The sequence below is a fragment of the Pararge aegeria genome, chromosome 12 (assembly GCF_905163445.1).
Source record: "Pararge aegeria chromosome 12, ilParAegt1.1, whole genome shotgun sequence".
Taxonomy (NCBI): Eukaryota; Metazoa; Arthropoda; class Insecta; order Lepidoptera; family Nymphalidae; genus Pararge; species Pararge aegeria.
This window is the reverse complement of record NC_053191.1, coordinates 12,856,421-13,144,778: the sequence shown is the minus strand read 5'-3', so window position 1 is coordinate 13,144,778 and position 288,358 is coordinate 12,856,421. Positions and strand designations below refer to the sequence as shown.

Below are 288,358 nucleotides of genomic sequence, written 5' to 3'. Positions count from 1 at the left end.
CTTTCATGGAGTCTTGTATACTTTCAAAATTTTTAGTATTATAGATTATATTTTTTACGTCTATGTTATAAATAGGTACGGCTATTCTCTTAAAACTTGCACCATGCACAAGCTGGCTTTCACCGAACGTAATTTTTGCAAGCATCACTTTCTGACCGTCCACTGCATTGTGCGGTATGGTGAGAACGATTACGCTTTCTGAATTAAAATTTTCTTTTGTTCTCTAAATTGTTTCTAGTAATTTTTGTTTGAAACTATTGGATGATTTCAAAAGAACTGAATTAGAAGATAAATGTACCTATTGCGTAATACGTCTAATGTCATGAATTGCATTTATCAAATGGAATGAAATATTTTATTATATTATGTAGAACCTCAAAGTCTGAATATGTAGAACTTTATATAGTTTACGACTGACAGAGAAAAACTATAAACATACAATTCTAATCAAGTTCTAATGACAGCGGTCAGGCGAATTTAAATAGGCGGAAGCGAATCTACTTAAAAAAATATTTTATGCCTTAAGAATTACTTCTGGGTAAAATGCTTCCAAACAAATGAGTCATAAAATGAATAATGTAAATAAGCGTTTAGATAATGACTAAATATTTGCATACGAGTTTGATAGCTAAATTCATTGTCACATCAACAATGAGTACTTTTTCTGAAAAATGTCTAAGTTTTTCTTGTTAATCTTTTACCTCTACTCAATAAATAATCAGTCACTGATACATAACTCTGTATAAAAGATAAAACACAAATATATCATCATAATTATCATCATTATGATATTAGAATGAGAAAGGTTTAAGCCGAAATCCACCACGCCAAATACAGTTAGACTTCTACTTCTTTCTTCTTCTTCTCTCTTCGTGCTATTGAGAACATTATGAAGATCTCTCAGGTATGTAGGTTTCCTCACGATATTTTCCTTCGTCGAAGCCAGTGATACCTATTTAATATGCTTAAGACACCTAAAACTCCGAAAACTTGCGGTGCAGTGACGTGCGGAAGTCCTGACAAATTGGCTATCAATGCTCATACCACCGCAAACACATAAGTACATGTCTTATTTCCATTTCTATCTAAACAACAATCAGCACACGTTTCATCTCGAGAGAGTCGGTACTCGGTTACACGCAGTTTAGTAATTATGTCGCTGTCCGGCGTTCACGTAGGTACTTAATCTTTTACTGCCTAGTGCCAAAGTCCATGACATTTCTCTCATAAAATGTAAACAACTACCTTCGCCAGTTTAATTGGATTTGCCATAAGTACGACATGAAAAACTTCATTTGAATGTATATATTGGTTTTCCCCAAAATTGGATCCATTAAAATTTGATACGGACTTTGAAGGTTGACGAACAGAAAAAATGGAATGGAATGATACCTTACAATGATGAAGATGTTTTGTTCTTGTAAGAAAAAAAAGTAGCGTCTTAGAAAATAATAAAACTAAGCTTCCATATGTTTGTGTTTGACAAATGTTAAATGGACTAAGTTCGGGTTTTTTTAACTTAATTTTTATCCCTAAGTTTCCCGATAAAGGGAATTCAAATCAGATAGGCCGAGCTAAGCGTGGTCGGGTTTAGGTAGTATCACAAAAAATAGTCCCAAACAACCTAAAAATTAAAGGTATAGGCTTCATATATCTCATCATCTTTCGGTAGTGAGTTTAGCACGCGGTTAAAACGATAGTCTAACGCAAAATTATGATTGCGAAAGCGTATTCGTCCTTCTTTCAAGCAGCAAGGTAGACCACATACACTTGGTGATCGGCATAGAGGTTGTTAAAGAATAGTGAAATGACAACTGGCAGCCCAGTTTTGGTTTCTACTGGGAAGGGAAACAATATACGCATACAAAGTCGCAAGCAAAGCCAGTCTAGCTTAAGACAAACATGGCAAATAAGATAAAATACTTGGAAAAAATAAAGTAAACATTAAAAGTAAACTTGGTAAAGTACCTTCATTCTAGCATATCCTATTGTTATTTGACCTTGAAAATGGCTTCAAGTATTCATCCTTATTTAAACTAAACCAAGCTCGCTAATTATACTAATGAAGTTTCAACAACACATGTGCACAATTGTAAAAACTAAGATTCTACAAATATGATTTGTTTTTGGGTAATTTTATCATTTGAATCCAGAAAAAACCAACTAGGATAGCATAGGACTAAATCACCGTGCTACGCCCTTGTTTTTGAAGTAGTAAATTTAATGCACGTAGAAGATTTAGAATTGGATTCTTCGTACAAATCCCATCAGAAACTAGGCACTTTTTAAGCCAAACATTTTAGACGTCACACCTGTGCCTGGTCGAGGAAAAAAATACCCCATATAATAAATAAATATTCTCAAATGCAGGTATGAATCACTAAGTTTTAGCGAGAAATCGTCGCCCTTCATCCTTGCATTATTTCTAACTTAGTTTAATAACAATATTATAATTTACAACTACCTATTATAAAAACGAATGCGGCTTAAGTATTAAGTAAGTAAGTAGTAAGTATTAAGTAATTTTTCTGCCTCTCCAGGATGATCCATTTTTTCATATAATGGCGAATTCAATAGATAAAACAGAATGTGCAGTATCTTGCAAAACAAAGCAAGATTATGCAGCGATTACAGCAGCGATTGTCTCTCAATATGACAGTTGTCTGATAGTGTCACAACCGAGTAGCAAATGGAATGTCAACCAGCCACGTAGAAATTACAGCATAAGCCTTCGGTTTATCATTATAAGTTTTCCATATTAAGCGTCATACAAACTGTTCAACATTTAAACTGTGCAACTTAGTTTCGTTGTTCGTTTGAGTAAATTAAGATAAACATATACAGAATATGTTATTTCGGGTTTATTGCGAATTCGGCTACAAAAATCAATCTAGATAACATTAGCAAAGCGATGGCGACATTAGCCCATCCATCGTTGCTTGACCTTTACTTCCATATAAGTTGTAATTACACAATTATTGGGTTAAGGCTGTGGCACAATAGGACATAGAGGCCGTACTGTCACGACATGACGCGTACATTAAAATAATATGAAATAATTATTATAATGACTTCCGTTGGCTTATCTTTAAATCGCTTTGATTGCCTAACGACGAACAACCACTACGATGGCTCAATGACCCAGTCTCAGACTCCGTAACACGCCAGTCGTCTCTCGGTTACGGAGGCGAAGGCAGAGGAGAAAAAGGAACCCTTAGTGTCCCGACATATTTGTCATATTACCGGAAACTCCATTAAGTGTCCAGAATGACTATAAAAGAACTAACGACACTTAGCCATGTAATAATCAACAACCGACCGTATTTAGTGCATCTAACTGGCTATCCCCAAATAATTGCAGTCGTGTCACAGTCGAGAATATGGTAAGTGCAGAGCTTTGTAGGCCTAGGGCTCGCAGACGTCGTAGGTAATGACAAACAACGCCCTCTAGCAGGGCTAGCACGGGCAGGACACAACAATTATATCCCCTGATTATATCACCTGACAGGGGAAATAATTAACGTGTCCACCTACTAAAGCACAGGAGCATGGAATAGAAGAAGTTTACCCCCGTTTATTATTACACATATATTATTTGGATATTATTTTCACGTCAGTTTGTGCGCCAGTGCTCTGAGATTTGATAAAGCTGTGTTAGAAAATCAATTTTTATTCTTTCGCCAGGGAGATAATTGTCACCTGCCCATGCAAGCCGTGCAGAGAGCGCCTATGATTCCCAATGTCAGTCTAGCGCAGGCGTTTTAGGGTGTGGGTTAATGGGACGCTTTTTGTATAATATTTACCATCTATCATAGCTATGCGTGTCGCACAAAAACACGAAAAAGGCTCGAGAGATTTGTTTTTTTTTACTTATGTCGCCTCATCGAAAAAAAATACGGAAAACCCGGAGCAGCCCCAAAATCATAAATAACGAAATAGGTAACTTTGTATATATATTACCTATTAAGATTACTTTCAATAGATAGACGTTAGAGTCAACCAATGGACGTATATATGTACCAAATATCACGGTCTTGTGTCGCTTGGGTTCAGGAGCTCCCCGCGTGGTTTAATGTGAAGTCGCCCTACCAGCACCCTGGGACCCCGTCCATCGGTTCTGCGAGCTATATGCCCCGTCCATTTGCCACTTTAGCTTCACGACGCGATTTCGGTAACTCTGGTTCGTGACTCCGCAGAGTGATACTGAGTCTTCTTGTGAGACCCATAGTCTTATGGGTCCGGAACGTGGTCGCTCACAAGACTTTAACTTTAGATATAAAAAAAACCTTTCGTTCAACAAGGCATTACCGCGTACCTACCTCCCTACATTATTTCGTAAATAGACATTAACACCTTAAGCATAGGCTAACATTTGCGGTATTGCTACACACCACTTGCAATGTTCAAATGAGTTTGGTGTTGCTTAATCGCTCCTTAGTAATAAAGAAGATCAAGGCTAACCGTTTTTAGCTTAGTTTTAGCATATTATGGGTCACAGGTCACTATTTAAACATGATGTAATGGTGACAACTATAATCGTTTTGGTAAAGACTTTGCATGTGAGTTGGTTTGTCAGTTTTAATAAAACAATTTTAATACCATTTTCCAAAAAAAACACTGAACAGAATTTGATGAACTTTTCTCAGACATTTCAGAGCCTTTTGTTATTTGCATTACACTATTAAGAGCTGGTGTTCACTGAATTTTAATTTTAAGATTAGATATCGCTACAATGCTGCAGATACGCTGCAAATTTTCCTAGAAAATATATCCTATGTAAAAGCTGATTGCGTAAAACGTTTAGCCGTTACAAGTGTAATGTTACCATTATTTAGAGTGTATGTAATAAATAAAATTGAATCTGTCACGCGGAGTTTCTCAACCGAGACCTTAAAGAGTCACGTAAGTTCCGTTGAGACAAACCAAAAGAAAATTGTCCGCCTAAAGTACTTACACACTACGCACGTGAGAGATATTGCTAAGCGATAGCTATGACATTAACTTCTAACCTAAGGTATATTGCCAACATTATCATTGAGTAGCCTGGTAATTTAAAGTTAACGCAATTTTGAAAACCAGTAATTTAAAATTGACCGTAACATGGTTTTGGTTTTGTTTCCCAAGCATTTTCTTTATTAACAAGAAAAAAAAGAGATTTAAATATTTGAATGAATTTGCATATATCAAATTTAGATTTACCATATAGGCTGCTTCTAAGCGTAGGCTATAATAGAAAAGGTATTTAATCGTCAATATAACTTGAATTAGGATAATGATAATTCCGATCCAAATTGGATTAACTTTGTTTAATAAGGGCAAGCAACTAATTTGCTATTCAACTGAAACTAAACTACCCTCGTAAAAAAGTAACAGGCCATTACATATACCCCTAGAGTCGTGTAACTTTCGGGGCAAATATAGCTTGAAATAGCTCAGCATTGATAGCGTAGGTATAGGCTTACGGCACATCCGCACTTATTGTGTCACACGCCTAACCTAATGTCGCAATTCGACCTTACGTGATTTGCATGCATCGTGCTCGGTGAAAACTGAAGCCGACTTGTTGTACAATAAACAATGAATTGGATGTAAACAGTCCCATACAAAATCTAGGAAAAAAAGCGTACGTTTTTATTGAGTGTTTCAAAATATACTCAAAAGATAGGAGATTATTTCCACTCTTCCAATTTTGTTTTATAGGTACCCAGATTGTAATTTATTTTGGCAAGTGCGTTCGAAACCGCTATGCGTATCTCTTATTAGCACTTCTTGCTAAAGTGCCTGACCGGATTTTGATGAATTTGGGTTTTATGATAACTTTATTATTTGACTAATTTATGCAATTAATCCCAACAAGCACCTAATAACATTATAAGTGCTAAAGATATGTGTGATTGACACGTGTATGTGTGTGCGTGAAAATATTGTTTCTATATAAAAAGGGACTATTGAGCTGTATACCTAGATGCTGCTGCTATAGTTTTCTGTTACCCCATTAGACCTGTTTGACTTTCTTATAACTGTGTTTCGTTTTTATGACAACTATTGTCCGGGAGCTATGGTACTCACCATAGGTCTAACGAGCACTCGCTCGACCGTAACAATAGGAAGATCTTCCTTCTAGCGGTTGATCGTGCTCGTGGACCGAAGTCCAACCATTCATCTTTGGAATTTGTATAATTATATTAAATGGTCATTGGTTGTTGTGTCGCTAGCGCGATGCAGGATCTTGTGACGCCATCTAGTTTTGTAATGTGGAGACCGCCACACTGTAAAACCCCACCAGCTTAATGGGGTACTAACTAACCTTTCAACTAGCGTCATATAATATGTATTATATAATATTATGTAAACGTAGTCAATAATCGCATGTATATGGCCCACTGGATAATGCGCAAGACCGCTTGTACTTACTTTTATAAATAAGTTAATAGAAATAACCAATCGTATGCACATTATAGATAAATTTCTCATGTAGGTCCACTTAGAGAGATCCAAATGTTTGTTATAGAGAATCAGTCAATAGCCGTACAATTTGTATCTACAATTCGTTACCTATTGCGATTTATAATGTAGTTAATCGTTGTGTTAAATCAAACCACCTAGAGACACGTATTAATAAAAAAAAATATATTTGATACAAACTAAGTGATAACAGACGATAGTAACATATTAAATCAATGGCCACAGACCTATAACTGCAGACTGTTAACAACTGAAAAGTAACAAACACAAAACGCCCTCTTTTTATTTTCTACACGTTGGCAAGGGGCATAGCAGTTATATTAAACCCGTACCCCTAATTTTCGACGCGACATCGCACCGGAGCACTATATCACTTGGCACGACGTCTTTCTTCGTGAAGCTTTCAGTAATCCCCCTTTTGCCGACAAAGAAATGTGACCTCATGTCGGTCCTTTTTTTAAAATAGACTTTATCATCATCATAATCATATCAACCGATAGACTTTCACTACTGGACTTAGGTCTTTTGTAGTGAGTTCCAAATTCCACGGTTGTGTGCCGCTTGGATCCAGCGGCTACCTGCGACGCGCTTGATGTTGTCTGTCTACCTCGTTGGGGATCGACCAACGCTGCGCTTACCAGTGCGGGGCCGCCATTCCAGCTCCAAGGATGGACGTTGGGGTAGGACCCCAATCCTTTCACCAAACTATGTGCCCGGCCCATTGCCACTTCAGCTTCGCGACTCGTTGAGCTATGTCGGTAACTCTGGTTCTTCTACGAATCTCCACATTTCTGATTTGACCACTTAGTTACTCCGAGCATAGCTCTCTCCATCGCCCACTGACTCTGAGCCTTCTTATGAGGCCCATAGTAAGCGACCATGTTTCTGAACCATGGGTCATCAAAATAGACTTACCAACTTGAAATACAAACTTGCACTTTGTCAAAGTTAACCTTTCCTCATTCAAATATCGAGGGCTCTCAAAGTTTTTGCGCGCAAGGTCGCGTTTTTATGGAAAATACGTATAATTGCTCGTCTTAAAATATTATTTAGATACCTCATAAGTGTACATATAATTGACCACGAGAAATACGCAATATTAGGTAAATAACAGGAAATTGACTCTTCGCAGGAAAATCCACATTATGACCTGTTTTATTGTTCTCAGTAATTGTTATTACAAAAACTTTGGACGACAAAAACTACTTTTTGTAATAATATATTGTGTGTATATTTAATATAAAGAACTCTATTATGTATAGTTAGTAAAACGAAATTTTAAAGGAGTCTACAAATCCATCCATAAAAAGCATATAGATTTTAATATATTGAACGTATCTTTATAACGTAAACGGCTGCTTTTGAGGATTTATAAATTGGGACAATCTGTTTTGATCAATATTTATTAGGGTACGTTTAATGTATAGTAATAAATAAAATAGAAAATTCTATCAAGAATACTGCATGCCTGAGGGCTCCCCATAATGATTTCAAAGACGTGTGAAGTCTACCAACGCGAACCTGGCCAGCGTGGTGGAGTACAGCTACAAACAGACACAAATAAATAAAGACACATGTCTTACAAATCGCAGCGCTCCAAAAGAATGCTTTTTAGCTTAAATTTAACATAGTGGTGGTACAGGTTCATAACTACTAGTCAGTCAGTCTAGAGGAAAATGCAATTCCCAAAAGCAACGAAACTTTTTCAAAATGAAGAATAAAAAGGATTGAGTTTGAAACACTTTTATTAGGTAAAATATCACAATTTATAAACCTAAGTTATTTTTGCTTTATTGGCACCGTAATAGAAGTGGAACTCAATGTTATTAACAAAAATATTTGCAGAAGTTTATTTTCTGTAATTTTTTTTAATTCTAATTGAATTACTCATTAGCAGTACTTAATGCTACCCTTGACTGTAACAGAAGCTAATAAATATTATTTCACACACGTGTTTTTGTGATTGCAAGGTGTAAGGTAACCGTGTAACAATAGATTTCATATTGGATAACGCAAAACCAAAACCGCAGATTGTGTGGGAGCGTAACTAGTTTTGGAATAAGTATTATTGTTACAAATGCACACATCTATCTACAGTATTATAGGTAAATAAATTGCTAGCAATTAATTATAAAATATTACCAGCATACATTGTCGTCTGATAACAGTGTGATTATTTTGTTGCAAACCGAGATTCAGGGATTAGGGCTTGAATATGGCGCCTTTATTTTAAACACTCAAATTCCAGCAACTTTTTGTAAATAAAACCTTAAAGGTGTAATTTTATGTCTCTAGTACATTAGATACAACGTCCAGTACAACGACGCGCTCCTAATTTATTCTTATTTTAATTCTGGATTTTAATTAATTACTGTTTTTTTCTTGTCTTATTTATTTTTAAAATCCGTATTTTATATTTATTTTGTGTTAACCTCTCGATTTTGTATATGGGTCCACGACCTAAATAAAATGACTTTATTTTGTTGTACGAGTACGTTTTGTACAAAAAGAACCAACCAGTTCCAATTTATTCATGTCCTATTGGCGAACTGTTATGTGCTGATTTAGCACATCTAAAATTCAAACAGCAAAACAATAAAAATAACATACCTAATCTTCTGTGATTATGTCATATCACCTATCGGGTCTTGAACAAGGTTTGATTTGCTATAATTTTACAACTGTATTCTTTTCATCATATCAATGCCATCTAGTATCGGGTAGCAACATCTCTTGTTTACAGTGTGCTTATTTCTCAAAGTAAAATTATCATTTTGCATGAACACTAGTCAGGTTGAATTTATCTCCAAACTCTTGAGGTGTATTACGAATCAAATAAATTTGTGATAGAAGCAGCAGACGTTACTTTACGGAATTCCGTGATATGGGTACAATGAATATTGACGTTAATTTGCTTTAATCCGCGATAACCATCGTATTGGAGAGTACATTTTGGAAAATCTTTTTGGTGTGGGTGTAGAAAAATAGAAGAAATTTGCTTTTTTGCCGGTTTATAGCAAGTTAAGACAAATTTTCAGTGCACAAATCACCACCAGTTAGAAAAATATTCGAGCTTATAACATTGCTGTTTTCCGTAAGATTTGAATAAGAATAAATCAAGCCGGATGGAAGGCTTGAAAAAGCGTTCAAGTGTATGTCGGGCCACGCGCATTGCAGGGTTCCGTGGTTGGCCCACCCAAATAGGCGGTTTAAGAAAGGGAAATTTCATTTAACAAACAAATTTTATGTGATATACGTAGTTGACGCAGCAGTGAGTATATTTTGTACTATGTATACCATTGCGTTATGGGATACTGCGTTGTTGTTTATGAACCCAAATAAATAAAAAAAAATTGATTTTGACATTTGAAATATTTCTAAAAACGTATTAAACGACACCCTAACCCATGAGAGAAAGACAAAAAATTTCGTTTTAATTCATTATTTTATCGCATTGACGAACGGCGCTTGAATAATATTTTATCACCATATCGACCCATTATCGGCCCACTAGAAGGCACGGGTGTCCTCCCAAAATGAGGAGGGGTAATAATATTTATACCTACGTTATAATACAGCTTTCGAGTACTAGGAATCTATGAGCTAAGCCGAGTATCGACAGGCAGACCCTTATAACTTTACTAATGTAATCTTTTTAGGATTCCGTAGTCAACATGGACTACGGAATCCTAAAAAGATCACATTTTTTAGGCCAAGATCCACCTCGGTTCGTTGGGCCTTCGGTCGATCAGTCCGGCATCAATAATATAATTTGAAATTATAAATTAGAAATCACCATGAACAATCGGTATTTCTAACACGAACGCAAGATTTGTTTCATTTAAGAATATGATTTATAATCTAAGAATTAGAGCGTTTCCACGTCACACGATCCGGTATAGCTATTGGATGAGCATTGACGAATAGGTTTCCGCATGACTGAGATCTTGGCATACAATTTTCCAATGTCAGTTATCCGTGGGGGTGCCAATACTTGACAGGAAATTACAATTTCAATTTTTTATCTACACTTTATGTATACTTTACTGTACTACTGTACTGTACCTATCTTCTGTTCTAGGGCCCCACCTGTGTCTCCAAGTGAGAGATTATTTTAGGTCACATCGTTTGCGGTTGTTTTATATAATACTGAAGCAATTTTTCTCATTTCTGTCCGTCTGTCTGTCTGTCTGTCTTGGCTGCCATACATTTTTTAATACATTATCTGCCAGATTTCGAGAGGGGGAGGGGGCGGTGCTCTATACTGATCTGATCGTATGTTAAAAATAATCGGAAAGTATTTAACCCAAATGGCAATTTTCTAGTTAACTTACTTAGCAGACGCCTACGCCCTTGTCCTAGAAGTAACCTACCTTATATTTCTTAGAATGCTTAGAATTTAGCGCAGGCGTAATCACGGAACCTATCTTGCACCTAAATGCCTACTATTACATCACAAAATTCCCCCTCCCCTCTATCTTGTTCTATTATATTCATGCATTCATTCATTCAAACTTACAAATTAGAACGCAATTATTATAGTAGTGTCGTATGCTAGTTTGGAAAGGTTATAGGTAAACTGCTTGGCTACCTCCTAAGAGGTATATAAAAAACTTAAGTTGAAGGAAGTGATGACGAAGTAAGTAAACCACAGCTCAAAGTGGCAAGCAAATAGGTATTATTCATGGGTAGCGAAGATTCTAATGCGAAACACGCGATGGTTTTCACTTTGGAATTATCTTACATTTGATGTTTCAATTAACTATGTAGGTACAAGGTAGAATAGAATAGAATAGAAAAACTGTATTGCAACACAACACAATAGGAAAAATACAAGGAAAACAGTAATAGTACTTAGTGCTAGGGTGCAAAGGCGGCCTTATCACTAAAAGTGATCTTTTAAAGGCAACCTGAGCGTAAGAAGCCGATAAAAAAGTGGAAAGTGGGTGGTGCATAAAGGATGTTACAAAAAATAAAATAAACTTACATAAACATACATACTACAATTTATATATTAACTACAAAAATACCGATATAAATTTATATATACTATAATATAATTTATATATGATATATATTTATGCTATTATAAACTTACATAATACTCAATTACTTCGATAAGTAATAATTTTTTAAGCGATGTTTAAACAGGTGAATAGTTTCGGAATGACGTATTTCCCAGGGGAGTGAGTTCCACAGTGTTACAGCTTTAACAGTGAATGACCCGTTATAGCGCTGAGAGCGAGATAAGGGAATCTCAAGCTTGTTATCATTCGCCGACCGCAGTGACTGACAAGATTCTGAGAGAAGTAAAAACGCTCTTTAAAGTAAAGCGGAGAGATAGGAATATAGAGAAGAGAATAAAGTAGAGTAAGAATATGCATATTTCGCCTATCACTAACAGTTAGCCATTTGAGTTGCTGACGGTAATGGGTAGGTACTAATGCAACCTATGATGTCTATCTTTATATATAAAAAGATTTTTTTTCCACAACAAGTTTAGCCCTAGACTGCAATCTCACCTGCTGGTAAGTAGTGATAAAGTCAAAAATAGTGACGGGCTAACCTAGTAGTTATATTTACCAATAATTAGTGTCTACGCGACATCGTATGTCAAGTTCAGTAGATTTAATGATTTTGTAAAATATATGATATCGACTAAGACACCTGGAATTATCCTTGCATCGTTTGAGTCTTATAGAAGACTGAAGTGTGTCGAAAATACACCCGGATTTATATCAATAACCCACCGGGACAGTGTCATAAACTTCAGCTGTGAATAAAATTATGTCGCTTTCTATTGTCTTTAATGCACCGATCTCCGACCAAAACATATTACGCACTAAATATCTTCCTCTCATTATCATCTTCAACCGATTGAAGACCACTTCTGGGCATAGGTCTTTTGCAGGGAGTTCCAAAATCCACGGTGCTGGGCCGCTTGTTTCCAGCGACTCCCAGCGACTCGTTTGATATCGTCTGCCCACCTCGTTGGGGGCCGACCAACGCTACGTTTTTACGTGCGGGGTCGCCATTCCAGCACCTTGGAACCCCGACCATCGGTTCTCCGAGCTAAGCGACTCCACGATGCCACTTCAGCTTTGCGACTTGCTGAGCTATGTTGGTAACTAGTTCTTCTACGGATCTCCACATTTCTGATTTATCTTCCTCTATATTCCACAAAATTATATTAGCTATTTCTAACATCTGTGTAACATTCCTTTTGCTAGGGTCCCCATCTAACCTCGCTACCCGTTATTGCCCCAACCTCCCCTATCACTCTGGTGGGAGACTTTGGCTATGGATAGTTAGTTAGTTACCACTCTACCGACAAAAACATGCCGATAAGCGATTAAGCGTTCCGGTACAATGTCGCTTAGAAGCCGATTAGGGGTATGGTCGATTAGGGGTATAACTTCTATATCCCTAACAGGCTAGCCCGTTACGTTATTAGACTGCATCAAATCAAAAGAATTACAGCGAAGACGGTTAGCGAGTAACAGGGGTTCACTGTTTAGAAGTAGAAAGGACCTGAAGGATGAATTTAAGCAGCAGGTCCCGGTTTCGATTCGCGTCAGGGGGATTTGGGAATTCATAATTTCTTAATTTTCTCTGGTCTGGTCTGGTGGGAGGCTTTGGCCGTAGCTAGTTACCGCCCTACCGACAAAGACGTGCCGCTAAGCAATTTAGTGTTCCGGTGCGATGTCGCATAGAAACCGTTTGACTATGATATGACTACCATACTTCCTAACAGGTTAGCCCGCTACCATCTTAGACTGCATCGTAACTTACCACCAGGTGAGATTGCAATCAAGGGCAACTTATAGTGGAATGAAAAATAAAATGTATTGTGGAAACCTCTTAGATACACCTATGTCCAGCAGTGGACGTTCATCGTTTGAGACGTAGGGTAATACACGGACCCACACATAGCACATTATAAATTACTATCACAATTACATACCTACATATTGTGACATACGTACGTAAAGTATACGTAACGGCCACGTAACGAACTGGTTCTTTCATTACACCGACATGTTATTTAAAGTTAAACGGTTAAGTTGGCGTGACTTGCTTTTACCTACTTCGCCTTCTTGCTTTTCCTTTAGACGATTTTTAAGAACAAGGTAAACCATGCAAGGCTATAGTTGGCAAACGTTTAGCAGACGATGATTTACACTTGCAGTATTAATAAAAAGATCAATCTCTGATCGGCAGCTTTTTCCTAAGATCAATAATTTTAGAGAAATAAAATTACATTTAGGATCAAATGGGGTCTTAAAGATTAAAACAATACAATGGACCCCCGGTAGTCCGGCCCATGTCTAATCCGGCGCCCCCTGTAATCCGACATGGTCTATTATTTATTATTGAATACGTATTCGCTAAGCATGATTGAACAAGTTACAACTTGTACGCACCATCACTATTGTGGTCGGATTACAAGGTACTCTTTTGTAAAAAAATATGGACTATAGGGGGTCTTAGGCAGTACTCTACAATCCGACGAATTCGATAGTTCGACACTGCCCTGCAAAATGTTTGTCGGACTACCGGGGGTCCACTATAATTCACACACACGTTCGTACGCTAACACATAAACGGCTGAATGCATTGATACGTGTATGCAGATATCCAGTCTTTAATTTTAGTTATGCATGACATTTTTTTATACGAAAATAGAATATTTTACGTTATATTACAAAATTATTATCATTTCTTTGAATCAAGTATTAGTGATACTTTTTACGGGTGGTGTCCTAGACTAGTAAACACAAACAAACTAAAACTATGTTACATCCCTACTATTCTATTATAAATACAATGTCGTGTTCGTTGGTTTGTCATTCTTTCACGCAGCAACTCATTAATAATCGTCAATCATCGGCGTATTTACCCTAGGGACAAAAGTGCCGTGGCAAGCAGAAGTTAGAAGTGAATGTACTTTGTATACCGGAAAAATGCATAGTTCCAATGGGACAAAGCTAATGCGTGATTCTGTTATAAACTCTCCACGCATAAACGTTAATAATATTTTACAACATTGGATATTATTGAATAAACACCATATTTCCTTATATGCCTTATAAATTGGAGACAAAAAACGAATTGAGCAACCGGTCCAATTTTAATAACAGAGGTCATTGAATATAATAGTCCTAGAATAGACATCAACGCGCGTGAAGCTATGGGAAATCGCCAAAATTAACTGTGATGTGTTGCTCTGTTTATATGCCACGGGTTTCCCACTTTATACCATCAGGTGGGTTCCCTGCTTATTCCTTCAATTAATACGGACATAAATAGCCTTTTTGTCCAACGGTCTGAAGGGCTTGGTTGCCGGCGTAATTAGGCACACGATGCTTAACGCGTACGCCTCAGGTTGATCGACCCAGGGCCGCACTTTTTAGGGTTTCTAACCTGCCATACTCGGGAAGTGTTGCTCTGTTCATAGGCGATGGTTCTGCTGTTACAGGTCTCATGAGGTGGGCCATCTACTTGGTCAATAAATTATAACTAAGAAAAAAAATGGTTGTCTGTAAAGTCGGCTTACTGACGATAGTTGAACGTGACAACGTCGTAAGAAAATACTGATGGAATGGTTGCATTTTTCAAAAGAAAATTTTAATTTTATTTGTTTGATAGATATTATCGTTGCTATAAACAATTGCCACTCATTCACTTTTCACTGCACTTCATCCTTGCCGAAAACATGTAAATGTATTATTGTATAGAAGCTGTCCACGCGGGCGCATCGCTCACTCAAGTAGGAGAGAGACAGATGCCGAACGCGGAGGCCGACTGTGCCTCTTTGTCGTTCGTTCCGCGCTCTCGCTTGCACTTCAAGCCTTGAATGGAACGCCTCAGAGCGAGGTAACGCCGCATACGTCATTTGTTTGTTTTGCGTGCAGCCGGCTCCATCGAATTATAAGACGTTGTCACGTCAAAAAAGCCTTTAACAACAACCGCTGGACTAAATGCCTCACCTAAGGTTTGCCCATAACAGATTATTGATCGCCGTAGATAGTAGTAGCGCAGAGTACGCTGGTGTCCGTTATCTATTCTATTCCTTTAATCACCTCGTATGACACCCGCGGGTAGTGGAGGGTTGGTGACAGCTGTATTCTGATCTTCCGTCACTAAACGGTTAATATTACTATTTCAAAAAAATATAAAATTAAAATAAAACTAAAAAACACGCTCGGTATAAAAACCAAACTAATTTCTACCTCTTAGTTCAGCGTGATTTATAGTTCTTCTTAAATTACAATTTTTATTATAGCAAAATTAATCGATTAACTATTCACCATCAAATTTGTTAATATTAAAGAAATCGGCTAAAGATAATGGTTAGAAATTAAAACAAACATCATTCCTGTCTAATCGACTATAGATGAAATATAATTTTTTAGTTTAAAATTCAAACAAAAATCTTATTTTGCTAAATGAAATAATGGAATAATCTTATCAAATTAATTGTATTGTCATCGGTTCTCGAGATATATACATAGTTTTAACGAAATCAGAACGTTTCAAGAGGGTCAATATCAAGTCAAAAGGAGTCGGTTACAAACATACATACAAAGTGTGTAAAACTAATATAAAAAGTGTGTAAAACAACAATATCTGGCCAATAATTGCCCAAGGCGCTTTTGAGTTCCATACAAATACCTTCGGTTTCATAATATATATTATAATATATTTTATTGCGCTAAATAAATATTAATGTAATCGCACTGATTCACATGTAATCATTTCGTAAGCCTCTACGGTCTACGATTTTTAACAAAAAATACAGAAAACAGATTAGGCGATACATAAAGGCCTATAATTTAACCTGTTTTCTGTAATTTTTCTTTAGGATTTCTCACATGTTAAACCTATTTCAAATCAGTCTCTCAGCACCTTTGAATTTGTTTATTTTCATAAATGTGTTTTGCTAGACAGGACCAGTATACCATTATAATTTCTGGGCAGAACAGAATATGCCGCGGGTGGACCGCTTTTCGGTATATCTTTATATATATAATTCTACTGTACGTGTCTATGTAATTGAACTCCTCCTTAACGGCTGGACCGATTTGAATGAATCTTTTTGTGTGCGTGTGCGTAGCAGCCTGGATGGTTTAGATTCACAAATAAACGTTTAAAGTTTCAATAAAACCACGAATCAAAAATTTAAAAGTTCTAAGAAAAGCCAGCATATGTCTATCTTTTAAGGTTGACTTTTATACGAACGAGCGCGAGGGACCTCTAGTAAATATATATATTTGGTATATTATACAATGTCCGAAATATTACTTCTGCGAAAGATAAAAAAGTATTGTATGATTGTCTACTCATAACATTAAATGTGATGAAACTGTTTATAATTTTGAGTAACACCACCGAATGAATGCTTAACCTTCGACAGGCGAAATTATATGCTTTTTGACTAGGTATATTAATATTCATATATAATTATTGTATATCCAATAAAAGAGAACGGGAATTAATATCAGAGCCTCGAATGTAATTGTTTGACCGACTTTGAAATATTTCGCGATGTTCACGTGCATGCCTTCCTAATAACTCGTTATTGTGTTAAACAAATAGAATATTGGATATTTTAGCTTACCTACTAGTCCCCCATTTGTTTCTTATATTATTAGCGGTCACGCAAACAACATGTAGGAATCATTAGCATATTAAATCAATGATAGCTGGCATCAATAGGCAAACTTTTTTCATCACAAAACAGTTACTAACTACTCTATTTTTTTTTAAATATAGTACGACAATACGGCGTATCGGCGTATCGGCGTATTTGAACGCCACACAGTAGTCTCCAAATTTTATCAGTCAAAAAGTTTGAATACTTCTGTCATATGTTTATGAATATGTAATCCCTAACCGTATCCAGATAGATTGGAACCCCAACCCGTATTGTAGCAGTGCGGTGGATATATGCTCTAAAATTCCGTACAAGTTTACGTGTACGTCATCCCTAACGTATCCAGAATTAGGACGGCAAAACGTATTACGCAATGCGGTGAGTACCTTTATGCTTTCAAACCAACTCTACTTAGTAAGAGGCTGCGAATGCCCAGATGTGGGTTATTCGGCTAAAGATGATCTAAATATGACAGATCATAAAGGCCTCTGATGACATGTCTCAATACTCATAACGTATAATAAACCGTCCAATCAGTTACATAATCTTATAACTACCTATGTTGTTAACGTGTAGGTATACAATGTAAAAACCAGTCACAGAGAGCCGCTAGAAAAAAGTGGCACAAGATCGTAGAATTTGAATATTTCTAAAATATATCTATGTCCTTACCTCAGAGAGTAAGTTAAGCCGTTGGACGCGGTTAGTATCACTAACTTATGAAATTAGTTTCTCCTAAAGCCAGGTCTGTAGCCAGCGATGGGAATTGAATTAAGAACATACAGAATCCTCATTCAGCCCTTATTGTATGCAGTGCATTGTGTCCAAAAACAGTGACAAGGCCCCGCGTACGTCTCACTTTACACCCGCGGAATGTTGCTAGCTCACAAACTTTTTCCCATTTTCACTATTTATGGTGGACGCTTAGAACATAAGAGGTAAAATAATTACTGTCATCTGCTAAATGGTATAAAGCGACTAACCGGTTTTTCGATATACCATTCTAAATTGGATTGGTTTTTGATGCTTCAATATAAGTTGCTTACACGATTTCTGTGGTAATTCTGGAAGTGGTGATAGCGCATTGGGTAGGAGCTCGACTTAACTTTCGGGGGGCCGAGTTCGAATCCCAGCACGCACTAACTTTTCTAAGTTATGTGCATTTTAAGTAATAAAAATATCACTTGCTTCAACGGTGAAGGAAAACATCGTGAGGGAACCTGTATGCCTGAGAGTTCAACATAATGTTCTCAAAGGTGTGTGGAGTCCACCAATCCGCTTTGGGCCAGCGTGGTGGACTACGGCCTCAACCCCTCCTCATTGTGGGAGGAGACCTATGCTCTGTAGTGGGCCGGTAATGGGTTGATATGATGACACGTTTTCTGTATATTATTCAATTTGTGCTGCAGATGATCTATGTGCAAATCCATTAGACGGACCTAGCATCGGCTGATACCTAATATGATGATGAATTAATATATAATATAATTAACCTAGGTACCTGAATGTTTCGATGTCATTTTGACCTTATTTCCTACATACCAATATTGTTTTAATAGTCTGCTGTGGGGTCATATATCACCCAAATATTATGAATGAATTATATAATCATTAGGCTTCTCGAAGTTCGTAACGACCACAATTTGTGATACTGATGTGTTTTTAAGGCCTTAATAATAATATTACCTGCATAGCTAATTAATATCTGCGTTGCCGTATAATATTATTGCCCAAGCCGACTGGAAAATTATTAAAAAAAAGGTGGGATAACGTGTTCTACAGTGAGCTTAAAGCAACATTAAATCAGTAGTTTCAACGAGAGAAGACACGCTAAAACAAAATGAGATGGCGTCTCACTTACCTTAGTAAATGACCGCAATTATTTCGAAAATATTTATGTAACAGTGTCACGTATTTTATAACTTTAAAACACAGCACAATTTTTACCACAACAATCAAAAGAACGCGAAGAATTTTGACTGCTGTCAAACGTTCCCGCCACACGGTTCAAACTTTTTAAATCGGCCAAATCGTTTTTGCTACTTGGGTCTTTTTTGTGACGCGATCGACGCGCGACGCGTTTTACGTCGCTCCACTAACTAACTGCTTGACCACTTTCGAATCTTGCGCCGTATTAAAACATCGTACAATTACTTCAGAAAGCGTGTCAATAATTTAATACGTTAAAGATAGGGCCTAAATTTGCTTGTATTTTCAAATAGCAACGGTAAATACTAGAAATCAACAAAAATATTATACTCAATACATCATGCAGGTAAATATGTTATAAAACAATAAGGACTTAGGTACGAATAAGCCAAGACCCCATCTACATCGGTTATAGTTTATAAGCTAAAACTTTGCCTATTTATAAGACACTAAAGATCCTTAAATGGACACACAAAAGTAAGTAGGTAATGCTTGAATCTTGAGCGTTTTGGTAGATACGCTAGGTGATGAAAGATTGCATATAAAAAAACGGCCTAAATTTGAGACCGACTTGCACATCAAGGCTCTACTGCCCGATTCGCTTACTTTTCCAGCAGTTGGTAAGCGGTAGAAACCGGTTATCCCCATACAAAATAGCCGATGAGTTAACAATCTCCATCAAATTATGCGTTTTGTATGAAAAGGTTGATATACCTATCTTGATGGAAATGTTAGTGAATCGGCAGGTCTTCGTTTGTAGATATTTGATCTGTGGCTCTGTTCTTTGAAGGAAACATATAAATTGTTATACAATTAAATAAATAATTAATGATTCGTTCGCCTTAAAACTATAAAAAAAGTTTAAGAAAAAGTTGTTACAGTTTTATTTTATGAATTATTATATTGATACACTTATAAGGAACATACTGCATCCAATCCCACTTAAAGCTAAGAATAATAGCCACCTGTTATCAAATTAATAGTAAATTTTTGCACATACTAAACAAAATTGTAGAACGCGTCTATAAATTTCTACAGTTAACCGCTTATATTATCAACTAACAGCGGGTTCTGCGAGAAAGAATAAAGAAAAAAAAGATTACAGCGGCTCGTAGTTCTATCCAGCGGATGTTCGCAACTTAGTAACCGGCGCGGTAGAATTTTTCGCTAAGTTATGACATGTGTGGTCGATTTGTCAATTTGGGCCGTCTTCTACGGCGTCCGATATGAGCTGGGTAAAAAGCTAACATGTCGGTCGTCTTTTTAAGACTTTGTCTTTTGTTATCTTCTATCAGCGCTAATTAGAAGGTGCCAAGAATCTGCATATTTTGCATACTATTTAAATCTGGGTTGGTGCATCCGCATCTTCATGTAAATTTTATACAGCCGAGAAACTTGTATTTGTTTTTTTGGCGGTAAATACTTTAGACCGTAGATTAACTGCAGTACCATTTTTATCTACAGTGTGTTCTTGTTTAGTCTTGACTTAAAAGAACTGGAACCAAGCGTAAGTTAAAAAAATGTGTTGACTCAGCGGTTTTCACATAGTACGAGTATGATTCGAAGGATCTTAATCTTCAGATGCCGAAAGTGAATTTTCGGTGCTTGCAGAAGCTGCGGAGGGCGGAGGAGGCGTCAAATATAAATAGTAACAGGGGCAATCGGGATTGGATGTGTGAAATTTTGTGTTTGGAATAGAAAATTAATGGGATTTGGAGAATGCATCTATTTGCTTCGAAGGTTCCCGTCTCTTTTCCATTCATTGACAAATTACCAGAGATTTATATACCACCAGAAACTATCCCGTGCACTATTCACACTATTCACTGCTTTTATAGAACATGGAAGTTTACAAAATTATATGAATAATTCATCAACAATCAACCCAACACCCGAATCAGGAAAAATTATACTACTGAAGGCTGTACAGTGATATACCTTTGCCTATTCCCTAAAGGAGAATAAAAATAAAAAAAAAAATGACGTGACATCACTATATTATAGTGGATCGATACACAATTTATTGCTTTACCTTGTGTTTGTGGTGTGTTTACTGTAATCCCGAGAACTTACTGTATCTGCGTAACTGTTATTACATAAAAATGATAATAAAAAAAATTAATCGACTGTCAAAATTTGGTGTGGGTAGGTATGTTAAAATTTGTAAGTACTGTTGATGTTTTTGGAACTGATGTTAATACTGACTGTAATAGCGATTTGTTGGTGGAATGTACATTGGCTACTTTTTATTATGTATTTTAAAAATTGTTCAAGCTACTGAGAAGCAGCCAAGTCTAGAGCTGATACATACCAATATTATAAATGCGAAAGTGTGTTTGATGGTTTGTCCTTACTTAACGACCTAACTATGCCACCAATCGAATTGATTTTTGGCATTAAGTTAGTTGAAAAGACTGAAAGTAACATAGACCTATCTTAGGAAAAGAAACTGTTACTATGGTGTTTGGACTGAGATTTGTAGAAAAACGCAATAAAAGTGGACAAAGATTGCGGGCAACAGCTACAAATAATACTATAAACAGAATATACTTAATTATTTTGGGTCGGCCAAAAGATTGTCAGACATCATGCCAGTTTACCACATAATACTATCCAAATCATAGTAAAGGCTGAGCAAGATTTTAAGAAACAAAGCTAACATTTGCTATAACATAAACACACAAACACAAATGAAGTGAGACAAACTCCTAATTACTTTTTTCAGGTTGCCTGGATTCCACAAGAAGTTAATACATTGGCTTAGCTAACTTTGTTGGAAATATACTATATTATTTATCGGAAACTTATTAATTATGTCTGAAATATTCAATTTGAGTACCCTGTGTAGATGTTGCCACACCGATGGTAGTTTTAGAAGCCTGGATTTATTGTATAGTTTTAAGGGTAAAACAGAAGTGTATGCAGATATGTTGAACAAAACTTTTGGATTAATGGTGTGTATTTCGTATATTACTTAGATCTACCTATCTTACATTTAAATTCAAAATTCATTCAATTTGCAATTTAAATTTATTTATAAGTAAGCCAACTTTATAAGCGAAACATCAAGTCAGTCTGATTTTAGTGACTCTACTATCTGTTCAGAATTCTAATTTTACTGAGGAAAAGCAGGCAAGAAACTCAGTACTTTTCTCAATCATACTTCTATCTTGTGAGAGCTGAAAACGGTCTGCTTCGAAGCAGCCTTGTTGTATAATGCCTTTTTAGTATCAAAATAAGTATACTTTATGACCTTTTTAGTAATATTATATCAACTTTATTATTATTTATTATATGCTTGAAACTTGTTATGAAAATACGCAATAATAAGGCAAATCTGCTGAGGGCAATTCATAATTTCTTCAATTTTATGCACCACACTAACCAGATCTTCTGAAATGCTCAAATGGGAATTTTGCTTCAACACCGGAGCATCCTCAATCTATCACATAACTTGAAAATAACTTATACTTATTGTTTGCATTAAGTGCTAGGAAAGGATCAGGATAATGCCATAAAGAACCTGACAATTCTTAATTGTTTATAAACTAAAATTTGAGTTTTTAAGCTTATACGCAATTACATTATAGACTTACATTACATACATAAAAACAGACAATACAATTTTTAAATTAATCAAACTGAACTTTGAGAAAACAGCTTAGGCACTTAGACATACAGACACACAATAATATGATCCTTTATATTGATGGCCGTAAACCTAACCACGCTAAGGTTTGCAAACAATTTTGTGCTTAACAAAACAGAATCCAGCATACATGTAGATAACAAGCAAGTAGAATATGTGAAGTCCTACATGTACCTGGGACAGCTAGGAGATAGGAGAGTAAATAATGTGTGGAAGTGACATTAGTCCTTTAAAGACATAACATACACTAATAAAAGCAAAACTCTTCAACTCTTGTTTTCTGCCAATCCTAACTTATGGCTGCCAAATGGGGTCTATGACAGACAAACTCTACCACATACTAGAACTTCCCACAGGGGCATGGAGAGGAGTATGTCGGTCTATAAAAGAGGAGACAAAAAGCAAGCAAACTACAGAAGGAAGATAATAAAAGTTGAAGATGCACAGGAAATTTCAAAAAAAATAAAATGGTGTTGGACCGTTCACTCGCTAAGATGGCCAGAAGCTACTTCTTTTCAGCCCTGAATTCCCAATACTCCCATATCCTTCAACTCCGTCACTCCACCTACCCCTAGGTCGTCATCGGCCTCTACGCCCCTCCAATTTGCCCTCCATCAACCTCTTTGGGGCTCGTGCCTTCCATGCGTTGCACCGTCCATTGTATTCTTAACGGTTTAATGGTTTTGAAGACAGGTTCTTTAAAAGCCCATAGGTTCTCAGCCAATACACTCAAGCTTATGACGGAGTGGCAAGAGATGAGACTACAGTACAGCGGACGCGTCCGCTTACCCGGACTTTTGATTTGCGGCACTACAGTACAGAGCGTATTAAAAATGCCATTGAGCAAAACAGAGGCTCTGAACTGTTCGCTAGAGATCTGTCTATTGGACAGAGCCAGATGATGCTACTCTTCCAAAGCAGGGATCTTGGGTTAGATTGAGAGCTTTTATGGACAGTTATACACCACAGTACAGACGTCTGTTGAGGATTTGGCCAAGGATCATAAGCCGAACTAACCTGACACTATATCGAAGATATCCCGGACGTCAGCCTATACGAGGTTTGTGTGGCTCTCAAACAGCTTAAGAATAGCAAGGCGCCGGGTGACGACGGAATAACAGCAGAACTCTTGAAGTCCGGTGGAAAACCGATACTCAAAGCCCTTCAGTGATTGTTTGATTCCGTTATTCACCAAGGAACAACGCCAGAGGCATGGCACAATAATGTGGTGGTTCTGTTGTTCAAAAAAGGTGATAATACCTTGCTGAAGAATTTACAGACCCATCTCGCTGCTGAGTCGTGTTTACAAGCTGTTTTAGAGAGTTATAACGAATCGTCTCGCTCGTAGGTTGGACGACTTCCAACTTTCCGAACACCTAGGACACACAATCAAGTTGGGTAGGTCAAATTTCGAGAAGGAGTTGAACCGCCGAATGCAACTCTGATAGGCAGCGTTCGGGAAACTTCGTGACACCTTCTTGTCTTCTTCTGTTGTCGTCTTTCTTGCGCCATATGCAAGTAATGGCCGGAGCAAGGTAAACGAGTATTTTCAGCCTTAACCATTACATAAATGTATTTATTTATGTTATGCAATTATTTCAGTTAAGCCATCCATCAATAGAAGCAAGCCACTCAATTTGTGAGGTCTGTATAGAAAAATTACGAAATGCATTGCAATTCAAGAAACAAGTAGAGCAATGTGAGATGATGTTTGAAGATTACTGCAAAAGTAAATGTCCTTCTTATAGATGTTTAAGTCAGGTTTTGAATAACACATCAGCGTCAACCATTTTTAATTTAGTCGTTTTCAATATACAGCACTATAAAACAGCACATTTGTTATATTGTTTGTTAATAATACTTTGGTACCTGTTATAACTCCAAAGAAGTAATTACTATTTGTATTGAGTATTGAAGATTATATATTTATCAAAGTTATTAACATTTTACCGTAGTTTTTAATGTAATTCTTGGCACTCAACACCAGGTAAAAAAATTCAACTCAGACTATAATTGGTGTTCGCGTTTGTGTTCCTACCTGCTTATACTTATTCGTACGCGTGAGTTTTAACTAATGCCCGTTTTCACTAACAATGGACAAGGCAATACTTAAGTAAGTAACACCTAATCAAAGAAGATTTCTAGGCATACATTACCTTTCACCAATCGACTTGTTTATGGTTTTTGCCACTAGGTGTGGTATTTTGTGTTTGTATTATCGTATGTTTCATTTTTCGTATGGATTTAAGATTATAAAAAAAACGCATTTATATTTTTTCATCTGTCAAGTGTAAGTTTACGACGTAACTTTAGATGGCACCTAACATCGTTAGAAGTCACATAAGAGTTCGTGAAACGTTTAATTATTTAAGAATCACCTAAATCACTAGGCATTCCTAGGTACTAAATCTAGAAATCGCCTTAATCGGATAGGCATAAGATGTATATGGTGCCGAAGGAGAGCCATCTAATTACAATACTGGGACACCGTACTGTCTCTAGATAGCGCTTTTGGCACTCTGTACGCGATCTCCGGAGAGTCTTCGGGCCCAAAGGTCAAATTTCGACAACCATGGGCCACCCATTGTCATTTCAAATTTCTGACACTTCTGCTATGTACGTTACCTAGATTCTCTTGCGAGTCTCATTCATTTCGAACTTCATCCTTTTAGTAGTAGCTAAGCTTTTTGTGACAGAGCTTGTCTGGGGAAGTACTACCACCATGCTTTCTACTATAAATATATATAATAAATATACTACGACAATACACACATCGCCACCTAGAACCCAAAAGTAAGCGTAGCTTGTGTTATGGGTACTGAGATAGCTGATTAATATTTTTTTATGAATATAATTACACATAAATACTTATAATATACAGATAAACACCCAGATACTGAAAAACATTCATTCACACAAACATTTTCCAGTTGTGGGAATCGAATCCACGACCTTGGACTCAGAAAGCAGGGTCGCTGCCCACTGCGCCACTCGACCGTCGACTATAAGCAATGCATTGTCGCTATGCTGTGTTCCGGTCTGAATGGCGTTTGCCGGTGTAATTACAGGAACATGAGGCTTCCCATCTACGCCTCAAATTGATGGACACGGGGCAAAATTTTGCAGGATATGTTCCTTGCATGCCCTGCGAAGTGTTGCTCTGTTTAATAGGCGATGGTTTTCCACTAACGATAAGGTGGGCTCTAGCCCACCATTCCATTAACTATATTCCATTTCCATTAACTATTAGCTATAAAAAAAAAACCTCAAATGAAACTCCTAACAGAGCCCACGGCGCGTTGTCTGCGTTTGTATAGAAAAACCTGACTACCAGCATCCACATTTTATTTGAAAGCATCCCTCTTCAGGTATTGGGTTTTATTATACAAGTTAAAGTGGTGATAAATAATCTGTGTATTCAGTATACACAGATTATTATTTTTTCTTACCAATATATTAACGTACTTAATCCCTCTTTTCAATACTTTTAAGTGTAAAATACCTATATTTCAAAAATATAATATAAACAAGGGAACTAAAATTACAAAAAAATCAAAAGAGGTTTTAAAAGAATCATTTTAAAAAAGTTTAAGAAAGTTTTTATTATTTTTTATATATTTTTTAAACATATTCAACTCTTAGTAACTCCTGACGTTAAAATAAATAAAACTCCTAACCTAATTCAGTAATAAAAATATTTTTTACATGCAAAGATTTAAGTCAAGTAAGAAAAAATAGATATATACTTGTACTAGGTATATCTACTGTTTGATTTATAAAAAAAACCTATTTTTCTCTTACAGATGAGTTGGCACTTAAAACAGAAATCAAAATTGAAAAACAAGAGACAGGTAAATATTATAAGAATAGGGAAGCGGGGGGCAGAGTTCGAATGCTAGCACCTCTAACTTTTCTAAGTTATATGCCTTTTAACAATTAGAATGTCACTTGCTTCAACGGTGAAGGAAAACATCGTGAGGTAACCTGCATGCCTGAGAGTTCTCCATAATGTACTCAAAGGTGTGTGGAGTCCACCAATCAACACTGGGCCAGCGTGGTGTTCTACAGTCTAAACCCTTCTCCCTTAAGTAACAGTCGAAACCTTAGCTCTGTAGTGGACCAGTCAGGGGTTGATATGGTGATAAGAATGGTATTTTAAAAGCAAGTTTTTTAAGCTTTATTTTCATATGTTTACAGGTGATGAAATAGTAATAAAACCGGAAATGAAAATAAAAGTTGAGTGTAAGTTGTATCATCAAATATTTCTCTCCTATGCAAATCAATATTAACTTGACGGCTGATTGGCGCAGTGGGCAGCGACCCTGCTTTCTGAGTCAGGGCTGTGGGTTCGATTCCCACAACTGGAAAATGTTTGTGTGATGAACATCAATGTTTTTCAGTGTCTGGTTGTTTATTTTTATATTATAAGTGTATCAGTTATCTTAGTACCCATAACACAAGCTACGCTTACTTTGGGGCTAAATGGCGATGTGTGTATTGTCGTAGTATATTATTTATTTAACTTTTTGCTTGATGAACTCTTTAATATTCTAGATGTTAACGAGAATAGCTACGATCAGGATTGCAAGGAATTAGTACCTCATATTGATGATGAAGACAACACGGTGAAATTATTAAAAACTGAGGATCAGAAAAAAAAATGCCAAGAAACACTAACATCACATATACCCATGACTAAAAGCAGGAATTCTATAAAAAAACAAGAACTAAATACGCTTAATGCTGATATTCATCAAAAGCAACGTTTAGAAAAACAAAAGTCACACGTAGCTAAAACAAAAATACAAAGCAAGAGCAAACTGGCTAAATCTGGTAACTGTTATTTTAACTATATAGAAAATAAAGTAATTATGAGATAATATAACTGCTAAATATTTTAATAGACTTTCCATATAATTAAGTTAACTAAACGATAATATTCAATAGGGTGCATCAAAAATTTATATCATTGATAGAATTTAAACGGAACAGTATTTTCACCGACTTAAAAAAAGAGGGGGTTCTCAATTAGAATATGTATTCTGTATATTTGTTACGCGATTATTCGGGCAATTATATACCGACATTGATGATTCTTTTTTTGTTTGATATGTCATATCTCCGATGTGGTCCCACTCGATTGTGGTGAAGATCTATTGTAGGTATCCTGAGCGAAATCGAGGGAACAGTTCAAATATACGCACATGTAACTTGAGCATTTTCTTTTGAAAGTACCATTTAGTCACGTCAAACTGGTGATGAAGGCCAAGAATGGCTACCCAAACTATACAATAATAAGTATTACACTAGTTACAATTCGAGTACGGTATATAGTAAGCAATTTATGCTCGTCACAATATAGGAGCTAATAGTGAAGTGCCGGGAGATCTCCACAGCTATTAAAGTTTTCGGAGAAAGCAATATTTCGAAGAAGGTTCTGAGCATTTGACTTTTTGTTATAACTTAGATATAATTTTAAACCTACCCACATAAAAGCGTGTACATTTTTTTTTATGACAAAAAATAACTAACTTCGTAAAAATTTTCTGCAATATTTTTAAGTCGGTCCCAAGTAAAAATATTACTAAATACGGAAAGTATTTAGTAATATTTTTACTTGGGATTGATACGTTTTACTTACGTTGGCACCAAGTAAAAAATGTTGCAGAAAATTTTTTTTTTTTGCGTTTTTGTTTTTTATGAAGTCGGTTCTTTTTTGTCAAAAAATTGTTTTAACTGATTATTGTTATACAGGTCTCGGAAGATACACACAGATAACACACACACAAAGAAAACAATATAAGTGCCCCATAAAAAAAATCAGTGAAATCTTTGATGAAGAACAAATTTTCAAAAGTCACATACTAATGCATAAGAGATTTGTGTGTAACATCTGCGGTAATAGATTCAAGTGCATAAATACTTTGATAACTCATAGAATCAACCACGCAAGCAAAAAAGTTTTTACATGCGATATGTGTAATAAAGATTTCCTTTACAAATCCACATTGATAAAACACATAGCGTTGCATTTGGGTAACAAAAAGAAGTTAATTTGCGACATATGCGGGAAATCGTTCAACGATAGAACAAATTTGAACATCCACATCCGGAACGTCCACGAGAAACTGAGGCTATTCAAGTGCGACCAGTGCCCGAAAGTATACGCATCGAATAAAACGTTAAGAGTGCATTTGAGAGTCCATTCGGGAGAACGACCGTATAAATGTAAATTTTGCGACAAAGCATTAATATGTTCCAATACCTTACGTTGGCATACAGAGAACCATCATCCCACTGCCTTAAGTTTGGATAAGGACAAACAGTCGTTGAAACCATCGCATTATAAGTGCAAAGTTTGCGACAAGATCATCTATAGTAGGGGAGGTTTCGCTGCTCATACTAGAGCACATAAAGGTAACAACCCATACAAATGCCATCTCTGCGAGAAGGATTTCACGTGCAAATATGGTCAAAGACGCCATATCGAATCCCATCGGAGCGACAACACTGTCCCATGCAAGATATGCCACAAGATTTTTTCCGGGAAAATTACATTGGACCGTCACGTCAAAATCATCCACGATCCAAATAGACAGCAGTGTACGCAAAAATTTAAGTGTCACATGTGCAAAAGGTCCGTAAAAGATCTGGAGAGACATTTGAAGGGTCACACCAAATCCCACCTGTGCAGCTATTGTCCAAAAGCATATGCAGACGGAAAAGGTTTGAATATGCACATTAAAGAAAGTCACATGGGTATTTCTCATGATTGCGACCTCTGTGAGAAGAAATATATAAAACTGAGAAGTCTAAAAAAGCACAAATCGAAAATACATAATATACAGTTTAAAGTAGAGGAAAAGGATGACGGAATGATAAAGGAAGAAAAATGAGAATGAATTTGAGTATTTCTATTCAAAGATTTCTAACAAATGATCCCGACGTGTTATAGGCTCCGAAACGGCTGAACCGATTTCAATGAAACTTTCAGGGAATCTCCGGATTGACCTGGCGAGTAATCCTGTAAAGTTTGGTGACGATCGGAGCACTCCTATTTTTGAACTGTCAAACTGTCAAATACAGCTTTTAATTACTAGGATGATATTCTATTGTTGGGTGTACATGGGTGTAGATAATGATCTTCACCCGCTCGAGAATAAAATAGAAGAGAATGAATACGGAGAGAAATAAATGATTTAATATATTATGAGACTTAAATTAAAAGTTTATTGTTTAAATAAAATAAAGCAAAATCTAGCCCGGCGAAGCGGGCTGGGTACGCTACTTTATTATAAAACCGCCGTGGCTGGTACCACCTTACCGGCCAAGCCGTGCCGCCAAGCTATTTAGCGTTCCGGTAATTGCTGATTTAATGTGTTACTATCTGAGTATAGGTTTAATATAACTGCCAAACCACTAACAGGTTAGCCCGTTACCTACCATCTTCGAACGTATTATCACTTACCAAGAGGTGAGATTACAGTCTGGGGCTAATTTGTAGTGGAACTGCGTAGGAACCGATGACAGCCAGAGAACGTCTCAAAGGCATTGACGCGTAGACGGGGATGCCTAATTGAACATCGTGTTACCTCTATTTACGTTGGGTAAAGAATCAAAAGTGTTATGCTGCATAATGATTTGTTGGATTTTATGCATTTTCCTTTAAATTAGCTTTTTTATCGTATAAAATTCTTAAAGCAAGTAGATTTTAGTTAGTTTAGGCGTCAGCATTCGCTGAGAAAGGTTTTTAAAAGTTTTTTACAATTTTTATACCTGCTTTCTACAAGCATTCTTCTTTTTTGTAACATGCTACACTAAAATGATGTCCTGCCAATCAGTTCATGCGTCAAGTTAAAATAAACGGACTTGGGACAATAGGAGCAGAAATGGGCTTTATAACACATGAAATATTATTAAATATTTATATAACAGAATGACACAAAGAACCACCATTTAACTGTTTTAATATAAGTTATTTTCTCTTGTTTTATTTTGTTAATTCGATGAAACAACTCATCGTTAAATATAATTTTGTTAGAATCTCATATATCATATTTAGTATTTACTTCATAATATTATAAAAGTTTCAAGTTTATAGTGTTCTAAATCGCTGTATGTAGCAGTTAGCACTAGATTAAGGTTTTTTGAAAATTGCAGATATTCAATTACTTTAATAAATAGTGCAAATAATGAAATGTGCATATAATTTAAATGCGCATTAACGTCTTGAGAGAAGGTGAGTTTCTGACTTATAGTTTTTATATAAGTAAAAATTATTCCATAAATATGCATTATTAATTATATCCATAAAAAGCATTTTCACCAATATGCCAATATCAACTCCGTAGGAAAAGGTATGTTGTGAGTCAAAGCTGCAACCGTAACAACAACAACAAACAAAAAGCAAAGTCATTTTGATCAAAATTTACTTCTAAACTTAATAAATATATTATTCAAAACAACAGTTGGAAAATTATAACAGTATACTTCATTGTAAAATTATAATTATAACAGTTTCGCCTTTCTCTAATAATTAGCAGTCACAGCTGACTGCTGAGTTAAGAGTTTACATACCTGTCTTTGTTTATTATTACCTGTATTTTTCAGTATTGTTACCAATATGGAGGGTAGAGGTAAGGAGAGTCATCTGTGTATATGAAAAAGTGTCGTCAAAATGTATTAAATTAGGATGGCGCCACATTTGCATCAGGGTAACTCTTAAAAGAAGCGCCAAATATAAATATTATTGTTAGAGTAGGCTTGAAAAATAAACAAGGAAGTATGGAGATACAAGGAAGTAAGGTTATATTTACCACAATATTTTGTACAACGTAAGTTGTTGAAATTCTCAATAATTAACTACTTTAGTCGATAATGACATTAAATTTTTTAACTCGGCATACTTAAATTCATCTACGATTGCTACGTTCATACCATATCCTGTGCATCCACCAGCGCCATTGTGGAGGATTTTTGAACTGTTATTTAGCGCATATACTGGACACTTTTCAATTTTTCTCCCATATAAGATGACTCTCCTTACCTCTACCCTCCATAGTTACCAATGTGACCAATTAATTACAAAGTAAAGTAAAAATCATGTAAATTTAGAACAATTAATGGTGAATCGATAAATGAAATAATAAATGAAACCTATATAATTTATTTGTAAAACTAAGTGTATTGCAGTACATTTTTGACAATTTAATTTTATTGAGGGGGTGAATTGAAGTATTTTTTTAAAAAGCTTGGACAGATGTTGATATACAATTCAAAACAGTAAGTGCAATAAACTAAGCTATCTGTACAGAAAGATCGAGTTATCTGTCAGGATAAGGCAATTTGTGCAAAATCATAACAACATGCAAAAATAATTCCAGTAGTGCAAGGTTTTCCAATAATCGATGGACCAGGCAGATGGCCGCCTTATGGTAAGTGGAAAACCTTCTCCTATAAACAGAGCAACACTACGCAATCATCCAAGAAACACAACTTTCAACCACCACCCTATGTCCATCAACCAGAGATGTAGGTGTTCAGCCTCATGCACCTGTAATTATACTAGCACCCATGGGTTACAACAATGATGTTTAGCGGCAGAAATAATCATGGTGGTAGTACTTCCTCGGACAAGCTGTCACCAAAAAAAAACATAATTCATTTATTTCAAGTAGGCCTAATATAAGCACTTTTGAAACGTCAAGTCTGTCTATTTGTAGTAACTCTACCACTGGTTCGGAGGGCAGATTCTACCGAGAAGAAGCCCGCAAGAAGCTCAGCAGTTGCTCTTTCCAACATCAACATTTTACATTTTAATATTCATTTTTCTCTCTTGTGAGAGATGAAAGCGAGCCGGATGCTTTCAAGCAACCTTGTCATTACAGACACAGAAAGCTATACTGCTACTAAATGGTGGTTTCTTTGTCTTTAGTTTATTCCTTAACAACCAATAAACTTAATTATTGGTATGGAGTTAGTTGAAAGTGTGGAGAATAACAAAGGCTACTTTATATCCCAGGAAAAGAAACAGTTCCCACAGGATTTGTAAAAAATATTCCTCCTCCCCGCAGGATTAGTAATAAATCCATTCAAAGGAGGCGGGCAAGAACTAGTAATTAAACTGAAAATATTATTTTCTAATTTATGTGATTTTTATATGATCATATCTTTCAGGATGCTTCAAAACAACAAAATGTTTATTTGTATAGTCAATTGTACCTAGTCAAGACATAAAAAAAAGGAAGACACTTGATTGAAAACTAAAATGTCTGAAATATTAAATCTAAGCGCACTGTGTAGGTGTTGCCACACCAACGGTACATTTAGAAATCTGAATTTATCCTATAGTTTAATGGGAGAAACTGAAGTGTATGTGGACATGTTGCATGAAACTTTTGGATTATTTGTGAGTATTTTTTATATTTTCTTAGTGCACAAGCATAGGCAGGATACAAAAATTATTTGACAAGGGATAAAGTTTGTGGCCACCTGCCAAAGGAATAGAAATTTATCCCTGTTTATTTTTACACATTTTCACACATATATATATTATTTGGATATTATTTCATTTTGTGTGCCATGCATACAGAGTTGATGAAGCTGAGGAAGAACATAAATTTTTTACCTTCCCTTAGGGAGATAAATCCTACCCGTGAGAGTTATACTGGTACCATAAACGTTAACATTTGCATATTCGGATTTAACAAGAAATTTTACACACAGCAACAGGTTGAGCCTTGGTGTGCAAATCGTACAAAAAGTTCTAGGCTGACAAAGTGTTGCAGAATCTAGTTTAAGTTTAAATTAAAAACTAATATCTATTGTTTACTCATTTCAGTTAAGCCAACCATCAATATTGGAAGCAAGCCACTCAATTTGTGATATCTGTATAGAAAAATTAAGAAATGCATTGCAATTCAAGAAACAGGTAGAGCACTGTGAAATGATGTTCACAGATTACTGCAAAAGTAAGTGTCATTCTAAAATCGAAGGGCTTATTTAAATGTTAATTACATTGATTAAAGTAACATAGAAGAAGAAGAAGAAGAAACACTTTATTTCACGTATAACATACAGGAAAAGAAACAGTAAGGAGTATACAGTACACAATGTAGACATGCAAAGGCGGCCTTATTGCTGCAAGCAATCTCTTACAGGCAACCTTTGTACATAGGACTTACAGCAAGAGAACGGGATAATGCCAAGAGTGTTGATACATAAATACCAAAATGTAAAGATACAAATACATATATAATTTAATTAAATATACGTAATTTATAAATATAAAATATACATAGTATATGTAAATATATAACAAACATAATATATATAAGTAGATTTTAACAAACAATTTAAAAGAAAAATATAAAGAATCTACTTCAAATTCCATCACTCAAAGAAAGGTAGTAAGTAGTCCTTCAGACAACTCTTAAATATCGAAAGGGAACTACTTCCACGGATTTCAGCAGGCAGATTGTTTTAGAGCAATGCCTTAAAGGTGAAATTATTATTGAAGAATTTTGTTTTATAAAATGGGAGTAACAGACGGTTTACATAACAACTTATTTCTAATCTGTATTTCATTACCTTATTTGATTAATCTTAGTAAGCTGTTAGAAAGTAGATCATAGCGTAAATCTTCTTTATAGTATTGAATTTTTAGACTATTTTAATTTTGTAGTGATACATACCTTTTTTTTCTTTCCCAGATGAGCTAGCACACCAAATAGAAATAAAAAAAGAAAATACAAACACAGGTATTTATTACTTAATAGCTGTCGCCTGACACTTCCTCTGCATACATTTTCTAATAGCTTTAAAAAAAACTCTTTCATCCCCCACAGAGTCGTCTTCAAAAACCTCAAATAGGTATATTTAAAATCATGTTTATATCAGTAGATTTTACACATTCATCCTGGTCGCACTAGAATTAATTTTAATATATTAAACGTGGCATAACGTCGGAATACATAAACAATGTTTATCACACACTGCCAACCACCGCATTTCGTATTTATACAAAATAACGCAATTATTACATTAGCAGCTAATATTTACTGTAAACATTTTAACATATACAGAGACGTGACGACACGACTTACGCCATGACACCCGGCGAGCGTTTTCGTGGTAAATATAAAACTTATAATCAAAAATGCAATCTATGCAAACCTTAACATTCTGAAGAAATATTTTTTACACACTTTCGAACGCCAGGAAAAGTTTTTTTTTTTAAATCATATAAGCCCTTACTGGTACTCCCCCTATTTTGTGTGCTTAGTATATAAACGTTTCCTCGATTTGTTATCGTCGCGCTATCCTTTACGTGTGTATAAAAATTTGGGCATTATGAATGATCTTAACAAACTTTATAATAAAGAAAATAATAATATTCGTTTATATTCATTGAACACACAAAACAATTGGTGGTAGAATTATTTTTTAGTTATTTTTCTTACAAACAAGTTTATTCAAAAATATATGTTTTAGGTGATAGCATGGTTATAAAACCAGAAATCACTATAAAAGTTGAGGGTAAGTATAAAACAATTTGTTATTGTAGGTATGTGATTGTTTAACTTAATGGTTGATAGTTTTTATTTTTTTTTAATTCTAGATATCAACGACAATTTTCATGATCAGGAATACATGAAATTTGGTGCTGCTAATATAGAAGTACCTGGTAGTGATCAAAACGATGACTATGAGAAAAAAATATTACAAAACGAGTGTCGGAAAAATAACATAGATATAGATGAGCGACTATCCATAAACAAATCACGAGGTAAGAATTATTTAGATATTGGATAAATAAATGAGGTTTTTTATAGTTTGATTATCATCATTAAACAACTCGCTACAGAGCTCATGTCTCAAGTGAGAACTCTCAGGCATTTATTTATTTACACGTAAGACACGCCAGCAATTAATTGTAAATACATTCATAAAACAATTAAATGATGTGTTAGGCATGCAGGTTTCTGAGTATGTTTTCTTTAACTATTGAATTAAGATATATTTAATTCTTAAGACACACATAACTTTGAAAAGTTAGAGGTGTGTGACTGGGGTCAAAATCTGTCCCATAAATATTTAATTAATTTTTTATCTAAAGCGAAAAGGGAAACTCATAAGGGATAAAATATATATGTCCATCAGCCAAGCACAGCATCACGGATATTATTTCCACCCGTACACTCAAGATCAGAGAGTATAGAAACTAGGGTTGATATAAAACATGATTTTAGTTAAAAAAAACAAAAAAATCGTATAAATTAGAGTTAAATTGGATTTTTTTTTTACATTCTCATTCTGATCTTTTTTATTTGGAAGTCAGTTTTAGTATTATTATTTTTTAAGAGTAGCATATTTATTTTTCAATACAAATTAATTGAAAACATTCTAAGTGTTTACTTATGGCAACCCTAATGAAGATAAAAGAAATACACGTGCATAGTACCTACGCTACGCGACGCGCATCTTATAAAGTGAAGGCAGTCACTTGATTTTAATTCTGCATGTGTTGTTAGGGTTGAATCTGATTTCTTTGAGTAAAAACTGTGGCAGTGGCAGTGTCTCTGAGACTTAACATAATGTACCTTTTAAGCCCGTTTCGTAATATTTCGGTTTTCATTTACACTTCGTATTAATCCTTGACAGGTCCCGAAAGAAGGCAGACAAAACAATATAAGTACCCCATCAAAAGACTCAAAACGGATAACAGCGTAGTTTACATTTGCAGAATTTGTAAAGGAAATTTCGAAGCTCTGCGAATTTTGAGATTACATCTACAGAAACAGCATTCAATATTCTCTTGTGACGTTTGCAAAAAGACCTTCGATAGAGTACACGCGTTGAAAAGACACAGATTATTACACAAAAGGCACGAGTGCAACATATGCGGCAAAAGTTTTAAACAACTAAAGACTCTGATGGTTCACAAAAACACCCATACCAAAGAAAAAGTCTACACATGCGATATGTGTAATAAAAATTTCCCATACAAATCTACTTTGAAAAAACACATAGCTTTCCATTTGGGTAGAAATAAAAAGTTCATTTGCGACATATGCGGGAACGCGTTCAACGATAGAACTAATTTGAACATCCACGTACGGAACGTCCACGAGAAACTGAGACTGTTCAAATGCGACCAGTGCCCGAAAATTTACGCTACGAATAAATCGCTAAGAGTGCATCTAAGGATGCACACTGGAGAACGTCCTTATACGTGTGAACTTTGTGACAAAGCGTTTGTCTGCTCGAGTGCTTTAGCTAGGCATACAAAAAGACACCATACAAAAAACAATTCCAAACCGACAATTTACTCTTGCAAAATCTGTGGGGAAGTCTACCATAGCCGGGGTAGTTTCGCCTCACACACTAGGTCGCACATCGGCGCCAAACCTTTCATATGCCATATCTGCGAGAAAGATTTCTCGTGTAAGTATTCTTTGAAGCGGCATGTCGCAGCCCACCGGGGTATTGAAAAAATCACATGCGAAATATGCAATGCGAAGTTTACTGGCAAAGCGCAGATGCAGCGACACGTGAGGAATCTCCACGACCCGAACAAACAGTTCAAGCCGAAAGTGAAGTGCGATTTGTGCAAACTGTCTGTAAGTGATATGGAGAAACATATGAAGAGTCATACGGCCAGGACACACCGGTGCGGATATTGCCCGAAAACATATTCCGAAACAAGCGCCTTGAATCGGCACATCAAGGAGAAGCACAGTGGTGTTGAATATGATTGCGATCTGTGCGATAAAAAATATGTTAAAGCGCGAAGCCTTAAAGTCCACAAATTAAAAGTTCACAAAATACCATTGAAAGTAGAGCTGGAAGATGACGGGCAAGCGGTGAATTAAAATAATGTACCTAGTGCAGAAAAGTTACATTCCTTTGGCGTTAATCAAAATTAATTTAAAATACACTACATAAAATACAACGAATGAAAGTCAATAATAACTAACATTTTCATTTCAAAATTAAACTTTATTGTAATAAAAAAAAAATTGTGAATTAGATAAGTAATTCTCATTGGAGAAGACTAATTTCAACGTGTGTTTAATCTGTGCGCGTTTAATTCGAAAAAAAAACACTATCTGGTATTGAAAATGCGCCAAACGAAGTATAACTTAAAAAAATGTTTAGATATATAATAATTATGTACCTTATATGAATATCTTTGTGCAATTTTAATTGATAAGTCTGAAAGTTTTATTTAAAGAATTTATGAAGGAAGAGGTTCTTAATTAGTTTTATTATACTATTAAATCGTCATGTCATGTAATACTTTGTATTATTTTACTGTTGGATAGAATCAGGCGTTACTTTGCAAAATTCCATGATATAGTATGATAATGAAGCTTAATTTGCTATACTCCGCGAAAAGCAGGAGAATCTAAATAGTGTAATTTATAATTCATTCAATCTTTATACTCCACACCAAACATCTTCGGCAATGTGCTCTGTACGCACGTTTCGCTACGACACCGGAGCATCCTCAGGCGATGTTGACTTACGAGAATAATTAATATAAAAGGCGAACTTAACGCATTCCAGTCAACCTTAGTTCATTCCAAAACATTAGTTCTAGGATTGTCAGTGTTTTAAATCGTCAACTGTAAATTGCAGAGGTGAGTCACTACGCCTCTAGACACAAATGGTTCGACAAGGCTGGAAAGTGGCTGAAGTCATCACAGTCTTCAGAGTTTACACTCCCTGCGCACTCTAGTATGAGTTATAAAAACTTAATGGTAGGCTTTTAAAACACGTACAATGTTGCCTAGTTCTATTGTACTTTCAGTACGATCGTCACCGGCTTCCATATTACCAAATTACTGCTTCTGTCCAAATTTTTTTGGTAAATCAGACTCCAGTAAGTGTTTGAAAGGTTAACAACTTTGTACGTGCAAAGACGTGATGAATCATCAACATGTCTCCTCACACAGTGAGAAAGGATTAAGGCCATAATCCACCACGCTGGCCCAGTACGGATTGGTGGACATCACAATGGCGCCTTTAAATTCGCACGTGTTTGTAATGTGTATCTCTAAATGTTTGTTTTTATAATAACGGCCGATTTGTGCAGTGGGCAGCGGCTCTGCTTTCTCAGTCCAAGGGTTCGGTTACCACGAATGGAAAATGTTTTTCAGTGTCTGGGTGTTTCATCATCATCTCAACCAATTGACGTCCACAGCTGTACATAGGTCTTTTGTAGGGAGTTCTACAATACACGGTCCTGGGCCGCTTGCCTCCAGCGGCTTCCAGCTACTCGCCTGATGTCATCTGTCCACCTCGTTGTATATATGTATATTATTAATAAAAATATTCATCAGTCATCTTAGTACCCATAACACAAGCTACGCTTACTTTGGGGCTAGATGGCGATGCGTGTATTGTCGTAGCATATTTATTATTATATATTAATAATTGACGGACCTAGCATATGATGAGATGGTAAACTATCACCTATAGATAAACATAGCAAGACATGCAAGGAACATATTCCGCAACAAGTCGCACTGTGTCCAACAACCTTAGGCGTAGGTTTACGCCTCGCCGAACATGTAATGACACTGGAAACGCCCTTCAGACCGGAACACAAAATTGTAACTATACTGCTTGTCGGCAGAAATGAGCATGGCTGTAAACTCTACTACTACTAGAGACGTACTTCGTGTGTCAAAATAACAAGTATAAATCGTCAAAATAAAACAAGACTGTGATATATATTAATTTTAATATGAATATATCACTCTAGGCCATTAATTCAATTCGCAAAGTTATTTAAATCGTACGCCTTCTCAATTACTATGAGAACCAGAAGGTGTATTATTGTCTAATAAATAAGTAAGTTAGTGTCTTAATATAAATTCTACAAAATTAAAAAAAAAACTGTTATACAAACGTAAAGTTAATTAAGTACGTTAATAATACTTGTGACGTGGTAAGACTTAGTAATACTATAGTCGTAAAAATATAATAGGCCCGTTTTGACATTTGTCATCGCGACGTTACTAGTTATGGAACCATAAGACTCTGTACTCGATACTCACGATAAATCAATTCAAGTTTGTATCAGTACTGGATTGATATTATTATGTATTGTAAAGTGTTCGTTCGTTCAAAGTATTCCTTTAACTTCACAACCAATACGCGTAACTGGCTGTTGATTATACGTCCACTTTTCAACATGTTGAAACAGAGTTAGTACTATATAAAAACAAACACAAAAATCGAGCCAAATCACTATGTTTAAATTAATGTCCAAAATAGAAGAGCCATAGTTAATGTAAAAGTAAACAATATATATCAATATTGTTTACTTAAACGAGCGCACAGTCAACTTTACAAGATGAGGAACGAAAAACTGCGCAGTGCGCGCGGGGACGCTTCAGTCATGTGCCGCTTGGTCAGATACATCAACTCAGACTCATTATTTAGAACCCATTTTGAGAACCAAGCTCATTCGTTGCAGTAAAAATAACTACACAATATATAATTTCGATATTCAGTAAAAAAATGGTTACAGCTCTAGTATAAAAAAAAAAAAGACTGAGAACGTAACTGTTTTCGGAACGTTTCGCAACAATTATAAATTGCATGCTACTATGAAGTAAGCGCAAAAAGAATACTCGCGATATATTCTTTCGTATTATTTAACTTCCCAAAAAAATTTACGTATTTTTTAAAACACTGTATGTACTTGATTTTTATTTTTTTGTTTCTTTCAGTTTCGTTCCAAGTTACATTCTATGGTCTTGCACAAATGTCAAAACGGGCCTATTACATTTTTACGACTATAATAATTAAATTTAACAAAAAACATTTACACTTCACAGTTTACTCTACGTAAACGGGTAGAGTAAGAACTTTGCACGCTCCGCCATCGTGGAGGGATTGTAGAGTACCGAAACACAAGCGTCTATGTATAATGGATCTTATGTTTTAGAGTATGTTTCAAAGTAAAATTTTGCACGGCAGACCACTGGCTGCAGAACTGGGAACGAACCTATGCTTTAAAACGATGGAATAAGGTCTATTTTAAACTGACTCTACAGTGTTTGAAATAAATTTATGACTGCAAGCGTACAACAAATCTCGTGGCTTACAGACTGGCTCTATGTGTGTTTTGGCATTTAATTTTTTTTTTGCACGACATTTTGCAAATGCAGAGTTCAAGAATTGAATTCCCTAGGAATTCAGTAAAGCAGGCGTCGTAAAAAATATGCCATAACCAAAACATCAAATCTATCTTCAATTTTGAAGAACACGTTGTTCTGAAACCACATTTAGTCGTATAAGGCCAAGAAGAACCGAATAAAGAGCCCATAAATATAAAAGTGTATAAACTTTGGAAGCTTGCTGCGATTTATTTGAAGAAAAAAAAAGGCCTCTGGGCCATCTCTCGAACCGTTCTTACGCAACTATTTGCATTACTCTGGGTCGTCGCGTCGCTTAGAGTTACTTTTTCATACTTTTGTTATTATTTATTGCAGATTGCAAAAAATGCGCTCATAAATACATCATTCCGTTTTCCCAATATGAGCACACCTGTGCCTTTTCAACCCGCTGCTCTGTGTAAAATGACTATTGCAAACATCGCAACTGAACGGTCTTTCACCTGTGTGTATTCGCATATGCAATTTCAAGTTGCCATTAATCGAAAACTGTTTGTTGCATATATTGCAGTTGAACGGCCTCTCGTCCGAATGAACGCGCATATGCTTAGATAAATTACCGATTTGCTTATTGCAAACTTTACACGTATACGGTTTTATACCGGTGTGCACGCGCATATGGCGTTTCAACTGTCCAGTTTCTCTGAACGACCGTTTGCACACCTCGCAGTTGAACGGTTTTTCTCCAGTGTGTACGCGCATGTGTATTTTCAAGTAACCGTTATCGGAGAACGCTTTCTTGCACACTTTGCAAGAGAACGGTCTTTCGCCGGTATGTGTCCTTTCGTGGAGTTTGAAACTGGCCATCTGCGCAAACTGTCTATCGCAGAAGGAACATATATACGGTTTTATACCTGTATGAACTCGCATATGCACTTTGAGTGTTGTGTACGCGGTGAAATCTTTTTTACAAACTTCACAAGCGTACGGTCTCTCACCTGTATGTTGCCTTTCGTGTATTGAAAGGTAGCTTTTACTTGAAAACCGTTTGTTACACACTTTACAACTGTGCGGTTTGACTCCAGTGTGAATTATGAATATGTGCCGCTTCAAATGCGTGCGTTGAGGGAATCTCCGACCGCACACATCACACACGTACGGCCTTTCACCCGTATGCGTGAGTATATGGGATTTTAATGTTTGATTATGGCTGAATGACTTGTTACATATTGTGCATGTAAAATTTTTCTCCCCCGTATGTATCTTCATGTGCTCCTTAAGACCTTTTTTTCTCTGAAACTCTTTGTTGCAATGGCTACACTTAAACTTTTCCTGTCCGAAGTGTGTTGACAGATGGTTTTTCAGAAGACGTGCCTTTTCGAAACCTTTAGAACAATACGTACAGCGAAATTCACCGTTAATCGAATGCGATGCGTTTATATGCTTTATTAGCTCCTTGTTTAATGTGTATCTACTGTTGCATATATGACATAGGTAGGTTTTGTCTGCGCTGTGCGTTCGCATATGTACTTCTAGAGAGCCGCTGTAGGAGAATTTCTTCTGGCATACTTCGCAACTGAATTTCTTGCTGTTTTTTCTCCGCGTTGGCTTGGCTTTGGTATCATTATCTGTGGAAAGAACATGTCAATGTGTACTGAGATCGAGCAACTAGTAACTTGTAAACATTTTAAAGATATCATCGTCATCATATCAAACTATTACCGACCCACTATAGGGCACGGTTCTTCTCCTACAATAAGAAAGGGTTAAGGCCGTAGTCCACCAAGCTGGCCCAGCGGATTGGTGGCCTCCTAACATTATGGAGAACTCTCAAGCATGCAGGCTTTCCCACATTGTTTTCCTTCAACGTTGAAGCAAGTGATATTTTGATTGCTTAAAACGCAGATAACTGAGAAAAGTTAGAGGTACGCGCGTGATTGATTTCTCAACTCTGCTTCCCAAAACTGGGCTATCACCGCTTCTGAAACTGAGAAATACTTACAATTAAATGGTTCCCATACTTCATTCGGTTTGTATTCATTTTGGAGGCTAGATAACGGTTGATCATCGTCCTCGAACGCATCAGAATGGGATAAACCTGAAAGAGTGGGTATAAAGTATTTAGATATTATTATATGTTATTTATTATATACGAGTCGCGGGGAGCCGCTGGAAGCAAGCGGCCCAGAATCGTGGAGTTTGGAACGCCCTACAAAAGACCTATGTCCATCAGTGGATGTCAAATGAGTTGAAGTGATGAAGAGAGTTCTCGAGCGACCTGCTCTATATCTTTTTATTAACACCAGTGCAATAGGCTATAACAGCTGTAAAACTTAATAGCGCAATTTTTTTTTTTGTGTTTTTTCTCTTCCACTACAAGTTAGCCCTGACTGCAGTCTCACCTGCTAGTAAGTGATGATGCAGTCTAGGATGGTAACAGGCAAACTTTCTAGGGGTAATGCAGTTATAACAAGCCCATAAACATACCCTTCATTTAACGTTAAATCGCTTAAATCGAGAGCTCGCTTAGCACCTCTCACTGACGAAACTTCCTGAATTTTATTTTTGGATCCATTATGGAGAAAAACATCTTTCACTTTAAAGACCAGTTTGTAATTAACAGTAGCTTAAGATCAATCATAGGATTACAATTGGGTAGTTGGTATACATTATTTGTAAGAAAGTAGCTTAACCTGCGAGATCAAAACATAAAGTAGTTACCACTACAGTTACGCACAACTATTCGCGCCAGTTTGAAAAATTCCACTCAATTTGGCACTAGAGATGTACCGAGTACATGTTTCGCCGAGGTTTACTGGGTTAATTGTCTTCAAACCGTGTACCGGTTCAGGTTTTCACATCTAGAGAAGCAAAAACAGGTTTAAAAGCAAGGCAAGGCTGCGAGCGAACGGTCACTTTGCTCCCGTTTCAAGTACCGTTTATGCAAGTTAAGGACGTCGCGTATTCAGGTTGCAAGTGTTGTAAGTTTAGTACTTAGTACTTTAAAAAAAAAAAAAAAAAAGTTTAGTACGTATCGTGTACAGGTCCCAAGTGTCTTTTCAACAAAATACACTTGTTCCTGTTGAATTACTACCTCAATATAAAGGGGACACTGGTAGCTGATTATATCAGCTTCGAGTTTCGCTTTGTCTATTATCCAGTACCAGTCTATCTGACTTGTGCTTCGCCGAATAACTCGGCATTTAAATAACGTTATTCCGAGCATAGCTAGTACCGAATAACAAGCGAGTACTTGGTCCATCACTAGTGGAAAAAGAGGCACCACTTTGAAGATTTTGATAAGGCAAAAAAATGACGAAAAGAAAACAAACCCTCATCAAATTTTGGGTCGCTGCGTTCTTGGTCAAGGCTTAAATTTAGCCCTTTCTTCTGTTCTGAAACAAATGACATTTATTATCATTAGCTTATTATAACCTCTTTTTGTAAAAATCACTTATCCAAGTCTTTATTTGGTTATGTCTATTTTATCTAAAAAAAAAAAATCCTTTAAATAGACACAATTTGAAACTAAACTCATTTTAATAATTCATTCGCCATTATAAAGCTACTTTATCCAGAAGTAGCATGGGCTATGTTTTATTATTAAAATTAAAATTAAATGAAAAATTAAAATTACGGGATGGAGGCACTGTTGTCCATCAGTAAGGTTTGCGCGTGAAAGAAAAAGTGGATAGGTATGTGTTATCTATATAATATTTATAATATTTATAGAAAATAACTTTTAAGTTATATAATTGGCTACAAGAACTATAGAGTTGAAATGCTATAAAATCAGAAACATTGTTTATTTTCTACTTAACACCATTTAATTAAACATATTTAACATACCATCTGGATCCTCAATTTCTTGTTTTACTTCTCTATCAGGGGGTTCAAATCCTAAAAAAAAAAATATCTTGAATTTTTTTCCTCCTAAATATTGCCACATAAACTTTAAAACATAGTACACATTTGTTACTGTCAATCAACTGAAGATACTCCTGACATAGTTTTCTTGATGCTAGCTTATCACAACCATGATTCAGAATAATTTTTGATGCAAAATATCTAACGGGAGACAAAAAGGTTGTTGGCGTGGCAATGCTAGGTATAACTATTATGTACACCAATAAATAGTTAAAAGGACTAAGCCAAACTGTGCCAACTGACTTTTAATCAAACAAATTTATAATTGTTAGGTTTGTATAATAATATTTTATATAATTAATATTTATTTACTTAGAAAGGTATAAATCTATTGTATTTTTTTATGCCATATTCCCTCAATAAACTATACTTTTAAGCATATTTTCTTTACATAATATTTAAATGTTGAAATACAATTTTCTCCTCTTCCACAATTATTACAGTTTATTTTAGAAATCCTATGGGCACTTTTTCTCCTTGGATAAAAAGGAGTCTTTATTACTTTCCGTGTTTCTCACGTTTGTTGTGTGTTTATATTTTTTTGTTAGGATGTAGAGTATGGACAAACAAACAACCAAACTTTAGCATTTATGATATTAGTATGGAGTTTGAATGATAATATTACCTCTATGCAAATGTATATTATAATACTGATGGAACAGCTGCTCACATGAAACAACTTGGTGTCTAAATTGTTCAGCATCACGCAGCCTCGGGATACATGAATCACATATAGAATACCCATCCAGTGTTGCTGGTGCAGGTTTTATCTGAAACAATGATTAAATAAACTATTACCATTAGTAAAACTATTGTGGTTCAAATACCACAATCATAAAGCTATATTTGGATCAATAATCTTTTTATTATGAGTGAGAGTAGGTTTATTCGTGAAAGTAGGAAATTATTATTATTTAAAAATGAGCTTTGTTAGTCACCAATGAGAATTTGCATGGGCAGAGCAACAACATTAAGTTTGTCTCCAATGGAAAAACACCAAATATCCAGAGAGGATACCACTGCTAATGTTTACACAGTAGTGAACTAGCAGCATACTTTTAGCAAAGAGCAGAAAAGCACTGTTCTTCTTGTTCTCTTTTTATTATTACAGTTTATTTTACAAATCCTATGGGAAAGGATCGATGACAGTTAAATCGATTGAAGACTGTTTAAGGAGAAGATAAACAGACCTACTAACGCATTTATATATTTATACAAATTATTAAGTCGTCACCGGATCTAGTAACTCTCGGAAAAAAGTTTTTGCAGTTATTTCAGTAGGCACTCATGGACTTCAAAAGACTGCAATTCGTTTGATGTGACAAGAATTGGAGATAATCAGAATACCTACCTTTTATATTTTAAAATATTATTGCTTTACAATTTGTAAATAATTACTTACTTCTATGTTATATGTTTGCTGTAACATATTTGCGTAAACTTCTTGGCGCCCCTCGTAGATATACAGCTGATTTAAACTTTTGAAAGTGCCTCGTGCGTGGCAACAGCGACAAATGCCGCTGTTACTGAACAATTCAGACATTTTTTCATGCTTTTTCAACTATAAAATTAAAATCTAAACAAATCGAAGTCAACACAATACGTTTTTGACATTTGCCAATTTAATGATGCTGACAGTCGACAAGTGTCATCAATACTGTTTATATCGGCTATTGGGTTCTAGTTATGGAGGGTAGAGGTAAGGAGAGTCATCTTATATGGGAGAAAAGTTGAAAAAGTGTCCAGTGTATGCGCTAAATAACAGTTCAAAAATCTTCCACAATGGCGCTGGTGGATGCACAGGGTATGGTATGAATGTAGCAATCGTAGATGAATTGAAGTATGCCGAGTTAAAAAATTTAATGTCATTATCGACTAAAGTAGTTAATTATTGAGAATTTCAACAACTTACGTTGTACAAAATATTGTGGTAAATATAACCTTACTTCCTTGTATCTCCATACTTGCTTGTTTATTTTTCAAGCCTACTCTAACAATATTTATATTTGGCGCTTCTTTTAAGAGTTACCCTGATGCAAATGTGGTGCCATCCTAATTTAATACATTTTGACGACACTTTTTCATATACACAGATGACTCTCCTTACCTCTACCCTCCAGTCACATAAAAAGAAAGAAAGGCGATTTATTAATTTTAAATTACTATTTAAAATAGATTTATTTGTACAGACCTTTAGCTTTTACGCTTTAAATGAAGTGAAAATGAATTTATCTAAGAATCCTAGAAATCATCATAAAACGGAAAAAATAATAATTGCAAATTACAACGTTGCATATCAAAAACCGTATAACTTCGTGTCACGCTTTTAAGATTGAGCAAAAAAATAAATTATTTATTGACTTTATTGTATAAGTGATAGTACCTAACTTTCAGACGGGCGTTGCGTTGTACAGTGTACTGGCCAGTGTTTCTACAGAGTTAAATAAAATATAACAACAAAAAAAATCATGATTTTGATTTGAACGGTTTGGTGATCCCAGTATGTGGCCGTAGATAATATTACCTACAGAGGACGTTGATACCAGTTCTCCATTACATTAGTCGTCTCGTACGACACCTAAGGAAGAGGATGGGTGGTGTTAGGGTACTGTCAAATTCTGATCTGCCATCACAAAAGGATAAAAAATCCGTACCTTCAATAAAACGAATTAACGACTTATATACAGATTTAATTGCACAAAGTAAATAGTACAAAAAGCGTACATACTAACTAGATTACGAAATACATATTTTATTACTTCGTATTCGTAAATGTTGAAAAAAACCAGCAGTTCTCAAGATAATTGACGGAGCAAGCAGATGGTGCACCCGATGGTATGTGGAGAACCATCGCCGATAAACAGAGCAACATAAATGTTGCTTGTTGTTGTTGTTGTTGCTGCTAAAGCAGAGCATGCAAGGAACACGTCGTAAAATGAGCCGCCCTTTATCCATTAACCTGAGGCGTAGGTGTTAAACCTCATGTGCTTGTAACTACAACGGCAATGCTACTCTTCAGACCGAAACACAAAAATGCTTCTTGGCGGCAGATATAAGCATGGTCCCCGGACAAGCTCTGACAAAAAATAAGGTAAAGAATCGCTAGTTTCATTTAAAAGACGTGAGACATTTTTAAGTTAATATTTCGTAAATCCTTTATAACAAATGCGTAATTACTGAATTATAAAAAAGGTTTAAAAAAAAATGCTCATACAGTTTATTTAATTGAAAAAACTTATGTAGCAAAATGTAATGGTAGACGCATATTTTTAACATGTCAGTCAACCGAATATCGAACGCGTCTGGTGTTTAGTGTTTTAGGTCATTAAAAACACTACAAGTTCATGTCGGCAGTTTATTAATATACACATTGTATTTTTTATCGTCGAACACCGACAGCCATTTTATTTATCCGACCTATATAGCTCTAAGAAACATTAATAAATGGTACTTGGCTTATTACAACAAGGATAGGAAAATTAAAACATTATCTTCTGCATTTAGAAATTAGGAAGCAGCTGAAGTCCCAAATAGGTTTTTTTTGTGCTGCATGAATCGACCGCAATTGATTGCTAGCACCGCCGCCACACCGCACAGTTAACGCTCTATTTAGGGTGCTACTTATGCACCAAACTATGTATTTAATTTCCTTAATATATTTTTTTGTCATTGGACAGATTAACTGGGTCTCAGTTGCACGACGAAAAAAAGCTCACTGTTTAAATAAGATTCTAACTCTGCTATTGTTAAAATTAGTCTTTTCACATTCATAGTCGAAGATTCGGTAAAACATAAAAACAGTTGCGCTGAATTAACAAAATATTTTCGTGAAAAGAACCATCGCGTATAAATGTAAAAAAACACCTAGGATTACATTGCCGCGCTTATGGAAAAGGCGACTTTTCGAAGTTTTGCTAAAACTGAGTTTCGGGATTGTCCGTCTTCTGCAAAAGGAGCGTACCTATGTATCTTATTAGATTTTTTCCGTATTTCTATTTCCGTTTTACGAAAAAAACCGAGTAACATACGTTGGTAGTATTAAACTTAGTTTTACCAAAATGTCAAATGGTTTACTTTTTCATCAGCACGGCAGTATTAAGGTTTATTAGATCTATGCTCTAACAAAAATGGCAGTACATATTGTATTTTAACACAAGGTTTTCCTTCAATTCAATATAAATGAACGATTTTTTTTTAACTTTTATTAGTTAAGATGCATTGAAACCTTCCTTGTCTGTGCCAGTCATACAAAACGGAACGACATGCGGAATATGCGTTATGCGAAATATGAAACTATAAAATCGTACAATTGGCAATTATACAATTTGATGTACACAACAATTTTTACGTTTACGCAGTTTATTCCAAAACAATCAAATATTTATCCTAAAATTAATAAAAAATATTCACAAAACTTTTAAATTATTTACAAACTATGCAATTATATAACTCCTATTTTTCTTTCGTATTTCATTGTATTCTTTAATAAGTAATTAAACAACAATTTTATACTGTGCACTCATTTTACTTGATATGAGAATAACCCATACAAAAAAGACATACTTTTCGCCACGAATGTGTGTGAAACGTACCACCATCATTCTCGTATCGGAATATTAAGATTTTAAAATATTTTTTGAAAATACCTTCATATAATCTAGTATTGTTTCATCTATTCTACGTTTTCCTCAAAATACCCTACATTAATAAGACATTCAATTTGGTGTCGCTAATTTTTATTATTTGTCATGAGATAATTTTTTCTCTCTAAAATCTATTCCTACTCGCGATAAAATTGATAAAAATGTTTACTTATATCTGGAGCCTCTTTATTTGCTATGACAGTCAAATCTTAACCACGCGTAAAACCCCAGTTAACGGATCATTATATAAATATTACTTATTCCACTACAAGCCTTCGATTGCAATCTCACCTGGTGGTAAGTGATGATGCAGTCTAAGATGTAATCAGTTTCTACGCGACCACGTACCGGAACGCTAAATCTCTTGGCGGCACGTCTTTGTTGGTTGATTTAACTTAGACTCAACTAAAATTAAAAAAGCATTGGATTATGAGCTTTATGTCATGTGATTTAACTTTTCAATGATGTAACTTTTCGTACCAGTCTCAAGCGAATACAAGGCCACGCGATGACCGCGCGCCAGCCACGTACCCTTCAAACAACACTTCGTCACATGATATAAAGCTCACATTTCAATGCTATGATTGAAGTCGATACGGTACATTCAATTTGATAGTTCTTCATGCAAATTTCTGAATAGATCTAAAGTTACATAATAAATGCGAAATTATATCCGTTTGTGTGTTCGGTTAAACCACTAACGCCAAAAAAGAATAATCAATCTTAAGCAAAATGTTTCTGTAACAGATTATAATATATAGTACAACTATCTTTTTCTAACCCTTCTCTGGAGGATAAGGAACGCACTAATAAATTCAATCTGTCATTTAAAGATTTTGGATCAGATTTAACTATAACTTCGGGTATGAGTCGATCTAAATAGAATTTGGCACATGATATGTTTTATCCCTTATTAACTTTATTTTACGACCATGGATAAAATTAAAACCGAAATAATACTTTACAGGGTTTAGAGGTACATTATGTACTGTCTCTGAGACTTACCTGTGAGACCGAAAACCTAATAGTTTTTAGGTAAACCACTCCCATACTTTTTACGGAAAGAAATCAGATACAGCCCTAACTGAACACGCAAGGCCTCACAAGGTACGCGTCGAAAAATAAAGATTCTTTTGAATTAATATTTTTACAGGGCGATTCCTTATGAAATATACTTATGCATCCTTCAATATTATTTCGTAATTCTGTTACACGTTGTATAAGTCCTTTACGATTATCAAGATTGCTTAAACAACATTTCACACAGAAAAGTAGATATGTTCAATCAGCTTTTTTTAAATTTTCTTGAATTGGAAAACAAACTGCTCCCGCATATTAAAAAAAATATTCAACAAACGCGAACGTTGTATTAAGAGCGTTTCACCCATGTTAAGATATCAAATGTCATAGCATAACCTCCGTTCCTAAAATTGCAAAATGCTTCATATAAATTTCATTTTTAAAATATTCTCACATCTCTCTACAACAAATTTTTCAATCTACCTTCATTACGTATAGTTTAAAATATATTCATTCGAGTAATTCATAGTCCATATCGTTGCAATAGTCCGCTAGGAAGTCTAAAAATAGTGTAAACTTCCCAGTCGATGATCGCGACCATCTTGAAGACACTGACTTCATACAGGTTGAAAGGTTTTCTAGTATGTTCTGAAAATAAAAATAATGTTTTATTGATTTTTTCATCAACTACTTTTGGTCTCCTCTCAGAATGATAAGGGTTCTGAGAGGAGACCAAACAGCAGGAGAGCAGGCTAGCCAAGTGCGGATTGGTAGACTTCGCACGCCTTTGAGAACATTACGAGGAATTCTTATGCAGGTTTTGCTCATGATGTTTCCCTTCACAGTTAAAGTAAGCGATATTTATAAGAAACACATAACTCCAAAAACTTAGTGGTGTGTGCCGAGAAACCAATAAATCGCTGCCATTTTGTTTGTTCGACGAACTTGTCTATACGCATAAATTTAATATTGTTTGTTCAACGAACCTGTCTATACGCAGAAATTTAATATTGTTTGTTCAACGAACCTGTCTATACGCAGTAATATGATAAGCCTATGCTATAATTTTTAAATCACAAATTAGAGAGTTTGAGAAATTTTGGGTGTTACAAATAAACGTGGCATAACGTCGCAATAGTTATGCAAGGTTTTTTCACGTGTCATTGGAAAGCTACTGTCAGTACAAGTGTGGCAAAACACTGCATAACTATTTACGTCAAATTATAAATTAGAAAGACAGACGAAACGATACGCCGCGCTGTTTAATATAAAGCGTAGTTAGTGCATGTGCGTAAAAATCATGACTCATTGTCACGTTCCGCTTAAGCAGAGCGTGCAAGCGAGTGTGCTAACTAAACGATAGAGAGGCACTTTCGTTGACGCATCTATCTCTCTTTTACTCGGACACAAGTAAAATTATCGTACGTAAACCGACTTTATAGACACCCAATTTTTTTTTTGAATCTAAGTCTAAAACGTACTAACCTGGGGCCAATCCTGTCTATAGACAGCCAAGCACTGCTCTGTCAAAGAGTCCTCACTCAAATAGTCGTTCATCAATAAGAACACAAGCACATCTGCCAGCGCCTCCCAAACTTCACAAGCTTTGCATTTGGTGTCGCTGAGTAGGACAATGTTACGCGGGCATAGCATACGATCGAAGAACTCCAATAGACCGTTCGACTCCGGTTCCTGCGTCGGTTTCGATGGAGTCTCTGGTGATACTGGAACAAAAAACCAAAAACAATGTTTAAAAAAATATATAAAATTAAAAAAAACATTAACATTCCGATGTACCACTAGTTAGTTTTTTTTTTTTTTTATAAATAAATAAATATACTACGACAATACACACATCGCCATCTAGCCCCGAAGTAAGCGTAGCTTGTGTTATGCGTACTAAGATGGCCGTTAATAGTTCAATGAATAATATAAATACTTGTATCTATATTTATAATAAAACTGTAACTGGAAGATTTCTGTACATTTAATATATTTTGAAAATTTTGATCGGGAGATGCTTTATAATCGATACTGAGTCCAAAACAGATTTTTATTTAATTTTTGTCTGTCAGTCTGTCTGAAATCTATTGAACGGATTTAAATAAAATTTGGTATAGTGGTAGCTGGTATTCCGGGTCAACATATAGTTAACTTTTTATCCCGATAAATAATAAGTTTCCTCCGGGAAACGGGATGAAAAGATTTATCATTTTTACTTCATAGCTCCGTTAAATTTCAACCGATTTTAATAATTCTTTTTTTATTTGAAAGTGTAGCATGTATTGTCTAATTTTAATGAAGATATGATACATATTTTCGAAGATAAAGGACATAACTCTTCGCAGATACCAGCAAGTCGCAAGGGTTTTAGTGAAAAAAATATCAACAATTTTTATTGTCTTACTCTTGATTTCCTTGATTTCAACGAACTTGATCGCCTTAACTTCAATGCCTTTGCCTTCTTCATCAGATTGAGGAGTGGGGGCACGTTCGTCCTCAAAGTTCGTGAACGTGGGGGACAGTTCCAGCCTCCTCTCCGGAGGGTCCAGATCCTCAGGGGTATAGCGTTTTCGGTCCGGACAGCATGTGTCCCAAATCATGTGAAGCTTGGGCAAGATTTCGCTTATTTTGGACGTATGTCTGCTTACTGGAATAATTTTTTTTTTTTTTTACTTTTTTTTTTAATATAACCTAGGTATGTATTGCTCTTACTTCATAGCTCTACATTAACTAGACTGTGAGATGGTGATAACAAAAAAAACCTGGCTAAGTTTGTTGTGGACTCTTCTTAGTCCAGGGCGCGTTTGGAACCCTCTTAGCTTAAGTTTTAAGTTAACGAATGCAGTTATCACCAGCACTAACATTAGTTTAACATAACAATTAAATGTATGAACGCTTCATAAGTGCCTGTAATAACTTTTGAATAAAGCATTTTTGAATTTGAATAAGGTAATAGCTTTTTAACATAATTTAGTTTTATAACTTTTTTTATTTAGAAACCTTACTAGTATTATAAATGTGAAATTGTGTTTGTTTGTTTGTCCTTCGTTTACGCCCTAGCGAAACAACCAATCAACTTTATTTTTGGAATAGAGTTAAAAGCTAGTTACCCGCCGTGAAAAAGTCTGTACACGTAATTTTTTTTATTGCTATATCGTGGCGCAGCTTATAAATCGAATTTCGTTAGTATTTTCTTGGCAAATTATAAAAATAGCTAACTCATCGTCCTGTAGTTTAGTTTTTCACAAATCGCACGGAAGCCATGGATTTTTTCCGGTTAGCCAATGACTTAATCCAGTGTTATTAATATTATCTATCACTATTCCAAATTTCAGCCAAACACGTTCAAACTCGGCCAAATCCTCACACCAGACAAAAAAACTTCGTATTCACCGCCTCGTATACATTAATACTCACAGTAAACTAAGCAGAAGTCGATAGATAGCTGCAACAGTGCCCTCTGTGCAGGCGGTCTGCTGAGCACGTTACTGGGCTGGCAGCAATTGACACAAGACTCCAACATCGCAGACGGATCCGGGGTTTCCTCATAGTCCAGTAAAAGGCAGATTTGTTCCTGGAAATAATATCTTTATAGACACTTGTGAATAAACAGTCAGTTGTAAATAAACATGATTGTAATTAAACGATATATAAAATGTAACTTAATAAGAGTACCCATCTACCCAAAAAAATGAATTTTGAATTTTATGTATAAAAGATCTCGCACTCACCTTAAGCGTTATAATGGTTTGCGCAGGACTGCGCATGTTGGCGAACTCACTGGACAGAACGGAGGCTGACTCCGCGTTGGGGCTCACAGTTGCACTGTCCCCCAGCGCTATAAGCGAGTTCATTTCTTCTTCTATGTTCTTACACAACACCGCTGCAACAATATTCATCATTGTCATCAACCCATTTTCGGCCCACTACAACAACGGGCAGGAGACAAAAATAATATCCCTCGACATCCCCCGACTATATCCCCAATATGACAAGGGATATAATGAACGTGTCCACCTGCTAAAGCATGGGGACATGGAATCGGAGAAGTTAACCCCCGTTTTTTATTTTCTTTTTAATTTTTTTTTAAATTCTTAAAAAGACAATAAAGAACACTATTAAAAATTTATAAAAAAAACATCTACCCTCCGCTTGCGGGGCTTTTGAATGCCCAAGCAACCGGAAGGCAGGGCTCCAGAGTGAGGAACCTCCTCACAATACGCGCCGTTTCAAGGACTACTGCCTTCTGCATCCGACCCTTGATCCAACAACCAAGCGAAAGCTTCTTAAGATGTTGGTCGAAGCTTTTCGCGAGAAGACCATTGATTGAAACGACAAGGTTCAAGTATTTAGATACTTTTTCCTTTTCAGCTTTTACCAGATTGTCGTCATGTGGAATAGTAATGTCGACAATTATTGCACGGCGCACTGATCGATCGACTAGCACTATATCAGGTCTATTAGCTATAAAATACCCGTCAGTGATAATCGTTCGATCCCAGTAGAACAATGCACTGCTATTTTCAAGAACTGACGCCGGGTCGTACCTATCGTACCTAAATCCCCCGTTTATTATTAAACATACATTATTTGGAAGTATCAGATTCCTTGAAAGTGATGGTTGCACTTACCCGTAGTAGACCAGTGGTCGTTGGTCCACTTGGTCAGCCGGCTGTAGCACGCCCTAGCGGCCACCGCATGTAGGGGCGGTGGGGCGTTGGGCAACAGAGCGGCCAACGCGGTGGACACTCGTTGCCTGACGCTCGACCTGCAGGACTCGAGGGCGTCAACACGAAGACGCGACAAGCATTCCGAGTACATCGCTTGCAAGGACTGTAGAAGTGTTGTCTGTAAATAAATATAATAAAATATTTTTATTTGCGAAATTTAAACAACCAAAAACACAAATCACACAATATAAATTAATATTTTCTGCAAATTTTTTAAGTCGTTTCCAAGCAAAATGACGGCCCATTGGCGTAGTGGGCAGCGACCCTGCTCTCTGAGTCCAAGGCCGTGAGTTCTATTCCCACAACTGTAAAATGTTTGTGTGATGAACATTACTGTTTTTCAGTGTCTTGGTATTTATATGTAGATTATAAGTATTTATGTATATTATTCATTAAAAAATATTCATCAGTCAACTGAGTACCCCTAACATACGCACCGCTACGCTTACTTTGGGGCTGGATGGCGATGTGTGTATTGTCGAAGTATATATTTATTTATTAAGTAAAATGTAGTAAGGAAAATACCTAGTAATTTTCAAAATGTTACTTTGCACCGACTTAAAGATGTTGCCGAAACTATTTATTTCCTGCTGTTATGTAGTTCTTTTACAGAGTATACAGTCTATACAGTCTCTTAGAATATACAATCGAATTGAGAACCTCTTTCTTTTTTTTAAGCCGTTTAAAAATTTTAAAACTACTTAGAACTAAGAAACAATTTAAATACAAATATGAATAAACAGTCGAATACAAATATTTTATGTTGACTAGATTAAGTAAAAGTTAAGTTCAAATAAAAAAGAAACCAGCTTTGTAGGCGTATCTGTGGTGTTATTTAATCGCAAACAGAGTAACGCCACAGCTTAATCCTGTAGTAGCGGTTCTATGCTACTGCGCTGTCTTTCATGGATAGTCTTACGGCTCATCTACACGTTCCGTTCGCGAACTAGCCTATTACACCAAAGGTCATACACAATATTTTTTTCATTCCTCGTATGGAGGGTAGAGGTAAGGAGAGTCATCTTATATGGGAGAAAAGTTAAAAAAGTGTCCAGTGTATGCGCTAAATAACAGTTCAAAAATCCTCCACAATGGCGCTGGTGGATGCACAGGGTATGGTATGAAAGTAGCAATCGTAGATGAATTGAAGTATGCCGAGTTAAAAAAATTCATGTCATTATCGACTAAAGTAGTTAATTATTGAGAATTTCAACAACTTACGTTGTACAAAATATTGTGGTAAATATAACCTTACTTCCTTGTATCTCCATACTTCCTTGTTTATTTTTCAAGCCTACTCTAACAATATTTATATTTGGCGCTTCTTCTAAGAGTTACCCTGATGCAAATGTGGCGCCATCCTAATTTAATACATTTTGACGACACTTTTTCATATACACAGATGACTCTCCTTACCTCTACCCTCCATAATTCCTCGTGCTCTTAAAGTCGTACTTAAGGCCATTTGTAAGCGGACCAAAACTTTTTGCACTTGTGCATAAAAGTGATTTTTTTATTTACGTATTTGAAAACACTAGTTGTTTTATCATTTTATTAAATGTTCTTTACATTAATGGATTGTTTACATGAAAAGAGTAGCTACTTACGACCTCCCTGGCGCAACGGTGAGCGCTGAGAATTCAAGTAGAAGGTCCCGGGTTTGATTCCCAGCAGGGGCAATTTGGGAATCTCTGGTTTGGTCTGGTGGGGGGCTTTGGCCGTGGCTAGTTACCACCCTACAGACAAAGACATGCCGCTAAGCGATTTATTGTTCCGGTGCGAAGTCGTGTATAAACCGATTACTGTATGACAACATAACCCTAACAGGTAAGCCCGCTACCATCTTAGACTGTTTTATCACTTAGCACCAGATGAGAGTGCAGTCAAGGGCAAACTTGTAGTGGAATATAAAATATAAAATTTTTTTAGCTACTCTTATTATGTAAACACGTTCAAAACACAATTCGGAACTATTCTTTGGAGCATTCAATTCGCAGTTTAGTTTGGGATTATGAACCACATATTTCTTATTTCTTACCACTTCCGCGGGAGAAGGATATAAATGTATCCCCTCCCACAGCTTTATAAACTCTCAGAGCACTGGCGCACAAGTTGAAATAATATCCAAATAATATATGTGTAATAACAAACGGGGGTAAACTTCTCCTATTCCATGTTACAGTGATTTAGCAGGTGGGCACGTTAATTATATCCCTTGTCTGGGGATATAATCGGGGGATATAATTTTTATCTCCCGCCCGTGCTAGCCCTGCAGGTGGACTTAAAATAAGTGGACTCTTTCTTACCCTATCCTTACAATTGTGCACGACCTCTATAGCATTCTTTCTGGCCTTCCTTCTAGCGTCGGCCAAAGCGTGCGCCGTCAACTCTTTGACAGCGCCTGATGACACGCGCTCCGTTACTAACTCCAGCACTCTGCGCGTTGAAGATGGCTGACTTTTTATCAGCTCTTCTTCTAGACGAATCTAGATGTAGATAAACATGTTGTATTAATGTATAGTACTAAAGGAAGCGGTGATAACCCAGTGGGTGAGACTTCGACTTCGCTTTCGGGAGGCCGAGTTCGAATCCCTCTAACTTTTCTAAGCTATGTGCGTTTTAAGTGCTTAAAATATTTTTTTGCTTTAACGCCGCCGGTAGATCCTTTCTGCCGGAATATCATTTGCTGAAAGATCGCCGGTAGAAACAAAAGTTGGATGTATTCATATTCGTTTTATTAATGAACTGATTCGTAGGTACATGGTTGTTACTTTTAAAGGTCTTCCGCGGGAAAAACCGCGAGGCGCAGCTAGTTTTCATCATCATCATATCAACCCATTACCGGCCAACTACAGAGCTGCAACCCAGTGCGGAAGGTGGACTCCACACACCTTTGAGAACATTATGGAGAACTCTCAGGCATGCAGGTTTCCTCAGGATAATTTCCTTCAGCGTTGAAGCAAGTGATATTTTAATTGCTTAAAACGGACATAACTTAAATAAGTTAAAGTTAAAGCTGGGAATCGAACTCGGCCTCCCGACAGTGAAGTCGAAGTCCTACCCACCGAGCTATCACCTCGGAAATAAAAATGAGATTATGCAATCTTTTTCATATGACCGCTGTGAGCTAATATCATAGAAATTTTCAAACAAATGCATTTCAAGAATCCTTTTCAGCAAATCAGATTGCATCGCAAGAGATTCATAGATTTAAAAGATGATAATAAAAAAGATTTACCTGCAACTCCTTCTCTTTACTCCGTATTCTATCCTCGGAATTCAAACTCAGACATACGGGCGTAATATGTCTAAAACTACCCGCATCTTTATCATGAATCACTCGCGATGTGGAAACCAATACATTGACATCCTTCAAATACGGACACAGTTCAAACAAATTCGATTCGTCGATTAGATCGTACGTATCGATTATTTTATTATCGACACTGTCGGTTTTAAAATTTATCACAGCACATTCTGTCTTTCCGTAGAACGTCTCTTGAGGGAAATGGGGTAGGTCGAAGAGCCATCCTAATGCAGATTTGAGGTATATCAGTGTATTTTTCTTGATATGTTCGAATTTTAATCTGTATATGAAGAGGAGTGTATTTAGTAGATTCTGGTAGTATTTTAGGCGTAACGTTGTATAGTCTAGCATGGACACATAGTGGACTATCCATGGAAGGGTTATGCTGAGATGGCCGTTTTCGTAGGCTGTGGTAAGAATTCCGTTTAAATTTATGGCCGGTTGACTCTGAAACAAATAAATTCTAATAATAATAATAACTTTATTTAGGCCAAAACGCAGTAAATTAAGTATATAAAAACGAAGTACATAAGATCTATCAACAGACAAAACTTCTTAAAAAATGAGATGTGGTTGGTATCTGGTGCTTAAATAAGGTTTCACTTGTATTCTCGTATTGTACGCTTACATCGCAACCGCTGGCTGGACCTTACGAGTTTGATTATATAATCACTCCAAACTGTAAACAGCTTCGCAAGCCAAACATCGCACGGGCGAAGCCAGGGTGCGTCGCTAATCCTTAGACATAAACACTTACTACATAGTATATATCCACTGCTCCTTAAAACATTATGTGGATAGTGTTGAGGATAACATATTAACCCACAATTTTTGTTAAGATTTAAGAGCTAGGTATTGTTATAATCCCTACTAATATTATAAATGTCATTGTAAGTTTGTTTGTTACGCTTTCACGCAAAAACTACTTAACCGATCCACATGAAACCTTGTACACATATTCTTGGAAGTGTTAGAAGTAATATAGGATACTTTTTATCCCGACATTAAGCTCGGTTCCTTTGGGAGGGGGGATGAGTGTTTGACGATTTTACACTATAACTCCGACAAAATACAACCGATTTAAATAATTATTTTTGTACTATAGAGGTATATGTGTTTAATTTTGCCCAAACTGTGGTTGGAGATAGAGGACAGAACTCCTCAGCGGACAGCAGCCATTTAATGCCAAATCAAAAAACAAACGCAGACGAAGTCGCGGGCAACAGCTAGTAATATATAATTGTTTTCTGTCCCAAATAAAAAAAAACTAAATAAATGATGTGTGTTTGTTTTATTTGTTCTTATTTTACGCCCGAAGAAACCACTTTTGGCGTGGAGTTAGTTGAAAGGACGGAGAGTTACATACGCCTCATTCCAGGAAACCAAACAGTTCCCACGGGATTTGAAAAAAAAACCGTAATAACGGTTATGTGCGTTTTAAGTAATTAAAATATCACTTGCTTCAACAAAGAAGGAAAACATCGTTAGGAAACCTGCATGCCTGTGTGTCAGTGGCGTGCACATGGTTCTCGACCAGCAGTGGCGTGCACTTCATACATGCACAAAAGCACTGCATACCCAAATTATTTTATACAACCCGTAGTGGAGGGGAAATTTTCCATTTTATGCCATGTACCTGCTTTATGCATACCCTGATCAAAAACCTTGTGCACGCCACTGTCGACCAGGGTATGCATAGATCAGGTACATGGCTTAAAATGGAAAAATTCCCCTCCAATACGAGTATATATAATATAACTTGAGTATACAGTGCTTATGTATATGTTTGTAGTGCACGCCACTGCTGAGAGTTCTACATAATGCTCTCAAAGGTGTGTGGACTCCACCAATCCGCATTGGGCCAGTATGGTGGATAACGGCCTAAACTCCTTGTTATAGTAGGCGGCCCGAGCGCTGTAGTTGACCGGTAAGGCGAACAAGCAACGCGGGCAACAGCTAGTATTGATAATTCCTTTTAAAGAATACTCACATAATTCCTTAGTGCGATATTATTTTCGAGAACTTTCTCCTTCGGCGCGGTAAATATCTCTTTCTGACTGCCCACATTCAATGTCCCGGTCTTCAGTAAAATGTCCACAGGTATTTGAGCGTACGGCAGCGAGGTTAGGTATCCCAGGAATTTGGATAGGAGACCTAGCTTTTTTGAAATCTGGAGGAACTCTTTGGATATGTCTGCTCCGTTCGCTGTAAGAAAAGTTATTATTTAATATATATAGGCACCGAGGACAATTTTTCGGTGCTTTTATACTAACCATTTTAATGTAATTGTTTTACTTGATAAATAAGAAAAAAAAAACTACAGTTTTACACCCTGCAGAGCTAGCACGGGTAGGAGACATAAATTATATCCCCTGACAGGGATATAATTTATGCTCATGAAACTTTGTACACATATTCTTGATAGTGTTAGAAGTAATATAGGATACTTTTTATCCCGACATTAAGCTCGGTTCCTTTGGGAGAGGGGATGAGTGTTTGACGATTTTACACCGTAACTCCGACAAACTATAACCGACTTAAATAATAATTTTTGTAAGTACTATAGAGGTTATAATATGTGTTTAATTTCGGCCAAACTTTGTGTAGGTCTGAATGTGGTTGGAGATAGAGGACAGAACTTCGGCAGGACAGCGAAGCGGACAGCAGCAAACCCCTCATTTAAGGCTTAGGCTAACTACAACTAAATTGAATGCCACATCAAAAACAAAATCAAACGCAGACGAAGTCGCGGGCAACAGCTAGTTATAAATAAATAAATATAAATATACTATGCCAATACACACATCGCCATCTAGACCCAAAATAAGCGAAGCTTGTATTAGGGGTACTAATATAACTGATGAATAATTTTATGAATAGTATACCTACATAAATACTTATAACATATAGATAAACACCCAGACACTGAAAAACATTCATGTTCATCACACAAAGATTGTCCAGTAGTGGGAATCGAACCCTAACTTGGACTCAGAAAGCAGGGTCGCCAATCGGCCGTCAAATGCGAGCGATGATGAAAACAATCTTTAAATTACTTTTATAGTTAGCATACATTCATAAAGAATATCTCTTTTTTTGTTAATACAGATTAACACATTTGTTTTTCTTCTATTATTAAAAAATCTTTAGACTTTAGAATAAGACAACTTAGAAAAAGATCACGCCTGGTACGTTTAAATAATAATGATAAATAAAAAGAAATCAAACCAACTTACAAGATTCATTGCCGAGTGGGGTGTTATCCAGAGCTATAATTTCGGAAGCCAGTGCATCTCGCAAATGCACCCTAAAACTTTCGTTCTCCGAAAACATTACGAATTCCCTGCAAAAGGAAATCTAACCTCTTTATGATATACATGATTTGGTAATTTTGAGTATAAACTATCTTTAATGCACGCCTCGCCTCATAAGCGAAGCGAAGGTGGGTATTACTGTCAGTTTACGCACACAGAGTGAAGCTTGGGTGTAAACAATTGCTCTAATCAGGTTGCTTCTTAAATATTTTCTAATGACAATGTGAGATGGTGATAACAAAAAGAACACCCGGCTAAGTTTGTTGTGGGCTTCTTCTTAGACCAGGGCGCGATTGGAACCCTCGTAGCTTTAGTTTTAAGTTTACGATTGTAGTTATCGCCATCACTACTCACTGCTATGTACACATTTTGTATATAATAACGCATCAAAAGTGTCATCTATGTGCCTATTTGAATAAATAAATATTTGAAAAAAAAAAGTGATTCTCCCACTTTTTTTATTCTTTATTGCTTTTATAAGCGAATATGAATAGACAAACGTTGAGAAAAAACACTATTTTTAACACTCATGATATTTTTAAATCTCTTTTATTATTTAAACTAATTAAAAAGCTTGTTTAAAAAAGTTCTGTATTTCACGTCCGTGTTACTGTATGTGCGGATCAAGTATTCACTTATCGAGTTGGTTTTTTTATAGGCTTCAGTATTTTGAGGAATAGAAGCCTATTACTGTTCACGGTACAATTAGACGTAGTTTAATTATTATTTACAAATAATCTCAATGTTATTGTAATGAATGAGATTATGAGGCGTGCACTTTTGTATTTTTTAACTATTTATGTCTCCAATTTTCTGAGTTTTATTTTGGGACATGATATCTTAAGAGCGATCGTAATTTTAATGTTTTCTTAGTCTATTGCCAAATTGTTTAATGTTTTATCTTTATTTTTTCTTCTTCTTTAGTACTTCTACTCAATGATCAACTCACAATTATTGTTACAGCAGACTTGCGGTTGGTGATAAGTTGTTTAATAAGTTAGTAAAGGAACTTTAATTCCACACTTAATTTACTTACTTATAAAACATTTCTTTATCCGTGAAATTTGGTAGTCTATTCGATTCGGATGCAGATGGGCAGGTCAGTCTTCTTTGGAGTTTACTCAGCTTCGACTCCTGTGCAAACAACATTTGTTATTGTTTTCAATGAATGAATGAATACACTTACACATAAAAACACAGGAAATATTATAAAATAACTAGTTTTCACTACCCCTTATACTTATCGCTACATAGCGATCTCTTCCTGGCAACCGATAGCGTAAAACGTCTGCGAAAGGTGCAAAGCTCCTTGGTGGGGTAGAGTATACGCTTTTACAACCTGATTCCTAAGGTAATTGTTGACCTACCAGTACATACATTTAAAAAATGTGAAAAAATCACATCTAATACAGCGAGGTTACCATACATTTGATGAATTCCTTTATGACAAGGTAGATTGGAAGCAGCCAAACTAGCTTTCATCTCCCGCAAGATAGAAAAATGATTGTAATGTTGATGTTGGAAAAGAGCAATTACTGAGTTTTTTGCCGGCTCTTCTCGGCAGAATCTGCTTTCCGAACCGGTGGTAGAGTCACTACAAATATACATACTTGACGTTTTAAAAGTGCTTATAAAGTAGACCTACTTGAAATAAATGAATATAGTTTTTTTTTTTTTAAAACACAGAGAGGTAGGTGGTGCACATAAATATATTTATAAATTCACAGACACATTTTTAACATCACAGAAGACACAGAAGGATCTCCAACTGAATTGAAAGGACGAAACCGAAATCGTGTGTCTACAAATCTTGCTATCCTTTTTAAACAAAGCAACACTTTTATTCCTGTCAATTTAATTCAAAGAATTATGAAGTTTATTATTTTATTTATTTTAAAGAATTATGAAGAAGATATAGGCGCATCAGCAAAAGCTGCTTTTGTTTTAAACAAAGTGGAAATGATGGCAACACTCTTATCCCTGTCAATTTAATTCAAAGAATTGCGAGAAAGTGATATAGGCGCAAAAGCTGCTAATGGCAGTTTTAACTAAATCTACGTTTCACCAAATCTTAGGTTATAACAATTGATGAACGGTTGATGTATGCCTAAGAACCTCCTTAGATAAGCGTTACTTATTTAGGCATTGCCGTGATCGTAGTTATTGAAAACTGGCATTAGTCTTATTATAAATAACTAGCTGTCCCGGCGAACTTCGTACCGCGGATCTTTTTTTTTGATGAATGTTATATTTTTATACTTATCATCCTATTCTGGTGTAAGTGGAATCCAAAAAAATCAAATATCATAAAAATTGGTCCAGCCGTTCTTGAGTTATAAATTGTGTAACCAACACAACTTTCTTTTATATTTATAGATAATAGCTATACATATGCTATTGCGGACTTTATTGTTATTATCTAGCTCAAAAACTTTTCTATAGAACTCAATAATATATCCCTCATCGTTAAGGCAGCATTCATAAGAAACGATTACGATCGACCGTTTTTTCTCCGACTTACTTTGTAAATCCGACTCCCAAGAAAAGTTCTTTTCAGTTTTAAGTTAATATGCCGCCTATGAAACTCCACAATAATGTAGCTTTCTATTGGTGGAATAATTTTGAAAATCGGTTCAGTCGATCCAGAGATTACCCCTTACAACGACACAAACTCACAGACGTTACCAATTTATTATATTAGTACAGTAATACCCCGCTTTACGCGACCCCGTTATGCGCGGTTTCACTATAACACGAATTTCAAATTTTGCGCTAATATGCCTCGCATTACGCGAAAGAGTACGTTGAAACATAATGTAGTCATCAACTTCTCTATGGTGTCTTGACCGTGTTTCGAACAATCAAAAACCGTGTTGGGTGTTATCAACGATTTTACGAGAAAATAATTAATAGTACGTATTGCATAGTGTTCTTAGAATTAAATGATTCGTATTTTTTTGTATTAAATTTTGACTATGTTTAATCATAAACCTCGATATACGCGAATTTCAGTTAGCGCGATGTTTTCCGGAACGTATCCCTCGCGTAAAGCGGGGTATTACTGTAAAGAAACATATGGGGCAGTCTTTGATGACTGCTGGTAGATTTGCGGGTAAGCGTGCGGTGACGATGACGGTTTTCGTTCACGAGTTTTCGCTTTAATAATAATAAGCGAACGACGATAGCCTAGTCGTATACACTCCGGCCTTCTTTTCATAGGGCATATCGGTACATCGCGGAAAAATCGAAAAACTGAAATTTCAATATCCCTATCATAAGCTTACGAAACGTCGTTTACCTAAACTCACCTGTTCGTTGGGTGGCATGGAATCCAGCAGCATCTGAGTGAACAGAGCAGCCAGGTGTGCATAGTTGGCTGCACTTGTACCCGTACATAAAAGGGACTTGATGCGAGCTCTTAAAATAGTGCGAGACAGCCCTGTAGACTGGCTGTCTTGATACCATCTGAAATGTTACCATCTGCTTTACTACCTATCATCGTCATCGAATTAATCAAAGGGCTCGATAATCCACAGCTTGTAGATTTTTGAAATACTAAGTTGTTTAAAAATTGGGTGTAATTAAGAGAATAGAGAATTATATAGAATCTTAAAAAAAGGAGGAATGTTTTATAAAAGTCTCACCTGAAAATCTCATAAAACATGTCCCTCTGTTTCTTGAAATTCTGGAAGCTAAGCATGGACGGAAAATTCTCTGCATTGTCAGTCTCAAAGTTAAAGCACACCATACCATTTGAACAACTTTTATCAGATCCTATCTTAGACCTATCAGAAATCAATTCAGCTTCACATCTCAGTCCATATGCATTAAGCAAAAACTTTGCTAATTCTGGATAGAAGCTTCGCAGTTTTTTATTCTCTCCCAAAATTTTTAGGGAATTTTTGTCTAAAATTACTTCTAAAATTCCTCTTTTGTTCCATAATGATTTTACTGCAAAATATGTACTATTGTGTATAGGTTTAAGTATATTATCACTGATATTAGCTTGCATTTGAGATTTGCAGAGTCGATAATCCTGTTCAAATTGTTTTGACAAAACAATAGTTATAAGAAAATATATTTCTGTATTGACGCTTAATATGAGGTTATTTTTCAATAAAATGTTATATATTTCAACTAAGACATCAATCTTATCTTTTAACTCAACTTGATTGACATCAGCTTCTATATAATTATAGTTTTTCTCAATGGAATCTTTTTGAGTTATTTTAATTTGCGGCGTATTCACTTTTGGTGATGCTGATGTGTTTAAAACATTAAATTTTTCCATTAATTTATGTCTCTCCTGTTTAAGAATATTTCTTTCGGCTTCAAAGGTATTGGATGATTCTTTCGGTTGTAATTTAGGTTTAAAAGTCAAATTTTCTTCCAAGCCTAAGGGTGGTTGCTGAAAAACTTCTGGTGTAAAACTGTTTAATGAATAACTTTTTTTGCTCCTATCTATATTAGTGGGTTTAATTCTTCTTCTTTCAGATTTAAGAGAACTCGATTTTCTTGCACCTATTTCGGGAAAAGTTTCTGAATTACTCAAGTCTAAATCCACTTTAGTTTCACTGTCATCATTGGAGGTATTTTTAGAACGTCTCTTTTTGGAACTTTTAGGTTGAACGTTCACTAAATAGTCAGCCAAACTGACACTTTTGTCTTGAGATCTTGAGTGCTTAACTAATCTCGGTGTATCACATCTTTCAAAGTTGAAAGAACGGGAATGGGGTGTTACTGGGCTTGTCATAGGTTGGGGGTACTCTTTAAAACCATTTTTCAGTGGAGTGCTTGACAACATGAGTCTTTCAACTCCAATGCTGACTCTTGATTCATCGGAAGATAAAGATTGATTGTGCTCTTTGTTTTTTTCATCTGTGAACAACTTTGTTTTAACACGTCGTCCCTGTTTCTTACGATCCCTGATGGGGGATTCTTGAGTTTTTCGGTCAGATTTGACTGCAAGGCTATCATTAGATTTGTCATTGTCACAGGTGGGATCACTAATGGATCGGTGGTGTTTTCGCTGGCTGAGAGATTTATCCGGAGTTCCTTGGTGCTGGTGTAAGGGTAAGGCATTGCTGTTTGTTTGTAAAATGCTAAAAAGTAATGAAAAGTTAAAACCTGAACTTTTTTAAAAATTAACAAAAAATTAAAAATTTTGCACACAACCATGAGGCAAACCATTTATGATTGTATTAAATGGACACAGACACTTTTGTATGAACACCGTACTATTCAAAATAGTGTAATAAATATGGTAAATGGGTGCCTAAAGAAAGAAGGCACTTTGACTTTTCAAATTATTATAAAGTTAATTATTAATAGGCCCTAAAAATATTGAAATTAGATTTATTGATTGTTCTTAAAACATCACAAAAATTAATAAACTGATTTGCACTATTTAACAGGGGACATTTATATCCTTAATACTTAAAGTTAAATACACTCTGGATATTTAAAAAAATCTACAGTCCATTAGACTAAACAGATTAACATTTTACAGAGTCGTAGAGATAGTGTTTGGGACACTTAAATAGGTAGTATATAAGATACAATGCATTCATATAAGCCACAGTCAAAGATAGCGGGCTTTTTAAATCCACAGTTTTTCCCATAAAACAAAAATACAAGCATAACCCAGAAACAAATGGAAGATTGTATCCAGCGATTAGCATTACAGTACAGACAAAGACAAGTACTTTCTGAGTATGTTTAATTGGATGGAAACATAAAACTTACGCTTATTGTGGGTTATTCAACTGGCTTAAATATGAGATTGCAGTATACCTTGTATACTATGTATTGGTATGTTTGACCTACCTGTCAGTTTGATTCCTCAAATAAGATAGGAAGTACACGACAAATTCATCTCTATTTGAACACAGTAAAACACAGTCTTCTGATGCAGCCTAAAAATTAAATATAAATAAAACAAAAAATCTTAAAAAGTAACAAATTCTAAGTTTTGAATAGGTTATGTATGTACCTCAATTGAATCATTTCTTAACCACCTATATAATAAATCACATTCCAATTTTCCCGAAAGGACACTATCAATTAATGTTCCGGGCATTTTATTTACATAAAAATAGTAAAACTGTCGATCGATTAAAATAGCTGCGCGCAAAATATGCTTTTACCGCCATGACAGAGTAATAACTGACAGTGACATCTACACTGACAGTGACAACTACGGTTACGGTGACAACCACTGATCTATCTATGAATAGATCACAATCTATGAATAGATCTAATCGAGAAGATAGAAGAAGAAGATCCGAGACTAAGAATCTAAAAAAATGCAAAAGAAAATCCCATCAACATCTTTTTTTGTTTTTTTCAAGCTACCTACGTGACATTGGCGAAGTAAATTGTACCGTGCAGGCATGACAAAAAACTATCTGAACTATCAAAAGATGTAGTCCAAGCCAAAGTGGATACATATTTAGGCACGGCATCAATATCAGAGACAAGTAACCCTCAAGTATGAAAACAAAAAGAAAACAAATGTCAAGTTAATTATTTGTTCTGCCGACTCTGTGGTATAAGTTGGAGCCGAATAATTTTAGCGGACGAAATGTATTGTACATTTTTTAAAAATTAAAATTAGGCACCTACAGAAATTTTTTGTTTTAAATGAAAACTGACTTGTGATTGTGAAATGTTAATTTAAATTATGAACAAAAGCTGAATTTGATAGACAAAATGGAGAAAGATCTAGTGTGCATTAAAATTAAGGTAGAGCCCGATGACAGTGGGCCAGATATTTTACCTTCCATAGCGGATCATAATATAGGAGCCTCTAATGATAATAAAAAACAAAATGATATGAATGACCAAAGCTTGCGAGACGACGACCGAAAGTGTCTGATTGAGCCGGAGTTCGTCAGCGTTAAGAAAGAACCGGGCTCGACTGTTGACACGTAAGTATTGAACCCATTAATCAGTAAAATTAAAAAAAAAACAATAACAAAAAATGTATGTTCACAAAGCTGTAGTTTCGATTGCTTTGGCACTTCCTGTGGTATTAATTTCTCGAATACTATAAGTTTCGGAGAGAAAATATTTCAGTGCTTCGTTTACTATAATAAGAATTTACTAAAAAAATGAACTGCCAAATCGCTGTCAGCAATAAGAAACCCGAGCCCTTCCGATCCTATCCTTCTAATATAATTGTGAGAGTTTGTATGAATGGATGGATGTTTGTAACTCTTTCACATAAAAACTGATTGCCTTCTTTTTCTACTGATGGTAAATGATGTTGCAGTCTATCAATCAATCAATTAATCAGTCTAAGATTGTAGTTGGTAAACCTGTGTTGTTGGGTCAGACTGACTAGACAAAACTAGACTATTTGTTAAGAAATGGATCTTAAGATTAACTGTTACCATATTGTAAACAATTTAATCATAAGTTGATCTTAAAAATATTAAATGTCTGGTGATCTGTCCAATCCCACTATGTGTATTTTACTGTACATATACCTGGGTAAGGAGGATATAGAGGTTGACATTCAATAAATATAATATTGTTTGTGGTTAATATTGTGTGTGGGTGTGCATTTATGTTTGTGTGTGTGTGTGGTTGTATTCATATAGACTGCAAAAAAAAGGGTTGAATGAAACTTTAGATGAGATTTCCGCAATCGAAAGTCATGTTAATCTAGTGTTGAGAGCTCCCTGAGATGTGCTTGATGTCAACTATCCACCAAGAATGTTAATGGTCTATTACTTTGGACAACATGTATCATTCACATGCAATTTCCTATTCAGTTCTGTGAATTCACCAATTCACCACTCGGCAAGTTATCTCATTAAGATATCTTGATGACTCAGGGTTTGAAATTATTTATAGAGATGCTCTTAAGATGGCTATCTACATAACCTGCTGAGCAAATGAGATTGCTTTTAGCAGTTAGTGACCATATTTCAGATGAGTATGTTGGCATATGTTGGCCATTGTTGGCAGCACAAACTGTGAAGACTTTGGTTTTCAGTCACTGAAAAATTTGATACAGAGTCTCCTCAATTGCTGCCCAGTCGAATTTTATTTGATGTTAGACCTCTTTCTTGAATTTGACCATATTCCCCAGGTATATACAGCAATTTAGAGTACTAGTTTTCAATTGCTACTGAGTTGAGATGTTACTATGTTATTTACTTGTTCTTCATTATTAACAGTATAACATATATATGTATGAAAGACAGAAACATTCCTGCAACATGCCACTTGTTAGACACACATTGTAGAGTCAAATGATTTTAGTATTTTATAGGATTAAATACACTATGATGCAATGTAGTGTGATTATGGACATAGAAAAAAGACACGTAGATATTTTATTAGACACAACACAAGCTGTTGCCATAGCATCTGCTCAAAAGGTAATAAGTTAAATTTATCACTTTAAATATTTCCACTTTTAGAACTAACATTTGGTAGATATCCAATATCAAAATTAAATAAAAACATTGTATAACTGGAGCTATTTGTAAATTGTATTTTCTTTTTTCAGCGTTAATTCAAAGGCAAAGACAAATACAGACACAGCAAGCTGGCATAATGTACCAGTCAAATATGAACCTGGATGCCAAAATATAAATGTAGAAATATCTATCAAGGAAGAACCAACTGATGTAGAAGTGCAAATTGTAAGAAACTTATTTTTTTTTATGTTCTTACCACCTAAATTACGATTGAATAGTTACGTCAAAATACTAATGACAAAGAGAGGCAATTCAGTGTGTCTCCTTTTAGAATGAGAAGGGTTTAGGGTTTTAGGCCGCCGGCCAATTGGTAGACTTCACACGCGGTTTAGGACATGGAGAACTCTCAGGCATGCAGGTTCCCTCGCGATGTTTTCCTCCACCGTTTAAAGCAAGTGATATTTAAATTGCTTAAATTAAAACGCACATAACTCCGAAAAGTCAAACCGAAGCCTTACCCAATAGGTTGTCACCGCTTTATTAGGCTTAGGTGCTAGTGAGAAAATGTGATGTAAGCGATAGCGATATACATAACTATGAATTCGACAATCAAATCTTAACAAGTAATGGACCCGAGCATCATCATAATAGTATTATTGTATAAGCAATAATCAACTTTTATCACCTTGTAGCGATGGAATCGCTCTTAGAAGCAATACCTAGAATCACACTGTGGTGTTTAGAGTCTTGCATTGCGTCGTCGCAGAGTCGTTTTAATATTTAATATTTTATTAGTCCTGCAACATTGAAGAGTTTCGTCATAGCAAAGTAGGTGTGGCCCTTACCCTACGATATCAGGATCTCAAGATACCCTTGTGGAAGTGACGTTTGCATGTTCATGGAATCGTTCCGGGATATTTAAACGCTTTATAATATGATTAACAGTCACGTAATAAGTATTTATTTTAACAACATTATACACTGCCTGTAGAAGAATTTGAGTTTTGAAGCAAGTATAACTTCTATATTACAAATTAATAACCCTGTTATTTCCTCTGTATTTAAATAAATCAAAGGCAAGAAATAACTCTTGCGTCTAACCTAAAATCTAAGCATCTAAATAAATCTAAATTAATATACTTAAATGCACCCATGTATCTTTATTATATATATATATATTTCTTGTGTGCGTGTGTATGTCACTGAACTCCTCCTAAACGGCTGGACCGATATGATTGATTTTTTTAGTATGCGTTTGGGTGGCACCCTGGATGGTTTAGATTCACAAATCAGCCCGACAGATGGCGTTGGGGTCCGCTAGTTTTATATATATATTTCTTGTGTGCGAGTGTATGTCACTGAACTCCTCCTAAACGGCTGCACCGATTTGAATGAATTTTTTTGGTATGCGTTTGGGTGGCACCCTGGATGGTTTAGATTAACAAATCAGCCCGACAGAGGGCGCTGGGGTCCGCTAGCATATATATAGATATATTAATCTGTAGCGCTATGGATACCTACATTCTCATTTTTTTTTTCAGGAACCATATTACCCTGATTATATTGTGCCAGACACAGCACCGCAGATACCAAAACCATGCAACCTGTTTATAAGTGATTGTGAGTTGGATAATTTTATTTTGATTAGTGATGATGGAAAACATTGATGGTGTGTGGTGGGGACAATCAACCCACGGTTTCCAACAGGGTGGACTATGGCATACACCTAATTCTGAGAGGAGTTCCGTGCCTTGGAGTAGCCGGGTAACGGATGGACCTTCATCATCATATCGACTCATTACCATGACAAGGGTTTTGGTTGTAGTCCACCTCGCTGTCCAATGCAGACTGGTGGACTTCACACACCAATGAGAACATTATGGAGAACTCTCAGGCATGCAGGTTTCCTAACGATCTTCTTCCTACACCATTGAAGCAAGTGATTTTTTAATAAAAACGCACATAACTTTCAAAGTTAGAGGTGAGGTGGGATTCGAACTCGTCACCCCGAAAGTGAAGCCGAAGTCCTACACCGGACTATCGCCGCTTCATTGAATGGATAATGCTGAATATTTCTATTTAAATAATAAATTAATTAATTAATATACTACGACAATACACACATCGCCACCTAGCCCCGAAGTAAGCATAGCTTGTGTTATGGGTACTAAGATGACTGATGAATATTTTTATGAATAACATACATAAATACTTAGAATATACATATAAACACCCAGACACTGAAAAACATTCATGCTCATCTCACAAACATTTTCCAGTTGTGGGAATCGAACCCCACGGCCTTGGACTCAGAAAGCAGGGTCGCTGCAAACGGCGCCAATCGGCCGTCAATTTAAATTAAATTATAATATTTTTTGGCTGGCTCTACTAACTAGTAATTTAAGTAAAATGTTGTTCCAGTTTCCGACAAAATTCTCGACTTGAGCTCGACTGTTGACGGGAAATACATGTGCCCAATATGCCAGAAGAGATTCGCAAATAAAGGTAACGTTAGCCGGCACGTACTCGAAGCGCACACGCGGGAAAAACTCGAATGCAATGTATGCTTCAGAAAATTCGTCAAACAGGGCCATTACGAGAAGCATTTACTCACGCATTCTACGGAAAAACGTTTCAAATGCGAGGAATGCGACAAAAGGTTTCGCACCTCCTCGAACTTGGAGCAGCATAAGCGCATACATCTACTAGTGAAACCTTTCCAATGTCAAAAATGCACGAGACAGTTCGCCGTCAAAGCGAACCTCGCGAAACACCAGGGCTCTGGCAGGTGTAAATTACCAAACGTCGATCCAATTGTTTGCAACGTCTGCAACAAGGTATTCCAAAAAGAGTTCCTATTAAAAAGCCATTTACGGAGACACACCACAGAGCGCCCGTACGAATGTGACAAATGCAAAATGTGTTTCAAATACAAATCTACACTAATACGCCACGTTCAACTACATAATAATATCAAACCGTACTCATGTACTATATGCAAGAAAAAGTTCACACATTCAGGTCTGATAAAGCCACATATGAGAAAACACACCGGGGAGAAGCCGTACGCATGTCCGATGTGCAACAAACTTTTCGCCCACAAACACAATATGCAAAGGCATTCGTTGAGGCACGCGAAAATTAAAAACTTAGTTTGCGCGGTCTGCAACAAAGTTTTCCCTAAAGAGAGTCGGTTGATTTATCATATGAGAACTCATACTAAAGCCAAGCCATTCGTTTGTGCGGTTTGCGGTAAAACTTTTTCACATAGACAAAATATAGTTAGACATTATGGTAGGAAGCATCCGAACGATAGATACGAATGCACTGATACTGACGCAAGTGTTGCCAAACACGTGTGGGAGAATGTGGTGTTGAAGAATAATATGAATGTTAGTGATGACGTCAAACATGTCGTCAGTAGCGACGACGAATTGTTGTCGAACTTTATAACTGAAGAAATTATAGGGAAATAATATAAATTATACAATAGGCTTTAGTACATTATTATTTAAACTGAATCTTTATGGCACCAAGTCTGTGAATAATGTTGAAACTACTCAAATGCTTCAACTTCATATCGCATTAAAGGTCTTAAAAAATACAAAATAATACAAATTTATTTACTTCATTATGGCTTGTTGTAACTAAGACGTTTTGATTTTTTCGAATAATTTTAAAATCAAACGCCTTTAACGCGGCGCGGTGATTCGATAAAGACGAGAGTTAAAATATAAATGATAAGGTCACGTCTCAGCAAATTTCTTTACATGCGAGAAAAGAAATATACAATGTAGAGAGAAAGAGAAAGAGAGTTTACAGTTATGTCGATTCTGTTTTACGCAAATCTTCTGAATTGACATGTCTAATATGTAGTGCCAAGAACATAATGAAAATAATGGCACTACTTCTCTGTCTAATTTGTTCAGAGATGTGTGTTCAACAAAGTATTGTATATCGCCGCTTAGCTAACAATACCGTATAAGGCAAGTTACTATAGTTTTTTTGACATACCGCTCTCTTGTAATTTATACAAAAATTTCAGTAGGAACAAGTCAACGTTCTTATTATTTTTTGATTTTTATATAATATGGTAAGAAAATAGTTTTCTGTGTCCTTATAACCTTGCTAAAGGACGATATGTGATACAAAAAGCGCTTGCACACGTTTTCGTGATTTGTATGTGATATACAGGTTTAAATAAAGAATACCATAAAGGTCTCGGCTTATACAGATGTTTACATTCGTTCTATGAATTTTTTTTCTTTAACTCGATAGTTTGTAAATACATATATATAAATATTCAATATTTTACACAATCTACTTGTTACTTCTCTGTAATGTTACCTTACAGAAATAACTTTATTTTTTTCTTTAACAAAAGTTATTAGTTTTAGCTATATGAACTACAAGACCGAGAGCATTTTGGTAGTTTTTATTTAACCATGTATAATGCGAACTTTAATGTGATTGTTTTTTTTTTTATTGATAAAGCATTTCTTTTACTTGTTATTTTTGTCTTAACTTGGAGGTAATTAACAAAGCTCCCGTACCAAATTTCAAAGTTTCGGCATTCATATTACGACTGAGTCAAATATTTTTTTGTGTAGAAGCGTCAAATTCAATAGATACAGTAAAGCAGTAGCTACCCATAAGACGCCGCGGCTAATAATTAGCAATACATTTTATAAATTAGAGCATAGGGGTAGTAATCGAAACTAGCCTCGTAGTTAAATTACTCAAATATCGTTAAAAAGATAAGTAGGTATAGTAAATTAAATAAATTATTAATCGTGTTTCTCATAAAACAATTTATATTTGCGACTCATTGAATAAGCCATTTATGTAAATAATAATTTGTAATTTACCTATCCAATACGTGTTTAGTTATTTGTTAAATAGTTTTTTTTGTTGACCACTAAAGATCTCTATTGCCAATTTCTAGGTATCCGGTATTAAATAAGTACTGCATATTATTTTAGAGTATATATTTATAAATTTAAAGTTTTTATCATTATTTCATTGTAATCATAAATAAAAATTGTTTTCAAAAAAATATTTTTGATTTAGTGACAAAGTAAGAATGAAATGTCTGTACCCATATCATGAGATCGGGTAGTCGACAACCCGCATTAAAGCGTGGTGGGTTTATGCTTTAATATCCCAAGCACCTTTGAGAGAGAGATGTCGGTGGCAACATGAGCTATAATGATAGACCATTTCGTCTTTTCTTATGTCCGACTTCCAGAATACGTAATTGAACTTTTTTTATTTAAGATTTTTTTTGAAAATAACTTTTTTGTTGGTGCATATACTTATGTATACTGTTTCGTTTGAAGCCGATACTATTATATGCACATTTAACTAATATTCAAATTTTTTTCAAGGAAGTCAAAAAAGTTCCATTTTATTTGATGGATGGATGTTTTTATGGCACGTTTTCAAAGCTGCATCTATGGATTAAAGAAGACAATAAGTACAGTAACCTCTAAGCAATCAGTAAAATGAGATTCACGCAGTAAATAATTGCTTCATCATCAATACCTGTGCTGGTTATAGGCCTCCCCCCTTATAGGAAATAGGGATATAGCTTGGACCCCCCCGTGCCTCATCTGCCAAGCATGGTAGTCTTAAGGTTTCTATACACTTAATAAAAAAGTATCTTATATAATTTTCGAGGAGCTATTTATAAATTTGTCCTGATCAATCAAGCTTTTTTGCCGTGCTAAGATAACGAAGGTAATATAATATAATATTTTTATCCTGCGGGAAAGGTTTCCAAATAGTTTCTCGGGAAATTATCGTATACTGTGCCGAATGTCATCAAGATCGGTGCAGTCTAAGCAGAAGATATGGAACAAGACAAACATACAAACTTTCCCATTTATAATACTAATAAGGAAATAAGGATTAGAATGGACTATTGAATATTGATATCTTACTGTAATCAAAATAATCGCTCTCTTTTATCTTTTTCCGACTACGGGGGGTCTCCAAATGCACAAATAAAAAAAAACCCTTTTTCTGAGCCTTCTTGGCTGAGCGGAATTTTATGAGATTGGCCCTGAGTTGGATATCTTAACAAACCTAAGTATCTGTACTTATTACTACGCAAAATATTAAGCATGTTACTCTAATCTCAGGAAATATTACTCCGATTTGATTATTGCGGCGCTCAGCTTGCGACGACCCGTATTTGCGTATTTTTGGAACATTATTATTTGAATACTTGGCTCAATGGGATCTGAGCTGATACAACATAATGCCCATTTCAAACACTCCCAATACAAATAAATGAAGCAATAATGATGACAGAATATTTTTGATTTTTTATACTAAGTAATAGATACATGTTACGCTTCTCTGTCCTCTAAACTTCATAAAAATTACATTAAGATTTTCATAAAAAATATAAACTGTTAACATTTTTTAAGAAATTTATATATTTTTTATTAATATTTTTTTTTTCAACATAAAGTGTTAAATAAAAAATACAAGAAAGCTCTCCGCCTGTAGTTGTTTACATTAGAACTAACAATTTTAGTTCAGCGAGTTATACTTTTAAATCGAATATTTTGCATAGATACTCTACTTGTTGCTACTCTGTCATGTGTCATCGGCAACAGCGCGTTAACTACTCTATTGTGCGTGCTCGCACTTCGCAGCGGTTTGGCAACAGGGACATGTAGGTAAATTGTTTCACAGTGTAATGTCACTTTACAGAAATAACATGTTTTTTTTTCTATAAAATAATTTAATACTGAATTTTGAAAAGTTGTAAAACAAAAGTTGTTAGTTTTAATGATAGAAACTACAGGGCCTAGTGCCTGAACAAGCAAGCACGGGGCCCGTACCAAATTCTTTAAAAGAGCCCTTGATCTGCTATGGGTTCTTAAGTAATAAGTGGTAAAAATACAATTCAATACTCAATACGTATCTTAAATACAATACGTATTTGCTATCTATAGGTGCTATCTATCTATAGGATAATAGTGTAGTAAATTACTATAGGCGATGTCTATTGCGTGTGCGTGTGCGTGTCTGTCAGTCAGTCAGTCATTCAGTCAGTCACTCAGTGCGGGGGCCCCTACGGGTACCGGGTGCGTGGCTCTGACAAGGACGAGAGCTTCATTATTTTTTATTTAACCTTACCTTGAATGACGTTGTTGCAGTGTCAATAATTAGAAATAGTTTTAAAAGATTGCCTTGAGACCTTACTATTATCGCATAAAATAGTAAAACTAAATATAAAACGAAGTTTATTTGACAAACCTTAAAGTGCTATAAATAAGGTTTATAATTCTGTAGCGATAATAGTAGGGCATCCGATGTCTAATGGATAATTTGCTCCATTGTATTGAAATAGAATTATTATAAAAATGAGATATTAGTATTATGTACTGAAAATGTTTTTTTTATATATTTTTAAAAATATGGATCACTGTTATGCAAGTTCTATCAATTATGATTGCAAACTTTTAAATTTCTATACTTATTATATATTTATAAGTAACATGAAGTGGCCCATGTTTTGTTGGTTTTGTTATAGGACAAAATGTATTTAAAAACGATCATTTATGTTATGTTCCTAACTTTGGCTTCCATTTTTATTGTATGAATTTTTTTATTCTTTAAGAAATAAAACAACCAAAAATCTGTACATCTATGGCCCGATTTACGAAACTAGCCTTGCGACACCAGATTGGTTACAAGCCCATAAAAAACTTAAGTAATTTTTAAGTACATTTGCTCGTAAAATAGTTAGCAAATCTTTAAGTATACACACGTTTTTTTATTTTCTAGTTAAAGAGTCCGTGATTTCAAAAAATAAAATGTAGTCGTAAAACGTATTTCTGTGTTTATTCACTGATTGATACGAAAATGAGCTCAGCGCACATCGTTGCCAAACTATCATGGAAAACACAAAAATATAAACAGTAGTGCTGTACAATTTGGCCGTTTAAACCGGCCATAAAATTTAACCAGGTTAATTAGTTCAGCAGCCAACTAATTAACTGAAACTAACCGGTTAAATTAATTAACTAGTTAACCGGTTAAATTAGTTAACTAGTTAACCGGTTAACTGATTAACCGGTTAAACGGTTAATCGGTTAAAAAAGAAGTTGCTTATCTTCGCAATCAGCAAACTTATTGATATTTCTGTATCAAAATCGCGAAATTTCTTGTAAATATAATTGAAACATTTTATAATTATATGATTTGTTAATATTTAGTAAATAAACACCAGATTTATTAAATAATAACGAATCATTTTGAATAGTAACAAATCATTTGTTTTTTATGTTTAAAAATGGTCTCTAATAAATTATTTATTTACTATTAACAAATGTTTTGCAAATTAATCATTCTGGGTAACAATTTTCAATATATTAGTGATAAAATTTGTTTTTTTTTTAACCGGTTAACTAGTTAACTGATTTAACCGGTTAACTAGTTAATTAATTTAACTGGTTAGTTTAAGTTAATTAGTTGGCTGCTGAACTAATTAACCTTGTTAAATTTTATGGCCGGTTTAAACGGCCAAATTGTACAGCACTAATAAACAGGCTAAACCTAAAAGTCCTAAACGTTATAAAAATTGCATTGCCAATAAATAAAATTAATTTAACCACGTGTGTAGTTCCCGAATTACTGATGGCTTTTACTTGCAAATGTAACAAACCTGAAACCCTACGGCTCGGGCGTTGTGTAAATATTACCTACGTTTATTGTAATTTTTCAAAGATAATTTAAAATGACTTTATGAATATTGTAAGTTTATAATGTTAATATTATAACAACAGGCTGAAAATAAAAGTTATTATCTATAGTATTTTCTGTTTTTCATTACTTTTGCACATTTCACTATATAATAAAATATTTTATTAAAGAAATAAAGGCATCAAGGTATATCGAGGTAAAAAAAGAATTGTTATGACACAAAATCTTTATTATCTTAAATAATAATACACATACATAGGCGTTTAAGTACCACAAAGCTTACGGTACAAAATGTTTATAGGGTTCCCGCAGTCATTTATTATACACAAGTAGACAGCTATAACATAGGTACTTCGAAAAGATTGTATTTTAAAATTACCAATTTAGAAGTTTTTAAAGAAAATCAAGCGGCAGTAAGCTATTGTAACGTTTTTGCAATAGCCAAACATTGCAATAAAACCATATATGATTCTATAGTACAAAATATTACCAAAGAGGAAGAACCTACAAGGAAATCCTGTACCTGGCGAAGGAAAATAAGCATAATAGTGTAATGAAGTTACAAAAGATGTCATATTAAAGAGAGCTATAACTAGAGAGACGTAAGCGAAAGAGAAAGAATACGATATATATGACAATGGTAATAGGTTAAAAAAGCGGAAGTGAATTTTCTATAATGTTTGTATTTTCGTTGAGTACACATCTTTTCGAGCTCTCGGAAGAAACCGAGGGTGGCTTAGTCTATTTTATGTGCCAGTGGAACGTAAAGTGAGCAGTGAAACCTGCCGCTCGCACTGCACCCATGTTCCTAAATAACCGATATTTATTTAGATTTTACAGGTCTCGTCTTTTAGCCTTTATTCGAGTAAATTGATATAGGTAACGCTTATATTAAACCGCTCTTTAACCGGTTTTTTGCAAGTGTACTCAGTGTCAGGAAAACTTGCTGCTGTTTGCGAGAACACGTGCGGTCATTCGACTCAGTAGACGTCCAAACTTTTCCCATATATGTATAACCCGGTTAAAGCGAACTGTTTTTTGATCAAAAGGCTTCTAAAGATTTGGACAAAATTAGGTTGACGTACTTAATTATAAATAATGTCTTTTTCATGGTGAAAAAGATGAAACTTTAAGTAAAAGCTATGTGCACAACCAAATTCAGCAATATCTATTGCATAATAAATAGTACAGTAGAGGAATATTTTTCATTAAATGTGCGTGGTTTTTAATTCTCCTTAAAATCTAGTAAGGAAAATAAATCAAAATGATAATACAATAATCAAATAATGTGTTAAATAAGAAATAAAATGGCCGATATTAATAATAGAGAATTAATATTATATATTCCATACGAATGGTAACCCGGGAGAACTAATAAAGTGTTAATATGATTAAAGATCAAATACAGCACCTTACGCAAACTACGTATATGTATATATGTACGTAAAAATCTTTAAAATGATTACATTTTACGTCTGTAAAAATCTTTAAAATGATTACATTTTATTTTTTTTCAAATAATAACCTGTACCTATTACAATTCTTAGCTTAAATATAAAATTATGGACGGATTTTAAACTAAAACATAATAACAGGTGTGACTCTTCGTTCTGAGCCGTTTGTTAATTTGTATACTAACTTAGAACTCTTAAGAGAGAACCAACACAGCATATAACTACTTCGTTTTTGACAGTGACAACAAATACCTAAATAAATAACAGTCCACTATCAAAAATAATTAGGTAAAAAAAATTAAAATCAACGGACAAGCTTCCGTTTAAAAAACAAAAAACCAACTGAAATATTCTTAATTCTTTCCAACTATCTAGATTCACCGCAAGCAAAAAATAGTTCATTGTGTTTGTACCTTAAGGATAATTACAAAACAGTGTAAATAATCCTTCGATCATTAATGCACTAGATATGCAGTCCATACAAAATTCAAGTGTATGGAATCGATTTTTTTTAATACTTAGTAGGCTCATTGTGCTCCTGGTTAAAGTGAAGAAACGAAAATGGGTGAAACCTATATAAATCGAAAAAATGAATTCAGTTATTTGATAGAATGTATTCGGAATTAGTCCATGAGACGTTCCATTTTCAATATGAATTGGTAAATTTCCTGGCGGTATAAATATTGTTTTTGGAAATATATCCTAAATTATCAAAAAAATTAATTAATTTACATAATTTAGCAGTAAGTTAAGTATAATTTAGTAGCTTTAACAGAGCGGCATAGTCGCATTCGCGACAATGCTCTTTAAATTATGAATAAAAAAAAGAAATGGAGACAATAGAAAAACTTTTTAATTATTCTTGATGACTTTTTTTTTAAGTTTTTTTTTTTTTACAATGCATTTATTATTTATCAGCCACCATTATTGTTTTCATTTTCTCGAAATTCACGAGTGAATGTTTCAAACACAATTTCATACATATATTTAAAAAAAAATAGTCTATTAATAACGGTTTAGTCTACTCCAACTCATTATCATTTGAGCACTTTATTTAGAGTGACAGTATATGGATTTACAATAATAAGATATTCTGTTACTATGATTGTATTTCGGACACACACACATAGTGTTTTTCACTAGCAACTAACAAAAACAGGGAACCAATTGATAAGTGAAAACTGATTTTCACGACAATAGGTATATCTTGTGTATTATCGATCGAAGTAATAATGGGACACATGAATATAGAGCCTCAATTGAAACCCTGTTGTTACTAATAATATAACTTAAACATAAATTACCTACTTTGTTAAAATATTCTTTTTTTTTCATAAATAATATTTTATTCGAATAATGTAGTGTTTTTTTTAAAAGTATGCATGTATATAACTTTGTAAATATTTTTTAAAATTAATTGCATACAATATCTTAACAATAATTACTATCATAAAAACTAAGGTTTGTAAATTCCGTTTATGTGAATGATTTAAAAAGCAGTCGATTCAAGCGTATCATGCAATAGTAGAATAACATAATCGACGGATTAGAGTTCTGTGCAAAAATCTTAATTCTTTATACTTACCTATACTGCCTGTAGGCAGTGTACTGATTAAATTAATGTACCTACAGAAAGACTTTTTAGACACCGTGCGACGGAAGTTTGTAATAAAAGGCCAATATCCATACTAGGACACCATAGCCAATCGAGAATCGGCAGACAACTACCGAGATCGTCAGTCAACGATGGCGATACGTTTTGAATAGATGTAAGATAATCGTAGGTTGATGCCATGGTGGTATAAATATTTGTAACAAAACCTTACACTCCTTATTTTTTCCTTGATTCGATCTGCCATTCGACAATGACATTACTAATCAAAGAACTTAAGACTTTCCGATAAAAGAAAAGATATTATAACGAAACCAATCACCTCTGGACGGGTGGCGCAGGCAACGAAACTGGTGGCCGAATTAGTGAGACGCCAAATAGCTCTATACATATTAGTGGTTGACCCACCAGCCACCCATATTGGTTGAGCAACCAAGCAGATATTAGGTGAGATACCCTCCATAGAGCTGTACACATTGTTGGTAGCGCCGCTACTGGTGTCCTAGTGAGTAAAATAGGTAAGTCGAGTTTTAAAATGAAGTAGGCGGAATTTTATTACGAAATGGTTTTATTTTTCTGTTAAATTAACCATAAAAGGAGTTTTTTAATTGCTTTTCAATATAAAAGTATTTTTTTAAGTCGAAAACAATGTACGAGAAAGGAATTGAATTCCATTTTAATATTCCAGTAACTATAGTTACTAAAAAGTCTTCCTGCATAAAATCTTAAATTTATACATAGGAATAAAGAGCAATAATATCAAAGCACACATTTATCTTAATAAGTTCTAGTAGAATAAATGAGATTACCGCATGTTATTTCATCTACAATTGTAGAAAAACTATCGACTCCCACACAGGAAACAAAAAATATTTTTTGTTAATAAAACTTTAATATTTCCTGGGTGTAGATCGACATTTACAATACAAAAATTCGTTTCGCTCACTTTTCACAAAATAAATATATTTCATATAATTTTTTCTCGGTGGTCTAATCAAATATAGTGATGATTCTCTTTCAACTTATATTTTAATAGTATTTTATCAATTTTATCAAAATCTAGGCCTGCAAATTGCAGTGTTATATGAATCTCTTAAAACCAATAATAATTATAATTGATATTTGTAATGAAATAAAATTAATATTACTGAAATATTCTCATTCATCAATTGATAAATCGGCAGATATTGTTAACAGTCCACAGGTGCGATTCTGTTGTTTATTTAACAAATGATTAAGATTACTTTCTTAATAATTATCAAATAACCAATTCGGATTGTATGGTGTTCACAGATGCTTTAAGATTTTATCGCCTTTTCTCATTTATCGACTCAACGACCCCGAATTAAACGGTGATATATGCTAGAACGTGGCGGTAACGAGCCTAGCCACGTACGAGATACGCGAATGCAAAGGTGTGTTTGTTTGTTTGTTTGTCTGTCTGTCTTTCATTCACACTCTAACTGTGAGAGGCTTAGCTGAAATGGAGGAGAGTTACATAGACTGTTTTTTATCCCAGGAACGCGGTTGACGCGGTGTTAACGGATTGGCAATGCTTTGTCGCGAGTAGTAAAGTTGTAGGTAAGAGATAAGAAGTGTGCGACGTCGACTATTTATAGTTTTTAAAACAATATACTTTATGACTCACGACATAAAGCTCACTTTGCATTCGAGAGTTGGTGTCGAGTCGATAGAGTTTAATTAATATATCCTCGTTAGAAATCATATATTGAAAACTGAACGTTAATTTTTTATCGTGAAACGATCATGTTAATTGGGTAAGTTTTTTGCACCCAACAATTTTATTAGAATATAAAAAATTTAGTTCAATTAATGAAATTTATTTTTAAACGCCCATTATTGCGTCTCTTTTGAATGGCTAGTTTAAATGAATGCACAATACGAATTTGCCTATACTTATCTATGAACGTCATACAATCGTTTCTGATGGAAAAGGTTCCTCAGTAAAGAAACGTGATCATTTATTCTTTAGTTTCTTTAATTTGCGCCGGTTGGTCAGTGTACACTATTTCAGCGTACTCTGTCGAGGGGGGTGGGGGCTTTTCTGCATTTTGATCACCAAGTGCGAGCTCAGCGTAAACTACCCCCTTCTTTTCTTCTGCCTGAGTCTGAAAGTCAAAATACTTCTTTAAAAAAATCTTTTAACACTAATGAAACATTCCGGAACGGTATAAATGGTAGATTTCGTACGACATTGGCACGTCTGTATACTACGGGGCAAAAGGGATTATTTTTAGGAAAATTAAGTTTAATTTCCATTTGTCCACAAATCCGCACTGGGCCAGCGTGGTGGCCGTAGCCTTAAACCCTTCTCATTGTAGGAGGAGACCCGTGCTCTGTAGTGGGCCGGTAATGAGATTATGTGATGAAGTTTAATTGGCGATACTCTGCGAAAAGCATGAGAATTTGTTTAATGTAATTTATAATTTCTTCAATCTTTAGACGCCACACCAAACAGATCTTCGGGAATCTACCCTCTACGCCCGATTTGCTTCGAAACCGGAGCATCCTCATGGGACAATGAAAAATTGTTAACTGAAAAATTCGCCAAATGTGGGATTATTTTTTAATAGTTTTATGCAAATGCCGGTGTCCGATACGGTTGCGGGAAAAACATATTGATTGACGAAGCCATCCGACATGTAAATTATTAAATAAGACTTTATACACTACATTTATTCGGACTTGATACATTTTTACTTCGGCAGCATTGTAATACACGCGTCACGCAGGGATAATATGATGTTGAAACGTGAGAGCATTCAACGGCTAACTTTTAGTGGTGTAAAAAAATACATAATACCTTATCCTCGAGTTCCGGTATAGGTTCTGTTGCCTGCACGCGGTCCCTCCCACGTGGTAGTACTGCCCTCACTCGAGCGCTCAGAGCGCTGAGTCGCGAGCGCTGCCCTGCCGCGCTCTCAGTGTCGCTACTGACAGGAATACATCATAAATTCATAACATTAAGATGCTCTCTGCTGCTTTCAACTAATAATCATCTATGTAGATCACCATCTATAAACTAGATTCTAGAACAGTCCACTGGAGGCCTCTCCCAACGGGAGGATCTGCCCATAATCACCACGCTGGGCAGACGGGTTGATGATTGCAGTTTGTGGCAGTAGTAGCACAGACTACGCTGCCCGTACTCAGTTATGTTTCCTTAGTCACCACGTATGACACCCGCGGGCAGAGGAAATGTGGAGGCAACTGTACTGCCGTCACCACACCGCACATATAGTTCATGTCACAGCGAAAAAGTTGTATACAAATGTTATTCTTAAAATGAATAAAGCTGTACACCATTCGTCAAAAGGCTACCTCTTAAGCACTGAATGGTTTTCATACCTGTTCTATTATTTATAAAAGTTTTGGTATATATATATATATAATAAAAAATACTACATACCTACCTATGTAGGGAAAAGTGATTATCACGGTTGAACGTTTAATTTTATTGCAGCAATGACTAGATTAGGCTAACACTTAGCTTTTGTAATATGGTATGTTGATTGAACCTCATTTTGTAACACTCAGCATATTAAACTTTCTCATCATATTTCTATGAGATAAACCAAGAATTCCCCGAATACGTCACCGTGGTGCTTTTCCGAGATAAATTTTTTCCAATGTCTAGAGCACACGCTATACAATTACAAATAAATCTATCGTTAAATCTAACAACTTTTGTTCTATTCATTTATATCATACAAAGAAAAACATTACAATATTTCTGTAAGCTGCCAGCACGCACGACAGAGTCGTGGTTCGCACGCTGTTGCCGACGTTATATAACAGAGTAGTAGTAGAGAATCTATGTAAAATATTGAATACTGAATATCTCACAAATTAAAAAAAATTGTAGAATAAAAGTTGTTAGTTTTAATATAAACAACTACAGGCCGAGAGCTGCCTAGTATTTTATTCAACCCTGTATAATAAGTATGTGCTAAACTCAATCAAACTCGGTAACTTCAATTTCCGGTAGATGACATACAGTAAAAATTTGATCATGAAGAAACCGTCCAAAATAAGCTACCTACACATGTTTCGGTCCGATTCCAGAGCAACGTGAGACGCTTTAATAAGATCATAAACGAGAATATTATTTTTTTATCATCCAAAAGCCAGTAACTACAAACCAGTCATTATTACAAGTTCAAAAATAAATTGATTGATGAATATAAATCTTACAAAGTTTGAAGCAGTATGTTTTAAAGCAAAGCAAATGAAAGTTCGCCCAAAGCAAAGTTGTATAGCAGCGTAAAAGAAACTAAAACTCTCTGAGTGTACCGACTGAATATTATATCTCCCGGCGATTTTCATTATATATCGTGGCGATTGTGCCATGTTTACCGCGTAACTTACTATTAAAAATCGTACCAAATATACTTTTTGAATAAACTACCGGAATTGTTGACTTTAAATAAATGTATAAATTAAATAAATAAAAGTAAGTTGCCAACGCAAAAAGCTTATATTATAAAATTAATAATTTAGTGCAAAATTTATCAAAATCGGTACAGTAGTTATGGCAAACATGAGGAACATTAATCAATCTGAAACCAACTTAGGTATTTATAATATTAGTAAGAATTACTCGCAGCAAGTCATACAAAATCCTTCGGATCTCATTAATAAACGCAGCTTAACGTCGGAATAGTTTGTTATATGGTGTTTTTTCACGCTCTGACATTTGAAGTGTGATAAAACACTAACTATTTCGGCGCTATGCCACGATTATTAAAAAGACCCTTGCCGTTTATTTTATTACCTGTGATATAAGCGTGTTGTTCTATACGTTATTTTTTATTTATATACAAGATACAGAAGGTTAAACATACGTTCTAGAAGGTAGCGTCCCACTCTCTAAAAGCACGTCACCAGCCGGAGTCCTTACGAAAGAAATTAGCTTTATTTTACAAGGCTTTAAAAGAAATGAAAAGTGTAAAGCGTCAAAGTATATTGTGCTTGTATCCCAAGAAAGATTATATGGGCTCTACAAATCGTACGTCCGATTTTGTCATTCGGTGTTTTGTCACCCTTCAACTGAAAGCACCTATTATATGTCAGAGCGTGACAAAACACGTTATTCCTTGTTTCGTAACTGTAAGCCTGTTTATTTATTTCTTTAACTGAACCGTACACAAACATCAAACCTATTTCAACTCAAAAACTTTTTTTTTTGCGCGATAATAATATAGGAACTTAGTTACGACAGTGTTTAGAGCATTATTTTGAATACTTTTTTATTTCATGTTATTATTATTTAAAAAAAAAAGATTCTTTAAGGTGAAACAGTTTTGATATAGGAATATTAGTAACATTTTTTCTTCATTTCTTCCCTTCCATAGTCGGGTAAAGAGGTTTTATAGTTTTCAGATAAGCGTGAATGCGTTCGGAAAGAGATGCTACTATAGTAATTTCTTAAACTAGCACTTAGTATACTTCAAAGCCCATAAACATCTATAATTTTAAACTAGAATATTTTGTAAACTTCATAGTGTTAAAGTACCGAACTATAATTACAACCACCCAAATATTATTTACACAGAAATAAATTTTTTCCTTAAAAATTATTTATTTTACACAAATAATAGAATAAAAGAGTTTTACTCACGATTCACCAGAGCTCTTTGTGTGGTCACGTCCTCTGCTTCCTATAATTGAAGAACCCAAAAAATCATTTTTAACTGTCTGCTGGTACACATTAAAACTAATGTTAAGTGTTGTTATATATTCTTTGCTTTACTCTACCGTGATGTTTTTTTTTAAATTACAGGAAGTAAATACGTTTTGTAAAAGCAATCTGTCAATTATTTTAGAGAGAAAAGTTACATAATGTGTCGATACTTTACTTTTTCAATTTGCTGTTGATACAACTGCATATTGTTATTGAGTAAAATAATATTATAAATGAAACGAATATTTCTTATTTAATAAATACTTTATATTCAATTATAATTCGTTAATAACGCAGCGGTATATAATTTTATGAACGTTACAAACTTGATTATCCTCGCTATCTACGTAATGTTAAGAATTTTATATTTAAATACGTATGACATGACGTATAGAATTTAGTGAATTTTATAATTAGGTACACATAATATGACAGTATGTATAGAATTTTACACATGGTTTTATAAAAAAACACGGAACGTTTAGTTGAACGGAAAAATTTAGAAACCTAATTTTGATGCAGTTTAATAGAAATATTATTTTATTTTTGGCTGTGTAGAATGGCAGTGTTTTTGAATTGACATTTAGATACAAGAAGAGACAAAATAAGCTCAATTTTAAACCATTAAACTAAATTGGTACAAAAATAAATTCTTATTAAATAAAATTGTATTTAAATGTAAACAAATACTAAAATCATCACAATGACGGTGACTTAACTCACTAACTTAAATAATAAATGTCATTTCATTATACCTTATGTTTATACAAAAAAAGCTAAAAATATTCACGATTTTATATGAATTACATATTTCTAATTGTAATTTGAGATTTTTCATTTAGAAAATTTGTATCTTGTTTTTACAATTATAAGGAATAAAAAAAATCGTGACAAGTTACGCGTTAAAATAAAACAACCTTATTTAATCCGTATTAAATCTATTTTAAGTAGACATTAAAAGTAATGACAGATTATATACAAAATAAAAAATGGTGGTTCGAACACATTAAGTCTTAAAATTATGAAAAAAGTATGTACTTTTGTTATAAAAGTTATACATAAACCTAATAAGTGAGAGTATAAAATGGCCAGTTTATATTACAAAAATCTATTTTATCATAATAAAAAAGTATAAAAATCAATGCAAATTTTCATAAAGACGTCTTACGTATAGACCAATATAAATAGACCTATTGATGGTATGCGATTGATATCGATACTTATTATATTTATTAACTTAACGTAAAGTGTTTTCCAAAATGTATAACAATAGTCTTAATAAAACTTTACCTTAAAACTTAAGTTATTGAACCAGCTGTGAAATACATTTATATTAAGTATTTCTATTAGTTAATATATTTTAAAAACCTGCCCTAACTACATAATATACGTTGGGATTCGTTGACAACATTTGAGATTCTTAATAACTTCTACGAATACATTTTAAAAGTTTTAGGCTAAAAGACAATCGAGAGAATTCTTGTAGATATTACATTTAAGAGATTTTTCGACTGTGTTAACAATATTTAGAGAAAGTTATATAGTATATAAAAGAGGCAGAATCCAAAGTCTCTGCCACTAAAATTTGTCTAATACATAGTGCATTAAATTTGTAAATCTTTCAAATAAGTATCAGTTTGTGTTTCGTTGGCATTAAAATTATTATAATAACTAACAATATGTTATATTCTGTAACTGTTAACACATCTGGCACTAAACGAAATTACATAAGATATTTTGAGTCAAAATTAACACGAATTAGCTGTCACTCTCACACTCAAGTAAATTGCCAGTAAAGCATTAAAATCATCCGTCAAACCTAGCTAGCAAGATTCAATACGATATAGGTACAGACTAATCAATTAAGAATTCAATATATTATTAATAAATGAAAAGTTACAAAAAAGTGTAATCCTAAATTAAGTTTACAATAGTTACAAAATTGTTACAAATTGTTACCTATCGTACAGAATACGTAGTTCAATTTATCGAGTGACAGCTTTATAACTTACAACTTAGACAGCAGTATCGGGCTTCTTCTCGGGGTGTTTTGTGTCACCGTTGCTGATATATTCCCCGTGGTCATGAGAGGGGTTTTCTGATCCTTTGACGTCATCATGTGGAGGGAGGGGGGCTTCGGAATCAGCGCCATCAGGAATGTCAGTACGATGGGACCTCCCTGCCACATACCAATATGTTAAGCGATCAAGAACTCTTATTCATTGTGTTTTTGTTAGTTAAGCAGTTTTGGTGATTTTCATTGATTTGCGTGGATTTGTGTTAAGCGTGATAGCCACTTGAAATACTAGATCTGCTATAAAAGTAACACATATTGTTCAGTCACTCAAAGCATTCTGAGGTTGCTAATGTTTCTGAGGACTTGATTTGATCGCACCTTATTGCCACAATTTTTTAGTCAGTACCTATCTCTAGGTTATAAAGAATTATCATAAAATCAATGTATAATGATCATGATGAAATTGTATTGTGTAGTTATAGCAAACTACTAATGGGCAAAAGTAAATTGAAATAAGAAATGTACCATACATCATCCAGCTAAGTTGTAATATATTTACGCAAATCATTAGTAGTTACTGTAGAATCATTGTGAATGTTTAGCATTAAAGTTAATTAAAGTCCATCACCAAGATTGAAAAATAGTTTACTACAAGTTTGAGAATGCATTTCAAGTCGATTTAATTAAAATTCATATAAATTACTTATTCATAAAGAAACCCAACACCATATAAAACCATTACGTAATATTTGCCTAAACATGTATTTCAAACGAAGTGCAAAAGTAGGGTATGTGACAAATATCACTTAACAAGTATTTTTTTGTCACTGTAAAACCCTTTTTGACAAGAAGTCCTAATTAAAGAAACATTGCGGTAAATAATTTAAAATATTTCCTGTATTCTTTTCCATACGAAAAATATACGTAACCAAGAGGCAGTCATGCAACTATAATGAATGGGAAGACAAACATGCGTTAGAAAGAAGACTACAATTTTTAGGTAAGAAAGACACAAATCATGCTTCAAGTAGTGAATTTCAAATCTTCATGCGTAAAATTTACATGTAATTTTTCAATTCTTGATCGCTCTAAATATTGTTACATGGCATTACAAAATTAAATAAAGATAATAACATAACAATTCAACTACACATAGACTAATAAAATTTGCCAAAACTTAAACAGCCAAATTACAAACTTAAGGAACACTTGCGTGATGTAATAAAAGATGTTTTTTTTATTTAAGCAATTCTATTCGGTGATATTGATAATATTGTAATTTCAGTAAATTTACCTATCGATTAGCCCGCGAGCCTGTCGAAAATTCTTGATTATTATTCAGTTATCGTAAAATTCACATGCCTATTTCTAAGAGATAGATTAAGCAAATGTTGGAAGCATGGTCTTTATAATAAAAATGCAAAGGGATCATACTCAATATTGACAAAAGTTTACAAAACAAAACATCTACAATCTTCTTAAATTCAATACACACCAGGTATTGACGACAATACTCGTATTTTAATATTTTTTTCATGCACGTAATTTTTTGGCTGAAATCATGCATATTAAAGTTTTGTCAATATTCCTTATATAAAACCGTATCGTAGCGATTTGGCAACAGTAATTATTAATTACGAGTAATTGTATTTTGTAAATATTTCATAATATGTACTTGTAACTAAGTTTAATAATTGTAAAAATCTGAGTTATCAGTTGTTGTCAAATCGCAATAAGTTAAGTTAGTTTTGAATAACGGGTATGCAAAATACGAAAATAATCGATAAACTTAAATTCATTCACGACTCATTCAATAATTTATAGGTACTACGTATTGAAATCGTTATGGATTGTAAAAAATATAAATAAAAAAAAAAAAATATGTCAATCGTAATTTTTACAATTTTATGTAAAAATACGACGTTCGATTATGAGGAAGACTGTAAACTTAATAATGCTTTGTATGCATTTATGAAGTTTACAAAATTCTCCCTTTTTTAAGGGATGTTAATATTGTAGTGTCGTGTAACTTTGACGATACAAATAATTTAACATATTTTCTACAATCCAAACGGCTCAAAATATTAAATAAATTAATAAACAATACCGAAGTCAACTAACCTGCGAAGAACCACCTGCCGGTCGCCTTGGCGAACACCACGAGAACAATAGCGATAAGCAGTATCAATATTGCGATTACGATGCCGACTATTGCGCCCGTCTCCAATTCCACACCTATTAAACAATGTTACAGATGAAAAAAAAAGAACAAAAAACTTATTTTAAATTTTGTAGAATGAATTTATAAATATGAAATGTATTAAACAATAATAATGTACAGTCAGAAAACCATCATTTAACTTAAATTAATAGTAGACAAATAATTTTTAGTTCTGGTTATTATTTTATGACAACTATAAAAAATTGGTCAATGGAAATTGGGCGATTTTATATGGAGCTTGGGGGTGTGCTTAAAATGTTTGTACATTTACCAAATGAGCAAAAGGACATTGCTTATTTTTAATACTCTTAAGAATATTTTATTTCGTTTTATTCCATATTGTCTGCGCAAAGTAAATTTACTTAGAAATTAATTTTAGTATTGTAACAATGGAACGAAATTTGTAACATTTATTTCCATAACATCTCTGCTACACTCGGCAATATTATCTGAATATTATTGGAAATTTTTACCTAAGGTTAGATTCAAAAAAATTAAGTTAAAAAAAAACAAATAATACTTATATGTATGCAACGTTCATAAAGGTTTTTATTGAAATGCCTATCGAATAAAATAATCACAAAAGCGTCCCAGAAGAAAAATGGTCCTGTTCTAGAAGATATCGCTGTTCATGCATAAACAAATGCGTTAGAATAACCACACGAAATTACATGCTTCGTAAAGACACTATGGTATACTGGCAGCGAACAAAAATTAGTCTATCATCAAATATTTATCGATAATAAATAGTAATAAATTAACAAAATTGCTTACTCATACCAATATATTTTATAAGTTCATATAGTAATCTTATTATAAGTTTCACATGCTTTATATTAACCATTCTTCTTTTAATTTCCGTGTATAAAACAATTTTAATAAACACATGCCCATATAGTTTAAAAACTAAAAAAGCATTACCTTCTTTTTAAATTTTTATACTCTTTTTTTTCTAATTGTAAACGAGTTTGTCGTTATTAACATACATTGCATTGACGTCTCATAAATGTTTATATCCTCTTAGGCATAGTTGGAAAGGGGATACACCAAAAAAGATTCAATTTACTCGAATTCATAAACCTATTGTTATGGATTTCCGTGCATATTTTTTATGATAACTTCATACAGATATTTCCATAAAGTCTTTTATCGATCTCAGGTAACTGTAGTAAAAAAGGTTTTTTATTATATGCATGCCACGTGAGCTTAGCACCTTTCCAACTAGAATTTCATAATATAAGTCAGTGTTTTTCAATATTTTTTAAAACACATTGTGTGTATACAAAATAAATTTTGTATTTGACGTAACACGTCAACAAGCAGCTTAATATAAGTCTTAAATCTAAAAACGGAAAAGCATCTTAAAACAGGGGATCCTATATTTTACCTTGCTTTTGTCATTTCGTAGATAGTTTTTTTGATTGTTCTACTAGTAGTAAGTTAGCTCATGAATGCAGTCTCATCTTGCGATTATGCAGTCTAAGATAATAGCAGGCTGACCTGTCAGGGGTATGGCAGTTATATTAAACCTTACCCCTGATCGGTTTCAAATCCGGATAGTACCAGAGGGTCGATAAGATCGCACGGTCTTGGTCTTACTTGCTCTGAAATTAGCTCTAGACTGTCGTTCGTATATCATATACATCTGTCAGAATTGTCAATTTAGTTCAGGATTTATAAACAACCGAATCAGCACGATTGTCCTTCAAAGGACTAAGTTTAATTTGACAAAAGCATTAGATACGAAGGTTCAAGATTTTTTTTCAAAAGGCAAGCAAATAAATGTAAATCCCTTTTTATAAATATGCTATCAAAATGCATTAATTGAACTATTAAATTACTACTGCACAAAATAACATCCATTTTATGTCAGTTCAGGATTTATAAACAATCGAATCAGCACGATCGTCCTTCAAAGGACTAAGTTTAATTTGACAAAATATTAGATACGAAGGTTCAATATTTTTTTCAAAAGGCAAGCAAATAAATGTAAGTCCCTTTTTATAAATATGCTATCAAAATGCATTAATTGAACTATTAAATTACTACTGCACAAAATTACATCCATTTTATGTCAGGCTTCTAACTACATATTTTATTTCTTACCATAAACGTCGATTATCAAAAAGGATGTTTTTGCTTTGCGCGCTGTTGAAAATATTTTTACTTATCAGTATTTTTATAACAAAGTAATGATCAAAATGTATAAGTACTAACATGGACTTCGTACCACCTATTCCCATACAGATTTACCAATTTAGTTTTTTTTCAGCCGTTCCTTTCGGGTTTTTTTAAAATTCAATTGAGACAAAGGTTACAAATAATTATCCGATTCGGTCAAATCGTTTCTGAACTTTATATACAACGTGTAACCGAATAACGAAATACTGTTGAACGTTGCAAAACTATATTTCATAAGGAATTACCCTGTAAAAATATTAAAACATAAGAAGAATATTTATTTTTTCATACAAAGTAATTCAGAACATTTTAAGTGTTTACTTGTGACAACCCTATTGAAGGTAAAAGACCGGCACGAGCATATTGTCTACGGCACGCGACGCATACCTAATACAGCGTCAGGAGTCACTTGATCTAAATTTGGCATGTGATGTTAGGGCTGTATCTTATTTCTTTCTGTAAAAACTATGGCAGTTGTTTACTCAAAAACTATTAGCCTTTCAGTTTCATAGTTAAGTCTCAGAGACAGTACATAATGTATCTATAAAGACTGTAAAGTATTATTTCAGTTTTCATTTACACGTTTTATATAAAAATATATATGTTAATGAACGGTAAAACTCTATATTATTTAGCAGACAAGAAATAAATAAACAATATTTATTAACGTACCAGCAGGTTCGTCCATGGTGGATAGTCGAAGGGCAAACTCCTCCCTTCCTAAGTCGTTCGTGACGCGAAGGTAGTAGGTTCTTTCCACGTCTTCCTTGGCCACGCGCGCTAGTACCAATGTCACATTGTAGAAACCTCCACCCTGTAGTTGAGATGAAAAATAAGTACTTAGTCCAAAGTCAAAGTCAAAAATGTCTTTATTCAAGTAGGCCCATAGGTGGCACTTTTGATGCGTACACAAGAATTACACGGTAGTGAGATGATGGCGATAACCACATTCTTAAACTTAAAAAAGTCCGTCAAAGCTATGCGCCACGGATGTGATCATGAGCGATATAAAGTTTCCCGCAATATAATTCATCATCATCATCATCATACCAACCCGTTACCGGCCCACTACAGGGCACGGGTCCCACAATGAGAAGGGGTAAGTCCACCACGCTGGCCCAGGGGTGAACTTCACACAACTTTGAGAACATTATGAGGAACTCCCAGGTATGCAGGTTTCCTCAAGATGCATTCCTTCACCGTTGAATCAAGTGATATTTAAATTGCGCATATAACTTAGAAAAGTTAGAGGTGGGTGCCGGTGACTTTCGAACTTGCTCCCTCGAATGTGAAGTGGAAGTCCTACCCACTGGGCTATCACCGCTTCCCAATATAAATGTCAATATTAATATTGAAAATAAAACTGAGCGATCCTTCAACCCTCGCAATACACGGCAATATTATTGTCAATAATATATAAGTATTGGTAGAGCTTTTTTAATGTTGCCGAGACCGATTTAGCTCCGAGGCTGTGAAAGTTAACATACCATATATAACATATTAACTTATGAATGATTTGTTGTGGCGAGAGGTAACACTGGCTTTAATTTCAATGGTCATCAATAGCAATGTCTAGCTATATGTATACGCGCCATAGGAGATGAACGTGGTTCATCCGTGGTTCAGACGGCCGATTGGCACAGTTCGCAGCGTCTCTGCTTTCTGAGTCCAAGGCCGTGGGTTCGATTCCCACTACTGGATAATGTTAGTGTGATGAGCATGGATGTTTTTCAGTTTCTGGATATTGCTATTTATTTATTTATGTATATATTCATCTTAGTACCCATAACACAAGCTACGCTTACAGTGGGGCTAGATGGGAATGTGTGTATTGTCGTAGTATATTTATTTATTTATTTATCCAACCTTCGGCCCCCGTAGAAAATGACGGATGAAAACTTCTTAAAAAAATATTATAAAAACCATTAAACTTTTCTGCAACTGTTATAAACAGTATGGGCCATATTTCATGCATCTTCTTCCGCCAAAATATATATATAAATAAATATATTACGACAATGCATACATCGCCAACTAACCAAGTAACTGCTTGTGTTATGGGTACTTGATGGTAAGTGATGAATAATTTATGAATAACATACATAAATAGTTATTATATACAGATAAACACCCAGACACTAAAAAACATAAATGTTCATCACACAAATATTTTTCAGGTGTGAGAATCGAACCAACGGCCTTGGACTCAGAAAGCAGGGTCACAGCCAAAATCTTTCTATCTTTCAAAATTTCTTTATTCAGGTAGGGTAAATTTCTATCACAGGCACTTATGAAGCGTGAGGGGATCGTGGTAACTTCGTTCGCCTACTTAAACCTAAAGCTACGAGAGTTCTAAGCCCGCTCTGGTATAAGAAGAGCCCACATAAAACTTAGCCCACTGCGCCAATAGGCCGTCTTAATGATACCACTTCATTATGATGTTGTTGTTGTTGTTGTTACAAAGGTAACCAATAAACCAATATACGTATTTACGCGTTGTTATAGTTTAAAGATTGTTGAAGCTCCTGAAGCTAGCTAGCTCTCTTCAGAGCCCTCTTGCTCAACTCTTGATATATGAATGGCTTATCGACACACAAGTCTACGTGATTCTTCTTCTTACCAAATGTAAGGGTTCCAATGCTGCGACAGAGCCATCCTCGGTGCTTCTAGGTGGGATCAGAACCAGGTCTCCAACGGTCCATTCGGTGGTGGGCGCTGGGTTTGCTCGAACTGTGACATTCAGACGTCCTTCTGCTCCGAGTTTGAGTCCGAAGATCGTAATCTGACCGGACTCAAGGCGTTTTGGTGGGTCTGCAAATTAAATTAAAGTAATTATTATCAACCCACTAGCGGTCCCTCCCGACATCGAACGCGTTTTAAATTTTTAAAGGGGAACCACCTTGTCATACATTTTTTTATCGAAACTTTAACCGCTTACGCAGCGCACGAAGTGAAAGTGGAAATTTCCCGATTTTGAAACATTCTTTACAGTCTATAACCTTCTTCGATAAGAGGACTATCCAAAACTGGAAGAATTTTTCAAATCGGACCAATGTTTTTATTTATTTACTAGCTGTCACGGCAAACTTCGTAACGCGGATCAATTTTTTTTTTTGATGAATGTTATATTTTAATACTTATTATCCTATTCCGGTCTAAGGGGAATCCAGAATATCAAATAAAAATTGGTCCAGCCGTTCTTGAGTAATGGTGTAACTAACACAACTTTCTTTTATATATATGAGATTAAGACATCTTTGCTTCTTTTATTTTTTTTAAAACATGCTCTATACTAAAATAAACTAAAAATGATTTTCATTTCACTACAAGTTAGCCCATGGCTGCAATCTCAACTGATGGTAAATAATGATGCAATTTAAGACGGTAGCGGACTAACCCTTTAGGGAGTATGCCAGCTATATCTAGACCATAACAAATCGACATCGTACCGAAACGCTAAGTCCCTTAGCGGCACGTCTTTGTCGGAAGCCTCCCACCAGACCAGACCAAAGAAAATTTTGAAATTATAAATTCCCAGATAGCCGCTGCCAGGAATCGAACCCGGAACCTCAAGCTTAAAACCACTGCGGTACTGAGGTCGTTCAAGAAAGATTGTTGAAATAATAAGACAAGTAAGAAAAATAGAGTATAAACTTACAGTGTACTACAAGTTGTCTAGCAGCTTCTCTCGGAGCATCTAAAGCCTCATGTTCAGCCCTGCAAACCAGTTTCTGGCCATTGTCTTCAGGTGCCAAGGTCCTAGACACGTTCTGACTGATGGTCATCAGATCACTACCGGGTTCCGAGGTTATGATGGGTTGGTGTATACCAGCAAGTAGTTGGACCTCATCTGAAAAAAAATTAATATAAATGACATATACCCGTGTCCACTAATCCTAGCAATCGCCTAAATCGATGTCTTTACAAAAAATACCTTTCACCAACTCCTAGGTGATAACTGTTTGTGAAAAGTTAATTGTTACTTAGGACTCTACTTATAAAGGTATTGCCTTGTTCGTCGTTAGTGAAAACGGGCATTAGTATATTAAGAAGTAGGGCAAGTCAATTTTGCGTATCTTCAATTGTTTTATTTTATTTACTGAGAGCACTAACATATCATATATGCATATCAGTCCATGTTTTTGTGTGTGTGCTATATTTTAAAGTGTTATATGCATGTAATTGTTAATACACCTAAGCAAAGCTAAATTGCTTACTTTGCAGTCATGCCTGCTATTCTCGAGTAAAAACCCACCCTAATGCGAGTTACACTTGCACACGAAAAGTTCTGTAACCACGGTGAATTTTAAACACTACCTTCATAATATTGAATTAAGATCGAGCAAATTATTATTATACCTAGGCGAAGCTAAATTGCTTTCTTTGCAGTCATACTTGCTATGCTCTAGTAAAAACCCATCCAAATGCGAGTTACACATGCACACGAAGGGTTCTGTACCACGGTAAACACACAACACTACCTTCATGATATTGAATTAAGATCGAGTAAAACACATATATTTTAATGTTATATTTATCATCATTGTTATCATCATATTACCAGGCCACTCCCACAAAGGTCAGAATATAAATAAATAAATATACTACGACAATACACACATCGCCATCTAGCCCCAAAGTAAGCGTTGTGTTATGGGTGCTAAGATGACTGAATGTTATTTTTTTTTGCATGAATAATATAAAAAATATAATAGATACTTATAAAATACATATAAACACACAGACCCTGAAAAACATTCCTGCTCATCACAAACACATTTTCCAGTTGTGGGAATCGAACCCACGGCCTTGGACTCAGAAAGCAGAGTCGCTGCAAACTGCGCCGATCGGCCGTCAAATGAAGCCTTAGTCCACCATGCTTACTAAGTGCGGATTGGTACACTTCACACGCCTTTAAGGACATTATGGAGAACTGTCTTGCATGCACGATGTTTTCCTTCACTGTTGGGGCAAATTATATTTAATAGCTTAAAACGCACATAACTTGGAAAGTTAAGAGGTGTGGGCCGGGACTCAAAGTCGGTCCCTCCGAAAGTGAAGTCGAAGTCCTAACCAATAGAAACAAATAAAAATACACATTCTGCTTAACTTTTAACTCTATGCCTATTGAAGTTCATAAAATACACAACACGACTGCTGGTAGACAAACGGACAGCGGAAGTCAGTGATAAGGTCCCCCGGGCACCCTTTGGGTACGGAACCCTAAAAATTAAATCTATATTTATGCACAAATCTTCCCTCGAAAAATCCCGGTTATCTTTTTGGACCTTTGGCCTGGATTATATCTAATTTTTCGCTTAATCGCACAGTTATTTTGGGCATAATATTGGAAACCGAGAAGCTAATATTGAAATGTAATCGAAAATATATAATGGTCGCTTACCTAAATACCAAGTTATCTTAGCCGCTGGTCTTCCGTTGGGCACAATACACTGTGCCATAAAACCATCCCCCTCTCTGAACGTGGCTTGGGGTGCTGAAAGCAGTTGTGGGGCTCCGGGTGCTCCTGTTGAAAAGGTTTTTTTTATATTATACAACGTGTAACCGAATTATGAAATACTGTTGAAGGGTGCATAAGGATATTTCATAAGGAATTACCCTGTAGAAATATTTAATCAAAAGAAGCAAATTTATTTTTCCACACAAACTAATTCAAAACATTTTAGGTCTTATGACAAACCTATTAAAGACAATAGACCGACACGCAACGCAACACGTAGGTACATAATAAAGTAACAGGAGTCACTTGATTTTAATGTTGCACGTGATGTTAGGGCTGTATCTGATTTCTTTCAATAATAACAATTGCAGGCTTTTGGAGCTTTTTTTGGCTTTTTTAAAATTTTGAGTTATCAAGGCAAAAATATTAATACACAAAATTGTATTCACAGGCAATCCATAGCACACCGATCACAGCGCTTTAAAACTTCCGTCCATACGTCAGATTGCTTCTGACGATGCAGTTTAAGATCGAGTTCGACTTCTTCGGTAGAGTAGTAGCTACGACTGCAGAGAATTTTTTCTGAAATTATATATTTCCAAAAAGCCCCCGCCTTCCACACAACAAATAAGACCACAGCGTTGAGTAATGAAAAAACTGACCGCGCGAGTATCTCATATGAGCTGGTTTTCCGGGATAAATATTATCCTATGGCCATCTCCAGGATGCAAGCTACATGTGTGCCAAATTTCATTAAGACCTGTTCAACAGTTGAGCTGAGTAACAAACTAACAAACAGACACGCATTTATAATAACATTATAAATGCGTGGCTGTTTGTTTGTGGATAGATCTCAAAATACTATACTTACTGGCAACGAGTAGCCTCATGGTCCCAGTGACCTCAATTTGTCCCGTCTGAGGAGGCAGCGTACACGATATGTTACCGTTCCATTCTTCTTTTATGTGCTTTATATGGGCACCGCATTCTCCGTGCTGTAGGACAAAAAATATAGGAGATACTTAATTAGTGTTTCTGGTTTAAGTAAGCGGTTTAAAGATTGACTCGACTTCGTCCGGCTGATCTAAACATTTGTCCATGAATTCTAATTTTCGTAGTTCCTATTTTGATATTTTGGTGTAAACGCTGGAACCTAAAATATCAAGAAATAATGCTCTTTTCTAGCTCTAAATCATTGTTCGTTTGGTTTAAGTGCATCTTTAAAAGTGTGCGATTAGGTTTTGCAGACATGTTTTACACGACTGTACAAAAGAAGATTTTTTTAAAACGTTTTACGATTTTTTTTAAATGCATGCAATAAAATTATACCCAATTATATCCACTGGATACAATTTACTCGTCCACGAAAGGAGAATCTTACCACCGTTTAATACCACACGTATATAATTTGGATATTATTTTAACACGTGCGCCCATTTCTCGGAGTACAAGATAAAAATCTTGTACCTTCCCCGTGGAGGAAAATGTCTTTAAAAAAACAACGTTGGACTTACTTAAGAATAGGCTTTTTATAACTCTTACAATACCCTTAGGTTGCCTACCCTCTGGTTTTTTATAACTCGCACTGGAGATTTTCTCCATTTTATATAATCTGCATACCCTGTGCATACCCTCTAGACCTACCAATGCATACATTTAAAAAATGTGTCAAACGCATCTAGTACAGCGAGGTTACTATACATTTGATGAATTCCTCAATGACAAGGTAGATTAGAAGCAGCCAGCCTCACTCTCATCTCCCGCAAGATAGCAAAATGATAGTAAATGTTGATGTTGGAAAAGAGCAACTACTGAGTTTCTTGCCGGCTTTTCTGGGTAGAATCTGCTTTCCGAACCGGTGGTAGAGTCACTACAAACATACATACTTGACGTTTCAAAAGTGCTTATAAAGTAGGCCTATTTGAAATAAATGAATTTGAATTTAAATCTATGCACGCCACTGACGTCCAGTAGCTTTAGTACAAGATTTTCTAGCTTACAAGAGTCGTTTTCGAATAAGCAAATACTTGAACATTGAAGTAAAATTGATTTTATTTGTATTGCATTAAAACTCAAAAAATCACAGGATTTGTGACTCTAAAACGAGTGTCATCAGGTCAATTTACTTTGTCAGTTACAGATACAGTTTGATATGCGAAACGACTCCTCGATTGCGAGCGAACAAATCTTTTACAAAGTTAATGGTAAGTCTACCGTTCTCACCTGTAATCCTTGACCAGCATAGACAATTTCTTCGTCTTGGTTGTTTGGGATGAGTCTGTACGATGTTGTTCCGACCGTCACACTGGAAATATAAATCGAACATTTATTGTAATGTACATTACCCTCGCTTTTAATATTACAATAAACTTATTTTACTTCTAGCTTACTAGTCTAACAACTTTCCTTCTACAAGTTTTTATTTTGTAAAGTTCCATATATACCCTAGAATGCCAGAAATAATCATCGTCAATAGCCTATAACTGTTCACTGCTGAACTGAACGCCTCTCCCAAGGGGAGGGTTTTCCCGAAATCACCGCGCTTGGTACACGATTTGGTAATTGCCGCTGCTCGTTCTGAATCCCGTTCGTTCCCTTAGAAGATCGATCGGGAAGAGAGGGTCAGTGACAACTGTATTCTGATTTTCCATCATCACACGGCAGAATGGTCGAGTACATCGAAAATATTACTTTCGACTCTCATTACAGTATGAAGTCAGGCATATAAAGAAAATATGGCAGCATTGTAGGTCAAAGATGGCGGTGGCACATGTCGGCGTTGTCACGGCCAGTTGGATCGCGTCTGACGCAATTATTACGCGTGGAGGATTCGATACAGTCGCAGCATGTATCCTTTTGCATGCCCTCACAAATCATATATCTAACAACTGGGATATTCTAGAGCACGTAGCGTTTACGTGAAAATGACTTTGATGGCTTTATTTCTAGTGCTTAGAAAAGCTCGAGTTGTTTTTTTTAGTTATGCTTATATCATTTTAAAAACAAAGGAATTGACTCCATCGTATGCACATTACTATTAAATATAAATTTTGATTGATTTGCTGTTAAGCTTAGAGGAATTTTGTCCTAATTAGATTATCCTTAGATGTTCGCCAAATTTAAACAAGACCGTTTTCAAAAAAGAAAAACGGGCATCGGTTCGAATTCTAGAAGAAACACCACGCCACCTAGTCAGGTGTCGGAAATATAGAATGTAGGCTAGTCAGCCTACATTCTATATTTCCGACATTTCTTGTTTCTTTTTTTATATTAGTACAACAAAGCTTGCTTCTAGTAATATAAGTTCTTTAATTTCAACTGTCGAATTATTAAGGTAATTTAGGATAAATTGGAGCTTGATTCCTCGTTTTAATATATGTTGTAGCCAAGTCAAATCCTCATCAACATTTAAATTTGAGAGGGATATGGAGTCGGTAACATCGCGCGAAATTGGGGTTCAAGGTAATTGGGGCTTAAATAAAAATGGGGAGTTCCGTCCTACATCTCCGAATATAGTCAATCTTTTTTAATAGAAATATAGTTAAAAAACCTTTATTTTCTAAAGAATTTGCGGAAAAATCAATATACTATATTTCTGTTTAAGCTGTTTGGACCCTTGCACCTAAAGTTTGACCCCGCCAGTGGTTGTCATAACCAATTTTACATAATATACTATGAATAAAAGACCAGTTTACTAACCGGCATGCGTCAATGGGGTACGGTACTTTGCACAGTACGGTCAAGTCATCTCCAACGCGTCGCACGGCTTCTCTAGGTGTGATGTCCAAATTTTGACCTGTAAGTAAACAAAGAACAAAGTTATTTCAAAGTAACTTCAGTAAGACTTAAATGGCTTTAGCCTAGACGCTAAGACATCTGCCTCGCTTTCGAGGTGACCGATATTTATCCCCTACACGCATATTTAACTTTTCAGAGGTATTTACGTTTTTAGCAAATAAGTATCGCTTGCTATAACGGTAAAAAAACCTCGTGAGGAAACCTGCATGCCTGAAAGTTCTTTATAGTGTACTCAAAGACTTTGAAGTCTACCAATCCCCACTGGGCCAGTAACTATGTTTAAAAATAGAATAAAAGTATTTATAATATTTTACGTACAAGTACACTAAAAAGTAATGAAAAGATTCACAACGTAAAAAAAAATAACGATACAATTCGGACGACACGACGCGACGTCACGTTGGGTGCAAGAAATTATGTTTATGGAGCTTCGATTATACGCTGCTCTTTTTTCTATTGATTTATTTTAATAAATCTTTTGTGAAATTTAAGTTTTTCCTGAGCTTTATTATTAACCGCTGTCCATGACATACATAATAATTACTAAAAGCCTAGGCCACTTTAGTTATTTAACAAAATAGAAGCACATCTCCAGTATTCAATCATATTATTCATGCACAAAATATTCCCCCAACTATCCAGTGAACGCCTTAAAGACATATTTCCGAGTCTATCGAGTGAAACTACACAGAGTGCTACTCCGAGCATTCCAATCTGCTTTGATCCGCTTTGTACTAGTTTAAACGCTTAGGACCGCTTTGAACTAGTTTGAATATTTTTTCAAATACTTTTTAATCGATTACCTACTTTCCGTATGCTCATTCAATTTAATTCCGTAACAGACCTCATAAGTAGGTTCTATCATTTAGTATTATCATCAATAGGCAATAGCCTATGAAACTTCACTGCTGGATAAGGCCTTTCCCTATTCCTCCTCTCGTCCTCTCCCGGCTAGGCCCACGCTGCTTTGTTCCCTTAGTCGTATCGCACGACACCCGCGGTAAGAGAGCTCTCCTACGAGAGGTGACCACTGTATTCGGATCTGCCATCACCACAAGGCAATCAAACACGGCAAAGTTAACAGTGGCATAGCGTGGACTAATTATCTGAACGATGGCAAATGCTCATCAGCTTGGCTTATCAGCGCGGCTCTATTCTATTCTGTTCCCAAGAATAATGCAGAAATCCTCAATTTTTTAATACAAAATCAAATCTAGGATAGTTTTAATTGCGTAACCTGTGCAATCCAATCTTTTACAGAAAGAATGCCCTTAGACTCATCTTTCAATGCCCTGTGTTCAAGTCCCGATAAAAAGGATTTTTGAAACTTCTATTTTCAGTTTCTAACTCAGATTTTATGCTTTGCGCTGCTCGAGGCATGTGGGCGAGGGTTACTTCACCCACGTCTAGCTACTACGCCCCTATAGGGATAGGCATGGCTTATGCCTACCCGTTACTCGTATCTATTCTAGGTATAGACGAGATAATGTGTAAACATTTTCTCGTGGTGCGCACGCTAGCCGTACTGGACGTACTTGTTTTGTCGACCTCCCTGGTGCAATAATGATCAATGAAGGTTACAATTTCTGATTTTGGACTGATTTGGTCTGGTCAGATTCTCCCACTACAGCTGGTGGACAATTTCTGAATAATATCGTTATGTGCAACTTTTGGCGAGCGCTGGTGCTGCAAGCCTGACCTAACCGTAAGGTCAGGTCAGGCTTGTCAGATGAAGTAGCTCAGCACTCAGTGAATTATAGTTTGCACCTAATTTCAATGCAAGACAAGGATAATTTCAGTAAAATGCCGGCATCAAAGCGCTAACGAAGTTCCCGAAGTTGCACCGTCTGTGCGCTCGGCACAACTTCGCTACCCGCGGCCGTGTTGCAAATTAAGTAGTTTGTGGTAATGCCCTTACTGCAGCTGCTTGGAGATTGAATTTTATTTTAACATATTTGATCTTTCTTTTTCTACCATCTGCTTTCAGTGCATATCCATATTTATTTTGGACATATCACATGCCACTGAAACGAGCAAGCATTGAAAAGTTGGAAGCGTACAGGCTGATCTTCAACCCGGTGTGCAGATAACTGAGAGAAACATGTGAGCGTACCTTCCACAAGGCATTACGAATGGCCAAGGACAGATCGATGACATAAAAGCCTCTCCCAACCACTGTTACATCAGTAGGCTATAAAAGTCCACTGCTGTACATGAAGGTTCTCCCAACGAAGTATATGAGAACGCCGATGTATTTTACATTATGTATTTGTGTAATAGTAGCACAAAAGCCTTTTAAGGAACTCGTGTATTATGAGTACCATTCGGTTTATAGAGATATTAATTTATTAATTTGAACTTTTGACTTAAACTGAACTTAGACTAATTTACAGTTATCTTTAATTTCTAAAACAATTTATTTTTATATAAAGTAAAATAAATATAATAATTGATTTTTACTTTTGATATTATATTGGTTATAGTATGTAATAAATGTATGTAATGGTGCAATTTCAAATCTACTGTCCCTTATATAGGTATAAACGTGTATTGCAGGCCTCAGCAGACCACTGTTAGACATTCGCAATGGGAGGGTTTACTTGTAATCACCACGCTGGTCATATATAAATAAATAATAGTAGTAGTTGCACAGAGGAAGCTGTTGCCAGTTCTTCGTTATATTCCCATAGTCGCCTCCCGACACCCGACACCGGGTTGCAGATAGCAGTATTTTGATCTGCCGTCACCACAAGTCACAAGTCACTCGCCTATTCTTTGAAATTCCCGAACTATGGTTTAATTAACATCTTCGTATTTGAATAACTACGCCTAGTAGGTTATCATTTCGTTCTATAAAGGAATAACTTCGCCAAAACGGCACCAAGCGTTAACGAAGTTCATGAAAGTTCGTCTGCTCCAATAAAGCTCAATAATCAGGGTGAGTTTGAGTGTAAAACAGTATGTGGGTGGGAATGATTGTGATTCTGGGCGAACGATGCGGCGATTTAAATGTAAGGGTATTTTATAGTTGTAGTATTGCTTTTTGTGACAGAGCTCGTCGGGGAAGTACTAATGCCAGGCTTATTTCTGCCGCAAAACATTACTGATGATCCGGTCAGGTGGGCGTGGTTGCCGGTGTAACTACGGCCACACGAGGCTGAACGCCTGCGCCCTTTTTTTTTCCTTGTGGTGAAATACTTTTGGATACCACTACACTAGGATAACGTTGCAGGACGTGTTCCTTGCATGCTATGCGAAGTATTTCTCTATTTTTGCACATGCCATCCAATAGCCAAAAGCCAACCTGCTTGGTCCGTAAATAATAAGTATAAAAAAATATTTCTCTACTTAATATGGGTACTTCTTCTTTAGGCTTTTATGTGTGAAAAATCAGCTTAGCACCAGTGGCGCGCATACAGGGATGCACAGGGTATGCACTAAGCGGGCAGATAATATAAAATGTAGAAAATCTCCACTACGAGTTAAAAAAAAAACCTAAGGTATTGTAAGAGTCATAAAAAGTTTTAATAACTTGTGCTGGAGATTTTCTTCGTATTATATCATCCGCATACCCTGTACATACCTTCGAGGTACGCCATTTTAGCACTTCACCAATATCACGCATCTACACTAAGTAAAACTTCAATGACAATCCCTACAATAGTTTCTGTGACTAGCTTCAGGGAAAACGGCAGCGTCATATGTACTACTACCATCTAGTCCGATCACCAAACCGTCGGCCTAGCGTGGTGATTATGAGTAAACGAGAAAAGTAAAGAGACCTTAGAAATCAGTAGGTACTTTTACTACTCTTTGATGCCTCGACGGCTACAGAACAAAGATGTTTAACTTAGCTATGGAACGTTAGTAATAAGTTTGCGCATTTCGCTATATTTATACTTCACTGCGGATTCCTAAAGAATTCTAATAAGTGCGACAATTGATGAAAAAACACTGGCACTGGTATTACGTCAGACAATCAGCTTGAGCCGTCTCCGAATGGAACAGGGATACGTGTGGAATAGCTATTAGACATAATTTAGAAGTGAAAACTTCGTTTGAGCGTGTAAACAACTTTTTGGGTAACCTAAAATCATGGAACTCGCCACCGAGCGCTTTCCATGTGCGATATGCAACGTGTGACCGAATTAAAAAATAAATTTAAAGGATTCATAAGTATCCCTATCCCTATATTTGTTTGTTACGCTTTCACGCAAAAACTACTTAAGCGATCCTCATGAAACTTTGAACACATATTCTTGGAAGTGTTAAAAGTAATATAGGATACTTTTTATCATTAAGCTCGGTTCCTTTGAGAGATGGGATGAAAGTGTTTGACTATTTTACACCATAACTACCACAAATTATAACCGATTTAAATAATTATTTTTTTACTATAGAGGTGATTATTTTTGTACTAGAGAGGATATGTGTTTAATTTTGGCCAAACTTTGTGTAGATCTGATTAATGTGGTTGGAGATACAGACAGAACTCCTCAGCGAACAGCAGCAAACCCCTCATTTAAGGCTTAAGAATACTGAATATTTTAAATTTTTATAGAACTACAACTAAATTTAATGCCACATCAAAAAACAAAATAAAACGCACACGAAGTCGCGGGCAACAGCTAGTATTTCATAGAGAATAACTCCGTAAAAATATTAAATCAAAAGAACACGATTCTATAATATTCAAAGTTAATTGAAATATTACCCACCGGATACCGACCAGGATGCATTGAACGGCGCGCTGTCAATAGTTTTGTGCCTGAACTCTGAACGTGGTACTGATAGGGTTACCAGACGGTCGGGAGTTTGCAGGATTCTCCCGAATTTTTGTATGTCCTCCCGACTCCCGACAAAGCAAATAATCTCCCGAAAAACAAGTTCGATAATTTTAAGTTCACATTTTCGTCAAACTAAACTTGCAAACAACACACAAAAAAAAATTACAAATACTTATGGCAAGAACAAAAACAATACACATGCTCATTCGGTTCTTATCTTATGTGTCACAATGTATGTTTTTTTCAATCGATCTGGCAACGCCCGTACTTACGCGTCCCGGTGCATCATATTGTATTCATATTAGTTCAACGAAACTATAGGTTTGGTCCGTTTGCTGTATATAAGACTAATCACTTTATCCACTACTTTCCACTACATTATCATTATCATATCAACCTATTGTCGGCCCACTACAGGGAACGGGTCTCCTCCCACAATGAGAAGGGCTTAGGTCGTAGTCCACCAAGCTGCGGGTGGACTATATTACAGTATTGCACGCCTCATAAGCGAAGCGTTGAGGTGGGTATTACTGTCAGTTTACGCACACCGAGTGATTCTCCAACTTAAAATGTCACTTTTTTATTCTTTATAGCTTTTGAAAGTGTATATAAAAAGACAAATGTTGAGAAAAAACACAATTTTTAACACATGATATTTTTAAATTTATTTGTTTAAACGAAATTAAAAATTGTTTAAAAAAGTTATGTCTTGGACGTCCGTGTGTCTGTAACTGCGGATCCCATATCTTGTGGTCACGATAAAGAGCGAAATACTTCACTTATCGCGTTTTTTTATATATTTATATGCTTCAGTATTTTGAGGAATAGAAGCCTATAACTTTCACGGTATAATTAGACGTAGTTTAATTATTATTTACAAATAATCTCAATTTTATTGTAACGAATGAGATTATGAGGCGTGCACTTTTGGATTTTCCAATTGTGTAATAGAATACACACCAGTAAATTGTCCGTGTCTATATTATTTATCTCTACGTATTTCCACGCCAGTTACTAAAAATAGGTACTAAAGATCTATGCATATGTTAAGAAAATGCTTTTTATAATTGAAATACAATTATTGTGCAGATATTATTGGTACAACGCACGTTAGGTCTTTTTTTTCTGAATATCAAATTTTTTTAAAGATTATTTTTAAATATTAAGAAGTCTCCATTCGTTTTACCGTTCTTAATTTTCTTAGATCGTCAAAATTGCTGTCTCTATTAGAATAAATGGGAACAACTATGAAATCTTATGGGGACGAGGTCATGTTGGATATGTCGTAGGTTAAATGCAAAAATCTAGTCTTTACGAAAAACCTGGGACGATATCAACCCTTTTAAGCCCTTGACTGCAATCTCGCCTGATGGTAGGTGATAATGAAGTGCAAGTTGGTAGCGAGCTAACCTTTTTGGGGTATGGCAGTTACAATAAACTTATACCTATCCCTTATGTATCGCTACATGCCGGAAACGCTAAATCGCTAAGCGGCACGTCTTTGTCGGTAGCCACAGGTAAATCCTCCACCACGCGAGAGAAAATTCAGAAATTATAAATTCGAAATCGAACCTGGAACCTTTGACTTATAAGACCAAAACGCCCACCACTGCGATGAAGGTCGACATAACGAGGAAAGAAAGAAACAACATTCAAATTATAGTATACCTATGTAGCTAGCTTCGCTTTAATTATTATGTCCTGGCGCACCAACTAGATAACGCTAAGAACAATAGTTCCTTGAATGAGGCAACTTTGAACTCAATATCAGTGTGCATCAACTATTTGCAACGAACTTCTGACTCTTACCTAATGGAACCAGGTGAGTTCGTCTGCTTCACCTGATCAAAGGAAAATTTATATTACTAGCTAAGTGCTGCTATTAGTTTAAAATAAATAAGAGTATTTATTTTAAACGGCCAACTGGCGCAGTGGGCAGCGCCCCTGCTTTCTGAGTCCAAGGCCGTGGGTTCGATTCCCACAACTGGAAAATGTTTGTGTGATGAGCATTAAGTGTTTTTCAGTGTCTGGGTGTTTATATGTATTTTCTAAGTATTTATGTATATATAATTCATAAAAATATTCATCAGTCATCTTAGTACCCATAACACAAGCTACGCTTACTTTGGGGCTAGATGGCGATGTGTGTATTGTCGTAGTATATTTATTTATTTAAACTAATCCATTATAATATATCCATTATCTATATTTAAAGCGGTGACAGCCGAGTGGGTAGGACTTCGACTGCAACTTTACTACGAAGACACTTTATTAAGGGATACTAAACTCGTATTTCGTCATGCTAATATGAAGCGATGATAGCGCATTGGGTAGGAGCTCGACTTCACTGTCGGAGGGCCGAGTTCCAATCTCAGAACGCACCTCTAACTTTCCTAAGTATGTGCGGCTTACGAAATTAAAATATCACTTGCTTCAACGGTGAAGGAAAACAACGTGAGGCCTCATACATGCCTGAGAGTTCTCCATTTTCTCGAAGGTGTGTGGATTACAGCCTTAACCCCTTGTCATTGAGGGAGGAGATCAGTGCCCTAAAGTTGATAAACTCCTCATTTCTCCTTCCTTCTTAAATTTTGGTTATCTCTGTTACTTATTAACTTAAAAGATCCCCTACTACGAGACGGTTGTGAGTTTCATATGTAGTTCCTCATTCCCTGTTGAGCCGATTTTAATAATCGTTTTTTTTTAAACGATACTTCTTAACTGAGGTCTCACAAAAAGTGAAACGAGCTAACGGTCCAATTAGAACGACTTAAAGTCATAACTTTCTTAATTAAAATAAAGGAAGACAATTCTTTCTTTATTGCAACTCTTGTACAAAACATTAAACTTATTATTAAATACAAATTATTTCAGCAGTTGTTTTGTGTTGCAGTACATTTAGTGCAATAAATGTAGACCAATCACTCAAGCTTGTATTCGGATTTAGGACTTAGATCAACAAGGTCTGTAACATTCAGTATTTTGCTTTGAAATACCTCGCTTTTATCTAGATATATCTACGCCTAGCCCTAAAACTAAGTCACCTAATAAGAAACCAGTGTAAACATTTTCCCCCTTCTCTTAGAAATATTGTCGGGTCTACCAAAAATAAATAACAGATAATGAGTAAATTATTTAAGTGGTACTATTTTACTGATTTCATTATTATTGGATGTTAGGGTTGGCACATGTTGTTAAAATAATTATTTCCTAAACAATTCATATATTTTTATATCAAATAGGTATATACTGCAATTGTTGAGATGTGGGTAATCTTTTAAAGACCCAAATGACGATGACGTTCAAATCAAAGGCCACGTTATGATATTTCGATACTATATTGAATACGCCGCATGTGTTACTTTTCGAGTATCGTAACGCATGAGCAACAAGGTATAATGGACTTAATGCTGCTGATTATAAAGCCGTAAATTCTGGACTACCGATTTAGATTTCACAAAGTATCCGCTAGTAGCGCTGGCTATAGTAGGTATATACGAACTTGAACTTTAAAACGTAAAGAATTAGGTTAATTTTAGGTTAACTAACGTAATAATATTTCTGTGCCGTCGATGCGTTGCATTGGTGTACCATCAAGTAGAAAGGATACTGGCATAATTTTAATAAATAAATAAATATACTACGACAATACACACATCGCCATCTAGTCCCAATTTAAGCGTAGCTTGTGTTATGGGTACTAAGATGACTGATTAATATATTTTATAAATAATGTACATAAATACTTAGAGTATACACACAAACACCCAGACACTGAAAAACATTCATGCTCATCACACAAACATTTTCCAGTAGTGGGAATCGAACCCACGGCCTCGGACTCAGAAAGCAAGGTCGCTGCAAACTGCGCCAATCGGCCGTCAAGTTAAGTTGAAGCCATAGGCATTACTGCATTAAAAGTTATACTGTAAGGAACGTACTAATCCCTTAAGAATTACAGCAGGTAAGAACCTATAAGGCTTACCCTAGATACGATAAGTAGGGTAACGTAACAGATTGGATTCCGTAAAACGGTATTTTCAATCACGATTGTACGTCATTCTTCACGTACCGGTGTGAGAAATTCCTGCACTGGAACGAGCTACGGATTGTGGTGTAAATTCCAATTTCCAGCCAATGTAAAACCGGCGCGGATTGCCAGATTATTTGGAAACCCCTTTTTTTTAACGTCGGCGAATCCATTTATATCAGACAGCTTTTGGAAACGCTGTGAATTAACCTATTTCAGAGTACCGGATTTGAACCAGGTACACAGAAAAATCCCCTTATATGAAGGCTACACTTGTTTCATATACAGCATTCAATTTTTTTAGTCTGTAATCTGTAAATTTTTTATCTATAGTAATCGGTAAGATAATAAATGCATTTTTAATTTTTCATTACAGTAAATTCAAAGTATCTGTATATCTGTACAAGATTGAAAAGTACAATTACTTGAAATATAGCAAAACCCAATTCCCAAAAATTTTTTTACCGAAGAAAATATTATTTCGATTTGGAATAAGTTAGTTAAGAATAGGACGAATTTTATGCACGGCGATTCGACGTCACCATGGATAAAAAGGTAACATAAGCAGTTAAATTAAGACGAGCAGAGAGAAGTGTAATGAAGGGAAAGTTGAAATGTTTCTGTGAAGAAGTGCTATAATCCTAAATGTAGTTATACAGTGTTTTGTGACACTTCAACTTAGAGCACCTTTAAATTTCAGAGCGGTACAAAACACTGACCCGACGTTATTTCATGCTATTTTTAAGGCTCTAAGAGATTGCTTTCAGCAAGTGTTTTGGAGTTTCCAAAGTTTACGACACATGTTTGTGTATGTGTATGTGTGTGTGTGTGTGTATATACATATTAACAGAGACAAAATTCATACAGCTGTGTTAATATTAAAATCCCTGAACCCTGGCTCGTAAAATAATATTTGTTTTTGACTATATGAAGATGTAAGAACACGGAGCCTGCTAGATAACTATACATATTAAAATAACACTTAGATATGTGCCAACCCTAATCCATCCCTTCAATTGACGGAGGGTTGCCACGTAATAAAAACAAATTATTGTACTATAGAACGTGAAATATTACAGTGCACTCATATCATTGAGGAAGGTCTTTAGGGAGTTGAATATATTTGATTGGATGAGTTAGTTATACTATAATAGCAAGTGTTCTGTGCTGCTCATTTATTATAATTTTAGAGGGTGGGATAGCCTAGTTACGATATGTAGTATCAAAAAGCGAAAGTTAAGTTGTTCTGTTAAATATATAACTAACTAAGTAAACTTGTTTAAATCGAAGCAAAAAGAACTCGTTTCAGTACTCTGTAATTAAAGAAATCGGTAATATGCAACAAACAACTTCTTAAAACCCCAAAAGAATATAAGTACCGCCGCTTTTTCATTATTATAAATGTTGGTACTTGAATATAAAAAGTATTTTAGAGTGGTAACTAAACATGAAAGTCCAAACATAAATAATACTGTGAAAATAATTAATATCGCAAGGTTGATACATAGTGACTTTCTGTCTCTATGCGATTCGAGAACCTCAGAGAAGTTCACATTTTCCAACTACATACATCTACAATTCCATAAAGGGCTCAATTTAGCGGGCTTGGTAATCCAGCATACTGTATCGTGCAAATTAAATCACCTCGGGAGTCGGGACACCCTTTGTAATAAAGGGTGTCCAAAATACCCTGCGGCTTCACTTTATTGGGTGCTAAGGCCTGCCGCTGGCTTTCCACGCTTCAGTTAACAAATAAAGGGACGGAGATATTGTGCTCTATTTGGTTATATGAGTGCTTATATTATACCTAACTCAACTGTGTCTATACCTTTTGTTTGAGTTCCTTACCTCACTAAGACCCTTATTCTACTGAATCTATGTGTCTATGTGGTAAAGTTTAATACCGTCACGAAGTTCAACTAATACCCACTTTTGTTTACTTATTACCCCAAAATACCTGATAGGTAAAGTCCTCTCTAGTTACTGTCATCATCATCATCATCATCATCAACCCACCACAGAGCACTTGTCCCCCCCCCCCTCTCATAATGGTAAAGGTTTAGGCAGTAGTCCACCATTCTGGAATACCAGGGCTAGTGACAACTACAACCAGGAATCAAAACGGGCTTCTAAACTAATGTCGATTCTCGCCCCGCTGAATCTCAAATGGTGATAACATTTTTGAGGTGATCTCACGGCCAATCCATTTCTAAAAATAACGCTACCATCTTAAATTACGAACTTCAATGTCGGGAACATGACACCTCGCTACTTTCGACACCTGTTTGCTCTGCAATGTTTGAAAAAATAGCAAGGGTATACAGACGTCGATAAAAAGAATAACGTAACAAGTTTACTGCCCAAGGGCGTAAAGAAAAGTAAGCATATAAAATATTTTAATAATTAACCTTCGGAAGACAACGCAAAATTGCTATAGGTTGAGAGTCACATGAAATTTAGAAGCGACTATTTGAAAAAACCCGTTTTAGGATGCCTCTGACATTATCTTTGAAAACATTTGATATGCTGGCGGCAGTTTTGTCATTCTCTTCATTATGAAGGGTGGTCTTATTAAGCCACACCCTTTTATTACAGAGAAGGGTGATTTTATTTAGTGGCGATTCAGAATTTTGCAATTACGTCTTTGTACTAAATGGGATGCATACATGCGAAGCCTGATTTTTAATCTATTTTGAACGTTTTATGCTGGCGACCAAATATGCAGTTAAATATATGAAGTTTCTTAATGGGTGCCCAAATACGTGTCTTGCATTTTGAATAGAAATTGGTATACTAACATATTTTTTTTATTAAATGCTGTTAATTTAATGATTTGCCATCTTACATGAGTGTGCTCGAAAGGCAGCTGCCAGAGAGGAGTGGCGACGAATAGTCAAGCGTGCCACAACACTTAAGTAACGACCAAGACCGCTCTGATAAGAGCGAACCGACTGAGAAGAAGAACAAGAATTTAATGAAACTGTAATTATTTTATTACCTTTCGAGACGATAGGCGACTCAACGGTTTCATTTAGGAATTAGGTCAATTTAAAAAATTTAAGGCGCTTTCAATTTAGATGTTTTGTGTCGTGTGTGTCGTACCGCGGCATGAACTGACTAACTTAAAGGGCATTACGGCAGCCACTTGCTCTAATAGAGTGAGTGCTTTTTTCACATGTAAACTAGTCAATTCTATTATTTTCTATTATTTTGCCTAGAATAATAAAACAATTTAGCCGCAGAAACTTTATTACAGAGAAGGCCTGTGCCTAGCAGTGATAGTAGGGTTGCCAGACGGTCGGGAATTGGCGGGATTCTCCCGAATTTTTGTATGTCCTCCTGACTCCCGACAAAGCAAATAATCTCCCGAAAACCAAGTTCGAGAATTTTAAGTTTCGTTTCGTCAAACGAAACTTGCAAACAACACACAAAAAAAAATGACAAATACTTATGGCAAGAACAAAAACAATAAACATGCTCATTCGGTTCTTATCTTATGTGTCACAATACCTACTATTTTTTTATTTTATTTCCCGACCGAAGCCCTAAAATCCCGGAAAATCGGTTATTGATCCTGATAACAGGAAGAATCGATCTGGCAACCCTGAGTGAGACATTATGCTTAGGGCTACGATAATAATGAGACTACTAAATAAAAAATTTGGAAAATAAAGTTTAAAAAGAAATGCTCAAATATACGCAGTGTATTATACAAATGACCAATAAAAAGTCACAGTCAATGTCGCCCCGCCCTTTGCATTACAAAGGGTGATTTAAGTGGCGATACAGTATTCGCAATTAGGTTTTCTGCGGCACGAGGGATGAATATTTGATAGGGGTGGCTTTGTGGTGTTTTCGAATATTGGCAAGATTGGTTTTTAAGGCCGATTGTAAGGGTATGATGATTGAGTCCCCATTTGGGCGCCAAAATTAACTCCTATGGCGGAAAGTCTGGATACGCTTGGATTGGATTTAAATTTTTATGTAATTCGTAACATGTAGATATTTTAAATTGACTTGATTTTTGACTTTTTTTATTCATAATATGAACAGGATCCCAAACCAATCTTATGTATGTGCGATATATTTTCCTCTGTCTAAATCAAATCAAGACAAAGCAATAAAACAAAACACAACTACCTGTCTACCTATTTCTCTGCCTACTTTAGGAGATTTATGTGCTTTTTTGTAATTTTTGCCCTCGAATATGCCCTATTTAAATAACCATTGATTCGGCTAATGTGTTTTCAACATAAATTTATTTGAAGTAGGCTTACTTTATAAGCACTAATTAAATTTTAAGTACGTTTTTTAGTAGTGACTCTATCATCGGTGACCTCAATGATTATAATTGTGCGAATTCGTGTCATTTTTATGTCATGCTTCTTACAAAAACCTAGTTCACGTTGTATTTTTAAGTAATTAACATTGTTTAGTTTACATCTCAGGTAGATTGAAAATTCCTAGGGATTAATTAAGAACAATATCTAACTAAATTGGACCGGGTTTGTTTAGTCCGGAGGGACGGTCCGATTGTGTCTAGTTATCACCCCGATATTAGTCTATTACTATGATTGTTCCTTGATTGTCAAGAGATCTCAATAGAGTACTGATGATAACCTTCACGGATCGGTAATTCGTGCTATTAGTTTCAATAATATACAACGACAATAAACACATCGCCATTTAGCCCCAAAGTAAGCGTAGCATTATGGGTACTAAGATGACTCAATATTTTTTATATTGTTTAGTATATAACTAAACAATAATACTTATATTATATAGAATTTAAGGGTCATCTCAAATACTTATATATAGAATAAAGGGTCGTCTCAGCTGGTAAAAAGCAGCTGCAAAAATTAGAAGTAAATATAAAATAGTAAAATGAGAATAATAAAATAGTAAAAACTAAAATGAGTTATATTTTAAACTGACTAAAATTATTAGATGAAGAGCCCAGTTTTCTTTCTCCGAAGAAATCGAATGGTTTTTAAAAAGACCTTTATAAGGTATTTTGAAAAACCATCCTTCTATTTTCTGATTCGATCTAAAACTAACATCACATATATTAATTTTAGAAAGAATTAGATTTCCATCCGGAATAATGATGTTTGTAAAGAAATCCAGAGGTCAAAGTGACACCGAGGTGCCTTATCTATCTGCGCTGACTAAAAGGTCCGGCACACATGAACACTACGGACCTACAAATACATAAATATTGTTTTTTTTTTATTACACTTCAAGTTAAACCTTGACTGCAATCGGGCCTGGTGAGTGATGATGCTGACTAAGATAGTAGCGGGCTAACCTGTTAGACAGTATTGTTGTCATACCCCTAATTGGTTTCCAGGCGACATCGCACCGGAACACTAAATCGCTTAAAGTGGTCCCACCCACGGCCCAAGCCTCCCACCAAACCAGACCAGAGAAAATTCAGAAATTATAAATTACCAAATTGCCACTGTCGGAAATCGAGCCAGGGACCTCGTACGGATACACGTAATTCAACTGCGCTCACCGTTGCGCCAGGGAGGTCATCAAATCTTATTAATAAGATACAATATTAGATTTTATGTCGATATTAAGCGTGGTAGGGTACAGCTAGTAAAACACTATGTTTGGTTTGAGAATTGTTTGATGAAAACTTTCCGTAGTTTCTATTTTAATTTCATATACGCCGAGATACTGAGTATGTTACCATGACTAGGTGTAAATAAGTTACGAGTTTAGCATCCCTTAATAAAGTCCCTACGTAGTAAAGTTGCGTGAGCAAATTGCCGTTGGCGTTTTATTGGTATTTATGCAAAGCCACTTTATATGTAGATACTGGCTTCAAAGGAGAGTGACCATGAAAGAACTGTTTGTACTTTTAAGGGAACGTATATGATACAAATCCCCGGTCAGCCAGCCGGTTGGCGCTGAGAAAATGCCTGACGCATAGCACTCCGTTAGGGGCCTAAAACCTATGCACGCCACTGTAGACAAACAAACCAAAATGAAAAAAAATACTGATTTGGCTTCAGTATCGATCATAGAAAGCCCTCTAAACCACGATTTCAGAGCATAGACTCTAGTCCATGGTTTAAGAGTATAGACCGAGCACTCTGCTCCAATGCGGGTTGGTAGGCTTCGACGACTATCATCACAAGAAAGTCAAAATAACCGGGACCGACAGCTTAACGTGCTCTTCGAGGCACGGGGGTTGACAGCGCCAATTTCCTAACTCTGAAAATTCTTTAACAGATAAACCAATACTTAACAATTTTTGAACTGACCCGGAATTCGAACCCAGGACCTCGAAATCCGTAGTTGAACAAGGTACATGGTGGTAAACACTAGACCAACCAGAGCAGTATTTACTTACACTTGTATGCATAGAATGAAGAACATAAAGAACCCTCATTCAGCCATTATTGCTTGCAGTGCACTGAGACCAACAATATCGAAAACGCTTCGCGCACGTCTGATTTCACACCTGCAGAATGATGCTACTTCACAAACTTTTCCACTTTTCCCCCTTTTATGGTGAACGTTTAGAACATTAGAGGTAAAATAATTACTGTCAACTGCTAAATGGAATTAAGCGACTAACCGCCTGTTCGAGAAACACTACTAAAGTGGTGTGGTTTTTGATGCTTCGATATGTCGTGTACATGGTTTCTATATGTTCTTAATTCTGTGCTTGTGTGAAAAATTAAAAGTACAAATTTATAATGCTTAAAAATTTCGGAACTTGCACGGCAGTATTTGCCCCCGAAAAATTAAGCCACGGTTCTTCTACAAGCTATGCCAAAGTTATCATATGCCATTTTAACAGTTGTACAGCGTATGTGGTGTCTTTTATTAGGGAACATTGTTGCATGTGTCGAACGTACTTTTAATTGCCGGAGAGACATGGGTTCAGAGCCCATCACTACCTTCTAGTAACCACTAAACCGAATAGGTTATAGTTTGGTGAAGACTTTACAACAATGCATTTTTTTTTATTAAAGTCAAACTCTACCAAGGTTCAATCCCCATTTCACTAATTGTTACTATACTGTTATTGAGTTGGTGGGTATTTCGATATAAATACGACTGCATTATCGATACACTGCAGTCCTACATGGACTCGAACGATGCAATGATACCTCCCGGTGTCTTAATCGTTATCATACCCACTTCCCTACTAATATTATAAATGTCAATGTAAGTTTGTTTGTTACGCTTTCACGCAAAAACTACTTAACCAATCCTCATTAAACTTTGTACACATATTTTTGGAAGTGTTCGAAGTAGGATACTTTTCATCCCGACATTAAGCTCGGTTCCTTTGGGACAGGGGATGAGTGTTTAAAGATTTTACACCATAACTCGTTTTAAAAAATAAGTTTGTACTAAAGAGGTTATAATATGCGTTTAATTTTGCCCAAACTGTGGTTGGAGAGAGAGGACAGCGGACAGCAGCAAACCCCTCATTTAAGGCTTAGCGATACTGAATACTTAATTTTTTTTAGATCTAATGCCACATCAGAAAACAAAATCAAACGCAGACGAAGTCGCGGGCAACAGCTAGTTATATAATAAATGCGTAAATGTTTTTGTTTATTTGTCTGCGGTTATCTTATTATTTATCGTAAGATTTTATTGAGTTGAAAGAACAATGCGTAACATAGGCTACTTTGTATACCAGGAAAATAAACGATTCCCACGGGATTTGTAAAAAACCTATAATAAATGCGGAAGAAGAACGCGAGCGAGTTAGTGTATAAAAGTACTCACAGTCGTTTTTACAGGTAACAACTGTTAGTGGTCAACTACACCTCAATAGCACCAAGCACGTCCAGTCTGCACAAACAGATCTGCACCGGGTAATATATTCAACGCATGACGACGGATAAATGAGTATCGGATGGCATTGCTTTACTTCGTTTGTAGGATATTTCCTAATAAATCTTATGTATTAATAAACTTATATTTTTTGTGAAGGGATATAAATGGTCTTTGTATTTAATTTATTTATCCAGTATTAAATAAAAATAGGAACGGAAAACATCGCGACCAAACTGGTGCGACTGAGAACTCTCATAATGTTCTTGAAGGCGTGTGAAGTTTACCAATCAGCACTTGGTCACCTCGATGGACAACGGCCTAAACCCTTCTTATTTTGAGGTCAGGCCATGCCCTGTAGTGAGTCGGTAATGACTGAACATGACGGAATTCAGTAAAGATCTAACTAAAACTTCCAGTTTCCGTTTTCTCCGGTACGCATAATTCACGAGTACATTCAAATCAAAAATGAGAAGGCACTTGGCACCGTCTAGGTCTATCCGCATCTTCTTAAGTTGCATAGTAAGTCATCACATAACATTATGTATATGTGAAGGTTAAAGTTATTTTAACGTACAGTTTTTTCTTTAAAAAAAAATCTGGCAAAGAGCAACTGCTGAGTTTCTTGCCGGCTTCTTCTCGGTAGAATCTGCCTTCTGAACCGGTGGTAGTGTCACTACAAACAGACAGACTTGACGTTTCAAAAGTGCTTATATTAGGCCTACTTGAAATAAATGAATTTTGAATTTTTTTGAATTTTTCTTAATAAATACCATATTTTCTACTCCTCTCCTGAAATAATGTGTTTATCATATACAAATTAAAGATGGAGAGCATAGAATAAATCATCATCATCATCATCATCACCATTACATTAACCCATAACCGACCCACTACAGGACAAGGGTTTCAGGACGGGTTTATGGCGAAATCTAAGGTATGGGCAGGTTTCCTCACGATGTTTTCCTTCACCGTTGAAGCAAGTGATAATTTATTTACTTAAAAACGCACATAACTTAGAAAAGTTATAGGTGCTGGGATTCGAACTCGGCTCTCCGAAAGTGAAGTTGAGGTCCTACTCTGCTCTGCTCTCTCCACTGGGCTACTACCGCTTCCAATAGAAGATAAAAGCCTATCCAATTGTTAAACGAATTAAAAACAAGCAAATATATACCTCATTTTAGTTAAATCAAAATTAAATTTTAAGTTGTATTTAACTTTACTAGAAGTTACGAGTATAACAGTGATACATCCAGTCTGTATAAACACAGATCTGCACTAATATATGCAATGCTGGATGAACGCGTGACGAAGGATAAATGAGCGTAAGGTAACCATGTTTAAGGGGTCATACAAGACTAGTCCCACTAGAATCGTTAAAAACGTTTGGTAATTTTTTCATTGTGTATATAAAAAAGGTCTATATAAGGTTGGAATTTTGGTTCTTTTATATACTTGGTGTCAGCGGCGTGCATAGAGGGTATGCACAGGGTATGCAGATGAGATAAAATGAAGAAAATATCCAGTACGAGTTATAAAAACTTAAGGGTATGCTTTTTATGTCTTACAAAGTCTATCCTTAAGGTTTCTATTACTCGTACTGGACATTTTGTTCATTTTATATTATCTGCTCGCTTAGTGCACGCCCTGTACATACCCTGTATGATAGACACTGCTTGGTGTTATGTAGAACATTTTATTTTGGCTTCCAGTTAAAAATAAAAAAGATACGTGTTGCACAGTTATAAAAATTCTACCAATATTTCCCTGATTAAGACCTAAATCGGTTCGTCGAAATACAGACTAATATCACTGACTTGTATACTAATATATTTAAGAAAACCTTCCTTTCCTTATTAATATCTATACTTAATATTATAAAGCTAAATAATTACTTTGTTTTTTCGTTGAACGCGCTAAGCTCAGGAACTACAAGTTCGAATTGAAAAAATATTTTTGTATTGAATGGCCCATTTATCCAAAAAGGTTTAAGGCTATATTATAACATCACGCTACGACCAATGGGAGTGGAGCATCAATGGTCAATGAATTATCCTTATTTTAATGGATTTCCTAAAAAGTTCTAAACAAAGAAAGACAAAAATAGTCAGTGTTTAATGCCGCCACAGCACATGTCTATCTTTTTTGTCTAAGGTGTACTCAATATAATCTCTTATAAAAATAACTCTTCAAAAATAATGCATTGCGAAGGTGTTTTTATAAACACGATATTAATAGGTACCAAATGAAATATATTTGAAAAAAACGAAACATTCGCGAGCAAACACGCAGCCAAAAGCTAGTGGTAAAATACAGTATTCATTTTAAATCGTAAAATACAACATTTTTGCCGAGATTCTTTTAGCAACTCCATACTTTGAAAGTCGACAGCTAACTTGATATAATATTCCTACGGCTATGAAATAAATGTACAAAAGGTTTGTCTTTTATGTCTGGAATTCTTAGAGTTGCATAAATAATGAAATTTATTTCAAAACAGAGAACTCATTTGGGTATAACACATTTGAATTATTCTATCCATTTTTAAATTATATACTCCTCCTATAACGTGTTTTTACGGTACGGTGGTAGATAACGCAAATTATCTGAAATATTTTGTCGGGTGTTTTATCTTAATATTGAATAACATTGAAGTTTTTTTTTTTTTTACAATTTGCGACAACTAGGTCACTCACCTCATCTCAAACCACACAGAGTTTATGTGACATGGTATAGATTAATGATATTCATTTTAAAAATATTTTTTTTTTTTATTATTCAAGTTGCAATCACATCCTTACCAGTAGTCAAGGGCTAACTTGTAAAAAAAACTGGGAATTTTAAAATAGAAAAACCGAATAGCAAATATTTGGGAATCGAACCGGGACTCAAATGAAGCCCAGCGCGGCGGCGTGATTATTTTTATCAAACCAACGCGTTAGTTAAAAAAAAAACTAATGCGATTCCAAAACAAATTCACCACAAGTACGTACTTGTTTTACAAGTGGTCCCCCTTCATTTGCGGACCATTGTACTCCGTGCGGTTAGTACAGATGGTGATTATCCAGTAGCTATTCAATATACATGTCACATGCTTTGATGGGATGTTTATCTTCGTTACCATGGGGTATATAGTGAGATATTCGGCTACCGGTTTAATGGCGACACGAGTATTGATTTTCGGTATGTTAGAAATGTATTGTTGATATTTATTATAGCTTTAGAGCTGTTTACAGCGCCTTGGCTTATTAACCGACTTCAAAAAGGAGGAGGTTCTCAATTCGTCGGAATCTTTTTTTTTATGTATTTTACCTATATATGTTATTTAAAAAAAACTTTTTTTTTAAAGCTTTTTAGGGGCCACCATTTAAATTTTATCGGAATCGATCGAGCTTCAAATTGATCGAAAAAATCAACAATAATGTAATCCAAATTAGCATTATTTTTTACTATTTAGTTCCTAGGCGTATGTTAAAGTGGGTTTTTTTATAAATTTAAAAATAATTTATATATTATTTGTATTTATTTCCAACTTTGTACTTACTTTACACTTACAAACAGTCTGCTAAACTTTAGTATAGTTTGCCGGCAGTAGCTCTCGTGGACTTTTACACATATATACACGTAACTTAATTTTATAAGTATTATTATAAGTATTACTATTAGTAATACAATATTACTAATAGTAATATAATAATATAAGTATATCTTAATATTATTTATTATTATTAGATCTATGATAGGCCAGAAACAGGAAAACTACGGTGACAAAGCGACATTTTTCGTAATGTAGCATAATACACAGTTTAAGTAATACATGACTGCTTATTAAAGCAGTCATGTATTACTTAAACTGTGTAAGCACAAATATGTTTTAATCAGCTATTTAGTATCTTACAGTTAGGATTCATTTTTATAGAATTACTAGAAGGTCTTGTGTCCTTCAAATAGAAGAAAGAAAAATTTTTAAGAATTAGTTTTGTTCCCGCTCGCCGGGTGTTAGGGCCGTACTTGTGATGTCATTGACAAATTAGAGCTTTAGTAAGTCTTTGTTTCCTAGCTAAAGACTTGATTTTGCTATTATTAAAAAAAATACCAAACAATTTAATAAATTTACAAAATACAATATATTTACAAAATACACGCAGATATACAAGTTCTAGCAGTACAAAATTATGTTTATATAGAAGTGACGTCATAATTTTTATTTCGGCATTTTAACTATCGTGGCGGATCGCTAGATTTTGGTTTTTTATGTATTGATAATAATACCAATCTCACGTAGAATATAAATAAAAACGCGTTTTTCATAACAAATTTATCATATATCATTAGATATATTCAATATTTTAGCGATTCTTCGTTACTGTCATATTACAGGTTACAATTTAAAATCGATTTATTAATCACTAAACACTTTATAACCGTTAAATAAATACAAAAAATAAAAGTTTTTGAATGCAAAACGTAAAAACAACCCTAAAATAACCGTGCTTTTTTATAATTTTAGTAGGAACATCAAAAGTATAACGTACATATATATATATATATATATATATATATATATGTACATTATACTTTTGATTTAACATAAATAACTTACTACTATGTACTACTGCAACTATTTAACGTGGTTAAATAACTCAAATATTCTAGCATTTATATTAAAAGCCCGCCAAACCGCATTTTATTCATATAAATACTTTGCAATGAGAGTTGAGGCCTGTACCGAACTGTAAGGTATTAATGAGGCTGATAAATACGATGATTTAAAATATAACATATCCAAACCACAACGCGACATTTCAATATTTAAAAAATAAAACAAAAACGCATTATACCCGACCGCACACAAATTGGTGGCAATCTCAAAAGGACAATAATGTATGCACCCCGACCGCTACTGTACGTACTCGTTGATGGGGTGAGTAGAATGACAAATATAATGGGATATTGTGATGAGACGAATTTTAAGCCGGTTATTAATGAGATTTCACTGGCGTCAGTTAGTAGAATTAAAATTAGTCTAATTTTGATAGATGGCTCCCATGTTTCAAGAAGGTGCGGCGGTTTGATGATATTATGAATTTTAACCCTTCAAATTGTAATTTCTCTGTATAACTCTAATGACCATTTGAAGTATATTCGCGTATTTTTCTTTACTAAACAAGTTGTGATGATAGGCTAACCTGTTAGGGGGATGGCAGTTATATAGTTTTACACGAACCCGGAACGCTATATCAGCGTTTAGCGTCACGTCCTGTCGGTGGGATACCAGAACCGAAGCCAGACCAGACCAGAGAAAATTCTGAAGTTATAAATTCCTGACGGTAATAGAACCCGGGAACTCTAACTAAAACCACATCGCTCGCCTCTGCGCCAGGGGAATCCTATTATATAAACCATTGATTCATTTTGTTACTATTAAAACAGTCAAGAAAATAACTGACTGACGGAGAAAGCACAAATTGTAACAATCCGAGCTATGTCCACAGCTTCATCGCCGCGTAACTGTATGATCCATAAAACAAAATAAATGAATATCAAAATTGTAAAAGAACAGATTTATCTACTGTCGCGTGTTTTAGCAAATTAAGCTGATATATCACGCATTTTTGCACGTCTGTCTGCAAGTTACGCCTGCTTCTAGCCGCGGCCTACTTCTGTCTGAAATCGAGGCATCTATTGTACCATGGAATTGGACACCCTACTCATAATCCCCCAAACAAGTTCCCCATATCGCAAATACGCTTATTTGCTGAGAGATTATCGCGACGCGTGTCCAATTACTTGTTCTGATGGACACCCCATTGTCAATGGAGATGTGACAGCCGACAGGACCGATCTTCTAGTGTATAACAAATACTTTTTTTTTATATTAGATAGGCTTGCGTGTGAAGACTATAATGCCGGATGAAAAGCAATGGTGGTCGGCTAGCATTGGCAGGTGGTATTGGGTCAAAATTGTACATTCTCCCAAAGATTTATAAACTCCCTGAAGAATGGCGCACAAGTGGAAAAAACATCCAAATCAAATAAAGTCCATACCATAATCCAATGCACTAAAGGTAAACAAATATGGTGGCAGAGAAGTTATGAATGAACAATTGAATGAATAAATTCCTAAATAGAGTAAATGATATGATTTAAACATTACCTTGTGATATTATAATTGTTATTATTTAGAACTTTAGATATATATCATTTTTTTCTTGCTAATTTCTTTACAAATCTGATTTAATGGACATATTAATTGGCTCCGGCCGGTTTGGTAAGAACAGTTCTTGCTTGTGTTGTAGGCAAAATGAAAAAAAAAAAGGAAAATATTTCTCGGATAACCTGTTAGTTCATAATAAAACCAATATATATATTATCTACTTACGTGAGGGGAACCATAAATCACGATGGCTAACGCTCGCTCCCTATCTACCTTTATTTTTTTACAATATGTCATTGAAATCTGTCACAATAGCCACTTGGCGCAGATGCGGTTTATATCGAGTTACAGGATTTTTTTGGGGATTATAATATACTGGATTGCCATGTATTATATACCCCAAAAAATTGCACGCGTTTTACAGATCAGAAACAATTTTATTCATCGCCTAGGTATCGTTCGATATACTTTTTCATCTTGTTATAAAATGATTGAGATATCTAGGCTTTTTTTTTTCTACTTTATGTGGCATGCACATGCATAAAATCAATGCCTATGCCAAATTTTTCATTTAATTTCAAATATGCCATCTTCCTGCCATCTTTATGCCACTGAACTAAACCGATCTTAACAACAATCTTGGATAGAGAAAGCTTGGATCGGTTCCCGCGGGATTTCTGTCAAGACTTTAAGTTGCGATGTGAAGTCAAGAGGTATGCATGCTATTTAGTAAGGAAACTAAGTTTAATGTGTAAATAAAGCCTTTAATAGTATGAAGCACTAGAACGATTAACAAAAGAAAACATAAAGAAGAGATGGATGGATTGTGTGATGGCAAGGACAACGGAAAAAACGACGCTTTAAATTTTCAACACCTTTCGCATTGTTTTATTTCAAACTTAATATAATGAATATTGGATAGAAGCAGGCGTTACTTTGCGGAAATATATGATTTTATTGTATTTGATATAATGCTAACGCTGGACATGCAATACAAATAGACAAAATTCCGTCATAAGGGTCGGTTTATAAATTTTGGCAGGGACGCTATAAATTAACAGAGCCAAACGAACCATTTCAAACTGGTTTATTATGTTCGCCAAACCGTAGCGCACCGCGACACTTTGCTTCCTGCGAACACGGTTTCCCGCAGGCGTTGGTACTGCGCACTTTATGTTCGGATAAAAAATTGACAGTGCTCTAATAAGAAGCCCTAGTTCAAGATTTGCTCGCTCGCAGTTGATTAGTTTTCGAGTATGGAATACTTCAAGATAAAGTAAAATTGATCTTATGTCACCTGTTTTGATGCTCAAATTTGCATATAACTTTTTAGCTTGGACTTTTGACAGAACGTTTGTAAAACAATACTAAGATTTACCGGATTTGCGACTCTAAAACGAGTGCCACCAGGTCAATTTTACGTTGACGATACAGAGTTTTACATGCGAAAACCACTCCTCGATAGCGAGCAACCAAATCTCGTACTAAGGCTACTGCTGTAACTCCTCGTTCTTTCTTTACAGTGCGAGAAAGTAGCAGGCGTGCTAAACGGGTTCGCGATATTCTAGTCCGTGGTGGAAACCAACAAACTAACTTCCACACTTCACCTCTGTACTCGCGAACCTAATTAGGGCATTATTAATAAACGAGGCATAATGCCGGAATATTTGATTCAGTGTTCACTCTCTTATATTAAAAAGGAGCTGTCAGTTGAAGTGAAAAAACCCTGTTCCAACAATATGCAACGTTTATTCAATAGGCGCAAAGATAATTTCATAGGAGCTTTGCATAAAAGGAGAACGATACATTCGTTATCTTGTATGGTAAGTAGGTATCACTTATCATAACGAACACGAAGCAGCCAGCAAAACTCGGCAGTTACTTAATCAACCTTTCTATCATTATCATCATAATATAAACCCATCACCAGCCCAGTACAGGCCACGGATCTTTCCCCACATTGAGAAGGTTTTAGGGCCTAGCCAACACGCTGGCCCATTGCGGATTGATGGACTCCAAACGCCTTTGAGAACATTATGGAGAACTCACAGGCACGCAGGTTTCCTCCCTATGTTTTACTTCACCCTTGAAGCAAGTGATATTTCATTTGCTTAAAACGCACATTAGTTAGAAAAGGTGCTGGCAGTGGCGTGCACAGGGTTTTTGACCAGGGTATACATAAAGAAAGAAGATGCCATAAAATCGAAAAAGACATTTATGAGTTAGACAAACATTTTAGGTAGGCAGAGCTTTTGTGCATGTATGAAGTGCACGCCACTGCTGGTGGATACTAACTCGGCTTCCAAAGGGAATCCGAAGTCCTATCCTCTAGGCTATGACCTCTTGTTTCTTCGTTGATATTGGTTAGCGAAGAAACTCTTTGAAGCTACTTCAAAGGATTAGATATTACCATGTAAATTTTTAAATATTAAATCGTTATGTATGCATAGTAGTTATTACTAACACCGCTATTTTGTATCCCGAAGTGTCCCAGCGTATCATCACGCATGAAGCGGAGGGGTGCGAGTTTCCGCCTTCCGGAGTCAGTGAGTTAGAAGCAATATACGTGTTTTATTTGCGTACTCTGTCGCTGCTGATTTAATGAGTTTTATCACTTAGGGGCGATCTTTGTTGGCTGCAAGTGCTTTCTAGTTTAATGCTCTAGATAATTATGAAGAATATACAGAGTTATAAATTAAAGTACAGAATTGCAAGTCGTAAGCTTCGATCAAAAATATCAACCCATAGTACATAATAAAGGCTATCAGGAGGTAGTCAAAGTATCTGAAAAATAGGCCCCGTCCATACAAGACTCTGAAATCTGGGACCCAAGTCTGCTATTGGAGTTTCAGTGTTCAATCAGTTAAGTCATACGTAATAAAAAAAAATGTTGATGAAAATAATATTTTTAACTATTCAAATATTATTATGTGCAAGGAGGTTGCAACTTGTGTCCAACCAGCAGTAGACGCTTTTTTTTTAATTCATTGTGAAAAACTAACGTACCGAGCGAAAATTAAACACAACTTGAACAGGCGTCCAAGCATACAGTTTTGCCCGTTCAAGTAATCTGTGGTGGGTACCAACGAAAATTTTATAATTCATTATTATAAGTATAGGTTGTCAAATTGTTTAATATTAATAAACGTTTTTAATTTTCTTTTATTAGTAATTTCTGTCATTGATCGACTACTTGTAATGACAAACTTCAGGCTCTGGTTATTTCTGCTTAATATTTTCATCTTCTGCTTTATAAAGGAGGGCTGATAATTTAAGTCTAAGACTGGTCAAACATGGTATTTTAAAGCATGGACCCTCCCCGCTGCTCCAATGCAGGCTGGTGGGCTTTAACGACCACTAGCACAAGTGATAATATTCAGGACTGATAACAAAACGAACTCTCCAAGGCATGGAGGTTGACACCGCGAATTTCCTAACTCTTTGCTTGTACTGAAACTTCTTTAGCAGAAAATACGGAATACCTTATTATTTTTGCCTCAGCCCGTGATCGGAAGCCAGGCCTCGCAATCCGTCGTTGAACATGCTAACCTAGTGGTCAAACGGGGTAGTTATATAAACTTAATAATAAAGATAATCAATTGGGATTAAAGTTTCTGCCCATTATGATGATAAAACCTACCTCACCCGCAGATAGTGTGACTATGGGGTCCCAAAGACCTTTCATTTGTGGTAACTAATAAAAAAGGGATTAAAACTGCAGTTCGTGAGGGTTGTCCGCATAACGAGATTTGCGAAGGGGTAACCGCGGTACCTATGTAAATATCTTTTGAAAGTTTGTTTGTATATTGTCCCCGAAAATGTTTTGTATTTGTGGTTATACTTATTTTATTTTTTAGTTGAAGAACTAACAGATGGCTTCGACCTCGCTTTTATTGTGTAACACTTGAAACTTTCTCTAGGTATTTATTCGGTTATAGTTTTTAAAAACTTTACAGTCTATTATCATCAAGGCACGGGTCTCCTCACTCGTGCCCAGTCTGGATTGACTTACTCCACACACCTTTAAGAACATTATGGAGGACTATCAGGCATGCAGGTTTCCTCACGATGTCTTCCTTCAACGTTGGAGGTGAGAGGCTGAGATTTGAAACCCAGAATGTCAAGTCAAAGTCCTATCCACTGGGCTACCACTACTTACTTGTAATGTTAAGGAATAGCCACAATTACACACAACACACGCACGCGCGTACTCACACACGCACACACACTCATAAAAACACACGCTTAGACACAAAATACATACACTCTAGCACACACTCGAAATTAAGATTAGCATGTTGCATGTATCCCTTTTGATCATTGTTTTTTTTATCTTTATTTATTTTGATTAATATTTTTGAATGTTTTTAGATTTCTTGATAAATATCAAGTGAACAGGTGAATTTTAAGTCTTGGAAGTGGGCGTGATCACTGTTACGCAGTTTCATACTTTTACAGTGATCATCGATTCATTTATTAGCAGTTAATTTTTGTTATTGTTCACAAATAAATAAAATAAATTAACGCTATAACATCCCAAAAAACAAAAATTTAATATTTTTTACAGGAATAGGTATAGGTAAACCACTTTAATATACTAAATACTTCGGAATATCATAACGAAATATTTTTCTTTACTCTCAAAGTTAAAACAGCCGTAATGTTTGAAAATTGATTATTCTAATTCGTATCCCTTTACTGGGAACTTCCACGTTGAGGCCCGCTCCCATAGAATAGAGTGTAGAGTCACCATGCTTCACCCACGTGGGTTGGCGAGCTTTTATTATTTTGTTTAAAAGTCAACGCAACTTTTACAGTCTTAATGTAGAATGTAATAAGAAAAATACCTAAGAATTTACATTTTCTTGAAGGAAACGAATAAATTGCGACTCAGTCAAGTGTATACCGACACATGTCACACCGTAATTTAACATTGAGTAAATTATTATATTCTACTTTCAACACTTAAAATAATAAATTATTTGCTTTAACACTTTGGAAGTTACACAATCAAGTCGTTTAATATTATGCTTTTTTTGTGAAAAACAATATAATGATAATCTTACACACTGCATCATTACATGATTTATTTTAAGCATTTAATGAGTAAAATTTAGAAATTTTACCATCTACTGCGGGCACCAACCCGTCTGCCCAGTAAGATGCTTATGGGCAAACCCTCCAGTTGGGAAGGGATTTAAGTCCAGCAGTGTACTATTATAAGCTTATGAGTAAAATAAAGGCAAAGGTGTCGGACAAAACGCCTTTATTATGTATATATTGCTGCAGATAAAAAAAGAGAATTTTTTAAATTGATTTAGCTAAACGCCGGCTGGTGGAACAGATGTTCATGAAAGATGGATGATACAACGAGCAGTGGAGAAAATCACCGAGAAAGTTGGTATACTCTGTTGAAATCAGGCGCCTCGGTGTGACAGACGGCCGGAAAATATTATGGTATATTATTCCACCATTCGACGTGAAAGACAAATTGCTGCGATTCGTCGATTTCAAAACTGAACGTCTTTTGTAATTTTTCAACATGATTGTTCCTATCGTCATCAAAATTGTCCAAAAAAAATCTTACTTCATCCATGAACAGACTTCTAAAACGATGGTACTCCGTCTGATCCAAGAATTCTGTACTGATGGCAAGACTGTAAAAAGGTTTGCAGTCTTGCCACTCACATTTTATACGAACATTTTTTTTTTTTGTATTCCACAACAATCTTTATTGACTGCAATCTAACCTGATGGTAAGTGATGATGTAGCGGTAGCGGACAAACAAGTTAGGGATAAGGCAGTTATAAGCCATAACTAGTAATGGATTTTTACCTGTCATCGCACTGGAGCCATATAAAACATCTTAAATACGAGTAATTATTGTGCGGGTACACTAACTAGGTTGACGGCACATCTTTGTCGGAAGGGTGACAACTTGCATCGGCCTAAGAGCCTCACACCAGACCCGAGAAAGTTCTGAGATCTTAAATACCCTAATTACCCCTGCCGGTTGACTTCCATACAATACATTTTTTTAACCACAGCAGTTTGTTCTTAGGTTTTTAGCTAGATTCTAATATCAAATATTAATTAATAAAAAATCAAATAAAATAAATATCGAAAATATTGTCAATGAAACTTTATTTCACGCATTAAGGCTCATTTTTTATTAGTAAAAAAAAAGACATTATTTCTAAATTTAACGGCCGAGTGGCGCAGCGGGCAGCGCCCCTACTTTCTGAGTCCAAGGCCGTGGGTTCGATTCCCACAACTGGAAAATGTTTGTGTGATTAACATGAATATTTTTCAGTGTCTGGGTGTTTATCTGTATATTATAAGTATTTATGTGTATTTTGTTAATTAAAAAAAAATCATCAACTATCTTAGTACCCGTAACACAGGCTACGCTTGCTTTAGGACTGGATGGTGATAGGTGTACCTATTGTCGTAGTATATTTCTTTATTTATTTATATTCCTAAAAGATGATAAAGAGAAAATTCATATTTGAATATGCGAATCATTGCCGCTCTAATCCATTTGAAATAGTGCTAAGGATAACGTCGTGAGGAAACCTAAATACCCGTAAGTTCTCCATAATGTGTCAGAGGCGTGTGAAATCTTATTATCCCCTTATCATTCCGGAAAGAAACCAGTGCACTATAGGCGGGTATTGGGTTAACGATGAAGCCTATTCAGCAAATTGATTATCTAAATTGATAATTCCATAAATGTTTTTTAGAAATGTGGTTAGTGGAAATCACTGGTGCTCCCCCACAACCAGGGAGCCACATCTTTTGCGCACTATGGCATAAAAGCAGTCGACTCTTGCTTCAGCGAACATATCTGAAGCACTAAAGCGGGGCAGCTTCTACAACACTGCAATGTGTTAAGCTCAAGTGAAACTGAATATCACAGCGAGTTTAGAAATCGCGCTGACAGATGGAGTTCGAAACAAATTGAAAAGAATTTTCCTAAATGTTTTAGATTATCGGACGAAGTCACGTGCATATGCCAATAAAACATGTAATGCTTTCCTAAGGAAGTCATTGAGTACCCTCCGGTTCGGTGGTTATTTACGACGTATATTGTATTCGCTTCCTGTTCGAGACATTTGTGTTTGGGGCGAGGTTATTTATGGGGGCATTTATTTTTTATATTGTGTAGTGCTTTGGTAGGCATTAAGCGGAGACTTTATCTATACTGATTTGGCAGGTGACGACGGGGTGTATAAAAAAAAGTAAACAGAATATAGACGTATCTAAAATAATAATTAAAAAAAATAATGACTGAAACAACCTACCGCAACAGTAGCAAAATCTAGATATCTAGAAATCTAATTATTATCTAATCTAATATTATATATAATATCTAATTATATTTTACTAACTCCGATAACTGCCGGTACTGACAATTTATTAACAGAAACCCCAAATATGCGAACCTATAATAAATATGAAATCATGCATATTTAAATATGAAAAGGTTATAAACTTATGAAATATTTTTACCCGATGAACTCGTTAAGTATAACAGTTTAGTAACAAATACCTAGTAACCATTTGCATAATCATAAGTACTCGTCTATAAATGTATTACGTGAAAATGTAACTTAAGGATGAAGAAATAATTACTAAACTACACGTAGTTCTTCGAAAGAAGTCAAGCAAAGTATACGAATGAATCGTACCAATCATTTGACACGGTTAATCTACCGTTACGAGACCACGCTCCATTGTTATGCGTCACGACAAGTCACATCATAAAACCGTATCAGAGAAATGTGAGGTAACACACATTTATGATGAGATGTTAAAAAATAAAAAGATTAAGAAAAGAAAATATATAGAATTTGGTAACAAATACTGTACCTACCTTAAAAACGAGTAAATGTAGCTTTAAAATTTAAATTCGTCCACACTCACTTAGGCAGCGCTGTTGGGGAAACGTGTGTAAAATAATAACCAATACCAAAGAATTTGCGATTGTAAATTTAGGGGCATTAGGCTCGTTTTAATCGACGATTGACAGCATGCTAATCTTACTACTGTACCTTTTGTACAAGATCACAGGGACTAAGGCCCGACCAAAGCTCGTATTAATAGACAGAGATTAAGCTACAAAAGCTTCTCAAGTATTTTTCAATCAATGATTAAAACCGAGAACGTGTTCTTAGCTTGATTTCTAAGGCTCGTGTTAATAAACGGATGTCCATGTCTTTACAGAATGCAATTTGAAAACTTTGACAAAGAACTAATTTAAACTTTAAGATCGTTTTAAATTTACTCGCAATATTCGTGCCTTGATTTCGTTGTTGAAATTTATTGGCGTAAAGCTCCAAAGATAATAATTAAAGTCCAAAAACTTCGTTGTAACCCAGTTAATTAAACGTCCACACAGGAGGAAACTTACTATTCGAATGAACCTAATCGGCATAATATTGTAAAATAATAATTGGTTGTCTGTAAAGTCGGCTTACTGACGATAGTTGAACGTGACAACGTCGTAAGAAAATACTGATGGAATGGTTGCATTTTTCAAAAGAAAATTATAATTTTATTTGTTTGATAGATATTATCGTTGCTATAAACAATTGACACCACATTCACTTTTCACTGCACTTCATCCTTGCCGAAAACATGTAAATGTATTATTGTATAGAAGCTGTCCACGCGGACGCATCGCTCACTCAAGTAGGAGAGAGACAGATGTCGAACGCGGAGGCCGACTGTGCCTCTTTGTCGCTCGTTCCGCGCTCTCGCTTGCACTTCAAGCTTTGAATGGAACGCCTCAAAGCGAGGTAACGCCGTATACGTCATGTTTGTTCGTGCGTGCAGCCGGCTCCATCGAATTATAAGACGTTGTCACGTCAAAAAAGTGTCGATTGTATAATGGAATTCTTTTAAGAAGAAATAAACAGTTTGCTGTGATTGAGGAAAAACACTGCGAATCAACGGTAAAATTATAACGAACCGACTAGTGTTTTACAGTTTTGTTAAAATACCGTTTAAATAATAATTTGTTTAGGTAATCGAAAATCACATAATTATTTTAAAGTTGTAATAAAGGTTTATTTCGAATCTAATCATCATTATTATTATCATAAACTCATCACAAGCTACACTACAACAACTCAACTATCTATTGAAATGGAAAAAAGTACTTGCTTGTAATTTGAATTAAAAAAAAATTAAATTAAAAAAATCGCAATACCCCTTTGCATAAATGTCAAAGACCTTGCAAGGAGTAATCTTGGCTACATCTTAGCGCTATTGAAAATACTGAATCTATTTACAAAACGTAGGAATATTACTTAACAAAAAGTGGTAAACAACGCTAATTTAAACGGAAAACAGAAAACACTTGATTAATTAAATAAATGGATAACAAAAGACAACAATGGGCCCACGCACTTATACAGAATGCGCCGTGTATGTTTGTATGATAGTGTTTGTCAAACGGTTCTGAGAAGTATGCGGACTAACTGATTCTTCCACATCATTCATTTAATAATGTTTGTATTATAAGTATACATATATTTATACTAGATGTTGCCGGCATCTTTATCCGAGTTTGTTTTCGTTTTTTAAAGCATCCCGTAGGCACAGTTTTTTCGGTTTTTAGTTTTAAATATATTTGGATCTCTCTTCCAACTAAACATCATTTTCGTCCCATTACCGGTTAAAGTGGACGGGTCTCCTCTCAGAATGGGAAGGTTTCATCCACCACGCTGGCAGAACGCGGATTAGAAGACTTCAAACACCATATTATGTTTAACTCTTGGACATGGTCCTCACTATGTTTTCTTTCACCGTAAAGCAAGTTGTACGCACATAACTCTGAAGAGTACCAGATAGCGTGCCGGGTATTGAACTAACCCTGAAATCCTAACCACCAAGTTGACTATCACCGATTCGCTATACGGTACCCCAAAAACAATTTTCTTCGCAAAACTTTAAATATATTGATAAAGATCTCATATCAATTGTGATTCCAGGCATCGAATCCCGAACATACGCTCTATATAGACGCAATTGAAGACGTCTGCCCCATTATGCATACGTATGGGTTCATTCCTTCGTTGATATTTAAAACACACGGGTTGTTTTTCGTTTAAACACGCTCATATTATATCATACATTTTTTCTTACTTGTCTCATAATGGAGAATCAAAGCATACATTTATAGTGAAATTCTCTTTTATTTTATTATTATTGAATATGCTTGATAAAATATGTATTTATTTATTCTATAAAAAAATTGTTTTATAAATATAACCTAAAATAAACTATTTAAAACTAAATAAAATCTAAAACGTCCTCGAAACCACCGCAGCGAGGCACAGTTCCTAAGATGCTGGCAACCCTTTTGGATGGCCAAACTAATTCGTTGGCCAAGGTAACTGCCCGCTCTAGGATCACCATACATGCTTAATAATAACTAATTTTTATATTAAACGTAAAGAAAAGTTAGTTAATATAATATGGCAGAATACACAAAATAGAGTGCTGATATTATGATTTCAGCGATGTTGATAACTAATGAGTGCTTTTTGTAGTATCCGGCAAAGACTATAAAAAGTATGTACAGTTGAGCTAATTCGGTTATGTCTTAAACTATGTATAGAAACGGTTATTCATTAATCGTAAAAATAGTGACGCAAAATTATTTAATTGAAGTCAGATTAATATCAAGAAACAGATATTCATATTTATTTTATTTTAACATTACTGTAACAACTTTTAATATATTACATAGATAACTATTTAAATATTTAAAAAATACTTGTTTGATACTTGAATATTTATTTATTTGACATAAAGTAAAGAAATTCCTATTTATTATTTCATATATAAGTAAGTCTTCAATCAGCGTTAATAAAACCGCCCAAAATATTATCCTGTACGTTCATTTTCTTGGAGCTCTCATGCATATTGCATTACGGCAAAGGATCGCTTTGAATACTTTTAATATTTCAATAATCGTTATTTCCAACCGACTGTGTTACATAAAGTGGAAGTTTTAAGGCTTTATGAAATTCACTTTATTGTAGACAGATTTTAAATTTTAAATTCGCTTTGACTAAGAAGTTTGTTGACATATATCAGAAATGTAGGCACGTACTATAACTCGACCATTAATTTCCTGAACTATCTGGGCGCGATAACCAGAGAGCTGTAAATTCGCTCTAATTTTAAATACATAATATGTATTTTAATTTGAGAACTTTTTTATCTAATTAAACAAATAAACTAGTAAGGAGTTGGGGTCTGTTTTAAAATGTAAGTATCACAATCAGAACTTTTTACTAAATGTGTTTGTAGGTTCATAAAATAAAAAACGATTTTTAATTTATTTGTATGTCCGTCCGTCGCGCGTTTTGTTTTTTGAATATTTTAAGGAATTTGTATGTCAAAATTTTACGAATAAAATGTTTTTATTTTAACTTTATGTATCAAATAATTATATTGTAGCTAGTGGTTAATTCAAGCCACGTGACTATGACATGAATCAGTCAAAGGTAACTTGACTATAACTTCGTTAAATTTAGTCACTCCGCATTAATGACTATGCTCCGTGCTCGGCATAAACGTCTTTGACGTCATAAATGTCGTAATTATGCATATGCAATATATGCTGGGATTTGAAATGCTATAATTGGTTTAATACCTGGTTTTGTATAACAAAGGATATTAAACCTTATATAAGAAATCGCTTTTTAACCCCGGAGTAACAACGACGGGGTGTTCAATGTTTTATATGTCTGTGTGTGTGGGTTCTGAATGAATCGATTTTGATTTATTTATTTTTTTGTTCTAGAGGTGTATTCGACGGGAGTGTTCTTATGTATATTTGATGAAAGTCTTTCCAAGATGGCCTTAGCCACAATAATGTATTAATAATTGATTAACAGCCAATGTTTAGGGAAATGTATATAAATAGAGTTAAGAAATCAACGTTTTCCACCCCTTTCGTCTCCGATTAAGCCGTCGTCGGTACTTGTGATTAAACATAACTCCTCATATATTTTTTATTTATTTTATATTATGTAAACCAATATGAAGTTAGGGAAATAAAAGAAGAATAAAAAAATAAGGAAGTAGATTCTACTTCCTTTATTTTTTATTCTTCTTCAAAAGACAGCCTTCTCTGCCATATATTATTTCTCTTAATTGTCTTTTAATTGTGTGCAAGTTTATCTTTCTATCTATATATAACTTGCGAAAAATAATCTCTAAATCAACGTCCGTGAAGGGTTAAATCTTTGAACGGCGCTCCGGTGGGACATTAATATGCTATGGATAACGATTTTATCATCGTCCATAAAGTCTGTAGTAGTATTCGAGAGCCCATCCCCTCCATCAATGCAGATCAGCTCAATATTAGCATAATCAACTGAAAAAGTTCATTTCAAAAACACTAAAGCGGTCGAAAAATTAATTTTAAAAATAGAAACGTCCTTTGAAAGTTGCAACATAAACAATAGCTTGTATTTCATTTAGTAATAATCATATATTTAATATGGCGTTACTGATGGACTTTGGGGTCCCAAAATTTTGGAACGGTAACCCCGCACTGGTAAACGTTAGTCGCCCCCAAGTGGACAAACGACATCAAACGAGTCGCGGGGTGCCGCTGGAAACAAGCCCAGAATCGACATAGGAACGCCCTACAAAAGACCTATGTCTAGCAGTGGACGTCAATGGGTTGAAGTGATGATGATGATGATTGAATATGGGATTTGATAATAGGATGTAGGCGAAATGCAAGAAATAATGCGGAGTAAAGGACTAATATGAACTTCGGTGTAAATAGCGCAGCTTATCGCAGTAAGTCGTTTCTAACAGGAAATTAAATGCAAGCAACGCTTCTCACTCGATTAAACTCAGAGAAACGCGTCTCTTGTGTTCAAACTAAGTATTGCTTACGACTTTACTCATGCTGCTATATTTAAAGGACGTCACACCCGTGTCCGGGTCTTGCTGTGCCAGTATATAACATGTTTTAAATATCCTGATTCAGTTTCTATGGTAACTAAAATAAAATGTGTAATGTATTCTCATCTCATATTCATTAAGTGTTTGTTTGTTACCCATTATCGGATCATCAAATTTCAAATGACAAAGATTTTAAAGAAATTTCTATTCTTAAAATGAGAAAAAACGAGAGATTTTTATTAAACTAGTACAGAATTTGTGATTCTATAAGTATAGCAAGTTGAGCTTAATTTTTATTGTATATCATGGAATTCGCAAAGTAACGCCTGATTTTATCCAATATTAACGTGTTTCGTTGCTCGAAAACGATTAGAAGCTTGTAAATATTATATTAAGGGTGAAAGATCGACAGCCGGGCAAACGAAATCCGAACGTGAGTTATTTATGCTACATCACACCGAATCCGTACTCAGTCCAGATACAAAACTATTGACAATACCCTATTCGAGGCATCGGTTATTGCATGTACACCGTATGCGTCACTTTTCAATGTTTTGTCTGAGTAGTTTATTTCTGCAGTACCTGCTTACATGAGGGATCGCCTGCAATGCGATTTACGGTAAAACATTTATCTAACAAGGGTATCTACCTTCGCTTGCAAACCATTCCGATTTGATTAGTAGTCCACAGAATTTAGATACATATAATATGGACTATCATCTTAATTGACATCCACTGCTGGGCTTATTTATTTTGTTGCCCTGCGACTGGTTAAGTGACGTCTATTCACCAGGTTGGGGTAACAAAGCTATGTTTTTCGGTGAGGGTGACAACTTTAGCACCTTAACGTCTATCGGTCTATTGGGCTATACAACGCGTAACGGAATAACGAAATACTGTTGAAGGGTGCATAAGTATATTTCATAAAAAACTACCACGTGAAATTATTGAATCAATAGAAGCATATTTATTTTACCATACAAACTTATTCAAAACATTATAAGTGTTTACTTATGACAAAGACTGACACGGGCATAGTACCTACGCCACGCGACGCGAACCTAATAACTGACTGGAGTCACTCTATTTACATTTTTCATGTGATGTTAGGGCTGTATCTGATTTCTTTCAGTAAAAACTATGGCAGTCGTTTTCTCAAAAACTATTAGCGTTTCGGTATCACAGATAAGTCACAGAGACAGTAAATAATGTACCTCTAAAATATGTAACATAATATTTCGTTTTTAATTTACACGCTGTATAACCTCCTCCTTCATTGCCACTGTGGCTTTGCAATTCGCAGAGCTGTCAGTAACTCTATTTTATCTACGGATCATTTCTAAAAGCTAATTCGAAACCGATCAAGAATTGTGAGGATTTTTTTGTTAGTTTTAAGCTTTTGAGAAAATCTCCAAGGCAATTTTTTGATGTTTATTTCTAGTGAGCAAGTTTTCTTGACATCAATATGTACGTTCAGTCAACGGAATCGCTTACGAGAGTACGCAGAAGTAAAAGGAATAAATCGACGCGAATCGTTCAAAATGTACATTTACAATCGTCACACGTCCGTCTATTGGTAATTTATCTACGGTTGGATCGGAATGTTGACTTCACAGAAACGGTGCCGCCAATAATTACATTCACTTTAAAACCCGCACTTCAGCCACTGCACTCGACCCAGCGCCATGCGCCCGTGTTGAGTCCATTCAAATCGTAGCATCCGATCCACTCGACACCTCGACGCGTCTTGTTTGTTTTTCTTCGAATAATTACTTTTCTCGGTTTCATTGTTTGCTCGCGGTACTAACGTCTTAAGCGGATCGGTTAGAATCGAAGAGAAAAATCTTTTCAATCTTATTTTAGCCACGTTGCTCAATAGCTTCGGGAAATTGTTATTTATCGGCTTTATATATTTTTTTACATTCGAACACAAAATGGCGAATTACATTTTTTTTCTGGGTAGCAATATGGGTATAAAATTAAAGGACTCGAGTCGTAGAATAATAAAACTAATATATTGTGAAAGTTATAATTTTATCTTGTTACTTAACTTAACGCGTGTACATAAGTATACGTTATTTTTTAATTTTAAATATTTACCAGGTAGAAAAAAGTAGGTTTGATTTGAATCGTATAAGACGTCGCGTGGCTTTCATTTAGGTGGCGTATTGTAATTATGTTTCCGCCAATGTTTTTAAAGCTATCCAAGAGTTTAAGAACTTTAGGCCGTCTACCAAACCGTGAGAATTGACCAATTGAGGGCAATTGTTACTATCAATTACAGAGTTGAGTCGACGCGTAATTAGGATAAATTGCTTATGTCACTAGAAAAATAGTGTGGGTGCGTCTTGTACAACATATCGTATAAACTGTGTCATGCTATTTGACCACTTGACTGGTTCAGCGATCAAATTGTTTAAAAAAATCATTTGTCATGTCAGTGTGTGTCAGAGTACACTCTGTAATCATTTACTAGGTATTTAGTATTGTATGAGCTCCTTAATTGCGATCTGGATAGTTTCGGTAATATGGTCACTGTTTAAATAGTTTGTTTTTCTTGCTAATCCTTACTAATAAATGCGAAAGTGTGTTTGTATATTTGTTTTTTATTGTTCTTTCTTTACGCCATAACGTAGCAAATAATCAACTTTATTTTTGGCATAGAGTTAGTTAAAGGGACAGAGAGTAACATAGACTTCTATTTCATTTTTATTCCAGGAAAACAAACGGTGGAAACCGAATTTGTAAAAAACTGTAATAAACTCGGACTTATGTATTTGACGACCCCTGGCGCAGCAGCGCGTCTTATTAGCGGATGTCCCAGGATCGATCCCCGGCAGGGAAATTTGGGAACTTATTATTTCTTAATTTTCTCAGATATGGTCTGGTGAGAGTCTTCGGCCTTGGCTAGTTACTACCCTAGCAAAGACGTACCAACACTTGAGCACTAGTGCGATCTGGATACAAGTTATTATCCGTTACGCTATTTATATTAGAAAAAGCTATTTATTATATAAATAGCTTTTTCTCAAGCTAGGATGTAAACTAAGATTTCGCAGTAGTTAAGAGCCGTGATGATATTTCCTTACATGTAAAATTATAAATACCTCCATAATATTATGCGTCGTCCCGAAGTTATTCGGCTATGATAATTTTATTACCTGAAAATAAAAATAGAACAGTTAATTATAAACCAAATACCTCCTGCTTCTGATTTATCTTAACCGTGTAGTGTTTACAATTAGCATAGCTTTTCCATCTTAAATATGAGTTTGCATTAGCGCAGCTTGTTGCATTAGGTTACGCTATGTGATAGTGCATGTAATGCAGACTGTGGAGTGCATGATAACGATCGTAGACGTAATTTAGTGATGTATGCCACGCATGAGTAACTCTCCGTGGAGGCAAGTACAAGTTGTGGGTCTTTGGGTCACTGAGCCTACAGCTATGTGAATGTATTAGGAATGTGTAGACTTTAGTGTGCGGTAAGATGCGTTGCGAAGCTGCTAGCCGAGTTCTGCAAGTAGTTGTCTACGCTAGGGCTACGCGAATTTTAGACAAATCTAATCATAGTTTGTTTCAAATCACAAACATAAATCTTTATAAAAAAAGTGGATATAAACAATTGATTTACTAGAAACGGGCATAAATTAGTGATATCAGCATATCGTCTTAGGAAAATACAGACAACCTTCGTGGGGCTGAGTATATGCTTTTATAACATGATACCGGTAATATTAGATTTACTATTACATAAGTTTAAAGAATGTATAGAATCACATTTAATACATCGAGGTTACTACACTATTGATGAATTTCTCAATGACTTGCCTGGAAGCAAGCCGCTCCGCTGCGCTTTTTAGCACATACAACACAAATATGAATAACACATAAGTATTATTTTGAAAACATTTTATTTATTACATTTTAGTTTTATGATTTTTTATATATTAAAAAAAGATTCTTCAATATGGAATAAACATAAACATATAATAACACTCAGAAGGACACTCAGTTAAGTTTAATTTCTTATACTTTATCGATGACAACCAGACAAAAGTGGTAAATAATCCAGCTAGCAAAATTTATGTGACACTAGACTTAAAAAGATTTATGTGCGATTTAGTTTTTTTCAGTAGGTATGTTACGAGCATACTTTGGCGAAAAAGGGTTTAATAATAAGCTAAGCTATGAAAATGAAGAAGCCGCTCAAAAATGCAATGGAATGGCAACCCTTATCATAGAAGTTTCCACCCTCCTTTTCAACCGACCTTAATAGGCTCTGGAGGAGACAAGACTGGGGGCGACTAGTCATCCGAGTATACAACCGGCACTGTCAAATCATGCATTTCGACTTGTGTAGCGACAATTATTGATTTTTTTTACAGTAATGTTTGAGGGGCAAAGCATTAGTTTTAGCCCACCTGACGATCAACCTGACGCGTAAGTGTTATGCCTACAATACCCTTCCGAGCGGAACGCAACAATGCTCAAAACACAGCAATGCTGCAGAAATAAGATCTGTCTGAGCTGTCACCAAAAACTCTGTTACTAGACTTAGGCAGGCGACCTGTGAGCAATATGTCAGAAAACTAAAGGAGTCTTAACACCAAGTCCGCCAACCCTGTCTGCTGTATCGGCGGCTATGTTTTAGCAGGAACAGCTTGTACTTCCACGAAAGTACAGTTATCTCCAAACACTTTGACCGCCCTGAAGTGAACTTGCGGTTAGTTCAGGGGGTTTAAAATGAGTAGTCTGCAAACTTTATGGCCACCCTGTAGAAGTCGGCTTGAGCGAAATTCAAGTTCAGTAAGAAATGAGTTTAAATTATTAAACACATGAAGATTTGAGTGAAGCTGAATTTGTAATGGTGTTTGACGAATTGCCGACGATCTGATTTCACGTTCTATCGAATTGCAAACTGCAATGTGTTGGATGAAGATGCCATCTCGAATTTTTCGTGCTGTTCGTTCAAGACAGAGTTAGTGATATGTCTACGTCAAAAAATCACAAGACATGCCGATGTTGAAACCTTAGATATACCTACCGTGTATATAAGCGTCAAATACCTAATTTGACGGCCGACTGGCGCAGTGGGCAGCGACCCTGCTTTCTGAGTCCAAGGCCGTTGGTTCGATTCCCACAACTGGAAAATGTTTGTGTGATGAGCATTAAGTGTTTTTCAGTGTCTGGGTGTTTATATGTACTTTCTAAGTATTTATGTATATATAATTCATAAAAATATTCATCAGTCATCTTAGTACCCATAACACAAGCTACGCTTACTTTGGGGCTAAGTGGCGATGTGTGTATTGTCATTTGTCGTAGTATCGTAGTATACCTATTGAGCTCCCACTTCCTACATTGATGGTGCCATTTCTTCACGGAGTATTGGAATTATATCCCATATACCTTATTTAATACCACAGAAGAAACTAACACCAGGCTGACCAACACGTAAATATAGCGACTCCATCGATCCCCAGCCCCGTGAAAGAAGTTGAAGACCTTCGTGGCGCAGCGGTGAGCGAATTTAAGTGGGAGGTCCCGGCTCCGGCAGAGGCTAGGGTGTTTCTTTTCTTGTGTGTGCTGGTGAAAGGCTTCGGCAGTGGCTAGTAACCACCCTACCGAGTACTGACAAATAGTGCCGCTTTGATGTTCCGGTGTAATGTCGTGAATTAATTAGTTGTATATATAACTGCATTTAATGATAAGGAAAAAAGAAAAATTGGGCTAAAGATATAACAGAGTGGTATCCTAGAGACGGTAAGAGAAGAAGGGGAAGACCATTCCGAAGGTGGGAAGATGACTTGAGAGCGACAGCAGGACTTCTGTGGACAAGAAAACCCCATGATCGCGAAGCATGGAAGAACCTGGGGGAGGCCTATGCAAAGCAAAACAATCAAGCGTAACCGGTGTCTCAATAAGTAAATAATCAGTAAGATAAGGTTGTTAAAAAGGCTATAAATAAATAAATAAATAAATATATATATAACTGCAATACCTCCAATCTCGTCTTACACTGCATAATCATTACCAGCCGGTGAGATTGCTGTAAGAAGCATCAAAACTGCACAAACTGCACGCTAGCTGTATTGGTTGTCGTATAGTGCAGTTGGTTTACAGTTTCAGCTGGTTCAGTTCTAATGCAGACTGTGTGTTGGCACTAAGTTCTCTTCGGTGAAAATATCCGCGATTTATCGATGCACAGTCGGTTTTCCTTTAAAACAAAGTTTACAGTATCCCCCGGGAACAGGTGGCCGGCACAATGCAGCTTGAAAGCGTTTTCGTGTTAATACCGGGAGAATAAAATTAAACAGTCCAAAGTTCGCCGTTGAAGAATACAGTTTGTAGGTTTTTGTTTAGCGCTTTTTTGTATCAAAAGATAAAGGTCGAACATGAACTGTTATTGTTTGTAGGCAGTCGCTCGCAAAATAGAAAAAAAATCTAGGATAGAGCTCGAAAATTGAGAAGAGATAATTTTTATTTTTTTATTTCATTGGTCAACTTAAGAGTAAAACAATTAACGACAACTAGGTCACTCACCTCATCTCAAACCAAACAGAATTTATGTGACAAGAAGGTATAGATTAATAATGTTCATTTTAAAAACAATATTTGTTTTTTATTTAAGTTGCAATCACAACCCTACCATTAGTCAGTACACAACATAGCAAGTTTGTGATTACAACTTTTACATAGAAAAGAAGAATATAATATATAATATAAGGCCCGTGCCCTGCACGGCTAGCAAGGGCAGGATACAATTATATCCACGGGGAAAGAATAAAATTTTATCTTCTCCCACAGCTTGACCCTTCTTTCCGAGGCCAAGGCCGTGGGTTCGAAATTGGAAATTGTTTGAGTGGTGAAAATGACCCATAACACAAGCTTCGCTTAGTTTGGGGCTAGATGGCAAAGTGTGCACTGTCGTAATATAATTTTATTTTTATTTATATTTGGATTCTATCAGTTAACCCTAATCTAAAGGTTATAAGAACGCTAAAATAACCTACATACTTCGAATTTAAATGGAGTAGTACCTATGTCTAAATATAAATACAGTCCTAAGATTACCGAGTCTCACAGAATGCCGAAATTTTCAAGAAATACTAAATATTTATGTTACTCGAGAAATCTTCCCTTTGGAAGATTTGCGCTGGAAACAAGACGTAAATACCTTCTAAGGACTTACTTGATACGAGGAATTCTATTAATTTGCTGAGAATAATAATTTTTATTCGGAATATTTCACAAAAACAATTGCCTCTGTTTTTCTGTGATAATCCCCGAAGTTTTTAAATATTTAGATTGGGATAATATAACAACAAAAATAATTAGACAGATAAAGCTATCAATCCACTGACGTCTGAATCAATCTATTATTTATGTGGCACTAGTTTACGATACAAACAAACATAATTAAAATACCGTCTAAAATAGTACAATATCATTATTGCAGCTACATTTAGAAGGACCCTAAATTAACCCCAAACTACTAACAGCGTAACTGGCAAAGTTTTGCGGGGGACCTCTGTAATTTAGTTAGACCAATTTATTGCGCGCTTCTTTCTACCCGACTGGCGACTATGAAAATGGAATTTAGTTAGTTAAATGCCACTGTATTTCATTAAAATCAGTATGCTACTCAAATTGCTGAAGTTTTATTAGTCTCAAATTCAAAATTTCTTTATCATCTAGGCATATGACAGGCACTTATGAAGAGTTCATACATATATATACAGTTTATAATTGTAAAGGGATAACTTCGTTCTCAAACTTAAACCTAAAGCTACGAGGGTACCAAACGCGCCCTGGTCTAAGAAGCGCCCACAACAAACCTAACCAGGTATTTTTTTTGTGTTGTCACCATCTCAAAGTAAAAATAAAGCTATGAAGTTAGAGCGATTCACACCCAAGCTTTTTATTAGTTTAAGTAATCTTTAAAATTATAACAGAATTTTTCTGTAAGCTTACGTTTTATATAAACTTTGAACTTATTGAGAGACATCTCAAAGATTTCCTTCGGTAATACTCTATAAAATTATACCATTATTGTATCTGTATGTAGATAGGAACAGGAAACAGAGGTTGTACGCGTAAACTTCTAGAGCTTTATGTGAAAACTTCTAATAAATCAATAAGAGATTTTTGAGTTTATGCTTTTTAATTAACAACCTTTGGTCTCCTAACTCTATTTTGACATCATTCGACATCTTGTAAGTACAGGTAACCATATCAAGAAAATAATGAAAACACATAAGAGTTTACAGTAATCATTTTACCTCTAACATTCTTTACTTTTACAATAAAGTGGGAAAATGTTTGTGAGCTATCACCATTCCACGCGTGTAAAGTGCGACGTGCGCGGGGCGTTAGGCTGTATGAGGGTTCTGTATGTTCTTAATTCTGTGGGTTTAACATAACTGCTTTATCCTTGAAATGTTGGCCCGCTGCCATCTTAAACATCATTATTTACTACCAGGTGAGCTTGCAGTAAGGGCTAACTTGTTATGGATTAAAAAAAAGCATATGATTGTGTTGGAAGACATATTTTTTTTAAACGTACTTGTACTTGAGTACGCGGAAAGATGGTCTTCAACGCGATGCAAGAGAATATTGCTTACGCGTTTTTACAAGGAACACCTGCGACTTGTGAATTGTTTTACCTAGCTAAAGACTATATAGTAGTACTAGCTGTTGCCCGCGACTTCGTCTGCGTTTGATTTTGTTTTTTTGATGTGGCATTCAATTTAGTTGTAGTTCTAAAAAAAATGTAAGTATTCAGTATCGCTAAGCCTTAAATGAGGGGTTTGCTGCTGTTCGCTGAGGAGTTCTGTCCTCTATCTCCAAAACACATTCAGATCTACACAAAGTTTGGGCAAAATTAAACACATATCTATCTATCCTCTATAGTACAAAAATAATTATTTAAATCGGTTATAATTTGTCGGAGTTATGGTGTAAAATCGTCAAACACTTTCATCCCCTCTCCCAGAGTAACCGAGCTTAATGTCGGGATAAAAGTATCCTATATTACTTCTAACACTTCCAAGAATATGTATACAAAGTTTCATGAGGATCGGTTAAGTAGTTTTTGCGTAACAAACAAACTTACATTGACAGTAGGATTAGTAGGGAAAAGGATAGGGGATAGGGATAGAAGAGACCATATACAATTTGGCTTAATCTTGCTAGAGAAAAATACATCGTAGTACTAGAGAGTACAAACTATAGTACCTTGAATAATTTGTGTCCGAAAATAATAGGTTCAATGGAGTACGCAAATAACTAAATTAAAATGGCACGACTAAAACTAATGCTATCTTTTTCTACAGGAAACATTGAGTAAAGGATCTGTAAAATTAGTGAGATTTGTATAAATGACACTCGTCACTAATATTCTATAATTTCCGGACTCGTATTGTATTAACCTTGTGCTAGTTTAATCGCAAAAAGAATAGCACTCTTATTTTTCGGTAAAAAAAACTGAAAAAGCTCTTTTGTGCCCGAGATACGAGGGTGTGGACATTACTTGGTTCCATCCATTAGTGTGTTTGCGCTTTACTAGAAAAGTAAATTTAGTTAAACTGAGCACAAAAGTGCACTTTGTGTTTAATTGACTACGTTTCTAGTTTTATCGTAGGTCTTTTATGTTGCTTAATAGCTTATTTCATCATCATCATCATCGACTGATGTACTGTTTTGTGTAGATTTCCATAAGCCACGGTCTTGTGCCAGACAGCCTACTTACTGACGGAGGCTTCGGAGATGGCCTGTTATATCCCAACCGTTAAAGTCGTGGGGCCACGCGATTTTGATGGCCGCTTGGCGCAGTTTTCAGCGACCCTGCTTTCGGAAAAGAGGAAGAGAGAGAGGAAAATGTTGGTGGGATGAGCATGAATGTTTTTCAGTGTCTGGGTTTTTATATGTATATTTTAAGTATTTAGGTAGGTAGGTATATTATTCATAAAAATCTTCATCAGCCATCTTAGAATCCAAAACACAAGCTAACTTTGGGGCTTTATGGCGATGTGTGTATTGCCGTAGTATATTTATTTATTTATTTGGGTATGTATGATATATAAAATGGCGGGGAAAATAGAGGTACAAAAGGGTACAGACAGAAGTGTCAGGGAAAGATAGAATTTAGGTTTATAATGTGCCATGTTGTAATTAGATACTTAAACGATTAAACGTTGTAAGATATGAATATGGGGTTGTTTATTTGGTATGGTATAAATGTATTGTAAGGATGGTATTCTTTTACAAGTTATAACCTACCAATTGGAACGGTAATGACATGCGATTTAAAAAAAATAATATCTATGGTATTTGCTAAATATATTTAACTAAAGACTAAAGAGCATACGCTAACGCGAAAAAATAATTATCACAGCTGTTAAGATATGCAATTATTAAAGAAGCGAATTCACGTTGACATTTCACAACTACCTTTGATATAATATGAAAGCAGAAATTTCGCATGCTAAGAATTTTTTCGATTGCTATTATTCCGTCACTAAAAGGAAAAATATTTTCCCAACTACTTTAAATAAGGTTAACTTTTACACCTATCCGGGTCACGTGTTAATTGGATTAAAGAGTCATAATTCAGTTTAAACTGGCGGTCGGTGGGCATTTCGCGTGAGCTGTCAAAATGGCTGCACCTTTTGGAAAATTAATTATTATTTTTCGGTGCGGTATGTTTTAAACGGCACAAATAATGGTGAAATGTTTTATGAAGGCATTTTTTAAAATAGCTTTTTCGGCGGTATTTTGATATTTTTTCAGACGGTGATGATTACGATAGTAATTAAAAGGGCATAAGTACATTCTTCAATATTTTGCAATTACTCGCTTTTATGGTGGTTTAAGATCCAGTTTCTGATAAAAAATAATGATACACGTCAATCGAAATCATGAAAGGCACATCTCGAATGGAATTAAACTTATCCCCAATTTCCCCTGCCTGAATATAATTAACAGTCAGTTTGTACTGAGCGATTGCCATCTGACCTCCAAAACTCATTAAGGATGAGCTAAGAGCTTACCTACTGTGTTTAGAATTAATTTTCACTTAGGGATTAACATACAGCTCTAAGCAATAATAAACGGGACCGTAAGCTTGAGTCCTGATATAATATTCAAGACACGGAGGAAAAGTTATCTCGTCATATTTTGACCCAGATAACTCATCACCATCCTACTTCATGTGCCACAGTGGGCAAAGATCTTTGGGGATATTGTCATCATCATTATCATTATCATCATCATCATCATCATAATATAATAACTTAACTTATCTATGGTTCTCGTCACAAGGCGCGCTATTTTGTGTTTGTATTTTCATATTTTTCGTATGGATTACTATTTTCGTTTCGGGAAAAACCGAATTTATGTTTTTTTCATCTAGTGTCAGTTTACGGAATCTGGGACTTAACTTTAGACGGGGCCTTACTTCCACATAAAGAGTTCGTAAAAAAATTTTATCTCTAGGAATCACCTAAATCACTAGGCACCCGATAAAGGTGATTTCTAGATAAAGTGAAAACGGGCTAGGCGTGCGTTAACCCTTTGGCAACTAGGTCACACCACCTTCCCATTAGATTTTATCGACTTGAAACAAAGTTGCCTTACTGACGTAATCGATTACAATAGTGCCGTTACTAGGTCACGCTACCCTACACGTAGTTAGCTTCGCTGTTATAATGAAAAGTTGACATGACCGCGTTTTACGACAGGGCGTTGACAACAGGTGCGGTGCCATTAAATTCGCACCCTATATATGTAAGGATCGAGTTCGAATCCCTAAGCTAATCGAACTAGTAATTTAAACTCATCTTTTGAGGCCTATTGCCCCACAGTTACATTTGCTTTAATTCCCTCCTCTATGTGAGAGGGAATTATGTATAGCATGTAAGCCTAAGTACATGGCAGCAGTAGTAGACCTTTGACGGCCGACTGGCGCAGTGGGCAGCGACCCTGCTTTCTGAGTCCAAGGCCGTGGGTTCGATTCCCACTACCGGAAAATGTTTGTGTGATGAGCATGAATGTTTATATGAATATTATAATAACACAAGCTCAGTGGCGTGCATAGAGGGTATGCACAGGGTACTAGATGGCGATGTGTGCATTGTCGTAGTATATTATTTTATTTATTTTTATGACAGAGCTCGTCCGGGGAAATACAAACGCCATGCTTTTTTCTACCGCCAAGTAGCATTGCTGTGTTCCTGTCTGAGCGTGTGGTTGCCGGTGTAATTACAGGCTCGTAAAACTGAACACCTACGTCTCTGGTTAACAGACACAGAGCAGCACTTAATACTTACTTGTTACTTTCCGCCGCAGTGTTACTCTGCTTATAAGTCTAATGCTCTAACAGTTATAAGCATGAAAAAAGCCGGTAATTAAGTTCTTAACTTAACCAAAGGAAGATAAGCTCATCTATATAATATATTCGGATATAATCTCGAGGTATGTGTCCATCAGTAGGACGTAAACAGGCTGACGATGATGAACGTTGCTGGAAGTGCAAGCGATACCTCGCCAGGGGAATGCCAGTTTATTTAAATTCCATATTAGGCCCCTAATCGCGGTTATTAATTTTAACAATAGATGGTAAAATCGATTTACATCGTCACATTTTTTTAATAGGTCACAGTAAAATTAATTAAACAGAGAACAATAGTAGTGGAATAGAAATATATAAATAAAACAATAGATTAAAAAGTAGGTATAAGACGGAATGATCGTTATTTGATGAATCCAAACGGTGACGTGAAAGTAGTATTTACAGTAAACATAGATATTTATTTCCTTTAAGAAAATCCACAACTTGCAAGATGGAAAATTACTTTTTAATGGTTTCCGCTCGTACATTTTCAGCTATATTAGAGTAACCGTTAATGTAAGGTTATCATCGTATTTCTTGCTTTGTTATATGTACCGACCCAGATTAGTTGAAATTTAAATGTCTTAGGTAAATCGAAAGTCCTCATTTAGTTAGATAATAAACTCATCTTTGATTCACATGTAAATGGAAAAACAAAACTTCCCAATTTAGAGAAATGGAAAAAATATTGTATAGATACTTTTGTGCGAGCAGAAAATATCGCATGAGTTCGAACCATAGGTTAACATCGTCGTCATCGTGGATGTGCCATGGATGAAATCTATTATCAGCTGTCAAATACGTTTTTCATGGAAGTTGGAATATATTTATTTTTCCATATCATTAGGTACGTATGTTGGTTACACCTTTTTTTTTTACTGGCGTGGTTTAAATGCGTTCCGTGGGCAGGACCGAGTTCATATGGGACTCAACACTTTAAAGGGGATATACCCGAACTAAAAACCACCACGGCAAGTCGTTCTCATTGGCTAGATGCCCGGTGAACCCGTTGTGCGTGTTATATGTCCCCGCGAATTTGCACACGCAGAATGTTTATTTTCCAGTTTTCAGCGGAATAATGTAGTCTCGCAATACTCGACAAAGTCTTCATACCTAATAGAAAGAGTTTTATCGAAATTGGTTCAGCTTTGCTGGAAAAATAGACAAGCAGAAAAACCTAGCTGGGGAATTCTGACTGTACCTACTCACAAATATAGCGATTTGGATTTTATCATATACGTTATAGTTATATATATATCTATTATTAAAATGTACATAACATGCATTGTCGTAATAGGATAACTTTTTCCCGTAATGACAAAAATGTAAGATTGGGAATAAATAAATAAATAAAATAAAATAAAGTTCCTAGGTAAATACGAAGAAGCTAAATATTGTCCGTGGCCATATTATTATAGGTGTATATTACGGCCTTTAAAAGAAATAATGTGTCACCAGGGATATCTAGAGCGAGGCATGGAAAGTCCCAGTTGTAAATGAAAATACTCAATTTGGAAGAAAACCGGCTCTCAAGCGTGCAGCCGGAACGATATTTTACGGGTGATTAACTACAAGCTACGAAGCTACCCAGGTGGCTCCGACTTAAAGCATACCTACCAATGGACACGCAAATACTAGGAGCCCCTTATTACTAAGCCTGATTGCTATCATAGTAATTGTACAGAATTTATTGCTATGCTGAGGGCCCATTTTTGTATCCCCATATAATGAAAACTGTATGGAACAGACCCTTTTAAACTTCTTACTCTTTTTCATGTTTTTATTGTACAGGGGAAATGCTGTTATTTGTTGGCGAAAGAATTGAACTTGTATGAGAACTATTGCTGGGTGAACGCCGATGTGCAGCAGACGCCCCCCCCCCCCCCCCCCCCCCGCCCCCCCCCCCCCCCCCCGTGAAACCCAGCTGTAGTTGATGAAGACTTGGTGACGTGTATTAGCTTTAGGCGTCGTTAATAGTGCATAAATATATAAGGCAGATTTATTATAAAACAACAGGTTTAACGAACAGAGGAAATGCTGTTATTTCGTGGATAAAGATTATTTGGCGAAGGAAAAACTTGTATGACACCTATTGCTGGGTGAATGTATATGTTCAGGCCCCCCAGTTGTAGTTGATGCAGAGTAGGTGACCTATAGTTCGGTGTCGTAAATAGTGCATTGATATATAAGGCAGATGTATTATAAAACAGCAGGTTAGGTTAGGTTAGGTTGCTGTTATTTCGTGGATAAAGATTATTTGGCGAAGGAAAAACTTGTATGACACCTATTGCTGGGTGAATGTTTATGTTCAGGCCCCCCTGTGAAAACCAGTTGTAGTTGATCAGAGTAGGTGACCTGTCGTTCGGTGTCGTAAATAGTGCATTGATATATAAGGCAGATGTATTATAAAACAGCAGGTTAGGTTAGGTTAGGTTATTAGTGCTGAAACAGAATGAAACGGATGAAAACTTGATGATGCTTTCTTTGTCCCATTATCTATAAATTCAAAATCAAATTCAAAATTCATTTATTTCCAGTAGGCAATATAAGCACTTTTGAAACGTCAAGTCTGTCTATTTGTAGTGACTCTACCACCCGTTCCGGAAGGCAGATTCTAACGAGAAGAAGCCGGCAAGAAACTCTTTTTCAACATCAACAATTTACATTATAACATTAATTTTTCTAGCTTGTGAGAGATGAAAGCGGAGTCGGATGCTTCCAAGCTACCTTGTCATTAAGAAATTAATCAATTGTATAGTAAACTCGCTGTATAAATGTGTTTTAACATATTCTTTAAACTTATGCATTGGTAGGACCAAAATCACCTTAGGAATCATATTATAAAAGCTCAATCCGACAAATACTTATAATAGCCCAGTGGGTAGGAGCTCGTCTTCACTTTATATATACGTCGGTATTTGCGTTTTAAGTAACTAAAATATAGACTAGCTATGTCTGTACATTAAAAATTTACGCGAAATTGGGAGACGTTAATAAACAATAAAAGCTTTTTATATAGGTATCTACATAATTTATAATAATTTTAACAAAGCAATATTTTTACTATGTACGAGCTATCCACTGAACAAACGCAGAAAATTGACTCGTATTTTGCAAGTTTAAGCCGTTTCCAACCCAATTTTTGTAACAAATAGATTGAAAATACGAATTTAAATTCTGATAGTGAGAGGTTTTTAAGTTCGCACTATATTGGAGTCTATCTCGAATGCAATAGAACCCAAGTTTCTCTGTTTGGTCATATGAGATTTTCATGTAAAATCGCGATTCCATGAATATTTGATTTTTACGTGAAAGAGCTTATCTTAGGTCATTTTGTTAGATAACGGGTAAGAAATAAAACTACTATTTTCAGTACATATCTAGGTACCAGTAAGTTACACTACTTTTGACGACTTCAAAAAACGAGGAGTTTCTCAATACCCTGTCAAGCTAAGATAGGGCTGGGTTTATCAGAATTTCAAATGTAACTTTCATAAGATTAATCTCCGTATTAAAAGTACCACGACTGTATTCAGGTTTCCTTTGTTATAGGAGAGAGAGCTTTACCCTACACGCCGCACTGATGCGGGTTGGCTGGCTTTAACCATTATTATGACAAATGAATAAAGAGTGTGAAAAAGAGAGACAGAGAAGAAGAGAGAGATAGAAGAAGGTAGAGATATGAAGAGAGAGAGAGAGGGAGAGATTATGACTGCTAACGTGCTCTCCAAGGCCAGGAGGTGAAGGACAAGGCTTACATCTTGATGCCGAAAATTTATTAGAAAAAATAAAATCACATCAATTTTGTTCCTGTCTAAGTTCAAACTAATACTCTAGAGACCAGCACAATTCTTTTCCAAATGTATGAACATTATTAAAACGATTTTTTCTAACACTAACAGAATTTATGGATGTGTCATCAAAGATTCTAAGCCCAAACCTCAAGGGGTAAATATCCTCTTCTAAACACCATGTAAACCATTTCAACCTTAATATCTGCCTTGACGGCATTAATAGACGATCCCTACGGATTAAGTCTAACACTAAATAATTATATTCAGGGAATTCCCAAATTTAGGTATTTACTTAGATATTGAATAGCGTTGCTACTAAGACAGCTTAAAGCAAGCTTAAAGTTCATAATCCTTTACTCTCCTTTAAGGTCACTTAAGGAGCCTTCGTTGGAGCGAGCTGTGTGAACGATGCTTTTAAAAATTTACAGTGGTTAATTGAAGAAAGAGATGGCAGTAATGCTAGCCATTATTGATGTGAGCAATAAACTAAAATTGAATATGAATTGCCTCAAAATCTTCAAGAAATAACTACCGCCAGGGGGAAACTTTTATGTAGCATGGAAAAATATTTCTTTCTAAGCATGTTTATTAATTGATTTTATCAATAAAGGAAAAAAAACAGTTTTAATGAAAATATAACTTTATTCAATGAAAATTTAACTTGTGTCAAAAGCTCATTAGATGGCGGGTTCTTCTGTTGAAGGCCTCAGTACCAGCCCGCAGTTAGGAAATTTGCGATATCAATCCCAGAGTTTCGAAGAGCACGTTAAGCTGTCGGTCACGGTGATCATCACTTATTTGTGATAACAGTTGTCAAAGCCCACCAAGTCGCATTGGAGCAGCGTGGTGGGCTCTTAAATCCTCTCTCCTAAAACAGAGGAGTTCTGTGCCCAGCAGTGGGACGGTAATAGGATAATGGAGTGTGCAAAAATAGGATGTATGTGTGAGTAAACAAAAAACGCATATATACGCTGAGGAGGGCCCTTAAAACGTTATAATCTTTTCATTCTCTTTCTCGGTCGGTTAATATTCATGATGAGATCAAACATTTCATACAGTTCTGTACAGACAGACGGACGTAATTACGATTACTATACACGCGATATGATCACGCGACGTGTGTCTGCGCTGCGGCCTACTTTGTTAATGGATTAAACGAGACGTTATTAAGTAAATTATGTTTTGGTGTTTTATACACTAACAAAAAAAATTCTAATTCACTTGCACGGCAAATTGTCGAATGCCATAATTCTAAATATAGTGTATTTTAACCGGCAAACGATACTATCAAAACATTCTGGTATACTTCTACAAGCGGCTCCTTGCGACTTCGTTCGATAAGCACATTTATACGAACTTTAACAAATAAATAATAAATAAATATACTACGACAATACACACATCGCCATCAAGCCCCAAAGTAAGCATAGCTTGTATTATGGGTACACTTTCATTCTAGTTAGAAACAGAGTCAAATCACCCGGTAAGTTTCTCGACTGTAGCATGATGAAATACAGCTCAAAAATATGCTAGAAAATGAAAAATATATTTTTTGTAATCCGAAAACTACTTTTGAGTTTAGCACGTTCAAACAAACAGAAGATCGAACTCTTCAGCTTTAATATTGGGATAGATGAAAACGTCCGGTTGGTCAAGCTACTTTGTCCAAAAGAAGTAATTTTTCCCTATGATCATACCGTCTGTACTCATTTCAATTTTCAGACAATTTGAGTAGTACCTAGCAGAATATTTCGATAATATTTTATTCCTGGCAAATAAAGCAATTTAACTAGATCTTTGCAGTGTCTCTGCACATATTGCGTTATTTGCCTACCTGCTAACACGAAATGTTGGCAACCGAATTTTAATCGTCAAGTTCCCATTTTAAACCGGTAGCAATAAAACGAAATTATTAAAGGCAAACTCGTAATTATAATTCGCTCCTAATAACACAGTTTTTAGTAGTTGTTTACATTATCTGTGCGAGTAGTATATCCACTTAGGCAATTTAATTTTTATTTTGAAATGCCCATTTTAAAATAATAAATATGTGACATGTTAACTTAAAGGTAACAATAATCTTTACCATAACACTAAACAACTTCATAACTAAGATTTAGCCCGCACAATACCAACCAAGTCGATTATAGGTAGAATAATACTTCCATTAGAACATTTTGAGAGCTTCCTCAAACAATTAAAATCGAATCATGCAATCGGTCACGAAATCAGAGAAAATAACGTTCATAAGAGAAAAAACATAAATATACGCATGGATTGAAAGAACAAAGACAAATCAGTCAAGAAATACCATATTCATAGTACCTAAAACCTCAAAAGTATATCCTTTTGAGCTTCGCGGTCCTACTGCAGTGTTACTTGGTAAGCGTTAACCTAAATAAAGGGGATTACTGGGGCTAGATATTCGCCTTAATTGGTTTAGGCACGGAAACCCCAAGTCCACTGTATATTTACCGATACCGGGTGATAATAAACTTACCAAAATATCTAGACTTGATTATTTTAGAGATTAGACTAGAGATGATATATACTCGTAACAAAGTATGGAGACTGTTATTTTTTAATGTGTAACATACATTTTAATACCTCACTGATGAGCGTCCTTGCATTACCACTTCATTTATTATTAACCCTAAATCGACTATCTTTCCTAGTGATGTGCTTACACAATTGAAATACATATATCGCTATTATTATAATCCCGGATTGTCGCAATTATTGATATTCTGGGATTCGTATAAATTTTCAGAAATTCAATGGATTTCTGCCACCTATATAATCAAGGCATTCACATTTAAACTTTATTCGATCTCTTCGCCGTTTTTACAGTAAAGTTCCGGCATAATTTTTTTGATGAATGATAGTCCGTTACTGCTGCAAATGCAAATAAAATAATTGGCATTTTCGCAAGATCGGTGAATGTTGTATTCTATTTGGAATAATTAAGTAATTTCGACACAAAAATGTTAATTTTTTATAGGTACTGCGAAATAACTAAAGACGATTTTTCTGCAAATTGTATTTAGCCAGACTTGGTGCACCACTGGTGTGTACAGGTATGCTCTATCATAGGACAGAGGGATTTTAGGCTTCGGCCAACCACGCTTCCCAATGCGAGTTGGAGTTCATAGCAATTTTATCACATTAGTGATAAAAGCAGAAACTGGAGCTTATGTGCCCTCAATGCAGACAATAACTAGACAAAGCCAATTTCAGAACACAAGCTCTAACCACAATACCAACGAAGCAGTTTGAAAGAATCATGTGAAGTAGTTTAATGAACCTAACCTTATTAATGTACCAAATCAAGGCTACTTTTCACGGTTCTTTGAACTTTTTTTTTATTAAACTATTGCTGAATATATTTAAACCGTCTACTCATATTAAGATTATTTCCTTTCTAAGCCTATCATATAGATTATTTATGACGCTAATGCCCTGTAATAGTCTAACTCATAAAACTATAACACTCTACATCTCCCTCAAAGTTACTACACAGAACGTTCCATTTCATAATAATAGCTAATAATATACTTTCTAATGAAAATGCTTTAACTCATAATTCTTAATTTAACGGAATTAAATAAAAAGGAAATTGTAAAGCAATTGCATTCTCTAGGAAATCCTGTGTAACATGACGTAAGACTAAGTCGTTCATTAGCTTATAGTTATTATTGCTCATTACTTCATAATCGAAGTGTCGCGTCGTGGGATTCGATACAACCGTTACAGAGTAGTGATGCTATAATATCGATACATTTTTATAAATATAAACACTAAGTAACAGATGGATAACATTTATTAAATATCAAATGCAATATAAATGCAGTATATCAAAACATGTAACATGTATGTTTACGCAGGTGATGACACTACATGATAATATGTTAAGAAGACAAAAAAGAAAACTAAAAATAAATCAAATCGCAGATAGCATACGAATGCTTTCACATATCGACAAAAAGAATAAATTACCCAACACTAGTTTACACACAGCATACCGCTTTCTCTACATCCGTACAAGATATTTATGAACACGTTGAACCTTAATCACGATGTTGTTAAATATTAGGCATTCAGTGTAAAATCGAGGTCCCACCGGTCTATTATCATACAAAATATATTAGTGTTACACAAATTTGTACCAATTATACCAGATATTACGGTAAATAAACTTTACCTACAATATAATGCCACAGAATAGGTAGTAGTACTGGCAGATAAACAGATGAGACCATTCACCTACTTTGTTAATTAGATAACTACTGTAATAAAGCGAAATTAAGTTTAAATTTGCTTGTAGACGCGCTGCGCTGCGCTAGAATACGATGATAACAACTAACGTACGAAAACAGCTGACATATACCCTGACCATGCGAGTAAATGATTAGGGGTTAACTAAACGTACGCTGCTGGCATCGATGACATCGAAACAACCGCTATTGCGGTCGATCGCCAGCTGGGTATCAAAGGGAAGATTATCGTTCAAACCACATACGCAGCACAGGGAAGAGAACATATACTAAAAGAAAACGAATATGACACCTCGAGACTTGCACGTCACTGTGTGTAATCGACACTCCACTACATTAGCGCGAACATCGGACTCCATCGATGTAGGTATGATTAAGTGAGGTATTAAGTGGTGACTGTGGTCGGGAATAGGCAGATAGGCACATAGGCAAAACAAAGGCAGGAGATTTTGAAGAATAAACGTATCATAAAGGGTCTTCAGGCGTAAAAGATATAGAAGACTTTACTTCTTAGTTCTACCCTACTCGAACCGTTACTCGAGGTGGGCAACACAAACTAGTAGACAATATTACAGAATCACACGGCAGATATTTCAGTTTAAAAAGCCTAGCACAGTAATTCTTCGTATGTTTTTTTTTAGTCAAAAATTGAAACCAATGGAATTCTTTCGAGATTTCGTGATATCCCTAAGCATTATGGGAAATTGACTGAAGCTTCTGAAGAGAATGCTGACTGTTCCCTTTGAAATAAATTACAAACTTCTGAGTTGCCCTCGTAGATCAGAAACGTTTTAAGCAATTCAAATATCACTTGTTTCAATAGTGAAGGAAAACATCGCGAGGAAACCTGCATAACTGAGAGTTCTCCATAATGTTCTCAAAGGGCCAGCGTTGTGGACAACGGCCTTTACCCCTTTCTCATTGTGGGAGGAGACCAGTGCCCTGTCGTGGGCCGGTAACGGGTTGATGAATTCACAAAGGTCTCAGGATCAGGAGGGTTTTGGCCATGCTGGCCAAGTGAGGCTTGACACACGCTATCAGGCCTGCAGGTTCCGTTACCATGTTTTTCTTCACCATTAAATCCAGTAATACTTTACACACATGGAATAGTTACAGGTGCAGGGGTTCTAATTGAATCCCCCGAAAGAGAGGCCTAAGTTCTAAGTACTAGGTTGTTACCACTTCGCTTAGAATTATGATGGTATAATGCGAGGTTAATTATAATACGTTTATTTGCACTGCGCTGAATAGGGGTTGTTGCTGGAGCAATTTATAAACTCAGTGATTGACTCACTTTTAAGTGGCTTTGCTTGAAAATAATTTGAAATGAGTTTAGCTAAAAGCAATTATTTTGATGAAAGGCGACGAAGCGCTACCTCCGCCTCACATACTTGTATTTGAGCAGCGTGGTTGACATTAAAATGCTGATGATTTTGGATAAGTTATAGATAGAAGTGGCTATTAATTGCCCTTATGTTCTTAAGCTTATTTCCTTATCATACGTTTACAAGACATAGGCATAAACATTAACCTGTCATTTTACATGGAGGCGAAATCTTTAGATTGAATCTTAAAGTTCCAATCGACTCTTTCCTAACGTGTTGATAAAGATACGTATCACCGCTAAATTCAATCTGAAATGTAAATTTAGCGCGTTATTCTACTTCTATCTCTGATTTTAGTCTTCTTTTGTTTCCTAATTAGCAAATTAATTAAAAGTTCGATAACTCTATACCAATTTAGCAGAAGTACGTATGTCCAGCTTCAGGTATTCTATAAATTACACAGCTACAAAGTGAAGACTTATTTTTAGTAAATAGAAAAGCACCGCGTTACTAGAAAGCCGACTCTATAGAAACTCCATACAATGGAACTTAACAAACTCTTATTCCATACAAAGGAAGTATGAACCTCACAAACCATTATACGAAAGCACAGACCGCTGTAACTGGTGTTTTGATATCGCACCCGGTTCATATTAGCACTGAGCACTATATTTATCAAATAACCTAGCTACCTGCCCCGTCTTCGCTAGGGTAATAATTAGAAAAAAAAGAGGGGTCAAAACTTACTGCGACGTAATAATATAAATGTGTCTGTGTATAAATGTTATTTGGTCGGCGACTTGGTTGCGCAAACGTTTAGAATCATTGTGATTTCAACTTGATAGAACGAAAAAATAAGTCCATAGAGACAAAAACACATAAATATATAGGGCAGAGTGAGATAGAAGACATTACACATTTTTTGACCTATTCTAGTTCCCATGGAAACTAAATAATAAACCTTAATTTATTGTAATAGTTCTGATACTCTACATCCACCTCAATATCTCGTAGGTTACTTTTCAGAAGTTAGACAGAAGTTGCCGTGTGTGAATAAATTACACAAGATTTTTTTTTAGTATACATTGTTAAACTCTGCATGAAAATACGTTGCGGGGTTTAGGAGAATTTAGTGGTTAAACAGACAGACAACAGTGACTTTGTTTTTTAATATGTAGAGATTATATTTTTCTGTTGAATTGATAAAGTATCCCTTCGGAATAAAGGTTTACTGTCTCTATATTGTCCATTGGCAAAATAAATCATTTACCTACCATCAGTTAGTTTAAAGAAAGTATACCATGGTAGGGTTTTTTCTTTGTGTATATTTGCTGAAATGATTAAACGATTTCTCCAAAAAAAGGGCGTTATGTTTTCAGGGTTGATGATTGTTTGCTTCCATTACATTTGCATCTGCACTAAATGCGAAAGTGCGTCTGTTCCTTTTCTTAAACAAATTTATAAACAAATTCTTGAAATTCGGTATAGCTTCGGCTTAATGAATATGGACATATCATAATTTTTAGACCTAGAATAGTAATCTAAAAAAATACTTCATGTTTCAAGCAAGTTATTATCTTAAATGCTTAGCTCTTTATCCAATAAGAGCTTTATTCGGCATACGTCCAGAACACGTTTATAAACACATTTTCCCATGAACGCGCACTTTGAGAGCAATTATCCATAGATTATATATACAGTGAACAACTTTCTAAACAACAAAAGATATGCCCATCAATTATATTCTTGCCAGTGAAAGGTAATAGATTCATCGTGCATTTTTATGCATACCGCCTCAGTACAAATTTTCCTCGCTTGCAATCGAGGAGGAGTGTTCGAGTATGGAAAAACTTGAACGTCGGACTAAAATGGATTTTATTTACATGTTATTATAGCTCAAATTTGTCATAATAGGCTTTCGATAAAACGTTTGTAAAACAAATATCAGAAGTACAGGAAGCTCGACTCTAAAACTATTTCAAAAAGTTTCTGCATTCGGTTACTACTATCGATCAGCACACTAACCAAGTAGTATTCGAACTATTACATCAAACATCATCGATTATTATTTAACTAACGTTTCACCGGGACTTGCCCGAGTACAACTTTTAATAAGTAAATGTTTCCCACTTGGTATTTATATATATATATATATATATTATATACCTTTGACGGCCGATTGGCGCAGTGGGCAGCGACCCTGCTTTCTGAGTAATTTGTATATTATTCATAAAAATTATTCATCAGTTATCTTAGTACCCATAACACAAGCTACGCTTACTTTGGGACTAGATGTCGATGTGTGTATTGTCGTAGTATATTTATTTATTTATTTTATAGTATTTACTACACAATAAACAATAAACCAGCGGTGAGTCGAAGTCTTAACTTAGTACCTAGTTAGGACTTCGGCTTTTTTTAAGCCATAAAAATAATACTTGCTTCACTTCACGCTGAAGGAAAACATCGTGAGAAAACATGCATGGCTGAGAGTTCTCCATAATATTCTCAAAGGCGTGTAGAGTCCAACTATCCGCACTGGGCCAGCGAGGTAGACTACGGCCAAATCCTTCTCCTTGTGGGAGAAGACCCCTAGCATGTAGTGGGCCGGTACTGGGTTGATATGATGATGATGATGATGATTATAATCCGAAACAACGCATCGCCTTGGCCTCTGTCTTTATTACATAGCACTGTCCTATTGCAATTGGACAATCTATTCCTTTTTGACGTGACAACGTCTTATAATTCGATGGAGCTGGCTGCACGCACGAAAAAACATGACGAATGCGGCGTTACCTCGCTCTGAGGCGTTCCATTCAAGGCTTGAAGTGCAAGCGAGAGCGCGGAACGAGCGACAAAGAGGCACAGTCGGCCTCCGCGTTCGACATCTGTCTCTCTCCTTCTTGAGTGAGCGATGCGTCCGCGTGGACAGCTTCTATACAATAATACATTTACATGTTTTCGGCAAAGGATGAAGTGCAGTGAAATGTGAATGTGGTGTCAATTGTTTATAGCAACGATAATATCTATCAAACAAATAAAATTAAAATTTTCTTTTGAAAAATGCAACCATTCCATCAGTATTTTCTTACGACGTTGTCACGTTCAACTATCGTCAGTAAGCTGACTTTACAGACAACCAATTTTTTTTTTTACTAGTATGTAATTCAGATGACAGAAAAAGCAGATAGTCCACCTGTTAGTAACTCCATCGTCTATAAAGAGAGCCTTGCATGGCATGAAACAACGCGTCCTACAAAGTGCCGCGCTGAGTCCATCAACCCCATATCACACCGGCAACCAGGCCCTGCTGACCAGATCCTAGCATTGCTGCTATGCGACAGAAATATGCATGGCGGTAGTGCTTTAAATGGCGTGCATAGAGGGTATGCACAGAGTATGCAGATAATATAAAATGAAAAATTTCCACGTACGTACGAGTTATAAAAAACTTAAGGATAGGCATTGTAAGAGTTACAAAAAGCCTGCCCTAAAGTATTTATAACTCGTTCTGGATATTTTCTTAATTTTATATCCTCTATGCACAAATAATCTCTATAAACATGATCAAATTAACAAAAATTCAGAAATTCAAGGAAGACAATCCAGAAATAGCTAATAGACCAAAAAGTTTTCATTTACTAGTCTTATTGTTATCACGTACACAGTTAAGTCGGATTTTAGGGGATCGCAAGAAAAATATTGTCATTGTTAGAAAACCATTAGCGTATATTTTCAATAGCAGACCGCGCTAATGAGTCCGCCATTTTGAATTGACAGCTGTCAGTCGTTCCTGCCTTTTTGTAACCATATTGAATTCCCCGAAGGCGCAGCCCACGCGTGAAATATTTTATACATTTTTGTTTTAGGCGAATTACCTTTTATGTGCTTAGGAGGTAGAATATTATATCAGTACAGTGATGGAATATTTTGGGAATTCGGGTTCCTTTATATAGTGGCTAATATTATAAATTCGAAAGTGTGTTTGTTTATCTGTCCTTCCTTTACGCCGTAAGCAATCAATCCACTTGATTTTTGGCATAGGTGGTGTTAGGTAAAAAGACAGAGAGTAACATATAGCTTTTATTCCAGCCAAAAAAAAAACAGCCTTTTAAAAAAAACCGTTATAACCGCGGACGAGGAGAGCGTGTACCAGCTAGTTGTAAGATATTTTCATAAGACTTTTATTTATAAGAGCGATGGTTGGGCCCTTATATGTATAGATTGTACAAGTTTTGGACAGTGTAAGAAGATAATGCCTTAGCGCATAAAGCTTGTTCATGCGGTAATAGTCGCAAAAAGCTCTTGCATAATACGAAAAAGTAGTGGAATCCTAATCAACTTTGATACACTAACGAAGTGAAATTTACTGAGCAGAACAGAACACCTTATGGAAGTCTTACAATTCCCAGTACCTTGAAAGGCAGTGTTGTATAACCAACTCACCAACCAGCGAACAGAAACGTGGTCGTACACTGGCAAGCCTAATGCACTTTTTTAATTAAAGTTTCCTCCCTAAGAGAAGCTCTCATCTGATTCACAAGGTTCTAGCTAATGCCCCACAGGACACGATTTTCGCCAAAGCCAAATATTCTATTGTACTCATAGTATTAGCCAAAGTCGTTAACATACCATTATGTCTCTACATAGTATAAAATTAAGTAGTTTTTGGTGTCTGTCTGTTTATTCGCTAACTCCTCCTTAACACGTAAAGGATTTTGATACAGTTTTCAGCATTTTTTAGATAATATTTTACAGATGTTTTGTAAGTAATAAAGCCTTATTTTGTTTTTCAAAATAAGAAAAATTTGACAGCGGTAGTTTAATCACATAAACCGCATTTCTTTGTGTCGTTATAATTCAATTTATTATTATTTACTTCTTAATAAAATCGATTCAACATTATTCCATCTTACAAAGCCAATAAACTTTTGGAAACCAGAAAATATGAAACTTGCTTTAAAATCAATAGCAGTTAAACCGGCTTTACAAGAATAATTAAGGTTTATACGTATTTGTTTATCCAAAAAAAAAGTTCTTGAACGAGTAAATACAGCCGTGCTCAATATTTGAACTTATCGTGGAAACTTTCTAGAATGAAAAATTGTCTTTCATAGACAATAGGCGGAGCACATGCCCTGGTGGGCATATGGCTGCTCTTAGAACCAAAGCTACGATGATACGGTTCCAAACGCGCCCTGGTCTAAAAAGAAGCCCACAGCAAAATTAGCCGGGTGTTCTTTTTGTCATCACTATCTCTCATTATCATTAAAACTATTTAAAAAAATCTAGCTGGTTATATATTGCAATTAAAGCTTATTTTACCTTCTAATGTTCAAATTATTGCAGTCATATAGGATATAGACAAAAATAATAAATAAGTTTTTCGTAGGAGTCCACACGATCGGAACCTACCTTCATATATTTCTTACCGAGGTTTACGTGTTGCTGTTGGTCAAACGTGCTGATGATACAAAAACCAGTCAAATCAGAGTTCAGCTGTCATCAGAGCATAACACCGGAAACAATGACCGTTACATCAATCGTGGACAATTCCGCGGGAAATTGTTTTTTTTTATTACAACTAAATTGGATTTCGTTTCTGAATGAATATATTGTACTGCCAAACAACGTAGATTTTTGTTGCCATCATCTTTGTTGGACTCCTCTGCGGACGTCCTATGTCAAATAGGGCTTTTGCATGGATGTCCTGCACTTGTTTATTATTTATGGTCATTTAACCTAACACGACATAACATATCCAAGTATGCTATATTTTATGAAGTAGGTAGTGTCAGCCGAATACTGTCCTGTAGGGCGCCATGAGACAATTATGTCTGCTATTTACTCGTCCTATTTGTATAAAATAGGACGAGATAATTATGTTTATCTACTATCTCGTTAATTATGTCAACTCATTACTACTATGAGATAAGACAGATAGCTGTTAAGAACCACCGAGAGATAATTTTTAAATACTCTTTCAAATGAAATAATACCGGTCCCCTCCGCTTTATATCTACGATTGTAATGACATCTTACATACAACAAATAGGCAATAAAAAGTCCCATATTTTTTATTTTCTCACTGAAGTTAAGCCTAGCATTTCCATCACGTACGATTAAAATAACAAAGGAGAAAAGTAGTTTAAAAAACCACAATTCATGGAGACACGAATTTATGTACACTTCCGGTTTAATATCCAGGAACCCTCAGCAAGCGTATTTTTGACCAATTTATACGCATAATTATAGCACCTGTACCGGAAGTCAGGTTGAAAGGGAACTCGACCATGAAATAGAGGGTATGAACGAGGTAACGGTTAAACATAAAATGGATATAAATCATTTATAATGTAAAACTTTGCTTTCAATGTAACCTCTATACAAAAGCTCAACTTTGTGCAGTTTTAGGTAAACTATACGTATTTTTATTGTAAACATGCTGTTACCAGCTTCTTTGTCGGCATAGAATTTCCAATTGCCTGCCTCGAGAAAAATTATACGGACGGACTTTCGAGCTTATATAATATGTGAGAATTTATGTATAGCGCATTAAAACAGTAGAAGGCTCTTCATGAAGATGATTACTTTTAATAATAATAAATAGTAGATTGTTCAACAAGGGGGTAAAGCAATGTCTCACGTTACGGGCGCATCGATAAGTTCCAAGCAAGGTACGCTCGGGTGTTGCATCCGGAATTCTGGGTGAAGCGAGGTTTTTATAGGCGCCCAAAACAAAGTCCGTTTTAGCCCTGATGCCTCATTCAAATCCTAAAAACCCTTAGGTACTCCAGTACAACATTACTTACCCGCTAAACCTATAGGATGTATTGACGTACCTGACCTTTTAACCAGGCTATGCAATAAGGCAATGTCGAGCGAGTGGTGTGAAAAAACAATACAATTTTTTGGTAAATTTGGGGCTATGGGCCGGTTGTTATTGTTATAAATGACAAATTACTTTTCTTTTGATATCGGAGGTTCGAAGGGGAATTCCGTTCCTATTTTGAAATTCTGTCGGTCAGGGTAGAGCGTGGTGGACACGTTAATATTAGTTATTTACTACTATAATTGAGATTACGGTGATAAATATACAATCGCAACGCCAACACCCCATAGACATAAGAGCGAGGGGATTTCTTTCGGCGCATTCTATGGATGAAGAAAAAATTCCTCGAGCAGCAACCTTCTCCACACTTCGACGACGTAAACACAACTAAAGAGGAAGTGTTCTTAAATTCTTTGATGGATCTAAGGTTTTTGCGGATCGCGGAAATAACAAGATTTCAGTTTCCACCGCTAACCCGCTGAATATACTCTTAAATCAATGAAGCCAGTCCCACCGCTCTATTGATTTTTAAATTCACCACGAATCTCATTGAACGGTTCAGTAACTACCAAAGAAAAATTAGGAGCTGTGATACGAGTATATAGATATAGATACAAATACAAACAAGGTCGTTTAAGCTTCGGCGGCATTTGCTCGTGGCATCAGTACCTACCTAATCGTTAAGGTTAAGATTTGCATAGTCGCAATCTTGAGGTATTCGCTATAGCTTCACTGCGTAGAAGTTTGGATGAATTTGAACTTTCAAACAATTGAAAATAATAATAAACTACATACTATAACGCTACATAGATAAAAAATATTTAATCAAACGACTTTTAAAAAGAGGCAAGGATTTTGCCTTGCAATTGCCAAACTAACCTTTTGAGTTGAAAATAGTAACTTAGTAAAAAAAAAAATCTTTGGCCGTACAACATATCTTAGAATCTGCCTAGGAACGGTAGGTACGTAAGTAGGTACCTACGCTTTCAAAATATGAAACTGGTATGGTAAAATAATATGGTCAAACTTATTTTATTAACACACCCCTATTTGCTAAAAACAAATCTAAGTAAGACTATAATACCACTAGACGTAAAATAAGGCCCTATCGAAAAAGGAGGTCCCAACTTAAAATAATGCAATAATTTAACCAAACAAAATTAAACTTTTACATGACCTACTTTTGGTTTCGGTTTATAACCGATGTACTAGACAGATTTACGAGCCACTGTGCAGTGTGCATGTGTACCTAACATTTACCAACAGTTTTCCCTCATAGATCATACTGGAATATTTTAAAATGCTACAGTTCAATACTGCATAATCAAATAGTATACTAACTAATATAAATATGAATTTGATTATGTTTGTTACGCTCTTACGATAATCATTAAATATTGCATTCACGAGATCTGGGGTAGGTACATATTATAACATAAGGTACCTTTCATATAGAAAAAATAACTGTTCTTGTGGGATCGGGCACCCGAATTTATCATCTAGATTAAAGCGGGCGAAGCCGCAGGAAAAAGGTTGGAAAATAACTCTAGTTTGCCAGTCACATTTTCACACCTGAATCATTGAATAGATTTCCATAAAATTGGGTATGATACATCTCAAGGATACTTTTTGGCCCGGGAAAACAAAAAAGGAACTAACGCAGAATGGTCGAAGAGCTAGTTAATCATACGGGAATATGTCAATACGACATAATAAATTATTTTTTATTATACCAATCATCGTAATTAGAAAAGCACAATATAATAAATGAACGTTGAAAAGCTATCATATAACAAAATAAGTTAATCAGAAGTCCGCAATAATTGTGTTTTATTGATAAAGCAGCATATTTAAGCTTTTATGAATCATCTAATTGCGCCCCTAGGGAGTAATCCGTATGAACAATAATATTTTTTGGTCGGCTTATCGTGTTACAATCGCATAGAATGAAATATCAAAATCGTTCACCTCTTTTTTGCCTTTATGCTGGACATAGTTCATCTACAGCTGTGGATGTATTCTGGGCGTCCTGCGTATCAGTCTCATATATCCCACCACAAGTATGAGTGGCAAATTTGGGCGTCGGAGCTGAAGGTCACTCAACAGTCGAAGCGCAGGCGTTACTTAAAGACTGCCTCAGTAAACTGTCTTGTTAGATACAGCCTCTGCTTGCACAACATAAGTTACACTCAAAGTTGTAGGTATAAGCTAGTATCGTTTATCAGGTGAAAAGTATTAGGCTGGTTTTCTTTCACCCCACTGTGTAAAACCTATACCTATTCATAATTCAGAAATCCAATAGGAAAACTGACCTTTTGGACAGGCTAGGTACATCTGGATCGACGAACATTCAAAAGGCCTATAATCTTCAGATTTAAGGCCTACAGGCCTTTGGTGGGGCTGATTGGCGTAAAGTGGCGCAACACAGTCATGTAACAATGGCAGATTCACTAGGGATAAAAACTAGTTTTATTTATCGAGACAAAAGGCGCCATTTTTTTTATAACACCCTATATTTTATTTCCATAGAACGTGTCAAAAATTTACTTAATATGGCCTTCCGAAGAGCGATTGACGTGAAGTAGAGCAACAGTGATGATGGCGGATTCTGGTCACTCCAGATTAGGACTGTATAAGAGAATTACTACGAACTGTCGGCATAAAAGCTAGTTTTATTTATCTCACCAAACACGGCATTTATCTAACAGAACCTAAAATGTTTTACCCAAGCAACGTGTAAAAACTTCACCTATTTGTAATTCAGAGCTACAGCTGCTGTATCACACAAAAAGTCTTACACAAACCCACCGCGTTTCGTACTTGCGTCGTAACCCACATACAAACCATTATGTTTCCAACAATTGTTATTCCGCGAACGAGTGGCGGTCATTTTTAATGCGACTCTTATGCAAAAGCACGTGACTTTAAAAAATCTGCAACCGAGTTTTTTGTGACATTAGTTTTAATTATATTTTTACGAATATTTTATTTTATCATCAGCCATCCTCTTTAACTTTAACTCCTCAAAGTTTACGGGCAGTTGTGGGATCTTCTTAGACCAGGGTGCGTTTGACTTACTAAGGCGGTAAGGCAAAATAAATACAATTTACACTTACCACCAGGTGAGGTGCAGTCAAGGGCTATCTTGTAGTGGAATAAAAAAAAGATTTCAAAATCAACAAAGTAATTAATTCGAAAAACAGACACACTCTCATTTTTTTATATTCATATGAACCTAAGAGTCATTTATTAAAAAATAACACACTAAACAAAATAACAGAGTCATCCGTATATAATATTGCTAATACCGAAAAGTAAAAGGCAAAAGATAAATTGCACCTCGTCTCAAATGACGTGTGAAGAAAAAATCTTAACGCACCGTCTAACTAAAACGGTAGGCGAAGCATTCATTTCTTATTCAGACATTATACTTATGACATGTAAATCATACTACGTGTAATGAGTAAATAACTATGTGCTTACTCATAAGTAAGGTTCTTTTAACAAAGGGTTTATCAACACTGTTATGTGAATGCTTAGAAAGATATTTGCATAACGCCTTCGCGGTGAAGGAGTCTATACATTTATTTAAATGCTTGGATGCGATGTGTCATTATTATTGAATACCTATCAAATATTTTACCTTGTACCTAACCTTGTACTATAATTTTTAGAAGATTATCCGAAAGATAGTTAAAGACTGAAATGAAATTTATTGTTAAAATATTAGTCAATAGTCAATAGTGTTAGAAATCCTGAAGTAAGTTTTAAAATAAAACCTGTATCAGATTTATTTTATGGTAATATGAATAGTGTACGTCGCAACCTATTAGATATACTGTCGCATGTTAGGTATACTTAATCTTTAGTTGTACTTTTTCTGGATTCTACCAGGTACCCCTGTTTATATTAAAGTTATCTGTGGAAACCTGTTATTAGTTTTAGGTCAACCGATTTGTTAACTATTTAGTAATTACAACTCTTGGTATTCCAATTCAAGAAAAATAACTAAACTCACGTGCACGCCACTGCATCACGTCACAACACAACAACAACTCCTTACAGAAGACCTATGTCCAGCAGTGGACGTCCACTGCTGGACATAGGTCTTATGTAGGGAGTTCCAAATACCATTGTCTTGTGCCGCTTATGTTCAGCGACTCCCTGCGACTCGCTTGATGTCATCCGTCTTCCCCGTGGGGTAGCGGCTACATACGCTACGTTTACCGGTACGCTCTCGCCATTCCAGCACCTTGGGACCATAACGTCCATCGGTTCTCCGAACTACGTGCCCCGTCCTCTACCACTTTAGGTTTGCGACAATTTGAGCTACGTCGGTAACTGAGGTTATTATTAAACGTTAAAATAAACCACCCTTTGAATACTGAGCTAAAAAAAGCTGAGACACATTATCTGTACACACAACTTACATCAATGTATTATGTGGAACAGGATGTGGAGTGTAAAATAAGTTGATACTTGGTCGACGGCTGATAGAATTACATGCAACCCTACATAGAGTTATACATATGTTGAACCCTACATAGAGTGGGATTAAAGGTTTTACTGCATTAAGCTATTAGAAGAGTTTACTAGCACTTAATAAAATATTGTTTGGATTCATAATAAATCCATTTAGTGTGCACAATGAACATTTTTAGGGTCAATGCACGATGGTGCCAAATAAGAGATCGACGAAGCGACGTGATTCTATTCGTCGCGCCATTGTTACAAAAATCGTTGTATTAGGGTTCCGTAGCCGTAAAAATAAAGCAAAACGTTTATTTCGTTTCGTACATTGTAAATGATACATGACTGCCGACTGGCGCAGTGTGCAGCGACCCTGCTTTCTGAGTCCATGGCCGTGGGTTCGATTCCCACAACTGGAACTTGTTTGTGTGATGAACTCGAATGTTTTTCAGTGTCTGGGTGTTTGTCTGTATATTTTTAAGTATTTATGTATAAGTATTATTCATAGAAATGTTCAAAAACACAAGCTACGCTTACTTCGGGGCTAGATGGCGATGTGTGTATTGTCGTAGTATAGTATATTTATTTATACATTTTGTGGAGACCTCCTAGTGAGCATCAAAATACCTGTCGGGAGGACACTATAACTAAAGCTTGGTTAAATACGTTTGTTTGAATATCTTCTGACTAATTAATACTGCCGGAAGATTCACTTACTCATACCTAACTGTTTTTTTTAAATAAAGCAAAAAAGAACCCCTTAAATTTTCATATTTTCTTATGTTTTTTATTTTTTCTTGTAGACGCTGTGAAAATCTACTTTCCATGGTTCATGAGATACAGTCCCCTGACAGACAAACGAAATATTGGATGATTAGCAGTGACTTATATACAAAAAACTGTTAATAAGGTGACTGTTAAAGTATGTGATAAGTAAAACTGCTCAAACTATATGCTACATGGACTAATACTGAAAACGCATTAAGGAAAATTTAAGGGCTGGTTAGAGCGACGCTCCTGACACCATTTAATGACTACGCCTGACAACGGACCGATTTTCGGTCAGTAAATCAAAATTTATTTATGTATGTGGTCAAACCGTTATCACACCGCGCTGGGAGGTTTATGTTAACCTAGAATACTCAATGCCAAATTCAATCATGCACACCATATATTTTAACGTTAACACTTAACTATTAGAATTACGGATATACAGGTAACAGGCATTGAAATTTGTAGGACTGGCTCGCTGCTAGCTGCGTAACCTAACCCCCTCAATGGCTGTTGATTGTTTATGTCTGCTATTTTTCAGACATTTTTTTTTACATATTTTATCTGAAAAGACTCATACAAACACACGACTCACGAAATGTCTTAGAATCGCTCCGAAGACGCGACGATATAACAAGATTTGAAAACTGATAAAGAACGGAATCTAAATGGCAAGCTTCATTTGTATGCGGAGTCTCCCAAGTCTTATCAAGAGTTCTCATTTCGTTTTATAACATTAGGTTATGTGGCTGTTAATAAAGGTACTGAGCTTTAATGGCTTAGAGGTTCAGGCGTTGGTGTGTGATACGAAAGGTTGTGGGATCTTATCCCAAATATCGCACTATTAAATGACATGGAGGGAGAATAGCTCAACGATTCTTATATTATAACTAATCATAATCGTCAGTGTAATATCATCCCAAGATCTACTGCAGCACAAAGCTCCTATCTCAATTAAGAATGTAGCCCCTTCACGCTGATCTGCTGTTGGGCGAGCCTAAAGCATCATCACTTCAACCGATTGAAGTCCACTGCTGGACATAGGTCTTTTATTAGGGGTCCAAAAATCCTGTCTTGGGACGTCCTGGGACGCTTGCTTCCAGCGGCTCCCAGAAACTAGTTTGATCGGTACATAAAATGTTTTTGTCTGACCAGGACCTCATGAAAACGAGGCAGCTCTTTTTTAATGAAGCAGCAAGTTCGTATCAAATATAAGAACCAATATTATTAAACTGAAAGACTTAACACAACACGTCATTTAGCACAACCGAGTGCGCGGAACCAAACTTGTAATGACTATCACCATGGGCGTTATACTAAAAGCTTTTCACTCTTCGTGATATGAAAGAATTTATATCATACGACATGACTAAACATGTAGGGTTGTTAACAACTATCAAAGTAAATTCCATTTACTCTTTAAAAAACAAAAAGATCGATTAGAGAGTTATCCAATCTCACTGTAAAAATATTAAGCTTTTAGAAGGGTTATTTATGTCCCGTTTCTCCAAAGAGAACTTTATTACAATGACACTATGCCGTTTAAAGATATTCAGATGGATATTATTAAAATCCAAAATATTAATTAAGTTTTTCTAGAAGATAGAAGACAAGTGAAGCAGTCAGGTTTGTGTGTCTCTTCATAAAATATAGTGAGTCTACTTCTTTGTATACTCATTGAAGTACCGGCGCACAAGCAAAGCCGAACGGGCTTTCCGCCTCCGAACCGCAAACATTCGTTGCACTGTCATAAGGCCGAATTGGCTAAACAAAACCCGTTAACAAAAATTATAAAATTTTAACCAGGACAGTAGTCACTTACAAAGTTACGGATTTGGATTAACATAGAAATATTGCTACACCCACACATTTCTCGTTACAATTAATCATTAGATGTTTAATTAGACTTTATTGTAATCACTTACGTAACTGCTAACGCCTGGCACTGCTTAGGAATCTCATACGCAATCAATTAAGTTACCTGAAAGCAGAGAATTAACAACATTAATTACAAAATATGTTTTTACGTCATAACTGGATAAAAACGAAATACGTTTTTATTTCTTTGTAACTTAATAAAAATAACAAGATTATAAAAACTAGAATTTAAATAAAGCTTTACTATACATTGCTTGGTATTTTTTTTTTCTTTTTTGAACATTCAATACAGGAACACAAGTAATAAATACTAAGAAACGAAATCGGAAGGGCAATTCTGTTGTTAACCCTGCAGTTTAATGAAGTATTATATTAACTAAGAAACAATTATTCCACCGGTCGCATGTGCTTTACTGTTGTATTTTGAGAAGCATGTTGTTCATCTTCGCGAAACTTATTCACATCCACACAGACTTTAAACAGGTTACCAAAAAGAGGATCTTACAAAAATCGGTTCCGGTCTGATGGAAATTAGGAGTCGGACAGCACCAATCGATTTTATGTCACAGAAATCATATAATTAGAATAGAGTCTATTCTCTAAAACCTGAAAAGAGGCCTATGCTAAGCGCTGGGACCTAAATAGACTAATAATATAAAAGTGTAATATAAATTAGAATATAAACTGTACGTACATGTAAGGTGAAAATACAGAAAAAACTTCTGCGAGCTATGCGAATGACAAGCTTATGTAATTTTTAATAAAAAATAACAAGTGTTAGTGGCTTAAATTTTCCAGCGAAAAATTCTATGCAATAAAGTAGTTTCACGATGTATTTTATCACACATACTTTTAAATAGAAGGCATTTAGAGCTTATTTTAAAAAAACCCTATTAATATAAATGCGAAAGTATGTTATTTAGTTCATCTGTAGTTTGTTGCAAGAACAGTGCAACGGATGGGCATGTTTTTTTACATTTATACAGATAGTTTATGTAGAGTTGGATAATGGTTGGTAATGTCATGGATTTTTTTCTAAAATATATCTCCATAAAAAGTTATTAGATCTACTAAATAGCTGCTATTTTAATTCATTAAGTTAAGAATTAAAGTATTTAAGAACATACATCTGCAATCGGTTTGCAGTTTCGGACTGCACAAAACATGCTCTAAACTGCAATTTTACAGCTACAACAGCTGTACAATTGCAGTTCTAATGCAAAAAATGCGGTGCCAATTCAGTTTTCACATAAAATATCTCTAAACTAAATTGCTACTAGGTCTAAAAGTAGTGCTGTTCTTTCGAAAATATTTCGCGTAGAAACAGTTAGGACCTACTATTTCCATACTTGTCAAATTAGTTCTATTCTGGGATTTGTAAACAAGAGTTTGCATGATTGTCTGCATTAGAAGTGCACAATAGCTTTAAAATAACAGTTTTGGAAAAAAATTAAAGTGTTGTTCGAAGAACAGCAACGAAACTGCAAACCATTTTCACACCAGCTGCAATCTACTGCATTAGGACTGTATGACAACCTGACATTCATTGTACAGTTTCGATAATGCCAACTGCATAAAAACTGCAATTTTACTATTGGTAAATTGTAACTTCAAATTGTTAGAAACTTAATCTTAGATATGTATTGCAGTAGTCGAAAATAAAATGATAGGAACGTTGGTTTGTGGGGTAAAATAAGTTAAGAATTATGGATGCAGTAGATACACGCGAGTAGGACGTGTGCGAAGCGTCAGGTACGGAAGGTAATACTATAAGCACGTCATAGAGGTAAAGTAACAAACGTTGTCTGTTGCGAAATAATAAACTCATAAGCAATAGTCTTTATGAGGCATAATTAAAATGAATGGTAACACGTTAAATTACTATGCAAGCTTCATAAAGCACTAAAAGCCTTTTGTGCTCTTTAAAAGATATAGACTATTTACACTTTCCGACATCCACAAAAAAAATTTGAATAAATAGTTGAGTGCCGTAATTCGTGACACAAAAGAATCCGATCATCATCAAATTCTCAACCGATCGATTACAGCTGCTGGATATTATGCTCTTTTGTAGGAATTTCCACACTACAGTTTTGTATACCTTGTCTCCAAATCGCTTAATGGCGTCTTTGTAGCTAACACGTTTTCTATGAACAATGTGTTTTCCGTTGCATTGTCGACAATCTAGTCCCCTGGACCTTCCTCTGGTGCTTAACTTTTGGTGGGTTTTGTCCCCTTCCCGAATACGAAACGTGTGTTAAGATTCGCTTCAAAACGGTAAATACCTCATCGATTGCGTTTTCAAATAGTTAAAATCCACAGATTATATTTATTTGCTGTATTATGTGGAAATCAAAGAAAAATATGAAAAAGAAACAATTTCAAAGAATTTTCTCTGAACTCGCCGCAGGAGCAAATATACACTGGTAATAAAAACCTTATACCTAATGTGCAAACCGCATCGTGGTCGTCCCGCGAGTTCTAAATACGAGCAACTACATAGTAAAAGCACATGGCTTCATTATGACTGGTAGCGTGATCAGGATATGTGGGCTTTTAGCTCCTTTTTGTCTTTGAAAGTTTTGCTTTTCGCGGATTTAAGCTTTTGCGAGTTTTTCGTGCTTTTCAGCTTCACAATTACTTAAACGTGAATAAAAGTGTTAAAACAACTCAGTTGAGTGTACTATACAAACAACCAAAGAGAAAATATGTGTTATGAAATAATCAGACTACAATTATATAATAATTGTACACTTACCTATCTACTAATATCATAAAAGCGAAAGTGCGTCGATTTATTTGTGTGTATTATTTCACTAAAACCCTGCACTGATGTATATTTTTAAAATAGTACCTCATATAATAAACATCGTTTGCATACTAAAAGGAGACATTTTATCCCTGGAAAAGCACCGGGAACATAGTGGGATTTACAAAAATAGGGGTCGCAAGTGATTTGGTGTTGTTTTTGTGTACATTCTCCACCTCTGAAGATTTCCACCAGATCTTTACTTAAGAAAGGACCTCTACAAGGTCCTAATTTAGTGAGCTAATAGAGTGACCTCTATGTCCAAAAGACACGGGTCTCCTCCCACAATGAGAAAAAGTTAAGGCCGTAGTCCACCACGCTGGCCCAGTGCAGCTTAGTGAACTCCACACACCTTTGAGAACATTATGTAGAACTCTCAGGCATGCAGGTTTCCTCACGATGTTTTTCTTCACCGTTGAAGCTCGTCATATTTTAATTCCTTAAAACACTTGGAACTGGAACTTGAACACGGCCCCCCGAAAGTGAAGTCGAGCTCCTACCCTCAGTAGGTGCTATCACCGCTTCAGAAAGGAATACTAGATGACAATATTTACTTGCTTATAAATAAAGTGGTCTAGCGCCGATCCGTCAAGTTGTTGGAGCTGTACGTTGATAGATCAGTCAGTCAGTCAGTCACCTTTGCCTTTTATATATTATAAAATTATATAAAAATCTATTGCACTCAAAATTGTTGTTTAAATTATTCAGATGACAGAAGAAAATTACAACGAAAAGCAATAATTGGGTTGAATTTTGAATTTCGGAAATTTGGTTGATTTTCGTAGTTAAAACATAATTTTAATATCCCAATTAGCATTGTAATGATCTTTCATATGTATTCATTGGATTAATATTCGATTCCCATTTCGATGGAAATTCAAGAGCACTTTGCTTGTACTATTTATTTTTAATTAAATTCAGAATTGATTTTATGTTTACATAACTGCGTCCCCAACTTCCGAATCAAAATCGTTTTGCACTTCAAAAAGGTCTCATTATGATTGTATATAACGTTCAAATATATACGTTCCAGATACCGTTAGTATATAATATGTTGCCTTAGTACAAGATTTGCTCGCTCATATCAAACTCTGTGTCGACAAAGTAAAATTGACCTAATGAGCCTTGTTTTAGAATCGCAAATCCTGTTTTTTTTCACAGTTTAAAACATTTTAGTTTCACAATCGTTTGTCAAAGCCTAAAGAAATGTAGCCAAATTAAAAGTTTAATGTAATGTATATAAGATCCATTATTTAGTGCATGAATATATAAATTATTGAAAAAAAAAAAACGTATAATAACTGGGCTGAAGTCGCGGGCAACGGCTAGTTTTGAATAAACCACAACAAAAGTGCATACCGTATCTATCTTCATGCCTTTCTAATTTTAACAATTCCGACACTGCGACGCGCGAATCGCTAAAATTCCTCCTCTAAGTTGTGCGGTAAGCTCGAGCGCTTTTCGTTTAAGTTGCGATAAAGTAAGTTAGAATTCTTTTACACCAGCTATTCAAACGTATCACTCTTTCATTTTATTTAAATTGAAGACAAATTCAAACGATATAAACCCAGTAAGGAATCATCATTTCAACCCAGTACCAGCTCACTACAGGTCACGGGTCTCCTCCCACAATGAGAAGGGGTTAAGGCCGTAGTCCACCACGCTGGCCCAGTGCAGCTTGGTGAACTCCACACACCTTTGAGAACATTATGTAGAACTCTCAAGCATGCAGGTTTCCTCACGTTGTTTTTCTTCACTGTTGAAGCACGTGATATTTTAATTCCTTAAAACATAAGTTAGGGGTGCGTGCTGGAACTTGAATACGGCCCCCCGAAAGTGAAGTCGAGCTCCTACCCCCCAGTGAGTGCTATCACCGCTTCAGTAAGGAATATTAGCAGATAATATTTACTTGGTTATAAATAAAGTGTCCTAATGCCGGAATAGTAACGCAGTGTTTTGAATAGTAACGTGTCAGGACATATAAAAACTGGGATGAACACTGCGTAACTACCTGATTAACGAGACATCGACCTACGGTAAAGTTAACTTAGTTCTGAGTTAACTTAGAACACCGGGTTTATTCATCGAGTGAATTTAAAGATCGTAAGTGCGTGTATCTCTGTAACAATAATAAATACACTCTGATAGAGCACACATCGCCATCTAGCCCCAAAGTAGCGTAGCTTGTGAGATGTTTGATCATAATCATCATCATCAACATATCAACCCATTAGCGTATATAAATACTTATAATATACAGATAGCACCCCGACATTGAAAAACCTTCATGCTTGAGTTACCTCAAGCATTCTTCAGTTTTTTGAATCGAACCCCCACAGCCTTGAATCAAGAAAGTAGGGGCACTGCCCACTGCACCAATCGGCTGTCTAAATCTCTATCTCTATAGAACATATAGTATAGTGCGGGCTAGCTAAGACCAAATTTGAACCTCAAAAGTCGTAAACTCCTTCAGTAGGTACCTACTAAGTCAGTGGACTTTGTGGATGAACTTGGCGCATTTGTTTTAATTGGGAAAAATTAAAAGCAAACCGTCTCAGCCAGCGCTTGGAAAATTCAAATGAGTTACAAAAGCTTAATGTCTGAATCCTTGGCACGGTGTCATTTATAAACCATACTAATATAAATGAAATGTTTGTTTGTTTCTTATCGTCTACTCGTACGGTTAAACCACTACTGATCTCTATGATTTTTTTATTTTTTTTTATTCCACTACAGGTTACTATACCTAGCCCTCGACTGCAATCTAACCTGCTGGTAAGTGAGTCTAAGATGGTAGCGGGGTAACCTGTTAGGGAGTCGCACCGGAACACTTAATCGCTTGGCGGCACGTCTTTGTCGGAAGGGTGGTAACTAGCCACGGCCAAAGCCTCCCAGACCAAAAAAAAACAATAGGTTCGCATTCTGGAGGCGGACATAGAATACTTATTATCTCACAAAAGCACGCGTTCATGCGGGCTGTAAATATATAAACGTTCCTAGTTGCTAATGTAACTTTACATCCTGGAGTTAGCAAAGTATACTTTTTAGCCCGGTAAGATTAACATTTTCAAAAAGTATTCGAAAAACGGATTTATAGTGTCATTTTATGAAAAGGGTCAAACGTCATAAATTGATATATTATCAAAATTAAGCTTAATTTGCTATACTCCGCGAAAAGCAGGAGAATCTGTGTGGTGCAATTTATAATTTCTTCAATCCTTATACCCCACACCAAACAGATCTTCGGCAATATACCCTCTACGCACGTTTCGCTCCGAAACCGGAGCATCATCAGGAGATGTTGACTTTACAATGAATAATTGTTAAGTGAAAAATTCGCCAAATGTGTCGCCTTTTATACCTTTCTGACCCCCACCTAATCTATCTAAGCCCCTCCCACCTCATTAGTGCCTCTGAATATGTTCAATAGAGGTGAAGTTGATAAATTTATTTGTTCGTTTAGTAATTCGAACCTCCCATTCCTATGTTTAATAATTTCTAATTGTTCCCTCAAATCAAGTTTCAACCCTTTGTCGCAAGCATGTAATATTTCGTATGAATGATTACTGGTTACGTTATGTCCACTGTCTAAAAGATGTTTTGCAAAATGAGATTTTTCAGGATGGTTATGATTGAAGGCTGCCATATGCTCTTTGTAACGTGTTTCAAATTTACGTCCGGTCTGACCCACATATGTGGCGTGGCATTCAGAACATTGGAGTTTATATACCCCTGATCTGTGCTTATTGTCCAATCTGTCCTTACCGTTACAAATAGCTCTCAGTTGGTTATTTGTTCTAAAAGCCACATGAACTCCATGTGATCTAAGTATCTTTGCTACACGCTCTGATATAGATCCGAAGTAAGTCAGACTGGTCTTATACCTATTCAGTTTGTCCATTGGTACGGCGTATAACTCCTTAGCAATCAGCCTCTGTTGTTTCTTTTTAATTATGCTATCAACCAAACCTGAATTGTAACCATTTGCATTTGCCATGTGATAAATGACATATAACTCTTTCCTATAATCCTCCTTAGTTAATGGAATAGATAATAATCTATGAACATAATTAAGAAATGCTGCATGTTTATGCTGCCAAGGATGACACGATGAAGCTGGTATGGTGTTATCTGTATATGTAGGCTTACGATAAATCTCAAATCGATGCTTATTGTTACTACGAGTTATTACCAAATCCAAGAAATTTAATGAATTGTTTTGTTCCATCTCTGATTTGAATTTAATTTTTGGATGAATTTTATTTAGCTTTTCCACAAAAACATCTAGCTGTCTATCTGTCCCCGTCCAGCATATAATTATATCATCTACGTATCTATAGTAATACAAAATATTATTATGAGTTACTATGTTCTTATTTTCAAAATAATCCATAAATATTTCAGCCATTAAGGGACTTAGTGGAGATCCCATAGCTAATCCCTCTCTTTGATGATAGAACATATCATTAAATCTAAAATAATTTTGCTGCATACATATCTGTGTTAATTCTATTAATTCTGATACTTCTCCTGGATGTAGACGTTTAATTTCTAATAATTCAGTCAAAATATGTAAAGTTTCATTAACTGGAACATTAGTAAACAGACAGTCCACATCCAATGACAGCAATTTGCAACGGATAGGTAGATTTATATCTTTGATTTTGTTTACTAATTCAATACTATTTTTGATTGCAAATTCTGGCTGAAAAGAAGTCTTCAATTTTAAAATATAATTTAAATATTTGGCTAAATTATATGCTGGGGCTCCAATGTATGAAACCACTGGACGTATAGGAATATTTCCTTTGTGTATCTTTGGTAAGCCATACAATGCTGGGGCCCGAGGATTCATTTCAATGACTTTCTGCTTTAATGATGTTTTAGGGAATATGTATTCTGATTTATTTATAGCTAATCTAACTTTTGCTGCAAAATGTTTAGTTGGATCAGAAGATAGTTGCGAGAATTCATCCCCTGTGATTACATCTTTAACTTTGTTTACATACTCGTTGCGGTCCATAATCACAACGGCATTCCCCTTGTCTGCTTTTGAAATTATAAGATCATTATCTGCAATGGTGTTCTTTAAAGATCTTAATACTCCGATGTCTGGATTATATAATGGGGCTGAAGGCGTAGTTTTAATTTCATGCGCAACTATATTCTTAACTATGTCATCTTTTTTACTAAGAGACACTGCTAATTCTGCGTCAATTGCCAGTGTTTCCAATGATTTTTTAGAAATATTATTGGGAATATTATATTTTAAACCATTCTCTAGAAGCTTTGTCTCGTCTTCTGAAAGAATAGTACCCGTAAGATTCTTAACACAGGGATGAAAAACATGATTGGGCATATTTGTCATAGCGTCTATAGTTGCAGTATTCATCGTATCATAGTGTATCGGGGAATATTGGGAGGATTTATTTACTAAGACTTGGAGTTTTTTCTTTTGGCAAAGAAATTTCTTGTGGACTTCGAAAGATGCCAAATCTCTAGCTTTACTGTCTAATAAATCAAATTCAATATTGTGTAATTTAAAGGTGAGTTCTGAGTAAAGTATTTTAAGATGGAGTTTCAAGTTGTCTCTTACCGTAAACCAGTGACGCGATTCCTCATTTAACCAAATTCTTTGGGCTTTGGTTATTGCAATATTACATGCTCGACTTCGAGTGTTGGATCTGATATTAATATAATTTGGAATGACATTTAACTGCTTACATTGTTGATTGAACCAAATATTTTGAACTGCGACTCGATGTAATTTAGTAAATTTTATGTAAAGTCGAGCCTGCACGGTCAAGCTCACCGTTTTTAAATATTGGATAGAAGCAGGCGTTACTTTGCGGAAATCCATGATATATTATCAAAATTAAGCTTAATTTGCTATACTCCGCGAAAAGCAGGAGAATCTGTGTGGTGCAATTTATAATTTCTTCAATCCTTATACCCCACACCAAACAGATCTTCGGCAATATACCTATGTTTTATAAAACTATGTTTTATTAAACATTCCTATGTTTTATAAAAACTATGTTTTATTAAACATAGGAATGGGAGGTTCGAATTACTAAACGAACAAATAAATTTATCAACTTCACCTCTATTGAACATATTCAGAGGCACTAATGAGGTGGGAGGGGCTTAGATAGATTAGGTGGGGGTCAGAAAGGTATAAAAGGCGACACATTTGGCGAATTTTTCACTTAACAATTATTCATTGTAAAGTCAACATCTCCTGATGATGCTCCGGTTTCGGAGCGAAACGTGCGTAGAGGGTATATTGCCGAAGATCTGTTTGGTGTGGGGTATAAGGATTGAAGAAATTATAAATTGCACCACACAGATTCTCCTGCTTTTCGCGGAGTATAGCAAATTAAGCTTAATTTTGATAATTTATCATGGATTTCCGCAAAGTAACGCCTGCTTCTATCCAATATTTAAAAACGGTGAGCTTGACCGTGCAGGCTCGACTTTACATAAAATTTACTAAATTACATCGAGTCGCAGTTCAAAATATTTGGTTCAATCAACAATGTAAGCAGTTAAATGTCATTCCAAATTATATTAATATCAGATCCAACACTCGAAGTCGAGCATGTAATATTGCAATAACCAAAGCCCAAAGAATTTGGTTAAATGAGGAATCGCGTCACTGGTTTACGGTAAGAGACAACTTGAAACTCCATCTTAAAATACTTTACTCAGAACTCACCTTTAAATTACACAATATTGAATTTGATTTATTAGACAGTAAAGCTAGAGATTTGGCATCTTTCGAAGTCCACAAGAAATTTCTTTCCCAAAAGAAAAAACTCCAAGTCTTAGTAAATAAATCCTCCCAATATTCCCCGATACACTATGATACGATGAATACTGCAACTATAGACGCTATGACAAATATGCCCAATCATGTTTTTCATCCCCGTGTTAAGAATCTTACGGGTACTATTCTTTCAGAAGACGAGACAAAGCTTCTAGAGAATGGTTTAAAATATAATATTCCCAATAATATTTCTAAAAAATCATTGGAAACACTGGCAATTGACGCAGAATTAGCAGTGTCTCTTAGTAAAAAAGATGACATAGTTAAGAATATAGTTGCGCATGAAATTAAAACTACGCCTTCAGCCCCATTATATAATCCAGACATCGGAGTATTAAGATCTTTAAAGAACACCATTGCAGATAATGATCTTATAATTTCAAAAGCAGATAAGGGGAATGCCGTTGTGATTATGGACCGCAACGAGTATGTAAACAAAGTTAAAGATGTAATCACAGGGGATGAATTCTCGCAACTATCTTCTGATCCAACTAAACATTTTGCAGCAAAAGTTAGATTAGCTATAAATAAATCAGAATACATATTCCCTAAAACATCATTAAAGCAGAAAGTCATTGAAATGAATCCTCGGGCCCCAGCATTGTATGGCTTACCAAAGATACACAAAGGAAACATTCCTATACGTCCAGTGGTTTCATACATTGGAGCCCCAGCATATAATTTAGCCAAATATTTAAATTATATTTTAAAATTGAAGACTTCTTTTCAGCCAGAATTTGCAATCAAAAATAGTATTGAATTAGTAAACAAAATCAAAGATATAAATCTACCTATCCGTTGCAAATTGCTGTCATTGGATGTGGACAGTCTGTTTACTAATGTTCCAGTTAATGAAACTTTACATATTTTGACTGAATTATTAGAAATTAAACGTCTACATCCAGGAGAAGTATCAGAATTAATAGAATTAACACAGATATGTATGTAGCAAAATTATTTTAGATTTAATGATATGTTCTATCATCAAAGAGAGGGATTAGCTATGGGATCTCCACTAAGTCCCTTAATGGCTGAAATATTTATGGATTATTTTGAAAATAAGAACATAGTAACTCATAATAATATTTTGTATTACTATAGATACGTAGATGATATAATTATATGCTGGACGGGGACAGATAGACAGCTAGATGTTTTTGTGGAAAAGCTAAATAAAATTCATCCAAAAATTAAATTCAAATCAGAGATGGAACAAAACAATTCATTAAATTTCTTGGATTTGGTAATAACTCGTAGTAACAATAAGCATCGATTTGAGATTTATCGTAAGCCTACATATACAGATAACACCATACCAGCTTCATCGTGTCATCCTTGGCAGCATAAACATGCAGCATTTCTTAATTATGTTCATAGATTATTATCTATTCCATTAACTAAGGAGGATTATAGGAAAGAGTTATATGTCATTTATCACATGGCAAATGCAAATGGTTACAATTCAGGTTTGGTTGATAGCATAATTAAAAAGAAACAACAGAGGCTGATTGCTAAGGAGTTATACGCCGTACCAATGGACAAACTGAATAGGTATAAGACCAGTCTGACTTACTTCGGATCTATATCAGAGCGTGTAGCAAAGATACTTAGATCACATGGAGTTCATGTGGCTTTTAGAACAAATAACCAACTGAGAGCTATTTGTAACGGTAAGGACAGATTGGACAATAAGCACAGATCAGGGGTATATAAACTCCAATGTTCTGAATGCCACGCCACATATTTTATTTATTTATTTATTTATACACTTTATTTGTAAACTACAAATAGTAAAAAAAAAAAACAATGCACACAACAAAAATAAACTTAAAAAGTAGGATACAAAGGGCGGCCTTATCGCTTAGTAGCGATCTCTTCCAGGCAACCTTAGGATTAGGAAAACCAAGGGAAACCGATTGGTGGGGTGTATTATTATTATATACATACTTACGAACAATTACACACTAATACTTATCAAGATTACACACATAAAATATTAATAATAATAAATATAAAAAAATAATAAACTAATATATACTAAAACATACTTAAATATGAGTAAGAGTTAATCACTGTCGTCTTTATTGTTCAAGATAATGGGCTTTAACAGCATTTTTGAATATGTCTAGTGACCTTGACTGTCGTATGCTTATTGGGAGTGCATTCCACAGTTCAGTAGCTTGAACAATGAATGAATGCTTATAAAACTTAGTTTTATGAAACGGCATGCTCAAAGTCAGCGTACGACAAGAACGTATATCTGACTGCACTCCAAGAAAATTAAATTTCTCCTTTAGGTAAGAGGGAGTTTTAGGGTTAAATAACACACAGTACAGAAGCGACAGAACATGCAGATCCCGGCGACGACGAATAGGGAGCCACTTAAGCTTTAGTCTAAATTCAGATACATGATCATATTTGCGTAAGCCAAATATGAACCGAATAGCGAGATTTTGAAGACGCTCAAGTTTGTTCAGTTGGTCCTCGGTCAGGTTAAGATAGCTTGTGTCCGCATAATCAAGAATAGAGAGAATAAGAGAATGTGCCAACATAACTTTGATTCGGAATTGGAAGAACAGAACGCAGGCGACGCAATGACCTAATAGTCGCAAACATCCTCCTACTCAATACGTTGACATGCACAGACCATGATAGTTGTTTATCAAGATGTAAGCCTAGATCTTTAACAGTATCACAGTAGGGAATAGTGACACCGTTGTATACAACAGGAGGGAGATTCTGCCAATCAACTCTAACACCCAATCCCGGGCTGCCAATAATGATAGCCTGAGATTTTACAGGGTTAACCTTAAGTCCATACTGCCTGCTCCACTCAGAAATGTTAGATAAATCACTATTAACTGCAGAAACAGTAGGACCAAGATTTCCAAGGGTAGAGTGACGATATATTTGAATATCATCTGCATACATGTGATAGAGAGAAGAAATACGATGAGTAATTGAGTTAATGAAAATAGCAAAGAGTAGAGGAGACAACACGCCACCCTGAGGTACCCCAGCCGCAACATCACACCAGGACGATGAGGACTCTTCAATCCGAATGCGCTGTTGACGACCATTGAGGTAACTCCGAAACCATTCTAACACCGATGGAGATATGTTAATCGAGCGCAGGAGACTCAACAGGATGTCATAATCTACTGTATTAAAAGCATTACTAAAGTCAAGTAAAGTCAGTACTGTGAGTTCCTTGTTATCCATCGCCCTTCGAATATCATCGGTAACTTTTACTAGTGCTGTAACCGTACTATGACCAGGGCGAAAGCCAGACTGCAGAGGACTAAGAATACAGTTTTTATTAAGGAAAAGACTAAGTTGCTGGTATACTAGTTTCTCAAGGACTTTTGAAATAAACGGCAAAATTGAAATCGGACGAAAATCGGAGAAAGATGCAGGGTTGGCCTTTTTAGGAAGAGGGATAATTTGAGCCTTTTTCCAGGCTTCGGGAAATTTGCTAGTCATGATAGAATGATTTAGAATATGAGTTAAGACAGGGGAAACAACATCAAGAATAGGAATGATCATATTACGGCTAATGCAGTCAGTACCAACAGCATTCGAGGTGATGGACAGTATGCTCTTCTTAACATCACATTCAGTGAAAGTCTTGAAGGTAAAGGGCAAAAAGTCTGGAGTTGCGTACGAAGAGAGAATACTAAGGGTACGATCTTTATCGATGCTATCCATTGTATCGGAAGTAGAGAAATGTTTATTGAGGAGCTCGATATCAATGTTGACGGAAGTCTTATGGGATGATTTACCAACTCCAAGTGACTCAAGAAATTTCCACGTTTTGGCTGTATCACCATTTTCAACTGACTTATGGATGTGGCGTCGTTGAGCATCTCTACACAATGTATTACAGCGATTCCGTGCTTTATGGTATTTTGAACGGTTTGTTTCGGAATTTAATACTTTATATTTGAATTTTGCAGAGTTCTTTTTAAGCATAGAAATTTTAATCTCTTCTGACAACCACGGGGCTGGTAAGTGCTTCATTTTAACAGGCCTTACCGGAGCATGTGTATCATAGAGTTTGGTGAGCAGTGTGTTAAATATATCAACCTTGCGATCAATAGAGTTAACATCCGCTATAGCAGCCCAATCCAAATGTCTGGCATCATCACAAAGACGATCCTTGTCAATTCCTCCAAAGTTACGCTGCAGAAATATTCTCGATTTTGCTTTAGGAGGACGTATTTTATAGGAAACGTAAATCAAATCGTGATATGAGAACGCATCAGCAGGGCATTGACCATGCTTGAGGACGAATTCAGGAGAAGAAACTATAATTAAGTCAAGAAGAGAGGGTGTACAGCCGGGAGAGTAATGCGTTGCAGCAAGGGGCAGGACAGAAAGACTACAAGATTCCACCGAAGTCAGTAATTTCTTGCTACGATAGTCGTCTTTGAGTAAGCACGTATTAAAATCTCCCATAATTATAGAGTGGCTATACGAGGGGACTTCTTTCTCTAACAAGGTTTCAAGAGAATGAAAGTAATTAGAAATAGTGGGCGGGCAGTAGAATACCCCGAGAAGGATTTTCGTTTGGGATAGGAGAACTTCGACCAGTAAGTGCTCAGCCGTATCGGGAGGAGGTGGTTGAGCAGACGAACTAACAACAGAAAAAGGAATATAAGATCGCAAATAGATCGCTACTCCACCACCTCCCCTACCAACACGATCATTGCGGATTAACCGAAAACCTGGTAGAGAATAGGAAGTTGAAGGTAAACAAGTTTTAAGCCAAGTTTCAGAAACTAAGATGGCATGTAAATTACGAGAATCAAAAGACGCAAGCATATCAGGAAAATGAGCCGGGATGCTTTGTGCATTAATATGTATGACATTAAAGGTTTTCAGGCAATCTGAGAAATAAGAATCAATAGTAAGGTTAAGTGGAAGGAGAGATGTACTGTGGAAACTATCAAAACTAGATGACACAGACAGAAAAAGATCACTATCTATACTGTTTGACGACATAAGTAATAAAATATAAATAATATAAATAAACTAAATATACTTAAAAAAAAAAAAAATAAAAAACAAAAGTTTTGTATAAATATACTAGTGTTGCCCAATCCGCCAGCTGCTCAGGAAAGAATAAAAACAGAGTATAGAATATTTACACATAAACAAATAAAACACATGAAATAAAAAAAAAAACAGTAACGAATTAAAAAACAAAAAACGACCAGTGTGCTGCAGGCTTAACATGATAAGTAAATTTCCGAACGAGCTGTCAAATGTCAGACTAACAGAACATTGAGAAAAACTTCTGTCAGTGTCAATTGTCATTAGACGCCAGATTAAAATCGAAGCATATCAGAAAATAACAATACATTCAATTAAGATCATAAAACAAATACAGAATACAACTTACAACAAACAGCACACTGACAAGAAAAGTAAAACAATTGTTCACGGCAGCTTATTTCCTGACCACTCTCTTAATTCTTGGATTAGCCACTTTGGGGTCCTTCGGTGCTTCAGATGCAGCAACAGGTGCAGCCGGAGTAGCAGCGACAGCAGTGGCAGGCGCAGATTCACCCCGAACAGAAGTGGGAATGGCGTTCAGCTCAGACATGGTTGCGATGCGGTGCCGCTTACCTTCGGGGTCAAGCACCATGATACTGCCATCCCTTGTCCAACACTTTGTCACACCAAAGCGCTGCCGCGCCGCCAGGAAAATCTTGTGGCGACTTTTAATGAGAAACTCCGAAATAGTTACTCCAGTGCCTTTTAAGTTTGTCTTAGCAGACCAAACTGCATCTCTGAGAGACCAATCTCTGAACTTCAGAAGCACAGCCCGAGGCTTGTCACCACCAGCACGGCCCAAACGATGACAACGGCTCAAAGACTGGGTAGACAGTTGTGATAAATTAAGGTGTCTAGATAAAAGACTACACACAGAGGTGCCGGAATCTTCCTTGTCAGCCTCCGCAACACCATGGACAAGAAGAATCTTTTTCCTAGAGCGCATTTCTAACTCATCCTGCTGCCTTGCCAGGAGCTCCACTTGCAACTGGAGATTTTCTAACGCAGTAAGAACAAATGAGCGAAAAGCCCCAAACTGAGAATTAATGTTTGAAGTAGGGCTTGTGGCAGGGATGGCACCTTTCAATTCCCTCTGGAACTCCGCCATTCTAACATTGAAGTGATCATTAATTTCATACAAGCTACGCTTCAGTGACTCCATAGTGATAATTCAGTGTTTCAGTGTAAAAGTAAGGTTATGTTACCACACGGTGAAAACTGAGAAATATTTCTTGTGCAAATATTTGTGTGCAGGCTGGCAGGATTAGGCTCCTCACAGGTACATCCTTTGTACAAAATTAAGCACTTTTATTAATTAAAATCAATAAAAAATATGAGAGCAGAAAAATATGTGGGTCAGACCGGACGTAAATTTGAAACACGTTACAAAGAGCATATGGCAGCCTTCAATCATAACCATCCTGAAAAATCTCATTTTGCAAAACATCTTTTAGACAGTGGACATAACGTAACCAGTAATCATTCATACGAAATATTACATGCTTGCGACAAAGGGTTGAAACTTGATTTGAGGGAACAATTAGAAATTATTAAACATAGGAATGGGAGGTTCGAATTACTAAACGAACAAATAAATTTATCAACTTCACCTCTATTGAACATATTCAGAGGCACTAATGAGGTGGGAGGGGCTTAGATAGATTAGGTGGGGGTCAGAAAGGTATAAAAGGCGACACATTTGGCGAATTTTTCACTTAACAATTATTCATTGTAAAGTCAACATCTCCTGATGATGCTCCGGTTTCGGAGCGAAACGTGCGTAGAGGGTATATTGCCGAAGATCTGTTTGGTGTGGGGTATAAGGATTGAAGAAATTATAAATTGCACCACACAGATTCTCCTGCTTTTCGCGGAGTATAGCAAATTAAGCTTAATTTTGATAATATATCATGGATTTCCGCAAAGTAACGCCTGCTTCTATCCAATAGTCATAAATTGACTTCGTACAAATTTAACGTTACTTCAAAGTTGTATGTCAAATTCAAATATTCTTATTCAAAATTCAGTATTCATAAATTCTTCATTCATGTAGGCCAAACACAGGAATTTAGGAACCGTTCATACATATATGTTTCCATTATTTTGAGGTGATGGTGATAGCTACATTTGTTAACTTAAACCTAAAGCTGCCGTAATCTTGATAAGTAATAAGGGCCGATTGTATTACAGGCAAAACGTGGAGGGAGTTTGCTACGGTTCCTTTACATAAAAATATGCACCTGTAAGTGGGGTTGAAGGTTCCGTTGCCCAGTGAGTCAACATGTGTGTCGTGTAGGACAACTTTCTTTTGTATTTATTAAATCGCCTTGTTCGTTTGGTCAAGTATTTTATTACTTCTATATTTTTTAACTTCTGGTCAACTGGGAGCTTACCTACCACTCGAATAGAGCTTTAATTGACGGTTCGCTTAATTCCGGGTTCCACCGCTGTATAAATAAGTTCGAACTTAATGCGGAATAAAATAGGCCTGTCATTGCATCATTCTTAATGAAAAAGTTAATTAAAGTATATCTATAGCATAAACTAGCTGACCGGCGCAGCTATATACTTAATTTTAATTATAGAACTATTTATTTGGATAAGGATTAATATCATGATAGGAATGTCACCATCTTTAGATTGTACCCATGTTTTGATTGACAAGTCATAACAACCATAACCGCTTTGGTTATTAGGACAACAGTTAGATATATAGCCTCCCGGACTTTTTTGTAGGTTATAATGATTACTTTTATATATTATCAATCATTTTCGCGGCGTACGCCAGTAAAGCTCCAAGTCGGTGTGACATTATTAACAAACATCGTTATATTTCAGCCAGTTTACAGAAAAACATAATAAAATACACAAAAACCTTCCACATGAGTCACTATGTTCATAAGTGAAAACCGTACGAAAATCCCTTCGGTAGTTTTTCGCTAAGACAGATAGACAGAAAGTAGCCTTAGTCCCTTTTCAGGTCCTCAACTAAGCCTATCCAAAAAACCACGTCAATCTAAAACGCGAATTGCGCGGATTTTGAAAGACAACTGCGGATAGATAGCGATGCTATCCTGTTGTAGCTGACCTTCCAGACTATATTGTATGTCTCTGCCAAATTTCAGCCAAATCGGTTCCTTCGTTGTGATTCCGGAACAAGCTTCTTTGTTACCAAAAGATTAAGGGCAGTATCATTAAATGATGGGTCCTAATATAATGCCTTTAATAACAACAGAAAGGTACCGTATGTAATTGAAACTTTACTAATTTAGTACCGACGTCAGGCTCCGGTCCTTTAGGTATGATTCTGGAACTATAATACGGAGCGAAACAGGCCTGTCATAGCAAGCGCCTTCGTTACCAAAGGATAATTAAGGGCAGTATCATCAAAGGGTAGGTCGTAATATAATACCTTTTGTAACAAGAGAAAGGCACTCAATCACATGTCTGCCGGCAATCCGTTTATTACACGCGTGACGCATATCCTTATTAACTGTTTACATACAATCTCTATCCGCGTGTACAATATAATCTCAACTTCGCTACTAATTGGTCATTAACATTTTTCATTTTAATCTTATTTGAATTGCAATTAAAACCTATCCAATAGGAACCGTGCATATTTTCGGGATGGAAACCTTACCTTTCGACACTCGTTATACGAGTAAATATAATCATATTCCAGGCATAAAAAATTAGATATTTCTAAATCACATTCATTGTTAAATGGCTGAAGGAATTTTGATGAAACTGATAATAAAAGTACAAGACATTTGCATCGTGTAAAATCTACTATAATATTTACAGTGCGTAATTGAGCTTGTTCCTTTTTTCATGCAGGCCATCATCATTATCATCAGGCTAGTAACGACCCGCTTATGGGCTTGTTATCTCATCATGCACCCATAACAGACCACTGCTGGACTAAAGGCTTCTTCACACGAGAAGATTTGTCCATAATTATTAATACGGTAGGCAGAGATGGGTTGGTGATCGCAGTAGATGGTGTTATTAGCACATAGGAGACCCCGCTGCCCATTCCCCGTTTCCCCGTTATATTCCCTAAGTTGCTTCATAAGGCAACCGCGAGATGAGGAGGATTTCTATCTAGATGACAGGATTTTTTTTCGAAGATTCCAAAACAAATTGCTCCTATGTTTTAGAAACAGCACGGTGTTAAGCTCGCATTGAAAAAAGTTTTCGCTAAGAAAAAACTATCTAAAGGCAATATTCGAAATGTAATAAATTATGCAGAAAGTAAGTAAGATTTAACTCTCACCGTTATAATTTGTGGTTTAAAACTCAATAAGCCCTTGCGAATAACTTGTTCAAGAGAGAAAGTGACCGTACAATCAAATATGGCGGACAAGATGGCGGGTGGGAAAACGCAAGCGTGCGAACTGAGATTGTAAGTTTTAACACACAAGAGAACAAAAAACAAAAAAATGCACAACTTATTAGTTTGAGCTAATTGAAATATTTATTATTTAAGTCCAAGAGTATGTCAAGCTGTCAGCCCTTATCTCTTTCCGGGCGTGTCGGACGGTCGGTCTGCCGTCTTACCCGTGTGGAGTCGCCATTCAGCACCTTGGGACCCCAACTTCCATCGGTTCTCCAAGCAATGTGCCGGCCATTAAAATTTCAGCTTCGCGACTCGTTGAGCTATGTCGATAACTCTACGTTAAAACGATACCTCTACCGGTACGGTATGGCGGATTTTCTATGCTCAAAAGTCTTCATAACAAATAAAAAATGAGTACAAATACATCCGCTCCATGTGTCATTAGGGAGTTCTAGATACCACCTCCCACATCTATCATTAGACTCATCATATAGTGTGTAATGTAATACAAGAATGATAACAAACCAAAATGAAATAAAATAAAAAATAAATAAATATACTACGACAATACACACATCGCCATCTAGCCCCAAAGTAAGCGTAGCTTGTGTTATGGGTACTGAGATAGCTGATGAATATTTTTTTATGAATTTAATACACATAAATACTTATAATATACAGATAAACACCCAGACACTGAAAAACATTCATGTTCATCACACAAACACTCTCCAGTAGTGGGAATCGAACCCACGGCCTTGGACTCAGAAAGCAGGGTCGCTGCCTACTGCGCCACTCGGCCGTCAAAAAAAATGATCACTAACTCCAACGTCCTTCCATAATATGCCATTAGGGAGTTCCAGTGTCAACCTCCCACCTACTGTGATGACTTATCATCAGACCAGCTCAATGGTAGCATAACCGTGTGTCATCAAGTTCAAATTCAAAAATGTTTTATTCATGTAGACCTTATCTCAGGCACCTACGAGTATAAAGCGTTTATACATTTAACATGTTAACACTTATGTTAGGTGGTGGTGACTGCATTCGTTAACTAAAGCGTTTCGAACGCGCCCTGGTCTAAGAAGAGCCCACAACACACTTAGCCAGTTGTTTTTTTTTTGTTGTCAACATCTCACAGTCAATTCATCCGATTCCGAACTACTATCCCAGGTTAAGCGATTAGGCCTTCCATGCCCATGCGCCACATACAATATGACCGTACTATAGGAGTGTACAATAAAGTAGTTAAACCTTCGTAGCCCACCAATTCGCATTGGAGCAGCGTGGTGGGTCTACGCTCTAAAATCTTACTTTAATAAGAGAGACGAGGCCTGTGCCTAGCAGTGGAATGTTAATAGGCTGCGGATGACCTTCGAAAAAGACGAAAAAAAATAAAGATTCTTTTTTATATCTGACAACTAAATTTCTATAAACATTCTGGAGGGTAAGAAGATGAATAATGAATAATGAATAACTTATAATCAAAATTGTATTATTTTTAGCTTCGAGATTTCTCACACATTCCATCGAATGCCTAAGTTGTAATCATGACCTATTCTTTCTAAGCGTCGGGACATTATACTGGATGCATGCAAACCTCAAAGAAAGTACTATGTGCGCACTCGTAAACGACGATTTTGCAAGACTAACAATATTATGTTATCATTTCGTACATTATATTTTATATTCACTATTCTAGACAAGTCTGATAAAAATCTAAATCGATTTCGGCAAGTCTACATTTTATTTGTTTTTCTTAAACTTAGAAAGTTTACACCGAACTAACCCTAGACAAGATTATGCGAGGTGAACGTTCTTAGAGTCACTGCACTTAGGGTTCAACGGTTCACCCCCCCTCGAAGGAGGGCGGTGTCGAAATCGTGAAATTTAATTTCGGGACAAGTTTTGTTGTCAATTTTGCAAGTTTCCAATTTATTAAAAAAACAATGTTTGCTATTGAAGGGAACGTTTTTAAATTTAAATATAAAAACAAATCTTAATATTTATTGCCTTAAGTCCAACTATTTGCAATAAATGGTAATAATTCAACGCACAAACAAATATACCATCTCCGTTCGTTCGTGGGTAAAAAGATCATGCAAATCGGATCCGAAATGCCGAAGATTGCGTTAACACAAAAAATACACGCGAATCGAAGGTTAAAAATAAAACTCCAAGGCAAAATGTACGAGAAATTCGAAGTCAGTAACGTTGGAATCGAATTGATTAGCGTTCTTCCATTGTACATTTTTAACGGGCGGACTCGACATTGATTAAGATCAAGTTTAACACTATTACCTCGTACTCGTGCAGCCAACGTCAAATACAAGTAATCAAATTTAAAAAATTACGACTTTCCAGTGTCCAGGTGTTAATATGTATATATCATGAGTATTTATGTATATCTATATACATAAAAATGTTATGTTGGTTTGTGTACGCTTCAAAAACTCAAGAAGTTCTGCACTGATCGAGCTGAAATTTTAGCATGATATAATGTCCGCATCTGTCACATATCCGCAAGTCTTTATTTCTACGTAGACAATGGAAAAACAAAAAATATTGTACATTCACAAATATTGCAAAAAAAAACTTATATGTAATGTATTCTTTGTTTTGTTTCTCATTTCTAACACATTTTTATGGAAATTATTCATCAGTCATCTTATTCTTTTTTTTTTTTTTACTTTTATTGCAGACCACAAAAAGTACATAGAACAAAAAGAAAAGTATAACAAAACAACGTATACAATTTTCATCTTAACATCTTTAAAATTTCAATTAACATCTTAGTACACATAACACTTATATACTTACTTTGGGGCTAGATAGCGATGTATGTATTGTCGTAAATTCAAATTTAAAAATGTTTTATTTATTTACAGGCACTTATGAAGCGTTCATACATTTAACATGTAACACTAATGTTCGTGATGGTGACAATTGCATTCGTTAACTTAAAACTAAAGCTAGGAGGGTTGCAAACGCGCCCTGGGCTAAGAAGAGCCGACAACAAACTTAGCCAGGTTTTTTTTGTTATCACCATCTCACAGTCGAGTTAATGTTGAGCTATGAAGAAAGAGAGTCTATGAAGAGAGTAGTTCAAATTTATTGGGAGACATCTCAAGGATTTCAACCGGTAATTTGTTATAGAATGATATACAAATAATTACCCTTAAAAGAATTATAAATTAAATGCAGCCTAGGAAACTGCACTAAAAGTTTATTTTTACTTCTACTTCTAATATTAATATTGTTAAAGTCAATATATGTATATATCGTAGTGTATGTTTGTATATACGTATCTTATATATTTCGGAAATATAACGGAGAGCGGGCAGCAGTGTCCTGTGTTTCTTCTACCATCTACGAGTACTACAATCACCAACCCGTGTACCCAGCGTTGTAATTATATAATCCCATAATTGGGAGAGGACTTCAGTCCACTTGTGGACTGTTCTAGGCTGTGGATGTTGATGTGCTACAAGTTTATTTTTGCTTCTTATATTGATATTGTAACAGTCTATGTATGTATATATGTATCGTAGTGAATGTATGTATATACGTATCTTATATATTTTGGGAATATAACGGAGAGCGGGCAGCAGTGTCCTGTGTTTGTTCTACCATCTACTGCAATCACCAACCCGTGTACCCAGCGTTGTAATTATATAATCCCAAAATTGGGAGAGGACTTTAAGCCAGTTCTGGACTGTTCTAGGCTGTTGATGATGATGTGCTGGCCAATAGAGGTATATAGAGAATAAGATGCTATCAGTTCCCGAATATGCACAGTTAAACGCACAGAATAGATGGATTAACGTGCTCTCCATCCAATGCACGGGGAAGAAAATTACAATTTCCTAACTCCAGGCTAGTGCACTTATGTATTTATTGGGGCTAACGGAATGCCGTAGTACTTAGAACTTTTTTCCAAACAAAAACCAACAATAACTATCAATTTTTGTCCCGGATCGGCAACTGAATTCTGGACTATTGGTTGTCCATTCCAACAAGGCCATTCCAATGGTGGTCTGGTCCGCTAAAACATATCTTAGAAATAGCCTTTTTCAAAATGTGCGTCAAAATTACTCTGCAACAGTCGCTGTCATATTATGAGTTTATGTTGGGTCAAGTGACGCTTGGATGGGTTCCGAACCTATAACCTTGCGGATTTTAGTCCATTTGCAACCCTTTGAGTCATTGGGACTTTGAAACGCTTGATTTATTAAAAGTTTTTTTTGAATATCACGTAGAACAAGCCCCGACCTATGTATACCCATGGTTTGAATGGCATGTAAGCCTCAATAAACCGTGTTTGTTGTAAAAAGCCTAAAGGCTAAAAAAAATAAATAAAGGTACTCTATCCAACTAAAAATTGACAGCCAATAACTCGCTTCGAAATCTAATTTTTACACAAATATTTGTACAAAAAATTCGGCGAAATTTATTTATCGTTACGGTTGGCGTATAAAAAATTGCAATAAAAATCCAATAACAGTTAAAGCCTTTCGGGACGTGGATTAAAGTCAACAAGATGTTTCCACGGCTACATAAGATTTGTCTGCCTCGATGGTCTAGTGGTTAACAAGTTCACAACCGAGGTCCGTAGGTTTGATTCCAGATCAGGCCAAAAAAGTACTTTCATTAAAAAAAAAAATTTTTGTCAGTCCGGAGTTAGGCATATGTCTCCCTATGTACCTAGAAATGGTCTCCCCCACATGGCTTGGGAAATACGATAAGCCGTCTGTCCCGGTTATTATCCCTTGCATGTAATAATAATTTTGCCCGACAGCCCGCATTGAAAGAGCGTGGTGTGTAAAAGCTCTAAACGCCACGAGAAAGGAGGCCTGAGTCATAAAAATCATAAAAATTATGGCATGTATTTGTAGGATCCTAAGTAGGATGACCTCAGTACAAAGCTGTGTCAAAGCTCGCAAAAAGTAATTAAAAATTGATCCGTACCACTCCTACCGAACCAATATGGTCAATAAACGATCTTGGCTATTTTTTACCCAGTTGACATTATATTTGTCGCAAAAATGTGTGTCTAGTGGAGTGTGAATGAAATAAATGGCGAACGGTAATAGACAGCCCTTTAGGAGACGACGCGATATCGCAAAGAGAATACAACCGTCTCAGTTTGTTGAGAGAATATTATATTTAGACCAGGTGTAAGGAAAATGTAGCTTTAGTTATAAAATCGACTCACTAAAATCGACATTATGTATGTACGCATCAAGTGCCGTCCAAATCGTTTGTTGCCCAAGTTAATAACGGCTGTACTACCAGTAATAAGATGGGCAATAATAATTTCCCGTATGACTGCCGGTACTACAGGCAGGCCCAGTAGCCTGTCAGCTATTGGTATGGACTTAAGCATAAATGTAATCGGTCGTTGACTCTTGGACTAATCTTAGCTAAATTATATTATATGTACTATTTAAAAGGTTTGTAAAACCAGCTTTTACTTCTGGAAAATCTTTTCTCTCGTGCATGTTTTACATTTCTTAGCCACAAATATAGATTAATTACGAAAATAAATAAAAAGTAACTCATTTTGTAACTGATAAATTTGATAAACAGTTAGTTACGCCTTCATGTACGTTTTTAAATTTTCAAAATTTTTAATTAATAATTAAAAAAAACGTAATGAAAATTTGCATTAGAGGTTAACCTAACTTGGACCTTGACTTCATATATTTCATAATACTATTATTAAATATTGAGTATTTTAAATCGAGATTCAAACAGAATTTCATTATGGAATACTCAGAATCCTAAGAGAATCGTATCGCATGGTGTAAAGTTATTAATGGTACAAACGGCGTACAGTAATGAAAGCGAGTGCCGACACGTAGCTGGTTTGTTTCCGACGAGAAATAAATTGCCCGGTTATATTTTATTTCGCAATTTTTAACGAAAGTAATGACTCCTAATTGACAACATTCATTCTATTTTCGTTGGTTGACGTCAATGTTTTTAAACTCGAATTTTATTATGCCTTAATATTAGCAACCTAACCTAGGGTTGGTCCTAGGTATCGGAAAAATATTTCTTAGTGATGTAAATAAATCAATAAAGCAAAGCTATAATATAAAAACTCATGTGCATAAAGTTGTGTTTTGACTGGCCGGTTTAAGCTTTGCTCGCCCCAACAAACTTTTGAATTTTTCTTCTCGTGCTTTTATATTTAGTTATCTATCATTTTCACCGTACTAGATTATACCTAGTAGTATTAAAACGAGTTAAAATAAATAGTGATTACAGAATATGGCTTACTTAAATGCTGGGTCAGGCGACATCAAATCTTGAAAACGACCACTATTACCTAGCCAATGAATTCGCCTGGTTAATTCATTTTTCGTAAGTATTACTGCTTCGTTAAGTACTGCAGTATCTAATTAGCGGTCGGCATAAATAATTTATTTTTCGCTCGTTTTATAAAATCATTTAGCATTTGTCATTACATTGCAGCCAGCCAGCCAGTCAGCCTTTCAGTTCGAAGATTTCTCGGCGAACCAATTTATTTTAAGCTTTTAATAAAATAAAAAAAAGCAACTAAAATGTCCATAGAGAACCTAGTCCAAGATTTATGCCCTAAATAAATCGTGCCTAGCTACTCAGGTTGATAAATTGAGATCGTGCTCCATAAGATTTTGCTACGAAAATATATTAGTTGTGCTGGTACGTTGATTTGTTGGTCGCTTTAGACTTAAAAAATGAAGGCTAAGCTTTCTTAATTCATCATTATCAACCCACTCACTACTCAGGGTTCCGAGGGAGACCAAAAAGCTGGACAATTGCGGATGAGAAGACTTCTGATAAACGACTAAGACACCGGGAGGTATCTATGCATCGTTCGAGTCCATATAGGACTGCGTAAAATATAAGTTGTGTGTTGCGTCGTACGTCGTACTTTAAATTCATATTTGCCAGATATTTATGTTAATAATAAATAATAAATAAATAAATGAAGTATAAGTTGTGTGTTGTGTCGATAATGCAGTCGTATTTACATCAAAATGGTGGGTTTTCACTCAAAAATAAAATTTTGATGTAAATACGACTGCATTATCGACACAACACACAACTTATACTTCATTTATTTATTTATTATTTATTATTAACATAAATATCTGGCAAATATGAATTTAAAGTTATCAAAAGTTTAATTATTTACCCAAATTATAAATTTACTGTAACACTTCGAACGCCTTTAGGAGCATTATGGAGAACTCTCAGACATTACAAGTTCTTTCGCAATGTTTTGCAAAAGATATTAAATTGCTTAAAACGCACATAGCTCTGAATGTTTAAAAGTGAAGCCGAAGTCTTACCAACTAGGCTATCACCGCTTCTTCTTGCTTAGCTTTAGTAGTCCTTAATAACAAGTTACATATATGCCTTAGTATAAGTTACATATATCCCTCAGTATATATGAAGTTAACTTGTTAGAGACCCTAACTAAGTTACAAGCAGGAAACTCTCAGCAATATCTATAAAGTCTTATTTAGTCTTAATGTAATTAAGTTACGGGCAAGTCAAGAGTACAGAAACTCCTATTACTATGGAGTAACATAAAGCCTTATTTAGCCTTAATATGTATATAAGGCCCCCGTATTCTCGTTGGTCAACTGCCTCTTCGGTCTAGTGGGTAACGTGGCGGTAGATCGCGGGGTCAGGCCAATTAATAGTTATGGGTTTTTCTATCAAGAAATTCTTTGTACCAGTAAGGAGTTTGTAAATTGGCGGTGGTGATCCATCCCCGTGCCTAGGAGAGCGTGCGTGTTTGTGTGAGCGTATGTGTGAGGGCGAGTGCGAACGAGTGTGTGTGCTTATGTGTGTTTGTTTGTGTGCATGCGTGTGTGTTTGTGTGTATGTGCGTGTGTGGTGTAAGTATGTGTGAGCGTGTTTTTAAGTGTGTTGTGCAAGTAAGATTTGTAAACGTTGTGTCAGTTAATTAGAAGTGTATCGAATGTGAAAGATTCAGCAACTAAAGGATCTTATTGTGTATTCGATACTTAGTATTGTATCTTGATTAAGCTTTCTACACATAATATCAACTTGAAGGTCAAATTAATTTAAATGTTCTCAGAAAGAGAAGAAATAGGGGCTTTCTTTACTCCGTTTAATACTTTTTTACAATTTATTAACAGACAGACTGTGCTGTGTCTGTCTAGTAGAGACGTGACTCGCAGTGCAAGCGGTTAAGATAAATCGGCTTAGAGACTATTATTAAAGGCTAAGATTCATCTCAGTGATATACATTGTAACTATAAAATGCTTTGTAACTGCCTGACAGACAACTTAAAGCCCAAACGGCTGAATGAAGAATTTTAAAAATTTAGAGAATATTTTTTGAGCACCTACTTACTACCTAGCTAAGGATATAGCACCTACTTACTACCTTACTAAGGATATATTTTTTTAATTCTATCCCTAAACAGGGAAAGGAAGTTTCAATGAAAGTCTGAAACGATTCAGAAAACTTGCGCTTATGGTTAAACAAAAGACTAGAATGTTTCACAGTTTTTGATAATTTTACCCCCGTAGATAATATCTGGATGGAAATTTTACATTTGTGTTATTTTTAAAACTAAAATACCAATTTTCACTATATAAAAAAAACTTTGAACCTTTGAGTTTTTAATATGGCTATATCATAACGTACTCGTACGGTAAAGTAAAACAACTTCTGATACACCACTTCCTCATTCTACGATGATGGCTGGAATTATTTGCTTTAAACTGTCAAAACAAAAAGCTATATTGCTTTTTATGACCACTATTTCAAAGCTATGCTGATTGCAAGCGCATGACGCAATTATCTCCTACTCTTGAGCATGTCAATCAGTCCCAAACAAACGAAATGTCATGTCGCATTGGAGCGCGCACAATCAGTAACCCGAACACTTATTAGTAGTGTTAATGAATACACTATTCGCAGTTGATTGCATAATCGCTACTTTGTTCACTTAGAAATATCCTAACACGAGCTGTCGCATGTCGTTTGCGTTCTTTGCATTTAACGCGGTTTAGAACGGTTTATTACAAAATCCCGTGGGAACTTTTTGCCTTCCCGGGATAAAAAATATCTCCGTATTTTCAACTAATTCTATGCCAAAAATCAAATTATCTTTTGCTTAATTAGTGCTTAAAAGTACAAACAAATAAACAAACACACTTTTGCATTTGCATTATTTAATATTAGTGAGGATTTTAAAGCATAATTTGCAGTGCCATGTGTGTAAAAGTATTTAACGCAAAGTACGCGCGGGCAAGCACGGGTTTTCGTCTTAGAACTAAAAGGGTTTTGGCCGTAGTTCACCAAGCTGACCAAAGGCAGAGTTATAAAACACGCTTTTGAGTACGTTATGGAGCACTCTCAGGCACGCAGGTTTCCTCGCGATGTTTTCCGCTCACGTTAAAGCAAGTGATATTTAGTTGCTTACAACGTACATAACTCCGATTAGGGGTGCGTACCTTAGAATAAAATGTGAAGAAAATAACTCTAACATGCTGTCAAGCATGAAGGAATAAAACAAGTCAGGGCATTAAACATACTGCTTTAGTAAGAGACCAAGAGAGAAGAAATGTAGGTTGATAATACACACAAAATTATTTATAGAACCAACATTAATAATGATAAAAATTAACCCCAGTTTTAATGTGAAACATCTGATTCGGCTTTTGGTACGGCGATGCAGTGGGCGTAAAATCAAGCCTGCCTTTCATACGACTAATAATAAATAAAAAATATTTCTATCTGAATATTTTATTCATGATTTATGCCGTATTATTTTGACTAAGCCGTACATTCCATTTATGCATATTTTCTACACAAAATAATTTCGACTTTTTTTATTTGGGATCCGCTACGCTGCTCTAATGTAGGTTGGACTGGTAGTTATCGGACTCAACTTTTAGGCAACGTTATTGCCCGGTTCAGCGGTTTAAATGTGCCCTCCGAGACACAGGGTAATATCGCAGGGATATCTTGGATAAAAGAAGCTTGAGACTTCTTGAGCTGGCTCAATCATCCCATTGAATCAAACTATTCGACGGACGTCAACTCCTTTTATTTCACGGGTTTTCTTTACACGGGTACGTTACCGTAATACACTAAATTCTGCTATTACAACTAGGTAAGATGTCATCGGATATAAAAGCACATAATTGGACGGTTCTGAATAAACAGACTGTAGGTTAAATGGGAAGGAAAAATATACAAGAGTCGATCGGCTTACTTACTTTGTACATTTTGTTGTGGAACACGTACCATATATTTTTTAGCTTTTATTAAAAGGAGATGGGAGAGACTCTCTTATGACTGCCGCGCGTGACTAGACTGCGGAGTTAGATCTTTAGTAAACTGTAACTAGTACGTGTAAATTAGAAAACGCGCAACGGACTCTACGGTTACCTTATTAAACATTCGACGCAATATTTTTAATAGAGTTTGTTTAATTCCGGACCTAAAGTTTGCCAACGGACCCAATTTCTAAACGTCTGCTGTTTTTCTGTGTGTCAGTGGACTTAATCTCATGAACCGTAATAGGAAGAGAGTAAAAATCTTTACAGAATGTGTTGTTAATTTAAGAGGATCTCCCGTAGTGCAAGTTGGACTTGCACACGAGGATTTCTTTACTAAGGTGCAATAAGAACCACTAAATAGTATTAATATTAGTAATATTGAGCAATGAACATAATAAAACACGTTTCTTTACCCATTTCATTTTATATTAGGACTTGCACACGAGGATTTCCTTACTAAGGTGCAATATGAATCACTAAATAGTATGAATATTAGTAAAATCGAGCAATGAACATCAATAAAACACGCTTTTTTACCCCTTTCATTTTAAATTATATTATTATTTTACTCGTTTCCCGCTTTCTCCTTACGCGTTCAGATTTCAACTAACTCTATGCGGAAAATCAACTTGATTGGTTGCTGCTAACTTAGGGCGCAAGAACAACAAATCAGACAAACAAACACAGTTTCGCATTTAAGATTTGTATTTTAGCGGAACGACCCATTCTGTGAAAATTTCAACTCTATACCTATTAGGGCTTAGAAGACAGAAATACAGACAGACGGACAGATTGACGGATAAACGGACTGCAGAGTCTCAGTAATAGTATCGAGGAACACCCTTCAGGTACGGAACCCCAAAAGATGCATTTCACAAAACGTTAAAACAAAAATATGTTGACTTTTATAAAACTCGCACAGGAAAGTTTAATTTTATCAGACAAGTAATTTCTTTCACAAAAAACGATGTATACCAGCAAAAACTGACATATTTTATATTAAACAAGTTCCATAACGAGGCAACTGTTTAAAAATAATAATAGGAATGAGCAATATGAACTTTATTTTTATGATTGCGTCAAATATCCCCAACCCCTTTTTATTATGCAAAAACAGCGTAGCCGAAGTTACGAGAAAAACTGCCGCATTTTCCTGAACATTAGTAAAGAGAAAAGGCCGCATGAAACTACGAGTAAAATACAAAACAAACCAGATTAAATGCGCAAACAAAAGAGCAAAAACTAGTAAACGTTTTGACGAGCAAGCACTGTGACGACAGGGGTCATTGTTTACAACGACAAACAGAAATATATTCTATAATTCTCTCTGGAAATAATATTATGGTCTAATATTTCAGGGCTTTCATTTGTTTTGTCTAGCCTTAGTACTAAAGACTTATCTATTTCCAGTGTAGTGCGTCGATGAGCAATAAGTATGCTTTATCCTTAGTACAAAATATGCGTGCTTGCAATCATAAGGTCGTTTTCGAGTTTCGAAATATATAGCGTCCCAATGTGCCGTGTTAAACGTGGTAGATTCCATGGGTGTAATTTAACTGACAAAATCTTTATCCCGATACTATCTTAGGCTGCATAATCACTTACCAAAAGTGAGTTTGCAATCAAGTTGAACTTGTATTGGGATTAAAAAAAATATGATCGCATAATATGCGCTAGCTGTAGAAGTATTGACGAACTTTAGCTTTAAAGTTATCAAAACTCGGACAGTGTTTCGTCACTCGAGAAGTTTCGCATGAAAATTTATTAATAAGGTATTGTAGTTATGTAATCTTAATCACGAATTTACGCAAATTGATAACGTTATAAACAAACAAACCAATACTACACTTTTAGCCGCACGTTTTTACCCTTTTAATCATAACTTACTTTATTCAGAACTTAAAAATACCAATTAGTAGTGTAATATACACAGGGCATAGTTTAATTCAGGATCATTTTACTCTGCCGTTATGGTATAAAAAACTCCACCTTCAATGCAAACTCGTACTAAATGATCCGTGCAGTAGATAAAGGCTACGAAAACCAACCGAAAATATTTGGCTTTAAACATTAGATTTGTACAAAAACTTCTACAATGATTCAATCTTGACATTTCAATTTAAACTGCTAACTTTATGTTCAACACAACGAAATTGTTAACTAAAATAAGCTGAGCACACCAACTCGTAAATTGGAGATATAGGTTTAACCGAAAACATTTAACACCGAAACTCACAAAAACTATCAACGATGTCGAAGGTCGAAATATGCGAACTCGTAGGAAACGTTTGAAAAAATGAGTACAAAACAAATATTCACATCGATATCTAAGTAGAAGCAATAGCTAATTAGATGCATTGATCATTACTTAGATAGTAGTATTTTAATATTATAATGATATAATATCATGAACTGTATTATTAAGGTACGTTAGTACAAAGCTGCGTCATTAGCTGTGGTTTCTCACAACTTGCTTGCTTATCGTTGCTTATTGCTTAAGCCTGACTCGACATAACAATTCGACACGTATGCTAAACACATGGGAACTTGTTTGTTATGAAAATGTATGAGAAAAGAATACAACATACACCTACTCCTTGATAGATAGGTACTGTACGTAATATCTGTGTATTCGTTCCATCTCGCTCGCACTCGTCAGCGCTTATGGAGTAACTGAATTATATGACCGGACGACTCAGATAATAATTGCAATACTATAGATTTATAAATTTCAATCATCTTTTCTCCCTTCTAGGAATGGACTACAAACAAAATTGCAGTTCATTTAAAAACTTCAAGGTGTGCTGTAACGAATTTTTTGGTTAGGACAGTACCTACCTTACTTATTCAAATACGTAAACAACCCTCCCAGAGCGGCGCGATATTTAAATTTTTCATTATCTCCCAAAAGTATTAAAAAAAACATGCTAAAGCTTATCTACATATGATTGATATTAAAATGACAATTAAAATCATGTTTTATTTTTAAATTACGTACTTTCTTTTATTTAAGTTAATCGTTTGTGTTGGTTATACATAATGTGGACTTTTTTTTTTAGTGTGTGCTAGAGGACCGTTAAAAATAGTACCGTACATTATTTTGTCCGTCAGAGTCAGAATAAATCAAAAGTCAGCGAAGCGTCCTCCGCCACCGTTTGAAACCTTTGTCAATATAAAATACCAGCGCGGCGGGGAAACTCAAATAGCTTGCATTTCTTTTAAATTTTATTTTTATACATATATAAATAATATTTTCTATCACTGAATTAAATATTTTTATTTAAGTCAGTCAATAAAACAAAATACACGTCTTGGTAGTCGGTACGGACGTTTCCTAAATAATTTAGTTTATATCACTAACTCATGATAATAGTCGTTTAAGCGCACAAACCCGCATTGGGGCAACGTGGTGGGTCTATGTTCTTCCATAAGAGGGGATGCCCACAGTGGGAAGTCAAAAGGCTGCGTATGATGAATGCTTCAAAACTTAAAAAGTTAACAACAAAGGCAACGTAAGGAATACTATTTGTAGGTATTTACACCTTCGTTGCTAATGAAACATATATAAAAAAGGTACTATACGATAAAACGAATTGCACCTATTTAGTTAGAAAAATGAAGCAGCCTTATCACTAAGTATAGCCATTTCTTCCGAGTAATCGGGTTAAGGATGCGCACAAAAAAATAAAGACGGTCCATATACGAGGTCAAACTAAATATACAATACAAAGGTTGGAGTATCAAATAACCTATTATAACATGATAATAACGGAAAATAGACGCCGTTATCGATAATAGCGATTACCAAAGAGCCTTTTAGGATTAAGGGCAGAAAACTGCCGGATACCTTTTCACTGGCATACCGTAAATACTTACGATAGTTACTACTAAAATCCATATCCCATATTAATATTATAAATGCGAAAGGGTGTTTATATGTTACATATATTCGCCACAACTGTTTAACCGATCTTGATGAATTTTGGTCCACACTTAGCTACCAGCATCCTGGAGTTGGACAGAGGATTATATTAATCTCTAAAACGCGGCTGGGAGGAGTTAGCCAAGGTATTTCAAAAATTTCATTTCTTTTCTTTGTATGGCGTGAACCGTTTAACTTATCTCAGTAAATTTTACATAGAAACAGTTTGCATCCTTTAGATGGTCTTCGGATAAATTTTTATCCTGGCAATAAAAAGATGTCTGCGGGATTTTTAAAGTCCCAAAATAAGCCCCGGGCAAAATAATGAACAAAAGGTGAACTTAAAGACCTTCCTCCTAGTACATTCGAGCATTCCATATAAATCATGATAGCAAATAAAAATATTATGAAATATAAAGATAAAAAATACTATTAAAATAAACTCATTTTGTTAACCATCGTAAAATACCGTCTACGTTAAATTATTAAATACATGTGTATTTTTATCAGAAATTGTCAAGCTGTTTTAAGTGGGCAAAAGCAACAAACAGCGGATACTTTTTATAATTTTAATTTATCCTCGTAAAAATAAAAGAAGCTGTGTTAGTCTAGTGGTTAGAACTTCGATTACAGTTTCGGGGGGCCGAGTTGGAATCCCATTACGGACCTCTAATTTTTAAGTTATGTCCGATTAAAGCAATGAAAATATCACTTGCTTTAACGGTGAAGGAAAACATCGGGAAGAAACCTGTATGCCTGGGAGGCCCCTATAACGTTTTAATAGGCGTGTGGAATTCACCAATCCACACAAGGCCAGTGTGGTGGACTACGGCCAAACCCCTTCTCTTAGACCCGTTCAGGGAACTGGTCTTATTGTAGTGGGCCGGTAATAGGTTGATAAGATGATAATATATATGTATTGACTTCATAAGAAGGCTCAAAGTCACTCAGCGGGCGATATAATATAATCTTTAATATATAAGCTTTAGGTTTTATTATAGGTGTTGGTAAACCATTTAAAAAAAATGAAAACCATCAAAATCCTCTACTGTTCACTGGTCCGTAGTCAACTAGAGTATGCTTGCCAAATATGGAATCCTGCGTATCACATTTATATCAATAAATTAGAAAGTATTCAAAAGAAATTTATTAGATTCCTTAAGCACAAATTTCACCTTCCTAAAACTTCCTACGAAATATCATGTTCGGATTTACACCTTGTACCCCTTCATACACGTAGAAACATTGCCGACGTTTGTCTCTTACTTAACATTGTTAGAGGGTCAATAGATAGTCCGGAATTACTTACTAAGTTAGATTTATTTGTACCCTCGCGATTACCTAGGCATAAAAAGATTCTGCACGTACCCTTAACTAAAACTAAGAATAGATTTAATTACTTTATAATCCGTGTCTCTCGCCTTCTTAATTCTGTTTACAATGACCCCGAAATTGACTTATTTTATGGTAATATGAATAGTGTACGTCGCAACTTAGTAGATAAACTGTTGCATGCTAGGTAAACTTAACACTTTGTTATAGTTTGCTGCGTTTTTGCTAGGTTCTATCAGGTACCCTTGTTCATATAAGACTTATCTGTGGAAACCTGTTATTAGTTTTAAGTCAATCAATCTGTTAACTAGTTAGTATCTACAACTGTTGGTTTTCCAATTAAAGAAAAAATAAAATAAAATAATGAGCTATGTTACGAGTATCTCTACGTGATGAAATCAGAAATGAGGATATCCGTTGAAGAACTAGAGTAACCGAAATAGCTCAACGTGTCGCGAAGCTGAAGTGTCCGTGGCACATAGCTCGGAGAATCGATGGACGTTGGGGTCCCAATTTGTTGAATTGGCGACCTCGCACCGGTAAACGCAGCGTTTGTTAATCGGCAACAACGTGGACAGACGACATCAAACTGGATGAGCTGGGATACGCTGGAAAGGGGCCCAGGATCATGGATTTTGGAAAGCGCTTCAAAAACCCTATGCCCAGCAGTGGACAGTGTCCGAATGTAATCGGTTGCAGGGATGATGATAATTTGTACGTTCTTGTTTTATACTGGCTCCGAAACTGAATTGTAATGGGAATTCAAACGTTCATTAAAATTTAATAATAGTCGGCCGTCTGATGAAAGCCATGAAAAGCCAGCTAAGCGTAAATCGAAACCGTATGAAAACCTTTGTTACAAAAAATAACAGCGAATTTGTTTCTAAAATAGCTCCCGTACGAATATTTAAAATCACGTCCTTTTGTATTCCATCAACAAACCCCAGTGATGAGACGGCAATCGACGCAATTAACTGTCACCCTGAAATTCCTAAAATTAACGCCTTTGTTTTGTACAATAATTAAAGTTATTTTATTATTTCAGCAACCAAAACACAAAAACTTATCTTATTCAGGATTGCAAGCAAAAATAAACAGTAGGTATACTGGACACTCAAAAAAAATCATTCATATACTGAAATTATTTATACAAAACTAGATGCTGCCCGTATTGCCGTTGGATTTTGATTTTAAAGCAAAAAGTTGTGTGTTATCGTATAGATAAATGGGATGTATTTTTTAAAAACCAATTTTTTAATTTTGTTTAGCGACTCAACTTGGATAGTTAGATACGAGTTAATTCCCTCGAGGACTTTTTTTTTGAAGGTAATAATGAGTACTTTAATTATGTAGTATAGTTTTCTAAGCACACTCATCTTTTTATTTTAAACATTATAACCTATGTTCCTTCGAGATACTTTAGCTTTCTTTTAGCAAAGAAATGCCGAAAATCGGTTCAGTATTTTCTATTCGGCACAAACGAACCAAGAAACAAAATCTTTCGTCTTCATAATATTAGTAAAGTATAGAGTAGGGCAATGGTAAAAAATTTGCGTAAGCGAGGTCGTCAAAAAACTACGGTCGTCAAAAAGGAGCTGGACTGTCTGATTTAACGCAGCTTTGGAAAGTGTTCCAAAGAATTGTGTAATCTTTAGAAAAAAGTATAACGACCTGTGCCCAGCCGTGGGACATCAATTTGTCGACCTCCAACCACAGGCCAGACGACATCAAACGAGTCGCGGAGACCCGCTGGAATCAAGCGGCCTAGAATCTTGGAGTTTTGAACTCCCTACAAAAGACCTGCCCTGTACTAGGAAATTATTATCGTTTTCCGATGTCAAAATCACGTTCAACCGTTGGTCCTGGTCTACAGTCACTAACTCGTGATAACATTAGCTAAAGCATTTGCACCTGGATTGGAACGGTCTGGGCGGTCAATGCTCGAATCCACCTTTCCCATGAGAATTGGGACCGGTTCCAGCAGTGGGATTTTGATAAACTGAAGGTCGTGAAACCGTTGAAACAGTTTTAGTCAAGAGTAAAATGCGAATTTTACAGAGAACACAGAGCAGCATTTTATCTAACTTCAAAAATATTCGGTACGTTAAAAGCCGAACGTCAGAGAAAAATCAAAAGCGAAGCGGGGCACTGTTTGAAAACCTTTGTACGCGGAAATACTAGCGGAAACCTGAAATGGCTTTCGACATTTTAAAATAACGAAAAGTCTGATAGCTTGCCGAGATAAAGTGTTAGAATTACGCAGTGGAAATTACCTAGTTATTTTCTTTATCGATACCGGTATTATTATCGGGAAAGTGTTTGTTACGGTCTATGTTAAGCTCAACCACAGCCTCAGCTCAAACATAACCTGTATCCTGAAGATGGATGAACCTTGAAAATAGTTTCCGCTGGCTTTAAATAAAGCCTTTGTAATCAAAGCACAGCATAGCAGCTAAATCAATCAAATACAATTTGACAAAAGCCTGTTGACTGTTCTTCTCTTTGGTCGGTGTCTTTCCAAATCCTCAAACTCATATTTTACCATTTTCATTGTCAACCAAATTTTATAGGTAGAACAACAAAAATGACGGTCTTTCATGCAATAGTGCATCCCTTATTTTAACCCCCTTTTGGATGAATGCCCATAACGCTATATATATAGCGCTATGAGCTTTCCTAGAAATTGAGCTATGAACAGCAAATGAGATTTTTCTAATCCGAATGGTATATCCAGTGATTAGAATAACAATATAATTTGACGGCCGAGTGGCGCAGTGGGCAGCGACCCTGTTTTCTGAGTCCAAGGTCGTGGGTTCGATTCCCACAACTGGAGAGTGTTCGTGTGATGAACATAAAAGTTTTTCAGTGTCTGGTTGTTAATCTGTATATTATAAGTATGTATGTGTATTATATTCATAAAAAAAATATTCATCAGCTATCTCAGTACCCATAACACAAGCTTTGGGGCTAGATGGCGATGTGTGTATTGTCGTAGTATATTTATTTATATTTAATTTATATTTTGGAAGCAAATAAAAGGAAAGCTTCCTACGAGAGCCTATGCCCAACTGTGCGATATTTATAGCCTAACCATTCTCATCATGATGATGCGCCGCAACAACAGTTACAGGTGACTAATACAGTATAAAGTTTAAACCTAACCCAGCTAGCTTTAACCAATAGTTAGGTATCAAAGATTATCAGAGCATAAAGTTTCCACAATAGCACTGAGTTATTGACTCACAAATGACTCAGATGTGAACTGACTGATTAACTGTGATTCACTTCCCTACCGCCGTTATATAAAAATCTTATGCGCATTATACGGACTTACTATGCAGTTATTGCATATTATTTGAAGTCATAAGAATAAGAAATAAAGGGAGCTGCAGTTCATTAATGTAAATATTATATTCGTCTATCGCTTTATTAATAAACGTCACATAACGTTGGAATAATAATGTAGTGTTTTTCACACTTTAACTGACAGCACCTTTCCAATATCAGAGCATGAAAAAACACTGCATAACTATTCCAACTTTATGACACATTTATACTCGTAAATAGGACTTTTAAAATACCAAATTCAAATTAAAATTCAAAAACTCTGTATCCATGTAGGCCTATCATAGGCACTTATGAAGCGTTCAAACATAATATATCTTTACATAATTGTATGGGGATGGTGATAACTTCGTTCGCCAACTAAAACCTAAAGCTACGAGGGTTCCAAACGCACCTTGGTTTCCAAACAGACAAACAAACACACGTTCGCATTAATATATTAGTGAGGATTTTTTTCGTAATTAAGGTATAAAAGTAACATGCTTTTTAAAGCACTTACGACAGTGAAAGCATTTAAAAATGATTATTTAACAAAAATCAAACAATAATTTATGTAGAAACTTGAAGAAATATGTTTGTGGAATTACCTACTGGCTAAGGAAGAATTCTTGAAAAATCTGTCGCTTAAAGAGGTAAATGGGGAGTTAAAGTTTTGTATGGGAAAGCTTCTCGGGCAACGAAATAAATGTATTCCATTTCCAAGAAAAAATATCTTGTACCCGACATATTCAGGAAAGCCAATAACGGGGTCTCTCATAATCTAAATACCTTCTCTTTTGTTGAACACAGACAAAAGACCCTAAAAAACTTGATGAGGAAGCGTTCTCATTTGAAAGGTCTTTTGAATACAGGATTGTGGGATTATACGATACGTATTTATTTCTGAACTACTAATAAATTACGTGTAATCATTAATCAGTAGTGATCTGAATAGGTAAAATCTTAACTTGATATTATAAACTAGTTTAATCTATATATATACTTATAATAAAACTGTAACTGGAAGATGTCTGTACATTTAATATAATTTAAAAATTTTGATCGGGTGATGATGCTTTATAATCGATACTGAGTCCAAAACAGATTTTTATTTAATTTTTGTATGTCTGTCTGTCTGGGCATCACGTGAAAACTACTGAACGGATTTAAATAAAATTTGGGTAAGGGGTAGCGGATATTCCGGGACAACATATAGCAACATATAAAAATAAGTTTCCTCCGGGAAATGGGATGAAATTTTTTATCAATTTTACTTCATAGCTCCGTTAAATTTAAACCGATTTTAATAATACTTTTTTTATTTGAAAGTGTATACTATCAAGCATGTATTGTATTATTCTAATAAGGATCTGAAAAATATGGTCGGAGATAAAGGACATAACTCTTCACAAATAACAGCAAGTCGCAAGGCATATGGGACAACGATCAAATGCATGCGTACCATCCTACTAATATTATAAATGCGAAATTTTGTGAGGATGGATGTATGTTATAATGTATAAACTAAAAGAATGACAACTAACTAACTCAGTATACCACGTAAATAATAGTAGGTACATAGCTAGGCACGATGATTATGATGTTGATAATAAATAATAAATAAATATATTACTACAATACACACATCGCACTCTAGCCCCAAAGTAAGCATTGCTAGTGTTATAGGTACTAAGACGAGTGACGAATATTTTTTTATGAATAATATACATAAATATTTATAATATACTAGCTGTGGCCCGCGACTTCGTCTGACTTCGTTTGATTTTGTTTTTAAAGTATTCAGTATCGCTAAGCCTTAAATGAGTATAGTAGTATATATATATATATATATATATATATATATAAATATGTAACATGTGACTGTCAATTAATTATAGACAAATAATTTGCAATAAAATAAAATTGCAACTATAATTAAAGATCTAAGCTATCCTATCTCTTAAGTTGGACCAGACTGCTCACGGTGTGCCAATTTAATTTAAAATCGGTTAAGTAGTTTAGGAGTCCATCGCGGACAAACATCGTGACAGGAGATTTATATATATTAAGATAGATAAACACCCAGACACTGAAAAACTTTCATGTTCATAACACAAACATTATCCAGTTGTGGGAATCGAACCCACGACCTTGGGTTGGACCACGACCAATTTGTAGCGATCCTGCTTACTGAGTAGTAAGCAGGATCGCTACAAATTGCGCCAATCGGCCCTCAATGTTGTTATCTATGATGTAATGTTGATCTATTCTAGCTTCTCGATTAACTTATACGCGGACTTAGTCGCGAGGTTCCGCTAGTATTATACAATAGTTTTTTTTTTTTTATTAATTTAGTTTTCTTACATTATCTTATTTTATATGCTTATAATTAAAAGTTTCGTAAGATACAATTTTTGAAAAAGAAAAGTACAGCCCTGCTTCTGCGATTGGATACATCGGCCAGGCTGTTCTTCCTATACATATAGATAAACTAAAACTATAAAATTTACACACTTATAATAATTATTACAAAAAAAATATAATCTACTAAGTAGTGTTGAATTTTTTGAGGTCACTCAGGATGGAGTTTACTATGTCTTGATTGCAAGGCGATCTTTTTCGCATCAGAGAGCGCAGCTCATAGGGGGACACCCAAGGTGCCCGCAAAGGAACTCATGGTCCAGGCGGAGTCTTCCGAAGCGGGGACATTCCCGAAATAGATGGTCAAGGGTTTGGCTGGTGAAGTTGTGGTGGAGTTGTCACAAGGGCACTTATTGTCAGCGGTGTAGGTAGTGATTATACAATAGTGTAGTCGAGCTCCACCGCTGATTGGTCCGTCAATTATTACTATTAAAAACGAAGTAAAATGTGTCCATTGTAAAAAGTGTTCATACAAAATTTGTAACGCGAAGGGCGATATTGTTTATGAGCTATAAACATTGAACCTTTCGTTTCAGGGCAAGTGCAAGTCGGTACAGTTTATTTTTACACGACCTACCTCAATGAAAGACGCAGCGCCATGTGCTGGGAAGGTTACTGAATGGAGTATACAGCAGGCTCGAAACGAGCGACGAGGTTAAGTTCTACGTGTCTGTGAAGGAGGTACCGATTTTGATTTTGTTTGCAAGGTGAATTAGTCGGGAGTGTTCTTAGCTTTTCAATGTGCGTTTCAAATGAAAGGGCTTGACTATTAGAATAATGCACGCGATAATAAAAGTCAGGGGTTGTTAGCCCTTGACTGCAATGCCAGCTGGTGGTAAGTGATGATGCAATCTAAGATTGTAGCTGGCTAACCATACCCCTAATAGGTTTCTACGCGACATTGTACCGGAACGCTATATCACTTAGCGGCACCTCTTTGCCGTAAGTAGCCACGGCCGAAGCCTCCCACTAAACTAGACCAGAGAAAATTCAGAATTTATAAGTTCACAAATTGCCCCTACCGGTAATCGGGACCTCCAACTTAAAACCACAGCCCTCACCGCTGCGCCATTGGTCGCCACGTTTTTTTTTAAACGTCTTCTTATAGCTCTTCAACTAAGTGGGTACTAATATAGTTACGGACCTATCTGTGCTAATCCGATTTACATTACAATGGGAACTGATCAGCCTCTCGATTCTCAGTATTAAAGAGCTCGATTCGCAGTCTTAAGCTTCAGGTATTTGGTACATTAAATATGACCGTTCAAACTTCAGACTTAGGGTACCTATCAACAGTAAGGGCGCAAACACAAAATGCGAAGTGACGTTGCCTAATAAAAATATATGAATTCGCACGACAAATAGCAAGAACTTGCGAATTTATTCGCGCATTCTTGCGATCTTACGTCACACTTGTTGACGCTATGTTTAGTCCGCTTTTGATATTTTCGACAAAAAATATATCCCTGGACTGTCATATATTCGGCATAATGTCATATCTCCGGCATTGCAATTCCAAAAAGATAACTTTGAGAAATATGCTGATTTTTATAACTTTTATTTTTGTTTTTGTACCTCAGTACATCTTTCTAAGTTTATTTATTTATTTTTATTTTATTTCAAGAAATATGTCTGCATATTGTTGAAAGTTTTATTACTGTTTAATGTTTATCAAAGAAGATTGTAATTAATGATTATTAAATCGCACCGTTGGTCGTACCGATTAGCAGTTTTGTGTATTCGCCCTAAAAGTAAAACTGTGTCACGTCCGACTCCGAAACTAAAGCATTAATACTGTTTTGTAATTATTCTCTCAAGTCTTGTCTTGTCTTGGCATTTTGCATGCCAGTTAGGTCTTGACTTAAATTTAGCATTGTTAGCTAGCAAGTGCGCGGAAATATGTTAATTTACTTTATTCGATTATAGTTATTTAAAATGGACTCTCTTATTCACATTAAAGTAACTTAAAGTAAACTTAATTTTGATTTCATTTCAGTTTTCAGGAATGAGTGTAAAACATGAACTGAATAGGTGTACTAAGCATACAAATCCATAAACCAAGGCTTTAAAGTAAAGTGTATAAAATTTAAATGTAGTTACCATTTATAAGAACAAACAAAGTGACCGAGCAGTAAAGTCTCATGCATCAGGTGTAAGTTACAAGTTGAATAAAAAAAAATCATCCTGTATGTACAATGTCTTCAACAAATATTTGAACAGGCGTAACGTAAACACACGAGTGAGACGTCGACGCGTCTCTAAGAAAAAATTAAACAAAGCGTATTGTGTGAGAAGACACTAAAATAGCTTGGTTCCCTAGATATTTTATCTAGCTCAAAAAGTTCCACTAAATAATTTCAGTAAACTGTATCCTGAATCCTCGGACAAAAAAACAAAAACAAATTGTAATTACAGACAGACGCTTCAATTTTTACCTGGATTTTCTCGTGTCAGTTCCAACTATACTTTAACTCGTGGTTTCTTCTTAAGCACAAGCTTGGAGAACCAATTGAAGTTAAGTTCCCATGGGCCTAAAATTGCTACCTCACACCAGTACATTTAAAGTTTGGAAACTTCCCACTAGGTTGTGAACAACCGCAATGCATTTCAAGTAGGACACAAATACAGAGCAGAGCGCGCGTCTTTGCCGGTGAAGTCGAGGTCTCACAAACCCGAACTTCCCAAACGTCAATCTGGGTCGAAGTCCGAGCCTCACTTAAGGTCCCTTTAGGTTAAAGTCTCCCTTCGCCCACTTCCGATTCGATAAGCTTTGGGCGAGCTTACAACCCTTACTGTCCATCCGAAACACACAAGGTATCGATGACCCCAGGGGCTCAACTACTATAGAGCTTGCAATCCCTAAGGTGGATATCATCTACTGCCCATTCGAAACACACAAGTTAGTCGCAGCACAAGACCGTAGTTTGTGGAAATTTTTACAAGAAACCGTTCATCTATTAGAGGCCCTACATCAATTGAGGCGACAACCTGAGCCCAGTGTTTTTTTATTTTTACCTACATATTTTTACCTTTAAGACGCTAGAGAGACTTTCTAGTTTATTAGGGTAGATCATTCTATCTATTCTTTCCCTAAATCGTATTCGTAGGTCGCAAATAGGTTTCATAACTCAGGGTCACCTGCAGAAATTACTTGATTGGAATTTGTAGTAATAAATCAGAGGCCTTGTGTAAAAAAGTACGTTATTGTAACACTTTAATGCCAGATTACTGAAAGGTACGATAAATTAATGTTTTGTATTTGAGTCCTTCGACAGAATGTAACTAACGATCTTCCGCAGATAATTTTAGATAGAGAATACCAGACTTTATATTTAAAAATACTGATAAAAATTTCAAGGTTACAATGGAACCCTAACTAATAGTGACGGGAAGCGCACAGGAATGGAATGTTTACATTTAGTTAACACAACAGGTTAGCGATACTTTGACGGTCTTTAAATTATTGGTACATTATTCCCGACTTGTTTTTTGAACGTCCTTCTAAACAAGATGTTACTATTAAGATTATGTTGTACAGAAGAAACTAAACTGACAAGGTTTAAAGTAGTGCTGTGCCATTTTTTCCCATACGTTATTTGTGGAAAAGGATGGCTATTTTAAGACCTGCCAATTTAGTTTAGTTTAGAGTTGTATATATAACAGAATTGGCAACACTGTCTATCGTTTGGATAACTTTCAAAGCAATATACAAGGTTAAAAACCATCATTAAGGCCCAATGTGCAGATTCCAAATTATTAAAAATGGTTTAAGAAATCTGTGAAATGATCCTTATCTTCATCATCATCCTCATTAGGACAACCTGAGGAAAAATTATGTCGATCAATGGACGTCTACTAGTTTATGTGATGATGATGACGATGAAGATAAAGATAACGTCATTTATAATGTAAAAAGACAACCTTGGGGAGGCCTGGCACAGATCGCTCCTAAGCGATAAGGCCGCCTTTTCTATTCTGCTTCTGTGTTTGTTTTCTATTCTTCTTTTGTTTCTTTAACTTGCAAATAAAGAGTATAATTAAAAAAGCCTTTTGTACGAAGTTCCAAATTCCACGGTTTTGTGCCGCTTGTACCCTTTAATACTTGTTCAGTTCTTCAACTTCTAATTTGACGTCTAGATGACGCCATATTTATTACCATCATAGTATTGTCCAGAAGAAGTAAAAACGTCTAATTTCTGGGCGCATAGCTCTCATATACACCTCTCATCACCTCGCCTCCAATGCAGACGAAAAAATACCCGATTCTAATCATATATGAGTGATTGGATATTTACTCAGTTTATCCCATTTCCATTATTCTAGCTTAACTATAAGTTATTAGAAGTAATTGTTAAGCTAAACAAAAAAAGTGCCTCTCGTGACTCAGATACGAGAAAGTAAGAAAATTACGTAAAGTTTCAACATTTTACGACGTTTCTAGATCTTACTCACGGGGTATTGCCAAATTCGAGTGATCGCTGGTATTCTTTTATCGATTTTAAATAAAATATAACGCCGCTAAATCTATCTCATACTATTTCACTAAACTGCATTATATTCTGTGATCATTGAGACGCCGTGAGCGATGGCAATCGTTACACGTAGGCTGAATCAACCTGTATGCTTTTTACCCACTACGGGAGTAGTATGTTTACCAGGCTATGTATGAATGTATAAACAGGCATATTGTTTTACTTTCGTGAATCCCCTATTAAGAAGATATTATTAATTCAGGTTTCGTTGGAGTCCTCTTAGCAAACATTAGTGTTCGTCGTTATGTGACTTCACAGGCCCGAGTGTCATAGGCTATGTGACGTCACAAATCACAATTAATCGAATATCGCGGATAAAACAGACCAAAATAGGCGAAGAAACAAAATTATAGTATAGTAACATCGGCATCTATGAACGTACTCTGATGGGTCTCTTTTTTCTGTGCTTGAGAGCATAGAAACATCACACTGCATCATTTCGGTTTCGTGGGCTGTAATTATTATTGCCACATGTAAGTAAGTACAGGAACAATTTTATGAACTGTTATTATCATCCATATGTTTCTTATACGCATCTATGGTTCCTTTCACGCATAATTTGAGTACCATCAATAATGACTACGAGAAGGAGAAAATAATATAAAAACAATTCGTAGAATTGATGAAAATTAATAACTAACTTCTATATACTTCATTCCTCAATGAAATGATAACGATTAGATATGAATGCGGGTTATCTAGCCGCGAGTGTTTATCATGCAAATACCCGTTACCATGAAGTAATATATATAATAATTCACGCTTTAAAAAAAAAAAAGGCAAATAACTAATAGTGTTGCTATACATTAGTGAAAACTTTTAACAATTAAGCTACGACTAGAGAATGTATCAATACTGGAATACAAAATATAATTTAATCCTCTTTTATATCTTGATGAAGGGATTTACCGATACCGATAAATATTTTATCTAAATATTATCATATACATTTTATACTCTCGATAGAACCAATTTGACTCTACTTTGATTTCAGTCCAAATCTCTGGTAATCGCAGCCAAAGAGGGATTTGCTAATTAATCCGGTTTTTAAATCTTTGAGTATAGTTATGCATTTTACATTTAAAATCTATTTTTTCTTACTTGTCCACGTAAAAGATCTTTATGTAAATTTATGTAAAATAATAAAAAGTTTGTTTTTATTTTATATTCTTAACTAAAAAGTAATGTAAATATTGTTTAAATGATTGTTTGTCTTTGTTTATTGAACATATTTGTCAATATACGAATGTTTCATTTTATCTACAGATCTCTAAAACAAAATGAAGCAAACAATAATAGTGTTATCTCAACACGCAAAATTACTTTGTAAAAACTCCTGAACTTTTTCAATAATTTCAATCCCGTTTATAAGCAGCTTCCATTTCGGAAGTGATTTATATTACTAACTTTGCAACATTATGTTAATAAGAAAAAATGTTGCTCGATACATAAAATATATCGAGGTAATTTACATAAAAACGTTTCAAATAAATATGGGACGTACTCGTAGGTACGGTCTAAATGTATAAACATTAAGGCGTTCAGTTAAGAAGACCAATTTATTTTTTCCGGAGTCTTAGTAGGCCATGTTTTTTCCAAACTATGTGCCAGGGAGGTTTATTTTGAATGATGCCATATCATCTAACGGGATAATTTCAACACAATTATAGTTTTATTATGAGAATCATACATATTCAATTTTTCTCCACTTAAGCAATCTTCGGCGAGGTACTAGAAGTAAATGTGATAGACTTCAGGAAATGGAATTTTATCCTGAACCGAAATTGTGTATTTATTTGGTAAGTACCAACCTACTAAAGAGCATATTGACATTAAAGGTTTCAATAAAATGCGGAACTATGTAATTTTTGTATCATATTGCTGTAAATGAGGTACATACTTAATACATACACTATTATTGAATTTTAACAATAATAATACTACTAATAAATACTAGTTATTTATTAAGAGCACTAACAACATGCATATTACACGTTTTTAAATATAGCACACACTCAAAAACATGGACTGATACTTAATTTGCCCAAAAATTCAATGAGTTTTTTCCTAAAATATAATTATTCCTATTTAATTTGAAAAAAAAAATATCAAACTCTCCTAAATAGCAAGCTGCAAAATAGGCTTCACAGCCCTGTAAACAATGTTATTTCCCGATTATAAATCCTTTGGTTAACTGAAACACTATTTAATTTATAAGAAAACTTTTCGTCCCTGTAAATAATTACCTGAGGCAGGTAGAAATTTAGAAAAGGTAAAGTACATAAGTATTAAAAGTTAGTGAAAGTGCGCTCACCTGTTACTAAAGCGGCCATAAGCAATCCAAAAAGCGCGGGAAGGGCAGCCATTTTATCCGACGAAAACAAAATCACTCACAAAACACTGATTTTGAGCACTCGCATTACTAGACACACGAATGTGGTCACTATAATTTTTTTCTATTTAAAAAACTGTATCCTTTCCCAAACTGGTAAAACTGGACTCGTCCCCTCTCACTTCCACACACTCGTCGACTGGTTGTCTCTTTCACCCTGCAACAAAAAACACAACTATGTAGGATTGTAGGGTCGACTTTTTTATTATTTTTAAGGCAAGGTGTTTTCGAATTATGTAATTTGAGCGTCCAACGAAATTTGACCTTTGAAACTGACTCATCATAAACGTTTTTCGGTTGAAAACCGTTGTTATAAAGGTCAAATATAACTGGGAGGACATAGATGAAGGATGAGGTATAATTTTTTAGGCGAAGGTAGAGACTGCGAGATACGAAAGTTATATTTTAATAAAGTTAGGAAGTTAGGTTCAATTTTGTCTTCCTTACAATTTCAGCTCGTATATTCTCATAAAGCATTTTGTATAGATTTTTTTATACTGTCGTGTTCATTAATTCAAATTAACTGCGTCTTTATCGACTAAGCATTTTTACAATTCTAGGATTAATATTTCGATAATAAAGAGAGGACCTACAACAGGTTTATATTATGAGACACTGTAATTTCTTTTCATAACTTATTCAGAGCATATTTTTACTCCTGTCATTAAAGCGATTACATTTATTTATTTATTAATTCATTTTTTAAACTTTTAACGATTTTATGCAGAATAAATAGGGCACTACAGAGATTAAATGGCTCAAATTCCAACTTAACTAAAGCCTCGAATGGCCCGTAATTAGCTTACGAGAGTCTGGCATCTGGGGCCATACATATAGGTCGTTGTGTCTTGATACTGCACAGCACATGTCGGATATAGCTGACTAGATAACAAGTGAGCTACAAAGTTACTTATGCTCTTGGTAATCAGATTTCTCTGAATTCATGATGTGTGGCTGTAACTACAGGGATTAATGTATAAGACGATTTACTGTTACACTCCTCCATACAATACAATATGAACTTTAACAACTTTAACTTTAACAATCCCGTACTGCGATCTACCTTGAAGGTTTAAACAACGCGGTGTAAATGAAAACCGAAATAATACTTCTGATTCTTAAGAGGTACATTATTAACTGTATCTGAGACTTATCTGTGAAACAGACAGACTCACAGACTGTTTTGAATTCGTTTGTATGGAAAGATAAATATTGTTCTTTTGATTTAATATTATTACAGGGTGATTCCTTATGTTATATACTTATGCATCCTTTAACATTATTTCGTAATTCAGTTACACGTTGTGTAATACACTAAAGAACTGAGAGCCTTTTCTGTTTACTAGACATTGTAGATACCATTAAGTTCTTAACATGTGACTCGGTTATGACGTGAATTATATTTGTATTGCTTGTAATGTTAAAATTAAACCGTGTGGTGACGCGAATAAGAAGATTTGTCACCATTACTCTTCGTTCCGCGATTGTTGTAGGAGGTGACTTAGGGCGTACAACGTGTAGTACTATGTGTAGTGATCACACTCTAAAAAAAGAAAGCCAACTAAGAGAGATTTTCTCTTAGTTGACGTTATATAAATTATAACAATTATGATAATAAACATAACAACAAAAGCTGATTAGTTATAGCAGCAAGTTCATTAAAGATTGAGCTAACAATGTAGGTATGTTCATTGATTCTAACAAATAAATACGTTGTTTCTATTATTATTTACTTCTTTGTATGATTAGATCATTTTTAATTATTTAGCTTAAACAAGTACGTAAATTGAATCAGTTAAGAATATGCCTTAGTTAAATAACAATAATAGGAGCAATACAGTTGCCCAGTCCATTGAATTATGATAAACAATCATTATCATCTTATTTGATGTATCTATGTTCTTGTTAGGCTCGTATGGAATCAAGATGCTTGATCACAACAATCACTATCTTGTTAGGAATAACCAATTTTTTTTTAGAGTGCACTCACCCGTTTGCTCAACGTGGGCAAACCCTCCCCTGGGGAGGTGGGAGATCTCTTTAGTCCTGCAGTGAACTGTTATAGGTGCTTGATTGATATGTTTAATTTTAATACTGTTAATGTCACACAAAAAAAACTCCTAAGACATAGGAGTTTCCGAAAGCAACTCTTCAGAAACACAATCTCTTACTCAAATTCTCAAATTGTTTTAACTAAGTTGTACCAAAGTTTCTGAATATCATTTCCCGTCTAACAAATTCCGAGAATTCAGCTGTTTGAGACATCGAATTTCCAGTGAAATTGAATTGCTTTACTCCCTAGTTCAACCCCAGTTTACCATGTGTAAAATGTATTATTTTACTTTTAAACGATGAACAATTTTTCACACGAATTGTTCTTCATCGCTAGCTTTTCAGTAGTTATAAAGAACAATCATTCATGAAATTTGTATTAAAAATTTTCATTTTATTTCCATTACACGTAAGTTCTTCACTGCAATCTCGGCTTTATTTAAGTGATGATAAAGTTTAAGATAGCGGGCAGCCTCTAAGCTGTTATACTAAACTTATTCCTCTAATCGGTCGCGGCATCGTGTCGAAACGTTGAGTTGCTTGACGACACGTTTTTGTTAGTAGAGTGGTAACAAGCCACGACCGAAGGCTCCCAGAGTACATTCAGATATTACAAAAGCAGGAAAGACTGAACTACCACAAAAATAAGATACCTACCTACGACTTATCCCAGAAAGGCATAAGGAAACCACAGCCACGGCGTTTAAACAATATCAAGATACTTAAGTACGTTATGGTCAATTATTCGATCATAGAGATAGCTTATACTTATCCTCGAGAATAATAAAATATTCTTTTTATAACCCGGTACAATGGAATTAAGAAAAAAAGCGAACAAGTCACGGGCAATGGCTAGTGCATAGAGATACTATCTGCGAAAAGCAGGAGAGTCTGTATGATCTAATTTAGAATTTCTTCAATCTTTATACCCCAAACCAAACAGATCTTCGGCAATGTACCCTCTACGCACGTTTCTTTCCGAAACCGGATCCTCAGGAGATGATGACTTTACAATTATTAATTGTTAAGGCACTACTTAGACAGTACTGAATTAATTGTATAAATTACAAAAAACAGGCTCTCATGCTTTTCGCGGAGTATAAAATTAAGCTTAATTTTCATAAAATATCAATGAACTCCGCATTAGATATAATAATCTTTCGTAATTTTCCCGATAGTTTTATATCTTAAACACACTTCAATTGGTAAGGATCTTCGATAAGACAAAGCCGAAGTTATTTTTGTGCGTCGCAACGTACAGCGGATGCGCGCACGCATCGAAATATCCAGGAGGGTCGGCAAAAAAATAATTACCTAAATTCACGTCATAAATTATTATATCTATACATGGTGGTGCATACATGCGATGTCTAAGATGGTAGCAGTCTAACCAGAACTATCGGAACGCTAAATATTCACGTATTAATATGATATCTAACAAACTAAATAAAATAAGCAGGTAAGTAAAGCATTATTACTTTTTATATGTAACAATAAATTTAGATAAATTTTTCAAATAATTTTTACGTGATAAACACATGCACGCACCTTTATAAATAGTAGTACCACATGTAAAAATACGATCTGAAAATAATTAAATGCTCATTACACTGAAATTGATTTCACGTCCAAAAAATTAACTAATCACTAACACCGCAACCTAGTTTCCAAAGCGTTTTAATTAACGTAATTAAGGTTAAACAAAAACTAATTTAAGAGAGAAATTGATTTATTTTGTGTTTGCAGATGTTCTCAACATTTTCATTACCTTTATATTATTTAGTTTCAATCGCACTGAACATAGAATCAGACCTATAATGATTGCTATCTTTTTTTATTAATTGAGTTTGAACAAGAACTACTAGCAGTGTTTTTAATCTGGTAAAAAATCCCATGAACGAATCAAAACAATCCAATGAAGAAGCTACTTTTGAAAACAAATAAAACACTTCTTTGTTGTTCTTGCCGACGGTACCTAACTGAGTGCGTGTGAACGGCAGCAGACACACAAATAAACACAAAACTCCCCGCTTCCAACTTGGTTCTTGTTTTGATTGTAGCCGTATTTATATTCATACCAAATGTTTCCGAACTCAAATCCAAGCATACTTCAATTACTCGAGTCAGCTTTTACAAACTAGTTTTAATCGTCAAATGGATATTTGTCGACACACTCTCCTATTCGAGATGGCCTGGGCCCTGTGGCAATCAGTCAGCCATTAATCAGACTGGTTATATATAAATATGGATAATAAAAATAATAAAAAAAATATACTTCGCCAACGTTTTACTTATTAACCTTCTCAAAGGAGACTAAAGTTCACTTTGGTAATAATTATTACTAGATAAGTAAGTAAGCAAAGATTCGAACGCATTAGAAAAACTAAATTAATTGAGATTTTTTTTTATTTTTTTATTTATTAGGTACAACAGACAGTCATGCACAAAAATAACAAAAAAGACATCTTAAAATAAAATATCATTAGCACAAGACCCACACCATTGTCCACGAATTACTAAACTTTTATTAAAAAAAAATAGGGCTACACAAAAATTTAAAAAGAGATTTAAGTTATTACAAAAGTCCCTACTATAATATTATAAATGTCAATGTAAGTTTGTTTGTTACGCTTTTACGCAAAAACTACTTAACCGATCCTCATGAAACTTTGTACACATTTTCATGAAAGTATCAGAAGTAATATACGGTACTTTTTATCCCGACATTAAACTCGGTTCCTTTGCGAGAGTGTTGGGATGACTTTGGGATGAGTGTTTGACGATTTTACACCATAACTCCGACAAATTATAACTGATTTAAATAATTATTTTTGTACTATAGAGTTATTAGTGTTATTTTGTAATATGTGTTAAATTTTGCCCAAACTGTGGTTGGAGAAAGAGGACAGAACTCCTCAGCGGACAGCAGCAAACCCCTCATTTAAGGCTTAGCGATACTACATACTAAATTTTTTTTTAGATCTACAACTAAATTTAATACTACATTAAAAACAAAATCAAACGCAGACGAAGTCGCGGGCAACACCTAGTAATAAATAATGCATCACTTATAATGCAAACTACTATTTAATACGACTTATTATTTAATTTTTTTATATTTCAGATTTCTTATTACCAACTTCCCGATATAACTTACACTAGTTGAATGAATGTCAACATCGGCATTTATGCAACTAGTGCAACTAGTGAGATTAAAATGAGTATAGCATAATAAAACGGTATGCTCCCCAAAACGGATAAATGCTTTCCAAATATTGTAAAGTTTATATTATTTGCAATAAATCACAGCTAAGGCGTCCTCCCGCAACACCTCTCGTGGAGTTTTCATTATAGTAATTAAACAAGAGCACTTTTGTATGAAAAATACTACAAAAGAGAAAGTAATTATTTAAAAAAGCTATTATTTGACCAAACTTTTTAAGAAGCTTTCTTTGCGAAATTCGGTGAGGATTTTTATCTGTTTAAACAGATATATTGATATGGATATTTTTTATTATTGAAGTAAAACTTCCAATGCGAATTCCAAAAACGTTTAACGCTATTTTACCTTGTTTTAAATAAACTAAAAAAAAAAAAGAAAAGAAGTTTCACCTCTTACGTGTGTACACCAATACCCACATACTTTTTTTTAGTTAAAGTAGACACTTCTGATGGCTATTCCACGATGTAAACACTCGCCATATAACCATTAATATACTATTTTAGTTACCATTAAAACAGTTATAAAGAATAACTGTTTCAAAATAACACTAGATAAAAATCTAAAACGTCTTTGAAACCACCGCAGCAGATATAGCGCCTGAGATGCTGGCAGCATTGCCACTTTTAGGTAATAGCTAGCTAGCTCTAGTATCACCGGTAGACTCTAACCTATTTGAAAAATCCTTTAAAAAGAGCTCAACGACCTGTCCTCACGTCCATAAAGCATCTACTCGGCACTAATTCATTAACTTAAAATGACTAAAAGTATATATATTTTATGTTGCACTGTGCTATTTATAACGTCGATGGTGAAAGCGCAACTCTTTTTCATGTCGCACCGATTGTATAAATTTGACACATCGATAAGTTTCCATCTTGCTGAATGCGAAAAAAACTCTATACATCCATTTCCAATTACAGCAGGAACGTTGAGTTCTATTGTATAAAACCACTCATATTGCTATAGTATTGTTCCGGGGAGTGCGTCACACCGATGAGTAACAAAGATTAATGCAATACATAGTAGTTAATGGTAGTAGAGCTTAACAGATATAGGGCTGTTATATGTAATCTATACCCCTTATCGTTTTTACGCGGTATCGTACCGGAACGTTCACTCCCTTCACGTCTTTGTCGGTGGTGCAAACTAGCCACGGCCGAAAACCGAACGCAGTGGCGTGCATAGAGGGTATGCAAAGGGTATGCAGATAAGATGATGAAAATCTCCAGTAAGAGTTATAAAAAACTTAAGGTAGGCTACCTTAAGTATTTATAAATCGTACAGGAGATTTTTTACATTTTATATCATCTGCTTACCCTGTGCATTCCCTCTATGCACGCCACTGAACCGAAGGACCTTAATTTCTCACGCCGGGAAACGAACCCAGTGCCTCATTTTTAAGACCACAGCGCTCACGACAGCGCCATGGAGGTCGACAGTTTGCAAGAAGTACAGGTTGATTACGTCAGTACCTAGTTTTTCAGTTAGGTTGAAAGTAGGTAATTCCTACGTAATAGATGGGTACTTTCATTTTATTTACTAGTACAGACAGAGATAGACAGATGGATACACTTTTTATATCTAACACGAATTACACTGTAAGGCACGTTTGGTAAATGGGTATTTTGGTGCAATGTCAAACAAATCATATTCAGCAATATCAAAAACTAGTTCAATTAATAACACCAAATGAACTGTTTGGATATTATTTGTTTATTTTGCACGATTGTGTCGCGCTTGGTTTGTTATTGCAAGCTATTACGCAAACTCGGCACAAAAAGGCCATTTTAATAAATCATTACACAAACAGTGTGCATAAATGCCCAAGTTAAAACGACTTCAAGGTTATAAGGGAGTCATGGTGTAACTTTTTAGAGCAGACCTAATTAGTTATGGCGGCGAAATCTGAATAGGTGCAATAAGTAGTAGTTTATAGCAGTATCAGAGCTTTTCATAAATATACATTTCATTTATGAAAAGAAATCTCATTTTTCGACGAGCTCCGTCATAACGGAGAATTTTTGTAAACAAAACGTTTTTCAAATTTTGGATAGAAGCAGGTGTTACTTTGCGGAAATCAATGTTATATTATGAAAATTAAGTTTAATTTGCAATACTCCGCAAAAATTTCGAGACTGTACTCCAAACTAAACAGATCTTCGGCAATGTACGAGTACCTCCTCCCTACGCACGTTTCGCTTCGACACCGAAACATCCTCAGGACACGTTGACTGTCGTGAGAAAACCTCCTGAAAGTTCTCCATAGCCTTCTCAAAGGCGTGTGAAGTCTAGCGATCCTCAATACGACCTTAAATCTTCTCATTCTGACAGGAGACCTGTGGCCTGAAGGAAGGCCGGCAATGGGTTGATAACGATGGTAATAGTTAAACTACAGGTTTTATTGCAACATGTTTTTCTAATTATCATCACGTGGGGCATTTGGTGAATCTGTCAATTATTAAGATAAAACAAAATTACCTATTTTGTAACATTGGCAAACATTTTCATGTTCGCTTCGCTCTCGTGGGCTTAAGCTTTTTAAAACAATGAACTGATAAACACATTAATACAATGAATTTATGCACTTTGCATTACACATTCTTACCACAGAAAATAACAATCTATTATGCACAGATAATAGATTAGTTTATTGTACCTCCTTATACCGGTTGAAAATCTCCATTTCTGACAATAGGATAACCTGTATTGCTTTGACTATGGTGTACAATAAAGTGTATTTGATTTGATCGATTTGATAACTACACATAATAAACCAACTAAGTTCTTTAAAAAGTTCCCGTTAGTATAGATACCACAATAATTATCATGCGTCGTTATTTATATTGTGTGCCATAGAAATATACCTAAAATTAACATAACTGTATCCAACAAAACATCAAATCAATGGTAGAGAAACTGTTCTTGACACGTCTTATATAAAACTCATAAAGGCCTTTCTGCGATGACTGTATATTATGCACGTGAATAATATACATTTACAAGTATTATTTTTACTTATAATAGTCGAACGATTGTCGTTTTAAACTGTATTGTTAAATTGTTGGTACAATACCAAATTTATGTATTTAATATGTAATGTCGCAGGTATTTATTTGTACCCGAATTTTCCCGTAACTCGGGGCTTGTGTTAATAATTTGACGCAATTTCGTTCGATGATTTGCATTTTCTAGACGAAGTCCCAAGTTTCTCTCACGTTCGCTTACAGTTTAGACAGGCTTGAGGCAGGTAACATTTTCGTATTCATTTTGCATCTTACCTAAACGATTTTAACGCAAGCGTAAGTAAGTCTTCAAATCATAGCTTGAAGAACCGATGTATGTCGAGGTCCCAAGGTGCTGGAATGGCGACCCGGTAAACGCAGCGTTGCATTGGACGGCCCCCAAAAAAGGTTGACGGACAACATTAAGAGTCATTGGGAGGCGTTGGAAACAAGCGGCCAACGGATTATGGAACTCCTTACAAAACACTTTCGTCTAGCAGTGGACATCAATCAGTTGAAGTGATGATGTTATTCAACCATTTCAATATTAAAATCTAAAACCAAAAATTTAAAATGGCATTTGCACAGAAAGTAAGTATAACCTTCAGAATTCGTTTGATAATACCTAAACTAGCATTTCTGTAAAACATAACATTTCTGTAAAAAATAAATCATAAGGAAGGTACTCTAAGGTACCTACCGTGTTATTCAAACAGACTTGAACTCTCATCTCTTCAACCATAAAAGAAAATAGAAAGATGTCCTAGTTGACATTCATTACAATTTTCTTTAATTAAAAAAGTATACAGGTGAAACTTAAAGCAGGCGCTTTACCATCACGATGTTCTTGAAACTAGTAGTAGTTTTTTTCCTATTATTTTTTGATATTATTAAATAACTCATAATTAACAGCTTCAAGTCCTTTCTATGGCGTATAGGAAACCAGACACACATTAAAGAACAAAACTTTTGAATGAAAAAACAAGTAAAGTCTATAAACCAGAGATTTTACCTACATGATAGCTACGCTATGGTGTAACAGCCACCGATGGTAGGTAACTAGGTACTCGTACGCCAAATGACGTCATTGTTGGCACTCCGTTGCTCAGAAACCATTGATTGGGTCGTTCAACCCCCACCCCATTGCGTCATGTGATTTTATACACCTAGTCATTATGGTGTTACCCAATACATTAAAGCTTTTGTTATGACAACAGTTTTTTTCGCTCCACTTTGCTTAGAGCAATTGTCCCTAATCTAATTCTATGATTATTGTTGATTTCCGGTCATAACGCTAAAGCAACTTTTGCGAGACGCTGCATACCGTTATTCTCGATTAGTCATTATCAACTCTCTATTCGGTAAATTTAAATTATGAAGTCAAACAGTGGCGATTAGACAAAAATAATCTTACAAATTTCACCACTAGTGTACAACTGCCGCTTTCAAATCATCTGTTATAAATGAAGATGACCGGTTGGCAACCAGTCGGAAAGGTAACTTTTTACAGAAGGGGGTCGGCTTGCAGGGTGTATAGCAATGCACGAGAGCAGCATTTTGGAGGAGGTGACAAACTTATTTTTATAATTTTGACACCGCATTTGTATCATACCATCTGTCCGTCCGCCAACTTTATACTTACTATCACTGATCCAAATAAATTCTAGTCACTTTACTACAAATCACAAAAGCTTTATAGCTCTCTGAAAGGGAATTTCCCGTTGGCATGGTAATCCCCGTTTTGTCGCATTTCGAAATAATCATACTTCAGTCACTTGTGAATACTAACTTTAAATACTTTTCTTCACGCAAAACTAAGATATCCGAAAATCGGAATAGGGAATGGTGTGATAATGTTTGTTGGGCACGCGGACGCTGTATCGTCCAAAGTCGGGATTGGGTAGTATTTATGTTCTCGTCGTTTTGCGTTAAGGTGTACAAAGCGGGACTAGCGAATCAATCTAAAATCATAGCATCAGTGTATGGCAATAAGGGCCGAGGGAGCAAGTTCCTTAATTATACGGATCGTAGGAGTCTACAAACCATAGCTGCCGACCCGCCGTCACAGCCTGGTGGTGTCAGCGGCTAGAATTTAAACGAATCTTGTCGGCGACATGTTGCCAACATGGCGGGCGCTTGTCTGCGATTTGTCATGTCAAAAAAGTCACCAACACCTAGCTGTGCCACAAAACATCGGGTCGGCGGCTCTGAAGTATATACTTTAGAGCCGCCGACTCTATACTTGCTTAACTTTTACTCCTTAATTGTCAATTTACCGTTGGCTTCATGCTAGTCTTTGCAGTGTTATTTCCTAAAACAGTATCGCTACATTCAGTGGCGTGCATAGAGAGTATGACCAGGGTATGCAGAGGATATAAAATGAAGAAAATTTCCAGTACGAGTTATAAAAACTTAAGGTAGGCTTTTGATAACTCTCACAATGCTTATCCTTAAGTTTTTTACAACTCGTACTGACAATTTTCTTAATTTTATATCTTCATACCCTGCGTATACCTTCTATGCACGCCACTGCCTACACTGCCTTATCGGCATTTATATTTCAAAGGCGAACTCAACGACGAGTGACGTCAATGAAATAGCAGGACAGATCTTTGAAACCGAAACTGAAACTGCTTAACTATTGGACTATGGAGGAGATTGCATCAGTTATTGTTATAGAAGCCTATAACTAGTTAGAAACAAGGCATTGTTAAACAAACTAAGATTCGCCTCAGCCTAGTTCAAACAATGTGTTCAGTGCTTCAAACCCTAGATGTAATTTTGAATGGCATAGATGTAACGAAATATAATTTGAAAGCATATATGTAGCTATCTATACCTATACAATCAATAACGAAAATATTTCAGACGGCCTATTGGCGCAGTGGGCAGCGGCTCGTATTTTTTGAGTCCAAGGCTGTGTGTTCGATTCCCACAACTGGAAAATGTTTGTGTGATGAACATGAATGTTTTTCATTGTCTGGGTGTTCATCTGTGTATTGTAATTATGTATAAACATTATTCATAAAAGTATTCAACAGTCATATAAGTAACCATAAAACGAGCTACGCTTACTTTGAAGCTAGATAGCGGTGTGATTATTGTAAAAAAAAATGTTAAAAAATATTTGTTTCTGCTTTCTTATGTCAGTTTGTTATTAACTTGACGGAACTCATCATCATTACCTACCCATAACTTACCTGGCCAGGGGTATCTTCTGCGAACAATACGTGCGTAGGTCGTAAGATTAGACTAACAAACCACAAGCATTTGAGAGCTCTTAGACGCAGGTTTCCACACGATATTTTTCCATCACCGTTATAGTAAGTTATATTTTAATTGCTTAAATTAAAAACGCACATAGCTCCAAAAGGTTAGCCGTGGATAGAACTCGGTTATTCCTCCCTAAAGGTAGGCCAAACAACGAGGCTTTCAACGCTGCTTTTATAAGCTAAAATAAAATTGGTTCTAGAAGTTTCCTTTGTGGCAAGGAACGATGCTTCTAGTCAATGTAGAATGTATGTAGGTTTCGTTTCCTTACGAAATAAATCTGCCTCAAATAAAACAAAAAGTTCATACAACTCCTTCTTACTTATTCAAACGCACAGCATCTTTTTATATGGACCTCCGCGTAGTCAAGACCTATTCATCATCGTAAAAGAGACGAAAGTAAACTTTATGAATAATAACTGAAGGTTTCGGTAATTTCTCGATGTTTATGGGGATTCCCGCGCCTCAGACTATATACATAAAATATACAAATCTGACTTAAAATTGTACGTATATAACGCAAAACACAGCATTCACACAAGTCCGGTCCAGTTTTCGAAAATCTCCACACTTACACAACCTCTTACTCGTACAATAAAATAGTAACTGTAATGTCCTGAAATTTTGATTGATGATAATTTCATTTAATTATTTAAGGCGATATTAATATTAATTATAGGCGATATTAATTATTTATTTTTTTAACATAATAGGCCAAGTATTAGTCGGACTCGTACATCGATGAGTTCCGTACAAACTTATATATTGTTAATTGAGTTTATAAAATTAAATTGTAACTAAAAATAGACGGTATTAGGATTCACTTCTTTACTCGTTCTAAGACTTAATAGCCAAACATGAGTCGAAGGAAGTAACCTATATGTTTTCATTCGTATAGTCTTAGTATAAACCGCGGATTCTTTGATTAATAACATACATGTTTGATTGTATTTTAAAGCTCCAAAGGAAGGAAGCAAAGTCATCAGTATAAGATTCAAACTTGATACCGTCACATGTATTCGTACCTGAGAAATGTATTAACAGCCAGATAACGAGGTGATGCTATAAGGGCTCCTTTTTAAATTCATCATCCGCAGCCTATTAACGTCGCACTGCTGGAAACAGGTCTCGGCCAGGGGAGAAAGGATTTAAGAGCATGGACCCATCACGGTGCTTCAATGCAAGTTTTTGAACTTTCTAAATACACGCAAATTAGGAAAATTTGATAATTTATGTACCTACTATCTAATGACTGAGCTAACTACGTACAATGGCGTGGAAGATGGGATAACATGGAAAAATCCTCCCAATATACGAGCGTAAAGAAAATTAGATAGGCAGTGCTTGCATTAGGCGTGCTTGTGCTAATATGGAGGGCAAGCACATGTTACCAATCGAAACATACTAAAGACTTTCCTAATCCAAACGAATTGAGATAAAAGCGTCCTGAAAACCCATAGACCATAAACACAATACATCAAAACCACAAAGCAATTAGCATAAATCATGTAAGCAGCATCGATCGCGGACAGCAATACACGTCATAAATCTATTCCGTTAATATAATGCAATGCAATGGAATCCCATTATTTGGTTAACATTAATGGAAATGGGCTGATTTACACGAATAATTGATCAAATCGACCTCTATTGGGACGCTTTAATACTATAATGGAGAATACGGGTATATAGCTATAATTATATGGAATCGAAAACATAAACATATTGTGAAGGCTTCGACAAAACGAAGCAACAGATATTAAGACGTAGCTTAGAAAACCTTCTTTTCAGGGTGCAGTACCCGAAAGGTGTCATCGAGATTCCATTTCCAAATCTCTGTTTCCGTCTGTCTTAATTACACAGTGGATAGCAAGAGTGATAAACTTTTGACGTGTCTAATATTTCAGTGTCAGATCAAATATGTACTAAAATACAAGAAACTTGTTTTTTTTGGTGTTTACGCATTATGCAACGGAACCCTTCTTGTGCAAATCGTACTTGAATTTAGCCGGGGTTGTTTTTTCAGTTGGCGTATAAAACTCGTGGTCCTGCGAAGTGTTTAAAAGGCTATGATTCCACAAGAAAAAAAAACAGATAATTCCTAAAAAAATACTACCCTTTAGAAACATTTGCACGTTTTCATTAAACCTAAACCTAAAAGAAAAAAAAACACTAACTATTGGTGTACGGTTGATAGATACCTAGGAATCTCCTAAGATTAGGCGTTCCTTATTTAGGCATCACCTTGTTCCTCGGCAGTGAAATCGGATATTTTTTTTTTAATAAACGCATAGTGTGCGAAAACCTAATATAACTGCAGTCAATAAGTAAAACGGGGTGGCCGTAACGTTTTATGATCACGCCACACGTTTACGTTACAGACTACGTTAATAAATCGAATGATGGAAGGATGGAAGGATGGAAGGATGGACGGAAAGGTAATGTATTTAACAGCCTATGATTGTATGTTCGCACCTTATTTATTAAAATAATTTTGAAAATTAAGCTTAATTTGTATGGTGTAATTTATAATTAGTTCAAGCAAATTAAGCTTAATTTTCATAATATATTATGGGTTTCCGCAAAGTTTCTGCTTCTATCCAGTATTTAAAATAATTTTATTTAAAGTGCAGACTGAATACATCTTTGGATATATATATAAAATGGTTTTGATAAGTAAGGTGGAATTCGAATTAACTTCATAATAAGGGGGTCTTATCATATTATATATAATTTGCTTAATAGCATTAAATAGAATTAAATAGGATTGACTTATAAATTATTTTAATATGGCAGATATGAAAGATAGGCGAAAAAAAAACCTTTAATTACAACAAATATATGCTGAGTTTTATGTAGATTCCGAAAATATAATATTGTAACTGTTTGTTCAAGAAATACTTATCAACGAACTGCCATGGTTTGAAAAACTTACTCTTTTAATTTTTGTTTCAAAAATACTTTTCAACTTTTTTTCGTTGTTTTCAGTAGGTAGAAAAAAAAATGAAATATTTGCATTTTGAGCCCTTTTAGAACATTTTTATTTATTTTTTAATGTATTCATTCAATAATCCTAGGTAAGGACAAATCTTATTTTTCTATGACACTTGATAAACCTTCATAAAATAAAGTTAAAAGGTTTGCGTGATTAAACGCGCTTACATCATGAACAACTAGTATAACCTGAAAAAAACTTTTGCGCTATGTAACCTGTTTATTATTGGATATATTATAACACGTTACTCCCCATAGTTATAGCGAGTGGAACCGCGGGAACTCATTAGTAATTTATGACAGGAGAAAATTATGGCAAAGGAAAGCTCCAATAAACTATAATTAGCACGTCGATAACGCACCACGTCTTGCATTGTGATAAAACGTTATGGCGGCCCCGTTTCACTTATCGACAACTGCAGTTATGTTAGGGCTGCACTACACTGTGCGTTTCATACGCACTAAACCACAGGGTTAGGTATATACAGTATAGGCTTAATTAACTTTCTTTCCCAAGGGCTCTTTATGATAAAACTAGCCCTTTCTAACGGTTTTCTGTGGAATTTCTGATTCCCTGTTATATTAAGATTTTCTTCCGTGTTTATTTTTTTATTTCATCAATAAAATGTTAAAGAAAACCTTACAAATATTTCTGCAAATTAGCGCGGGCTTTATTAGGATAAGTAATTAGGTTACAACGTATAAGCTTTTAGAAAATTAACACGAACTGCTTAAAACTTGTGACGCAGAATGAAAAGCTGGACCTAATAATAACTTATAAATAAATAAATATATACCTAAATCTCGACAATACACACGTCGCCATTTAGCCCCAAAGTATGCATGCGTAGTTTGTATTATGGATACTAAGATAACTGATGAATATTTTTATGAATAAATACTTATAATATACCTACAGATAAACACCCAGAAACTGAAAACATTTAGGTTCGCCACACAAACATTTTCCAGGTGAGGATATCGAACCCACAGCCTTGGACTCAGAAAGCATGCTCACTGTCCAATGCGCCAATCGGTTGTCTAAAAATAATTATGGTAATTAAGGTTAAAAAGTAAGTATACCCTTACTACCCTTACTACCCTTACTATGTCACGAAATGTGTGACTATAGCAATTGTTGTTATGGACAAAATTAGAACCTACTCTCGCTCCATTTAAACCAATAGTGGAACAGTGTCAGCCCATCAACAGGGCTTGCAATCGTCACGTTGTCGCTGTCATTGTACCTAAATCCACCTCCTAGAGATTACTAACTAATTTATTGATTGCTATTGATTGGCTGTACTCTCTGTCAAACGTAATCAGCGAGGCGTCAGAGTGAACGGTGTTTATAACGATAAAATAACCGGAGATAATATTCAGATTCGTTGGAAGGTTAATGGCGTCAAAAAAACATTAATATTATGTGTTCTATTGTAGTCAGTTAAAAAATATTCAGCTTTTTTAATCAAAACAACAGCATGTATTTTGAAGCGTTTATCAGTTTCATCAGAAGGTGCCTTAATTATAAATAACACGTTTAATGATGCCAAGTTACCGATATCGATAGTTGGGAAAGTAAGTTAATTAAACTCGAATTCATTTAAGATAGGTATAGCTATCAAATGAGGCCCTATTGGTTCTATCTTTGTGGATTCTTGAGTATTGAATTTTCGTTTGGTAGGTCGTTCTTCAGAGGTGGGTTCTAGATATTTTAATGAAATTGTTTTTTAGGGTTTTTTGAAACAATCAACAAAAACAAAATATGTTATTCCATTGATTATTATTTGTACCTACAACTAACGAGTATATGGATTGCATTACAAATAAGTCCGTTTTATTTAAATTATTTATTTATTTTGGATGTAATATGTATATGATAATTGAAATGCAGTGGTATAAGGAGGTGATTGCCTAGCGGTAACGACGTCGGGGTCACTTTATGGGGGGGGGTGGGGTTGAATTATATCATTTGGTTTTAAGCAATAACGTAACACTCGTTCTTACGGTGAATGAAAAAATTGGTACTGAATCTGCATGCCAAAGTTCTCCATATTGTTCTCAAAGGTGTGTGAAGTATGGCCATTGTAGCAGACTATAACGACCTAAACCCTTCTTATGCGGAGACCCAAGTCCTGTAGTCGGCCGCTAATGGGTCTATAATGAATAGCCATTAAATTTTGGTAAAAACGCTCAACCAAAGTTCAAGAACTTTGGATGGGAATTTGCGAGACCGAATGAGAAAGTATTTAAGCAAATCAAAGGCAAAAAAAAAGACTAAGAAACCCCATCGTGTTCTCAATAACGTATAAAACCTCGAGCGCCAATCCCCACTGAAAGAGATTTGTCTACGCAATAGTTACTCTTGCGGAGGCAGTTATTTTCCCTTGAAAAATTGTCCCAGACCAAAACTGCGAAATACATCTTCAGTTCAGAGAGGTTTTTAATAAAAGATGCTCATTTTAAGTCTCAAGTTTTGCTCTAACATACAAAGAAGAAAAACATTCCGAGGAAAAACTTTTCTTCTTGTTTATAACTTACTTGTACCTACTTATATCTACTTCTCAAGAATTAAGATGTAAGTGTGCCGAACTTCGGATAATTAGAAAGTAAAGAGCAAACGTCTGTTCGTCAGAAGTTTAAAAGCAATTCGATTATGTTTTGGAGGATCATGCTTTTGATTGATACTTATTGAAAGTATTTTAGAATACATCCATATCCATACTATTATTATAAATGCTAAAGTGTTTCTGTTGTTACCTGACACCGATCATAACTTCTGCACCGATCTTGATGAATATTGGCACTCAAATAACTTGCATCCGGGAGATAAATGAATTACGAATCTAGAATGTATGAATATTAAATATTTTAACTGATTCAGCCGATTTATTACGGAATCAATAAATAATAATCAGAATAACCCTGTGACAATAATATAACAGGAATTTACTTCGAGCAGGTACTAAAAAATGTGATGACAGTACAACCTAGCACATACAGTTCTATGACCATTCCGGAGACCTCGTTTAGTCGAACATGCTTATTACTAGAGCAATGTTCAATCGATGTAAGTCTTAAGTAACATCTTTCTGCGTTCTAGAAATTTCTTTAGGCAAATAGTAATAAGATTGCAAATAATAGGCGGCACTAAGCATTAGTAGCACATAACATGACGAGTAGCGATTAATTCGACTATTTCCGATTCGACTAAATCAGCATATTTGCGGTACAAAGATTGCGTTGATTAGCATGTATTGTAACGTGAACTTTCGTGATGGAACAACTATCCTGGGACGAACATGCCATATGATACTATTAGTGGCCCAGTGTTCGACAAGGTATGGATTTGGAAAAATCCTTCACTCACTCGAATTAGCTTGTATGCATGCAAAAAGAGCGTGCACGCTAATGGAAACAATCTGAGAAGAAAACTTTTGCTTAAGCTCATTAAAGTTTTGAAACTCTAAATTCATCTCTGTAAATATAAAAAAAAACTACCGAATACGACCTAATAAAACCGCTTAGTTCGAGTTTGAACACCTCGCCAACGTCCATCCTTTTCGGTGATTTTGATAATATAGTCCGTTAATGGTATTTAGCTGAAATTCATAAATAAATCAATAACACCTCTAGCCAGAGATAAATTTGATTTTAAGTATTGATAGAGCTTCTTGGGGCGATAATGTAATTCCAGCCGCGTGTGGTTGATGGTCACAAGGCTCCCGGGACGTTGCAGGACGTATTCCTCGCTTGCCCTTTAATAAAAGTGTTGCTTCTTGCACTTACATCAGGTAAAAAGAACAGAAGAACATAAAAATAACTATTACTTTTCTCAGACGTTATAATAACTCACGAAAACCATTAACCTTGTCGAGATTTGCAATCTCCATGGTAAGGGGTCTACACTACGAGTCGGTCGAGTGAAATGACCGTGGGGCAACGCTCCGAACTAATAAGCCACTAAATAATAAAGAAGCCACTATAACTTTCAAAGACAGTTTACATCTTAAAGTAGGTAGGGTATACACTCCTACCTTCGGTATGCATGAGTCAGATGAAATTGTCTATGACGTGAAGTCGTAAAAGCCAACGAACCAGTTAAACAGAAGCTGCAATGTCAGATACTGTTCACACTATGCGAAATGCCAACGCCAATTTGTGTGACATTTGCTATTGTGCGTTCTAAAGTTAACATTTGAGGATGCTTCGTTACTGAAGTTAAACGTGCGCAGAGAGTGTTTTCCAAAGCAGCAAAGGAGCTTTTGCATCTGCGTAAAATATAATAATAAAAATTCATTTTGTAGGAGCAGTGCAGTTTTTGTGAGTTAGATTTATTATTATTATTATTATACTGTGAACCGGTCAGAAAAATGTGGGTACCTAACAATTATTCATTGTAAATATAATAAATAACTTAACAATTATTCATTGTAAAGTCAACATCTCCTGAGGATGCTCCGGTTTCGGAGCGAAACGTGCATAGAGGGTATATTGCCGAAGATCTGTTTGGTGTGGAGTATAAGGATTGAAAAAAATATAAATTACACCACACAGATTCTCCTGCTTTTCGCGGAGTATAGCAAATTAAGCTTAATTTTGATAATAGCCTAAGAAACGTCATAGCTATACGGAACTCATTTATAAACACGAGCCCGTTATCCGATCAGCCTAATAATACAATAATAACTCTCCGTAGTGATTTGTCAAATACGATTTTAATCTTATCATACTGGTAGAAAGTTTTTGAAAGTATTCAACCATGTTTCATTGGAAGCGGCTTATCCGTGCTATACCGTACCGGCGTCACTTATTAAACTATACAGAATAGTATCGTGACTCTGTCTGCATACAATGGTTGAGTCTTACTTTCTTGACAAGGATCGCCCATCTTTTGTTTTCTATGTGGTACGACGTTATGGTACTTGACCACAAGTCGAGTACCATAACGTCGTAAAGAACGATATTTATGAATGTAGTTATAACTTTGGAGTGGTGACGTTATGCTACATATCTACGTACAAGATAAGTTTAATCAAGTTCTGACATTTGAGAGGTGTTATCAGTTGAATTGTGACATGGCGCTGCATAAACATTTTACGTTATGCCAGTTTTTAGCGACCGGACTTTTTAAATGTATTTTGTGAAAATCCAGTCGTTCTAATGTTGCCATTGATAAGTATTAGTATGTATCTTCGACATTTTGGAGCGATGATCTAATTAAGTATCTTTTAGACTACCTTTTTCTTGATTGAATTCGTACGGCCACTACACAACAACAAACTATTTTTTTTAATGTTATTTTAGACACAAGACAGATGAACAGGGTACTAGTACAGGTACAGGGTACAGGTTACTATTGTAAGACAAAATAAATCATTGTGTAGGTATACAGTAACTAGGTTACTTGCGCGGAAATAGTGTTCTTTAGTTTTATAAGTTAACGGAATTAGTAAAAAAAATACACTATAAATCATAATTTCGGGTTTATTATCTATTACTTATAACCGAGTAGGTACATAGTACATATATAATTGATTCAAATAAATGTTCTAGTTATAATAAAATAAACCATAAACCCACTTTACGGAAGCGATATAGCGCGGCGGAACGCGTAATGAAAATATATCGCAGTGGGTCAACAATACACGGGTCCGTGTAAATTGTGATTTATTATGGTACTGGTGATAAAACTGTGCACCACTATTAGAAGTAAGAGCTCTTATTTGTACTGATTTTTATTTAAGTTAATATACCCGCGTCCCATGACTCGACTACTGTATCTCTAGCACAAGTTGGATAGTTTACGAATACGAAAATAGATGTCTTGTGGCCCACAGATATAACTAGCTAGAATCTGTTGGGAAATAAACATCGTTAGTACAGTTATTACATATAACTATTTTATTGTAGGTTCAATTGTATATCAGTTTTAGAAATAAAAAACAACAATAATTGTAGATTTTTACATTTTAAGCTGTCGTTTTACCAGAGTTCTTTGACTCTGCTAATATGCCTCGTACACAAGATAGTTTACCAAAACAAAAACGATTTCGAATTCCCAACTACTATATCTAGAGTATATGTTTCGAATAGTCTGTGGTACAAAATGAACGACTGCTTTTTTGACAAAAAGAGTTTTTGGGTCTATATTATTTTATAATCGATAATCACACAAACTATAAAAGTTTTCGAGCTGTGTGACGTACTAAGGAAAGGCTAGTGGGGATAGGGGAATTAAAGTAGGGTATTTTTATTACAAGATAGATGCATATTTGATCAGCGAAATGTCTTCACGTTAAATATAAAATAATAATAATAAAGCGTTTTAATTTACGTTAAATATAGCAGTACTATAATTTGAATAAAATGTTCATTAAACGGAATGAAAAAGGATACCAGGCTCCAGAAAAGGTTAAAATGAGTGACGTCAAAAACAAAGCTAAAGGTAACGAGGACCCAACAGATCGCAATCTGATAGCCCTTGTTGGTGAAAGGAGGACGGTATAGTCAGGGAGGCGACCGCATAACTCGCTTAGTTGACTGAGCAATTATATAGTTCTGAAACAAGGTTATGCATATGCAATATTAAATACGTCGGCTGCTTAATATGCTCCCAGTGTCCATGTTCCAAATGCCAGATAACTTTAATGGATGGTAACAGAACAGATGTGCTGCTTTTATTAAGTAGAAAATGTTTTTATTCCTTTACAAGTTAGCCCTTGACTGCAATCTCAACTGGTGGTAAGTGATGATGCAATCTAAGATGGCAACGGGCTAACCTATTGGGGAGTATGGTAGTCATACCCCTAATCGGTTACTACGCGAAATCGCTTAGCATCACGTCTTTGTCGGTAAGGCGGTAACTGGCCACGGCCAAAGCCTCCCACAAGACCAGACAAGAGAAAATTCAGAAATTATGAATTAACAAATTGCCCATGCCGGGAATCGAACCCGGGACCTAAATTATAAAAACTACAAATTAATTGACAGCGCTTACCGTTGCGCCAGGGAGGTCGTCGTCAAATGTATCATAAATTAAAGAATAAGAGCAGGCAAGATCAGCTGTGTATTATTCCAAGGGATAATCAGTAATTTTATTGTTAGGGGCTACTAGCAGAAATTATGGATTGATGAAAAGTAGATTTTTAAGAGGTTAAGAGCGGCCTGCTCTTCGTTCGGCCAAAAACTACTTCTGTGCAGAAAATTACGCCAATTCTTTGCTCTGTGTCTGCATAAAATAAAGACCAACACTTTGGTGTTAACACACATAAAACTAGCTTAAAATAAAAGAAAGACCAACACTTTGGTGTTTATAAAACTAGCTTAAGTAATAAAAAAAATTGGTTGTCTGTAAAGTCGGCTTACTGACGATAGTTGAACGTGACAACGTCGTAAGAAAATACTGATGGAATGGTATGGTGCATTTGTCAAAAGAAAATTTTAATTTTATTTGTTTGATAGATATTATCTTTGCTATAAACAATTGACACCACATTCACTTTTCACTACACTTTATCCTTGCCAAAAACATGTAAATGTATTATTGTATAGAAGCTGTCCACGCGGACGCATCGCTCACTCAAGTAGGAGAGAGACAGATTTCGAACGCGGAGGCCGACTGTGCCTCTTTGTCGCTCGTTCCACGCTCTAGCTTGCACTTCAAGCCTTGAATGGAACGCCTCAGAGCGAGGTAACGCCGCATACGTCATGTTTTGCGTGCAGCCAGCTCCATCGAATTATAAGACGTTGTCACGTCAATAAAAAAAAATATTTATAGTACGTTAAGTGAGATTAATAAGACGATAGATACCTTAATACAAAATACTTCTGTTTTGGAATTGACTTTGATCGTGTTATGGCATTAAATCTATTTTTGAAGAGCATTATGATTGCAATCCAACGATATCTATTAATTGATTGCTCAATTGAATTACAAACTTCTCGATTTCTTAGCAAAAAAGACAAAATCATTTTCACGGAATCGAACTGACAATTCTATAAATAAATCTTCTGCAAGTAAAACTAAAAAAACAAAATAACAAAGCAGATCTACCAACCGCCTCCCGAGCTAAGCAACCGGTTGTACTACAGTCTACAGTACAATGAGAACGGTCTCAGTTCGTCGACCCCGTGGTCTACTGCAAAAGACGTGAATAGAAGTTAGAATTGAAATTAATTACTGGGGCCGACTTTTGGAATGAGTTACGTGAGGTGGCGTACTTTTAAATTTTTTTCAAGGCTTTTTTTTAGCGAAATTGGCTAACTTTTCGCCGTCTAATTAAGATCGTACCAGCCGTATTCATAGGCTGTTCATAAATGGGTAAAAATAATTTTAGAATTCATTCGGTTTGTATTTGGAAGGCATGGAAGGGTTAAAACTAAAACAATATTGAGGTGCTAAAGAACTAGATACGTGAAGCAGTGGACATAATGTTAAAATACATACATACAAACAAGAGAGCGAAGTGCAAGATTTTGTGTCTACATGTACTTATTCGATCGCTTGAAAGTTAACTACGATTTACATGGTATCGAAAGAGCGCCATCTAGTACTGTACTTCGAAACTGTGTCATTCGATCTTTCAATACTATATTAATGTTACTTAACTTTCTCGCAATCGAATAAGTAAACGGAGGTAGAAAATCTCACACTAGGCACCAATTAGGTTGGAATTTTAAATTAATTACGTAGCTACTGACAACGACTTTTGGAGTGCGGTGCGTTAGGTGGTCCGTGCAATTGTTTTCAAGGATTTTTCCAACAAAATTGACTAACTTTTCGCCGTCCAATTAAGCCCTACAAAAATGTTATTAATAGCGTTGTTGCTTTAATGTCCAGTCAGGCCCGGACCCGTATTTTGTTACTTTTGACATTGAACATTGGTGGTAACCTGACTCCCCTCCCCGTTCAGAACCCTTGCTGGCAGCTTCTTCAAATTGGCGAGCGATAGCGCAAAACTGGCGCTGTGCAAAAATATGCGTTGTCTTCTCATTCTTTACTAGTTATTGCCCGAGTTCATCGTGCGTGTTTACTACGGTTTTTACAAATGCTATGGGAAACGTTTTTTTTTCTGGGATAAAAAGTAGCCTATGTTACTCTGCGTTTTTTCAACGAACTCCATACCAAAAACGAAGTTGTTTGGTTGCTTAGTTAGTGCGTAAAGGCGAGCAAAACAAACAAATACACTTTCGCATTACAATATTAGTAAGGATGTCGAAGGTGCGTAGTGCGTGCCTGATGTGCCCAAGCTGCAGACTATCCAAGATAAATTGGAAGCCTTTATTTACGCTGCCAAAGACCACTTCCACGTTGCCTTTGGCATGCCACACTTTCGTTTTGTACATTAACATTAATCAGATATCAACTTTTTGGAAAAGTTACTGAATCAGGCTGCTGCACAACTTCGGCCGCGGCTCATTACTAGCAATACGTGTCGCCAAGCGATTAAGCGTTCCGGTATAATGGCGTTTAATCCCTATCCCTACCTACCTACCCTACTTAATATTATAAATGTCAATGTAAGTTTGTTTCACGCAAAATCTTCTTAACCGATCATCATGAAACTTTGTACACATATTCTTGGAAGTGTTAGAAATAATATAGTATACTTTTTATCCCGACATTAAGCTCGGTTCCTTTGGGAGAGGGGATAAAAGTGTTTGACGATTTTACACCATAACTCCGACAAATTACCGATTTAAATAATTATTTTTGTACTATAGAGGTTATAATATGTGTTTAATTTTGCCCAAACTGTGGTTGGAGAAAGAGGACAGAACTCCTCATTGGACAGCAGCAAACCACTCATATAAGGCTTAGCGATACTGAATACTTTAAATTTTTTTAGAACTACAACTAAATTTAATGCCACATCAAAAACAAAATAAAACGCAGACAAAGTCCGGGCAACAGCTAGTAACCTTATAAAAATAAAAAAGCAGCCTTCAGTAGTTACAAAACATTGTTTACAGTTCAGATGATCTTGAGGTATATTGAGATTCGTGAGGTTGTGAACATTTTAAGGCCTTCTAGCGCGACATTGGCCAACTTTTTGGTATCTACTTCGCTATAAAGAACTTTCTAGTGCACATTTTGAGTATGTTATTTTATACAGGTACCTCTCCTGCCACATCATTGTTTAGGGAAGCCATAATTTTATTATTTGGAACTCTTCCGTGAGTAAGTGCATAGCTTGCTTCGCTTCAGACTTAGGGACCATGATCATCGGGCACGCAACATAGCCATTTTTTGGTAATATAAAACCTAATTAGAATAAAAAAAAATATCTTAACGGAATTGAAAATCGCATCAAAATCCGATGTTTCGTTTAGGAAACCAGATATAGCAGAAAAACGCGGAAAGCGACTTTGTTTTATACTATGCTGAGATCCTTTAAATGGAAGGTCTTCTGTTCCTTTAAAAACCTACAACCAAAAAAACAACGTAAAAAAATTAATACCTCTAAAAAAACTGCGATGTAGGTAACCTAGCCTTTTTGGGAAGTTGGCTATAAATGTGGTTCAAATAATATGATGTCAAAGTGAGAAGCTCATTGTTTTGCTGTCAGTTAAAAGTAATAAAATAAAACCACTAGAACACTAAAGCCATGTGATGTAACGTGACCCAGTTCAAACCTTTTACAATTTGAGTTTCACGCTGACTGAACACAAATAACACATTGTTATACACTTCTTTCAACCGGATGAAAATAGGAGTTCAAATGCTACAATAACCGAAAGTTTATTATGACTGCGTACACCATATTCCGTATCTTCAGAATAAGGGAAATTCTAGTCACATTCACATGTCCGATTAAAATTCTAAAAAAAATAAACTGTCGTAGAAATACAACCTAAAATGGGCCACGCAGCGACGCGGACCTATAGAAAACACTACATCTAAAACAAAAAGGCACTGAATTGAGCTCCAGTTTTTTTAAGGTAAGTTATATTCAAATTAATTTCAATCTACGCTTACCTTGGCGAAATGCATTTTAATATGTCATGTTTTAAGAAGTTTTGTTTATTGATAGATTTTATATACTATGATTCTATATTTTATCAAACGACGCGTCAGCTTCGGCACAGTAAATTGTTTTGATTATATATTTTCTATGGCTTCGGCATGCGTCTCAAGCTTGATTGAGGAAGCGCTCCCGGCGCCCAGTCACCAGGCTACAATCGGAACACTGCTTCTTTGGTAAACCCACGACGTTTAGAGTAAATCGTGTGGAGGCATCTGAAGAAATTCCCTCCAAAAAAAAAAGGTTCTACATATTTGTATGTAATTTTAGAGAGCACAACACGGAAATTTTTGGTCAATAACTCTGGATAAATAGAAATGAATTCCGACTATTTATTGGCAGACGAATGTCCGATATTTTCCAATTGTCTGTTTATACGCTTGGCTGAATCATCATACGCCATCAATTGTACAGCATTTCGAATTTCGATGGTTAACCACATAACTTTCTAAAGCGTGACTCGAGATTACCTCTCTTTATAATGGGTAATAATGATTTGAGAATCTTATGACAACTGAAAAAAAATATATAAACGATGGCTATCACGATTTGTTCGACAGCGGAAAAATAAGTCCGTTTCTGTCTCGCCAGTAAGGAGCAGTCAGCATGTTCATTTTCCTACGTTTTCTTTAATGATCTCCTTCATAGGTAGTAGGTAGGTAGTTTAGGTGTTAATGATAATGTGCAACTTATATTGGTTTATGTATTATTATTCATTAACATTCTGTTCTATCCCCCTCTGTTTACTCCCTTTTTTTGTTTTTGGTTATATTGTTTGTCGTTGGTTAGCTCGAGGATAACGACAACGACAAAGATGCCGAAGGTTGCGGTGAAGAAGAAAAGGGCTGCCTGAAAACGAATCCTGCGCCTTTTAGTGTAGAATTTGACTTAGTTGCTACATTTTAAACGAATCCATTGTCATCTGACCAGAGAAGTTTTTTTTTGTGGTAAAAAAATGACAGACCAAATCGTCTGTTATAAATAGAGCATCACTAGTATTCGTAACGTAGCATTCGTAGGGTATGTGAGGAACACGTCCTAAACGTGTCCACCAACCTAAGGCGTTGGTATCAATCACCATCAGTAAATACACTGGCAACCATGACCTTCCTCAACGCTGTTCAGCGGCAAAAAGAAACATGGCGAGAGTAGGTACTCCTTCGGATGAGCTGTCACAAAAGGCTCTTCCATATCTAAAAACCAAAAATACCCAACCAAAACCAATGCAGTAGGTAGTAAATACCTCCAGAGTTTGCTACTATAAATAATGCTTGAGGTACGTTGTCAAGTGACCCTTTTCCTCTAACAGTGTTTTCCTGTAAATTCCTGTTTTATTTAAGATTCCTGATTTATTTAAGAAACCCGTAATTTATAATTATAATTGTGTAATTGTTTTGACGAACGCCACAAGATTAGCCCGAATTCAACAGAGCGAAGCAGAAAACAAAAGTAAACGAAGGCCGAGTTGCTGATGGTTGCTTTAATTGGTGAGGTAGGCACACACTTACTTTAAACCAGGTAACACATTATAAAACCGTCAGGTATATTAAGAGATATACATAGACACAACTTTTTATCAACATTATGTAATATTTGTTAAGAGAACACATGGCAGCGCTAAACCAGACCACTTTGCAGCCTGATTTCACAATCTTTAATTTATTATTGAGACACAGCTTCGACTGTTTTATCGATGGCAAATTTACTACTACAATTCTACTTAGGCTGTAGGTACATAGAGCGAAATGCATTTTTGATAGTAGATACGCGTTAACGTAAGTTATATAGATAAAGTAACGTATTATAAAACTTTGGTATCCTGGTAAATGACGTTGTAATTATCAAGTAGCTTAGTTCAAGACATTACAGCTGTTATTTCAAGCTGTAGCCAAAGCTTCTATTAAAATTAATTTTTAAAACATAATTGGTTGTTATCATGATAATTGTTACATAAATATGACTATATTCGACTTATTTGCATGCAGCGACGCTTATGTAATTGGGTCGGAATATAAATAAAATGCAAATAATAAATTTAATAATTATAATGGTAACTTTATACCTGTGTTTTTATTATTTATGGTATTCGCTATTTCGATATTCCATAGATAATATTCAGAAAAGATCTAACCAATATTGAAAATCTTTATTTAGCACTTCCGTGATGAACTTCTTCACTTTATTGAAGAAGTTAATTTTAGAATTTAATAGCGCCACGGAGAGTCATTATCCGAAACTACTCAACAGTTCAGGATAGCTAGTTGTTAATGAAACTAAGTTTATGAGTTATGGCTTCTAATGCATTAAGTTTTCGATTTGAAATTATATCTCAGTGCATGGAAACAAAATAACTTGTTTTTACCACTGGAAAGTTTAACTGTATCACATAAACCAAGCTTTTCCTTTCAACCAAACTTACATGAATATTTTCAACAACTTTTTGACTGTTACCTGTAAAAAAAAAAAAAGAAAGATTATTAAAAATATTAATAAAATTAATTATTTTCCTTTGTGGAAAGTGTTGGATAGATCATTTAGCGATCTATATATCATATCATCATACTAAGACCAAAAGGAGCATAGCACCAACGAAGAATGTTTTAAAATCTGGAGGTTTTTTTCATTTTGAAAGCTTCCGCTGTAACCGCTGCGTTAAAGTTACGATAAAATCATGTATGACAAAATGTTCCCCCGCAAAAGTTCTAAAAAAAAATCCGTGACAGCATATTATTCCACGCGGACGAAGTCGCGAGGGACCCCTGGTAATTTAACAATTTCGATGTCACAATCGTAGCCATCCAGCAATAGGTGACAAAAACTTATATATAGGTGCCCGCGACTTCGTCTGCGTTTGATTTTGTTTTTTGATGTGGCATTCAATTTAGTTGTAGTTCTAATAAAACTAAAGTAATCAGTATCACTAAGCCTTAAATGAGGGGTTTGCTGCTGTCCGCTAAGGAGTTCTGTCCGCTATCTCCAACCGCATTTATCAGATCTACACGCAGTTTGGGCAAATTAAACACATATTTATAACCTCTATAGTACAAAAATAATTATTTAAATCGGTTATAATTTGTCGGAGTTATTGTGTAAAATCGTCGAACACTTTCATCCCCTCTTCCAAAGGAACCGAGCTTAATGTCGGGATAAAAAGTGTCCTATATTACTTCGAACACTTCCAAGAATATGTGTACAATGTTTCATGAGGATCGGTTAAGTAGTTTTTGCGTGAAAGCGTAACAAACAAACTTACATTGACATTTATAATATTAGTAGGGAAAGGGATAGGGACACTATAAGGTCGTAAAAATTAAAAAGATCTGTATTAAAATCGCATTAAAGAGATGATAACTGCATTTTACGAGGTCTTTAACCGCTAACGGTTAGTAATAATACGGCGCGGATTCATAGAATGACGCGTCCTTCGTGCAAAAAGTTTTTTTCTATTTGTGTAATACATTATGTTGCGCTATAAAATACACGCTCAGCTCATATTTATATTTTAAATGAGAACGTGTGTTGGTTTGTTTGTCCTTACTTTACACCCCATGAATGAATGAATGAATGAATACACTTTTATTGTACACCAAAGAATAAAATAAGTTGTTACAGAGATATAAATACATATCAAGAGAGTACAATTTGGTGGCCTTATCGCTACATAGCGATTTCTTCCAGGCAACCAATGACTTAAAAGGAAAAAACATAGAAAAGAGGTAGGTGGTGCAATAAATAATATTAAAAATTATATGAATATATAAATAAAATATATATATATAAATATAACTATAATATATATAACTATAATATATATATATATATATATATATAAATTCATTACATCCCCATCTAATATTTTTGGCCCGCACACAGGCAATAAATATTATTGACACTATAAATAATGACAAAATTTTCTACAAATACTTTAATTCTTCAATATTCCCCGCACACAGACTATTGCCATATTGACGTATATTGACATAGAGTTAGTTGATAGGACTAACAAGTACAAAGTAACCTATGTCACATAGGCTACTGTGACATAGGTTACTTTGTAGAAAGAGATGATGCAGTCTAAGATGGTAGCTCGCTAACCTGTTAGGGAGTATTGTATTCATACCCCTAATCTAATGCTAGTGAGTTTAATTTAATTTGAGGGCTCCTTAATACGAAGCTAATTAGACTTTTAGCTTTTGAAAGAAAGACGAATTTGGATCCTATTGTTGGGATCACCTTTCATAGAATACAAATAAGACCACACCTAAGAGAGAGAAACTAAAAATTAATTTAAATTTCAAATTTCATCTTTTGATCTCATTTCGCTCTTGTTAATTTTGAAGGGTTTTGGCTGTTACGAGATCCTTTTAAACTTAATTAAAATGGAAGACTTTACAATAAACTAATTTTCAATGGCTTTTACTACCAAATTAATGACTTCGGAAGTACCTAAGTTTTAAATTGGATAGACGTATGCAGAATTCCATGATATGCTATGACATGTAAGTTTAATTTACTATACTGCCTAAAAAACAGGAAAATGAGTATTCATAATTTCTTCAATCTTTATTCTCAACAACAAAATAATCTTCGGCAATGTACCTACCCTCTACGGACGTTAGGCTCAGACACCGGAGCATCTTCAGATGTTGACTTCACAATGAATAATTATCAAGAATAATTAACAGTCAAGACTTAACAATTATTCATTATAAAGTCAACATTTCCTGGATGTTTAAACTAGATGGAGTTATGTATATGTTTTAAGTAGTAAGTAAGCCTTGAACAGTTAATGCTCCCTTTAATAGTCATTGCTCATAATCACACCATAGTAGATAATATTAGTAGCACAGAGAATGCTGCCCGTTCTCCGTTATTTTCCCTTAGATCCACATGTGTATTCTGATCCAGTCAAAAGCCATTCGCAGAGGTGTCAAAACGTCCCAACGACTTTCACGTAAATGATTGATTACTTATTATTGTTGATCCATCAAATAGTATTAATCCCACCAATGACAGCGCCAATGCCAATGTGCGACGAATTTCAACCTATCACGTTTAAACTCTGCACTCGAAATTGTAGACGAGTACATCTACCTAGGACACACAATCCAGTTAGCTAGGTCCAATTGCGAGAAAGATGTGAAAAGTCGATTCCAACTCGGATGGGCAGCGTTCGGAAATCCCTCAGTGCCTGAACACTTCGAACAGTGTGTGTTGCCAGCGATCACTAACAGATCTGAGACGAGGTCGCTAACTATGGGCCGCATAAGAAGGCTCAGTCACCCAGCGGGCGATGGAAAGAGCTATGTTAGGAGTATCTCTACGTAATCAAATCAGAAATGAGGTGATCAAGTATAGCTCAACGAGTCGCGAAGCTAAAGCGGCAATGGGCGGGGCACATAGCTCGGAGAACCGATGGACGGTGAGGTTCCAAAATTGTTAGAGTGGCAACCCCGCACCTGTAAACCGGACAGACTGTCGTCTCAAACGAGCCGCGGGGAGCCGCTGGATAGCGGCCCAGAATCGTGGAGTTTGGAACGTCCAGATGTGGACGTCAGTCGGTTGATTTGATGATGATGATGATGTTTAAACCGAAGATGTTCGACATTCGGAAATGTTGTCTGTAGATATTGTAGCATGGATAAGAATAAATTGAGATCAGAAAAAATTACTTCCTCCGTAAGTCTAACAAATAGTATATTGTTAAGAATTTTACTCACGTTAAGTTATATCATCATCTAGGTTCTTAATAAAGTCGTGGGTCTTATATTAAACCTCAAGAATTCCAACAAAAGTAAGTATAAATTGATGCTTTTCTTTACTACTCCTGCTCCTGTCTACTGATGCACTTATGCATTCGTGACATGGAATATGAGACAGTGAGATACTTAGTATCCCCATTTAATACATTCTTAATTCTAAGGATAGCTTGAATTACTAAAGTTTACACTTTAGCAATATTTTATTTATAAGGCTCCAGTTTATTTAACTCGGCCAATTGCCCTGAGCGGAATCGAATAACTTTTATTTGTTATTCCGAGTTTACAGACGTCATAAAATATTTATGATTACATACCGATAATAATCAGTAAATATTCAATTTACTTTTTGATAATATTTTAATAAATTTATTTTATCTTTTTATAAATACAACGTCTATTTTCTGGCTACAACAATCTTTATAAACTACTTAAATTGACGGTTTTATGTAACGTCAGTCAATTGAATTTCCTTTCGAAAATATTTTAAGACAATATTAATTCGCTGAAATGACTCAAAATGAAGTGTTGAATCGTAGCGACTAAGTACTATGTACGTGTCGGCCATTTTTAAGGTAATTTAAAAATGGCCGACACATTAAATAACATTTTGATGATGGTAAAATATTTCGGATGCGAATCTGATGAACAGTATCGGTTATTGAATAAGTAGGTACTTACTTAGTGTATCCTGCTGGTAATAAGGCTTTTTTATAGCAGCGTTTCACGTATACTGGGAACTGAATTGCTATCTAATTGGATTTTCAAAATAATTAAAGTCAAAATGAACAAATTTTCATAAAAACGTTTCTCAGAAACTACCTAATGAACAAGATAACCAAAAGAACCTAGACGGATGGCTATTATAAGTAAAACCCGCCATCTGTCTAAAACCTCATTTTCTCTTGTTTCACTTTGTATTTGATTTAATTAAAAATCACGATTCTGTCTTGTTCTGATAAAATCTTGAACAAAATAAATATTTCACCAGAGTTTTAATACTGAGTTCTACCGATGATAATGAATAGTAATGAAGAATTTAACTTCAAACATTATTGAATATGTTCCCACAACTTCCAAAAAACAAATAAATCGATCAAAGACACATAAAAACTCCTTTCACATAATCACAATCCAGCGGAAGTCCTGGCTGGAAGATTCTATATTTAAATTAAAAATAAAAGACTCTCCCGCGCAGCTGACGTCACAAGATGGCATTCTCGGCTGACAGATGGCACAAGATGGCGGTTTAGCCGACGCAGAAGATTTGAGGCGCCGCTAAATTCATTGATATAAATTCATTTTATCAATCAACTTTATAAATGATAGTATGCAACAAAATTTAAGGAAAAAATATAAAGAAAAAAATAAAAGAGTAAAAACGAAGTTGAAATTTTATTCCGGCTGATAACGTAAAATGTATGCAGATATATTTTTATGGCGAACGTTAATTATATTTTTGAATGTCCGTAGTGGGTAGACGCGTCATATTTTCGTTTATTTCGCGTAACCGAAACCGCGACAAACTCGATAACCGGAAGAGTAATCTGTCTGGGATAACAAGGCCACACATACCTATCGCATACAAACACGTTCCTTTCGTTTCTTTTAGAAGACAATGGCGGTTTTCCCGAGATTAAATTCTTTTGCCCCTTATTTTCGCTACTTGTTTGTGCCAATATTATTGCTAATGATTGTATTGCATTGCGATCGTCGCAATTGTTGTCATGGGCTTATTAGATACCTTTTTTGGAAACTAAATAACTTTTACCATTAAAGAAAAATACTAGAGATTATTATCGCAATAAATGTCTCAAAATTTGTTACTAGGCGTTACTATCATGGATATTGGATGGAAGCCTTTCCAATTTTGAGTTGTAAATTCTATTGTTACAGTAATTTTGTAAAGTATAGGTAAATGAAGTTTTGATTATATTACTATAACTTGACAGCCGGTGATAGCCTAGTTGTTAGGACTTCAGTTTGTTTTAACTGGAATATTATTAGTTATTGTCCGCGTTTACAACGAATTTTTTATACATTTTGTAGGAACCATTTGTTTTCCCGGGATAATAAGAAGCCTACGATAATCTCCGCCCTTTCAACTCTATGCCAACATGTTCTAGGGCGTGAAGTACAAAACAAAACACTTTCGCATTTATAATATTATAGTGAGAATTAGTAAGGATCACTGCTAATGCCAGCAGAATAAAAAAAAAAGGGAATATCTCACAAAACACAGACGGGCAGGCAGGTTTACTCCTGTATCTCAATAAAGAACTCGATTACAATTCTCGTTCCCAAGTGAGCGGGTTAATTAATTGACTCGTAATTAGTTACGTCAGCCGGGAGCCGATACAATACCTGACGCTCGCTTTATGTAATGTCATTAATCTTTATATATTTTTTTTTGATGCAAACAATTCAATTCTTCATACTTAAATTGTATAATTAAAAATGTTGAGTTCAAGCCAAGGATTACCAACGCTAGATTCTCATGATGTATTATGGAACTACGTGATTAACGTCAAAAGAAAAACAATATGAAATGGGTCATATTTAAGGTGCTTTTTCAATAAACTACAAGTTAAGGTATCTAAGTAACATGGACCCTCGTGCTGATGATGCAGTCTAAGATGGTAGCTAACCTGTTAGGGTATGGCAGTTATATTAAACCCATACTCTTAATCGGTTTTCACTCGCATTGAAACACGCCAGCCATGGGTAGATTTGTGGATGTCAAACGACTTTTAGAACATTACGGAGAGCTCTCAGGCTTTCACGTTTCCCTTCACCGTAAAAGCAAGTGATATTTAGTTGCCCAAAACACACATAACTTCGAAAGAGCTGCGTGCAAGGTTTGAACTCGGCCATATCAATTGGGCTATCTGCTCAATAATAACTATTTATTTATTTTTTTATTATTTATTTAACTCTTTATTTGTACACCACTATGAAGTTAGGATAATAAAAAAATACAAAGACAGAAGTAAGAATACAAAAGGCAGCCTTATCGCTTAGTAGCGATCTCTGCCGGGCAACCTTTGGATTAGGGCAAGATGAGCGAGAGCGCACAGGAGCGAACTATAAAAAAAAGTGAAACCGAAGTCGCTGCTGCAACAATATTCATGTAGGCCTTTTCCATTTAACAAGTCGATAAAGAACAAGTATGTAAATATTTTATCTGCTGCTGTGGTGCGCAATGAAAGCGACGTTCGCGTCTTCCGGTTGCATGACTCAACTAATTACCACTTTAATTATACACCTCACCAGATAAAGACAGGTAGTTGATCTTTATAATAACATAATGTCATCCTCAGCCTATCGTCACATTGCTGCGCACAGGTTTTCATAAAAGGGTTTTTACAACTTTGACCTACCAGTGTTCTCTCCCACAGTTTTATACACTTTGCAAGCATGGACGCACGGACATCCGCAACCTATTAACGTCTCCTGCGTCACTACTGGTTAGTGGGTACAAGCCTGCTCTCTCATAGAATAGAAATATTTTAGACCATATACCCCACCTGAGTTATCTTATCCACATGGCGGCGTAGATAGCGTCATATCGTTTGCCGTGACATACGGATCAATTTTACTACAAATGTGCACCAGTAGTTAAGTGGACTTCTAAGTTTCCAAACAACGCTTATTGGTATACAGGAATAGGGGCCTTACTGCTATCGTTTTAAGCAATATTATTCTAATATTGTAAATGTTTTGTTTTAGAATTATAATCCTCAGTTTTAGGGTATGTTAAGTTTTAAATAATATTGCTTTAAGCGGTAGCAGTAAGGCAGTAGCAGTGAACTCAATACCTATCCGTAGGATAGGTATTGAGTCAATACCTATCCGTAGGATAGGTATTGAGTTGATGAGTTCAAACTGAAGCCCGCGCTTTAAGTTTCTATCCGCAATAGTAACCAAGATCAAGACGCTGTGGGAAACACACATTTTATCTATCACATTAATGCTGAATGAAAGCGACGATCGTGCCGCCTTCCGGCATGCTGCATGACTCAACTAATTACTATGTAGTTTAATTAGAGTTCGAGACTGTGTGTCGAGATGCTACAGTGAATTTGAAATATCGAATGGTGAATTATCTGTTGAACTTTCATAAAATACTTCTCCGTAAACGAGATGCTACAGCGAATTTGAAATATCGAATGGTGAATTATCTGTTGAACTTTCATAAAATACTTTTCTGTAATCTCGAATATATATAAAAAAGAAGTGCATTATTTAACATTTTTTTTTCGAATTTTCTCCCTCGGTTCTCATTCCTTGTCCAGATTGGCGAGTTATTTAATTACCAAGTAACACACATGTAAATTAAATTTCAAATTCTTTATTATATTTTGAACACGAATGTGTTAGTTTGTCTTTCCTTCACGATCTTACTGAGCAACCAATTAACTTGATTTTTGGCATAGAGTTAGTTGAAACTTGAAAGGGCAGAGATTAACATAGACTAATACTTCTTATCCCACGGGATTTGTACCATACGTGATAAACGTGGAAGAAGAACGGAGGCAAGAGCTTGTGTAACAATAAATTTAAAAAAACCTGAGCTTTCCCAATGATTTTATTCAGAAATAGTAAACGTTGGAAAGCTAAAATGTTGTGTTATCATTAACGATTTGCCTCCGTAAAAGCATCTTTTTACGTCGGGTTTCAAAAAATAGTTGCATACGAATTTAATTAATGTGAAACTGAGCTATGACTCTTTTCTGTTCGGAAATGGGCAAAAAAATATGCGCACCTCTCCTTCTACGATTATCGGATATTAAGATTTAGTTTGCGCTATCTCACGGATATATAAATAGCTAGTAAAAGTTTCTGCGATATAATTTCACATCGATAAGCTTCAAAATAACCGTAGTACTGCGATAATTACGTATAGCAAAATCCTCATTCAAAGCAGTTAATCCGTATGACAAACACACGCTTCCACACATAGATATGTACACAGACAAAGCGGAAAAAATTATATACCTTTTTTTGCGAGGTTTAAAATTTGTTGCGAACGAACTTAATTAATGTAGATATAAGAAACTGAGTTCTGATCCTTATTTGTTCGGAAATGGGCAAATAAATCTGCGCGCCTCGCCCTCGCCGTTCACCGGATATTAAAATGTGGTTTGCGCTATCTCAGCAAGATATAACTACCTATATTGTAATACGATATCTTTCTATTTTGGCCCAAAAGTTATTGAAGCGCTTATGCACTAAGTAGGTATGTCCTTCGAAACAATTAACTGCTTTTTTCAATCCGCACTCCCGAAATACTCTTCCGCCCCCCGATTATGTTCGCCATTGCCGAAACTAATTTATGTAATTCAATGGCAACCTGTGAAATATGTTTTATTGTTTAGCTTCAGCGGCCACCCGGAACTTCATTTGACCAAATGGTGATTTCCGAACGAAAGTGCAAATGTCACTAAAAAAAAACCCCCAATCGCTGTAGGTGTGTAATATTCGAAGAGTTCTCTCGATTTCTCCAGGATCTCACAAAATAGATCATTATTTGATCATTATTTGTAGCCCACTATCTCACTTGCACCTACGCGTGTGTACCTATGTTGCCACGGGCTCCGACCTAGAATTACCCTATATGCAGTGGCGAGCACTAAATAGAAGCACAAATGCACTGCCTACCCTAAAAATTTAACAACTGCCACAAACAATGTCCCACCGTGATGACCACGACCACTCTGGCAAGAGTGTTACGACAAAGAAGACCCTAAAAATTACACACAACTTTTATAGAAGGAGAAATTTTCAATTTTATGCAATTTTCCTGCTTTGCCTACCCTGGTTAAAATACGTATGCACGCCACTGCCTATATGATTGTTTGGCAAAGGGTTGGAACTGTCAAAACTGTGTAGCTGATGAGGTATTTTCTTCATTATTATTACCGAAGCGTTATATGTAAAAATCAGCGTTTATGCTATAACGTTAATATAATAACAACGTTATAAACTTGAAGGATGTCTGGCAAGGTGTAACCACTATTTAAAGTGTCTGGCAATGATAACACAAAATAAGGACAATCATAAAATTGTCGAATGTACGAATTATGTTTTAATTCGTACTGTCTTTCCAAAACAAACCGCATCGAAATCAATATACACGTTCGCATCGGAATCAATATGTACACACGTTCAAAACAAAAACCACAACCGACGCCCGCAGACTAACACGCAAAGATTATTTATATACCAGCGCATATTGTACTAGAGACATCAATACTATTTAAACACTTTTGGATGTTTCAGCTACTCTTCCGATTGATGTCATTAAAGGTTTTAAAATTTATTTCGAATTCAAGTTAAGTAATTACGGATGTTTTTAAATCTACACCATTGCTCATAATATAATCTACTAGCTGTTGCCCGCGACTTCTTCTGCGTTTGATTTTGTTTTTAAAGTATTCAGTATCGCTAAGCCTTAAAGGAGGGGTTTGCTACTGTCCGCTTACCAGTTCTGTCCTCTATCTCCAACCACATTCATCAGATCTACACAAAGTTTAGGCAAAATTAAACACATATTATAACCACTATAGTACAAAAATAATTATTTAAATCGGTTATAATTTGTCGGTGTTCTGGTGTAAAATCGTCAAAAACTTTCATCCCCTCTCCCAAAGGAACCGAGCTTAATGTCGGGATAAAAAGTATCCTATATTACTTCTTACACTTCCAAGAATATGTGTACAAAGTTTTATGAGGATCGGTTTAGTAGTTTTTGCGTGAAAGCGTAACAAACAAACTTACATTGACATTTATAATATTAGTAGGTAGGTAGGGATAGGGATAGGGATAGGGATGATATGATAACGTCGCGGAGGTTTGTCAGGTCAAGTTGCGAGCGTGGTGCAAGACTACTCACTAAGCGTTTTCTGCCAAGTAAAAGCCAGCGAACTATCCTATCAGGCCTCAGCAGAGTTGGCAGTGAATGACCGCAGTAGTTCGGGTCACATGGCTTCGAATGAGCCCAAAAATCTTAACTACCACGCGGATAGGATGCTTATTTCAGACAAACTATCTTGAGAACTTTTTTTCTTCTTCTGGGCAAAGATTAAAACTGTGTTCGTGGTGTCAATGTCTAGAGTTATAAAAGGGCTTCGCTGGTCTTAACGTGCCTCAGCTTTAAAGGAAAATCAAATGAATTAACATAAACGAAAAATCGGCATTGTTATCGACTTCTATTTCTCTAACGTACGAAGTCATTTAATTCTTTAGAAGAGTAAAAGATGTAAGGAAGTGTACATTAGCCATTGTTAGAGGATAGTAAAAATAAATACAACGATCCCAACTCCGTAACAACACAGTTTAACAACCACGCAGTTGGCCAAAGATTATAAATTTCAAACTCAAAATCGATATTTAGTCGTTCATGCCCTTAAAGAGCCGAAAGAAGGATTTGATAGCGTTAAAATGAATACTGATATTAAAATTGTCAACACTCATAGAGTTCCAAACATTAGTTACTATACTGAGATGGTCAGTAAAAACAATAGTTCTAAGTAAAAAAAGAACCTATATGTAAATGAAAGACCAGTTCGTTAACAAAAAGTCATAACGTACTAAGATAAAAATTAAGACCAACTTCTTGGCGAGTCAGAATCTTCCGCCTTCTTGGGATATTTCAATTCGTGGAATCCTACGAAATGTTAAAGTAAACAAATATTGTATGTAGGTACCAAAAACGTAAACAAACTGTATGATTGTGAGACGGCGATTACTAAACTACTGGCAATAGTACGTACATCGCGTTCAAACCGCTGTGAAAGTACACAAAGCATTGTAAAAAAGTTTAACAACTCTTTTCACAAAGAGTTCTTTACTGTCTACACATAGGCAATTGTTGGTGCGAGTATATGTTTAATGTCGCCAATGTTGGGTCCAAGGTGGATTTTATTACTTTTTAAAAGTTCACAAAAATTGGAATGTTTGCAACACTGACTGAAATATTGGATGAACTAATCAATGTAGTTCGTGACATTAGTAGAGCCTTAACCCCTTTTCTCATTGTGGGAGGGACTCCGTGCTGTGCGGGTTGATATGATTATGATGATGATGACGATGATGATTGGTTGGTTATAGCGTAGTATTGTAGCGGAAAATTAACATGATACAAATAACCGCCTCGCTGGTCTAGTGGTTAACATGTTTAACTATCACAAAGTCCTCGGTTCGATTTCCGAGGCAAGAATTGTTAGGTATTGTGGTTTTATGTTAAAAATGCGATACTAGGTCGGAGTTAGGAAATGGGCAATTACCATCCTTCGTGCGCACTGTGATAATAAGCCTACCAACCCGCATTGCCGCAGCGTGGTGGGTCTACGCCCTACAACCCCTCCCTCCTGTGGGTCGGTCGGCCTTATTTCGGTTAAGGCATACTTTGGCATATTTTTGACGATCTGGATACGGGAATGTATAGTGATTTTGGAGTCTGAGATTGTGAGGCGTGCAGAGAATTGTGGACCAGGGTGAGTAGAAAGAAGTAAAATGGCAAAAAAATTGCAAAATTCTCCTCCGTTGCCAGTTACATGAAAATGTTAGGGTAGGCAGCGCTTTTGTGCATGTATGTAGGTGCAGTGGCGTGCACTGATGATACCTTATGTAAAGACAGCGCTCGCGTCCAATAAGAACACTACATCCTGAACACAACACTGACACAGACACACCACAGACTACAAATACAACAGGAATTAATTGCTATTTGTAAAATCACTTGACAGTCCTGGTATGCTGGAGTTAGATTAAACGTCACAAATTATATTTCGATTAAAGTGTAAAAGATTCAGAGCTTCAGAGTAGGAAACTAGATTTTAACGTTTGAATTGGCTTTTCTGAACCTGCTGTTTTGAAAGGCGGTCGATTTCCTATCTATAAGTACTTTTCCTCGGACCGGTATTTCAAATAATCTTTATCCGAGGAGTTTTGAGGTTTATTTCTCACTTATGTACGTTAAATAAAACTAAATATTGAAAAATTTTACCTTAGTGTGTTAAAGTAGAACTTGAAAACAAACTTAAAAGTTCTGTTTTCCATAAAGAATTGCAGAGGGTACATTCTACAAATCCATTAGTATGTCTATTGCCCAATGAGTAATGACACGAGTTCATGCTTTAAGCCTGCAAGGTTATAATGGAAAGTCCATAAGCTATGTTCCAAGGAAATCAAGTGTTTGTACCTTCGACCTTTTGGATCGTCCTTCCGTATACATAGTGAACTATTGTGACATACGAGTAGGTTAAGAAACGTATTCCTACTTTAACTCCTAGATTTTCCCGTCCATCTGACTGTGTAGTTTATGTATTTATTTGAAACCGTTCATCGCATAAGCGATATATATGTGAAATATGTAATATAACGCTCCTCGATAGTAAAATAATCTCATAAGCCGTCACGGTAAACGGTATGACGGTCTTGTATCACCGCTTTCGATCCCTTGTGTGTTGAGGTTTCGCACATCTGCGATATGCTGGGTGTTTCGTGATGACCATCTTTTAATTATTAAGTGGGTGGCTCCTATTTGCATAGACATCCGCCATTTTATCGTCTGTTTGCGGGCGCTGCCCAAACATCGATAAATGACTAATTAAATAACGGAAAACGATTAAGATAATATTTTTTTCATAGATTTCAAGTCGTGACCGTGATCAATGGTAACCGGAATGTTGTCAAATTAATAAAATCAATTATCTTTACTTTAATTGAAAATGTCGTATGACGACGAAAATATATGTTTGAATCGTAAGTTCTTTTAACTGTTAAAATTGTTTATTTAACAGATTGTGAGCGATCTGATGCCGTGTGGTGACAGCACGTCAAACAGTTGTCACCAGAGTTGTAACGGCTGTTGTCGTGCGAGGCGACCTCTGTGCGACTACTAGCATGTACTGCGATCACCAACCCGCCATGATGAGCAAACTGATTTCCGTTAAAGTTTCCATCATCTCGGATGATCTTCAAATTTAAATGGAATCAAAGAGCGGTGCGGTTTATTCGAATTTATAGGATTCTATTTTGGGAGTCGATGGAAAAGAGTTTCAATCATCGAACCAACCGCGTTTAGTATGTACAAACATTGGCCAAAGCGGGCAGCGCGCAGCCAACAATTGTTCAAACAGTCGGCATTACAAAGGCTCAAACTGTGCAGAGGTATGTGCTAATGTAATTAACAAAGGCGCACTGAGCTGTCTGACATTCCCGGGTACAACACTGGCGTATTCACGAAACGTTAAGAAAGTTTTCACTGTACTGATAAAGAAGTTAGGTAGCTGGCTGGCTTGCTGATTATATTCCACTGATTAGAGTGGAAATTGCAATTAATGCTTGAACATCAAAACTTCTTTAGCTTGGACTTGAAATGTTTCCATATAGCATTAATTTTTCTAACCCGTCCTATTATTAAAACATCCTTTATGTTACGAACATTCATTTGACACAGTTATACAATGAAAATAATTAGATTAATTTGCTATAATCCTCGAAAACCAGGCAAATTGGCAAAGTGCAATTTTGTAAGATTTTGACTTTACAACGAATTGCTTGTCAACATATTAGTTTTGGTTCTTTGTAAATACAGCATCTCCCGAGGATGCCCGTGCAGTGTTAGAGAAACGTGCGGAGAGAGCACATTTTTGACGATCTGTTTGATGTGGTGTTTAAATAACACCGTGCAAATTTGCCTTGTTTTGGCTGATTATAGCAAATTTTGCTTAATGTTCATTGTACTATGTTATACAATTTCGAAAATAACGCTTGCTTCTATTCAAAATTAAAAACAATTGTTTTGTTTTTTATTTTTTTAAACATACTTTATACTTTAAGTATGTATAACCAAAATCAGTTCAATGTACCAGAATTAGTGTTTTACCTAGATACCCAATTGGGTACCTAATGGTTTTAACTACAGAATTAATAATCCATTTATTTCAAGTACCTAGGCCTGCTTTGTAACCACTTATGTAACGTCAAGACTGTCTGTAGTAACTCTATTGTTTCAAATGCAGATTGTAGCGAGATTAAGTCGTCAATAAACTTTAAACTAAGAACATTAATTAAACATTTGTTTTTAAATATGTTAATTATAGTGACTTTTGCCGACCCTTGGAGGAAATATAGAATATACTCAGGCGGTGATTGCCAAAGTCCAATAAAATTATGCCAGGCTGAGTGTGTCTATTTTAACTAGATCCTACCAGATTCAATCATCAGATCATATTCATGGTATCATAATTGCATTGGCATGAATTAAAATTTCGACCCAACCAAATTTCAGCCAACCGTGCTTAAAATATTAAAAACTAAAAAAGCTAGCTAATAAAAGCTTATTCAAATCAAATTCTACAGTTTTTAAAATGGTTTAATTTACTTAAATTATAGATCGCGTGGAAGAATCGCTAGCAATTTATTATATTAATAAAAAAGCATCGTAATGTATCGAATATATACACCTTATGCCTTAAATGTCTTAAGTGTTGATCGCCTGAATATGGTTGACATAAAAAATACCCAAGCCTTCGTAATAAAGAGCTCACAACATGTAAATTATACGAAGTGTGCACAAAAATGAACTTTCACAATGCATCGGGATTCGGGAGAAGTACGCTAGCACACATTATTAAAGCTAAAGCGGTGTTTTCTTTGCCCGGCGCCATTAATCATGGCCGCCTCGATGCACTGGCTAGGGCTGTCACAAATAAGGATCTAAACAAATACATAAAATTGAAATGTCTATCTGTTCAAAGTCAAAGTCAAAGTCAAAGTCAAAAATATCTTTATTCAAGTAGGCCCACAGGTGGCACTTTTGATGCGTACATAAGAACCACACGGTATTGAGATGATGGCGATAACCACATTCGTAAACTTAAAACTAAAGCTACGAGGGTTCCAAACGCGTCCTGGTCTAAGAAGAAGCCCACAACAAACTTAGCCGGGTGTTTTTTTTTTGTTATCACCATCTCACAATGTCATTTTAAATTATTAGAAGAGCAACCTGGTTAGAGCAATAATTTACACCCAAGCTTTTTTATCGTTTACGTAGTCTTTTATACTATAATAGGACTTTTCTATAAGCTTACGTTTAATACAAACTTTGAACTTTTTAAGAGACATCTCCAAGATGACAATTAACTAATAGCTATTTAAAGCCTATTGTTGATACTTAAACGCAACACACAGTTTTTTTTTACTGTCGTCTGGCTTGACATGACTATTTAGACCAACACAAAGACCTAGCTGATTTTTAGGCAACATTTGGAGGATTTTATAATACCACAACCTCGCGGCACTTAATATTAAAAAGCTTTCTTAGATACGTTTAAAAACGTTTTTTAGTTTCCAGGCATTAGATCAAAGATTTCGACTAACTCAAGAAATTACGACGCTCCTAACACAGATTTGCTTAGTAATGTTGTTGATTTATTTACAAATGTTTGCGTAGTGTATTCATTTATGCCCACAGAAATATGAGCTAGACTTATGGAAGTTTTCTTGCTTTACACATCAGCTAATGAAACATACTTTCAAATTGGAACGTACTAACTGTTTATTCTACTACGTATGTTCAATTTTAAAAATCAATGTAGTATCAACCCTAGCGCCCAGGATGGATGTTCGCTGGTCCCATCGCTAATTACTTTTAAACTCTCCATCCGTCTTCCTCGCCATTTGTGTATTGAACAGTATAATATTAGACAGGGAAATTTTCAGCTAAACCTGTGCAGACCAAACATGAAAGATCCAGGTACCTACAACCAAACAGTAAGTATCCACAGATTTATTTGGTGGAATTTATACCAAAACCTTCAGTATAACAGAAAACGCTTTTCATTGGGGCTGACTGACAGTTCTCTCAACTGCCAAGTTTGTCTAGTAGTATGCATGTGCGACTACAGGTCTCAAGGTCCTTGAAGATCAGGCCATGAGTTGTTACCACTCAAATCTATTGATTGTCTATCTATACCATCGATCAACGGATTAGTGTAAGTAAATTTGGATAGATAGATAGAAATCTTTATTGCACATACAGATCAAGAGACAAGCGAAGAGCGCGATAGTTCGGCGCGGCGCCGTTCGGCTGGTTGCTACCAGAGTCTACCTGCCATAGTAACGTAGTGCTTTAGTAACGTAGACAAAGAGTATATACATTTATTGAGCAAAAGTTAAAACATTGTATTTATATCCTCATTGCTATAAAGTTTTAATTATTTTGTATACTTCATTTCGGAATAGTCGAGAAAATTTTAAAAGAGATATTTATTGTAACGCAAGCCCGGCTTTTCGGCTTGTATGGTAGTACCGCCACTGATGACCACATCAATCGATCGATGTTATTGATCGACGATCGATCGATTGGTATGACATATAGATTCTCGCAAAGCTCAATCTAGAAACTGTAATTAGAGATGAGATATCTGTGAACTTCATACGTACGTGTTATAAAAACCCGTATTGGAGCAGTGTTTTTTGGTTTTGTATTGTTGCTCGTTTATTGCATACCCCGATTGGAAACCTGTGCACGCCCTTGATCACTTATCCATCGGGTCCTTTCTAAAACATTCCTTTTGAATCTTGACATTTTTTTCATAACGACAGTGCTGCTATATATATATATCAAAACATCCTAAGAATTTCTGTAACATTCCCACAGTCTTTTTATTTAATACGAAACCCCAAAAATACTGTTAACCTAACTTCTCTACGTGCAGCCAAGCAACATCTCTACGTAGGTACGTGTTAGTAAATAATTAAGTATTTAATTAGGTATATTTACTATTGTTCCTATAGGCATTAATCAATAGAATCCCTTAATAACTAATCTTGATCACACAAAGCGTGTATTATGTAAAGGAGAAAAACTATAAACAATGAGGCACGATACCCACCATGCGAATGTTTCTTTATACTTCACGACAACGACTATTTTGCGTAACTAAAATTCAATTAAACTCACAAAAGAAGAACAACGGTACCTATTTAATGAACCTGTATCCTTACCTGAAATCCGCACCCTCGTGATCGCAGATCAGTTTTTAAATATTGAATAACCTAATATACAAGAGCTTCTGAATCTGGATCTTCTAAATAAACGTAGTATAACTTCTGAATAATTATAGTGTTTTGGTTTTGAAATATTTCAACTGAGAGTACCTTTTAAATAACTTTTACCGACCGACGTTTATGGCACGTTTATTTGTAAGTGTGTATCTTAAAGTTCAAGTTGGCATATTTTTGAAACGATAAAAATTGATGTACTACTGAAATATCATAATTTTTTGATCCTCGAAAGCGACTTTACGATTGCGAGCATGCAAGTATACTAATGGTATTGATGATAATAAATAAATATATACGCATTTAAATGACTTATGAGAATACGTGTGTCTTATGAGTGAAGCGTCTACTATGTTATTCGATTTCGTTATTTTTTATTGAAAAAATTTATAATCTTACTATGCTTAATGAAGTTTAGTATATTTTCTCAATAGTGTTATAACGTCGTTTCATGAAATCGTACCGTCGTATCGTTTAGGAATTTCATCGTGCAATGTAAATTTTCTTCACAATATACTTCAACAATAGATTTCTCATGCTTGTAAATATAATTATGTTAGAAAGTGATTGTATAAATGTTAAGACATGGTGTTACATGAAGATATTGAAAGTGATTGGGATAACTTATCGTGAGAAAGTAATTGGAAAACTTATTTTGGTATAATAAAGAGACACGTCAAGTTTGAGTTCAATGGAGTTTGCTTTTATCAATAAATCGATATAATATTGTAGCATCATCACTGTCTGGAGAATGCTGTGGGATATTTATAGGCTGAGGCCTGGACCCAGGCTTTCTCAAAAGAACTTTAACCTGGGCGGATGAACTAAAATATTTCGACTAAAAAACATTTAAATATTGACCTGATCTGGTGATCTTATAGTCTGATGAGTCCAAGACCTCATGATCCAAACTAATAATAAAATAAGAGATTTTTTTTTTTTTTGGGTATTAAATAAAAATATAAAAATTAATAAATCAATCAATATACTACGACAATACACACATTGCCATCTAGCCCCAAAGTAAGCGTAGCTTGTGAGATAACTGATGAATATATTACATAAATACTTATAATATACAGAATACAGATAAACACCCAGACACTGAAAAGACATTAATGTTCATCACACCAACATTTTGCAGTTGTGGGAATCGAATCCACGGCCCTGAATTCAGAAAGCAGGGTAGCTGACCGCTACGCCAATCGGCCGTCACTCTTTTGTGCACCTGATAGCCAATTCTTGGTTCTAGGCATCACGCTACTACGCTCAGGAGCCAAGCAAACGAAATAACAACGCGGGCGGACTATGTGACTCGGTGGGTCGGGGTATATTGTGTAGCATAGCGAAAGTTTATAAAAATTAACTTTTCAGAAGTTATACGCGGCTTAAGTCGCGGGGAACCGCTATGTAGTGTATCACATATCCGTCAGAGAACTTACACTACATATGATCTCTGATGATACAATTAGGTGCCTAATGCTTACAGTAAGATTGGGTATTTTTTAAAGTAATAATCGGCGGACTAAACTTATGGTAGATGGATAACGCCGCTATAAACAGAGAGATGCAACGAACACGTCGTAAAAATGCCGCCCTGTGTCCATAAACCTGAGGCGTGTGTTTTAAGCCTCAAGTGTAATTACTACTAAATATATACACACAGATTATATACACAGGGATGCCGAGATAGCAATTTAAAAAGTTTTTATAAATTATTATTCATACAATGTTTAGTAAAGCTTTCATTTCATAGCAGTCTGTGCACAATTCTGCAACGTCGGGGTTAATTTATCAAAAAACAAAATAAGGAAAAAAAAGCGGATAAAAATCTCTCCAGAGACTAATACATTAGGCATGACGCATCGCACAATAAGCTTAGGACGTGTTCACACAGAGCTTCGCCAGGCGTCACGATGCGTCACATCAAAATTCAGGACAAGTCTGCATAGAGGCTAAATAATTTGTTATACATATGAGATAATTTGACAAGCTGTACTGACGACGAGTTCGGTTGACGGAGAGATCTGTTCTCTCCTTTTTTTGTCTTTTGTGCTGCAATTATTTCTAATACTGGCCAGAAAATCAGACTGAAAGCGTGAATGTGAGCGATCCTTCCGAATTAAATTGCGTGCGCAAAAGAATCAGAGAATCACGGATCATTTTTATTTTGTAAAAATAATTTTATCGTTATTTATAACCCATTTATGCGCAAAAGAATCAGAGAATCACGGATAATTTTTATTTTGTAAAAATAATTTTATCGTTATTTAAACCCATTTACTACAGAGTAACTATTGCGTGCGCAGAAGAACCAGAGAATCACGGATAATTTTAATTTTGTAAAAATAATTTTATCGTTATTTAAACCCATTTACTACAGAGTGACTATTGCGTGCGCAGAAGAATCAGATAATCACGGATAATTTCTATTTAGTAAAAATAATTTTATCGTTATTTAAACCCATTTACTACAGAGTACTTAGTCGTACGCCACGGTGGCCAAGTGCGGATTGGTTGACTTCACACGCCTTTAAGAAGATTATTATGGTAGAACCTCCAAGCAGATTTCCTCACGATGCAAATCCCTAGGCAAGTTATATTGAATTGAACTCCGATAAGTAAGAGATGATTGCTGAGGTGCGATCACGGTATAATAATTTTTAAATAAACATTATTTTAATTTGATTCCGCTATTAATTAAACATTAAAAATCCGAGTTTTTAAAATAAAATATCATCTTCACATTTAACATGAAAAGCAGCAAGCATTTTAGACACCGCGGGGACATTTAATTAAGATTTAGTTGGGAATATTTTGGGCAAAATATCACGAGCACTGCACAAAAAGCATTTCACATTAGTTTCAAAACATACAGAACAAAGACAAATTATAATTAGAAATAGTAACCAGCAAGACAAGGCATCCAACTTTGGAGACGCTGTTTTCCATCTCTTGCCTGTGAAGCTTCAAAAACTACGGCAGCTTTTTGCCACCGTGTGTTTGTAATGACGTGATAATGACAGACAAGTTACAGAAAACGAGAAGCACAGTTTTTTTGTTTTTTAATTCGGTATTTTTTGTTTAAAACAACCTCCGTTGGTGTGGAGTAGTGGCTAGCATCCGTTGATAGTAGGATGCTAGTGCTACATTCAACTATGAATTCGTCTCTCGGGTCGGATAAAAGTGGTTTAGATAGATAGATAGATAAAGTCTTTATTGCACAAATTAAAAGCAAACAAGAAATAACAAAACAATAAAAAATATATATATATATAAGATGCGCAAAGGCGGTATTATCGCTTTAAGCGATCTCCTCCAGACAACCCTTTATGGTAGAGAATTAGGTTAGGGAAAACGGGATAGTGCAACCAGTGATACAATTAAGTTAAATACATATAATTATAATATATACTACATATGAATATATATATATATATATAAACATACAAAAGAACAAACATACACTAAATCATTTTAGATAAATGAAATTCTTTTAGTCGATTTTTAAATATGTTTACTGTCTGTGACTGTCTTATATCTCTCGGCAATTCATTCCACAGATTTACCACTTTTACAGTAAATGAGTTACCATACGCCATCGTACGACTGGCAGGAACGTGCAACCTGGTGGTTTAGTATCGGATTATATTTTTAAAGCGGTGTATGCAATGAGGCCAGATCAGAATACAGTTGGCACCACCCCCACTCTTCCCGCGGGTATCGTACGAGGCGACTAAGGGAATATAACGGGGAATGGGCAGCAGCGTCCTCTGTGCTACTACTACTACCTAATGCGATCACCAATCCGTCGTCCCAAAGCAGTCATAATGGACAGAATCTCTCATTGGAAAAGGCTTTCAGTCCAGCGGTGGACTATTGTAGGCTACGACAAATATATACTACGACAATACCCACATCGCCATCTAGCCCCAAAATAAAGCGTAGCTTGTGTTATAGGTTCTGAGCTGAATGCTAAATATTTTCATAAATAATATACATAAATACTTAAAATATGCAGATAAACACTCAGACACTGAAAAATATTGTTGTTCATCACACACGAGCCAATCGGCCGTCTCTTAGCCTATGTTGGTTGTTAACGACAAGTAAGTTTCAATATCAGCCCGGAGTAATGCTGTAAACGATGCAAAGATACCTCCCGGTGTCTTGGTCGTTTATCACAAGATTTATTCCAAAACTGGGATAGCTAGAGAGTTTAAATTTTCTGTGTGTATTTCAATATTTAAGTTCTTTAATATCACTTTCAGATTTGTTTCATCAAAAAGGGTTATTCGAGTCTACCGGTGATCCTAGAGCGGGCAGTTACCTTGACCAAAGAATTAGTTTGGCCATCCAAAAGGGCAATGCTGCCAGCATCCTAATAACTGTGCCTCGCTGCGGTGGTTTCGAAGATTTTAGGTTATATTTATAAAACAAATGAGTGTGTATTTCTATAATAACAAACAATAAAAATAACATAATTTTAAACAAACAAGGGTGTTTTGTTCGTTCTTAGTGACGGCAAGACTCTCTAACATTATTATTGACATTATAACCAATTCTAATAAAGGCGAGTTATGTACAGTACTTTTGAAAAGCAGGTGATTAATTTAAATCTTGATAAAGAAATTATGTTTTTTTTTAATGGCATATGTTTGTCAGTAATAAAATTATTAAGATTGTGTTAAACGACTAAGACACCGGGAGGTATCGTTGCATCGTTCGAGTCCATGTAGGACTGCGGTGCATCGATAATACAGTCGTATTTATATCAAAATACCCACCAACTCAATGTCATGAACATTGATTGTTAATCAAAGTTTAATTGTTTACCCACTTTATAAATTTACTGTAACAATTGTCATCATAATTATTATTTATTAAGTTATATTATGACAATGACTGATTTTATAAAATTAAAAAAGATGATGTGTTAGATAATTTTTTTTTTTTTACTTATATTAGAAGTAGTAGAGCTCGTCCGGGGAAGTAGGTACTATCGCCATGCTTATTTCTGCCGCTAAGCAGCAGTTTTGCAATGCTCCGGTCTGAAGGGCGCGGTTGCCGGTGTAATTAAAGGCACATGAGGCTTATTAACACATACGTCTCAAATTGAAGGGCAAATGGCGGAAAGTTGCAGGACGTGCCTCTGTCATGCCCTGTGAAGTATTGCTCTGTTTATAGGCAATTTCCCGCTACCAATTATTATAAAAAAAAATCATTTTTACAAATATGAAATTAATTTAATAGTTTACAAGAAATAATTAAAATAATATCAATTTCATTGCCCGCGAATGTTCATGAATATTAAGAATGGTATACTGCTATGAATACCTTTGCATTAGAGATACACTTAAGCCTTCTTGAGAGACTCAGACGGTGCAAAGATACATCCTTGTCTTAATCGTTATCACGAGTACGATATAATGCGTTAGTAACTACTAATTATTTTTCCATAGTTACCTTTATTGTAGTATAATAATGAATACGCACCCTTGTGTCTTTGTTTACGCAACCGGTCAAGGTGTGCATTTCCGGTTTCCGTCCTTCGACGTCTAACGCCTTGAGGCTTAACAAAAGCTTCAAGGGGCAATTCACGTTGACGCAACGTTTTCATAGTAGAAGCGTATTTATAGGACAGTCAAAAATGTATTATATTAACTTGTACATCCACAACTTATAGCAGAAAAAAACCGTGCTAATGTGAATCGATCCTAAAGATTCATCATCATCATCATTTCAACCAATGGACGTCCACAGCTGGACACAGGTCTTTTGTAGGGAGTTCCACAATACACGACACTGGGCCGCTTGCCTCCAGCGGCTCCCAGCGACTCGCCTGATGTCATCTGTCCACCGCGTTGGGGGCCGACCTACGCTGCGTTTACTAGTGCGGGGTCGCCATTCCAGCACCTTAAGACCCCAACGTCAATCGGTTCTCCGAGCTATGTGCCTCCTGTATTCTAAGGATTATAAAACTTTAATTCATTTTCGTTTAACTAAAAAGATATGACAAACGAAAGTGAACATTTAAGTGAGCTAAACATCAAACTTTAACTAGAGCGTTTTAACAACAAGTATGTCGTAATTAAACTAAAAATGTATACAGCGATATTACGAAATGTAAAAATCTTAATAATTAAATGATAGTGAAATATCTAGAGCGGTGATAGCCTAGTGGTTCAGGCCATCGGCTTTCCGTTCGTGGAGACCGTGTTCGCGCCCCGGCTGACTTTTCAGAGTTATGTACGTTTTTAATATAAGCAATCTAAATATCACTTGCTTCATCGGTGAAGGAAACCATCGTAACGAAACCTGCATGCCTGAGTGTTATCAAAGGTGTGTTGAGTCCACCAGTCCGCACTTGGCGTGGTAGACTATTAAGACGGGAGCATTTGCGATACACTTCAGTCTTGTGAGAGACCCAGACGGCGCAAAGGTACCGGTGTATCGGTCGTTATCACTAAGTTTGTTACTTACAAACATGTTGACTCCGATAAATCATCAACGCATCCCACACGCGAAATATTTGAGAGCTATTTTTGTTTGCAAACATATGTACCTACTTGAGTTTTAGAACGTCTTGGGGGAGTTCAATGACTCTTTTATTATTATTATCAACTGGCTATGCCCCGAGTTTTCACCGACAGAATGAAGCCCGTAGCTTTGCTCAATAAACGGGTTATCTAACGCAAAAAAACATTTTCTCAAGTCGGACCGGAAGGCAGTATCTCATATTGACACGTTGAACATGTTTTAAAGTTGGGCATAAGGACGACTGAACCCACTCGAATATTAAAAAGTAAGAAAGCCAATATTATTTTTAATTGGCTTTAAACAATAATTTTTGGTTTTTAACTGCGAATTAAGATTTGTTAGTAATTTAAGGATCACTGCCGGGAATCGAACCCGGGACCAACTACTTAAATTAACAGCGCCCACCGCTGCGCCAGGACGGTCGTCAAAACATTCTTTAAAAGTTTCTTAGACACCATGCATAAAGACAGACACCAAGAGATATCGCAGTCTATAGTCTATGTATCAACTAACTGTAGTGGAAAAAAACTATGGAGGGTAGAGGTAAGGAGAGTCATCTGTGCATATGAAAAAGTGTCGTCAAAATGTATTAAATTAGGATGGCGCCACATTTGCATCAGGGTTACTCTTAAAAGAAGCGCCAAATATAAATATTGTTAGAGTAGGCTTGAAAAATAAACAAGGAAGTATGGAGATACAAGGAAGTAAGGTTATATTTACCACAATATTTTGTACAACGTAAGTTGTTGAAATTCTCAATAATTAACTACTTTAGTCGATAATGACATTAAATTTTTTAACTCGGCATACTTCAATTCATCTACGATCGCTACATTCATACCATACCCTGTGCATCCACCAGCGCCATTGTGGAGGATTTTTTAACTGTTATTTAGCGCAACAACTGGACACTTTTTCAACTTTTCTCCCATATAAGATGACTCTCCTTACCTCTACCCTCCATAAAAAAAACAAACATTTCAAAAATACGCTTTGAATTCAGAACCTCGAAGTGCAATTTAAGTGACTAACATTTTTATTTTTTCTCTATAGATCCTAGCAACTCGTATCGAATGCATGAAATACGTTTTATTTTTGTGTAGCTAGGCGGCTAGGCTGCAGTATTGCGTCCATCGACACCTGTCTAAACGATAAACAAATAACGAGAATAAACGAACGGCGGCTTTGTCAACTGAAAATTTAAAGAGGTCTACGCCACACAAATGCAGTGCAAAAAATCGGTAGACTGCGTTTAAGGCTGCAGGTAGACTGCCCGTTAGTGTCATTTATCATTCCACTATCTATTTAATCTTTTATCATCATTAAACTGACAACCGATTAGCGCCGTGGGCACTTAACCCTGCTTTCTGAGACCAAGGTTCGATTCCCATAACTGGAGAATGTTTGTGTGATTAAAATGAATGTTTTAAGTGTGTGGGTGTTTATATATGAACAAAAACGTGAAAATGAAAACCGAAATAATACTTCGCAGGCTTTAAAGTAAACCTAATAGTTTATGATTAAACCACTGCCACTTTACTGAAAGAAATCAAATAAAACCCTAAAGCAAAATTGTGTCATAACAAACAAACAAACCCTAAAGTAAAAAATCATGTGACTCCTGTCACATGATTTTAAATAACCTTAACAATTGTCCATTGTAAAGTCAACATCTCCTGAGGATGCTCCGGTTTCGGAGCGAAACGTGCGTAGAGGGTATATTGGCGAAGATCTGTTTGGTGTGGAGTATAAGGATTGAAGAAATTATAAATTACACCACACAGATTCTCCTGCTTTTCGCGGAGTATAGCAAATTAAGCTTTATTTTGATAATGACTCCTGTCACTTTATTAGGTACGCGCTGTTCTATGCACGTATCGGTCTTTTATCTTCAATAGAGTCATAAGTAAACACTTAAAATGTTTTGCATTCGTTTTATATGAAAAATAAATATGCTTCCTTTTATTTCGTAATTCTGTTACACGTAGTATATATATATATATATATATATATATATATATATATATGCCAGTTGATATTGTTTTTGTAAAATATTCATCTCATTTAATATTTACTTAACTTATTTAATGAATAAAATGTGTGTGTTTGTTACTTATGTTCGACTCTACCTATCTTTGCGAAATTTTACAGGTACCTTTCATCTAGAATATAAGATTTTTGTCGAATCGAACGGTTCCCGTAGCTTTAAAAAACCTAATTAAATGCCGACATAGATGCGAGCAACACCTAGCATATCCAACGCTTTTCTGCGGCTTTCACTCTGGTTCGAATATCGAAATAAAAATATGTATTAAATACAGAATATCTTATGCAAAAACACTCTTATTGTACGGAAATTAAACAACGGAAAATGCTAAAACACACACATAGAAATAGAAAAATCTCTTACCAACAATTTATATAAAGTCACGTACAAATACCTATAAAATGAAATAATCAGGTCGGTATATATATATATATATACCTAACTTCAAAGTTTTAGAAAATTAATTGCAAGTACCTACTTAGTAGGTACAAAGCTCTTAGTACAGAATAAAAATTCAAAAAATTCAAAATTCATTTATTTCAAGTAGGCCTAATATAAGCACTTTTGAAACGTCAAGTCTGTCTGTGTAGTGACTCTACCACCGGTTCGGAAGGCAGATTCTACCGAGAAGAAGCCGGCAAGAAACTCAGCAGTTGCTCTTTTCCAACATTAACAATTTACATTTTACATTTTAAAATTCATTTTTCTATCTTGTGAGAGATTAAAGCGGAGCCGGATGCTTATAGCCGAATATAAGTATTTATATAACTATGTATATATATACCCATAACTAACCCTGTTATGTAGCATTCTTGGTAGTTAGGTACCTCGCATTCATTCAACGCAAACATGTTTTAAATAATAATTAGATTCGTGATAGTAAATGAAGATAGAAAGTAGGTACCTACTAGCTTAAATATAAACTATAGGTAGGTAGGTGGAGTACTTACACGATTTTATGATTTTTATTTATGTGATCGTGTCCCGCTTTTCAGAGACATCATGTGTTGAAATAAACCGCTTATGGCAATTAAAACGGAGCGAATTTTATGATTACGATTCACGGTAAAATGTACCTACCTACCAACCACAAAGTTGCACGTATTGGTCAGTGGGCCAGTAAAACTTCAATGAACAGCTATTTATATGATTTAGATACACACTTTTTCAGTTAGATTCAAACATTATGACTTCTCGTACTTTTAGTTTTGATGCGCAGAATTCAACATTCGGTATCAGCAAATCACACGGTAAAGTAGGCTACCTGCGCGAAGCTTCAATCGCAGCTAACTTCCGCGACGACGTAAAGTTTGAATCGGACTCTACTTGATGCCAGAGTGCAGTGTGAGATTTTATACCTCCTGTTATTCATTCGAGGTCGCGATAGTTGAAAAACATTTATATGGCATCGTCAGAGCACCATCTAGTGACAATAATATTTTATACTGGAAAATCGAACTGTCAAGAGATGGCGTTCTTTCGATACAATATAAATCGTAGTTAACTTACTCGCGTTCGAATAAGTAAAACGTAGGTAGGAAATCTCAAACTTGGCACTCTGAAGCAGAGTTTTTAAAAGGCATAACTTCGTACCCAGTTGAGTGGCATGATTATCGATCAAAACCCACGAATTATGTAGAAAAAAAAATCTCTCCTTTTTTGATATTAAAAACTAATAAGGTAACTAATACAAATTGAGTACATTACTTGAGGTTATTTGGGCAGGTAGATCGCTCGTAGTTATTTATTCTTGAGAGGAAAATTTAAGAATACGGTGTCCTTCACAGAACATAATGCCATCGGGAGTTGAGGGTAAAGAACATTTTCAGTAAGGCAACACAAAACGTAGTCCCACAGGCCAGTTTTTTTTTCTTTTTTAATCTACGTCAGTCGACATATCTCAGCCTTTTCGGAGGCGGAAAATTTAAATGCCTTCTTGTCGTAGGTACCTCCCTTCGGACTCAAGTTAGGAACGCGGACTGCAAACCAAATTATCATGTTTTGCAAACACAAAGAGAAGGAAAAATGTAAAGATGTTTAAAAAGTAAGACTTATTGTTGGTTCAATGTTTTAGACAACATTTGGTGAAAGTAATTCTTTCACCATATGTTGTCTAAAACATTTTGTTTTAGTTGCTCAGAAAGCCTCGGTTCTAAGTAGAATTTTGGCAATTTTTTTTAATTAGCTGATTGTACCTAGCATTTGAATACTTATTATCCCTTGCAATTTGATGGTAAAGCGAAGTAAATCCGATCAAATAGTTCCCAAGCACACTCTTCGAATTTAATCATCCACAGACAGATATCCTTGCGACGATGATCCAAAATTTTAAGTTTTTCATTTAGATCGTTTCATGTTGTTTTCGGTTTGTTTTGTTAAATTGTTACTGGTCATCGCCCGCTTATTTATCTATTTCGTGATGCGTTTCTCGGTGTACCTACAATAAAGTAGTACAGAAAGAAAGTACTTCGATATGATAGTTAGTCGTTAAGATTTTGCGACCTAGGTAGCTGACCTTTTCCAAGAATATAAATAATAATACGATTTGGTCGTAGGTACACGAATCTCTAAACGCAAATAATTTTAAGTATGACGACATACGAAACTTTTGAAAATGATAGCACAAATTTGACTTGTACAAAAACAATCTGTGAATTATATACCTATAGTAAAAAATATTCAGATGAAAACCGAACCCACGCCCCTTTACCTGCTGCAGCCAGAAAACTACCTGCTGCAGCCAGAAAACTACCTGCTCCTTCAAACGTATCTATAAATTTAATAGGAATAAATTTACACGTGAGAAATGAATGAATCGTCCGAAAAAGTATGCTTAAAAACTGGTTTAGTAAGTACCTATTTCATATTATGATCACATTTGATGACTCAAAAAGATCACGATAATGTCTTGATTATTCATCAAACATAATTCAATATGCGTGCAGAAATCGATTTCTATGGAGACAAGTCGTTATTATTCGTAATGAAAAATTTAATTCTTCCAGAACTTGAAGTGGTGAAGAAATGTGGCATGCACATTCCGGACAGAGGAAAATTTGTAGTTTTGTTTAAGAAATCACTATTCGGAAACGGAGTTTTTATTTACTTATGTGTATATTATAAGACTGGTCGGTGCAGTACGATCGTCTATTCTTGTGGGAGTGAATAATTTATCAAATCGGTAACAACCAAACACTTCTGTTGTGGCGCTTGATTGGTAATGTGCGGCGGCCTGGTACAGATGACTAACTGTCGCTTTTCAGTATCAGGGTAACGAACTGCCATACCAGGAGGCTTACTACCTACCATGAAAGTATAAATTTAACTGGCGTTGTGTTTCAAAATTATAATGAATATTTTTAAGACGTCAAGTAGGGTCATTTCGCCTGTTTGCGTCCACTTAGTGGAGTTGTTAGGTTTGAACGTGAAAAAAAAAATGTCCGTGCGGTATTTTTTAATCAAATATGGTTGTAATGTAGTCCCTATATAGTCTTGTTAAGTTTAATGCACAGTTTTGGACAACGCATCTGATGTTTTATTCTACACAGGTACAAATAGCTGAAACAGGCGATTTTCCCATTTTGCGTCCACAAAATCCAGATTGCGTCCGCCTGTGGACCAATTGGCGTCCACCTGTTTAGAAATAATTAGGAAGGGAAATAGGAAATAAAAAGGGAAGCTTGTGATTTTAATCAAAACATTTATTTAATACCTAATTGCTGATATCATAAAAGTTAACATAAATTGCACTTCAGGATATTTTTTTTTTCTCCTCCAACTAACTCCATTAATAGATTCACTATTATTTCGAATATCACGTCGATGGCTTTATACGATTCTATTTTACAAAGCCTTTAAAATTGGCCAAGTGCGAATCGGACTCGCGCGTTCCGTGTTTTATTTTATTTTTTAATATTTATTGTTATAGCGGCAATAGAAATACATCATCCATGAAAATTTCAACTGTCTTACTATCACGTCAAGTCAAGTCAAATATATCTTTATTCAAATAGGCACATAGATGGCACTTTTGATGCGTTATTATATACAAAATGTGTACATAGCAGTGAGTAGTGATGGCGATAACTACAATCGTAAACTTAAAACTAAAGCTACGAGGGTTCCAATCGCGCCCTGGTCTAAGAAGAAGCCCACAACAAACTTAGCCGGGTGTTCTTTTTGTTATCACCATCTCACATTGTCATTAGAAAATATTTAAGAAGCAACCTGGTTAGAGCAATTGTTTACACCCAAGCTTTTTTATCGTTTACGTAATCCTTTATACTATAATAGGACTTTTCTATAAGCTTTCGCTTAATACAAACTTTGAACTTCTTTAGTGACATCCCCAAGATATCAACCGGTAATTTATTGTAAAATTGTATACAATTTCCTTTAAATGAATTTCTTATTTTGTGTAGTCTAGTGTACTGCACTGCAAGTTTATTTTTGCTTCTAACGTTCAAATTATTGCAGTCACATTTTCTTTTAAATTTTGATATATTTTTGTGAACATACATTAAATTTTCAAATATGTATTGGCTATAGAGTGTCATTATTTTAACATCTTTAAATTTATCTTTCAATGACTCTCTCGGACCCATTTTATAGATCGCACGAACAGCCTTCTTCTGCAGCACGAAAATAGTGCCAATATCAGCAGCATTACCCCATAGTAAAATTCCATATGACATAATGCTGTGAAAGTAACTAAAATAGACTAGCCTAGCAGTTTCTATGTCTGTCAGGTGGCGTATCTTCTTTACTGCATAGGCAGCAGAACTAAGCCTGTTCGATAAATTATTTACATGAGGGCCCCATTGAAGTTTAGCATCTAACGTTATTCCTAGAAATACTGTTGTATCCACCGGGTTCAATTCCTCATTATTAAGTAGTATAGTGGTTTTTACATGTTTAACATTTGGTAATGTGAATTTTATGCACTTAGTTTTATTTTCACGATTAATGAGCTACAGCCTGGTGACAGACGAACAGCGAAGTCTTAGTACTGGGTTCCTGTTTTTACCCTTTGGGTAAGGAACCCTAAAAATGGAACAAAATTCAAATATTGGCAAATACATAAAATAATTTTCGTATAATAATTGTATATTTTTAGGTTAGGTAGGTTATAAAGAGTATGTTTAAATAAAATTATATAAATTTTACTCTATTATTTTCGTGTGATAAAAAGATGGACGCAAAATGTTATAGGGTTATGTAGGAAAACTGTGCGTCCAAGTCTGATTTTTGACATTCATTATCTTTTTTTATATTTCTAATAATATGGACGCAAATCGGCCATCATATTATGCATGTTAATGTTGTTAAACTTGATAGGAAGTTTATATTGTTTTTCCCATGTTATCGTATTTAATTAAACATCTTACTGAGAAATAGTTAGAGTAATCTGCGTCCACAGCGGACGCAAAGTGGTTTTTTTATAAATTTTATGTACCAGTTCGCGTCCACCTTATATAAAACTGTCAGTAGAAAAATATAAGCACAAACATCGTTATTCCTATAGTGCGGTTCACAATTAAGGTCTAGGGATAACTAAGTATTCTAAATTTCATATAAACACCTTAAATACTTACCGTGAAAAGTACAGCTGCTCACTATTTTTTTTACAACAGATTCGCGCGTCAGCACTTGTTGGTTGCACACGCAAGATTAGTTTATTTTTCATTAAATTTGGGTTGCACGCACAGATCTTTTGTTTGTGTGTAAGTACCTGTCATAGGTCCGAACATCAATAGAAGCGTTCTTGTTTAGATTGGTGTGTCGGTATTGTTATTTTTCACTGTTGTGAAACAGTGTACCGTCGTTTGGACGCGAATTGGGCGTCGGACGCGAAAAGGCGAAAATACCCTAACTACTTTACTGTCATTTCAAAGTAATACTGCTATAAGCGTAGTAGTAAGCCCCAGCCTCCTTTAAAAATATAAATTTACAGCTACAGTAAAACAATCATTTAATTTTTTTTGGGTCAAGAGGGTTTAGGCCATGGTCTACCACATAGGCTAAGTGCGGATCGGGAGTCTTCACACTAAGAACATTATGAAGACCTCTTAGGCGTATAGATTTCCTTGCGATGTTTTCCTTCACCGTTAAAACAAGTAAATTTCTTAAAATTAGAAACGCGCATACCTAACTCAAAAATTAGAGGCGCGTGATTGAATCGAACTGCGTTACCCCGAAAGGTAGCTCGAAGCTCTAACCACTAGGCTATAACCATATCACCGGTTATTCAATAAAATTATATCGTACCTAACTAGGTAATATACAGACGCAGTTCGAGATCTACATAGGTATATTCATGATTTATCTGATCTATCATTTGCGATTACCCATCATTTGTGTGGTAGAATGTTTTTCTTAATTCACGTTGTTCAAATCTTTATTCTTTTACAGGGGACGGAGCTATGAAAATATAACAGCAGGTTAAATGAGTTAATGATAAAACGTGTGGTAGGTACAAGATATAACTTTGCGCATCTGTATGAAAAGTCACTAGGTAGGTAGTGTACATTCGACAAAACCCATAGCACGCGAATATGGTGAAATAAAAGGATGCCTAATTTATTACATACAAGGTTAGATTCTTACTTATTTTATATTTCCAGCTTTAGGGATTTAAATTACTGACTAACTTAACTAAGCTACCTATGGCAGCAGTCTACATAAAGAGCGAAAGTCCGAAAACTTTATCTGATGAATGGCTGCCATACACAAAGCGGGGTCCGTTAACATTTGAAAGTAACTCACGAATGCAGGTAACTCAATAATATTGAATATAATATTATTGAGTGGGTACACGAATGGAATAATAAAACAAAGGAATAAGGAATCTAGACATCAGTATTTCTTAAAACAATGGGAGAATTTTAAAGCACGTTGCAATATTGCACAGGTTAAATAAGTAACTTCGGTGTTACGTTAGGTCAGATTATTATAAGATATCGAACTGATAAAAATATACCTTTATTATACAGAAGTTGCCCGATGAGTCACAGTGATACACTTTTTGAACCACAAAGTTGGTTTTGAACTTTGAAAAGAGTATTTTACGGTTGAACGCAGCACTGACCGCCTACGCCACACCTCAGAGCACTTTCAAACCGGTTTTGAACGGTAACGTAAAAGTAGTTGCGATCCGCGGTACCAAGCGACACACGCTACCCTCACGAATGTTGTCGTCACACTGGCGCGCTCTGAAAAAGGTTGCGCTGTGTTGCTAGTTCTGAGAGCAAACTTTGCCGGGAAAAGTATATGAGCTTGTGGGGAAATATATATTTTAATTTATAGGAATAGATATAGTCAGCGAGACACTAGAATTATTCTTATATATAATTTATACCAAATTCGATAATTCGATAATTTTTTAAATAGTATATATTTAAAAAAAACGTTTCTTTATTAAAGAAATCCCAATATCTTCGAAATCCTATCAGATTAGGTGTATTGGATCGATTCAAAGTTAAGTTGATACACCAAAATTTTATAGCGGAACTATGAATCAAAAGTATAATTCATGTTTTTAAATTCATATTTTGACCTAAAAGTAATTCATACATAAATGGCTTAAATATTAAAATCTTATCAAAATTTAGGTCAAAATATTATTTTCAATATATTATTGATTATTACATGCCCATAAAATTAACCGACAAAGCACCAATATTTTCGATGATGCCAACTCCAACACATAACTTTCATCGTGCGTTCGGTAGGTTTCGTGAACACTCGTCTTTGTTCGTAAACGCGCCACGGTTCATGGCGGGCAAAAACCCGACCCGATGGGTAGAAAACAAAAGTGGGCCATCTTTTGTTTTTAACTGAACAGTAACTTTTGTTGTACCAAAACTGGCACTTAATACATATCTCGAATCGAAATGATGTTTTTAATTGATAATATAAGTAAATAAGTAGAATAGCACGAACTGATCGCCGGTCGATCTTTTAAATCTCTAACTTAACGGTTTTTTATCCTTCCTTTTGCTTTATGTTATAGTATTTAAAATGTAGAAGGGAACTTGTCTTGTTTGAGTTCAAGATAGAAGGTAATAATATTAATAAACTTGAGAGAATATAAGCAGTGATTAAATAGTGGTTTCTGCTTGCGGGGGGACCAAGTTCGAGCCCACCCGCCTCTTATGTTTTGGAGTAATGGCTGTTTTAAGTAATTAAAAATCACTTGCGATAACTGTGAAGGGAAATAGCGGGGCATACATGCCTGCGTGCTCTCCATAAGTTCTCGTAGTGTGAAGTCTACCAATCCCCACTTGGCTAGCATGGTGCACTACTGCCGAAACCCTATTCATTCTAAGACCGGTTCCCTGGAGTGGGCCGCTAATGAGTTTATCGTGATGAAAGTAGACTTATTTAGTTACTGATGTATCTACGATTTTTTTTATAAAAAAATTTTTTTTTTTTTATTCACACTATTATTAATTTGACGGCCGAATGGCGCAGTTTACAGCCACCCTGCTTTCTGAGCCCAAGGCCGTGGGTTCGATTCCCACAACTGGAAAATGTTTGTGTGATGAGCATGAATGTTTTTCAGTGTCTGGGTGTTTATATGTATATTCTAAGTATTTATTTATTAAAATATTCGTCAGTCATTTTAGTACCCATAACACAAGCTACGCTTACTTTGGGGCTAGATGGCGATGAGTGTAGTTTGTATTGTCGTATTATTATTATTATTATTAATTTATATTTATTGAAATTGTTAACACTATGCTTAATTTAAATTTATTTTTTATTTTTTAGTTCGGTTTTCTTTAAAAAGCGTATTTTTTAGTTTTTTAAACTATTATTTATTATGTTTAACTACGGATCTCGAGTTCCTGGATTCGAATCACGGGTCGGTCGGAATTATAACAAATATTTTCTATTAAAGAATTTTTGGTACCAGCTTGAAGTTAGGAATTTGGCGGTGTCAGCCCCCGGGCCTCGGAGAACACATAAATCTATCCCGGATATTATCGCTTAATTGTGGTAATATTTGTTAAAGCCCACAAACCCGCATTGGAGCACCGTGGTGGGTCTAAGCTCTGAAACCGTCTCTCTTATAAGAGACGAGGCCTGTGCCCAGCAGGGGGACGTTAATAGGCTGCGGATGATGATACTAAACGCAGGGCAACGAGGCAAAAGAGGGCAGGATGACTAAACTGTCATTAAATCAGCCAACCCTGAGTCGGAGCCCTACGCCTACAATAGGTTTGTTTGTCCATATTCCAAATTGTACTCTCTTGATATGTATTTATATCTTTGTAACTACTTTTTTTTTTTTCTTTGGTGTACAATAAAAGTGTATTCATTCATTCATTCATTCATTCCAAAACAGCGTCGCAGGGAGGGCAGCGTTTCTACCCTGGCTAGTCATGTTCAAGAACGCACCGCGTTCCGCCGATTTCATGCCAATGTAGAAAACTATAGAATATAATAGAATCAACGTTCTTTTGGCGGTAATTTTATTGTTCAATTTATATTTGTTTATCTAAGTTATTGTGTGTAAGGTTACAAAATAGATATATATAATAAATAATAGATAATATAATAAATTACTAGCTGACCCGTGCAACTTCGTTGCACCAAATTGTTTATTACCGGAAAACACAAATAAAATGACATTTTATAAAAATGAATCCTAGCTAGATCGATTTATCGCCGGCGTGCACAGGGTTTTTGACCAGGGTATGCATAAAGAAGGAAGATACCGTAAAATTGAAAATTCTTTCCCCTTTATGAGTTATAAAAAAATGTAGGGTATGCATTGCTTTTGTGCATGTACGAAGTGCACGCCACTGCCTATACTATAATAATTTATTTAAGATTTAACACAAGCTACGCTTACTTTTGAACTAGATAGAGATGTGTCGATTGGAGTAATATATTTATTTATTTATTTTCATATAAAGTAGGTGCCTAATTAGGTAATAGTCTAAGATTGTTGTCGACCAAGTTTATTGAGTTACTTTCGTAGCTTTCATAACACATTCATGATTTAAAAAAAGCACCTAAACCAAAACATCTTTCGGGTGGGTATTTTACACATATCTCCATGTTCATTTATATGTTTACCTAGTTCTATACCTATTCAATACACCATAAGGCATGTGAAAGCAATGGGTAAAAGGCCTCATTGTCCAGTACAAATGAAACACTTTCTGTTATTAGTGCAGCCAGTCAGTTTATTGGTACCTATACCGTGAGTCATAATATTTTGCTTTCGCTTACCTCAAATATTTGTACCAAGCTTTGTATCAAGCTTATATTAATATTTTTACTAGGAAACTACTTCATGTCATCAGTTATTAATTACACTTGCAAGTTCCCGAACAATATATCCTGTTCTCATGGGTAGTACCGAAGCTCAAAAAAAAAGTGGCGTCTAATTTAATAAGAGAAATAAAGTTACTCAGTATATAACAACAAAGGTCGCTTATAAACTGTGTCAAATTGAAAACAAATGTACAAACAAAGCGTAACGGTACATTGTCCGTTCAACTGTTCAAAGAATTTAATGCTCTCGTTTCGAGTTATATCGGTACCTTCTTCTTTTGCTTTACTAAGTCTAGCCCCAGTAGTCTAATTTGAAATTGAAAGTAAAAAAACAATTTAAAAAATATATTTTTTGATGATGATAACAGAATTCTTACGCTTAAAATTATTAGCAATTTTTTCCTTGGGCGGTCCCGTAGTCAACTTTCGAGGAGTAGGGTAGATTAAATTCAAATTCAAATTCAAATTCAAAATTTCTTTATTCATGTAGGCCTATCACAGGCACTTATGAAGCGTTCATACATAATTGTTTACATAATTGTAACGGGATGGTGATAACTTCGTTCGCCAACTTAAATCTAAAGCTACGAGGGTTCCAAACGTTCCCTGGTCTAAGAAGAGCCCACAACAAACTTAGCCGGGTAAATTTATTTTTTTGTTATCACCATCTTCCAGTAAATTTAAATTAAGCTATGAAGCTAGAGCAATTCACACCCAAGCTTTTTTATCGTTTAAATAATCCTTAATGTTATAATAGGATTTTTCTGTAAGCTTACGTTTTATATAAACTTTGAACTTATTGAGAGAGACAACTAACTCAAAGATTTCATTTGGTAATTTGTTATAAAATAATATACAATTGCCCTTGAATGAATTTGCAATTTTGAGTAGCCTAGTAAACTGCACAACGAGTTTATTTTTGCTTCTAATATTAATATTGTTACAGTGCATTTTCCTTTTTAAATTTTGATATATTATTATGGACATAAATTAAATTTTCATATATGTACTGACTATGCACCGTCATTATTTTAACTTCTTTAAATTTATCCCTTAATGACTCTCTTGGGCCCATTTTATATATCGCACGAACAGCCCTTTTCTGCAGGACGAAAATAGAATCTATATCAGCAGCATTACCCCATAATAAAATGCCATAGGACATAATGCTGTGAAAATAACTAAAATAAACAAGCCTAGCAGTTTCTATGTTTGTCATATGACGAATCTTTTTTACCGCGTATGCTGCAGAACTAAGTCTGTTCGCTAAATTATTTATATGTGGGCCCCATTGAAGCTTAGCATCTAAAGTTATTCCTAAAAACATTGTCGTATCCACCAAATCCAACTCCTCATTATTAAGTTGTACAATGGTTTTTACTTGTTTAACATTCGGTAGTGTGAATTTAATACTCTTCGTTTTTTTCCGTTAAGAGCTAAGTTATTAGCCTCAAACCATTGTACTACTTTAGCGAGACATATGTTTACATCGTCAAGATTTTTTTCACGACGTTTAATTTTAAACATCCATTATGTATCATCAGCAAACAATACTATCCCGTGATTGTCCTCAGCTAGGTAAGGAAGGTCATTCATGTAAATGAGGAATAGGAAGGGTCCTAATATAGATCCCTGGGGGACACCAATTTGCACAAATGACCCGTTAGACCGCTTTCCGTTCACGTCAACTTTTTGAATTCTATCATTAAGATAGGAAATCATTAAATCTAGAGCTATGCCCCGAATTCCATAGTGGTGTAGTTTCCTGATTAATGTTTCATGTTGTACACAATCGAAAGCCTTGGACAAGTCACAGAAGACGCCAAGTGCGTCCCGTGACTTCTCCCAGGTTTCAAATATATTTTTTACTAACTCAACACCAGCATCGGTTGTTGAGCGCCCCGTGTAAAACCATATTGCTGCCCGTGCAATAAATCGTTCTTATTAAAAAAGTGAAGTA

The 288,358-nt window shown here is 35.5% G+C and overlaps 6 protein-coding genes across 21 annotated transcripts; 3 read left to right on the top strand and 3 right to left on the bottom strand.

Annotated features, from left to right (window-relative positions):
- Positions 1–21,099: 21,099 nt before the first annotated feature.
- On the top strand, positions 21,100–29,692 carry LOC120628418 (zinc finger protein 62-like). Of its 4 annotated transcripts, XM_039896777.1 has the most exons (7): positions 21,100–21,214; positions 21,777–22,005; positions 24,303–24,429; positions 26,504–26,551; positions 26,898–26,942; positions 27,255–27,533; positions 28,455–29,692. In XM_039896777.1, the coding sequence occupies exons 2-7, from the start codon at positions 21,865–21,867 to the stop codon at positions 29,594–29,596; spliced, it is 1,782 nt and encodes a 593-aa protein (XP_039752711.1). In that variant the 5' UTR covers positions 21,100–21,214; positions 21,777–21,864; the 3' UTR covers positions 29,597–29,692. The 4 variants fall into 4 exon arrangements, with proteins under 4 accessions (XP_039752711.1, XP_039752710.1, XP_039752713.1 ...); XM_039896776.1 differs by lacking the exon at positions 21,100–21,214 and having other exon boundaries at positions 21,382–22,005; XM_039896779.1 differs by lacking the exons at positions 21,100–21,214; positions 26,898–26,942 and having other exon boundaries at positions 21,382–22,005.
- Positions 29,693–31,745: 2,053 nt separating this feature from the next.
- On the top strand, positions 31,746–37,982 carry LOC120628278 (zinc finger protein OZF-like). 4 transcript variants are annotated; one of them, XM_039896572.1, is made up of 7 exons: positions 31,746–31,982; positions 32,877–33,108; positions 33,541–33,670; positions 34,412–34,459; positions 35,193–35,237; positions 35,320–35,487; positions 36,363–37,982. In XM_039896572.1, the coding sequence occupies exons 2-7, from the start codon at positions 32,968–32,970 to the stop codon at positions 37,571–37,573; spliced, it is 1,743 nt and encodes a 580-aa protein (XP_039752506.1). In that variant the 5' UTR covers positions 31,746–31,982; positions 32,877–32,967; the 3' UTR covers positions 37,574–37,982. The 4 variants fall into 4 exon arrangements, with proteins under 4 accessions (XP_039752506.1, XP_039752505.1, XP_039752507.1 ...); XM_039896571.1 differs by having other exon boundaries at positions 31,746–32,134; XM_039896573.1 differs by lacking the exon at positions 35,193–35,237 and having other exon boundaries at positions 31,746–32,134.
- Positions 37,983–40,538: 2,556 nt separating this feature from the next.
- LOC120628212 (gastrula zinc finger protein XlCGF57.1-like) lies at positions 40,539–46,386 on the bottom strand. 6 transcript variants are annotated; one of them, XM_039896466.1, is made up of 6 exons: positions 46,161–46,386; positions 45,384–45,528; positions 44,681–44,731; positions 44,164–44,226; positions 42,834–42,932; positions 40,539–42,459 (listed from the first exon to the last, which is right to left on the bottom strand). In XM_039896466.1, exons 1-6 carry the CDS (start codon positions 46,299–46,301, stop codon positions 41,237–41,239), a joined length of 1,722 nt encoding a protein of 573 aa, XP_039752400.1. In that variant the 5' UTR covers positions 46,302–46,386; the 3' UTR covers positions 40,539–41,236. The 6 variants fall into 6 exon arrangements, with proteins under 6 accessions (XP_039752400.1, XP_039752401.1, XP_039752402.1 ...); XM_039896467.1 differs by having other exon boundaries at positions 42,834–42,929; XM_039896468.1 differs by having other exon boundaries at positions 44,164–44,221; positions 45,429–45,528.
- Positions 46,387–49,760: 3,374 nt separating this feature from the next.
- On the bottom strand, positions 49,761–67,926 carry LOC120627975 (codanin-1). The gene is made up of 15 exons (XM_039896121.1): positions 67,768–67,926; positions 67,602–67,690; positions 65,420–66,877; positions 65,084–65,240; positions 62,812–62,909; positions 61,698–61,804; positions 60,452–60,666; positions 58,393–58,908; positions 57,461–57,640; positions 55,056–55,272; positions 54,156–54,307; positions 53,842–53,998; positions 52,829–53,071; positions 51,907–52,145; positions 49,761–51,069 (listed from the first exon to the last, which is right to left on the bottom strand). The coding sequence occupies exons 1-15, from the start codon at positions 67,852–67,854 to the stop codon at positions 50,932–50,934; spliced, it is 4,053 nt and encodes a 1,350-aa protein (XP_039752055.1). The 5' UTR covers positions 67,855–67,926; the 3' UTR covers positions 49,761–50,931.
- A 410-nt stretch (positions 67,927–68,336) lies between these two features.
- Positions 68,337–76,598, top strand: LOC120628291 (zinc finger protein OZF-like). The gene is made up of 4 exons (XM_039896594.1): positions 68,337–68,704; positions 70,297–70,432; positions 71,749–71,827; positions 72,629–76,598. The coding sequence occupies exons 1-4, from the start codon at positions 68,487–68,489 to the stop codon at positions 73,681–73,683; spliced, it is 1,488 nt and encodes a 495-aa protein (XP_039752528.1). The 5' UTR covers positions 68,337–68,486; the 3' UTR covers positions 73,684–76,598.
- A 6,005-nt stretch (positions 76,599–82,603) lies between these two features.
- Positions 82,604–283,301, bottom strand: LOC120628486 (fasciclin-3). 5 transcript variants are annotated; one of them, XM_039896879.1, is made up of 14 exons: positions 283,091–283,301; positions 222,044–222,278; positions 103,278–103,374; positions 101,802–101,883; positions 100,450–100,573; positions 99,522–99,644; positions 97,776–97,967; positions 96,738–96,928; positions 94,790–94,931; positions 91,837–91,950; positions 87,636–87,675; positions 86,860–86,910; positions 84,819–84,948; positions 82,604–84,123 (listed from the first exon to the last, which is right to left on the bottom strand). In XM_039896879.1, the coding sequence occupies exons 2-14, from the start codon at positions 222,093–222,095 to the stop codon at positions 83,977–83,979; spliced, it is 1,485 nt and encodes a 494-aa protein (XP_039752813.1). In that variant the 5' UTR covers positions 222,096–222,278; positions 283,091–283,301; the 3' UTR covers positions 82,604–83,976. The 5 variants fall into 5 exon arrangements, with proteins under 5 accessions (XP_039752813.1, XP_039752814.1, XP_039752815.1 ...); XM_039896880.1 differs by having other exon boundaries at positions 84,819–84,945; XM_039896881.1 differs by lacking the exon at positions 86,860–86,910 and having other exon boundaries at positions 82,605–84,123.
- Positions 283,302–288,358: the final 5,057 nt, after the last annotated feature.

Coding starts and splice junctions, on each gene's coding strand:
- LOC120628486 (XM_039896879.1), bottom strand. CDS start 222,095: ATGGCTGCCCTTCCCGCGCTTTTTGGATTGCTTATGGCCGCTTTAGTA. Junction 103,375..222,043: donor TATGGCCGCTTTAGTAACAG/GTGAGCGCACTT, acceptor GTTTACTTACAG/GTCAAAATTTGGACATCACA. Junction 84,949..86,859: donor GGGACGCTACCTTCTAGAAC/GTATGTTTAACC, acceptor TATTCCTGTCAG/TAGCGACACTGAGAGCGCGG.
- LOC120628278 (XM_039896572.1), top strand. CDS start 32,968: ATGTCTGAAATATTAAATCTAAGCGCACTGTGTAGGTGTTGCCACACC. Junction 34,460..35,192: donor AAAAGAAAATACAAACACAG/GTATTTATTACT, acceptor TATATGTTTTAG/GTGATAGCATGGTTATAAAA. Junction 35,238..35,319: donor AATCACTATAAAAGTTGAGG/GTAAGTATAAAA, acceptor TTTTAATTCTAG/ATATCAACGACAATTTTCAT.
- LOC120628418 (XM_039896777.1), top strand. CDS start 21,865: ATGTCTGAAATATTCAATTTGAGTACCCTGTGTAGATGTTGCCACACC. Junction 24,430..26,503: donor GTTTGAAGATTACTGCAAAA/GTAAATGTCCTT, acceptor TTTCTCTTACAG/ATGAGTTGGCACTTAAAACA. Junction 27,534..28,454: donor GAGCAAACTGGCTAAATCTG/GTAACTGTTATT, acceptor ATTGTTATACAG/GTCTCGGAAGATACACACAG.
- LOC120628291 (XM_039896594.1), top strand. CDS start 68,487: ATGGAGAAAGATCTAGTGTGCATTAAAATTAAGGTAGAGCCCGATGAC. Junction 68,705..70,296: donor CCGGGCTCGACTGTTGACAC/GTAAGTATTGAA, acceptor TTCTTTTTTCAG/CGTTAATTCAAAGGCAAAGA. Junction 71,828..72,628: donor CAACCTGTTTATAAGTGATT/GTGAGTTGGATA, acceptor ATGTTGTTCCAG/TTTCCGACAAAATTCTCGAC.
- LOC120627975 (XM_039896121.1), bottom strand. CDS start 67,854: ATGCCCGGAACATTAATTGATAGTGTCCTTTCGGGAAAATTGGAATGT. Junction 55,273..57,460: donor TGCACAATTGTAAGGATAGG/GTAAGAAAGAGT, acceptor ATTTATTTACAG/ACAACACTTCTACAGTCCTT. Junction 51,070..51,906: donor ATAGACAGGATTGGCCCCAG/GTTAGTACGTTT, acceptor TTTTATTTTCAG/AACATACTAGAAAACCTTTC.
- LOC120628212 (XM_039896466.1), bottom strand. CDS start 46,301: ATGTCTGAATTGTTCAGTAACAGCGGCATTTGTCGCTGTTGCCACGCA. Junction 45,529..46,160: donor AGCAAACATATAACATAGAA/GTAAGTAATTAT, acceptor TCATTGTTTCAG/ATAAAACCTGCACCAGCAAC. Junction 42,933..44,163: donor CGACCCAAAATTTGATGAGG/GTTTGTTTTCTT, acceptor TACCCACTCTTT/CAGGTTTATCCCATTCTGAT.